The 288,358-nt window shown below is 39.0% G+C and overlaps 1 long non-coding RNA gene, 1 other non-coding gene and 1 pseudogene across 9 annotated transcripts; 1 reads left to right on the top strand and 2 right to left on the bottom strand.

Moving 5' to 3' along the window:
• Nucleotides 1-4,063: 4,063 nt before the first annotated feature.
• LOC111769130 (U6 spliceosomal RNA) lies at nucleotides 4,064-4,166 on the top strand. Its single transcript, XR_002801927.1, has one exon. It is a non-coding gene; the product is annotated as a U6 spliceosomal RNA (small nuclear RNA).
• Nucleotides 4,167-75,943: 71,777 nt separating this feature from the next.
• LOC100630338 (uncharacterized) lies at nucleotides 75,944-79,533 on the bottom strand (annotated as a pseudogene).
• A 544-nt stretch (nucleotides 79,534-80,077) lies between these two features.
• On the bottom strand, nucleotides 80,078-273,829 carry LOC106781978 (uncharacterized). 8 transcript variants are annotated; one of them, XR_011428765.1, is made up of 13 exons: nucleotides 270,220-273,829; nucleotides 269,655-270,004; nucleotides 203,018-203,126; nucleotides 188,287-188,443; nucleotides 183,169-183,312; nucleotides 181,934-182,032; nucleotides 172,657-172,872; nucleotides 166,669-166,747; nucleotides 152,838-152,876; nucleotides 112,545-112,636; nucleotides 110,751-110,845; nucleotides 96,738-96,986; nucleotides 80,078-89,944 (listed from the first exon to the last, which is right to left on the bottom strand). It is a non-coding gene; the product is annotated as an uncharacterized lncRNA (long non-coding RNA). The 8 variants fall into 8 exon arrangements; XR_011428762.1 differs by lacking the exons at nucleotides 172,657-172,872; nucleotides 181,934-182,032; nucleotides 183,169-183,312; ... (2 more) ...; nucleotides 269,655-270,004; nucleotides 270,220-273,829 and having other exon boundaries at nucleotides 80,078-85,378; nucleotides 85,596-89,944; nucleotides 166,669-166,958; XR_011428764.1 differs by lacking the exons at nucleotides 172,657-172,872; nucleotides 181,934-182,032; nucleotides 183,169-183,312; ... (2 more) ...; nucleotides 269,655-270,004; nucleotides 270,220-273,829 and having other exon boundaries at nucleotides 80,078-85,378; nucleotides 89,271-89,944; nucleotides 166,669-166,958.
• Between the last annotated feature and the right edge of the window lie 14,529 nt (nucleotides 273,830-288,358).

Raw genomic sequence — 288,358 nt, 5'->3', positions numbered from 1 at the left:
GACATAAAATATTTGAGCAGGACATGACAAAATCTTTATTTTTTCTTAAAAAAATTATGGATCAAAACAATGACAATGAGCAAGGAAACTGTTCTCATCAAATCCAAAACTTAAAGAGATCAAGTGATTTCTTCAATAAATGAATATTGTAATTCGTGATCAAAACATTGGGACCAAAAAAAAGAATAACTTATATCAAATTCCCAACCCAGAAGTAACAAATGCAACTCTAGCCTGCCCAATAAAACAAATTACTTTCATGAAATGGGCAAATTGGATTAAAAAGACAAAACTTGGGAGGTTTACTATGTTTGCTAAAAAAATTATCCTAAAAATTGCTATCCCATCCTTCTGACAGTGGAACATTTTCTAGAAAAATGCAGTTTGATTCAAATCATTCATTATGATTTTCCGTTGGATAATCATTGCAGAAAATTTTGCTTGACGCCACAATTCCTTCAAATGGAGAAAGAGACTATAAAAATCGCCCTTTTTAGTCTAAGTTCAAAGTTCAAAAGTTCAAAGACAAAGCATTTTGTTCTTACTCTTACATATTTCACAACCAGTCTTTCTAGATCAGTTTTTGACCAAAGTAACATTTGTGACTGAAAACATATAGGTTGTTGATAACACAAACACACCACAAAACATAAAACATCATTTGCACCCATAAAAGTAGACACGTGATTACTAGAACTGAAACTACTTGAATAAATAGCAAACAATGGGAAGTTTTAAATAAAGACAAGTGCTAATGCAAAACAGTGGGATAGTGTTTTGTGACACATTTATTTTGTGGCCCAATTAGCACAATATTACAGAAAATCGGGGAACGTTTCTAGATTTGGTAGGAGTCACTTCAAACAGTGATACTAGAGTGGTCAAAAACATAAAGCACTTTTCAAAATATTGTAATAAATGTCACTATGTAGGATCAACTACTTAGCAAATACTCTTAATTAATAATTGCCAATGCCTGTTGGTGGAAATGGCTCATTTTTCTTTTTCTTCCCCAGGACTGGCTTTGTAAATTATATAAGTTAGGATATACACTTTTAAGATGTATCATTCAGTAAAAAAATAACAAGCCACTATTTATAGTGTAATTATATAATTGCAGTATTTACAGTAACTGTAAAATGTATTTTATGGGGGTAGAAATCAGCGCATAGGACTTTACAGTATATTTATCATACCTGGGGAAAAAAACAATGTTTCAGTTCTCTATTTAAAAAGATACCTTATCAATTCACAGGAAATGTATAAAAATAACCTTTAAACATATGAATAAATGTTCAACTTCACTCATGAGAAATGAGAAATCCAAATTCAAACTACACTTAGATGCCATCTGTGACTCATCAGATTGGCAAAAATTAAAAAGAATAATAATACTCTTTTGCAAGTCTATGGAAACATATGCACTTTCACATATCTCTGGTGGGAAAGAAAATTGGTACAACCCTTATGGCTGAAGTTTAGCAATATCTAAAGTAACTACATATGTGTTTATGTTTTGACCCAGTGATCCCAATTCTAGGAATTTTTCCTGAAGATACACCTGCAATAATATGAAAATACACATACACAAGATTATTCATTGTCACTGAAAAATATTGCAAACAACCTAAATGCCCATCCATATAATAGTTATTGAATAAACTATGGTACATCCACACACTGAACATTCTTTTATTAAAAAGATGTCTTTATTAAAAAAGAATGAGGAAGATATTTATGAACTAATGTGGAGAGATTTTTGGGATATTGTTAAGCATAGCATTGTGTCAGGCAGTTAATTAATAATGTCTGTGGTAGTATAGAGCTTTTTTTAAAAATGTTTAATTTGTTGTGATTACTTTTCCCATTCTTAGTAAACATTCTTTTTTAAAACTAATTTTGTTTTCATAATTATCTTTGCTTTTTCTTAAAACAAAAAAAGTCCCTTGATTTGTACAAACTTCTGGCTACACAAAACTTGGATTTTCTTCAGACTTGTGCACTATAGCATATAAATAAAACATATATTGTCTTTTATTTGATTTTTCTGAGAGATTTGGTGGTAAAACTACTGTAAAGCATTTTCTTAAAGCGGGAGTTCCCAAACCTGGCTGAGCATCATGATCAGCTGTGGACCTTTAAGAAAATAGAGATTGCTGGGCAACACATAAGTCTGGGTGCTGCCAGAAAGCTGTATTTCCGAAAGCCCTGTAGCTGATCGTGAACATCACTCGAGTTTGGGAAATCTCCACTGGGAGCACGCTTGCAAAGAGAAAGAATGAAATTATTTTTGCTCTGTATTTTTCGTTTAGAAGCTTGTGGTAATTATCAACAATTTCTTAATCACGGCTTAACTATTTGGCCAAAAGTTTCTCATCCTGAAATTAGGGGTTTTAAGGACAAACTACACGGTAGTGAAGAATTCTGCTTGTCTCAGGCAGCAGATTAGTGAGAGGACGGCTGGACTTGAGGCCACGCCCCAGGAGTTGATTCCTGACTCTGTCACATCCACGGCCTGCAAGCCAGCAAGGCTGTTAATGTCAGCCTCTGCTTTCTTTTCTGTAAGATGTGTACAGCTTGGTCTTTTTCACATAGTGCTGAAGATTAATGAAGAGACACGATATCAAATGTTCTTATAAACTAGTAAGTATTATAGTTCTCAACACAATTCTTATTATGTATTTAAAGCCTAATTGTGTCTCCATTTATTGTAATTTTATAAAGTTTAATTCTATATTGACTATATCAATTTTATCTATTAAAATCTGTCTATCTATTACGTATGCATCATCCATCCATCTATGTATAACTCTTGCTACAGTGTTATGGCAATGATTCATTAATAAGCAATATGACCTCTATTATGATCTATCTCATTGTCTTTCCATCTATCTATCCCACCAGCTTCCCTGTGAATTAAAACAAAGCATTAAACTTCGGGGACTTGGGAATACTACAGTTGCCATTATTCATGCCAATGTCATCATCAGGTAACTCACAGAAGATTTTAGGTGGAGTCACATACTGAGCATCTCAGGGAACATGAAAATAGCTCTCCTGAGGATGAACAGGACTTCCATACCTCTAAAAGCAGATGAATAATTATGTTCCATATGATCTAATATAAACATTTACATCTGTTAAACATATATCTTTCATAAATTCTGGCAAAACCAAACACAATTCACAAACAGTTATATTATTATATAATTGCCTTATTTTCTGACACATATTGTGTGCTATTATTTCAGAAAACATACCAAGTGAAATCATATTTATCTTAGATAAATACATCCTGTATATTTTCAATAAAGTGATAGAAGTCACCGCAACAATTTAAAAATCACATATGGTTGAGAAAAATGCCAAAGGGGGGAAATTAATTTTGATTTTGGTGGTATGTTTCCTGAGCTAGAACAGAATCCTGAATGGCTGGTGGCATTCACACCTCTTCATTACTGCTGTTAGCAATTCTTTCTCTACTCGTGGAGTCTATAAAAGCTTGGTGTATTAGAGAGATGCCAAATTCATACATAACTCCTGCTACAGTCTTATGAAAATGATTCATTAATAAGCGATATGACCTCCATGATGAAGCATGGGGTCCAAGTCAGTTCACAGACGTCAGTTCACAATCTTTTATTTTCCATTTCACATTCTCCTATTTTAAATCTTTTCTAAGTAAAATTATGACTACGGTAATTCTACAGCACATTTCAAGTTAAAAACATTACATTAATTTGCTTATGATCCAATCATATCTTATATTCTGGGTTTTTGGACAGTTGGCTTTCACACTCTTTTGATTGAGAACAACTATAAGAAATATATTTTATGTCCTAACATTGTACACACACCACCCTCCCCACAAGACTCACACACATATACAGAAACAGAATTTTTGAAATAATGCATTTCCTTATTATTATAATTTTTACTTATTCTATTTTCTTCTGTTCTCTGTCTTTATAAAATAGTCGTCACTCAATGAAATTGATTTAATGTCTCATCAATGTGTAGCTGGAAAAATTTTCTTATCAGTGCTTTCCAAAATCACTTGGAGTGCTCAATTTGGCAGCAATATACTAAAGTTGGAACAATCAGAGAACATTAGCATGGTACCTGCACAGGGATGACACACAAATTGTGAAGTGTTCCATATTTTTTAAAAAATCACTTGTGGAAGTGTCCATTGATGGATGAATGGATAAACAAAATGTGGTCTATACAAACAATGTCTGAATATTATTCAGAGTTTAACAGGAAGGAAATTCTGACATATAGTAAAACATGAATGAATCTTGAAAACATTAGGTTAAGTGGAACAAGCCAGTCACAAAAGGACCAATACTGTATGCTTCTACTTGTATAAGGTACCTCGAGTAGTGAAATTCATAGAGACAGAAAATAGAATGGGGGGTTGCCAGGGGCTGGGAGAAGGAGGAATGGAGAGTTAGTGCTTAATGTGTTTAAAGTTTCAGTTTTGCAAGATTAAGATTTCTGGAGACGGATGGTGGTGATAGTTGCATAAAAATGTAAATGTACTTAATGCCACTGAACTATATTAAAAATGGTTAAAATGGTAACTTTTATGTTATGTGTATTCTACCATAATGGCAAAACTTTAAAAAAATCACTTGGGGAAACACAAATTCCATTGATATGCTTCAGATTTGCTGAACCAGGGGTAGGGTCCCTGAATCTGGGAATTTTTAAGAACTACCCAGCGGAATCTGATGCAAAGTGGTTTGGAAACCACTGCTTTAGAATATAACTATGAATATGACTATAACTATAACTTTCTCTCCCAACATTCAAATTCTTTTACCATTTCTCTGAGAGACACAAAAAGCGTGGGGCAAGATCCTGCAGAAGCCTAACTTTGACCTTGACCGCAAAAAAACAAAAAGAAAAATTAAGAAGTTTTCAAGTGAGAAACTAGTTTTAGAGTACATGATTATGGGTATGGACATTGACCACAGAGAAAGAAACTTTTCCAGAAGAGACAAAAATAATATTAAAGCACACCAGGCCTAATGCCGGGTCTCCTATTTCTTCGTAGTCGTATCCAAGGTCTTCTCTCAATTGAAAAAAAAGCTACTGTCTTAGTCCATTTGAGCTGCTATAACAAAATACCAGAGACTGAGTGGCTTCTAAACAACAAGCAGTTATTTCTCACAGTTCTGAAGACTGGGAAGTCCATGATCGTGGCACTGACAGATTCAATGTCTGCCCAGAGCCTGCTTCCTGGACAGCACCTTTTCTCCGTAACCTCACACGGTGGAAGGGGTGAGGAAGCACTCCAGAGTCTCTTTTACAAGGGTACTAATCCTACTCATGAGATCTCTGCCCTCACGACCTAATCATCCCCCACAGGCCCCCACCTCCAAATGCTATCATATTGGTCATTTAAGATTTAACATATGAATTTGAGGAGGGGGACAAAAATATTCAGACCATAGCAGCAATTTTTTTTTTCCCTTTATATACCAAGTCTGTTACATACCTTAATTCATCTAACGCTGCAGTGTCCCAATTAGGATTCACGTTTTTATTTTACAGTTGAGGAAATGGAGGCTCAGAGGTGTTAATACCTGCCCAATGTCACATAGCTCATACTTTGTGGAGACTATGTCAACCTGGCTGTGAAACCTTTGGTCTTTTCAACGCTACCCTGCTTCTCTGCACAATTTCATTCCATTCTTCCACCGCACAGTGGAGTAGACCTCATTATTGTCATTTCAAAAATCAGAAAAGAACCTCAGGGAGATGACTTTATCAAGGTCACACAGGGAGCCTTCCACATTTTGATTCGATTTTCATCCATAAAATAGAGCTATTTCACCTTTGAGAAATACATTGAAGAAACCAAATAAAATTGCAAGCCATAAAAATAATGCAAGAAGGAGTAAAATCTTGATTAATAAGAAAGAGCCAGGCAGCCATGGCTAATTGAAGGTTAACTAGAGGCTTCTTTTTGTTTTAACCTTTAATGCTGAAAATCTTGTCAAAATAGATTAGCCACATCCTGGTTTATGTAAGTTTAGTGTAATGAACACAACTTAATCTTTCTTTGAGTATTTTTTTTCAACTTCTGTATTTCCTTGCAGATGTAGATCATACAGGAAATTGATTTGAATTTTTAGAGGCCAGGAAAAAAATTAAAAGTGGCTCTCTTGAACATGTCTTTAATAGGATCTTGTACAGTTTCTTTCTTTAAAATAAAGCACCAAAACAGTTCGAGGTCTGGGTTTTTTTCACGGGGGGTATGTTTGAGATTGATTCAAGGATATTGGTCTGTAGAAGACAAGTACGTAATTGAACAGCAGTTTATAAGCTTCCCCCTCTAAATGGAATTCTAGGTTGGAGAACTCTTACCATTTTTTTCTGCTTATATATGGTATTTTCTTATACCAAAAGATGTATTTACAACTTCTAGCAACTGTTCAGAGATAATAAAAATCTGCAAATTTCCTCATTTATTAGAAAAAATATGTTAAAGGTGTAGGTTTCTCACAGGAAACCAGTGAAATCCCCGCTCTGAACATTTGACCTCAATCCCCCTTTTCCCGGACTGACACCCACCTTCCTTCCCCTTATGCACCATCTCTCACCTCCATGATTTTCATTGACAGACATTAGTTGAAATAGAGGACTGAACAATTTGAAATGGGAATGAGTTAAGGTACAAAGAAAGGGATACTCACCAGAAGTGGGGGCTACAAGGGCTTTGGGTGTCTTTATTGGCTGGTCAACACTGTAGCATTTCTGTATTAGCAAAATACCATTGGAAGTAGATTTCATCATTGAAATTAGTATTTTTTGAAATAGAGACTAAAATACTTTAGTATTTAAATATACTAAAAATATCCTAGTATAGTTTGCAAGACTATAGCTTAAGAATCCAACCAGAGGTTTACCTTTAAGAATGACACTCTAGATTTGATTTCTGCAGAGGCCTCTACCTAAACACTAGATTGGGGGAGTGTTGGTCACCCAAGTCTGACAAGGTGGTCAGCTGAGTTTTACTGCTATAATATCGTATTTGCTCTATTTGTCTTGACTGAATTTTTCATCCTAGGTAGAGTCTTAGCACCTTAAAAAAGTAAAGCCAAGAATTGGTACAGCTTATAGGACTATTTTCTGTATAATGCTAATAAATGTCCATAGGTGCATAAGAATTTTATTTGTAACTACTTAGAAAGTTTGCTTTCTTTGCTTAGAAAGATGGTATAATAGTAGCATTTAACCGTCATCTACAGATAACAATTGACTATTGATTTTTACCCAAAGGAGCCTAAGTATTTGTATTTCCAAATTGGTTTATATCAGTTTATGGCAAGAGATATAAAAATAAGCTTGCATAAGCATTTCTAAGGTTACTCAGCCTGTGGATTGACTAGATGATCAATAAAAATCCCTTCCACTTGAAAGACACAGAACTCGTCATACGAGCCTACGTTCAGAACATTCCTAGAAAAGAAATCACTTATCCAGAACATTTTGATGATTGGAAATGACTTTACCAAGAATTTGCTCACACCCGTATTCTGGGATTGATGGTTCCTTTATAGAAGTCGTGTTGCTACAACACGGGAAGACCTAAAGTGAGAACATAGAAATTGTGGTGATAACCCAGGCCCAGGATTTCATATGGAAGGGGCTTTAAGTAGCTAGTCCACCTGATTGGTCAGTGGTAGAGCATGGCTCCCCAGTGAGAAGCTGCGGAGCTGCCTCAGCCAATGTGAAAAGGGAAGTGACCTGAAGCTCTGACACATGCAGTCTTCTTAGAGACACCAGCAGGACTGCCCTCTTTTCCCCTCTCCATAGCCCTCTCAGGCTTCCTGCTGCAATTCAAGATTTCTGCTTGCAGGCTGAGCTTAACATTTACCTGAATCTCTCATTACAAGATTAAAAAACTGTGGAGGAGAAGCCAAATAGTCTATCGGGGAGATCAACAACCAGGCACCTAATTCAAACAGGTTTGGCAGACACAGAATTCTCATTTCTAACATATTGCCTGGGAAACCCAAGTACCCTCCACATCTGATTGCAAGGAGTTAACAAATCCATGTAAACCTCTGAACTTATATTTTCCAGGAGAAAATATGGCTCCATGTTCATGAGTGTTTATATGTTATTAAGAGAGCTAAATGTCACTTACATTTATCACCACCTTTGTGGAGCTGGATATCAGACATCTTATTCTTCAAAGCTGTTATATTTTGTGGTTGGAGACATGCTCTACTAAACCACCCCTTTCTCAAACACTTGCCAAGGTGATGACAGAGGGCTTTCCTAACCTGATGGAACTTCGCTTCCCAAATTCTTCCACCTCAGCTAAGTGAGTCTGAGCCAGCATCTATCTTTCCTGCTTTCTTCCATGTGTTGTCTTTTCACACTTGCCTAATATATCATTTGATTGATACTCTGGCTATCTACCATATTGTTCAAAAGAGAAAGAAAACATTATATCTTTAAAAAAATAGACTTAAGTCATTATAAACTCAGTGTTTTTCCAAGCCCATAACCTGTGCGACGGCACAGAGGCTTCATCTGCATTTACCACTCATCACCTACAAAGTTCTTCCATAGATTCTGGTAAGATATTAAAATAAAAGGGAAGCACAAGCTTGAGGGGAGGGGTTTGGCAGGGGCTGGGGAACTAGCGAAAACATGATTTCAAAAGTTTGCTATGGGGGCCAACCTGGTGGCATAGTGGTTGGGTTTGCGCTCTCTGCTTAAGCGACCCGGGTTTCATGGGTTCAGATCCCAGGCACACACCTACACACTGCTCATCAAGCCATGCTGTGGTGGTGTCCCACATCCAAGATAGAGGAATATTGGCACAGATGTTAGCTCGGTGACAATCTTCCTCACCCAAACAAACAAACTATAAGTTTGCTATGCACCTGCCTCTGTACTGGTGTTAGCTGAAAGGTGACTTTTCTTTGAAGATATTGAAAGATGCAAAACAGCGCCCCTTCCCTAACCTTGAGAAAAGCCAAGTAATCTACAAAATGATCATATTTTGGAGCCCATCAGAGAGCTGAGGTCACAAGGCAATCAAGTAAACTGAATTCTAAATGAGGTCAACCCTCATCCAAAAAGAACCAGGACACACAAACTTTCCTTTGGGAGAGTACAGGACATACAGCAAATAAGTGGGTAAAAAGAAGGCAGCTGAAGTTTAGCAAATTCCTAAATACCAAATGTGACTCAACATTTCAGTTGAGAATAGCTGGTAGAACCAGACACAGGGGGTATTCATACTCATGTTCTCTATTCCACAAGACTCCACTAGGTGCTTACTAGAAAAACTGAAAGCAGGGCAAGTGACAAGGTAGAGCCCCGCAGTGGCATGAGCATAAAGCAGGTGACCAGCAGCTGCTAGTGACCAGGCTGAAGCTGTGCTACTTCCCTGAACTGTTCTCTCCTACAAAACAAAAGCCTTAATCTGCTAGGGAGGGAAAGAAATTCTCTGCCTGCCAGAGCATAGTAGAGATGCATTGCTTCTGGTGTAGGAGCAGAAGTAAAACCTGTCTGCCTCTGGGAAAGGGGTAAGAAAGCCGCTCCTCCCAAGGACACAGCCAGAGATCCATTCTTGCTGAGCTAAGGGCAAAAGCACAACTCCTACTTGAACCTGGCATCCTACACTCTTGACAAAAAGAGATCTTCTATACTGGAGGGAAAGCAAGAAACCTCTGCCTAAAACCAAGAGATTAGCTACCACAGGAAAGAGGAGCAGAAATAGAGAGAAAACCCCATCCCTGAGGCCCAGGGCATAAATCCTGCCTAAAACTGACCAGGAAAACAAAATAAGGCCTTACCTCCATGATAAATCTATCGCTGAATAACAGCGCAGTGTACAACTGGACACAGCTGGGAAAGGAACTACTGTGGCACAGTTCTGCAGGGACTACCAAAACCTGAGAGTAGCGTTCAACCACTGAGAAAGATCTTCCAGGCCCGTGCACCACACTCAGCACAAACCAATGGAAGCCAAATACTGGAAGTCTCGAAGCCTGTGGTACCCCGGGAATAGCTTTACTAAGAAAAAAGCCAAGCCCAGCTCAACTACTGACTGCATAAAATCCACTTCCCACACTGAGAGCTTCACTGAAGAAGTGGCAACTTCTTTTCTGTCATCAATGCTGTTTACCTCAGATTCTGGAGTTCTTTCTCACATAATGTCAATCATTCAGTCAAAAACTGCAAGGTACAAAATGAAGCAAAACAAACAAAAGACCTAATGTGGATAGTTAAAGCAATCAGCAAAGCCAGAGAAATGACCCAGATGTTGGAACAATCAGATAGGTCTTTGAAATAGCCATGATTAATGTATTAAAGTATCTAGTGGAAAAGAGAGATCACATGCAGGAAAAGATGAGAATTAAAGCAGAGAGAAAGAAGATATTTTTTAAAAGTCAAGTACATGCTGGTAAAAAAAGAAAAGAAACTATCAAAGATGAAAACGTCTTTCACTGAGCTTATCAGCAGACCAGATACTACTGACAAAATAAGCCATGAATTAGAAGATAGGTAAATAAAAGTCGTTCAAAATGAAAATTAAATAGAAAAGAACATAAAATAAAAGAAGAAAGAGAACAGAGCATCCATGTATGTAATTGGGGTCCCCAAAGGAGAAGAGAGACAGAATGGGGTACAGGGCATATTTAAAGAGGAAATGGTTGAGGATTTTTCAAAATTAAAGGAAGAAAACAAACCAGAGATCTAGGAAGCTCAGAGGGTATACACACTACATATATATCATAGTCAAACTGCTAAAAACCAAAGACAAAGATAGTATCTCGAAGGTAAACAGAGGAATGAGGAAAACTACATGCAAAGAAAGAAAAATAAGAACACAGCAAGCCAGAAAGCAATAGACTGACATCTTTAAACTGTGTAAAGAACTAGAAATTGTCAACCCAGAATAGTATACCCAATAAAACCATCTTTCAAAAATGAAGACAAAACAGGGATTTTCTTTTTTCATAACCAACAATTGCAGAGAGAATTTCTTCCCGGAATATCAGAGCTAGAAAAAGCGTTAAATGAGGTTCTTCGGCAGAAGGTTTAGTACTAGATAAAAAGCTAGATTTACAAAGTAATGAGGAGCACTAAAATGGTAAATACAAGTACATATATAAAATATACTTCTTATTTTATTCATTTTAGAAGATAGTTCATTGCCTGAAGCAAAAATAGCAACAATGTATTATGGAGTTTTTAGCATGTGTAGAAGCAAAAGTATGCCAGCAATAACACACAGGATGGAAGAAGGAAATAGAATGAACTGTTGTAAGGTTCTTATACTTACAGGAAGTAGTGTAATGTTATTTAAATGGAGAGAATGGCCAGCTCCGAGGCCGAGTGGTTAAGTTCGCGCGCTCCGCTGCAGCCGCCCAGGCTTCGGATCCTGGGCGCAGACATAGCACCGCTCGTCAGGCCACAGTGAGGCGGCGTCCCACATCCCACAACTAGAAGGACCTGCAACTGAGATATACAACTGTGTACAGGGGGAGGTTTGGGGAAATAAAGCAGGAGAAAAAAAACAAAAAAAAAGATTGGCAACAGTTGTTAGCCCAGGAGCCAATCTTTAAAAAAAAAAAAAAAATGGAGAGAATGATAAGACAAAAGTTTATATTATAAACCCCAGAGCAATCACGAAAAATATATAATTTACAAGCCTTCTTATAAATGAGGGTAAAATGGAATAAAAAATACTCAAGCCAAAAGAAGAAGGAAAAAAAGGAAAAACAAAGAACAGAGAAGACAACACGAAACAGTTAACAAAATGGTAGATGTAAATTCAACCACATCTATAATTACATTAAATAAAAATTCCTGAAAACCACAATTAAAAAGCAGATATTATCAGCTTGAATACAAAAATAATTCCCAGCTATATGCTATTATAATAAATTCTCTTTAATATAAACACATATATAGGTTAAAAGTAAAGCCATGGAAATAATTTCATGAAAACATCAATAAAAATAATACTAGAGTGGCTCTATTGATACCAGAAAAAGTAGACTTCATAACTAGAAATGTTACAAGAGATAAAGAGGAGCATTACAAAATAAGAAAGAATTTATCAAGAAGATATGACAATCTTACATGTAAATACACTCAAAAAACAGAGCATATGAATTCATAAAACTAAACCAATAGAGCTGAAAGGAGAAATAGACAAATCTACAATTATAGTTGGAGACTTCAATACTTCTCTCTCCGAAATCAATAGAACAAGTAGATAGAAAATCAATAAGGATAATAATACTTCAACAACACTATTAACCTATTTGATATAATTAAGAGAATATTTCCATGGAACAGCAGAATTCGCAATCTTTTCAAGAGTACATGCATCATTCAGAAAGATAGACCATATTTTGTGTCAAAAAACAAACTCTAATAAATTTAAAATAATTGAATTCATACATTATGTTCTCTGACCACAGCGGCTTTAAACCAACCATCAGTAACAGAAAGATATATGGAAAATGACCAAGTAGTCAGGAATTAAACAAGATGGTATGACATAGGTCAAAGAAGAAGCCACAAAGAGAATCAGAAATATTTTGAATTGAATAAAAATGAAAACAATTTATGAAAATTAAAATTTAGATGTAAATTAACGTTAGATGTAGCTAAAACAATGCTTAAAAGAAGTGTCTATTATTCAATGCCGGCATCAAAAAATTACAGAGTTTTTGAATGAGAAAAAGAGAGGCAAATTAAACTCAACACAAGTAGAAAGAAAGAAATAATAAAACTAAAAGCAAAAAGCAATAGATTTGAAAACATAAAAACAATCAATAAAATCAATGAAACCAAAAGCCAGTTCTTCGAAAAGATCAACAAAATTTAAAAATATTTAGCCAGACTTACTAATACCAGGAAAGAGGGAATGAGAGAAGAAGAGAAAAAAATCAATATCAGGAATAAAGGAGGGGACATCACCACATATGCCAGTAGATTTGATAACTGAGATAAATGAGGCAAATTCCTTGAAAGATACCAATTACCAAAACTTTCTCAAGAAGAAATTGATAACCTAAGTAGTTGTACATCCATTAAAGAAATTGAATTCGGAGTTAAACCCTTCCAAGCAATAAACCTCCAGACTTAGATGGCTTTATTGGAAAATTCTACCAAATATTTAAGGTAGCAATATTACAAAGGTCTTACTTTTCAGAGTATAGAAGAAGAAGAAACACTCGCAAATGCACTTTAAGAGGCCAATATTCGTCTACTCCAAAAGTTGACGATTTCAAACAAATTGTAAAATTTTTTCAGTGGTTTGATTAAAGAAACTTTAAAGATAAATCTAACCATAAACTGACATAATACATTTTTTTTTGAAGACAGGCAGATTTGAAAAATCCAAAACTAAAGAATTTATGGAAATTACAGAATATCTGTTTTCATTGAGCTTATTCTTAATGGAGGAGAAAGACAATGAAAAACTTAATATGTAATAGGATATGTGGTGATAAATGCTAAGAAAAATAAATTAGAATAAGATTATAATGAATGCTGAAGAGTGATGTGATATTTACATATGGTTTTAGTGAAAGCTTCTCTGGGAAGATGAATTTGAGCATAGATCCTCAAGAAGTGAGAATATGGTGTTCTGAATAAATCACCCAGAGTGTTTCAGAGAGACGAAAAGAGATGAAAAATGTAAAAGAGAAATTAAGATACACGGAGAACAGAATGAAAGGTCCAATATGTGTGTAATAGGAATTACAAAGACAGAGAATAAAGAGAAGTATGTAAGATAGTATTAAAACAGGTCTTCCTTGAGAATATTCCAGAGTTGATGAAAGAATTTATATCCACATATACCCAGAGATGAAATAATACAAGGAGGATACATAAAAATAAAGTCTTAGTAGATAGAGCTGGATGAAACTGTAGGACACTAAAGACAAAATTCTAAAACAGTGAAAGATCTGTACACTGAAAACCATAAGACTTTGACGAAAGAAATTGAAGACATAAATAAGTGGAAAGATACGCTGTGTTCATGGATCGGAAGAATTAATATTGTTAAAATGTCCATACTGCCCAAAGCCATCTATAGATTCCACACAATCTTTATCAAAATTCCAATGGTATTTTTCACAGAAATAGAAAAATACCCTAAAATTCACATGGAAGCACAAAAGATCTCGAATGTCAAAACAAACCTGAGAAAGAAAAGCAAAGCTGGAGACATCACACTTCCTGGTTTCAAACTATACTACAAAGCTATAGTATTCAAAACAGTATTGCATTGGAATAAAAATAGATACATAGACCAATGGAACCGAGAGCCTAGAAATAAACCCTCACATATATAGTCAAATAACATTTGACAAAGGGTTCAAGAATACTCAATGGGGAAAGGATAGTCTCTTCAATAAATAGTGTTGGGAAACTGGATAATCACATGCAGAAGAATGCAATTAGACCCTATCTTATGTCACCAAGAAAAATTAACTTAAAATAGGTTAAAGACTTAAACTTAAGACCTGAAACTGTAAAGCTCCTAGGAGAATGCATAGGAAAAGAGCTCCTTGACATGCGTCTTGGCAACGATTTTCTGGATATGACACCAAAAGCACAAGCCACAGAAGCAAAAGTAAACAAGTTTGGACTACATCAAACTGAAAAGTTTCTGCACAGCAAAAGAAACAATCAATAAAATTAAAGGCAACCTAAAGAATGAGAAAAAATATTTGCAAACCATGTATCTGATGAGAGGTTAATTTCAAAACATATAAGAAATTCACACAACTCAAACAAAATACCACAGCAATCCAATTAAAAAATGGGCAGAGGAATTGAATAGATATTTTTCCAAACAGAATAGACAAATGGTCAATAAGTACATGAAAAGATGTTCAACATCACTAATATCAGGGAACTACAAATCAAAACCACAATGAGATATCACCTCACTCCTTTTAGAATGGCTATCAAAAAGACGAGAGATAAGCATTGGTGAGGATGTGGAGCAAAGGGAACCCTTGTGCACTGCTGATGGGAATGTAACAATGTAAAAAGCAGTATGAAGATTCCTCAAAAAATTAAAAGTAGAACTACCATATGATCCAGCAAGCCCACTTTTGGTGTATATCCAATGGAAATGAAATCGGGATCTTGAAGTGATATCTGCATTCCTATGTTCACTGCAGCATTATTCCCAGTAACCAAAATACGGAAACAACTTAAGTGTCCATCAACAAAAGAAAGGATAAAGAAGATGTGTACATACATATACAACAGAATATTATTTAGTCATGAGAAAAAAGGAAATCCTGCCATTTGTGACATGGATGGCCCTTGAGGGCATTATGCTAGGTAAAATAAGTCAGAGAAAGACAAATACTATCTGATATTACTTATATGTAGAATCTAAGAAGAGATGAACTCATAGAAACAATAGAATGGTGATAGGGAGGGGTTAAGGGGTGGGGGAAATGGGGAGATGTTGGTCAAAGGGTACAAACTTCCAGTTATAAGATAATTAAGCTCTGGGGATCTAATGCACAGCACAGATTATAGTTAACAATATTATATTATATACTTGAAAGTTGCTAAGAGTAGATATTAAATGTTCTCATCACAAAAAAGAAATGGTGGTTGCGTGAGGTGATGGAAGGGTTAGTTAATACTCTGGTAATCTTTTCACAATATATAAGTGTATCAAATCATCACGTTGTATACCTTAAAATATCACAATGTTGTAAGTCAATTATATCTCAAAAAAGCTGGAAAAAATAAAATAAAATGCAATATGTTTTTTAAAAAACAGTAAATGGCATATGAAGTATTGGAAAGAGTGTATAACATACTCTTTCAAGAACCTTGGCTGTAAAATAAAAGAGAAAGTTAGACGGACTAGAATGAGAAAACAAACCAATTGCCTTTTTTGGCTTTAGTTGAGGGGAAATTTGAATATACTGAAGGCACTTGGTGAAAATACTGGTAAGGAGAAATAATTAAAAATGATAGAGAAAATGTGATGGTGCCTGGTTTAGTGGGAACAAATGTGATTCAGACTCATAGTGGAGGAAATAGTCTAATGCTGATGGACAGACACTACTTCTGTGGATAAAGAGCAAAGGCAGTAAGCATGGGATACACACAGATGATCACAGCGGAGGAGTTTAAGTTTTTATAGTGCTGAATATTTAGATGGCATCCTGCTGCCTCTCAAAATTTTTTATTTTAAGTGTTCCATAGCTTTTACGAAGGAAATTCTGAAGAGCTGAAAGCAAAATGGAAAAGCTGCTAAATAAAAATTGCGTAATAATATAATAATAATAATAATAATAACAGGCATTCCATTCTCAGAAGGCAAAAATTTAAGGGAAATGAGTACCCTTTATATCATCTGACACCCATGAGAACCAGGAACATAATGTTTCACTTGACGAAATAAATTTTTGTAATTAAAGAAATACTTGAAAAAAATGCCTTTATATACTTTGTAAGTCAATATTATAATGTAAAAAAAACCCAATCTACATTTTATTCTAGGTTTTAAAGCCTGCACCTAATCAAATAAGATGCTTATGGCTAAGCATGTTAATAAAAATCTCCACACCCTCTACTATGGAATATGTATTTTTAATCCCTTTCTCCAGATAACCTGATCTCTTTCTCAGATTTTCCAAATGAAGAATGACACCTTTGTTATGACACAATGAGGTAAGACTTCAAAGTGTGAGTGGGTGTCAGGCAGAATACTGCTAACAAATAAAAAAAAAAATGTAGGTTGGAGTCCCACATACCATTTTAAAAAACAGTCATGTCTATTGCTCTCAATGACTTATTGCTAAAAATGAAATATCACAAGATATAAAGTGTCAGAGAGGCAGTCAAGAGACTTCCTCCAGATTTTTCATTGCATAAAATTAATTGGTTCAATTGAAGTTGGAGGATTGTCTAGGGGTTTCTGATAAATGCTCTTTAAAAACCTTGTAGCAGTAGATTTTGAAGTGAGAGGGAGATCTATTTATTAGTACAAGCTGTTCCATTGGAGGCATTTATAATTTGGTCAAACTGATTCTAGAAATAAATGTTCCCATCAGAAGTTGCACGCATTGCCAATAAAATAAATATGAGATAGAACTAGTGTGCAGAGGGGAATGTTGTCCTTAGTGGAAATACAATGTTTTTTTAAGTGAGATCAGAAACTCTAAGTAAACTGATTTTTCTTTTTATGGTGCAGAGTAAAAATAAGGCTCTCATCCTGGTCACAGAGTCTCCGTTAACAGGCAAATCTCTTAGAACCATGTGGTTCTCCTTTGTGTGAACAGGGTTTGGTCGGGTATGTTATTTGTCTTCAACTGTTATACCAGTGACAGCCTATGACAATTCTAAGACAAATCACAAGGCAAGAAAGATTGGGAGAGTCATGATTCTACCTTCTCACCAATAGTTTAGAGCATATTCTATTACAGTATCTAAAACGTTAATGGTCCTTTAGAGCTTACCATCACTACCACAGCGTGAGTTGCTTGAATTCAGTGGTGATGCAAGGAAAGTGCTGGAGTTAGTTGTCCTGAGTTTTCACCTTAGCATTAAAGCTTTTGAGTCAAGCTGGCCAAGATATCCTCTTTGGGCCTTAGCTATACCTGCACCAAATACAAAAGATAAAAACTACCTCCATCAAAAAGCTGTTGAGTGGATTACCCAAGAAAATGCATGTTAGAGCATTCTGTATGTTGAAAAGATCTACATAACTTTAAGCAATTTTTACTACTGGGTAAGAGTAGGCAAGGTCAAAGCTGCTGCAGCTAGCAGAGCCAACAGTGAGAACAAGAAAATCCTCCTTGGTCCTGTTTTGGGAAATCTTTTTATCAGTTGGAACAGTTATTTATGTAACAGTTTCTAGTTCTGTATGATTCTTAAAAGTGCCTGACCAAATAATATGAACCCTTTTAAAGAACAGATTTCCAATTTTAACGACTTGCTAGGACTTCATGAACCACAATGATCAAATATGACTGATCATTATCATACTCATATGTTGTTGTGGGAGAGTATCCAAAAAGGCTTATTCACTGGGACGCAGAGAATTGCAAGTCTTGCTTATCAGAACCTCACACCATGTTGGGAATGGAGCAGGAAGCACAAACAGCCAGGCTCAGGAACTGAGACTGCAAACCAGAAAATAATACGGGTACTGTTGTATTTTTTTTTAATAGAAATTGGGCATCTGTCTCTAAATATTGACAATTTTTAGTACATTTCAAAATTCTTCCCCAAAACTTTCTCTTTCCCTACTTTTCTAAAGTTATGTTTTTTCATATGTGGCTATTTTTCAAAGCGCTTGTCAATGGATGTCACTAGGATATAATAGGAAAACATAATACCCCACAATTTTTCAGTACCTCTATGTATAAAAACATAGACATCTTCTCTCATTTCCCTTCCATGGAGAGGTTATGTATTGGCTTGTGAATATGGTCCCAGTCAAAGATTTTGTTGCAGTGAAACAGTTAACTGACCTCAGAGATGTGCTTCAGACTCCCTCAGAGAAAAAGAGTACTGGTACTTCAAAGAAGCATTTGGCATTACCGAAGAGCACTGGAGAAGACCCAATGTCATAGTCAGAGTTTACAGCATCCCCCGGATAGTGGAGATGAGGGTTCAGAAAAGATCTATTCCATTCCAAGCATTTTATGTTAAAACAATTAGTTCCATTTCAGAAGCTTTTGTTGCGCGGTGACCGTGTGTCTGCACTATCTTAGGCACTGGGACCTCACTGTTGAATAAGACACAAGTCCCATCCTCAAAGAACTGACAGAGTCCCTGAGCAGAGATTTCTAATTCCTGTGATGTGACGGAGAGGCAGATGGCAAATTGCCTCCTCAGCCAACCTAAGCTGACACAACTGAGTTGCCTGTTAAATGTTGAGTAGATATCAACCATATCTGGGCAACACTGATAAAGGAACAACATTTAAATCAAGAGTACGGTAGAACCCAAGGCGGTTCAGCATGGAAGGAACGCAAAACATGAGAGGGAAGGGCAAGAGATGAGGCTTGGAGAAACAAGCAAGAGTCTTCATAAAGGGATTGTTTTCTCTGTTAAGGAGCAAGGGGCTTGGATCTTAACCTGTAGATATAGTTTCCAAACCTATCTTATCATCAACTTGACCTGGAAAGGGTCTCTTTAAACGGTTATTAACTCAGTAGGCCTAGAATGGGGTCTGGGATATATCATTTACAAGGAAAAAAAATCCGTTAAAAACAAAATGGGAAAACACAATATGGAAATGTCTATCAGTAATCATAATAAATATAATTCAATTTTGCTTTAATATGTGAATTGATTTAATATTTTATATTTATTCAATGTTTTTCATGATAAACCAACAAACTCTTAACAAGTAGTAGATGAGAATTTTGTTAACCTGTTAAAGCAAATCACATGTAAAGTCAAATATAATCAATCAAATATACAGTAAAAAGCATGCCTTATTTTGAAAGTATAGAAACTTTCCCGCTAATGTTAAGGACAAAACTGGGTCTCTCATTATCACTATTATGCAACATCTCACTGGCATGTTTGATAGATAAGGAGGAGGAGAAAGAGGAGGAGAAGAAGAGAAATAGATAAAAAGAGAGAAACAAGGAATGCGGGTGTTTATGAAAATAAAATTATCAACTTAGAAAATCAAAAGAAATCTAGAGTAAATTATTGGAACTAGTTAGAACACTTTCCAGTATTGTTGAACTCAAGATGAACATAAAAATTAAGTACTGTTTCTATACATTAGCAATAATCATTTAGAAAATGAGATTTCAGAAAGAATTTAACTTAAAAAGCAGAGCAAACTATAAGGTATCTAGAAATAAATCCACCAAAAGGTTTAAGACTTTTTGGGAGAGTATTTTAAAACTTTTGAAAGTCATAAAACAGACTTGATTAAATGGAAAACATACAAAATTCTGGGATGGGAAAACTCGTTATCACAATGATATCAAGTTCCCCACATTTTCTATTAATTCAATCGTGGTCTAACAAAAATTCCTGTAGGACATTTTTATGGAATGTGATAAAATGATTCTAAAATTCAAAGAAAAAAGTAAAGGCTCTAGAAGAGTCAAAAAAGTTTTGAAGAAACAATATGAGGTAGGGGGCTTTCCTTACAAGAGTAAGACATTACAAAGCCGTGGTATTGGCAGTGTTTTAATGGCATAATAATAGCAAATAGGGTGATGAAATTGAGAGAAATGTCTAGAAACAGACTTATGCATACGGAAACTTGGTATAGGTCAGAAAAATTTATTTGGGGAAAAGTTGAAGGATTCAAAAGTAACACTGGTCAACAAATGGTGCTGGAACAAATAAACATCCATAGGCCAAAAAGAAACAAAAAGATAAACCTTGACTCATATTTTGTACCTTATACAAAAGTTAACTAAAAATTGCTTATAGACCTAAATGTAAAAGAAAAAAAAACCTGTAAATTTCTATTGGAAAACAGTAGAATATCTTTGTGACCTTTGGGTTAGGCAAAGGATTCTTGGCTACAACACCAAAAGCATGGTCCGAAAAAGAAACATATATGTTAATTGGCTTTATCAAAAGGAAAAACTGTAAAAGACCTTGCTAAGAGAAGGAGAAGAGAAGCCACAGACTGAGAGATAAAAATAACCATTTCTGCCCAACTTGGTACAGAACCCTCTTATGGGTGCTCTCTGCTTTGGAGCTCCCTACTGAGTTGGCCAAGACTGTCAGATCTGCGTCACAATCTTAGACTCCCTGTGAATTGTGTTTTATTTCCTCTTTCCTTTCACGAGTTTCAGATCCATATCATGGTCTGAATGCTTTCGCCGCCCAATCCTGCTTCTTTCTCTTTATCTTAGAGGCTTATCCACCAATAAACCCCTTGCGCCTTTCACTGTCTCATCATCTGCTTTCCAGAGGATACATATTAATGCTGCACCAAATGCCAGCAGGAGATGGATCATCACCATGAGGACTGCATGGAATAGTTTGGGATCCAAGAATTTTATACACGATAAAGCTACCAAGTGTAAAATTAAGAGAAACACATTTTATAATAGAAAAGATCTGGAAAATATAACCCCAATACACACTTTGTACTAGATTTCTATTGCTTAGTCTGTTCAACCTTCCCCTATGCACACTTGCAATAATTAGAGGAATTTAATCCATTTTCAGGAAATATCACAACTACCCTACACCCCACAGCTTCTTACTGTCAAACCATGTGACCAATGGATTAAATGAATGAATGAATGAAAGTTGGGCACATTTTATATTATTCTTGTGTGTCTTATTGAGAATAGTCAAGGATGTCTTGAAAGAGAAGATTGATAAATGTGGTTCACTATACTAGATATTTAAATGTAATGTAAAATAAAAATTAAAAAGTATGGAAAGGGGCCAGACCCGTGGCATAGGGGTTGAGTTCAGCATGCTCCACTTTGGTGGCCTGGGTTCATGGAGTTGTATGCAGGGTACAGACCTACACCACTTGTGAGCCATGCTGTGGGGGTGACCCACATATAAAACAGAGGAAGACTGGCAATAGATGTTAGCTCAGGGCAACTCTTCCTCAGGAAAAAAAAAGTATAGAAATGGAGAAATATACAAACAGATAAATTGAACATGGGAGAAAATATTTTTAAACATATCATATTGGCAAAATATATAAAGATGTTTAATACTCAGGTTGTTAAGATTTTGGAAATGCAGGCACTTCTATTTTATATATAAATAGTGAGGGGAAAATTTTTACAATATTTCTTGAGAGTAATTTGGCGATATGAACTAAACTCCTTAATAATGCACATATTATAAGACGGCTTAGGAATTCCACTTCTAGTACTTAATCCTAAAGTGACATTTGTAAGACATACACTAAAATTTAATTTTCAGGTTGCTTATCATAGCATTGCAAAAAAAGAATGCAGAAACTAAGTATGTGACTAAAATTACATTATTGAATGAACAAATTGTGATTTGCATATAATAGGAATTTCTTTTGACATTAAAAACAGTGCTGTAAAGTTGTAATTATTGACAAAGAAATAATTTATAACATCATTAAGTAAAAAAATTATGAAATATATGTGAGGAATATGACTAGGTTCTGAATACTTATTGTAGATAATTTTTATAAAACATTATTCTGTTCAGAAGTTTAAGTAACATACCAATTGTTACCAAATAATAAGTTTCATGGCAGGATTTGGACGCAGATCTCCCTGATTCAACAGCATGCATGCTTTTCAGCTACTCATGATAGGTAATTTTCAAATAATTTTAATAAAAATATTAATATGTTAAAAAATGGAATTGGTCAAAGGACCTGATGGTGAAGGTAACAGTACTCTACCCTATTCCAGTCCTACACCCCAAATTTAAATTTTCTTTTTTTACTTCTAAGACTAACAATAACTTGTTAGTCTCAATGTTACTTATTTAATCAAATATAATATCTGTTGACTCTCTGATATGAAATATGATTTACTTTACACCCATCTCATCCCTGTACCTTTTCTAATTTTTCATAATTATGCTATTATTTTGACATCTCTATTGGACAACTTGTGCCCAAACATTTACTTCTTATTCTGCCAATTTTTAGAAAGCATTTTTGACTCTCACTAAGAACTTCTGAGAAGCTCCAGAGTGTTTCATGAAAGTAGTGGTAGTGAGGATCCCTATCTTTTCCAAATCATCAGGGAGAAAATGTTAAATATTTGACAGTTAAACATGAAGTTCATCATTTGTTTGTTTCTGTTAGAGTCTCTGTATCATACTATGGAAGTAATCTTCTATTCCTCATTTTGTAATGGTTTCCATCATAAAACGGTTATTGAATTTTATCAAGTTCTTTCAATCTATTTAGCTAATTAAATTATTTTCTCCTTTATTCTTTTAATGCGTTTAATTAAGTTAATTAATTTTCACATGTTAAACCAAACTTACATTTTGAAATGAATCTAATATGCTCATAACGTATTATCCTTTTATATATTGCTGGATTTGGTCTGCTAATATATCATTTGGATTTTAACATTTCTGTTCGTGAGAGATTAATTTATAATTTCCCTTTATTGAAATGTCCTTATCAGGTTTGATATCAAGATTGTGCTGGCCTCATAAAAGAAGTTAGAAAGTGTTACTCTCTTCCTATTCTTTCAGAGTCTGTGTAGGATCTGTGACAGGTTTGGTGAATTTGACAGGTGAAGTCATATGCAATTGGAATTTTCTTTGTGGGTCATTTATCTTCCTCCACTTGTATGTGGGATGCTGCCACAGCATGGCTTGATGAGCAATGTGTGGGTCTGCCCCTGGGACCCAAACCGGAGATCCCCAGGCCACCAAAGCAGAGCGTGTGAACCCAACCATTAAATGACCAGGCCGCCCCCATGGATGATTTTTAATTACAAGTTTCATTTCTTTAATAGATATAGAACTATTCAGATTTTCTATTTCTTCTTTCTCAGTTGTGGCAGGTTGTGTCTTTCTAGAAATGTGTCTATTTTATCTAAAATTTTAAATACCTAGTATTTTTCTAAATAATTTAAAAATACTTTTTATGATCTGTGGTGATGCCCCTTTTTCATTCCTGATATCGATTATTTCTATCTTCCCATCTTTAGTATTTCTTGATCATTCTTGCCAGAGTTTTATCAGTTTTATTAGTGTTAACAAAGAATCATCTATGGCTTCATTGTTTTTCTGTGATACATTTTGCTTCTATTGATTTTTTTTTCTCTGACCTTCATTCTTATCTTTCTTCTACATTCTTTGACCATAATCTTTGGGGGTTTTTTTTTTCCCTTCTCTTTATTGAGGAATGATTTATTTACAATAAACTGCCTACATTAAGGGCAATTTGATGAGTTTTGGTAGTTGAATATACCTGTTAAACCACCACCACAATCAAGATACATAATATTTTCATCATCCACAAAAGATTTCTTGTGCCCCTTTGTATCTCATCTCTCAGTCTGTCCCCAATTCCAGACAATCATTGGTCTGAGTTTTCACTACATGTTAATAAGTATATGAAATCATATGACAGATACTCCTTTGTATGTGGCTTCTTTTACTCAGCATAATAATTTTTACAAGTCATTCATACCAATATTTTGACCATTTTTGTTATTCAGTAGTAGTCCATTGCATTGATATAGCAAATTCTGCTTATGTAATTCACCTGTTGGTAATCTGCTGCATTGTTTTCAGTTTTGACTGTTGTAGATAAAGCCTCTCTATATAGTCATGTACAAGTCTTTTACAGACATATGGTTTTATTTCTATTGAGTAAATATCTAGGAGTGGAATGGCAAGGTGGTATGGTGGGTATGTGCATAATTTTTGAAGAATAGTTTTCCAAAGTGTTTTTTCAGCAGTGTATGAGTGTTCCACTTGATCCAGATCCTTGTCAACACTCAGTAATGTCAGATATTTTAATTTTAGCCATTATAATGATTTGTAGTGCTAATTCATGGTGGTTTTAATTTGCATTTCCTTGATCATTAATGATGTTGAACATTTTTTCATGTGCTTATTGCTTGTTAAAATTTTCCTTTGAACTTCAGCAAGTATTTATTTCTTCCCAAAACTGTCAAGTTTTGCCTTATGTATTTTAAGGTTCCATTAGAGAATATATACATATTCATAATGTTTCTGTCTTCTTGATGAATTGACCCTTTTATAATATAAAATGTCACTTTTTATCTTTGGTAATACTGTTTAGGTTGACATCTATTTTATATGACATTAATATAATCACTCTAGCCTTCTTATGTTTACTGTTTGCATGATATATCTTTTCCCATCCATTTACTCTCAACCTTTCTGTGTCATTATATTCAAAGCGCATCTCTTTAGCAAATAGTTGGTTTTTCCTATTTTATTGACTCTGATAATCTCTGTCCTATAATTAGAGTGTTTACTCCACTAACGTTTGACATAATCATTGATATGGTTGTAAGTAAATGTGCCATTTATTATTGGCTTTCTGGTTACAGCCTCTGTTTTTATTTCTCCATGTTACCTTTCTTACTACTTTTGTATTTTTTTTAAATTACATTGTAATGTATCTACTAACTTTTTGCCCGTATCTCTTTGCATAAATTAGCTTGTTAATTATGTGTTTTTAGTAATCTTATGGTTGTTTTCCTAGAAATGTCCACATACATTCTTGACTTCTTGAATTCTATATAGAAATTAGTACTGTTACAACTTTCAAAGAACTTAGAACATTATAACTGCTTTTACATCCTTCTCTTTAATTTTTATGCTTTATTCTTGGATATTATATATACCCATTATATGTAGTTTATATATTATAAATAACATATATCTCCATAAAACATCATTATTGTTATAATTAAAAATCAACATTTATATATACTTACTCACACATTTACTGTATTGCTCTTGCTTTCTTCCAGAATCTCCATGTTTTCTCTGATGAAGAATTTCCCTTCATATTTTCTTTAATGTGGTTTTTCTGCTGCTGAATTATATCAGTATTTATTTTGTGTTTTTTTATCTCTTTGTTTTCTCTCATTTTTGAACATTTTCAATGATTGCAGAATTACGGACCAGAGGACTTTTATTCTCGCTCTCCATACTTATGTCATTCCATTGTCTTTTGAATTTATTATTTGTGTTCAAAGTCAGCTCTCATTCTTAGTATTGAAAGAAATTCAATAGTACTTGAATGAAATGTGTCACTTTCCTCTGGCTGATCTATGGTTTTCTTTATCTGTTTGTTTTTCAACACTATGACTCCAGGAGCTTAAGTGTTTTAGTCTGTTTTTAAATTTTGTTTAGGGTCACAATTTCTTGAATCTGTGATTTGATGTCTTTGCACAGTTTTTGGAAAATTCTTAGCCATTATCTTCTCAAATATTGCTTTTATCCCACTCTCTGTCCCTCTTCTCTTTCTTGGACTCCATTGACACATATGTTAGACTTTTTTAAAAAAATAATATCCATTGTGTCTTATGCTGTTTGCTTTGATTTCTCTATGCTTTAGTCTGGATATTTTGTTCTGATATATCAGGATTACTAATTCTATCACTAATTTTCTCCTTTGCTATTTCTATTCTGCTGTTAAACACACTCATTCAATTCTTAATTTCAGTCATGTTTCCCATTTTAGGATTTCCTCTTGATTTTTTTTATAATTTCTGCTTATCTGCCAAAACTCCATGCCTCTTCATTTAATTTCTTTTAATCACCTTTATTTTTTTGATTCTTGATTATTTTTCTCCAGGGCTGCTTCAAAGCTCTCATTCTGGTATCACAATTATTTCATTCCAAGGCTAGTTTTTTTTAACTCATAGTGTCTCTTTCTTGGTTTTGTCTCACTTTTCTGACATACGCCTTCAAATAACTTTCTCAGAAAGAGTGAATAAAAAGTAAAATTTATGAATTCTTGCATGTCTAAAACTATCTCTTTTGCTCTCACCCTTGATCAAGACTTCAGAAGAATCTCAAAAATTGTTTAAAAAAAGATTTTCCACTTGAATGAATTGTTTTATTTATAAACAGCCAATGTTCCTAATAGTAAGTATGACACCAGTGTGTTTCTTTGTTCTTTTTCATTTATAGAGAAATTAGGGGGCCTGCCCTGTGGCTGAGTGGTTAAGTTCTTGCACTCTGCCTTCTGAGGCCCAGGGTTTCACCGGTTCGGATCCTGGGCTCAGACATGGCACCACTCATCAGGCCACGTTGAGGTGGCATCCCACATGCCACAACTAGAAGGACCCACAACTGAAAATATACAACTATGTACTGGGGCAATTGGGGGAGAAAAAGAAGGGGGAAAAAAAAGAAATAAATTAGGGATACGTATCAGGGGCCACCTGGAGCAGTTGTCCAAAAAGGCATAATGAATTAGTCTCATGTTTTCAAGCCCATAGTCTCTCTTGCCTCTGTCCAAGAACTTAAACTCCTGATTGTGCTGAAGTTTTGTTGTGCATATTATGAAATATGGCTCTCTTTGCTTTGTTTTACCTTTCAACATGTTAATGTTTTTCGACTGCTTTCAATCTTCCAGAAATGTATTCCTCTCTCCCTTCTCACTCCTTAACACTGTCTCATGGTTCACTTCATCGTTTAGGGCTTATACTTAAAAAAAGGGGGCAATGGGGTGTATTTCTACACAGTATCAGAGGAATAAAAATTAAATGAGTATTTTACGTTTACTCTCTTGAGTCAGAACTCCATGTCACTTTTAAAATGAATAAATGAGAAGGTAAATGAAGCGCCATTTTTTTTTTACAGCCACTTACTTATTTTAAGAATCAATTCTAACATCATCATGACATATCCCAACTTTGCCTTCAGGATTTCTCACTCTAATTTTTATTTTGCTACTTTGTTGTTCATTTTTGGATATTTAGTGAATGCAGGTTCAATAAAATTATTGTGACCTGCCACTTTCTGTGCCTATATTTTTTCATAATTCAGACCAAGAATTGCATTTCCTAAAGAACTTGGGATAAAAGGCATTGACCAGAGATTCACCAGCATAATTTTAATTTATTGAATCTCTATAAATTCTTCAATAGAGATAAATTTCAATGCCTATAATGATTGGCACCACAAAATTGAAAGAACTTCAAAAAACCACTGTCATCAATCGTGCATGGCAGTTCTTTACCCAGACACATGTTAAAGGATTTAATGGGTTCTTATGATGTGTGCACCTTGAAATTTCTGAGTTTGATTTAAAAGAGTTCACTAGGATATAATTAACTCAGAACTTAGAGCCTTGTGCATAATTTAGAGGCAATTACAGTTCAAGGAAATAATAAGCCAACTTTTCAAATTCAAACAAAAAACAATCTGGAAAAATAGAATTAATCACTGGCAATTACTGAGTTAAAGTATCTAACTTATTACCTGGAATACTCCCACGTAATCATGCATTCAACTTTGAGCCAGTAATTGTAATCATAATTAGCGATGCGCAGGCATTAAAAACTCAAAAGATCATAAAACACATGAAGCTACTATTTAAAAAATAACTGCTTAAACTTTCCACCTACAAAGTTTGTAATGTAGTTTAAAGTGCTTAGTGGTGCCTTATGAGTCTGAAACTTGTGATAATTTGAAATGGTTCTTGGACAAAATATAATTTTGTACAATGTTGGAATATAGATTTGAAAAATCAATAGTAGAAATCCTGTTTGTTCCCTTAAGTATTTTTAGTATTTCTCTGAGATCTTGCTTGGATATTAATTGTATTTTAAAGCAACCAGTATACTAACTACAAATCCTTTGCAATGTCTCATTAATAGAGCCTGAGGTTAGCCTTTTTTATTTATCGCTACGTTTGAAAATAATCAAAACCACTTCAGACTTTCCATTAAATTCAAACTAGCTTCTCCTTCCTGATTAGCCCAAATAAATGGAAATTTTACTATACCTAACAGTACTTTTAAAGCCCTCTCTCACATAAATACTCATTAAGACTATAAAATGACATTTCTTCTTGTAATTCAATGATAAGGAAAATTAAAAGGTTTAAAGATAATTTGTGAAGGTTTATTCATCAAGAAGGAATATTTATTTCATTTTAAATAAAAGTCAGTTCTATGACTGCCGATAAATGGAAGAAAGCAGCCTTCTTGCTTCTCTCTTAGTTTCTGTGCAAGTGAGTCTCCAGTTCAGGTGTGTCCAGGATGCTGCCACCAAGTCTGCCCATTGTTCCTTTCTTTTCTCAGCTACACTACAAACCTCCCTAAATTGAATTTTGGAAGGTTACTTTTTGATTATCATAATAAGTAAACATTAAAAACAACAACTAAACTGTCCTTCCTGGGTAAAAAATAGCCCAAACTTAAAATGAAAAGATATTTTTAGATTATCTGTTACTTAATATTGTAATGGCATATTGTAGACACCAGTAAATGGCTCCAGAGAGTAGTAAAACCTCAATGCAAAGAATGAAATTAATTCTTGGTTAAAAAACAAAAAAAAACAAATGAAAAAAAAAGCAAATGAAATAACAACAACAAAAATATCCTAAAATAAATCTGTAGAACTCTAGCTGAGGAGATTTAGGAAATGCTTAAGTAAAGGTAAAGAAAGATTGAGTTGTTCCCTTACAACTTGAACATAGCCAGGGCAAGACCAACTAAGCAATGATCTGAAAACAAGAAAAATGCAAACACAAACAAGAAGCCTGTATATTGTCCAGCAAAAGGTACACGATCACCAAGAGGAAGCCTAGGTCAGAACCACCCGAGGAGGTGGTCTGTCTTGGTCACTGTATTTTTAGATGGAAGATGGCTGATCATAGCTTCATAGCCTGATGTCACTAATTACAAACATCATCTGACTATTCCTTTTGCTCTGATTCGATGCCTGACAAATACATTTCCTATAATAATTTGGCTTTCACGTAGACTTTCCTAGAATGAAGAGGATGTGCTCATCAAAATACAAATTGTCTTGTATGTGGTATGGTTAAGTATCTCATTCTAAATCAATAAATTAGGATTCTTATTTTTATAACTATGTCTTATGAGTCTAACTATGGAAAAACAACATCATCAGATGAGCTCAGTCAGAATACTGACAAAATTTGTGTGTTTTGTCCTTCAAGGATAAGGATTTACACCTAGATTGTCATCATGTAAGACCCAAATACAGAAATCAGCTGGACTCTTGTCAACATCTCAGATATTCGCCCTTTCAGTTCATTTTGATAAGTATGAAATGGTATTCCATGGTGTAATTTGTGTTTACTTTTGTATTTTTATTATTTCTTATTTGTTTACTCAACAAGTATTTTTTAAGGAATTATACAATTGTGTCAGGCATCATGCAAAGCACTGATATGCCAAAAAAATTCTGGTCCACCCCATGATGGAATTTACATGTTATAACTAACTAGTAGTTCTCATCGATTGAGCAGGTACCATGTGCCGGGCACTAGTCTAAGAACTCTTGTGACAATCAGTCCATTTAATCTGTACAATCACTCAATAAGATATTTTTATCTTTTTACAGGTGAGGAAACTGAAATAAGTAAAGGTTAAATAACTTAGCAGAATCACACAATTGGGATACAAAGTCAGAGGCAGAGCCCACATAGTACATGAATTTCCCCGGTAAGAAAGAGAGAAATTAATTACACACACACAAAAATACAAATGTAAATGGTAGTTACACCTACAAAAGACAATTTATAATGATACATGAGAATGGTGAGAAATAAGACCAGATATGCAAGCAAGGAATAAATCATGAAGGATTTTTGTACCATGTTAAGGGAAAACCACTTAAAAGTCTTAGCAAAAAAGAAGTTGGCTCTTTGAAAAGCTCCCTTTGGTTGCAACGTGGAGAAGAGAATTGAAAAGAGAACCAATGGGTGTGGAGAAATCATCTAGAAGGAATTGTAAGAAGCTAATATACGATGATGGACAGAAACTAGACTTTTGGTGGTGAGCACAGCATAGTCTATACAAAAGTTGAAATACAATTATATACACCTGAAATTTGTATAATGTTATAAACCAATGTCACCTCAATTAAAAAAAGAGAGAAACCAATGCGTAAAAAGACTGCATTGGAGGTGGTGGAGATGGGGAGGAGTGAACTGTTTAGCAGCATTAGGTCATGTCAAGGGAACTCATGGATGGTTAGGAGCGAGGGTTAGGTGAAAGACCATTTTTAGGAATCTGACTGCCCAGCTGAATAGATGGTAAAGCCATCCCCTGAGACAGAAGAAGACAAAAAATAATCACATCTTCTAAATTATCCTTGCAAATCCTTCCTAATATCACACTTCTTAAATGTATCGAATCATAGCCAATTGTTTCTTCGCTTTCTGACTGTCACAACGTGTATTTCAATTAAGCCTTCTTTGCACTCACCATAGGTCTACGTTCTTACTACAAGGATGCAGGGAATGATCTTTGGCCGGACTACCATGCCCATTTGGCCCTTCCTAAACCTTCCCCTTTTTTTTCCTTCCCCCTAGATTTTTCTTATTAAAAAAACAACAGGGCCCCAGTCAGTGGCGTAGTGGTTAAGTTTGTGCTCTCCACTTTGGCAGCCTTGGCTTTGCCAGTTCAGGTCCTGGGTGTGGACCTACACACTGCTCCTCAAGCCATGCTGTGGCAGCTTCCCGCATACAAAATAGAGGAAGATTGGCACAGATGTTAGCTCAGTGGCAACCTTCCTCAAGCAAAAAAAAGAAAAGGAGGATTGGCAACAGATGTTAGCCCAGGGCCAATCTTCCTCACCAAAACAAACAAAAAACCACGCAAACAGCCTTATTTTTTTAGAGCAACTTTGGGTTCACAGTAAAATTGAGAGGCAGGTACAAAGATTTTCATATACCCCCCTGCCTGCACACATGCATAGCCTTCCCCATTCTCAGTGTTCCCCACCAGAGTAGTGCATTTGCTACAATTGATGAACCTATGTTGACAAGTCATAATCACCTAAAGTCCATAGTTTGCATTATAGTTCAGTCTTAGGGTACCTTTTATGGGTTTGATAAATGTTTAACATATCCATCACCATAGTATCATGCAGAGTATTTTCACTACCCTAAAAACCCTCTGTGCCCACTTAATCACCCCTCCTGTCACCCCTGGCAACACTGATCTTTTTACTGCCTCCACATTTTTGCCTTTTCCCGAACGTCATACAGTTGTAATTATATACTAGGTAGCCTTTTCAGATTTGCTTCTTTCACTTAGTAATATGCATTTAAGGTTGGTTTACCCACATCTTTTTGTGGCTTGATAGCTTATTTGTTTTTAGTACTGAATAAGATTCCATTTTCTGATTGTATCACCATTTATTTATCCATTCACCTACTATGGGACATCTTGGTTGCTTCCAAATTTTGGCAGTTACAAGTAAAGCTGTTATAAACATCCACATTTAGATTTTTGTGTGCACATCAGTTATTAACTCCTTCGAGTAAATACCAAGAAGCACAATTGCTGGATCATAAGGTAAGAGTATATTCAATTATATAAGAAACTGCCAAAGTGTCTGCAACATCTACTAGAGTTTTAACCTCACACATATATCCAATATTTCTTGAGGACTTAACATTTGCCTGATATTGTACACTTGAAATTCAGATCATTATTCAAGATTCTACTCAATAGTACTTCCTCCAGGAAATCTCTCTCTTAACCCTACCTTCATTCCAGCCCCTCAGATCTTTTCTTCAACTTATTTTATAAGAACTACTTCATTCATTTTGAATTCAAATTACTTATTGGTGTACCTAGCCCCTGACCCCACCTTTAAAGATGTGCTGTATTTGTGTCTCTATTTTCTTCATGCCAAGCATGGGTTGTTTCACACATAACAGAGGCTGTGTTTGTTGGTGGAATTACATAGATTAGAGATCCATAGTAAACACAAAAATGCCTAAGAAAGTATGCATATTTCTAACAAGAAATTCTCAGTTGACCATGAGTTCAAATATACTGGAAATCATTACAAATAAATTACAATTACAAAAATTGAAATTGTGTAAATTAGAGATATACATTTTTCTAAGTGCTGATACCTCTCTGTAATATGTTTCCTGTTTGAATGTTCCAAATAGTTCCATATCACTGATTAAGTGGCTCAGTTTTGCAGTGACTCAGAGAAGCATTCAACCAATGCAGAAAATCATGCTTCAATAAGAATGAGAAGAGCTTAATCTTCATTTCAGATCCATGCCCTACATTTTCCAGTAGCAGTAATGACTGTCTTCACGGCAGCTATTTTCTATGGTTTCATCAGTTGATCCTGAACAGTATAGTTCATTGGAAATAGAAAAACTAAAGTACATTTTCTGAAAACTTTGAAAAATAGGATGAAACATTAATCAAAACTAAAACAATCATCTGTAAGAGTTGTATCGTGTGCCTGGCACTAGAACTATTACTGGCCACTGAAAGGAAGGATCAATTACATTCGTAATTCATCATTAGCCCTGAGGAATTCTACCAGTGTTCTCCCAGCTGATTGAAGAGGAGTGGAGGCGAATCAGAGAGAGGGCTGGGAAGGACAGTGTCTGCAATTTTACCTTGTTTGACTATATCCAGATTCTGTTGTGAAGGAAGCTGTGGCACTTTGGAAAATTAACCCATAAATGGACATTAACCCTGAAACTAAAATGAGGGGGAAAAATTTCGTGGATGTTATACAAAGAGAATTAAAAACATGACATTTACATGAACACTGCTTTCCAATTTAATGACCTCGGGCAAGTTCCCTAATCTCGCTGTGCCCCATTAACGTCTCTGCAAAGTGGGAACAATAGGATCTCCTATCTCTGAGTGCTGCTTTGCACACGTGGTCACTATGAATATGTGCTGTTTTTGTTGTGGTGGTTGTTATCTCCCTGAGATGACTTCCATTTTGTTTAGTTAATTGTCATTTACAAACTCCAATCCATGTAGGGTCTACAATGGGGTAGAGGCCAGAAGGGTTCCTCTACTCTTTCAACTCATCATCCTCCATTGCTCCTCAGTAAGGCTCTTGAGCCCTTATGTCTGTTCTTTATGTCTGCTCTGAGGAATGTGGGGAATCAGAATTGGCCACCTCAAAATTCGTCTCTTTGGCTTATTTTTAAGAACAAAAGACTGAAAGAAACTTTGGCCTTCCCCCAACTGCCTAAAAAAATTTAAGATAAAAGGCCTGTCCCCAGGACAGGCCATCACCATAAATAACTCTGGGTATCGGTAGACTGGGAGGATCCTTGCTAGGCCCATTCTTATCAAAGTTCTATTTACCAAACATTTGCTTTTCCATTTCCATGTGACTTGCCTTCCTCCCCTCTGAAGTCCCAAACCACTACCCCCAACATCCTCCTTCTTTAGCTGAAGACGATATTTAAGCTGGCCTTCATTGAGTTACTCGGGTTTCCTGAGTGTCTCCCATGCATGCATGTTATAGAGCTTTGTTTGATTTTCTCCTGTTATTCTGTCTCATGTCAATTTAATTCATAGTCTAGCCAGAAGGACCTAGAGTGGGTAGAAGAAATGTTCTTCCTCCCGTACAGGAGCACACCTTTCCCATTCATTACAAAACAACCCCCCTAAGGATGTCTTCTCTTCCCTTTAACTTCCGTCCTCCCAACCCCTAGTCTCCCATCTTTTTCTCCTCATTTCCTGATGTGAGCTGGTCCTCATTTGGTTCCATCAGATTGCCATCTGTCTAAATAGGCTGGGGGATGGAAGTGGGGAGGACAGGGGAACATCAATTAGAAGACCTACTCCATTGTTAAGCTGAGATTTCTCTTACTCTTCCTAAAAGTATCTCTATTTCATCTTCACCTTGATTTGTTGTCCTAGCTTTAGGTTCTAACAGCCCTCAAAACAATGGCCCTAGGAAAAAGATGATGTTAAAGGATAAAAAATAATCCTCCTCAACAAATCACAAATGATCTTGAAAAATTGAAATCAAATCATGCCACCTCTTGTTTAAAACACACTCATAGCTTCTCACCGTATTTATGATAAAACCCAAACTCCACACTATGGCCAACCAGACCCAATACGATCCAGCCTCTGCCCACTGTTCCCGCTTATCTCTCATCACTCTCCTCCTCTGTCCACCACCGGCCTTCTCTCAGTTTCTGGAAAGTTTAATCTCTTTGCTACTTCAGTGCATCTGCCTGAAACAATCCTCCCTTGCTTCTTTTCCTGAATAACTCCTTTGCCTCCATCAGGTTTCAGCTTGATTGTCGCTTTTGTTGTAAGGCTTTTCCTGACTTGTCCATTTAAATTAAGTTTTATGCATTTTCATAGCACTTTGTATTTCCGTCTGGAGCATTAGTGATAATTTATAATTATATATGTTAGTTTGATAGGGTTCTAAACGTCGACCTCCTCCACTAGGCTCTGCATGGACCATGTCTGTTTGCTCACAGCTATATGCGCGTGGATTCAGGTACATGTTTATCCAATAAATGTATCTACAAATCCATAGTGTGGAACACCTTAATGCATGGTGTTGAGAATTCTACAGGCATTACCAGCTGGGGACCTGGGGCTGTCTTCTCTGAGCCTCATGTTTGTCATCAGTGAAGTGGAATCACATTCCTCAGTCTTATGACAGAATCTTATGCAAAGTTCATAGCATTGGGACAGGTGCTCAGCAAACCCTCAGAGACTCTCATCTAGCCTTCCTGCTGCCACCTTTACCTCCCACAGTCTGTTTCCACAAGCAGCATGTAATAAAAGAAGTTGGATCACACTATTCCTCTGCTTGAATGTCTCCAGTGTTTCCTTATCTCATTCCACATTTCATGGAAATGCACAGCACTGTGGTCTGCCCTCTCTCCTCCTCTCCCCCACCTCCACCTTCCCCAATCTCTTCTTCTACCTCTCTCTCTCCTCCAGCCATATTGATCCTCTTAATCATCTTCAGGCACATTGGGTATCCTTCTGCCTCAGGTCCTTTGCACTGGCTGTTCCTTCCATTAAGAAAGTTCCTTTCAGGGATCAGAATGACTGGCTTCTTTACCCTCTCCAAGAACTATTCTATTTTGACTGCAATCATTCCTTGCCCTCAGCACTCCCCACCCTCCTTGGCCTGCTTTACTTTTTGACATCTCACTTATTCAGCCTTCGAAACACTAAAAATTACTTATTTATTATGTTTATTGTTTGCCTGGCTCCACTAGAATGTAAACCCTATGAGAACAGACATGTCTGTCTGTCATATTGTATATCCCTAGCACCTAGAACAGAATCTGGCCTAGAGTAGGTACTTAATTAATATTTTTAATTAATAAATGTAGCTATTGCATTAGGATTATTACTATCATTATATGGAGATGAATTCTATTTTCCTGAGGCACCCTTCTATGGATTCTGTCCCTATTTCCATAACAGAAATAGTCTAATTACTTGTCACCATGACACTTTCAAAACAATTTGTCCCTTCAGAGAGTTAATTAAGGGCAAATAACTTAGCCAAAAATTGCCTGGCATTGTGAAGCAACTCTGGCTTTTTTGCCATTTGGTCCTTCTTATTTAAAATATCCAGTTTTGCAAAATATTTTTCAAGGGATCCTGTATCTTTCTAACTTGGCATTCTAGCTGTCCACACCAATTTCTGTATCTTATCAAAGCTTTGCATTAAGCCACAAATAGAGATAGCATCAGGACCTTTTCATTCTTCCCTGTCTGTCAGTCCCTACCCTCAGGCCCCATTAGATGATGGCAGGCCTGTCCCCTTGCGCGTCTGGTCCACTGTGCCTCGCTACATCTTGACCTCCTGATTTTGCCTCACGTAATCCTGTTGCTTCTCAGTGGCTCACACTGATTTAGTTGCTTGGCCCGATTACGGCTTTGACTGGCCTCAGTATTTGTCTTTTAGAACTCTATTTGATCCCACTTTTCCAATCTGGTCCTATCACACCTTGTTGTAATTTCTAATTTCCTTTTAGGGGTGTCTTGGGCTTGAAATTAGGGGCAGGAGCCAAGAAGGGACCGTAATTGCAATGATGTAGGTGGCAGGAAGATGAAATAAAAATCAGAGGATTAATTTAGGAGTTAAAACACCTCAAATTCTTCCTGGCAGGATCGTCACATGAGAGATACAGAAGGAAAAGTCCCCTTTGGGATACAAAGTTATGGAAGAGAATAAAAACTGGTGAGAAATGAAGATTGTTTTAGTTCCACAGGGCAAAGAGACCATCTGTTGGTAGAGACACATATAGGGCGGTGGTACTTATTATAAATCTGCAATGGATTATTATTGTCACTAAGTTGTTACTTTCCATAAGAATTATACCATGACTAAGCAGTAAGCATAATCTACGGATATGAGAAAAATATGCAAACAACATTCCCAAGGTCGTTTTACCATACTTCCTGTGGCAGAAGTGGATGTGGGTGAGATAGAGCAAACTAGCTCGCCAGTGGTTAAATCCTAGGAAAGATTCTCCCAGGGTTTAGGGAGGATTAACTGTGTGAATCCATTTGCAGCGCTTGGAAAAGGACTGCCATTAGTGCTCAATAAATGTTAGTTTTTATAAATGCTAGTTACCATTTTTACTACTTGTAGAGCTTTTTAAGAATATATATTCCTGATTCTGATACACAGGACTCATTCAGTAAGTCCAGGCTCCGGCAGCCATAGTTTTAAAAGCTCCTCTGATGATTCTAAAGCCAGTCATTGCTCTACTCTCTCTATGTCCCAGGGAGCCGTGTGAGCTAACAGATGAGAAAGACATGCTGCGGAACTCTGAGGCTGGTTCCGGGTCTCTCATCTCTTACACCAGTCCCAGAGCCAGAGGGAGACGGGAGCCGTATTCCTTTTCATGTTCTGTGTCATTAGTCTTAAAACTCCCCATGTTTTTTGCCCTGAATGTATTTCAGAGGTGGACAGTCATAATGTCTAAGGGCACACTCACTCATCTTACTTCAGACACCAGGTTTATACCTTGGAAAAACATCGTAACAACATTTTCATGCTTCTGGGTAGTATGAGCCCTCAAGATAGTCAGAAAGACTTCCAAATGCTAACTATTCCTAGTGCCTCGTAGGAATTTGCAACTCTGCATGTCCAAAGGGAATTTCATTCTCTCCCTTCCTTGTCTTGCTTCTCTCACAGTGTGCCCTTTCTTAGTTAAACGGCCCATAATCCAATCAGTCTCCCAACTTAGACACCCAGGATTTATCCCCTCTACTGTACCCTATGCACCTCAAATAGTAGAATATTCATATATATATTATATAATATACAAACATACAATGTGATAGTCCTCTGGCTCAGCCCCTTCACCCCTTCTTTTTCCACACTGTCCTCTATACCCCGTCACTCCCCTGAGGCCCTCCACTGATTCTCCACGCCTACAGGGTAATGTGCAAACAGCTTGGTGCAGACCGGAAGGCTCTCCATACCACATTGGGAAGCAATATGCTAAGTAGTTAAGGAAATGGGCTTTGGAATCCTGTACAGCTAGGCTGAATTATGACTTCATCACCTCCTAGCTATGTGATCTTGGGAAAGTAATTATTCCATAGCTCAGTTTCCTCACCCATAAAATGGAGATGTTAATAATGTCCTCACAGAGCTCTTGCGAATATTGAATTATATACGGTGCTTATCACACTCGTAGAATAAGTGCAAAATAAATGGTGGTAGTTGTCATTGATGCTGTTATGATTTGTTGCAGTAACAAAATCTATCTTCAATTTATCTTTTTAGGCCTATCTTTCCACCCCTACTTTCCTCTGCCTCTCCAGTTCCGTGTCTGTCCTCTTTACTCCAGTCACATTGGACTTCTCACCACTCTCTGAACACATCTTTCTCTATCACAGCTCTGTGACTCTGTACTTGTTGTTATTTCTGCCTGTACTTCCCCCTTCCACATTTTCTCGGCAGTACATTCTAACTCATCTAAAAGACCTGCTTCAAATAGCACCTCTTCTCTCAAGCTCTTTTAGCTCGTCCCTTTCTTTTATAACTTCACTTAGCTCACATTTGCATTATAGGTAAAAGGACAAAGTATGGTGTTGTCAGGGATGCTCTATTTAATCAAAGACTAATTAAACTCTATAAGTGGTAAGAAATGTGATCATTTAAAAAGTAAACAAATAAAAGAACTGAAATAATTTCTATCGCAATTCAGGGGAGTAAAGACCTCTAAGAAAAAGAATGAGCTAGCATGACATATTTTTATCACTTTTACTGAAGCTCCAAAATAGATTCTCCCCACTGCAGTTCCATTTGGGGGTCTACACAGCATCTTGGAATCTGATTCACCAATAGTTACTCTACAAATAATATCTGCGAGACACTGTTCCAAGTCCTATTCAGCTCGTTAAAAGCGCTATGCCTAATAAAACCGCATCCTGTCACATCACACTGACAGAGGGTTTTCCCATAGGAAATGAGGACTATCACTAGCACTCTTCATAGACACAGATTTTGGATAATGGTAATGTGTCAGCAGCTCCATTAATGATTTTTTCATTTTGGTAGCATGATGTCGTCATTCAGCATTAACGACACAGTTTGGACTAAATAAGCTGTTCTACAAAATCCTCGCTCACAAGTAATTGACAACAGTTGTAAACAAACCTTCTGTTTGGTTGTTTGTTATTAGCAGCAGTGGATGGAACAAACTCAGTGATATAGGATGTGGTTGCTCCCTGCACCTGTACTAGTGAATAGGTGATTGCCTTCAGGAAGCCAGCAAAGGTGGGTGCTCATCAGGGCGATTTCCCCACCACAGAAAGGACCTTCTCAGCCGCCCAGCTGGCAGGAGGATATTTTAGAGCAGTTACACTCTAGATGTTTTTTCCTTCAGTTATTATCTTAATATGAGTGTTTTCTTTCCTTCCTCCCTCCCTCCCTCTCTTCCTTCCTTCTTTCCACCCTTCCTTCCCTTTTTATTAACAGAAAAGAAATAAGTAGAGAATTTAAAATTAAATTATATTTAAGATTGCTAAAGGCCCTTTTCTCATTTCTTGTCAGTCTGTGGGAGGGGAAGAATATCCCAAGAGTTTTCCATGGAGTGAAGTTTTTTTAATAGCCAGGGATTTAGAAACAATTTGAAATGTTTTAGGAATATCAACCAGCAGTTGATTGTGGCCTCAAAATCAGGCTTGTCTTTTCTGGATTGTTAGATTAACACAATGTAATAAAGTGACTCTAAAAGCTGGTTCCACAGTCCGCTGTCAGAGAATTTATGGCCAGCAACACAGTTGCTTCAGAATGGTCCACAGCACACGATGGTAGAAATATTTGTTCCTCCTACTGTTTTTACTGAAAATAATAATGACTTTGTTTTAAAATTAAATACCTTGTTCTAAATATTTTAATACCTTTGTTTTAAAATTAAATACTTTGTTTTGTGCCAAAGAACTATATCAGAAACTCAACATGTATGATCTTTCAAAAGATTTCATACAGGCCCATTAAAGAGCAACTGAAGCTGACTGACCTAGAACCTGGCCAAGGTCACACAGCTAGTAAGTGATGGAACAGAGTTTAGGACCCATGGGCACTGGAATCTAAACTCCCTACTTCTCTTCCTGGCTTCCTGCCCTCCGTGGTGAAGGATATTTTACTGTAGTTTCAAAGAAATTAATTTATCTCATTTTAAAGAGATTTATTATTTGATGGTTTGTCGTAGCTGATATCCATTTCTTTCCCCACGGACATTTTTCTGACATCAATTTCAAGGGAATAGAGATTAAGGATAGAATATAAATCAACTAGCTCTACTTCAATGAATAGAATTTTTTTAAGATCCATATCCTTTTTTTAAGGCTGTTGTTTATGAGAAAGCAACGGCTCATTTACTCACAGTTTAGCGTTTGTGTTTTAATTGTTCAATGAGGTGGAATTCTAGGAACTTATCCTAAGCATGTTTCAAGCAGAAAACCTTTTGTAGTCTAGAATTAAAACTATTTGTGGATGATAATAATGACGATGTTTTAATGAGGTGATACCAGAAAGAACACTTATTGAATACACTATTTTAAAATGTTTTGATATATGCTATCTCTTTTAATATTATGATAATTTTAAGAGCAAAGTGTTACTATTTGTTTTACGTATAAGAAAACTAACTCATCAGTAAAATAACTTGTCCAAGATCACAGAGCGAGTAAGAGGCAGAACTGGAATTTGAATCCAGGTGTAGTTTAACACCAAAGGTTCTCTTTCTGTAACATTAAATGGCCTGTCCAGGAAAAAGGAAAAATTGTCAATCGGTTACCACAGTGCCTTCAGTTAAAGGTAACAGAAGTTCACCCAGGATGACTCAACCAAATAGTGAGCTGTTGTTCACATACACCAGGAAGTCTAGAGTTGAGCAGTCTAGCACTTTTCATGGTTGCTCAAGGAAACCATTAAAGAAGAGGTGAAAGGTGAAGAACAAAAGGCTCATGCTCGCTGAATCTATCCTGTTTCATCAAGAAAATAATAGCTGTCCCAGCAGTGTCACCTGGTGGAAGTGACCAATTACTCACTAGGACAATGTTATATGAACACCCTTTCTTATAAGGGAACCGGGAAAATACAGATTTTAGCTTCATACATTGACACCATGGGGTTCAATTAAAAAGGAAGGATAGATCCGGGGTTAGCACGCAGCAGTATCTAGCAAAAACTGATAGCTGGAAGAACGAGAACTAGACCTCAGTAAAAAAATTAAGAGAGAAATCTATGAAACCCAGAAAGAAATGATTCATTATTTCTCATAGAAAAATAAATTGGACAACTAGATAAAAAGGATCATAAGGGAGTCATTTACTCAATCACCTAGGAACATTTTTTGCTAACCTCCCTATTGGTCTAATTATTTGGGTACCAAAAAGCAGTATCCAACTGATGGCTAGATGATGCCATTTATACTGCAAGAGAAGGCCCAGTCAGGAACACAAACATAGCACAAAAATTCGATTGGAGAAATGGTCCCTTGGCTCCGAGGGTGATTTCAGAAGTAATCTATGGCCCTATCCGTACCAAAGTCATCAGTAAAGTAGACAAATCATGGCTGTAGACCCCAGACATTTTAAGATAGAAATCGTTGTCATAGTGCTTTGAGAATCAAACATTTGCACCTCTGAGCTTGAGGGAATAAAAGAAAACAAGAGAAACTTTCATAAGATAGAGTTCATACAATCAGCTCTTGCTAAACTGGGCTTGGTTACATTGATAATCTACTGAGCAGGCAAACTTGAGATATGTTAAACTTTACCTATGGATGAAAATAAGTCCCTTTCTTTTCCTCTCCAGCGTAGACCAGGATGCTCATTATAATTATTTTTTGCCTGTTAGATACATGGGTCAAATGTGCATCTATATACACATATAAGGAATGTTATAAAGAAGAGTTGATGAGAGGAAATTAGAATCTCTTTCCACCCCAGGATTGAGCTTAACAACATGGAAAGAGCAGGTGTCACAGTACATGTGCTAAAATTGGAAGATTTGCACAACCCTGTGCATGGAGCATTTGCAAATTCACAAAGCTCTCCACATTTTTCCAAGATTCCTTTGTGAAACTTTCACCCTGTGCTCCCATAGCAGCTGGTACATTCCTGTACTAAAATTTGCCTCACTGTATTTAATTATTAGTGTACATATTTGTCTCCTCCACAAGGCTGTGAGTTTCTTGAAGACAGAAGTAGCAATCTTGTATATCCTTGCACCTGCATTTTCTGGGCTTCCCTATAGAAACGTCTCTCAACCATACCCATTAGTCCCAGTATTTCTCTGCTGCTTCCTTTGGAGCACTTTCTGCAAGTTTTATTTACCAGTACAGTGCTCAGCACCTACTACCTTTTCTGTTCCATAAAAAGAAAACAACTCAGTTTAGACCAACAACAGCAATACAAAATGCATTATACGGTGAAAAACAAATCCTGGCTTGCCAATCAGGAGAGCTGAGTTCAAGTCCCCACCTCACCACTAAGGTGGCCTTGGGACTAAGGGAAATGTCTCATTATTAAATATATTTATCTAGGCCTTAGTTTTCAAAGATTGAATGAGTTCTCAAGTCCTTTCCAGCTTTGTGACTATAGTTCTCTAACGTCAGAATCAAGGCAGACACAATGGATAGAGGAGCTCAGGGACAGCAGAAAAAGCCTGGAGCAGAAAGGATCCAAAGCTGATAATACTATTATTGTAAAAGGCTGGTGGTCTTGTGATGCATCCGCAGAAACTAGACATCCAGTACTCAGGAAGTCAGCCTTCTCCTGTGCCCTGTTCTGGCCACCTCCTTTTAGCTGCATTGTCCCCATTGGTGGTCTCTGTAATGGAAGGGACTCCAGAGCAACTAAAATAATGAGGGGGATAGAAAAATAATCTCTCTGGAAAGAGAAGGGGAACTAGGATTATTTAGTAACAGAAAGAAAGGGCTAAAAAACAGCTCTTATAATGTTCTCAGTGCATATGAAGCTTTTAAAAAGCTAATGGAAGCAACTGAAGCAAGAGAGATTTGGTTAGACGTAGGGACCATGTAGGAAATTGAACTTAAAAGCAATATACAAGCGACTTTCTGAGTCCTCCATCTCTAGAATCTTTAAAAATAATTGTTTGGGTCAAGACACGTGTCGAAACAGCAGGCTAAACCAGATGACCCTTCCAAGACTTCCAGATCTAAAAGTGTGTTTTAAAAGGAATCCTTTAAAAATAAAATCAGAAAGCATCTATTTGGTTATCCAGAATATAAAGTAATTTCATTTTCTCTTTACTGCTTAATTGGCTCTCTTGCCCAAAGCACATTTAAATTCTGAGTCTCAATAAAGCTACGATGGTAATCATAAAAGATTTAAGAGTATTCATATCTCATTTCATTACTGTAAAACCACTGCCCAAATCCTACCTATTTCTATAGGCTAAAAACAGCTACTACAGGAGCAATATCTACTCTACTAATCATCACTAATAGCTCTTAACAGGATTGAGAGCATTGAAACACCATCATTGCCAAGTAGCTGGATACTTAGAGTAATATTAGGAGGAATGTGTTAAATCTACATTTCAGGGACATTTTCTTAAAGAGATTAGCACCAAGGCCTGCTCTTACAAGGGAATAGAAAAAGCTCAAACTGCTTCTGAGGGTTGTGAATACAGGGGGCTATAAATTGATGTCCCCAAGCACTTGGAAATGAGAGAATGAAACTGGCTTTGAGAGTTAAACTGAGAGATGAAAGCAGAGAGAGCAAATATGCAAAGTTGCCTCAAAGGGACAGAACGACTCTCAGGCCTGCAGGGTTTGACTAAGGCCAGATTAACAGTATGAACACTTCTAAAGATAAAGTATTTTATTCACAGATGGTTTGGCAGTTAGAGAAGCACAGAAAAAGTTAGAACCTGGAGGTGCCTTGGGCAATGCGGGTACCACTTCTTAGCCAGGTTGTTCTTGTAGATTTAGTAATGTGAGAAAACGTACTCATCATCCTCATGTTGATTAATCACTACGTTGTTGCTCTGGTGTATATTTTGGCCTTGTGCACTTTTAAGTCAAAGTGAATTCATCCGATCCAGCTCTATCTCATTTACTCTGATGTCGCCAGTGCCCGGTATGGTGCCAAACACAGTGGATGCTCAGTAGTTTTTTTTCAATTGAATTAATAGTCCTGAGATGCGACAAGCGAGAACCAATGGGCCTTGAGTCCAAGATTCTGGAATGCAAGCCAGAATTGAGCTAATTATTGTTAATATTATCAATAGAATAATTTGGAGAGGATCTTCAGCAATCCTATTTTATTGGCTTAAACAATTAAATTTTGGTCTTCAGAAAAATCTTCTAACCAAAATGGAGCAGCTTAAAGGGAAAGGTGCCTGATAAAACAGAAGGTAAAGATTTTTTTTAAAAGAAGGGAGTGGCTGTTTTAGGAGTTTAAAAACGTAGGTCTGGGGGCTGGCCCCGTGGCCGAGTGGTTAAGTTCGCGCGCTCCGCTGCAGGCGGCCCAGTGTTTCGTCGGTTCGAATCCTGGGCGCGGACATGGCACTGCTCGTCAGACCACGCTGAGGCAGCGTCCCACATGCCACAACTAGAGGAACCCACAACGAAGAATACACAACTATGTACCGGGGGGCTTTGGGGAGAAAAAGGAAAAAATAAAATCTTTAAAAAAAAAAAAAAAAAAAACCAAAAAAACGTAGGTCTGGAACCAGCCCGGTGGCATAGTGGTTAAGTTCACTTTCACTGCTTCAGAAGCCCAGGGTTCACAGGTTCGGGTCCTTGGTGTAGACGTACACACTGCTCATCAAGCCATGCTGTAGAGGCATTCCACGTACAAAATAGAGGAAGATTGGCACAAAATAGAGGAAGCTGTTAGCTTAGGGGCAATCTTCCTCACCAAAAAAAAAAAAATGTATATATATATGTGTTCAGTTCTTCCCAATAATTATCCCTCTGAACTTCGATATCTTTTACTGTTCTAAACCACAATTTACTCATCATTAAAATGAAGTATTGGAAATAGTTAATCTCTGATGGCCTTCCAGAACCAAGACATCTTTTCTTAAGAAAAAAGAAAGAAATGACAGGTTAGATCTCAGATCAAGGCTTCCAGCAACGAAGTGGCAATAAGATTTCTTACAACATTGTATGAAAAGTTTGATATCTAAAAACCTTGATGATGGTTCTATCACTCATAGCCTATATATTCAAGAAGTATTTTAAAAGTATATTTATATTTAATAATATTTATGTTAAGTATACTTATACTTAAATATATTTAATAAGTGTATAAAATGTAGATAATATTTCTGCAAAGATATTTCTCTATGTACAGATAGTGTACATTTTTTGGCTTCTGCAAGCTAAGCTATTGTAATACCTTTAGCCTTTTCTGATAATATCAATTGTTTATCTTCTGAATTATTTTTTACATCTTCTTGTTGCATATAAATACTCTAGCTTTCTTTTAAATTACAAGGTCCAGAATTAGACAAAATCTTTGATGAGAACCTGTCCATCTAGGTATGGATTGGAAAAAAAGTATTTTATTGTTGTTCTTCTAGGCTATACTTATACCTGAGTATCCAAATGCCACATTAGTTTACATTTTATCACTTTTTAAAATGTTATTTCTTTTACTTCCAACCTTCATAACAACACTAATGGAAATGCTTTAACCAGATTTTACACTAAACATTGTAAAGGAAGCATTTTTCCATATAGTCACAAATTCTTCCAATTGTTTAAATGGCTTACTAATAGTCCAACATGTCAATGCATCATAATTTACTAAACTATTTCTTTTTCTTTCTTTTTGATATTTTGGTTGTTTTCCTGTTTTTGCTACTAAAAAATAAATACATGAAATAAAAACACAAAATATTATCTTATATCTTCTCTTTTCTGTTCCTGATCAGTCTGGCTAGTGGTTTACCAGTTTTTATTTACTCTGTCAAAAATCAGCATTTGAGTTCATTGACTTTCTCTATTATTTTCCTACTTTCTATGTCATTGGTTTCTAGCATGATCTTTATGTTTATTTCTTCTGTTTATGTTAGATGTCATTTGCTCTACTTTTTCTGGATTCTTGAGATGGAAGTTGAGATCATTGGTTGGAGACATTTTCCTGTCTAATATGTGTGTTTAACACTAAAAGTTTTCCCTTTAAGTACTATTTTAATCGTATCTCACAAACGTTGATATAATGTGTTTTCGTTTCCATTTAGATCAAAATCCTTTCTAATTTTCTGTTTTATTTCTTTTTTGCTTGAGGATTGTGTAGAAGTGCATTACTTAGTTTCCAAATATTTGTGGATTTTTCCAGATATCTTTCTTCTGTATGTACGGGAAAGTACATTGCCTTCATTTTTTAAAAATAATTTTGCTTGGTTATGAGTTCTATGTTGTCATTTTCTTCTTCCTGTACTTTAAAGATCTTGCTTGACAATCACCTACCTTGTACTGTTTTTGATGAGAAATTTGCTGTCTCCATTACATTTTTTCTTCTAAATGTAATGTGTATATGTCAATAAAAAATAAATTAACTAAACAAATAAATGTCATATATCTTCTCTGGCTGCTTTCTTTTTTACAAAAATGATTCCTTTTAATCAATTTGATTATTATAGGCTTTGGTGTAATTTTCTCCAAATTTCTTGTTCTTGGAGCTCGTTGAGCTTCTTGCATCTGAGAGTTTGTAATTTTATCAACTTTGTAAATATTTCAGCCCTTATTTCTTCAAATGTATTTTTCTGCTCCATTCCCTTTCTTCAAAGATTCCAATTACAAGTATATTAGGTTCTTTAACTTTTCCTACACCTTCTTGATTTGTAGGACACTGTTTACCTTTTTATGTCTTTTTCTCTACATTTTTCATTTGAGTGGTTTTTTGCTATGCATTAATGGTCACTAATCTTTTCTTCTGCAATGTATAATCTGCCACTAATTCCATTTGGTGTATTTCTCATCTCAAATATTGTCATTTTCATCTCCAGAAATTTGATTTGGATCTATTTTCTCATATCTTTCATTTCTCTGCTTAGTTCAATCAATCCTACTCTAGCTTCTTGGATATCCAGTATTCAATTATATAACTGTTTTAATGTCTTTGTCTGCTAATTCTACCATCTATGCCATTTGAGGTTAATATCTATTAATTAATTCTTCTTCTCATCATGGATCATGCTTTCATTCTTTTTTACATGCCTAGTAAATATTTTTTGTTGGATTCTAGACATTGTGAATGTTACTTTGTCGTGTGTTCAAAATGTTTGTATTATTTTGTTTTCCAACAAATTGCTTTATTTTGTTTAAGGAAGCTCAAATCAGCCTTCTGATATTTAGAATTGAATGAGAAATGTCTAATATTATGTATATTTGTGTGTCTGCTCTTTTTATCCAAAAATAGTCATACTACACATTATTATTCTACTTCTCTTTTATTTTTTTTACAAATTTAACAATGTGTCACAGACATTCTATGTAGTTGAATTTTTTGGCATTTATTTTAAGAAATTTTTTTGAGATAAAATATTTTAATGATCAGAATTGTAAAATATTTCTACAAGGAAGTCAATTATTTTAAGCAATCCAATACAGTGACATTTCAGAAAAAATATGCTATTACTTAAATATGCGTATATCCCAGCTATGCCATTTTCTTAACAACCAATTTTTTCTCTGTATCTGTGTGTTTGTTTGTTTACCTTCCACGTATGAGTGAAATCATGCAGTAATTGTCTTTCTCTGTCTGACTTATATTTTTAGCATAATACTATTAAGGTCCATCCATGTCACAGTTGGCAAGATTTCATATTTTTTTTAGCTGAGTAGTATTCCATTGTATATGTATATATACCACAGCTTCTTTATCTATCCATCCCTTGATGGGCACTTAGGTTGCTTCCAAGTCTTGGCTACTGTGAATAATGCTGTAATGAACATAGGGGTGTACATACCTCTTCAAAATAGTGTTTTCATGTTCTTTGGGTAAATTCCCTCATGTTGAATAGCTGGATCATATAGTATTCCTGTTTTTAATTTTTCAAGGAATCTTGATACTGTTTTCCATAGTGGCTGCACCAATTCACATTTCCACCTCATTGTAGCATCTCATTATAGTTTTCATTTACATTTCCCTAATAATTAGTGATGTTGAACATCTTTTCTTGAGGCTGTTGGCCATCTCTATATCTTCTTTGGAAAAAATGCCTGTTCAGATCTTCTGCCCATTTTTTGATCTGATTGTTTGTTTTTTCTTGTTGAGTTGTACGAATTCCTTATATGTTTGTATTCTTATAAATATTCTTGAGCTTTGTTTTGGGAAGTGGCTAGTTACTTAGAAATAGTTTGATCATTTTAGATCTTACATTTAAATTTCTTAGGTGGGACCAGATCAGCATTAAGTCTAGACTTAATTTTTCCCCATTTCTGTAGCAAAAGCTTTTGAGTACTCAACTCTATGCCCCATGAATAATGAAGCATTCCACTCTGGCAGTGATTCCAGCACTGTGTGGGATTGTTCTTTCTGATCTTCCAGGAGGTCCTATCCCCAGTGTTGGGAAAATTCCTTAGACACTCCTGTTAATCAGTTCTCAATATTCAAAGGGACCTCTCTGCAGATCTGAGTTCTTTCTCTGTGCAGCTGCCTCCTCTCTGATACTTTGCCCTGTGAACTCTAATCACCTTTACCTCCTCAAACTCCCAATTCAGGCTTCTCAACAAAGAGAGATTGTTACACTCTTCCTGGGTCTCCCACCCTGTGCAGTGTCCTGGAAACTCTCTTAAGACAGTAAGCTAGGGCGATCACAGAGCTCATCTAGTTTTTCTCTATCTTTTAGGGATCAATGTGCTTCGTTGCCTATTGTCCATTGTCTTGAAAATCATTGTTTTATATATTTTGCCTATTCTGTTTTGTTTTTGTTTTAGTAATTTCAGAAGGATAAACCCTCTCTATGTTACTCCATGTTGTCAGAAAGCAGAAATGTAAGTTGATTTTTGGTTTTTGTCTTTTAATCATGATTTAATTTTAAATATATATAAGTCAAGTAATTTCTAGTGACACCTATTATTTGCCAGTACTGTTCCAGGTATTAGAGATACAGCAGAGAATAAAGCAGTCAAATGTCTGCTTTTTACAGAGAAATGGCTGTCTCTCTTAGAGAAATGGCTGCTTCCTGAAATATTGTTAAAAGTTGTGCACCCAATTACAATGTGTCTGTGTGTAGGGGAGCGGTTTCCCCACACCACCAAGCAATTCTCCAACACCAGCTAGATTTCTTACAATTCAACTCAATTCTCACACTATCTACCTGGAGATAGTGTCAGATCTACAGGTTAAGGCTCAGTCTACAAGACAGCCCTCCATGCCCCAACCCTCTGTCTCTCCTTCAGATGCTGATCAAAAATCCAGGTTATCACCCGTGCTTCTGATCAATCAGGTATGGTCATTGATTGGAGGTTGAAATGACTCCCTCCTTGGGTTTGTTTACTTTTCTAGACCAGCTCACAAACTCAGAGAAACACTCTATTTAGTAGATTTCCAGTTTATTATAAAAAGATATAACTTAGGTACAGCCAGATAGAAGAGAAGCATAGGGCAAGTGAGGAAAGGGTGCAGAGCTTCCATGCCCTTTCCAGTGGCGCCACATTCCCCATATCTACAAGTGGTCACCAACATGGAAGATCTCCAAATCCTGTCCTTTGGAGTTTTGTTACATAGGCAGGATTGATTAAATAACTGGCCATTGGTGACAGAAGGAGGGGAGGTGGGACTGAAAGTTCCAACCCTCTAATCACACGGTTGGTTCCTCTGTTGACCAACCCCCCATGACCTAGGGGCATTCCAAAATTCACCTTATTAAACATAACAAAAGACATTTTTTATCACTCTTGTCACTTAGGAAATTCCAAGGGTTTTAGGAATTCTGTGCCAGAAAAGGGAATGAAGACCAAATATAGATTCTTATTATAAATCACAATATCACAATCGTGTTACAAGAGAAAGCAAGACATCTACTGTGATCATGTTAAGATTATTCAGGAGCCAACTGAAGAGGATTCGATTTGCCAAAGAGAAGACATTTGATCATTAGTAGAAATATAACTGTGATGCACTGATGTACTCCAATATGCCTGAATCTATGAATTCATAATGATACTAAGAAAAGAATTCATTGGTCATCTTTGAAAGATGCTATGAGATTAAATCACTATTTTGATAATCAGGAAATACAGAGAAAAATATTGATATTTTTCTTGCCTTCCCTATACCCAAATAGTAGATAAAGGAAGTTTCTCTTTAGATAATTATTTCAACTAATAAATAAAGATGGAATATAGAATTATAACATTAGTATTTTGCAAACCCTAATGAAATATTGGCACTAGTTGATGAATTCCAAGGGCTAGTAACATCACAAACAAAAAATGGAACCATATATTATGTGCCCCTGCTGGAAGTCCACCATATCATCTAAAAGTATTCTTGCCAAAATCTCAGATCTGAATCTGGTCAAGCTTTAGAGCTAATTACCCTATTTATAGGAAATATAGGTGACAAAAACGTACTAAACAGTACCATGGAGCCACAGCGAGAAAATCCAGATTGTGGGAAACTCTACAGGAGAGGCATCCTGGTTTATTCAACAAATAGAGAGGATGGAGGAAAAAACAAAGTAGGGTGAATCTATACTGTAGATTTAAGAGACATATCAGGACATGAGAGGTTTCAGAAGATGCAAATTTCCAACCTATTCTACCTGGAGACACCAGTACTGCTTTCACAAGTTTGCTAGCACTGACAAGTTTAAGCCAAAGAATTTAGGAAGTGTCTAGACAGAGCACAGGGGGCTAGCTTGGAGGAGAGGGAGAAAAGGTGCTGTGGTCCTTCCTCAGAAGCAGCTAGAGACAAACAGGATACCTGCCCAGAGATAATCTAATCTCATCCAGGGTTCAGGAACTAGCAGGGCCGAGGAATAGACCCTGAAGAAACTTAAAAGACACTTAGTCCTCCAAACCCTCCCCCACGACCTGAGAAGTCTCCAGAGAACCGGTCAGTATCACACACAAGCTTTGGTCCTAAAACCCTGCTCCAGTTCCCTCTTTCCTTCTTTTTTCCTGCTATGACCTCCTTCTTCTGATACCGACAACCCAAAACATTCTGTGGTTCTTTTTTGCCATCTCTTGCATAAGTGTGATATTAAATAAAGAGAGAATAAAAGAGATATTTAATGTATGAACTTATATGGCTCCTGGTTCAAATAAATGTAAAAAATAAATATGAGTCACTTGGAGAATTTGAAATATTACAATGAATTATTGTTTTTGGTATTTTTGGATGTTCTAATGACATACTCAGATTTATTGTTATATGATATGATGTCTGGAATTTGCTTCAAAATAATTCACAGTGTTAGAAGGAGTGGTTAACTGGGATGTAAGTGAGGTAATATTGGTCATGACTGAAAATTGTTGAAGCTGGATGCATAATAGACACATTTTGTGAAATAATAGAAAATACATGTGTTGGTCTCTTCCCTGGTTCCTGGCACAGTTCTTAAAACCCTTGTAATCTCCCGGGTGATTCCAGTGTCTTTTGTTCTAATGAGGTGACTCTTGGTGAGCTCTTAAGTAGCTTCAGGATGAGGATTGGTCCAAGCCATGATTAGAAGCTTAGAACTTTCAGCCTCACCCCCTATCCTCCAGGAAGGGGAAGACAGTAAATTGAGTTAACAATCAGTCATGCCTACAAGATGAAGCCTCCATACAAATCCCAAAAAGTATGGCGTTTGGAGAGCTTCTGGGTTGCTGCACAGATGGAGGTACTGGAAGAGTGGCACAGCTGGAGAGAGCATGGAATCTCCACACCTCTTTCCCTATACCCTGTCCTAGGCATCTCTTCCATCTGGATGTTCATCTGTATCCTTTATCATATCCTTTTACAATAAACTGGTAAATCTAAGTGTTTCCCTGAATTCTATGAGACATTCTAGCAAATTATCAAACCCAATGAGAGGATTGTGAGAACTCTGATTTATAGATGTGATTGGCTTGTGATTGGCATCTGAAATAGAAGCAGTCTTGTGAGACTGAGCCCTTAACCTGTGGAATCTGATACTAACTCCAGGTAGATAGTATCAGAACTGAGTTGAATCATTGGGCACACCTGGTGCTGCAGAATTTCTTGGTGTGGGGAAAAAAAATCCACACATTTGGTTACCAGAGGTGAAGTGTTCTGACTTTTGAGAGTAGAGTAAAGGAAAAAACAGGAGTTTTTCCTATACACATATTCACTCTACTGGTATGTTTAAAATTATCTACATTAAAAAATTAAAACATCTGGGGCTGACCCAGTGGCATAGTGGTTAAGTCCATGCCCTCCACTTCAGTGGCCTGGGATTTGCCAGTTAGGATCCTGGGTACAGACCTACCTACTGCTCATCAAGCCATGCTGTGCTGGTGTCCCACATACAAAATAGGGGAAGACTGGCACAGATGTTAGCTCAGTGACAATCCTCTTCAAGTAAGAAAAGGAAGATTGGCAATAGATGTTAGCTTAGGGCCAATCTTATTCACCAAAAAAATAAAAAATTAAAATTAAAACATCTCTACCCTCCTATAACATATATTTTAATTTCTCTTTATCTTCTATAAACATATTATTGTTGTGTGACTCTTTTAAAGGATTTTTACTTAAAATTTTTATACCAGTTGAAAGTCCTGTCTGTGTAGAATGAAAGTGCCCACTACTCTTTCCTTAATCTTACTGATTTGGGAAATAAAGATATGTTTTCTATTTGTTGTTTTGTATAAAGTCCGTTATAGCTTCAGGTTTTTCCCATCATGACTACAGACTTCATAATTTTCTTTATGTCTTTCTTTTCCCACAGGGGTTAGTATCTTGAACATAAAAGGCATTCAGTAATTATTATTGCTTAATTTGTTGCTTAAATTCTATAGTCAAGAGTTATAGAACTCCTTGAATGGGGTGAGACAGTTTGTGGATAACCAAAGGAAATGAAATCAATGTAATTTAATTCAAATTTTCAGGGAGCACCGACCACAAGCAAATCTTATGGTGGCAAATTTAATGTCAAGACAAATAACTACGGTCCCTGCCCTGAAAGGTCCCATTGGATAATGGAGAATATGAGCACGTTGTGGCAAACGCCCAAAGAGAGGGAGATAAAAGCATTGTTCAAAATGAAGGAGGGGGGTGCAGAGAAAAAGAGAAAGAGGATTTCCAAAGGATGAATCCAGGAAGGCGTCAATTGCAATAGGCATTGGATCTGAAGTCTCCTTGCTCATGGCCCCTAAATCTGAACAGGACGTCCATATTTGGACAAAGGCTTGCAGGCCAGGAGTGACGGAGGATGATTTCAAAGGAATGACTCTTTTCCTAGGATTCTGTAATAAACCATGAAGCTTTTCTCTATCTCATGTCTACTTCATTTAAAATACAAAAGAGCAAGGCTAATATATATCTTCTTTTGTAATTTGTTACAGTAAGTTTTTTTATTTTCATGGTAATATAATAATATTTAGCTTAATGACAGTCTAATTTCCTTTTTTTTTTACAAATATCACAAACACTTGAGTCAAAGGTGACATTTGGTCTTTTGACATTTTGTCTTCAGCCATCCAGAACTACTAAATGCTGCCTTTTGAAGCACTCAATAGGGAGTGGGGGCAGAAAGCCTACGTTAATATGAAGAATGAACCATCAGATAAATTTTAATTTTTGAAATAAAATTTTTTACAATTTACATATATATTGTGTTTTATTTTCATTTCCCTATGGTATTATAAAATCTTGTAGAATTCACTGTACTCACTTAATTGCTGGCATGTTCTAAGCAGCCCTTCTGGGAATTCTTAGCAGAAACAGCATGAAGTGGGTGCTAAGAACACTGCAGCTTGCTTTATAATTTACAGTGTAGGTGTAAATCCTTTCTCTTAAGAACAGCACAAAATTGCCATTTAATTCACTTCAGGAACATTTAAATTAGGTACATTTATATTTTAAAATAACATTTTGTATTTTGCTCAAGTTATACTCAAGTGAACTGTTCACCCAAAGAAGTGCACATGTATAATGCATAATCAGCGTGACGCTGCATAATGACAATTGCATAATAAATATGAACAATGCTGTTAATTAAGATCTTGATTGAGCCCAAAATTGCATCTAGTGAAATATCTCATAGTGTCTCCAGGCCACCTGGTTCACAGTGTCAATATTAACTTCCTAGGTTTTCTTTCAAATGATGGATCCATGCTGGCAAAGGCTAGGAAGTCAGGAGAGAAAGAAGAAAGCTTCTGGTTGTGTGCCTCCATTTTCAGATCTCAGAGAGATGCTAAAGGAATGCATAGCCATCCAGGGTCATGAAGGATACTGAAGAGAAACAGTAACATTTGAGAGAAGAAGGAAAGCGTGAGTGGAGCAAGGGTGACGAGGGAAGGAGAAACATCTTCATGGCAGGAAACACACAGGTGGGGGGGTCTGTGGTAAAACCAGAAGCAGCAAAATGTGTGCAGAGGTGTCCTTAGAGTTGAGAGGTGTGGCCTCCGAGATGGGAGAAATTGTTTCAGGAACATTTCCTCTGTTAACACTTTTTCTATGAAGGAATAATATTGGAGCAAATCAAATGTTTAATATTCAGGAATTGGACTGTGACCTGTCATTTTGTGTAATGGTCAAGAAGGTTTGCAAATAAAATTGAAAAAAACTTATCCAGCAAAAGCATAAAACACAGACACTCAAATAGTGCCTTAAAGAGTAGTAAGTTTCATTTGATTTATTACTTATGTATCCATTCCAAATATTTATTGCGACCTTTCCATTTGCCAGGCACTGCTCTAAATAGTAAGGTAGGATACAGCAGAGATTAAAACAAAGTCCACACACTTTTGGAGCTGATATTCTATTGAGGTAGAGAAGAGACTGTACAAAATACACACATAAGTTAAAGAACCCTATGCAGTTATACTTTAATAAAGATAGAAAACAGGTTAATGTGATAGAGAGTAAGTGGGAGGGTAGGTTGGGGCAGACACTCTATGAGCTGGAATGATGAGAGAAGGCAGTAAATGAAATGAGAACTGAATTACTCACAGGAAGGAGCCAGAAAAGACAGAATCTAAGAGGAAAGCATTCCAGGCAGAGGGAAGAGCTGGCACTCAGTCATTGAGACTAAAGGCCCAGGCATTTCCAAGGGATGGAGGAAGGGGAGTGGGTCTGAAGTCTCACAACCAAGGTGAGAGTGATACGAAATGACCTCAGAGGTATGGACAATGGCCAGATCTGGGATGTCTTCCTAGGCTATGATGAAGAGATCAGCAATGGGACACTATTGGAAGGTTTTTAACACAAGAGACACATAACCTGATTCATATTTTAAAAGGATCAAGTGGCTTTAGGAAGACAATAAGGGAATAAAGAATGGAAGCATAAAGAATAATTAGGAAATGGTTGCATTAGCTCAGACTTGTCTTACATTAAGGTAGTAGAAATAGATATGGTGAAAATGATCATTTCTTTTTATAATTTGAAGGCCCATCTACGAATATTTGCTGATAAATTAGATGTCACTATTGTTTGTCCTAAGCAACTGGGTGAATGGTAGAAATTAGTTTCGGGTTGAAATGAAATACTAGTTTGAATAGATACATATGTGGAACAGACAAATATTTTAGTCCAGGTTCAGAAGAGACCTCAGAGGTGAAGATAAAAAATTAGGAGCCAGAAACATGTGGATGATATTTAAAAGTATGGGACAGGATGAGCTCATCTAAGGAAAGAAGATAAAGAAAGGGCCAAGGACTAAACTGTGAGTGTAAGCCAATGCTTTGAGGTCAGGAAGAGGAGGAAGATAGCACAAGGACAGACAGTGAGACTGGAGGAAAAGGAGGAAGATGTGCCCAACTGTGTCAAAAGCCACTGAGATGTTGAACATGAGGAAGTCAGAGAATAGACTATATGGGTCTGGTATGATGGAGGTCATTGCTGATGATCTTAATGAAAGCTGTTTTGGAGCAGTTTTGAACATGCAAGACTGGGTAAAGTGGGCTAAGAGGACATAGAAATAAGGAAGTAGAAAGAGAAGGTGGAGACAATTGTTTCCAGAACAATGGCTATAAAAGCAGAGAAAAAAATAGGCTAGTAGATGGAAGGAGGAGGACATGATGTCAAGGGACTGTTGTTTTATTTCTTTGTTTTATTGTTTCTCTTGAGACGGCTAATATTAAGGCATGTGCATATACCAAAGAGAGTGAGTAACCCTGTAGTGAGGAAGAAATTAATGCTGCAGGAGAGAGAGGGAATAATTGCTGCAGTGAAGACCTTGAGGTACTAAGAAAGGATGACCCTAATTTCCTCAGTGTTGCACTAAGTATTTGTTTACTGTAAGTCTTAGCTAAGCCATTGAATAAAGTGATTATAATTTAATTGTTCTGGGCTGAGTCCTGGGCATCAATACTTCTGTAAAAGCTGCCCAGTCACTTCTAATGCGCAGTCAGGGTTGAGAAGCAGTAAGCTAAACAATAGTGTTTTGTGTTTATCATTTTTTTGGATTTCTTTATACTTTTATGACCTATATATGTGTCCCCAGCAGTTTGCTGTTTAGTTGTGCATGAAGTTTATGTAGATGGAGTCACACCGTATGTAGTCTGTGTATCTTGCTTTCTTTTGTTTTACATCTATTTGTGGGTTCATGCATGGTGATGCGTGCAGCTCTGGCTCATTCATTTTCACCACTCTCTATTGTCTCATCATATGAAAATGTGTAATTTCTCTATTTCCTTGTTTAACGGATATGTGAAACACTTTTTTCCATTTTTGAATATTGCAAATCACACTGCTACAAACACTCTTGAGTATATAATTGATTCACTACTATGATTGCTTCCTGGGAAGTGGGAATATAAACTGGTATAACTAATTTGGAAAATAATTTGATATTATACATTTGTTTTTCAAAAATGTTAATTATATTTTATGTTCTGTTCCATAATTGCTTACCACATATTATATTTTGAAATTGTTTTGAAAAGCAAATAGTTTACATTTGGTTGCAGTTCAATTTGATCTTCCTCCTCATTATTCTTTTTATTACTTTTATATTTAAAAAATTCTCCACCATCTAATAGCTACTCAAAATTCACCTAGAGTTTTCTTGGTTCCATTTATTTTACATTTAGCTTTTCAATATACCTGAAAAATTTTCTTAAGTAAAATGAAAAGGCAAATTATAAATTGGCAAAAATAAAATTGACACCTAGAGAGTAAATGGGAAGAAAATCTACTAGGAAAGTGACTCAAGGAATGAACAGATAATTTACAAAAGAATCATAATTGCTAAGAAACATGTAGACAATGTTCAACCTCAGGAATTAAAGAAATAAAATGTAAAACTACTATATAACTTTTCACACTTGTCAATTTTTTAATAATATATAAATTAGTTATTCTTAAACAATGCTGGTAGAAGTATTTATTAGTGCCAAATTCTTGGAAAACAATTTGATAGCATATATCAAGAGCTGTAAAAAAAAAAGCCTTAATTATATGCTTAGCATTCTATTATAAGGAAATAGTTCAAAATGTGGATGAGGATACATATTCAAGGATGTCTATTGAAGTATTATTTATAATAGAAAAAGAAAAAACTGGTTTGAAATAATTTAAACACCCCCAAATAGGGCAATCATTAAATTAATTGTTTGCTCATTATATGAAACATGGAACATTATTAGGTCATTAAAAACATGTTTTCAAAGAAAGATGACATGAGAAAAATGCTCATAATTGAAAAAAACAAGATAATTATGTATAATCCATGATCTCTGTTTCATGAAATGTTTCTGTAGGGGAGGAAGACATTTCCTCTACCTGCTCTGGGTCCTTCTGGCCCAACAATGAATTAAATTCACATGAGACAGACTAACAGGAGAGAAAATTAAACAAAACTTTACAACATGTATACATGGGAGAGGCTCAGGCAACCTGAGCAACTCACCAAAATGGCTGAAACCACCAGCTTAAATATCATCTTCGGCTAAAGACAAAGGAGGCTACTGGGGGTGGGGGAGTTCAGTTATGGGAGATTACCAGACAAGTACAGTAAACAAGAGTCAGGTTATTATGCAGATTTAAGTCCTTGCCTTCTGCAGTGATAAGAGTTTCTAGAGATAAGGTCATCCCCCCTTCTTCCTGGTACAGAGAGGGAGACACCTTTACAGATGGAGATTTACCTTATGAATGTGAATGTCTCTTAACAAGGGGTAAGTAAATTCTACTTTTCAGAGTTTCTTTCCTGTCTGAAGTTTTTAAAAGTAACCAGCCCAAAATAATCCTCATGCCAAAGAGACATATCTTGGGGTGGCCAATTCCAATCCCCCACATTTCCATCTATCTTTCTGCCTGGCACTCATGCACTCTCTCTCTCTCTGTCAGGATATATGCCAAAACATTGAGTGGTTCTCTCTGGGTGGAAAGCATGGAAGTAATTTAATTTTTTCTTTATAATTTTTTTTCACATATCTTTAAAATGCTATTAAGATGCTTCTGTGTATGTTTGATTCAGTCGAAGAGTGTTTGACCTTCTAAAATATAACAGGCTAAGCGCTGAGAATAGAACCATTCTGGTGTAGATTTATTCAGTTTTACTCTGTAAACACACATCTCTTTCTGTGCAGCCAGATTCGTCAAATCAACCTTTGTCCCTCATTACTTGTTCTGTTTTTTGCCTTGTTTAAACCACGCATACACCTCACCACCAACCACCGACAACAACGATGATCAGGTTGGTGGTAACTGATTCACTCACTTCAGACGTTGTCAGCAGATCTTACACAAAGTAGAGAGAAAGAGGAGAAAAGAGAAAAGCAACACAGCTGCAGCCACACTGAGAGTAAGCTTGGAGAAGCCTGGGCTATGCAAATGAGTGAACTGCAGGGACTCCCCGTGATGAGCTGGGCAAATGCAGAGGGTCCCAGGAAACATTTGGTTAGTGTTGACTTTGACTAGAGGTCTCTTTGAGATCTCATCATCTGTAAAATGGGGGATGCTTTGACTTTTCTCCCAGGGATGTTGTGGAATTAAACGAGAGTCACTTAAGCAGAGTACCCATACACCGTACACAGTAGGTAATAAAAGAATGTTGCTATCATTATTTACATCACTTCAAATCCTCATGCAGAAAATTCAAGGCATGTCTCCTCATTGAGACAGTTTAGACCTTTTAGCTAATACATTATAAATGATGAGATGAAGTCACAGTGCTGATTTCCCAAACAGGACATATCGATCCTCTCTTGTAACAACATCCTTTTTTGAAATAACTTCTTTTTTTATGCCACATTATTGACACACAGGTTTTGTGAGATGAATATTGATGCTGCAGATCCTTCTCCATTCTTTAAAGTGTAACTAACCATTTTATTTTAATCTGATGCTTTCAAGGTGTCAGTAAGTGTTGGTAAAAGAGTAGCATTTTTCTTTAGAGGCTGGGAAAATTAGCATGTGCCAAGCAATTTGCTTGAGGTTTATGGAGAAGTATGGCTGGACCTGCAGACTCTCTTCTCCCCTTTGCACATAGAAGAAAATGTTGGTCCCTGTTATGGAACTGGCAAAAGATTGGAGCTGGTTCTGGGTCATAGAGGAGGAGATGTTTCCTCAGGCAAGCGAAGCCAAAATTAGGGAGCAAACGTTAGTCAGATTTTCATAGAGACCCAAGGAGGAAGGCAGAGCTGAGGATCTAGGGCAAAGATTAATTACAGAAATATCTATAGAATGCCTTCATCCTAACAGGAGCATGGACAAGAGTCATGAGTGAGGAGCACGCATCTCTGCTCTGAGCTGACAGGGATGACTGAAAAGGCCAGGCATGGGAAGCAGGCACACAACCTGGGTCTCTGTCGAGTATCCAGTGATGGCACGGTCCCTGTTGATGGGTGGAGACCCACACTTCTGCAGACTGCCTCAGATGATTCTTGGGAACATGTCCTTTGTACAGCATCTAAGAGCCTTCCCTAAGGAAAAGAACCTAGCAGGCAAAATCTGTCCTCAGCAACTTGAGCCTTCCTGTTTGTGCCCTCTTGCCCCTACTCAGAGATGCCTCTACCTTGTCTTACCTTCCGGATCACAGCATCAACCCCACCCTTGTAAAACATAAGCTCAGAAAAAGAGATAGTCATACACCCACAGGTCTATTTTTACCTCCATCCTGGTAGGGATGTCACAGGTTTCAACACCCAGTTAGAGAGATCAGGAAACAATTTTGGAAAACAGAAGATCAACACCTGGGAGGATATCCATTGAAGCCCAGTCCCAGATTTAAAGGTTTTTACAAAAACTCCTCTTCTCAAAACTATTTCTGCCAGCAACCTGTCATCGGACAGGGGGAGTCTGACTCCCGGTTGGTTGAAGACATCGAATCTCCCGTAAAGGCACACATCAAGCCACCACCACTCAGCCCCACCTTAGCATGAGGTGTTCTGTCACCGCTTTAGCAAACTCATAGACCGCGGAGGGAGTATGTCAGTAAAGCAGTAGAAAGAGAGTTCCAGCACCATGGTTTTCACCTTAGCTGCATATCAAAATTACCTGGGGAAGAGTAAAAAAATATATGGTTTTCTGACTCTACTCCAGAGCTACTGAATCACAATCTTTTCTGGTTGGTCCTTAGCACCTTCTTTTGTAAAAAGATCCCTGGAGGGGCTGGCCCCGTGGCGGAGTGGTTAAGTTCGCACGCTCCGCGGCAGGCGGCCCAGTGTTTCGTTGGTTCGAATGCTGGGCGCGGACATGGCACTGCTCATCAGACCACGCTGAGGCAGTGTCCCACATGCCACAGCTAGAGGAACCCACAACGAGGAATACATAGCTATGTACCGGGGGGCTTTGGGGAGAAAAAGGAAAAAATAAAATCTTTAAAAAAAAAAAAAAAGATCCCTGGATAACTTGATGCATAGTCCAGTTTTGGGAACTCAACATGGGAAAAAGACCTTGAGTAGACCTTGTTGCAGCTAGAAAACTCACAGGCTCATTGGTTTGGAATTCAACCTAAACCATGCTATTTTCAGGGCTTGAGAGATGGGGTAAGGCAACCTGATGTGTGATGCCGGTACAAAGCGGTGTTGAGCATCTCGGGATGTCTTATCTGGAGGCCCCATTCCTTCTTCCATGGTCATGGGCAAAAGAGGAAAACCACAGATACTGAATCTTACATTTGCTTCCAAATATGTGCAGTGCGTGAATAAAAAGAACACAGCTAGAAACACCAAAAAAGTCAAACAAAACAAAACCACCTAAATATCTTTTAGTGGGGAGGGGTTGATTAAGTTGTGTTATTTCCATACAATGGAAATAATTTCAAGTGATCCTTAATAAATACATTTATAAACCTAAAAAAGAGGGAAGCGTATATTGTAGATGGAAAAACAAACATTACAGACAGCGCGACTAACATCTGCTCAAAGTTGCACACACACGCATATATACAGATAGAGATTACAAACAAATCTTAACAAAATATTACAAAATGTTCACTATGGTTATTTCTGAGAAAGGAGATTATGGATAATTTTTGTTCCTTCCTTTTCTTTGCTGTCTAACTTGCTTGAAAGGAACATGCATTATTTTTTAACTTTAAAAAAAAAATGAAAGGAAGTACCACAATGACACATCATGCTCTCAGCATCTCTCACCTCAACTAGCACAATAAGTTCTCTTCAAATCTCTCTACTTTTGATCTCACAACTTTTTGATCTAACTTTGTCAATATCTTAAAGTGCAGTTCAAGTGGTATCCATCCTCTCCAACCTCAGTGACTTCTCATTAGCTACCAAAAGAGGCCGAGCTCCTTTATGGGTCATTCGAGTTTGCTCATCATCCTTCTTCAAGTCTGTTCCTCACTTTAATGGCTCCATCCATCCCTCCGCGCCTCTGGTGCTCTAATCCCACTAGAGGTCCCCTAGGTGCTACTAGTACACAAAATATTTTTAATGTTGAACGCCTTTCCTACTTTTTCTTTTTTTGTCTTTTTCAATTGTGCTCATTCTGCAATGACTGCTCAGAAATTACTACCTCCAGCGGGCCTCCCACTGACATCCCCATAATTAATGGCTGCTTCCTCTACACCTACACTGCACATTGCTGAACCTCCACGTACCACTTATTTTCTTTCTTTCTTGTTCATTATTTTCTGGTTGCTTCCATTGGGGATGAAGGCCCCTGGAGCAAAGTCATCTTTCTGTTCAAGCTGGATCTTTCCTATTTCCCAGCTCAGTGTAACACCAATTGCACTCACTCGATAAAAAACATATTATAGTGACATGGAAAAGCCTGAAAAGTTAATAATCTAAATAACAATGTACTTCTTAAAATCTACAGGTTTTGGAGAAATTGAATCCCCCTTGCATTTCTGGTGGTAATGTAAAATTGTTCAGCCTTGCTGGAAAATAGTTTAGCAGTTTCTTATAAACCTAAACATGCAACTACCATATGATCCAGCAGTTGCAGTCCTGGGCTTTCAATGCAGAGAAATGAAAACTAAAGTTCATACAAAAACCTTGTATTAACTATGTTCTCTAGTTTCTCTAACTGATGTTTTGAGCTCTGGGGCCTTACTGGTCAGGGATGGACTCCCCTTCCTGTGGTTGGCGAAGGGCCTGTACTTTCCTAGATGTGGCGAAGCACTCTCCCTGGAGCCTGGCTTTCATATGCAAATGAACCAATTCAAAGCCCAAATCTTCTAGCCACCTGCCTGCTCTATGGCTTATGGTGTCTCTTCTGTTTCTCAGACACTGTTCCCTGGCCCTAATCACCCCAGGACCAGGCATCAGGTGGTCTCTGCACCCTGGAGTCCGCTGAAATTATTCACATCAGCCAACCCTAACCTGCTCCCCCGCTTACACTACCTCGCTCATTCCTTCCCTTGAGAACTTTGGTAAAGCACTTCCTGCAGTTTCCCTGCTCTCTCTCCTCCTGACACTGCCCTTCATGTTCTCTTGTGTGACCCTGCATGGCATGGCGTGCTCTCCTCCTCTTGGGAATTGTGAATAACCAACTATCGTTTCAATGGCAATGTCTCCTGATCTGTACACCTTATCATACCTGAATAAAACAAAATCCTGGGTACATTTTAATGCAAATCTGTACACGAATGTTCATAGTGGCTTTATTCAAAATAACCCCAAACCGGAAATAACCCAGATATACTTCAAAGAGTGAATGGTTAAGCCAAATGTACTATATCTATACCATGGAATATTACTCAGCAATAAAAAGGAATGAACTGTTGATAAATGCAACAGCCTGGGTGAATTTCTAGAGAATTATGCTGAGTGAAAAAAGCCAAACCCAAAAGGTTATGTACTTTATGATTTCATTTATATAACATTCTTGAAATGACAAAATTATAAAAAGAAGAACAGATTAGTGGTTGCCAGGGGTCAAGACGTAGAAGAAGGGCAGGAAGGAGGTGGATGTGGACATAGAAGGCAACATGAGGGATCTTTGTGGTGATGAAACTGTTCAGTATCTTGACTATATCAATACCAAGATCCTACTTGTGATATCCTACTACAGCTTTGAGAAATATTACCATTGGGGGAAACTAGGCAAATAGTACACAATTGCATGTGAATCTATAATTATCTCAAAATTAAAATTTTAATTAATATAAAATTATAGTATTGTACTTAGTAGCTAAGAGAGGAGATATGCTCAAAGCTATCAAGAAACGGCCAATACTTGTGACCTATTAGTATCTTTTAGTAAACTTGATCATCTATCCAAAGTAACCCACCTGACAGGTAAACTCTGCTCATCACCATAACACGTAGTTCAAGACCAATGCTAACTGCAATTAAAACGTGCACACACACACACACACACACACACTATAAAATGCTGCTTGTTATAGGTCTTCATAGGACAGGGAGAAGAAATGTGATAAAAATTATTCACGAATCATGTCACAGCATCTGATGTTGGGGAAAACTTAAGAAGGACAATAATATATAGCAGTGACTAATAGTATCAAAGTGATTATTTATTATATATTTACTTTAGAAGGAATCATTGATGATGAGATTAGTATATCCAGCCAAAGAATTTAATTACAAAGGGATGTAATCACCATAACTGTATAATCAAGAGATCAAGTAAGGCCTTGATGCATAGGCAGTTACAAATAATGATCAAGGGCAAAATTATGTACAAGGGGACTGTGCTTACACATCCTACACTCCATCAAAGTCATGTTCAAGGCAAAACGTGTGCCTGTAGGTATTAATCAAAACAAATCCAAATGAGCATCAAATGATTAAAATTTAGAAGAACAACAGGAGAGAGCTACAGGAAGTGAAGATAAAGCCACCGAACCATCCTGTAAAACAGGAGCCTGAAGCTGGTGGAGGGCAACAAGGATGAGATGCTGACAAAGACCTGGCTTTCTGAAATGGGAAGGAGAAAGGCTTTGTGGGTCAATTAAGAGGATATGAGGAAAGTTCATGGAAATCTGCAGAAAAAACTGAACAAAATATATGACCTATTGGGCAATAAATGGTCCTCCAGGTTATTGCCTGTAACGAGACAGAAATGGGGAAGTGGGTACAGTAGGAGCACCGGAAAATAAGCTCAGTGACAGCCATCCCAGCTGTTGCTCCCCGTCCCCTGGGATGCGGATTTCTCTGTCAATCTGGTCCCAGCCTCTGAGGTACACCACTGTAGGAAGGTTCTGCCTCCCTTCAGATAGCAGCTACAGAGACATGTGCCTACACTGAGCATGAAAGGAAGGATATTTGTGACCATTTGGGGCAGAAACCAGGTGACTCGTTAGAAATTTGGCTGGTTCACCGGGGTGATGAGAAGGCTTGGGTGTATTGTAACGCTGATTAAGGAAAAATATCTCTTAAGGCTCAATTCCCTCCTACAGCCTATTATGCCAACCTTCCATTCACTCAGAGATCATAGTAAAAGGTCTCAAAAGTTATTTTGCAGAGGATCTTGGCCACTTGGGGAGATTTTCCGGAGAAAGTCAGATTCCCGTGGTTTATTAGTCTGTGAGGGCCGTTGTAACAAAGTACCACAAACTTGGCGGCTTAAACCGCAGAAACTTCTGGTCTCCTGGCTGTGGAGGCTAGAAAAAGTCCAACATCAAGTATTGGCAGGGTTGTTCCTTCTGAAGGCTATGAGGGAAGGATGTGCTCCAGGCCTCTGTCTGGGCTTGTGAATGGCCATCTTCTCCTTGTGTGTCTTCATATCATCTTCCCCCTATGTGTGGCTCTGTGTCCAAATTTCCCCCTTTTTAAGGACACCAGCCATGTTGGATTAAAACCTGTCCAAATAACCTAACTTTATCTTGAATGCCCTTGTAAAGGCCCTATCTACAAATAACGTCACATTCTGAGGTATTGGGGGTTAGGACTTTAACATATAAATTGGGGGGAATATGGTGGGAAACCATAGATGGGACATTGATAATTATTTAAGCACTTCCAGTCCTAGATTGGGTTTATGATGTTGATTAAGATGACCTACTAAATAATAAGAAAATGACCCAAAGTTTGGGGAGGGAAGGGATTCGAACTATTTTAACTCTATTGGAGACAGGCAGCCAAGTTACTATCCTCTTGGACCCTTGGAAGTAAAAGGTGTCCAGATTCAACTCATGGGTTTGGGCAAATCCTGCCCAAAGTGAGGAAGAAAAGCTAAAATAGCCCTGTGAGTGGGACCTTTGAAACATTTTAATATACTGTTGTTTTTACTGCTACATCTGAATGTAGAGGAATTAATGTGTTATATGCTTTACTACCCCATAAGTGCCAGGAGGATCCTCCATTTCAGGAAGAGTGGCATGTAGAGAGGTAGTCTTGTGACATATAAATTGCTTCCCAACCCATCATTCGTGGCAAGGTACTCCTCTGGACATGCCTAAACTCTCTCCTGCCTTTTGCCAACAGTGGGTAGGCCAGGATTTAGCACAAACAACTCTACCCAAAGCTTTCATTCAGTTAATGCCCCATTGCTTGGAGAATCAGAAGCCTCAGTCACAACAGCCCTGACCTCCACCAGCATGCAGGAGGAGGCGGGCAGAGATGGGGAGGGGGGCTGAGATTAACAAAAGAACATTCAGGAACACGCTCGCCAAGTAAAGTTTCTTGAGACTCACTGAATAGATTTACAGGGCGCACTCTCTCTAAGAGTCAAGGAAAAAGTGTGTTGTCTTCACATCTCCACCATCCAAAAGGAAGTCCAAGACCTATTGCGCTCTTTGGGTACTGGAGACGGCACATGCCTACTGGGCATTCTATTTGGTCTTTTATATCAGCTAACCTGCAAATCAACATTTTTTGAGAGGGGCCGAATGCAAGACTCTATGGGGAAAGCTGTCCAGCAAGCTGTGGCACCATTTCCACCTTTGGGGTCCCACAGCCCTAAGACTCCTTTGAGCAAAAAGTCTCTGTGACTGATGACTTCATCATTTAGAACCTGAGGCAAAGCGAGGCAGCCTCCATCTGGAGGTTCCTCTGGGGGCCACCTCCCTGACATGACCACCAGATACTCTTTTTGAAATCAGCTATTAGTTGTCTTCTAGGCTTTTCTGGACAGCTGACATCTGAACACCTGACAAATGGAGGCCTTATGCCTCCAGCCTGATAATCCCATTTTAGGGTGGTTGAACTCAGACTCCATAATAAACAAGGTGGGAAGGACCCAACAAGCTTCCTGGCCAAATGGAAATGGTACCAATGATATCTTGGCTTTACATGAAAAAGCAGCAGCCATCTCTTTGAGGGAAGAAATGTTTCTAAACCCTTGGTCCTAGTTCACTGATAGTTCATCTAAGCTAAAACTTGATGGTACCCACTGGCCTAATCTGAACTGTCCAACCTCAGCATGAGCTATGCAGAATTGAAAATAGAAGTCATCCCTCTACTCAGTGGGCAGAACACAAGGCCATTCTCAGAACTCTAGACAATCCTCTCCTTGAGGACCTCTGTCATATTTTTACTGACTCTTGTTTTGTTACCAAGAACCTTACTCTTTCATCTGCCACTTGGAAAACTAAGGCTGGCAGGTTAAAGATACCCTTCTTTGATGCCAAGAACCGTGGAAACGAATCGCAGCTGTTGGTCAAGCTGTTGGTCACAGAAAAAGCCTGCCCTCTGATGAGACTGATTCGAGTCAAGCTGCTGGTCAAGCCCTACCACTCTGATTGCTACAACCTGACCATCATCAGACTAGGCATAAAAAGACATCCATCACCACAGACTGAGCACAAACTAAAGCTAAAGCACACTATGTTTGTGATGCAGAGGCTGCACTGTGTGCCTGACTTGGCACTCCTTCCAAAATGGACCGGTTGTCCTTGGGGAGAGGGAGGCCACCTTACATGGGATATTGTTCCCACCTGATCCTGGGAGGTTGACTGTATGGGACTTTTGACTCTATTTCAAGCTATCCATGGTACCTCACTGCTGTTGGCACTTTCTCAGTCTGTGGCTTGCCTTTCACACTTGTAGTGGTGTTTTCTTGATGAGTAGAAGTGTTTACATTTGATGAAGTCCAATTTATTAATGTTTCATGGTTAGCACTTTTTGTGTTTTGTTTAGTCAACAGCTTTCGACCACAAAAACATCAATTTTGTAAGGTTCAACCTAATTAATATGATTCAACCATATTAATACATGTCCTATATATCAATTTGTTGAATTTTCACAATAAACTATTAGGGTAGACTTCCCCACCTTACAGATGTTGAAGCTGAGGAAAGAGAGATGAAGAAACTTCCCTATAAGGTCGCACAGTTAATTATTGACAAAGTGAAATTCAAACACAGTCTGGCTCTGAAGTCCATGCTCAGTCATGATGCTGTATTGCACATTCCATCTACTACTAAAGTATCAATTTATGTCTCTACCACTGCCACCACCAGGGACTGCTGGTTTGACATGGCAGGGGCAATGATCACATTCTTTCAGCCTTAATGCATTTGCATAATGCACCTGCTGACCTTTGAACATACATCAGATTTTCTGGAACTCTCCCCTTTCAGATCCTCCCACTTAATTAAAGCATTGAGTATCATAATACAGATATTCATGAATAATATGGTATCTGCAAGTGGGGGTCTGTGACCTAATGGCTGAAGAAAATCCTGTTGCAAAAGATCCGAAGTATTAAAAAATATTATCTGAAGAACAGAAAAATGGTGCATATAAAGGATTACAAAAATTAGATGTTATTCTCCCAATTCCACTGGGAAGTTCTACTCCCTCAAAAAAATCTGCATATCTATTATTATATCTTCACATAACTATCATAACCACATATGACTATGTATATAGTCTTATATATTGTACCTACATAATACTGTTACATATTTAAATAGATACAGTGCAATCCAGTCACAAAGAAATAATTTGTGGCATATTTGAAATATTATTATTATTATCAAATTCATCAAATAGGTTTGGAAGACTCTCACCATTTCCCTTCATAGTTTAACACCGTTATTTGAAAAAATTAGGCTTATTCACTCTTGGTGTTGTTACATGCTACACTAGCATACGTATTTAGGCGAGAAAATTTATATGAGCTTCTCTAGGCAGTTCAGTGACAATACAGATGAGTTATGTTATAATTTTTGGTAATTAGCCTTCATAAAAACAGGAGCATCCTTTACATATATAGTCAAGGTATAAAAACTCCTTCCCAGATTTAAACCCTCTGAATAAATCACTTCTAATTTGTGCCGTATAGTTGAATGCCCATTGTGATTTACCAATTCTAACTCATGTCAGCCTTGGTGCAAAGGATAGTTTGCAGAAATTCTAGCTTTGCTGTGTAACTTAAACATCACTGTAAGTGGGAGTTGCTGAAGCCAGATCTGATCATTTCATTTCATTTGTTCTTAGTAGCGCTTATGAAGGTATTTTACAGCTATTTGATTTGATATAAAACAAAGTTCTCATTCTAACTTTCTAATTTGTATTCAGCTTTGAGAGAACAATTCCTTCACCACATAGGTAACATGCGGGTATATATTTGTCATAAATAAGTAACTAGAAGAACACCTAGGAAATGTTTTTCAAAACATAACTCATTCTTTTCCATCATATTTGGCCCCTTTAAAGAAAAGGTGCTTTGAAAATTCCAGATTTTGCTATTATTATTATAGTCATTTAAATTTTTATTAGTAATATATCACATTAATTGCTCTCAGTAGGGATAATAAATAATTATAATAATAAAAATCAATTGCCCTCATAGAATGAGCTGCATTTTGTAACGTATATGGATGGGTATGGTTAGTAACACGATTAATTTTTCCTAGAATGCAATACAAAACTTATTTTTGGTTAGGGTATTAGAATGTCTTGCAACTGAAAATTTTATATACACAATGTACCCCCAGTCAAATTCAAAGATGATATCTTATGAATGTCTCTGCTAGAAGAGAAATGTACAGATATTGTGTGATACTACACTTTTACCCATAATTCAGAATCATACTGATAATGAAAATGACCAGAAATGTAAGCTACAGAGAGATTTATGGAATCTGTGACTCTCCAAAACAAAGACTTGACTGTCCACTTACTTTTAAATGCACTTATTGGACTCCAGCCCTAGAGATTCTGACTCAAAGTGTATGGACACCAGCTCATACTCTGTAGTCTTGATAGGTACTTCAGAAGACCTGGTGAAGGATTTCCCACACCACATTTAATGTGGTCTAGAAAGACTGAAGCATCAGGCTTGTTGCCAAGATAGAGCCTCCGACACATAGAGTGTGGCTGAAACCTGGATATCAGAGTCTGATCACAACATCAGGGCCAGGCTGGAAGTGATGTTCCAGAGGTTGGGTTAAAGCTCCATCCTTATTCATGTCTAAGATCAGATTGGTCTTAAGGAGTTGGGTGGGGCTGAAGCTACAGGCAGGAGTGCAAGTGGTCCTGACCGAAGACAGAAAAAGCCCAACAGGCTAGGAGACAGGCAGTCCCTGCCACTTGGTGCTCTTCTCACTTCCACCACCTGGATACTCTGCTGCCAAGTGGAATATGTCTCTCTCCTCTCAAATCAGCCCAGACCTTGGTGTGGAGAGGAGCCATTGTTTCTCTTCTCAAACTTGCTGGAGTAGGCCCTCATATAGTAAGATTTTCTGAAGAAACATCAAATGGAAACAAAGAAGAATGAGGAGGGGCTGAGATTATGGGGATACCCTGATGGGTAACTCTCTCTGGACTTCTCAATGAAGTTGAATTCTGCTCCACCAATATCACATCTGTGAGTAAAATGACTTCCTGGAATTCACTTAAAGGAAGGAGGAGAGTTGCAATAGAAATCAGTGATTTCCAGTTTGGCTGAGCATCAAGATCTGGGGAGCAGTAAAATCCCTCCCCCAAATATTCTCATCAAGTAGGTCGGGTAGAGTTTAAAAATATGTGTTTTTAAATAGTGTCCCAGTTACTTCTTAAATGCAGCCAGAGTTGGGAACCACTGTACTAAAACATACCAGAAAGTTAACATACGCCTGAAAATGTCTTTGTTTTATCATGTTTATAGCTTGAAAATTCTAATAATTAATTCTATTCTGATTAATTACTACAACCAACTGCACAATTTCATGTGAGTGTTTGAAATGTTGCTTTGCGTTTTTGTGCCTCTAATCATAATTGAAGTTAAGATATTTTAACTAGAGTCAATAATAATCATAAAACGAGTGTTTTGTGACTATGTTGCTACTTCTGTTTCACCTAATGATCTTTGGAAGACAACTGGAATATGTCTAAAATTTTAGCTTCGGACAATCGTTTTCAGAAAGGAAAGGGGCAAGGTCTACTTAAGAATATCAGATCAAAGGAAAGAACCCCTGGTATTCCCAAGACTCAGTGAAAGTATAATCTTTAGCAAAATGCCAAATTGTAAGGTGCAGATTTCATATAATATATTCCCTTTGGGATAATGACACCTTCATTAGAAGGGAGGAATTGAGTTTAGAGTGACATGGTGTAATTATGATGGGCTGTGACCCTTATGTAAGGCGATAGTGGCAAGGTTGACACCGGTAATGGCCCCCAGGCTTATTTAGAATTTTTTATCAATTAAGAGGAGATCATAAAGCAGAGTGAGAGAGAGACAGCTGGAAAACTTAGTTTTGCTTCCCTGTCTAAAAGATAAAGAAACGCTAGCTGAGGAAATGTTCTTGAGCTAATTATGAGAGCTTAAAATATACACAAAAAATATTTCACTTTCAAAAGTCAAGATAAATGTTAAAAAGCTCAACTAGCTGAGAGTTAAAGCAAAGTAGCATCAAACCACCTGATTTTTGATCAATTTTAGCACAGACTGGAAAGACCTATAATTCTTGCAAAAAATATTTGGCAGTTGAGAGAAAAGTGTTATAGAGGGCTATTGTATATGGCATAGATTCTCCCCTGGGAACAGTCTCATTTTTTTTTTGGAAACTACTAATTGTCTTCTAACTCACCAAATCCGTCTGTAGTCACATGGTTACTATGGGGCTTTTCCTGGTAATATAAGATGACCCTACTACTTAACGACATTTGGTTGGCCGTGGGATGCACAACTGACCCAAGCTGAGCAAATCAACTCTTTTTCTCAGAGAATCTGGAATGCGTCTAAGAGACTCCTGCTCGTATTATCTACTGGCTTGAAAAGACGTGATGAATTCCTGGGAAATTAATACAGAGACCACTTCCTGTTATGAAAACAAGAAATCAAGTATGCAATATGAGAGAAGAAAAAGGTAGATGTGAAAAGAGAAGCAGAAACAAGAGAAAAAACATCGGTGGCAATTTTCCTGTACTAGTTGTTCCTCAAGCTTAGTTGCACTCTGTTCTACTCCATGTTGGTCTAAATCAGCCTTGTAGGTTTGCAGTCAAAAGATTTCTAAATAATGTAAAAGGAGAAGGCCATAGGATTGGCCAAAAGAGAGCAAAGTCAAATGCCGAGAAAAAGAAGAGGAATCTGAACTTACCAGAGAATTGCACTTTAAAATGAAGTTGAGTGGATAGGGATGAAATCAAACTGTGAGTAAAGTTGTTACCAGAAAGCAACAAGGAATAATCAGGCTTAAGCCGGGGTCCCAGAGGTAAGGCTATGGGTGGTCAGTACCTAATAAGTTTGGTTTCTAGTGGATTGTCCAGGTTGGAAAGGCTTAAAATAGCTAGAGTTGATTGTCTTAGGCAAAGTTGCACGTCCACATCCTAAAATCAACCTCTAACTTCTGACGGGAGCAGAGGAGGAAGTGCTATGCTCACTTTTTAGAAGATCTTGATTCTAGTAAAATAGAAAAGAGACATTCCCATATTGGGCTTAGGTGCTATCCTTGCTATGGCTGATATTTTTTTGTTTATCTATCTCTTTTAGATACTGTGAGGTTTTTTATATTCAAGTGAAGGATATTTGGTTGTATCATATATATTAATCTCTTAATGATCTCTATTTGCTAAGATTGAGTTGTCTATCATTGAACATGGTGATACTTACCTAAATTATAAGGATAATGAAACTATAGGAGTTATTCACAACCTGCTAAGGATGGGCCTTGAAAATTCAAGCTAGTCACTGATGACGTATGTCTCTGAAGTTATATGTTGCAGATTGTCCAATGTAACTCTTGTCATATAAATTTATCTGGCACTAAGCATACAAAAATGGTTCTGAGGATTATGGCAAAGTTTAATGTGGACATAGAGTTAATTTTCACTCCTACAGATTACTATTATTTTAATCATTATGTTGATGTGCTAAGAATACCTAAGGAGATCAGTTGCACTGACAAATCAATTAAATTAATAAACTATTTAAACTTAGATAAATAGACTTTGGTCTGTTGTGGACATGAACATCTCTTAGACTTTAAGTGCAATTGGATCAGCGTGATAAAGAGTTATTGAACCAGATCATTCCATAGTATTAATACTGTGTACTTGACTCTAAGTTTACTGAGAAAATAGCCTACGATGATGACATGCTGTGTAAAGTTATTATAGGATGAAAGAGTACTGAATTTGGGGGATGAAGAGTAAGCATAAAAATTCTGGTTTTTCAGTCTTAATGAATTCAAGCATCTCAGAGTCTCTGAACTTCAATTTTTAGAAAATGAAATCATATTAAGATTACCTTTCCTTTCGTCTTAAAAGGGTGGCAGTGAGGAAGTCAAATAGCACTGGAGAAAGTTCTTTGTGAAAAAGAGAAACAAATACAAATAAAAGAAACAAAAGACCCACCCCACTCTCACTCCCAAAAGATCTCTAAGTTTCCAGCTAATAACTAGGACTGAAACTACTGGAAAGTAAGAGCGGAAACAAAAAATTGGAAATCTACAGATGGTTTTAAAGGTAGGCAGAAGAGGAAGATGCTTTTGTGATGTGACTTTAGATGTGCCAAAATGGCTCATCTGATTAAAACCAAAATAAGAAACGACCTTGTCTTCCTGCTTATTAATGCCCCAAGTCCTCCAGACGAAATCTATAACCACTTGTTAAATGTATTACCAATAAAAGAAATGACTTTAGTTAGTCATTTACACCTTAGTTTAAAGAAGTTAACATGTGTTGAGGACCAGCTGTGTACATGAACATAATTAAGCTACAAAGAACTACAAAGAATAATAAAATATAGTTCCTGCTTTCAAGGAGCTCACAGTCTAGTGGGAGAACCAAATTCATATGTGAAAATTTGCAATATGTAATATGATTAACTCTGTAAGAGAAGTGCAAACTTCAGTGAGAACAAGCAGAAGGGGGGTGGAGTTGGGAAAAGCTTTTCTTGGAACAGACTTTCTGGTTGAAGGTAAGAGAAAAGCATTGGCATGAGGAGATTAGATTCCTCAGAAAGGAATCCATACAATGGAGGAGAATCACAGAAAGAAAAAGGGTTTGGAACAAAAATGCACTGCTTTGCCAGTAGTAATATGATTGGTAATTTGGGGACGAATTCTAGACTATTTGGATCATGACCTAGTCAAGAGTTGGTTTTTAGATTCTATTGCTACTTAATCAGTCACACACACACCCCCACACAAATAATGGCAAAAGAATTTTCTAAAAACAGAATGGGGAAATTGTGGGTGACTGTATTCCCGAAAGCTGAAAATTTTAGCCGAAATGAAGAAAGTCAGCAGAAAATGAACACCCAGCCAGCAAGAATGGAAGGGAGTCTGCCACCATTCTGATTTCCATGACATGGAGGGGCTCTAACTTCTTTGAGTAGTTTCATACACCCAGATTTCTTTTCGTTTGAAATTCTCCCAGTACATATGGTCAGAGCAGGAAAAACAATATTCACAAATCTGAAAATAATATGCTAATAAACACCTTTGCTTTATTTTTCTTGACTATCTTGGAAGAATAACTATCATCTTTTTCTAAAATTACTTGCAGTTAATTTTCACATTACGTAAAAGTAACCGACATCTTCGTTTCACGGTTGGTCATATGTATCCTGTTGTTCTCACAAACTAGCTGAGAACTCATGGAATTTCTCCTGAGTGGACCAAATGCAAGTGCCCCAATTTCTAGTCTTATAATAATTTTTTTGCTGAGTTGACAGATTTTTATACCTCCTTGCCTTTCAATTTCACGTACTATTTTTCTTGGATAAAAGAGAAAAGCCCTAGAGGATTTTCCCTGTTCTCTCTTGCTTCAAGAAAATAGAATTTTAAAATAGCTATAGTTTGCCCAGTGGAGAGAAAGATGAGTAATTCACAAACAGCTACAGCTCTTCTAAATATCCTAGCAGTGTGCTCATTATTTGCATTCAAGTTAAAAAAAAATTGCAGCGCAAATAGGCCTTACATCTATCTGAGGTAAAACAATTCATTATATTTTATTATCCCCAAATCAGTTCCTAAAGCAACGTGTGAATTAAAATGTTTTACCCAGTATTTTCAAGAAACCAATTTAAAATTACACAGCTTATAACAAATTGCCAGAAATATTGCAGGTAGCCATTAATTTACTCCAAATCAATTAAACTCTACACTAATACATGCAGTAATATACATGCACTTGTTCATAATTTCCTTTTGTCACTAAGCATGGGTACAAGGCAAAGCTTCACTTGACAAAGAACTTTAATCCTCTTGTTTGAACTGTCCCTTATCCTCTCTGGCCCCTATGCCCAAATCACAAAAGTCACTTTGTCCAATATTCCCCTTCTTTTTCCATGTATAAGAGCAATTTCTCTTAAATACTCATATATACCATGTAGTAAGTTTCTAAGTATCCTGAAACTGCCTTGTATTTGGAAAACATTCCATCTTCAAATCCATGGGGAGAATCTCGAAGAAGGTTAACGGAAAGTACATAAGTGTTCCAGAATTGAACACCAACAGTGTGGGGGAAGTGAATGCAAATTGCACTATTTCATAGTCAAGATCAGTTTTGTGTTAATCAGGGTTCTCCAGAGAAACAGAACCAATGGATTGGATGATGCCCACACACACTGTCACAGATGCACCCAGAAATAATGTGCAATCTGCACAGCCCTGGCCAGTCAATAGACATATAAAATTAACTATCACAAGTCCACCCCTTGTCAACTCAGCACCCATACACATCTCCTTAAACCATGCTTAATCTTCAAATGAAGACAATATTAAGGTCATAAGTTCACCTAACATGATACAACTATCCTGCATACAACCAAAAATTTACTATCCCCTTCCTCCAAAGAGGAGGTAAATTTCTTGACTGATGTTTACTGTTCTCCTTGATATCCCCTAACTTAAATACTATGATGTCAAGTTAGCAATACTTAAATGCTACGATATAAAGTCAATACCCTTAATGTTACATGATATGAGAATAGAGAGGAAAGGAAACAACCATAAAATATATATATATATATAACATATATATATTTTATATATATTACATATATATTATATATATATACACGCATATACACATACCACACACAAATGTATTCATGGCAAAATAAGGAGGAAATATTCATGATAATTACAGTTCTCATTTCTGTAACTGGTCACATCGTCATAGTTTGTATTTATAACTACCTTCTTCTACCACCCGTCTTGTATTCCCTTTGCCTTCACCAGGCACCATGATCATGGTTAGCTGATCATGGTTCTTTACCTGGTGGGGTGACCCAAACCTTCATTCCTGAAGAGTCTGGGCCATTGGACTGGGTTGTTGTAGTTTGGGCCATGGTCTTGCCTGGACTTGATTGTTGTAGTTTTCCATTGACCTTAATCACAGGGCATTGTAATGCTAAGAGACACCCTAAGGCATCTCGTGTGTTCCAGACATACCCTTCTGTACCTCCACTGTGGAGTAGTAATCCAATTTCCCCGTGGTGGTCAGAATCAATCAGCAGAGCCATCATGTTAACTCCTTTCTTTGCCTTTGTATCTCTTCCTTGCCTTTGAATTCTCTTGCTTTTGTATCCCTTCTTTAAATCCCTTACTCTACATTAAACCAAGTCATGTTACTTTGCTTGTTGATTCAGAGGCACCAGGTGCCCAGAGTGGCGAGGTGGTAGTCTTAACTCCAGTTCAAAGGAATCATTATTGCGTCTCCTGGTGAAAGCATTCCTCCCTCTGGGACCAGGACCTCTAGGCCAGCAGAGCGTAGTGCTGCGTGAATAGGAAGCAAAGATTTTGCTGGTGGATTACTAGCAGTAAGAGTGAGTGGTGCCACTCCCATTTCCACCCCCTTGACTCTTGGACCCCTGAATCCTGGCTATCAGAGAAATAGTATCATATACTGGACACTGATTCAGAGCAAATACTGCCTTCTGGAGGACATTTCCCCGGGTCTGCAAGATATTGCCACCTAGCTGAACTTCAACTGAGTCTTCAAAAGGCCATTCCACCGTTCTATTAAGCCAGCTGCTTCAGGATGGTAGGGAACATGGTAAGACGGTGAATCTTGAGAGCATGGGCCCACTGCTACACTTTATTTGCAGTGAAGTGAGTTCCTTGATCAGAAGCAATGCTGCGTGAAATACCATTATGGTGGATAAGGCATTCTGTAATTCCAAGGATGGGAGTTTTGTCAGAAGCATTGCGTGCAGTGAAAGCAAATCTATATCCAGAGTAAGAGTCTACTCTAATAAGAACAAAACATTGCCCCTTCCATGATGAAAGCAATCTAATGTAATTAACCTGTCACCAGGAGGCTGGCTGTTCAGCCTGGGACTGGCGCCATATCTGGGGATCAGTGTTGGTCTCTCTGCTGCTGGGGGATTGGGCACTCAGTGGTGACAGTAGCCAGGTCAACCTCGGCAAGTGAGAGTCCATGTTGCCGAGCCCTTGCACAACCTCCATCTCTGCCACCATGGCCACTTTGTTCGTGAGCCCACTGGATGATGACAAAAATGTCTGCGGAAAGAGGCTGACTGATAGTCACAAAACAGGTCATCCTACCACTTGATTTTTAGAGTCCTCCTCTGCTGAGCTTACCCTTGATGAGCATTCACAAGGGACACAAATATTTTCATGTCGTTTGCTCATTCAGAAAGGTCTATCCATATACCTCTTCCCCAAATTTCTTTCTCACCAAGATCTTAATCATGTTTCTTGCAAGTCCCTGATTATCCAGCCAAACCATTGGCCACAGTCCATGAATTGATACATGATCACATGTTAGGCCATTTTTCTTTCCCAGTAAAGTGAACAACCTGGTGCACTGCTCAAAGTTCTGTCCACTGGGAGGTTTTCCTTTCACCACTGTCCTTCAGGATGTCCCAGAGAGGGGCTGTCATGCTACAGCTGTCTACTTTCAGATGATACATGCGTATTGTGCAGAACCATTTGTAAACCAGGCCTGTCTTCTCTTCCTCTATCAACTGATCTTAGGGAACTCCCTATGAAGCTATAAGTGTAGGCTGGGTGAGAGAAGGCAGTGTAGCAGAATGGGCATGGGCATTTGGGCCCCTTTTATTCATGTAACTTACTTGTGCCTTCAGGGCCTGCTTGGGACCAATTACGGACATATCACTTCCGTTTGATGATGGAGTGTTGCTGTAATGCCCAACTTTATGGTTTAGAGTGTCAGATAATACCTGGTTCGTGATGGACAGCTCAGGTCACATAGTAACTTTATGGCCCACAGTAAAGCATTCATTCTCTACTAAGGTTCCATAGCAGGCCAAAAGCTGTTTCTCAAAAGGGTATCGATTATCTGTGGATGATGGCAGGGCCTTGCTCCAAAATCTTAAAAGCCTCCATGATAATTCACCTCTGGGGCCTGCCAAAGGCTCCAAACAGCATCCCTGCCTGCCACTGACACTTCAAACACCATTGGATCTGCTGGATCATATGGCCCTAGAGACAGAGAAGCTTGCAAAGCAGCCTGAATCTGTTGCAGAGCCTTCTCTTGTTCCGGACACCACTCAAAGCCAGCAGTTTTTCAGGTCACTTGATAAATGGGCTGGAATAGCACACCCAAATCAGGAATATGTTGCCTTCAAAATCCAAAGAGGCCCAGGCGGCAGTGTGCCTCATTTTGGGTTGTAGGAGGGGCCAGATGCAGCAGCTTATCCTTCACCTTAGAAGGGATCTCTCTGCATGCCCCACACCAATGGATCCCCAGAAATTTCGCTGAGGTAGAAGGCCTGTCAGATTTATTTCCCACCCTCTGACACACAAATGTCTTACCAATAAGTCTAGGGCAGTTGCTCCTTTTTGCTCACTAGGTCCAATCTGCATAATGCCATCAATGTGATGGACCAGTGTGATATCTTGTGAAAGGGAAATATCAGCTGGAAGCAAACTGCTTTTGACACACCTTATGGACAAGGAAGGAGAAAAAGGCATTTGCCAGATCAATAACTGCATACTAGGTGTCAAGGAATATGTTAATTTGCTCAAGCAATGAGACCACTTCTGGTACAGCAGCTGCAATTGGAGTCACCACCACGTAGCTAAACTTTTGACAATCCGCTGTCATTCTCCAAAATCCAACTGTCTTCCGCACAGGCCAAATGGAAGAGTTGAATGGAAATGTGGTAGGAATCAATACCCTCGCATCCTTCAAATCCTTGATGGTGGCACTGATCTGTGCTATCATCCAGGAATTTGGTATTGCTTTAATTTACTATTTTGCTAAATAGGAGCAGTACTAATGACTTCCACTGGGCCTTTCTCACCTTAATAGCTCTTCCTCTGTAGTTCAGGGAACCAGTGTGGGGATTCTATCAGTTACTCAGTATGTCTATTCCAATTACGCACCCTGGAACTGGAGAAATAACCAAAGAATGGGTTGAGGGACCCACTGGACCACTCTAAGATGGACCTGAGCTAAAACTCCATTGATCGTCTGACCTCCATAAGCTCCTACTCTGACTGGTAGGCCTTTCCACCTCCGTCGGAAGGGGTTAACTCTACATTGCCTAAGAAAACTTTAATGGCCTCCCTTGAGGTAGTTGCCATGCAAGACAATGCTGATTCTCCTTAGGACTCACCACTATGGGTGAAGGGGTCATTACCACTGGAGGTAGGAATACCACTGCCACCAGGGGCGTGGAGACCAATTCTGCTCAGAGTGGGGAGATTTCTTCCACTGGTAAATAAGACATCAGAATTTAGTGGCTTCATGTCCCCAGCTTCATTAGAGTCTTCACAAAGATCCCCATTCCATCTTATGATCCCATTCTTTTCCAGTAAATGCCCTCACCTTAACAGTGGACAACCTGTGAAGCTGGGAGTTCAACTTGCATTGTAATTCAGCAAGCCTCAGGATGAGGTTCTGCATTTGATTTTCAGCAATTTCAGCCCTGGAGCTACAGGAGATAAGGGTCCTTCAGGGCACACATAAAAGCTGTTAGGTCATTTATGCAGCGCCTGAGCTGGGAATTTGAATCCCTGAGCTCATCCTTTTCTTTTGCCACTTTGTCAGCAATGTTAGGAACAACCAGCCAATGTCATTATAGTCATTAATTTTCCAAAAATGTTTGAAAGTATCATATAAAGCATCACCTAGCTCCTTGCTTCTTATAAGTGATTGATTAGGAGTATCCAATGCAGATATTCTGCATATCTCTAGAAACAGTTCCCACTGTGGGCCATCAGTGTTCCCTTGCTACTGGAAATAGCCATTAGCATCTTTAAATCTAATTAGATTAAAGAAACAATTCCACACTCTTGGTACCAAAATTTGTATTAGTCAATGTTCTCCAGAGAAACAGAAGCTGTAGGAGATATATAGAGATAGAACGATATATATATCGTGAGAAATTGGCTCTTTCAATTATGGAGGCTGAGAAGTCCTGTGATCTGCCGTCTGTAAGCTGTAGACTCCAGAAAGCTGATGGTGTACTTCAGTCCAATCCAAATATCTCCAGAACCGGGGAAGCCTGTGGTGCAAACCCCAATCTGAGGGCCAGAGAAGGTGAGATGAGTTGAGGTGAGATGTCCCAGCTCAAGTACTGAGGCAGGAAAAAGGGACAGAAAGGGATGAATTTCTCCGTCCTCCTCCTTTCGTTCTATTTAGGCCTTCAGTGGATCGAATGTTGCCCATCCACATTCAGAAGGGCAACCCACTTTACTGAGTGCACTGATTCAAATGCTAACATCATCTGGATATACCCTCACAGACACACCCAGACATAATGCTTAATCTGGGACCCTGTGGCCAGTCAAGTTGACACAAAATTAACCATCACAAATTTATATATAATTCTTAGCTTTATATTTTCAACTGTATATAGAAATCAACCTCCAATCCAGAATATTTAATATCCTTCTGAAATGCATTCAAATATGAGATTATTGACCAATTAGGAAAGAGTTATCACATTAATCATTAATTTCTAAGAGCTTATAAAAACTCTTACTTGGATCAAAAGCAAGAATATTGACCTTCTTATAAAAATCAATTAATTTAAGTAAAAGTTTTCGTCCCAAGGAAGTCTCAAGTATTTAGCAAAGAGAAAGAGAAATAATGGTACTGAGCTCCTACTACATCGTAGGCTCTTTAAGTGAATTTTCTTGTTTAGCTGATGAAGAAATGGATCTTCAGAGAGGTTCCACAATTTGCCGGTGTCACAGAGCTTGTGGCTGAGTTGGACTTCAAGCCTAGCACTACTCCCAAGCCTGTGTTCTTTACATAATATAAACCTGCTACCCAATGAAACAATTCTTTCCACTTGGGGAATGTTACTGTCCCTACATATGTGAACAGCTCACGCCCCTGAGTACAAATATTACATTCTACTTTTTTTTTCACTTGACTTTATGGCATAAACATTTTTCCATGTATGTGTATAGGCTTTAAAATGCTAAATGTTAACATCTTTCTATTGTATTTTCTTCCTAGCAAAATTTCTTTAAGCGTTTCCCTAATATTGGGCATCTCAATTGTTTCCAAGCTCTTTTTATTGTAGATAAGGCGGAAGTAAGATAACAATTCCCTTAGATTTTTGTTTCTATTGAGCTATTTCTTTAATATACAGTTTTAGCTGTGAAATTCATGGGAGTAAAGGATATGAACATCTATGTAGCTCTTAGGATGCACTGCCCCTTTTTTCTCAAAAAGATGCACTAATTTAAAATGAAATATTGCTATTTTTAAAAGGAGACGTCAACACTCACTTTCTACAACAGAGAGGACATCAAGCCTCAGGGATTCATCACTCAAAGTGTTGTTGTGAGTTGCCCTTGAAAAAGATAGTGACAGCCCTCCTACCCTGCCCTAAATTATTCACATCTCAGAGGACTTAAATGGTCATTAATTTTTAACGTTATCTCTTCTCAGTAAAGAGTGTATGTAATGAATTTTCCTTAGATATTCTTGTAGGTTTGAAGTCCTAGACATTCTGGGAAGATTTCGGGACATCACTAGTGAGCCCAGAAAATGTCAGCCAGTTGCTAAGTTCTTGGAGGAGAGAGTATGTGCCAGAAATAAGGGTAATTATTAAATTACCTCCATTGTCAATTCTTACCATAATAACAACTAATGTCTCTACAACGTTTTCCAGTGTGGACAGTATTTTGCCATATGTTTGATCTTTGGGGGAGAATAGATTACACTAGGCTGGGGTTTGTGAGATACAGAGAACTCTGTGCCAGGAATAATGGTGATGCCTCTGTCCTTATTGAAGTTCAATTTCATTAATTAAAAAGACATCACCACATTAAAAGTTAACTATATACCAAAGAGGGCAATATTAAATATCTAAAAAGCAAAATATATAATGTGTCAGAATATAAAAGAAGGAAAGTTTAATTATTCTGGACTTGAGTGATCAAGGCAGCTAATATTACTGAAGTATGGAAACTCCTATTCAGAAGAGTCATGTGTGATGTGTCCCAGGAAGTTAAGCCTTCCTTACATTCTGGTCAGTCTCCTGCCTTCCCTTCATCACCTCAGTGCACCTGATGCAGGCCTTTGGGATCATCCCGAGGGGTTCCCTTTAGGAAGGTCAGCCAAGTTCTGGGATCTCACTTCCTTAACCATCTCTGGAAGTAGAACCTTTTAGCAACTCGAGAGCGGAGAGTTGTGCCCATTAATCAATCCTCTACTACTCTGTAGCAAAAGATTTCTCCTGCATCAAAACCATCCATGTTTAAAAACTTTGCTCAAGTCTGGGTGTAGAAAACAGAAGCTAAAAGAATGGATGGTGAAAGTTGCTGTTGATCCAGGCGGACAACTAAGTGCATCCACTCAGTCAACAAACACGTATTTACAAGATATGTGGCACTGGGTGCTTACACACATTATTGAGATGTGAAGAAAAAAGTAGCATTTGACTCTGAATATAGAAGAGAACAGATTCATATAATTTATCCACAGTAAGCACAAAGAAAATCATTTATTCCAACCCCCTTTTCATGAATATCAAGTAACTAAGACCACTAAAAGGCACTTACTCCAGGTCAATAGGTGGTTAATGTCAAAGCCAGATCTTAGAATCCAGATCATCTTATTCTTTACTAATCCACCTTACCCAAGGGTTCCATGAAAACGCTTTCATCACCTTTGCCTTATTGAAATTTTCCATCCTCTTCTCTGAAAGAATCTGTGAAAAATGTCTCTGAATGCACAAGTAGTTTTCGTTATCTTTCTTCTTCTTATTGTATTTCAGTATGGGAAGTTCTTTACCATCTAGTACTTATTCTTCAATGAAATGAGCTTGAGTAGTTGTGTAAACAGCTAGAATACTTCATAAACTATTACAATGGTTCAGATGATGATAAAACTATTAAGGCTGTGTTGTTCAATAAGATAGCCACTGGCCACAAGTGGCTAATTGATTTAAATTTAAATTACATAAATTAATTATTCAGTTCCACAGTCACACTAGACACATTTTACATGTTCAACAGCCACATTACAGTGGCCACTATAGTGAACAACAGAGATATGGAATATTTCCATCATTGCAAAAATTTCTGTTGCAAAGTACTACATGAATGCAATGAACCCACTTCCACTTGGCAATGGATTAACTTTCAAAATGCATCTTTTTCAACACGTTCTGCCTTGAGTAACAAGATATTTACATAAGGATATGCTGGAAAACAAATTTTAGTGAGAAGCATTACAAAAAGGATCCAATCTTCTTGTCTTTTCCTGCTTCCCTACTTGCAAAACTAAATGCCTAAGTGGCATTCTTTGAATGCCTCAGATGCTCAAAACCTTTCTCGCTATATAACCAGAGTTTGAAAGCTTTCCCATAAGTCCTGTGAAGTGGTTTATGTAGAAATGGCATTGATATTCACTGTAGTACGTATTCCCTTGCATATATATTAAATATAAAACAAATAAACACTATGTGTGAAAGAAAACACAAATGATTATTTAGGAAGGAAACTTTTTTCCAAATGAGTATTTAAATGAAAAACCACAGCAGAAAATACTTTTGACTACAAATATTAAATTGGGCACATCCTTTTTCCAAAATTAGAGAATTTTGGAAGAAATCATGGAGGCATAAAAATGTTTTTACATGATAACATTTATAGTAGTGAAAAATTTAGAAGATCTGAATGGTCATCGATGCAATATTAACAAAATAAGACAATCACTTCCATACAAAGTGATATTATATAGACATAAAAGAGGATGATTAGAATAACTGAAAATATAGTTTTATCCCAAGCAGGAACAGTATAACTTCATATAAGAGGAATAAAAAGTGTGCATATACCAAAAAAACCACTAGGAAAGATAAAGACTGAAGTATTAATGTTGGTTATTCTGGTCAATAGTATTTTTGGTGTTTGCTATTTTGTCTCTCTCTGTCTCTCTCCCTGTCTCTGTCTCTGTATCTCTCTCTCATTCTCTCTCCTCACCTGTCTTTGCTGATTGGTTTTTCGATATTGAATATGTACATCCATTATAACAGGAAGTATATAATATACTTTTTAAATAAAAAATAAAAAAAATGTTCTTACCTGGATATCATCGTAGTACAGAGCTCAAATAACAAATGCATGAATGGATGAGCAAATGAATAAACACAGAAATAAATATAGTTAACCTTCCCAACACGCTTAAAATATAATGATCTTATTCTTATAGTTAGGGGACCCCTCTAAGTAAATGAAATAGAGTTTGCTTTTCTGCTTATTATAACAAACAAATCTATAAGTAATCAAGCTTTCACTTAGTTACTAACCTTAATTAATAGTGTAAAAGGGCCAATGAAAAGAACAAAGGGGAGTTTAGAAATAAAAAATGGAACCGAGGATATATAGATTTATACTGTAGCAAGGTGTCCTGATGGTTATAGGACTATTCCCAAAGTTTGAGTTTTAATTGCATTTTTTTTAAAAACCTTGAAGGGTGAAACTTCAATGAATCCATAATGCTAAAGAAAGCAGTCAACATTTCTGTTAGTCTGGTCACCAGCTTTTTGTATCTCCATTTTTTTCAAATATTATCTGTGCAAATGCAGGCAATAAGTGAATTTTCTAAAGGACACCTTTAAAAGAAACTGAAAAACTGTAAATTTTTCTCTCCTTTTACTTTGAACCATAATGAGATGAGGTGCATATGATTACTACAAACCGGGGAGGGAAGAAAGAAGACTAGATGAAGGGGGAGGTGGAGGGAGGCAAAGTTCTAAGCCGTTTCAGTGGAGTAAAGATCAATTTCATTTTCATATCATTTTTAATGGTTGTTCAGACTCCTATAATGCACCCACACAAAAGGCTTCAGTTAATGTGTGTGTATTTTGAGCAGTTCCCCTCTTCGACCCTCCAGTTTAATTTCCGTCCTTCAAATGAGATGAATGGAGCGTGAAGCAGGTCGTATCTCAATGCTGACACATGGGTTGCAGATAGAAGTCACAGCCTGGAGAAGCAGCCAGTTTGGAGATTAAATCAAAGCGGCTCTGAATAGATGGGAGGTCAGCCAGGGCCAGCTTTGACATTCGATAGGACCTTATGATCAATCAGACCTTTCTTCACTCTTCCAGGCCTCCTTATGACAGTGGCCCTAAAAAACAGATGGGATATGTTACAAAGTGCAAGAGAAGCACTAGATTGTGAAAGGAGATAGGTGTCAATATTATCAAAGGGACAACTGTTATTTGAAGCAACCAGCAAATCAGAAGGCACTGCAATTGCTATGTTAAAGTTTGCCTTTCATGATGTGAAACCTGAGCCTGGAGAATGGTGGGGTGATTTTTAAACTGCTTTGTAAAATTTCTTACCTCCTACGCATTAAACTATAAACTCTGAACGTTCCTGATATCATCAGATCAAGTTCTAGCCAATCTTCACTCTGTGAATCAGCTGTTTCCAGCAAAGTCGAGCTCAGTTTGCACGGTTTGTTTGTTTCTTTGTTTGTCTTTGGGGAGAGTACACACATACACACATAAAACCAAGACATGATAACCTTTAGAAGAAAGGAATCAAAGGGCATTAATGTGGGGCACTCACTGGGCAGGGACCTGAGTGTGGCTTCAGGAAATCCCAGTCACGTTGCCAAGAGGGTCATGAAAAATGAATGGCCCCAGAGCACCACTGTGACAGACTGTTTTAGTGTGTGGTAATGGGCCATCTCTAGGATGAAAGGGTATGTATTTATAACTGTGCGGGCTACCGGGTATCACATCATTCATTATGCCTGCCTGATTTAAAGGAGCTGCCTTTTACCAGGGTGACATGGGAGCAAATTATTTCCAGGAATATCCCAGCTCCCTTCTCCCCTCCACCTACCTTTCCATCTTGCCCACTCTCACACCTGCCATACAAACATGCTCTCATATTCACACAGCACATTCTCTGAATTTTTCCTGTCATAGAGCATTTTGTACTCAGAGCTAACCTCTCCAAAACTTCTCACCCCAGTTTATATTGGGATGAGAAAGCTGGAATGTGCGAGCATGGCCCAATCTGAATAAATAAGAAGGAATAGCACAGATTCACTCTGCCACCTCTCCCCTATGAAATGTTTGATGCGAGCCCAGGTCATTTGGCCTTATTCACAGCTATTGGGTTAATTTGCAGAGTTTCTAAAGTCAGATTTTTTTGTTTGATGTGGACTCCATCTTCACAGAGAAGATAGCATTTGAGTCACATTTTATTCCTTGATTGCAGGGGTCTGTCATCAGTCAAATGTGAAAAGTTACTCAACCTCTCTGGAGAGTTTCTGATTAGAAATTAACCAGTTGCACAGGAGTTTCTCTAAGTTCCTTTCCAACATTAACACTTTGTTGTCTTGAAATTCTAATGAGATAGAATTTCACAACACAATAAGAAATTTCAACCAGCAGATCAGATATTCTGGCCAAAATAATTAACCTCGAGGAACTTGTTGATGTAACTAACTCAGATAATAGCAATGTGCAAAATCCCATTTTGAAGAAAAAGAGTATTTAAATCTATCAGAAGAATTATCATAGGGTAAGTTATTTATAATATATGATTTAGTTCCCTTAAGGTGTTAAGTAAAAAAAATGTAAATTTTTTATTTCATGCTAGTCCTTGAGGAAAAGATACATATAACATACTTGAATTTTAACCAAGTTAATTCAGCTGCTACCTTAATATAGCTGCAACACACCAGTGGTTAAAATAAGGTTTCTACAACAGGGTTTTTATGGTCTGTGTCACAAGCTTTTTTGAAAAGACGGTACAGTTATTCTGATGAAACTTTCCAGAGAGGATCATAACATGACTGAGAGACCTTTGGATTATGAAATGCATGTGTGTGTATGTGTACATTTAATCAATGCAAATTGCACCCTGATTCTGGCCCCCAAGAGCTCCGACATTTGTGAGAATTTAGAGATTATTTACAGAGAGCATTTTTTCTGAATAATTTTATCATTGAAATGTGACACAAATCTTCCAAAATGCTAATTCTCTCTAGCAAGCTAATCCTTCAAGAGGTTTTTATGTCTCAGAGAAAGCTGTGTGTAATCAAAAGACTCTACAAAATACTTGTTGGTTTGAGTCACTCTCTATAATTCCATTTAACTATTGCCAACTCCAGGAAGAGCCACAATTTCCCTGTAGCTTGCGCACATCAGATAAAGAATTCAGAACGAATTGGCAGTTGGCAGTTGAGTCGCCGAAAGAGGAAGGAAAAAAGCTTTGCTGGTGTTTCCCAATTAATTTTCCTTTCAAGTGAAAGTTTGAAAAGAAAAAATAAGAAAACTGGAAGTGACCTAAAAACTCTGGTGTGATAAGATAAACTTTGGCCTGGCCATCACCCTCTAACTGAGTGCGTACATAGTCTGAGTATGAGAAAGTTGACCAAAAAAAATAGAGTGTATTTTCCAACACTTGTTTTTAAAAATTATGCTGAAACTTAGAAGTGAGAGATATAAGGAATTCAATTTTGGAGAAATTAAGTCTGTAGGAAAATTAGTAAGAGGAAAAAACAAATAAAAGTTAATGTTTAAGAATCTTGACCAAAATTCCATTTTTAAAAATCGTACTAGTGCCTTAGTACTAATGCTTTTAAATGCCTTAAAAAGATCTGCTTTCTCAAATAGAACAAACACACTTGTTAATATCAATGAGTCTATTGTATTTTATATTTCAAGTGTTTTCTAAAAATAATGAACAAATGGAGGCTGACCCAGTGGTGTAGTGGTTGAGTTCACGCACTCTGCTTTGAGGGCCCCGGGGTTGACAGATTCAGATCCTGGGTGCAGACCTACATACTGCTCATCAAGCTATGCTGTGGCAGCATCCCACATACAAAATGGAGGAAGATTGGCACAGATGTTGACTCAGCAACACTCTTCCGCAAGCAGAAAGAGGAGGATTGGCAATGGATGTTAGTTCAGGGTCAATCTTCCTCACATAAAAACCCACAAATGAGTCAATGGCATTTGTCAGAATGACCCTATATGCATAAGTCCTCTAGTAAATTCTCTGATGCATGAAGTTTACCATCCATGCAAGCTCCCTTTCCCCTCAATGAGAAACCAAAGTGGCAGTCTTGGTTACAGGCATAGGCTGGGAATTTTTGTTCTATTCAACCAAATGTCTCTGTAAACTTTGAGATTGATCCCTCAGGATCAGGTACTCCTGCTCTTGAAAATCAATAGAACCCGACAGTTCAAACCTCTCCCACATTCTGAACAACGTTTAAGACCAGCCAAAGTTTTCTTAGGGGCAGACACTGTAACGTGGTGACAGCATTTATTTCAGCTTTGGCATTCTCCCCTCTCTTCACAAACATCATGGGCTCAGATTTGGCAAAGGGACCTCTCTGGATTCAAAACGCCTCTCAAGTTGCACCCATGAAGACATGGAAAGGGCTTGCTCTGGTTCTGTTTCCTAAGTATTGGGCCACGAAGGGAACCTACTGGTTACAGTTTATTAGCTTGTTCATGCAAAGAGGCACAGATCTTCTCCACCCACAGTGATTGAGAGCTTAGGCCTTGGAGACAGACAGCCCTGGGCTCAAATTTCAGATCCACCTCTTACCAATGTGTGATATTGAGCAAGTCTCTTTAAAGTAGGGATAATAGTGATACATACTTAAAAGGGTTGGCAGGAAAATTATCTAAAATTATCACATAAAAAGCAATTTTCACAATTCCTAGTACAGATGAAGCATATCACAAAGGCTATATATTGTTATATATTAATCCAACCATCTTTTCTTTGAGCATTCTAACCTGGGAGAATTTCAGGGACACAAGCGAAAATCATGCCCTAATGTCCTTTTATAATAATTAATTAATCAAAAGATCTAGTAAGACAGTGGAAAGATAGGACCAAACTTGGGGTTGGCAGTCTTCAGTTGGTGATGAAAGGACTCATTTACAATGTCATCCAGTATAGTCTATACTCTAGAATATAAACGTAGTTTTTATCCATTTCTGCATAACAAATTATCTTGACATTTAGGAGCTGAAAATTACCAAACTTTGTAATCCAACAGTTTTGTAGGTCAGGAATCCAGGGGCAGCTATCTGGCTAATTTTAGCTCGGGTTGTCTTATGAGCTACCATCAAGGTTCTGGCTGGGGCTGTGGTCATCTCAATGATTGACTGGGGAGGATCTGCATCCAAGCTTAGTCACACGGCTGTTGGCAGGCCTCAGAAGGTCCACGTTCAAGTTCACCCCCATGGAACTCACCACAGGGCTGTCTCACGACATGGCAGCTGGCTTCTCCCAGAGTGGGCCATTCAAAGAGAGTGAGAGCACCTCCCAGATGGAAACAACAGTCTTTTATAATCTCATCTCTGAATGGACATCCTATCACTTCTGCTGTATTCTGCTTGTTAGAATGAGTCAATAAGCTCAGACCGCACCTTACAGGAAGAGATTATACAAAAGTGTGAATACTGGGAGGCAAGGATCACTGGGGGGCCACCTTGGAGACTACCTGTAATCCATCTTCTGGCCCCCAATGATTCACATTCCTCTCAAATGCAAAATATACTTGTTGCCCCCAAAGACCTCAAAATTCTCGTCATACTACAATATCAGCTCAAAGCCCAGAATCTCATCATCTAAATCACGTTCAAGGATGGAAGAGGTTCCTCATGTGTAATTCCTCAAGCACAACTCCTCAAAACAGTTCCTTGTAAACCTGTGAAATGAAACAGACAAATTATCTCCCCCCCCTCCCCCACACACATCCAACATACAATGGCAGGACAGGCATAGAATACTCATTATAGATAGCTATGTTCAAGGTTGGGGGTGGGAGACACAGGGGGATTACTGGTCCACCACAACTCTGAAATTCAGTTAGGTAAATGTTGGAAGGGCCTTACTTAGGCCTCATATCAGAAATAATTCTTCATGTCTCCCAACTCTGCCCTCTGGGCTCCTGGCTCCTCTCTGAGTTATCTTTCCATTTTCACAAAAGGTAGCAAGTGTTAAAATTCTGGACATTCGAAGGCCAATCTCTGCTTATTCTATACTGTCTCAATCCCCCTCAGTCCTAGTTGGTGATGTTTCTGCATGTATCTCTTTTGAGAACTTTGTGAGTCCCATATGAAACTTCCTGGGGTCAAACCCAATACACAAAAGCCACACCCACAATCTTCTTCTGGATAAACTGCTGTCTACCTTGGGCTTCTGCTGAGATGACTGAGGGACAATGCCTTGAAACTTCCTACAAGCTCTATTATTTGACTGAGAGACCCTCTGTGGCAGATGTGCTCTTAATCTCTTTCAAGGGCCTTTAGTCTGACTGAAGGTTCTCTGAGGCACCACCTTAGATCTTTTTGAGATCTTAATAAAAAAATTCTATGGCCACACCCTGGACTTTATCTTTCTTCACATAATGTTTTCCTGGCATTGCTCTGGATTTGATCTTTGCACAGAGCCTTTTTTTTTTTTTTTTTTTAGCATCCTGGACCATCTGAAGAGTCTGAGAGCTTTCAAAACATCATATTCTGATTTATTTTTGTTTAACAGTCCTTCCCTGAGTTTCACTCTCATCTTACATTTTACTTCAAGCAGCAAGAAGAAACCAGGTGGAACCTAAACACTTTGCTTGGAAATCTCCTTAGCTAGATCTCCAGTTCATTAGGCACATTTTCTACTTTTCACATTATTGCAGGCAAGAGTGCTGTTAAATTTCTTCCCTTTACTCCAGTTTCCAATAAGACTTTTCTCCCATTCCTTTAAGCCCTCACTGCCAGGCACCACACAATTAGAAATTCTATGAACATTATGAGAATTACATTCAAGGCACTTAAAGCTTTCACTAAGACTTCCTCAATATTCTTACAGCATTTCCAACTTCTACACATGGCCTGGTTTGAAAATCACTCTCACATTTTAGCTTTTGTTATGGCAGCACCCCATTTCTAGGTACCAGCATTTGGATCAGTCAGGGATTAGAGTTCATTCAACATTCAGACATTAGGATAGATAGATAGATGATAGATAGGTAGGTAGGTAGGTAGAAAGATAGATTTTTTAAGAAAATAGAACTTGACCCTATACAATTCTGGGAGATGGTTAATCAGCCTCTATAAGACTGTTGTCTTCAGTTTGACACTGAAGGTTGAAGTCCAAGGCAAGCAATTGGACAGCAGAGACTGACATAAAGTGGATCAAATCAAAGACAAGCTGGAATTCACAGGCATGATTTTGAGCCCATAAAGCTATAAAACTTGTGTGTTCTTATTGCCTCTGACCTTGGTGGTGGGAGTGTCCGAAGAAGCCGGGGCCCTTGGTCATGAAGCTAAAACATGCACCTGGCCCAAGCGTCACAAAGCTAAAGGAAGATCTGTAAGACGATGGGGCGGCTGCGGACCTGCTGCTGCTTCACACCAGTGAGGTGAGCCAGCAGCTAAGCCACACGGGTCCTAGCTACGAAACAGCTGCTGCCTCACTTCCACCCTCCAAATCTCCTACAAGAGTCTATCTTGTGGCCCATCCTCATCAAAAACCTGTAGGAAAGGGAACTTTAAGGACTGTAGTTCAGCATAGCCAAGTTGATACATTACAAAGCCACAATAAGCTCCTTTAATAATGTATGTATGTACTTTTAAAGAAACTTCAATGCATTCGTCTATTCAACAAATGCCAGGTACTATTCTGAGTGCTGGGAATACAAAAATGAACAAAACAGACAAAAGTTCCTATTTTCTTGGAGTTGATTCTCTACTTCAGGAGGATTGACAACAATCAAAACCTCTAGTAAATAATATGGTATCTGAGAAGGTGAAAAGTGCTATAAAAAATCAGGGGATTGGGACTGTAGACTGGGGAAGGAGGCTATCGGTCTCATTGCAAAGGTGATATTTGTTCAGTCTTAAAAGAGATGAGGGAGTGTGCCATGCAGATATCTGAAGGGAATATCCTTAGTGCCTAGACAATGGCAGATAGTCAACAAATGAGTGGATAGAAGAGTATATAACTGAATAAATGAACAAATGAATAAAACTGAGACAAATGTAATGGGAAGATATAAGCCAATGCATGAGTTTCTGAAAATATGAACACTGTCTCCCCACAAGCTTTTCACCTAGGTATTTTTCTAACATATGAGTCATATTGAGGAAATATTTCTGCTTGTTGTAGTTCAGATTTTTTGATTGCAAACATCCTGGTTTTGAAAATCAAATCTGTTGCAACCATGTAAGTTATCTAATGGAATCAAAGAAGCTGATTAGGCTGGCCTAGGGAAGAAGAAATCAGGACAACTCATATGGTCCAGGTAAGAGGATTAATGAATCAATGGGGACTCTTTTTAGGGTATCACTTACAAAATGACTCAGTGACCATGTTCCATCTTTATGTCATTCCATTCAAGATTCAAATTCATGAGAAGTGCCTCACTGTTCAAGCTTGGGTCACATGTCTACTCACTAATGGGGAGAAAGGCAAGACCACTGGACTGATGGTGACACCAAGATCACATGGGACAAGGATGATTAGTTCTTCAAGGAAAAAGCATATGTAATCACCAAATGAAGCAGGAAAGGATACCGGGTGGGTAAAAGACATAGATGCCCATCATGCCTATCAAAACTCTGTGTCACTGGCTGATGATCTGTCACATGTAAATAATGAGTAGAGACTCTATAGAGTGTATGGCTTGCAAAGGTGTCAGAGTGATTTAAAAATTTAAAGACAAAGACAAGCATGAGATTATTCTATGTCTGTCCCCAACACTAGAGCCATCTTCTATATCCAAGGTGGCTCACGCTTTGCTTAGTTGGCAATGTTGCGTAGAAACAAATAGCGAAGGTCAAGGAAGGCAAGAAATGTCTTGAACTAAACAAGATGATTAGAAACACCTACCTCCTATAGACACGGCCTCAGATGATAAATCATCATTCTGAGACCACCCAAGAAGCCAGGAGCATTGCAAAAAGGATAAACATTCAAACTTCGGGGCTGCCATGACTGTAGATATGACGACTTGTTTCTTCCTGCTCTATTGCTAACGTTCTCCTGCCTTTTACATTTTAAAAATATTAATTCAGAACTTGTATCTTTCCTTTCTTCTTTAAAATGTCTTTGGCTATGTGATATTTTCACACAAAAGAGCTATATTTGGCATTCAAAAATTGCTTTTCTTCCTGCTGGCAAGAAGAATTCACTCACTACCTACTGGTGCAGAACACTTATTTTGCTTAAGAAAAGAGAAAAAGGAACCTTCTCCAAATGATACAGAAAAAAAAGATATTAAATTTTAAAGAGGACAAAATGACTCCTCCTCTTTGAACGTTTTCCAGAACAATACACTGCTGCCTGTCTATTGTTTCAGAGGCTAATAGTTATATAAATGCCTCTTTAACAGCATCTATTCCATAGCGTCATTGTCTTTGCCACAAAAGGAGTAGGCAATGGAATAATGACTCACTTTTTAACCACACCCTTATTTATATCCAGAGCTGATCAAAGGAGAGATTACTGCATTCCTTTTTATTTTTTTCTTGTTCCCTTCTTATTTTTCCTTTTTTCCTTCTTATTAAGTTCTGCTTCAATATGTGCACGGAACCCCTATGTCCATATTGGCAATGTAGGGAGAAAATTAGGCCAAGAATCAAAAGATTGAAATTTTCTTTGGTGCAGTAACTTACTGCATACTCTGAGGCCAATATTTTCTCTAAAGAAAAAAAAAAGTGGGGACTTTTTAAAAAAAGATTTGCCCAATATGATACTCAAATGGATATAATACAGATTAGATTAGCAAGGTAGTTTTATTTAGCCTCTTCTGTTAAATTTTTGGTTGCATGGTAATGTAGATTTTACCATTCTTTGTTAGGAAACTCTATAAACTTAAGGAATTTGGTGAAAAATAAACAACTAAATGTCTGTCATTGAATTTAGGTGTAGAATTTTCACTAGCATTTTTCCTTGATCTTTCATGAGAACTAAATCAGAAAATTCTGTAAGCCACCTTAGTTTTTAAAAATTAAGAGGGTACCATTTAGAGCACTTAAACTCTTGACATACTGATTTAGTGAACAACTAGTCTGGAAAATTAAAATGCCTTCCACAAAGGGTTGTTAGAATAGGAGTTAAAAAAAAAAAAACAAAAGCTTTAAATGGAGAGAACTTGGCACGGCTAATGAGCAGTTGAAAGGATAAATTATTATTCTATGAGATTATATGTCTATAATAGGAAATAGAAAGCATGCTACAAGTGGCACCAAAATACAAAAAAAAAGCACAAAATCCTGCAGGGAACAAGTGGTCCCCATTGTCTGATGCCTTCCTCTAACAAGATGAGGTCATCTGGAATTACAGTGAAACATTGGGAAGGGCTTGAGGAGATCCAACCCCGAAGAGACCTTGCCTTGCCCTATGTCCTTCCAGGATCTCAGCTTTTTCTTATGGTAGATAAAGAATTTAGAGCAACATGGTCCTTCCAAGGCCACAGTTATACAACTTTGGTGGGTCACATCTCCATACAGACATTTTCACATCACCCCTGTATTTCCACTTCAAATTCCACTTTTCCTTCTTTTGACCACTGGTTACCGACCTCTTGTCACACTCTTTTTCTCATCCCCATTCCTGACACCTCCTCCTGACCTCTTATTTTAAACCCTTGATGACCAGGCTATTTTAGGCCAAAGGCATTCTCATTCAACTCTGTATCTCTAGCACTAGCACCTAGCCAAATGCCTAGTACATAGTAAAAACTAAGTGAACGTTTGATGAATGAATGACTGTATAAATAAAGAAAGTGGATAAATGTTAAATGAACGAATGATAAATGTCTGGGATGAAAGATTCAACCTTCACATCACTACAAAAGTGGAAGATAGGTTTTTGATGACAACTCCATTTTTCTGTGAAAACATCATAGTATAGAGAGCCACCACATTACAAAATAACGTAGTGCTCTACTTCGTGAACATCATAGATAAAATAGGCTTTTTGTGGGCCTGTTTGCTCCTATAGTGAGACTTTGACATCTTGTAAATTTTGAGTTGTACTCTCAGCTGCAAAAACTTTACTAATGCATGGCTTGTAGGTTTGTAAGTTGGAGAATATCAGAAAAATAAAGAAGGAATTAACTCTCAATACTACCAGTTCAACATGATCTGTAATGTTTTATGGAGGCTTTAAATGCTGACAATCACAGCCTGACACATAGAATATTGCTCTCCACTCTTACCTAGGCATCGAGTGTGTTGTTTCAAGAAGTGCTGCCATATGTCAAAGGGAAGAAGAGTGTTCTGTGACTCTGAAGACAGAATCAATATCCACAGTGGCAGTCACCGCGATCAAAAGATTTCAATACTTAAAGAGGACAAAGCCTTCCAGGAGTGGAATGGGGCTCCTCCTGAAGTGGCCAGCTCACCCACAATGGTCACCCACCACTGGCCATATTTAAGAAACATAGGTTTAATCTGGTTACTATTTGCAAGCCATGGAGAGTGACTTTTATCTGCATTACTACGTGGGTCACAAGGGCAAGTTCAGCCATGAGTTCCTGGAGTTTGAGTTCCAACCTGATGGAAACTGAGACATGCCAACAACAGCAATTACAAAAATGATGTCATGAAAAGAGGCTTATGTACATAAAAGTGTGATGGAGGAACTGAAGAGAATAATTGATGACAGTGAAATTACCAAAGAAGATGATGTTCTGTGGCCTCCTCCTGACAGAGTGGGCTGGCAGGAGCTAGAAATTGTCATTGGAGATTAACACATTTCTTTCACAACATCAAAAATTGGTTCCCTTGGGGCTGGCCCAGTGGTGTAGTAGTTAAGTTTGCACGTTCCACCTTGGCGGCCCAGGGTGCGCTGGTTGGGATCCCGAGTGCGGACCTACACACTACTTGGCAAGCCATGCTGTGGCAGGCATCCTATATATAAAGTAGAGGAAGATGGGCATGGTTGCTAGCTCAGGGCCAGTCTTCCTCAGTAAAAAGAGGAGGATTGGTGGCAAATGTTAGCTCAGGGTTAATCTTCCTCAAAAAAACCACACAATTGGTTCGCTTATTGATATCAATCAATCCAAGGATCCAGAAGGCTTACGGGTATTTTATTACCTTATCCAGAACCTGAAGTGCTTATCTTCAGTCTTATTGGATTACCCTTCAAGCCTAAGCCAATTTACATTGAATATTGGTGTGGACACAAGGAGTGGGTGGGAGTAGCTGTTTTAAATCACCATTATCAGGAAATTTTTGTGTATATCAGGGCAATATTTTTTTATAAACTATAAATGATTGTCTTTAATAAACATATGACAAAACGCAATTTTTATTATTTCCTAAAGATCTAAAAAAAATAGAAATACTAGGCATTTGTACCAAAGTTTAAAACTGACAAAAAATGTACACGTTAAACTGAAAGAATTGTGGACGACCCTGACGTCTCCTCTGCCCCTGACGTAGCCACTGCAAAGTAGATCTTGAGTGATGGTTTTCTTAAAAAGGGATGCAGGGGCTTACCTAGTCCATCCATCCACCCATCCATCCGTCCATTCATCCATCCATTTTACATAAAAACTTCTCTCCAGGGGCTGGCCCCGTGGCCAAGTGGTTGAGTTCTCGCGCTCCACTGCAGGCGGCTCAGTGTTTCGTTGGTTCGAATCCTGGGCGCAGACATGGCACTGCTCATCAAACCACGCTGAGGCGGCATCCCACATGCCACAACTAGAAGGACCCACAACGAAGAATATACAACTATGTACTGGGGGGCTTTGGGGAGAAAAGGAAAAAAACAAAATCTTTAAAAAAAAAAAACTTCTCTCCAAACCTCTCTTTCCCAGGATTGCTATGCTCATGGAGCCCATGACAGTTGTGGGTAGTTTCACCACAGACATCTTTGCCACAAGCATTTTTGCTGCAAACATTTTAGCCGCAAACATTTTAGCCACATAACTAATTGGCCATAAGGGAATTTTGCCATTACAGGTAAAAAAAAACTGTTGACAGTTTTCTTTCTTTCTTCCTTTCATCAGTTTGTTTTCCTTTCTCCATTGATGAAGTTCTTGCCATTACTCCCATTTTTCTATGATATAAATCCTAGCCAGCTCACGTAATGATCAATACAGTGAGGCGTAGACGTGGTAGTGGGATCTTAAAAGAGCTGGCATTTCTTCCAGTTTTATTGATGACTTTCTCAAGCTGACAGATGATGAGGATTTGCGCCAAGACTTGGTTTCTTCTTTTGAAACACCTTACAGTGGAGAAGAAACGGAGAGCCAAAGGCTTCTTGTTTGACAGCACAGAGCTGAATCCACATTTCCCACAGAATGAAGACAAGCACTTAGTTAGGTACAATCCACACACACAAAATAAAATCGGTTCTTTGCGCGGTATTGCCTGAATCTTCATACACACATCTTAAATGTCTTCAAATATTTTGTATTTCGCCATAAAGTCTTTTTAATTTTGTTATTCGTTTTTCATGTTTCATCATATGTTTTTTAATTAATGTCCCTCTTATTTTTTGTGATTTTATCTTTTAGAGCAAAATTGCCTTCGGGCCAATTAGTTATGCCGTAAAAACGTTTGCGGCAAAAATGCTCACAGCGAAGATGTCTGTGTCAAAGATGCTGTGGCAAAAGCACCAGATAGGGCCTGCGACACTTCTTTCCCCCTTCTCCCTGCCCTGGCATTCTTCGCCATCCTTCCCTCCTTCTCCTCAGACGAGATCGTCCTAATCCAGGACCCTCCCCTGCAGACACTGTAGGAAGTGTAGATTCTACAGTAGAACCACTGACTGGGACCTCTTTCCTCACCATGAGACAAACTCTAGAATCCTGGGGAATAAAGTTTCTCTTGTTGTCACTCACATTTATTGTCTTATTTTTACAACACCACTTGAAGAAGATGACATTAATATTAATATACCCATTCTACAGATATGGAAACTGAGGCCCAGAGAAGTTTGGTTACAGGTCTAGGGTCACATAGGTAAAGCAACAGGACCATCACCTGAACGGGGAAGCTTTGGCTCCAAACTTGGAGCCCTCTCCACCACAGGTGGGAAAACTAGGTTCTGAAGAATTAAATGGGGAATTCCGTCTTCAGGCTAGAAGTCTCTTTCTACTTTTTGTATACATGATTCAATTTTTTAAATGTTATCTGTCAATAAAACTAATATGGGGATCTAGAAACGTTCCTAATGCCAATCTCTTTTTATAGGGTACATTGCAGCAGTTATACACTCAAGGTATTAAGTATTTAAGTTAGTTAAGATGCTTTAAGGTTAAACAAAGAAGCTAATTTTATCTCACTATTATTGTGTCATTTTAACTCAGACAGTTTAATTTAAGAAAAGAAAGTAATTTCAAGGCAGTAAGCCACAATGGTATAGAAAAACCTTTGCCAGCTACCTATAAAGCTCTGAAAATTAATGATTTCGTCACCCCTTAAAAAGTTCTCTCGAGCTGCACTGTCAGGAACTTATTCTTTCTCTATATAGCCATTGGCAAACAGTCATTCTTAAATCTAATAAGATTTAGTAATACTTTCCATACATATTAGGGTGTGTCTCTTTACTTGGTGAAATCATCATCTAAACAACTGTTGCTTTGTGGCATAAATGAATCAAGATGAGTTGTACCGGGGAACTAGAAAAGGAGCTCCCAGGACTGAGCTGCCAAACGTCTGTGGTAGAAAGTTCAGCCTGGGTTGGAGGAAAATCACCATCTTATTTCATCCCTATATTCACGTACTGCAAGTCTTTCAGTATCCACGTAGGATGATGATAAATGTCACAAGAATCTGAGCAGAAGGAGGCTACACAGATCATCAGTCCTCAGTAGAAGCTCGCTGAAGGCCAACTTTTGATGAATAAAATAGTTATGAGTTTGGGGGGCATAAAATGTGTTTGGTTTGCATAAAATTTACATAAACCTCCCTAAATGGTTCCAGCTGCCACAGAAAAATATATGGGCATCTTCTTGCACTATCTTAAACCTCATATACCTTGAGAACGAGAGAAGGGCTTAGCGGAACTGTACGTGCAAGGCTCTCTGAAGAATGCTATTGCAAAGTTTGATTGTAAAAGCTTGATTAAATAGAATAACTGGATCAAAAAGAATCTGTTTGGTTAATTTTAATTCAAGTAAATCCATTTTAAAATCCTTATTGTTGAAAATGTGTCTAAAATATGTTCTTTTTCCCCCTCCTTTAACTAGCTCAGTATACGGTATATAATATTATTAAGGGAGACAGGGTCATTCAGGGGAAAGTGAAAGTGGGCTCTGATCCTAGGTCTGACATCTCTGGCCTTGGGATACGAGGTGAACACTTGAAATTCTTTCATTTTCTATTTTCTTAGCTGTAGAAAACAAGATGAGAGAGTTCTCCAAGCTGACTATACAGATGATCACCTGAAGGCTTTGATAAAACCCCAAGACCTGATTTTGGGAGGTGAGGAAAGGAGCCAGAAATCTATATTTATGATCAGCGCCATAGCCATAGATGATTCCAGCACAGTTGGTTAGAACACCAGAGTTAGGAATTGCTGAACTAGAAGAAATCTAAAGGCCCCCAACAACTCTTAACAGTTTCTCTGCTTCCCTCTTTAGTGTTTAAGCATCCTGAAACTCCAAAACCTCTGTGAAGATCAAGTACTTGCAGCATCCCAAAACATCTCATATTTCTATTTTAAAATATAAATTTCAGGCAAAAATTAAAAAGAAAGGAAGGAAGTGTGTTTAAATGTTTTAGTTCAACAAGATAATTACTGTGTAACATCTCTATTCAAGCACTCAGTCCAATGTGCAAAATATTCATAATAAAGCACAAATCTGGACTCACTTTTTCCGCTTTGGGGCTTGCAGAAAGAACTGTCTGCAATATATATGAAACCTGTGTAAATCTGTTTGCAGTGGTCAATATTCTAGAGGCAGTAGAAAAATAGGTTTTCAGATAAGGCATCAGTTGGGCAATGAACACAATGAAATATGTCACTTTCAACTTGAGTCCATTTTTGAAATTCCAGGCAAAGCCATCGCAGCCCCTGTCATGGAGGCTGGATAATTGGGATTCGTTGCACAACCTACATTCTCTAGAAGATGATTGACGTCCCTGCAGTTTGTGCTGTGTGAAACCGGCCACATTGTCAAAACCTGGGCAAACACAACCTTCTCAAAAGATTATTTGAAATTCAGTTGAATACAAAGATAGGAAGGGGTGTTTTTCATATATTTTTAACACACAGTTTTTAGAGTATGATAAGAATAAGGTAATTTATCTAAACTCACACTGTCCAATATGGTAGCCACTAGCCACATGTGGCTATTGAGCCCTTGAAATGTGATTAATGCAAATTGAGGCATGCTGTAAGTACAAAATATGCACCAGACTTCTGAAGACTCAAATATTTTTTTTAAAAACAGTAAACTATCCGTTAAAATTTTTTATACTGATTACATATTGAAGCAATATTTTGGATATCAGGTTAAATAAAATATAATAGCAAAATTAATCTCACCCTTTCTTTTCTTTTTACTTTCTTAGTGTGACTACCAGAAAATTTGAATTAGATATATGGCTCACATTAAATTTCTATTGGACAGGGTTGTTTTCAACAAAAGACAAGAGGGTGTGCCATCTCAAACAGTTTCATTGATGCTATTTGAAGCTCATTACAGCATGTATTCATACCTATAGTATGTGAGTTCAAGAAAATAATGTCACTCCACACCAGTTTATTTGGTACTAAACTCACACTGATGTCTCTAGAACACAAAATTGTAACGTCAGCATAATTTTGATTTACATCTAAAAGGACTCTGATATATAACACAGTGCCTTACAGAGTCTTAGAACTGTAAGGATACATAGGTATCCTAAAAAATCATTTGGTTTAATCCCACCTTTTTAGAGGAGGAAACTAAGAATCAGAGAGTTGAAGTGACCGCCTTAATGTCACTTAGGGCAAAGCCACAACTGGAACCCAGGTCTGTGAATCCCAAACCATAGTATTTCTATTATACCAGTGCTATTTACATTTGACCGTGTTTCAGAGCGAGGATACAATTATTCCTTGCTTTTTTTCTCCCACAATAGTCTTATTTTTGCAAAAGGATGTTAATTTAAAAGCTATGTTTTTTTAAACTTGCCATAATTGAGACTACACTCATTAAGACAATTATTTTACTAAAGTAATTTAATAATATCTTGTTATTGGTCTCCTTCTCCAATGAGTATAGCCTGACCTAAAAGGATTTTGTGATGCAAAATAATTAAAACATAAAACTCACAAAATCACCAAGAAGGCAGTCAATATCTAAGTAGAAGTAATAGGAATAAGAGGAAGAAACCAGCTGGACTCAGAGAAAACCATAAAACCCTGGAGCAAAGTTGAATTTCCAGGCAAACTGGCCAGGCAGGCAGACTTTCTGCTGTGAAACAAAATCTGACAACACACCTGGAGGCGTCAAGTCAGCTAAACCAGGGAAGGAAGCACCGACCAAACTCGCAGGAGACATTCAAAAACAAAAACAAAAAACCCTCATTTATTTAATATATTTGACGCAAAGGAAGGGTAAAGGAAAACTGTTACTTCTTTATTAGATAAGGAGAGAAAGCTGTCCCCTGCCTGAGGCTCTTGAGATACTGACTTGCGCTCATTTGGAAGCGCTTAACCTCTTCAGGACTGAGTCCACTGAGGTGCCGCACCAGTTACTTCCCTGGAAAGAGAAGAATCCAGTCAGACCTTTTACTGTTTTTCCATTGTAAAAGGTAAAATAAGTAATTAATTGGTATTTCATTTTGTGGGGGGTGGGAGAAAAGGGGGACTAAATTAATTAGTCTTTTGAGGTCATTTAAAAGATAGTCTCAAGATTAAAGGAAAATAGTCCTTCTAAATACTGCTTTGACTGAATTGATCCGTTGTTTTTGGTTAAACAAATTCCAGGAAATGTAGTGTATAAAATGCCTGCCCCAGTACCTGCGCATGCGAGACACCCAGCAAATGTTAATTAGAGCTGAATCATTCAAAGAGATGCCAGTGTAAATACAAGGCTAGGATGATTAAGGACTGGAAAGAATCAAGCACCAATATTCTATTTCTTTTTATTTTAACACTCTAATTTGATTTTATTTTGACATTCTGATTACAATGCATTTTCATTGTATGTAACCTGGAAAATACAAAAATATAGTATTAAAAGTATACAGAATATGAAGTATAATAAAAACCCTTTCCTTTTTTTATTTTATCCAGTGGTTTTTAGCTCACAATCTCTCTTCCCTTGGGATCTGATTTTTCTCATTATGCCAGCCCAGTCTCTCTGACTCCATTCTCTTCACTGGAAAACCATGTTACTGAGCTTGAGAATACCTCCTGCTCGGTTCCAGCAAGATAAAAAAGCATTAACATCAGGGAAGACTCCTGGCCACCTAAGGAAAACCTAAGAGTGTCCCTATCACCCTGGTGTCACCAGTACTTTAACTGTAACACTCAGTGTTGTCATTGTACCTAGAAGTGATCTGGCTCAAAGGAACCAACTCTCACTAATCAAACCATTAAGAGCCAGCAAGCCAATTATCGATGTATAAAGAGGAAAAGATGTACCTAGAAGACAAAAAAGTTCCCATCAGTTAGTTAGACATTCTTCTCTCCTAAGACAATACACAGGGGAAGCTAAATTATAATCAGTAACTTGCTTGATGTAGAGAATCTTAATGATGAGTGTCATCGGACTATAAAGGCCAGATGCATTTATCCACTCCAGAATTTGCCTGCCAAAATGTCTGGGGTATTTGCAGAACTAACAACAACATTCTTTTCTCATAGGGAGTACTGGGGATATTGTGACAAATGCTATTTCTTGACATTTCTTTTTGATTATTCTAGGCTAACAATCTTTCTTCTTTTAATACTGTCTTTCTATAAGAGTGTGCCATAAAATTGGTTAAATTCAGCTTACTACATCACAATCATATTCCATTTCTGCTTCTGTAAGAATTCTCCATGATTGGAGTTTTAGGTGTTATTAAAACTTTCCAGTCTTGGAAACTAAGAGACATTTGCAGATGTCTCTTAGTTTACCTGTAGAGAGTGCTAATCAAATCTATTATGTGTAAATTTTACCACACTAACTCATTGAAGGTGAGGATCTTTCCAACTTCTTGGTGGACACCTTACTACTGCACCCTGTATTCACTGCCTAAGGACCCTGTATCCTCTCTTTTGTAATAGAAGTATCAAGCCTCTTTCTACATAATTTAGGATATGTCTAAACGCATTTTCCATGGGGAATTTTGACCTACATGACTCAATCACTTCAGAGAATACAGTATCATCATCTAAAAATTCTAGATCTAAACATCTGGTAACTTCCTTTTGAAGGACAACGCTTCTCTATTTTAATTCCTTCCTAACCTTCCAAGGCAAATGGGTCTCTGATACTATTTTCCTAAGCCAAGTAAACATCATTAAGTGGGCCTTTGGCAAAGCTTGGATTCATTAAGTGATGTTTCTATTTGATATTATAAATATGAAAACAATCCTCATATTCCATTTGCCTGTACCTTAAGGATAGATCTGTTTACTTCAAAGTTCAGTGTAGACTCAGGATGACGTATATTGCTTTATGCTGTAGGAACATCCTGACTCAGACGCCTATGTGATTTCCATGAACAACTCAGAACAAGTTTTTCTAAAACAAAGTCACTACACAGTATTTAAGGATGCTTAACTCTTACATTAACTATACCTTTTAGGAAGAATATAGATTACAATTTTTAAACATATCCTTCTATTTTATCCCTGGGAATCTCTATTATACCAAACCAGGTACTGTCTTTTGCCTCCAGAGTCCATATTTTACAATCACTCCTAGTATAGTTGTATTATAATTTTAATAAAAGAAAATACTGTCTAAGAATCCTAACTAAGCAGGAGGCAAAAGAAGATTAAAAGCACCTCTTCCTCATACTACCAAACTCCTGCTTTTCAGAATATCTTTTTATTTTGCCCATGATGGCTGAATTTCTAAGGAAGCTTCCAGAACTGGACTCATCACCTCCTATCTTCCATCAAATTATAAACCAAAAGCATAGTGATGTACAAGGGAGAGGTGGGGCTGTGGGAGCTGGTGGTAGGTCAGTATATGGACTCCCCCTTCCTTTGAACTTTCTAGAAGTCCAAAGTAACTTGTAGTTGAAAATACGAGAAAAATTTCAAAAGTGCATGAAATCAGCTAAATAAATTGCAAAACATAAGTTATCACTATTAATCTTGAGTAATTATTTTAAAATGCACCAGTTTGTCTTTGGCATAAAAAAAGAAACAAGAAAAACTATAAGCACGTTGGCACAAAGCATCTGATGGTGATGCAGTGACTCTGTCCCCTTACCACCATCACAAATGTGATTGATGTTATGTTCATACTTTCCTATCTTTACATCACCTGGATAACAAATTTCATAATTTTTATCGTAATCTTAGATAATTGTGAAATTTTTGTCTTGATAAGTATGATTCTTGGAAAATGATGTCCAAATCAAAATATTTTTCTCCCATTCCAACAGTCTCAATCTGTTTTCCATTTCTCTCCCTCACATATTTCCCCTTCCTTCTCTCATACTTCTGTATTTTCCCTTAGCAAGTTCAGAATTTCTGTAAGAGGCTGGCAAAGATTTTCTATGTCCAGCATGAGAAACACCACTGCTGTGATGGAAGACAGATCCAGGCTATGGTGAGTGATCAATCTGCTTGCTGCAGCCCCACCAATTTCATGGACTATCCTCTGATCTCTGTGCAGCTTTTTATACCCTGCTACCTTACCCAACTTGTGCTACTCTTTGACTTAGTCCTCAACTTGGTAATGTGCCTTACTGGAGGCACTGCAGCCCTGTGACTGCACAATTCTCCATCTGGTCTGTGTCATGAGTTACAGCACACGCGTTAAGCAAACGAGCCTGAACTTTTAAGACTCCAAAGGTTACCCTAGCAATCCACAAACATCATCTAGGATAACAGAAGGAAAAACTAAGAGAAAATACAGAATTTGGAAAAGGACATAAAGAACAGTATTAGCAAAATAATGAAAACAATAACAATTTGGGGCAACAGCCGAAAACCTAAGCGAAAGAGGGGAGTTATTTTTGACCCCCTAACTAGTATATCAAAATGTGTCACTTCACATACTCATACTGCATGCATGATTTCGCTATCATTTTCTCAGCCCCAGCAACAACTAGGAATACTTTGTTGACAGTTTTTACCTCGTAAATTTGGCTCCCTGATTCAATTTTTCTTTACAAGAAAAAAAAGAAAGTAAAAAAACTTACAGATCTTCCCACAAATGAGATTCTCTTTCCCTCGGGGTTTTCATTGATTTATAATTGCATCGATATTTCACATTTCTATTAAAACACCATGTTCTAATGCTCAGTCTGGCAGAGGCTTTCCTTTGTATTTGACAGGATGTGCACCAAATCTTCCTATTATGGAGAGAGCTTGGGGTTCTGGGAAAATCAATAGGTGTTTAGGTACGAGAGAGAAAGGGAGATGGAGAAATGTAAATGGGTGCCACCAGCAACCACCGGGATAGGAATGTCTCTAAAGGCTGAAAGGAGGCCACAAGTTTGCAAGTTGTGGAATTTAAGCAGTTATGTAACCACATTTTTGGGTTAGTTATTCATTCTCTGTCTTTTGCCCCTGTTTCCTGTAGGTAAGCTGCTCTTGGGAGCGAAGCACTGTTATTTCATTGTGAATTGCCACTTCATTGACCATCATTTTTGTCTGAAAGGGAATGGTCTTTCAGAGAAACCGTATTCATTTAAATCTCTAGATGACATATCCTCGGCCTCTGTGATTCACATTGCTTTGCCACTAATTGTAAACAGTGTTCAATTATGCATGGAGGCCAAGACAGGTCTTCTCTTTCAGGTATGCCCTGCCAAAAGCCCGTCTCCCTGCTATTTGCTGTGAGTGTTCCATTGCAATGATTCTACTAGCTGCCTTTTCCCTCATCTCTGCCTGAAAATCAAATCATCTGCTCAAAAGTCAATGAAAGGTCCCAAGCCACTAAGGCGGCTAAACAGATCTGCTAACAATAATAGCCTTACTGAGGAGAAATGGAGAAGAAATTAACTCTGCACTCCTCAGAAAAGCATTCTGGGAAACAGCATGCCTCACCAAAGCCCAGCTCTAAAATGCAGCCTATCATGGGGCTGGACGGGTCACGTGATTAGCTTTGGGACTAGGGTCGAGGGCTCCCGTGTAAACAGATGGCTTTCTCCCTGCCACCACTTCACCCTACAGCTCCTGAGCGTGAGATCCTGCAATTAACTGCTTGAACTGGTCGGGGGCTATTGTCTAACAAGTTTCCATTCATCCCAAAGGCAAGGTCCTGAGTCTTACTTGGAAAATGTTTTGTGATTAAGACTTTCAAGCAGCAAACCCTACCATCAAGGAGAAAGAACAGCCTCCTGTGGAAATAGCCAAACCTAAAATAAAATTGACCAAGCAGAAAGTTATAAATAATATTATTTTAACAGAGTTTTGAGGTGCAGCCAAATATTTTGGAATGTTCTCAATCCAAACAAAGCCAGCATATTTCTCATTTTTTCCAACCTCAGGACTGAGACAAGAGATAAATGGAAAGGAAAAAAGCCCACAGTTGCAAAATATAAACTTAAAAGAAAAATCAATCTGGACAGTCATAAGAACCAGGTGGTAGGCAAAAATTGGACTCATTTATGAAGAAATGCACAATATCCTCTAACAGGCAATAATTAAGGTACAGTGAAAAGAGCAAAGAATTTAGAGGCAGAAAGAAGTTGAGATTCTAAGTCCAACACTCACAAAATGTGTGTGTCTGGGTACACTTCTTTGTTTCTCTTGGTCCCACGTTCTTCTTCTGGAAAATGGAGATGATAGCACTGAGCTCACAGAGTTGTTACAGAGACGTAAGGAGATCAAGAGTGGAGGTGCCTAGCATAGCGCTCAGCACTCAGTACACACAGGAATGTCAAATGTCCACCATCTTCATCTGCTTCCTCAAGTCCCTCCACCCCGAGCACACAGGAAGATCTGAAGATTTGCCTTGGATTTAAATGTATTAAGCAGTTTGGGTTTTGTTGTTTGTTGTTGAAAGTGATCGTGTCATACTAAAAAAGTGTAACTGTACCAGAAATCTAGTGAAATGGGTCTGTTACTGGTTCTGCAACTGTCTAACAGTACTAGCCTCACCTCTCTGGGCTTCAAGTTCTTGTCTTTAAAGGGAGGCCACTGGAGTGGACAATCTATAGGGAAGCTTCCAGGTAGGGTGTTCACAGAATTTCGAGGATCTATGCCTGTTCAAACCAAGAATTCTCTGTTTTGCTTAATTTTGGTTTTCTTCTTGACATGTTATTTCAAAATGAATTTTGGTGTAACTCATATTCGGACTTTCCTTTTATATCTCGAGATCTTAATGCAGGCAAAGAGAGCCTTGTTTTCAAAAGATGTTCAATATATGTTTGTGGAAGGAATAAGTTACACTAATTAGAACGAAACAGAATGCTGCTCTTAATATAAAATCTCAGTCCAATCCCAGTGCATTACTCCTCCTTAATTATAGCTCTCCTGCCCACTACTCCAATTGCTATGGAAACATCAGAAGCGCTGCCCCTTAATATTGTCAAATGAAGTAAGGAGCAGGTGGTTAAAAAACTTATGCTTCTGAACCACGTTTATCCGTAGTTTATGAATCCTTTATTGTTTTTATTAAGCTCAGGAGCTTCCGAAAAATAATATAATTGTCTCTCCCAAAATAAATAACAAATAATTGTAAGTCATCCTTTCCCAATAAATTCTAAAGGGGAAAAAAAAGCCTAAACTTATGGGCTCTGACTTAAATGCCTCGTGTTAAGTCCATCACAGACTATAACATTACCCTTTCTCTCAGACTTGAACAAACAGGCGTGCAGAAGAGAAATTCCTTCTCCACCTCCAGGAGCTGAGCAGTGGGGGTGGGTAACATGACTTTCTGACCCTGTGAGGTTTCTGTCAGGTATATGTCAGGCCTATAGAACATGAAAATGTCTGGGTTAATTTATGAATCAAAGCATTTTTATTTGTAAATTTGGGAATTCTTTTCAGTAGGAAGGAAAACTTCAAAATCATGTTTGCCTGTGAAAGAAGAAGCCTTCTGTTGTCAATGTTTAATTTTTTTTATTAGGAGATGCACTCTCTCCACTTCCATTGACTCCTGGACCATTTATTGGTCAAGGTAGGAATTTCAAATGGCTGGAAAGAGACAGAGGCATTGGCTGGAATTTCCTTCCCTCTGGCTATAACGTCTCTGCGGGCATGCACCATGTTACACTTGGCACCCTATAATTTTCCATTTTCATGGATGTATTTTGAATTTCCTTAGGAGTCAGCCCTTCTATTGGTGGGATACAGTGAACCTAGAAAGGAGCTTTTGCCAAACCAAAAATTTTTTTAAAAAATCATAAAGTGTTTTACCAATGAGATTTCAGACATGTTTATTTGGCTTTCAAGCTTACACAAATATAACCATTGACTAGACTACATCTGATGAGCTGTCAGTTTTAAATAGATTCTCCACTTCTTCATTCTCCACATACTCTTCATTGAATCTGTTCCAATTACGATTCTCTGTATTAAGTTGTTCATTTTATTTTTCTGCTGTCAGAAACTTGAGAAATTTTGTGGATGTGTAGATTCTGGGTAAATACGTATAAACAACAAAGTTTGCCCCCAAACTCCTCTGCAATACAAAGATTTCATGGGTTTAGAAATTAAGAAAAAATATCGCCAAAAAAATTGCTTTCTTTTAATATTTAGAAGTATTTATTTGCAATACTATCAGACTTCTCTTGAAAAGCAATGGAAAATTTATTGTGAACCTGCTAGGCCATTGTTAAAGAGAAATAACTTTTCAGAATCATAAAAATTCAGCTAAATAACTTGTCAGCCAAATTATAATGGCTAGGCCACTTATACTTTAAATTTTACTCAAAGGATTGTCACAGGTGATTATTCATTCCACCACATTAGTACACAATGGCCTTCTAGACCCTTCACAATCTCCCAGACAATACTCATTGGTTTAGTTCCTGTTATTCCCTAACCTACCGTTTTACTCCATGTGATCTGAGCAGTGCATATACACTCCCACTACTACACTTTTATCCATGTCTGGAATTCTCTACTCCCTTCTCTTTCTATGCTTGGCAATGATCTACCTTTTCAAAAGATAAGTGTGGATCTCTTACTTCTTTATATCCTCAATACCTAGGCTAGTGTACCACATAGAGGATATTCACAAAATATTCATGGGTGGCAATTAGAACACTTTCTTTTTACTAACGTGTAACTATGTAGCAGTCCCATCACATTTTTCTTTCTTTATTTTTTAAAGTTTAAATAGATTATATCTGGTCTACCATGCATACTATCTTAGAACATTTACTACAGTTTAAAATTAGGCTCTAAATGACATGCTAAAATACTTAATGAACATTCCAAACTGTCTGATTTCTATCCAGAAGTAGCTAATGTAGGTAGGATCTGGCATATAATATTGAAGATTTAAAAAACGTTAAATATCTATGGCACTTTGAAATTCATTGTGCTCTTTCATTCCAATCTCTCAAAGTGTGTGAACCTGTGCGAGCCACAGACAGCAGCCCTGAATGCAGCAATTCTGACACCAAATCCAGGACTTTCTTGACTATGTCACAGATATTGAAGACCCTGTGATGAAATGGACAGATTCTGAATGGGAGGGGAAAAAAAATCCTAAAGGAATGTCAGAAACATCACTCCCAAATAAATGAGATAGAACCACTGAACAGAAAATCACTCATCCATGAGAACTAGGAGAAAAAGAGATGATACACTTAATTTTAGAAAATCACTGTACACACCTAAAGCCATCTAGAGCCATGTAACATATTAATATTTTCTATTTTAAGAAGGCAAAGTGAAAGGTTTTATATTCACATCCGGGTTTATTTGAACATCCTTTTAGTGGTTCCTTCTATCATAGCCACCCTGGGGAATCCTTTCCTGTAAAGCTATTACTGTCACTTCCCAAATTTCACAGGCTTATTCACCACCATTACTGTAGACCCAACAGAAAGAATAGCAACCCTACTATGACAATTTGTATTGATTTTTGACTATAGAGTAACTTAACATTTGTTACCTCATTTAATCACTTAAACCTGTGAAGGAGAGAGCACTGGTTTCTTTTCTTCATATATAAATTGAAGAAAAGAAGCCCAAAGGAGTTAAGCATCAAGTCCCAGATCATAGAGAAGATTTTGATAAAACACAAGGTATTTATAAGAATTCGATTCCCAAGGATGGACATTCCAGTTCACTTCCCTCCTCCAACACCCTCGTGTGTTAGGGTTCCTTTCTTCCTGATGAACTGAGACCCACTGGGAAAGGAAATCAGAAAACAGTTTAAAATATCAGTCAGTCACTCAACTGAAAGCAAAGTAAAAGAAAAAACTAAAACATCATATCACCAGAAGCAGGAATTCGCTGTCTTGGGGGGAACCAGGAAATGGCCTTAATCCAGCCAGCAGGTAGTCCATGGATTTTGATAATTCATTTCAAGTTCCTTAAGAGAATAATGAGGACAAAAATCGTAGGATTGAATATTTGGGGGAAATTGGTTAAACATAGTTAAATAGGTTTCCTTATTTCAAGACCTTAATATACTAATGAATAATGTGAATTCACAAAAAAGAACATAGTACTCAATCTTCCTCAACTAATTTACCTTATTTGACTGTGGAACCCCTTCCTCCACTCTTTTTATTTTCCCATGGGGGATTTTAAGACGTAGACACAATTTTTTTTCATGGACACAATTTTGGGGGAAAATGCTCTATCCGTGTCTCTGTAATTCAGCGATCCACTGTATGAAAGCTGAATAATATAATCCAAGGGTTATATGTTTTCAAATCTATACGTTTGTAGTGTTAGGGATGTCTAGATTCGTTTTGCCACCTTTTCATGTATGCTGATTGTATTCAAATCATGGGCATGTATCTGTAGAAATACTCAGCGCAAGCCAATCCTTGAGCATACTGATTGTGATTATTTCATATGGTGTTGATTTTTGTTATTTTATATTATCTATTATGTTTTAAGTAGAAGAAAGAATTTTCATTTGACCTGGACCATGTAAGAAGTCAAGTTTCTAAATATGATAAGCCATGCACACAAGGAAGTAAGACAGTGTCCCATATTGTGGGAAGTGATTCCATTACAGGGAGTGATAATAGCTTATGGAGCACTTGTATAAACTAGGCTCTTTCTTAAGACTCTTTTTAAATGCATCAATTCATTTCATGCCATTGAAGACCCTCAAAAACAAATACTATTATTTTCTCCCTTTGCAAACTGAGAAATACAGCAAAGTTAAGTAATTTGTCCAAAGTCACCCAACTAATAAATTCCTGTGGCAGAGTTGGGGTTGATGTATTCATCTCCAGAGTTCGTGCATCTAACCACCCCTTGCAAGCATTAGCAATAAAAATGCAACCTTTTTGGAATTTCTATTCTTGCTACTTAAAAATAGGTATAATAATTCAAGTATATAAGTTTCTTCCATAACTGCAGATTGAAAGGAATACATTTATTCTCATCTTGGAAAGAAATAGCTTGACACTAAAGTTTAAATTACTTTTCTCCTTATTTTTAAGTTAACTCTTTTGCTATTTAGCCCTGGTTTAACCAATGAAAAATCACACAGGAGATACCAGCAGGAGGCACCAGTTTGATTTCATAATGGACTTAACAGAAATGAAAATATTATTTTAAGGAAAAGCTACGTGGTTGACTTTCCTCCCTTTGTTCAGCATTACTGATATGCCCTAAAGGAAAGTTTTCACTAGCACATTGATAAGAGGCTTAAGAAGCACAGATCTAGAAACTAAAAAAGGAAAAAAAAATCTTAGATAAAAAAGTGACAGTTAACCTGAAAATCATTGGTCTCTAAGATGTACCTTTTAATCAAAGGGAACTTGAAATGAGGAACATTTATTAGTGAATTATTTTTAGCTTTGAACTGATCCCTAATGGCTTTCAGAGCAGTCCTGGTTTAACCTTGGGATATATTTCATTAGCGCATCCATAGACAGCTCTTTCACAGTGCAGATTCAAACTACAATTTTGAAAGAAATGTGCCCTATTTAATTAGCTCAATCTACTATATACACTTAATTTCAAATTTTGATGACTTTTAATGAAGTCTTAGCAATAAGAATTGTACTAAGGGTACACAACCAAGTTTAATAATACCCAAAACTTACAAGATCTCTTCCAAGTAGATGCAAAGGCCTTGGCTAACATTCTTCTTCTTGACAATATCCTTGAAATCTAGGCAAGTGACAGGTCTTATTCTCTATATTTTGTAGAAAAAAAGATCTGAGTCAAAACAAAATGAAATGACTTATTTAAGGTCAGACTGATGGTTCCTGTTGATATTCTATCTGGTGGGGGTTTTTTCTTTAAAGTCTATCTCTTTGAGTGACAAATGCAGAGATAAATGTGAAAGTATTTCATGTAGTTCTTTCTCATAATTAAACGGTGATTTATTTATGTGTCCACCTCTTATTTGCTTATGCATCTCTGACTTAAATAAAGAAATTGAGGATATTATTGAAATAATAATGCTCCTTCTATAGTCATATAATGAGGTTATAGAGATATTAAGTGCTGTGGTTTCTCCAAAGGTAATCATTTGCATTGCATTGTTTACTTCAACCATGATGACAAACCCTACTGCTTGTGTATTAGGTCTAAAAACTAACTAGGATTGATCTAAAGAAGATTGGTAAAGGGCCTCATTGCTTTGCAACATGTTTATTTGTTTTAGAGTGCATTTAATAATCTGATGTAACTCCAGGCATTTTAAGCAGGAGGTTATCCAGTACAGGAAATTAGGTATTTATAAAATTGTTGGAAAGGCTAGAATAATGGATTCTAGGCTGAGCCTCCAGAAATTGCTCCCAGAACAGCACAAAACTCATCTGCCAGGGGACCTCTGATCCCACCACTAGGACTATTGACTCAGAGAGCACACCACAGAGTAGCGATCCAGAGACCAGGAAGCTGGAATCAGGAACCCACTGAAGCTCCTGCTGTTACTTGCATAGCTGCCTCTGGGACCCAGGATGCTGGAAAAAGGCCACTGGAATGCTCTTGCAGAGGAACCCATTGTCTTCAAAACCCTGTTTGCCAGAAGCACACACCCAAAAGCAACAACGGAAAGGCACACTTTGTCTCATTTTCACCTTCCAACTTTTATGTGCTCATATATTTAACAAAACCCAATTCTCAGCCAGGATTCTAGGTACATTGAAGCCCAAGAAATTTTTAAGCATTGCAACTTATGCAGTACAGAGAAGCACAGCAAAAGGAGGATGGAATGAGATTGAACCAGACACTATAGGATATCTACCAAGTGTGAATTAAAATTTTTAGCTATGATTAGCTTTAAACTACTTTTTGTCCATTCTAAGGCACCATTGGTTGCATGATATGCCACTATTTTATATAGTCCTAAGAAAGAAGAAATACTGTCCATTAAGTCACGAAACAGTACTAAGATGCTTCAGTTGTAAAATGTAGCCAATTTCAGAGATACTAACATATAAAAAGATGTGCATGTTAGAATCAATGAAATATAGTACGCATGTCATGATAGATTGTAATGGTATGACCTTTCTATAATGGTGCACATGGATATACAGAGCAGTTCACTGTTTTTTAAGAAATATTTGAAGGTTAAAATAAATTAACATTTCCCTTTTAATTGACTTGCTAACGTGTTAAGGAGAAAAGAGCCAAAGGATAATAGAATGTTAAAAGACTGAAAGTTATTTTATAATTTATCAATACATGGATAATTTACCAAATTAAATAACTGAGAACCATTTATACCTCTCTAGGTCAAGAACACATTACACTGCAAACTTCTCTATTAAGAAGTTCTGATCTCATTGAGAAATGAAAAAAGACATTTTGGGAGTGATGTTAAAATACATTAAGTCAAGCTACCCAGAGTGACGATATTCTGTCAATCTCAACCAACCACAATTGCTACACAAAAGGTCATCCTTCTCCCTGAGTAGAGGCTGTCGGGGGAGAAGAGAGAGAAGTTGAGAGCCAGGAACGTGTGCAAAACTGCAACTTGTCAGTTGTGAGCCAACTGGAAGCTCACAAGACAAAATCAAGACCTGACGCTAAGGCTCAACCCAGTTGGCTGCAGCCAGGTCTGCACACGGTTTAAGACTTGAAGGTCAAGTGAGATTGCAAGGAGAGAAGCAATCAGTCAACAGTGTTGAGGAAACAGAAAGTAAACAGTCTAAGGTTGGAGCATGAGGTAGATGTTTGTGGAGTACCTACTATGGGCCAGGCACTATTCCAGGTGCTGTTAGCAGAAGGAAGGAGCTCAAAAGGTACAGACTTCCAGTTATATAATAAGTAAGTCCTGGGGATATAATGTACAGCATGATGACTATAGTTAATAATACTGTATTGCATTTTTGACAGTTGCTAAAAGAGTAAACCTTAAAAGTTCTCATCACAAGAAAAAAATTGTAACTATGTATGGTGACGGACATTGACTAGATTTATTATGGCGATCATTTTGCAGTATATACAAATATTGAATCAAGTTGTATATCTGAAACTAATGTAATGTTATATGTCAATTATACCTCAATAAAAATATAAAAAAATAAAATAAAAAAGAAGGAATCAAGGTCACATAAGATCAGTAAAGTAATATTTAGAGACCAGAGATCTCCAAACAAAGCATATTATCTGTCCTGACAAAATTATTTCAATGAGGTCTCAATTATTGCATTTTTGTCATAAATTGTCAAATGAGCCTGCTGACCAGAGGTCAGAACTTAAAGAGCTGTCCCCTGAGTCACTGAGAGGGCTGGATATATGTGGCTGTCTCCAACAAGCACAAGTATTTTTCCATAGTAACAATCTGTTCCTGGGTGCCAGCACCAAAATGTCTAGAAAACAAAAGTTGGCCTGTGATATTTATGGTGCATAATATATTTTGCTGTCAGCTCAAAGACCGCAGATGTCATTTGCCAACAACTTGCTTATTTGATTTATGGAATAATTAATTGTATGTAAGATAAGCCATGCACTAAGGAACAGCAGCTATAATTAATCGACCCTCATAGCAAAGAAACCTTTACGCAATTGTGAATGCAAGTTCGTAGACCACAAAACCAGTGTCTCTCAGAGTGCGTTACTCCTTCTTGATACCCCTTTCTGCGGGTGTGGGCCAAAGGCTGTATGTATAATAACAACTCTTCATATACATTTTGTGCTTTAAAATTTACAAAGTGATTTCTGACCTGTGCTATTTTTTGGGTCATCACCACACCCCTCCAATGGACACAGAGAAGGCATTGTAATCTGTGCTGAGGGCTGAGGAAACAAACCCTGAGAGATTAAGTGACTTGCTCAACCCCACCCAGTAAGTGGCAGAGCTGAAGGAAACCCCAGTACAGTGACTCCAAAGTCGGCTGTGGGTGGTGTCACGTGTTGTGGGATATAAGGAATAACACTTCACTGCTTCCAAGGACCTAGATTTGAACCCGGTCTCTGCCGTGCATGGCCCATGTGAGCAAATCTCTAAATCTCCGGGAGCCTCTGTTTCCTCACTTATAAAACGGGACAATACAATTTCCATTGCAAGATTCTGGTGGAGAATTAAGCGAAACAAAATAAAGCACGAGAAAGCCCCTCTCTCTGGTGCCCGGCATCTAGGAGGCACCTAAAACGTTAGCTTCTAGCTGCTTCCCATGCCCCGGTCTCTGTGCCCAGCCCTGACCCTCATTCTTTTCCACTCCTACAAGCTGCTGGGTGCTCAGTTCATCAAAGGCTCCCCGTAATTCTGCCATGTCAAGGGAAGATCAGACAGCCTTAAAGGGAGTCCTTTACAACACTTCAATGAAATCTTTTTGAAATAGATCCACTCCAAAGGAGATTTTGCTTCAGATAAAACAATATTTGAGCCAGGTTCATACTGTTTTTATGGTAACAAATGCCCCAATCTAGACAAAGCCACTTACATGGGGCACAGAATTTTGACCACTGTCAGTGCAGTACTTATAGATACTTTCATGTCTGCCGTCAAGGAACCTAGAACTTTAGGGAAGAACTTTCCAAGAAAGGGGACATATATAATAAAAAACATGAATCCTTAGTTATCTTTTTCTTAACTGAATGTGGGAGCGTAGCTTCTTCACCTGTCAACTGTAACTCATTGCTAAGAATTACAGTTTTATTTCCTTACAAATGAGGCAACTGCTCTAATTATAATATCTTGTGTTCAAAATACCATAACAGTGCTTTTCTTATTAATTAATGGTAGACTCTTTCAATCAAACAGCAGCAATTGCCTTCCCTTGAATCATTTCTGACTGCAAATTGCAAGGTTTTTATTAAAACAAATTCTCTGTTCTCACTGTATCCATCTCTCCTGGCTGGACTATTTCCTACCTAAATCTTGATGGAGTGTGTGTGTGTGTGTCCTGGAGAATGGGAAAAGATGGCAAACACATTGAGGAGTATTTACTGTAGAAACCTAGCATGGAGTGCATTCATGGAACGGGTCAAATAGCCCCTGATTTATTGCTCTCTCTGAGCACATTTTCATCACCATCAATAATACTTCTTGGAACACAGTGTCCGAGTGTGTGATTTCCTCTCTAGGCTGCGGGCTGTGACTGCAGACTCAGCTACAGAACAATTTTCCAAAACATTCTTAAGGTATCGTCAGATCATGTACCTAAGAGGTTAGCCTATTTTTCATGAGAAAACCACAAGCACCAATTTTTCTGATCACCTTTCCATGGAGTGTGGTTTTTGCTGATCAATTTAATCGAAAGTAACACTGAAATGAACCGATCAGAATGGTTCCACTATTGAGCTCAGAGACATCTGCTGTGCATGAGAAAATGAACAAAGTCACCTAGACAGTGATTTGTTCATGGTCTTGTGACCTGTATAAACACGCTGAATATATTCCTTCTGGATGGTTTTGTGAAAAAATAAATAAATAAATAAGTACTGTTTTATTTTTTTGGAATTGGGTACGGAAAAGGGGTAGTTTAAAAGAGGAATGGCAAGGGGAGGGGAAGGTGTTGTATAAAATATGTGAGTTACTGTTAAGCAATGTAGAATGGATCTTATTTTAACAAACACGTAATCAACACTTCCCCAGTATTAACTATCCTGTCCCTGGGGATGTTGCTAAAAAGACAAAAAAGGCATAGCAAATGGTCCTCACGGAGCTCACTGCCTAGATGGGGAGACAGGAAGTGAGCTATACACGGTGGCCTTAGAGCTATAAGGGAGGAATCACGAGAAGCTGTGGATACAGCAGGGGAACAAGGAGGCATCTCTGAAGAGGTGACGGATAGACTGAGATTGAATGGTTGAGGAGGAAACAGCCTGGGAGCAAAGGGGGAGGGGAAGAACATTCGGGAGGGGACATAAAAGCCAATGAGAGTGTCACAGGTTAAGGAGACAGTACACGGTCCAGCATGACTCTCTACTGGTGCCAGGGCAGCAAGAGGCAAAATGGTGAGAGCTGAGGCTGAGCCAGATCTTCAAAGGCCTCTGTAGTGCGGGACCTGCTAAGCAGAAGGCTTCAGAAGGATTTCAGCAGGTGACAAGATCCAATTCACTTTTTGAGACATCAAAGAGGGTGGATTGAGGAGGGCGAGGCGGTGCAGGGATGAATTCAGAGGCAGTAATTCTCACCCTTCAAGGACTCCAATCAAGGCAGTCAGAGGAGGTCCGGCGAGGCGTAAATACAGTTTAAAAGTATATATAGGCAAATACGCTGGTGATTTAAAATGTAAAATCACCCTATAAATTCAATCTTTGTATAGGGGAGAACAATTCATTCTGTTTTGGTCTCACTTAGCAGCTTGATACTTGGTCCATGCATGAGGAACTTTTAGTTTTCATAGTGAATTCAGTATTTTGTTTGTTTTTGTTTTTATCACAATGAAATCAATAAGAAAAAGCTGGAAAGGAGAATCTTTGACCTACTTGGGATAACTTAAAGGAAAGCCCTTTAGCTCTTCATTATTTACTGCCAAAGATATTAGAAATGGCATTTTCTGTCGTTAACATTACACATCAAAGACACCCAAGTTTTACTAAGACTATCATTAAAAGCAACAAAACCAGCAGTGGCAATGTTAGTTGTCAAGGGGAAGCTTCCAGATGAGCCATGTCACTCAACCGGTGGAGTGTTTCTGAGCTAAGTACCGGCAATTACAGGCGAATGCAATTTCTGGGTTGCAGCCCTGCAAGAAGAAGAATAAAATACTCTGTCCAACATAAAACACCCATTTGCTATTTTGTCCCTAAAAGTTGATCCTTGGATCCATGTCAAAAATGTGTCACAAAAGACAGATTGTTTTTTCGGCTTACTCTTTTTGTCCAGATGTCACTAAATGTTCAAATGTTCATAGTTTTGCTGTGTACAGAACAGAAGCTGTTCTGGCTTTTTTTCTTTTTCTTTTTTTTCCCCTTTTTGATATGTCCAGGTTATTTTTTATTTCACATTCTACCAGGTGTAGCTGCAACATATCTTTTTCTTCTTACATATAAAATCGTGTATTTTAAATTTTTTATTTTCTCTGCACAGTTTTATAGCATAGTAAAGGGATTATAACTGCTTGCTGTCCAGAAATGTTAATGACTTTTGCTTCCTCACTAAAGACTATTTTCATCTAAATGATGTTAGACTTTTTTGCCCACCTCAGAATAATCATAGTGAATTTAATACTGCCTGTCTTTCATGCTGAACAAAAGTCCCATCGATAACCATGTGTGTGTACATGAGTGTGTATATGGGGGTGGAAAGTGATGGCTTGAACAAGGAAAAAATATAGAGAGTTCAGAAATCAAAATTATAGAGACAAAAGCCCTCTAAATATTAGGTAGATAATTCCTAGGCCTCCCCAGCAGACCTCCTGTTTAATATTTCAGATATAAGAGAATACATTTCATTCCTCTTATCCCTAATCTTTCACTACACTTTAAGAAACTTGTCTCAAATACTTGTGATGCACCTACTGTGTTCAGTTCACAGTGCTAGAGCCTCAAGGCCCTTATCATCCAGAAAACAGTGCAGGACGATTATAGGTACATATAAAACAAGCCGGATTGAGGGCGCTGAGGGAAATACAAAGACAGTTCAATGAAGAGATTGGAGAGAGGGAGGAATCATGTTTATTTGCAGGAACTGGGGAATGCTTCGTGAAAGAGGTGATTTGGAACCCTTGAGGATGGGGAAATGTTCTTAAGGAGAATGCAGGCAGTTCTTAAGAAAGAAACAGCAAGGACAAAGCCAAGTTGACAGGAAGGAGTGCGCTGTATGGAAAGTGCACCAAGTAGGCACTTGAGGTTGAGCATCACGTAGTAGAGGTGAGTGGGATAAGAGTCTGGAAGGGAAAGTTGGGCCAGATTTGTGAGGTCCTATGAATACCCAAGTCAGAGAGACATATTTGAGTTAGAAATAGGGAGTAATGAAACATTTTGAGTAAGAAAATGGCTATCGCAATTATGTTTAAAAAAAATTATTCAGAAGTTATATATTTTAAGGAAATGGAGAGAGAAGATGTTAAATTAGGACGTAGGTAAATTAGGAAGTTATCTTTTCAGAAAAGAGGTATTGAGCAGGACATGAAGAGAAATAGAACAGAGAAGAGAAGCTAGATGGTTAATGTATCATTTTATTGTGATTGGCAAAGTCACTTCTTTATGTGTGGAAATAAGATGGTTCCCTTGAGTGACAGTCTATCACGGATGTTTCAGAGGTAGACCAATTAGTTGATGCTGACATATTTCCTACAAGGGCCAGTTCCCTCATTAGAGCTCAGGTATCTACTACAGAAAAGAAAAGATGATCAACTAAATCTTTTATTTTGGGAACCCAAATGAAGTGGGAGGATACTGTGGAATGTGGAAAGACAGAAAGTTAATGAAAATAAAGTATTAAAAACATTTGACCATTAACCAAATGCCACAAGTCTATGGAAACAAGATCCTGGGGCCAAAACGTCAAAGTGTTACTCAGAGGTCACATGTTAAAAAGGCAGGCAGAAAGGGAAACAAAATAGGAACTCTGGCTAGGAAGCATGCAGGGTAATTTATTCAATCAATATTTAAGGAATATATATCCAGCCTTGTGCTAGGTGCTGAGAATAAACAATGATGGCCGTCCAGACTCTTACCGAGTTCACAGGCTAGTGTGATAAACCATAATTATAGCAGTGAAAGGGGAGGGTGCGGCATGAATGAATGGATTTGAAGCATAGCTGAGTGCTATGAACAGTCAAAAAAGTTAAGAAATACTGGTTTGGAAGTATTATCTTTTAAGAGAAGAAGATTCTCCTGTGGGCACTTTTATTTCTCTAACTTCTGGATGAGGAGGTTTCATTCTATTTCCTAAGGAAGGCCATCATCTGACAGAACATGGGAGCTATTGTGAGGCAGAATTGACAGGACTTGCGTGGTGAGGAGGCAAGAATCATTCAAGATGCTAGTCTGAATATCTGAATGTCCTGAGCCTGGGAGAGTGATGGGGGTGAGAAAGGATATCACAGAGTGGTTGTGTCCTTCTCCATCTGCTCTGACAAAAGCCCACCCACCTCACTCGATTCTCTTCCCTTTGTGTGCGCCCTATCCCATATACACATTTGCTAGCTGACGGAAAGAAAAGGGAAAAAGGAGTAGCTTGGGGTGAAGTTTCCATGCATTCAGAATTCAAGCTAAAGACAGCCATTAGAGAAACCCAAGTTCTGACTCCTCTTTTTATTAACATTCCCTTACTTCTTTCATCCAATTCCTTTCTCCTTAACCTCAAACCTTGTCCTTTTTCACTGTACGTTCTAGAGACGGGTCATGTTACCATAACCACAAACCTCCTTTGACTATCTCGTTTTTCTATTTGTAAATGTAAATTAGAACCCCTGACCCTTATCTTTTTTCACATAGACATAGTAGGTATATTCCTTTAAATTCTCCGTGCTCCTTTGTAAGAATTGCAGCGCAAGGATATTTCAGCCCAAGAAAAACATGTTTTATTTTCACTTTTTTCTGCTTCACAGCATCATGCTAAATATATTACTCTATAGCAAAGGTTCTCAACCTTGGCTGCGTATTAGAATAATTTGGGGGCCTTTTAAAAATCCCAAAGCATAAGCCATACCAAAGGCCAGTTGAATCAGGATGTCAGGGGTGAAACCCAGGCACCAATATTCTTAAAGCTCCCCAGGTGATTCCAGTGTGCAGCCAGGGCTGAGAAGCAGTGATCAACAGTAACACCTAATTACTTCCCAATTCCCCAAACTGGCATTTACTTTCATGATTCTTGTTCCCATGCTATTTTCCCAGCGTCAAATGCCTTCCCCTGTTTTACTTCCTCAAACAAAACAAAACCTGCACAGTCACGAAAGCCTTACTCAAACGGCCCCTCTCTACGGTCTTCTTTTTTTCCCCATCACCAGTCTGAACTTGATTGTTTCTCCCCCTCACTCCCATCCAAGCAACTTGTATCTGTCCTTAAACTGGAGGACGTTGAGCTTTGAACTTTGGATAGTTGCAGACATGTCTTTTTACCAAATGGATTTTAAGCCACTTTAAGATAGGGATTTTGGCTTATTCATTTGCACACAGTGAACATTCAAGAAATATTTTGAAATCAAGTTAAAATTGCCAAAAATGAATAACATAAATAAACCTATATCCTTCCTATATGTTGTGTGGGTGATGACTTATACCTTCTATTAAGCGTGAGTTCTTTGGAAAAGCCATGATACCATTTCTTATGAAAACGTAGGACGTGATTTACTATTCCTGGCAACAGCTGCTGCTCGTCAATGACAACGTCGAAGGCAGTGATAACGTAATTCAGCAGACATAGTGATTCTCAACCTACGCCGGATGCCATATGGGCTTCAGTACGGCGTTACTTCCTGCTCACACAAACACCCTCCAGGTTCTGTTGTGGAAAACTTAACTTAGATTAAATGAGCATTGGCCAAACCCTCTAAGTCCTCTCAGGATATTGGCTATGGAGTAAATGCTGCAGAGAGAGAGTAACAGATGCACAAAACCCGCTCCTCCTGGAAGAGACAAGTTAGGCATGACCAAGGCATCTTCCCTGTGTTCCAGGTGTCCCTGTCTTTCCTCTCTGCTCCCATTTAAACCCTGGAGTCAATTCTATCTTAGTGTGACTGCCTTCACTATGAAACAGGGAGTAACTTGAAGGTAAATATCATATTGCACACATTTTTTTCCATACATAGCACTTACCTATCAGTTCCTATCATACAACAGGAGTCAAAAAATATTTCTTGAGTCAGTAATTGAACAAAAGGAAGAATCTTGAAACAGTATTAGTATGACTAGATGGTAAGTATTAGTATGAATAGCTCTGTCTCAAAAATGTCCCCAATTCCTGCCACACCCATGGGTACAGTGATTTGAACAGGTGCCTGATTAGATATGAACTAGAAGAAAAATAATTAAATATATAAGTGCTAAATCAAGCCAATATTATTTAAGTGATATTACTTGAAAGTGTGCAAAATTTGTTGTAAATTTCACTTACTTGCTCAAAAATCTTAAGAAGTTACACTTAACTTATAGGACCAGAAGTAGGGAGGCAAGTGAGGCACCCACTTTGGGTGCAAAATTGAAGGGGGTGCAAAAAATCTCAAAAATCAAGATAAATAATATTTAATGCAGTATTTTTAAAAATCAAAGTCAATGCAAAAAATCCCTGATGAGCAACTGTACATCTGATGAAAAAAATTATGAATAATGATGCAATCAATATGGGATCGATTTGCAAAATATTATGTAAGCATTATCGTATCATGAGCAACATTATATCAAAATATTATATGAGCATTATTACATAATACTATATTTTTTTTTTTGAGGAAGATTAGCCCTGAGCTAACTGCTGCCAGTCCTCCTCTTTTTGCTGAGGAAGACTGGCCCTGAGCTAACATCCGTGCCTGTCTTCCTCTACTGTATATGTGGGACGCCTACCACAGCATGGCTTGCCAAGTGGTGCCATGTCCCCACCAAGGATCTGAACCGGTGAACCCTGGGCCGCCAAAGCAGAATGTGTGCACTTAAGCGCTGCGCCACCAGGCCGGCCCCCTACATAATACTATTACTAAAGCCCTGAGCACAATAATAACAGCCCAGAGGTTTTGGTGCCCATAGCTTTGAAAGTGTATCCAGCTTTGCACAGACCTGGACTATTGTGCAAAAGGAAATAGTTTAACACCAAAAGCTGTTGTGGGTGATTTTCCATAAGAAGCAGCAAGTAATTTTTCATATTTAGGTTTTAATTAGTAGCCTAAGTATCTAACATGTTAGAAAAGAACCTGATATTGCCCCCACTATAAAGTTCTAACAGATGTTCATGTATTGAAAAGCATATGCTTTCCGTTAACTATTCATTCTTCGATCATTTCTTAAGTGTCTAACACTGTGCTCAGCACTGAAACTAATACATTGGCCAGCTCAGGGCAGACACCCTGTCAGCAAACACCAGTAATACAACGCTGAGAAAGATATAAGAGAAAGCCGTGGCGTTACCATGGAGATGGCAACGACTTCTCCCTAGGAAAAGGATAAGGGGACAAGCTGAAAAAATTTCAGGTCAGGGTAATATAACTAATTGGTTAACCTGTACTTTTCAAAATTGCACGTTTTTTCATCCCTAACAGCTAGTTGGCAATATGTATTTAGTGCCTTAAAATTTGGAGTAATTTTGAAGAAGCACTTCCATTTCAGGGAAATTATCTCCAAGAAATATTAATGGATGTGCACAAAGATTTCTCTCCATGAAAATTCATCACAGTATTTTCTATAAGAAAAATAAAGGAACAAATCTAACTAGCCAATAATATGGCATTGTTGAATGATATACATTGTATAATGGAATACTTGCAGCGATTAAAAATATGTTGGTAAGGAACCAGTAATGATACAGAATGTTCTAGACACCTGCTACCTTTCAAAGTGTGCTCCCTGGACTAGCGGCACGGACACGCCTGGGAGCTTGTGAGACATGTAAATTCTCAGGCCCCGCCCCAGACCTACAGAATTAGGATCTGCATTTTAACATCATCCCCAGGAGATGCGGATGCACAGTAGAATGGGAGAAGCATCGGTGTACGCATATTTTTTAAGCAAAAGAAAAGTATGAACATTATGATTCTGTGTTGACTTCCCGAAGTTTGACTTAGTGAACAGAAAAAAAGAGCGGATAGATATACATCCAAATGTGCATAGTGATTATCTCTGGGGACTGTGCTTTTTATTTTCTCCTTTTCTTCATCTTTTCTAAATATTCAACTACAAATGTGCATTGCTTTTGTTATAAGAAAAAAGTAATTTTTCTAAGTGTATTTTCTCTTTGTTATTTTACTTTTAAAATGATTGTTCGTGGTGAGTGAATTATTTTTCTATAAGATAAAAATTCAGGGCAATTGTACATTGAGGTTTGCAAAATTGAAAGCATGATTTCACATCAATAGGTTCCATGACTATATATCTAGTATAATTGTGATTTTAAATATTTCTTCACATTAGTTTCATAAGAATATTTGCATCTTTCTCATCGTGTCTCTTGCTTTTCCACCTATTAAAGATACAACTATGTTTGTACAGAGTCTCACCCATCAGTAGGTTACGTAATCCCTCAGGTAGTTCTTGATTTCTATCAAATGTCATCCTCTCTCCTGATGCCACCCTAAGACTACTAAGATATACAAAATTCCTACTTTTCTCTTTCATTTGGTTCTAGGACTTGAAAAAGTCTACTTTCAAAAGACAATCGTAATTAGCATACCCAACCGTTACTAATAAAAAACCCCCTTTAGGAGCTGATTTTAATCTCATCCCCTTCTTAGAGAAGGACTCTCAGGTTAGGGGACACAGGAGGTGCCAGATTTGAAGCCAAGGCAAGAGGAAAGAAAGATCCCCACCCGGAGAGCTACTCGAGTGGACCCTGGCAGCCAGGGAGCAGACTGCAGACAGACAGAACAGAGCTAGCAGGGGAAACCAAGAAGGGCCCACCTCCACAGCCTGCCTGCAGCAGTCCCAGCTCATTCCGAGACATTTAGGGAATACAAGCAAAATTCCATTTCAGTGCAAACCTTTTTAATGTCACACTTTGTTAATGAATCATGCACATGTCCTCTGAGAAGGGACATAGTAATTGTGTTTTTCTCGTCTCACTCCACGAATCTTATCGAACAAGTAGAGTAACAAGGCCAGTCGATGTTGCACCATGATTAAGAAAAACCTTTACTTGTTGGACGTCTGTGCTCTTTGCTGTAGCGGGGAATTTAAGCAATAGCCACGGGAAGATAAAGGAGAGCAAGAGGCTGCGCTTCAGAAAAGTCACACGCGGAGGAGATGAGGAAGATTATTGAAAAAATACTAGAAGAAGAAATGGAGAAGTAACATTTGCGGAGGATCTAAAGGGCAAGCTTTTTCATCTATCATCTCATTTAATCCTCATAACAGGTTGTACTGCACGTGAGCTGGCTGAGATTCAGTGAGGTTCATAACTTCCCCAGCTGACCCGACTAATGAGTGGTGGAATGAGGAGTCAGTTTAGGTTTAGCTGATTGCAAAGCCCATGTTCTTTCCACAATAACACGCTGCCCCAAGAAACAATTCATCTGATTTTATCATTCACTATATCCCAAAAAGCTTAAAACTTTTTACAATTCCCAAAGCAGGGCTTCTCCCATCCCTGATTTGTAGACTATTTTCTATCAGAATATCCTAGGCATCCCGTTAAGATGCAAATTCCTGATTTTATTCCCTTATAATCAGTAGGTCTGAGTGGGACTCAGGAATTTGCATTTTAAACATTTCCCAGGCAGTTCTGATGCACAGACCACACACAGGCATGCGTAGCAAAGACATAATCTACACGTCGTTGAAAGGAGACCTTTTGTCACTCCTGGAGCAAATACTGCCTTTTCCAACCAACACGGCTTTGATAGCACTGCTCCCTCCTCTTGGTCTGCACTTCATATTTCACTGCCTGGAGGAGGAGGAGATGAGATGGGTAAAACTGAGATAGAGATGGAAGAGATGGAGGAGAAGGATCTGAAATGAAAAAATGGAGGTTGAGTCTTAGACCTCGCCATTAACTAGTGATGCAAGGTAAGGAAGTAACCACATCTCTGAAACTTAGTTTACTTTCCCATAAAATGGAGAAAATAATTTATGCCTCAACCACCTCACATGAGAATTGTAAGGAACAAATAAGAGAATTTAAGTGAAATTGACTAATAGACTGCTACTGATTTTCCATACAGATGTTAGTAACTGGATGAGGAGTAGGGGCTGTGGAAAATGGAAACAGCCCTGGGCTTGGAGTCAGATGTGAATCAGTCTTCTGGCTCTGACTCTTACTAGCTCTCGTTTTGAACACCTAACCTCCTGGAGCCTCAGTTTCCTTTTGTGTAAAAAGAGAATAACAAGCATATATGACCAATAGCAGGAATGGAAATAACCTAAACATCCATCAGTAGGGCACTAGCCAAATTAAGGATGTTTTGTCCATGCCTTCAGAGATGAGTGCCTTCTCCCTACTCCTCGTTTCCACGAAAGGGGATTTTTTGAGCATTTCGATGGCCTCCCCCCTGCTCTTTAGTCACTCCACTCTTGGGAAGGTGGCATAACATGTCTGAGTGGTAGATCTTGACTCGGTTTTACCCTTTTCATTTTGGGAACTGCACTAGGCTGAACAGATGGGTTCTACACACGTGGGTTCAGTACTAACAGGTCTGCTTGACTAGTCACGTAAAACCCCAGCCTCTGGTCTGGCCCCATCTGCAATAAAACTGAATTTGTAGCCTCCATATGCCATCCATTTGTTTCATTCTCAAGTTGTTCAGAACCCCGGGGCAGGGGACAGAGGAGAAGGGGGGCTATTTATTGGATCCTCTCAAAACTCCAACACATATATTGAAAAATATGTAGCCATTAGAAAAAAAAGAAACCATATGTACCTACTGTCACAGAAATTATGTTGGGATACGATATTAAATGAAAACTGTAAGGTCCGGAACAGGATATTTAGTGTGTTCCCATTTGTATAAAAATAAAGGATGCATTCACAGAGAAAGGCGTATACCTTTAATTAGAAAATTGCGGGAAAAATATAAAAGAAATCATTTGCTCTGATTGCTTTTTGGGATGGAAACTGAGAATGTGAGGTGAGACATATATGCTCTAACATAGTTTTCACTTTTAGTTACACTTGTACTATTTTTTAAATTTAAAAAAATAAAAAATAGACATCCATCACATTGTGTTGAGGAATAAACAATATTGCATAGATAAATAAAGCCTGCATAGTAGAGTCAATAAGTTCAGCTTCTTTTCTTCATTTTTCTATTAGGAAGTTTGCTTCCTCTTGCCATGTCTTACAAAAGAAGTGTAACATTCTTTCGGAGTTGTTGTAGATCACTTTCTTATATCCCCGCATTCTGACTGCTCTCAGCCTTAGCCACACTAGTCATAAGAAGGTCTCCTGGCCAAGAAAGCAAGCTACAGGACAGCAAGAGGCCAAGAACTGTGGCCCTCCTAGCACCTAGCCCAGTTTCTTAACATAGTAGAGAGCCAACACATTTGCAACACTGAATAGCACGAAAGGCTCTCAGTGCTCAAGCCAACCATCTACTCTAATTGCCATGGAGTTGGAGTTGGGATAAACAAAGTCTTTGCATGACTCCGCTAAGCAGGAAGCAAAGCTTCAAAGAGCAGCTGAGGCTCCCCAGCAGAACACGAACTCAGCATGTGACATTATGTGCAAAATCACTACATGCGTGCTGTTCCCAATCACTGTCGTCCCCTAACAGGGAAATTTTAAATGGAAACATATGGCTAACACAAAATGAATCTGGCTTTTTTCCCCGCCTCTGGATGGTTGATGATTATTTATTTATCTGAGTTTAAGAAAGTGTAAATAAAAATTACCAAAGCAAGGGAAATGAGCTGCACACTCCTTTGAAGTTTGTACCTTGGCCATGGTCTATACAATCATGCATTGGTGGTGTAGGCAGGGAAGCTTGGCTAAGGCCCATCATGAATAGCAGTGGATTCTGGTTGAAAGATCATGGACTAGGAAGTCACACAGAATGGACTGAAATCCTGACTCCACCCTTACCATGTCTGAGGCATACTCTCTCTAAGCCTTGGTTCCCACCTCTCCAAAATGAGAAGAATACTTACCCTGAGGGTATAAATGATATGCTATCTGTAAAGCACCAGACGGATGCCCTATATATGGTAGTAATTATTAATACAGAAATTAATTTATAAAAAATAATAGAATTGACTTTGACTATAATCATCTCTTCAATTATTCATCTTGGTTTTTCCCACTGGTCTGTGATCTCTTAGAGGGAGGAAACTTCCTTTGTTCATTTTTATGACTCTAGCACTGAGCACACTGTCTTGTTTATAGCTCACTCCCCAATAAACATGAATTGAATAATGGCAAGAGAGAACTGGAAACAACTTCAAACCATGCTACCCAACGTCATTTCCAACTGTACTCAACAGGAACCTGTGTATCAATGCACCAGTGTCTCTTCCCTCTTCCTTCTCACATATTCAACGCTAAAAAAAAAAGGAAAAGCATCAGGGCAATTGCACGGAAACTGGCCCTAACTCCTTCAAGATTTCCAAGAAAGAGGATAAGCTGAAGCATGCTCTTTGAGTTGAGAAACTAAATTAGCAGACAGTGTTTCTTAGCAATATGCAATTTAAATCTCCTGCTTCAAACCTGGGTCTGCTTTTTAGGGGTCAATTTATGTTTTATGCAACTTAAAACATAACTCTAGGACACAAAAAAGAAAGCTTGCAAAAATAAAGTATAAAATTTGGTCTCACTAAACAGGGTTTGCCATAGAAAGCTGGTCATTTCAATTCTCCAAAGATACATAAAACTTGTACTATGTGCCAGGCAATATTAGAGACAGGAAAACCCCAACATGAATAAGACATGCTCCAATTCCAAAAATATTATGCTTGCCACCTAATAAAATGACCTTACATTTTCCTTCTCTATTTTTATTTCTCTAAATTTGTAAAGGCCTTAATTGTTAGCTTGTTTAAAACTGCTACCTCAACTCATCCTTTATTACTAATCCACATAGCTAACAGAATTTTACACGACACAAAATATGCTAAGATGATTTTTTAAATTCCTTATCAAAAAAGAAATATTATTTAGCAACTACAGTACTATGAGCCCAGCTTTGTTAAAACATAGATGCACAATTTATATGTGCCTAGAATACTTACAAAACATGTAAGTGCTACCCTGTGTATTTTTTGAACATTTATACTTAAAAGCCGAGCAATGCTTATTTTAAAACACACTAAATTACAGTGTGAAATCTATTTATTTAAATTAAAAATGGATTTTTTATTGAGATATAATTTACACAGGGTGTACAGTTTGATGAATTTAACAAATGCAAACACCGGTGGACATGTCACTTCCCTAACAAGTTGCAAACCTTTCCATCACCCCAGAAATTCCCTCCCACCCCATCCCAAACAGTCTCTACCCTCACACTCCCCAGAGATGATCACTGTTCTGATTTTTATCACTCTGTATGAGATTTACCTATTCTAGAACTTCATGTAAATAGAATCATACAGTATGTACTCTTTTGTGTCAGGCTTTTTTTGTTCAACATTATGTTTTGGAAATTCATCCATGTTTTTGCCTATATAACTAGTTCTTTTTTATTGCTGAGTGGTATTCCATTGTATGGGTATACCACAATTTGTCCATTCTTCTGTTGGATGTATGGGTTCTTTCTGATTGTGAGCTATTATGAATGAAGAGGCTAAAAGTAGCCCTCTAAAGGCTTTGTGTACATACATTTCATTTCTTTTGGATAAATACCCAGGAGGAAAATTCTTGAGTTGCAATGTATGTATACATGTAACTTTATAAGCAATTGCCAAAGAGTTTTACACTTCCACCAGTAATATTTGAGAATTCTGCTTACTCCCTATACTTGTCAAGATTTGATTTGTCAATCTTTTCATTTTAGTCTTCTCTGAAAAATAATGACAAACACCTGTTCACATGCTTACAGACTATTTGTGCATATTCCTTTTTGAAGTCTCTGCTCATGACTTTTGCCCATATTAATTGGCTCTTTTGGTTGTTAATTGAGATACTATAAGTCTTCATATAGTCTTCATTTATGTCTTTTGTTGGATAAACAATTGCAAATATTTTCTCCCAGTCTCTGGCTTGTCTATTCATTTTCAGAAATATTGGCTTTTCACGAGAAGAGTTTTCAACTTTGATGAAGTGCAATTTACTAACTTTTTCTTCTATAGATAGTACTTTTTATGAACTGTCTAAGAAATGCGTGTTCACTTAAAGGCCATGAATAAGTTCTCCTATGTTTTCTTCTAGAAGCTTTATAATTTTTAGCTTGTAGGTTTAGGTGTAAGATCCATCTCAAACTAACTTTCTGGTATAACATGAGGTGGGGGCTGAAGTTAATTTTTCTTTTTTCATGTCATTTTTCTTGAATGGTTAATTTCTTTCTTTTTTTTTTTTTTTTGAAGAAGATTAGCCCTGAGCTAACATCTGCTGCCAAGTCTCCTCTTTTTGCTGAGGAAGACTGGCCCTGAGCTAACATCCATGCCCATCTTCCTCTACTTTATATGTGAGATGCCTACCACAATATGGCTTGCCAAGCAGTGCCATGTCTGCACCTGGGATCTGAACCAGCAAACCCTGGGCCGCTGAAGTGGAAGGTGCGAACTTAACCACTGCACCACCAGGCTGGTCCCTGGATGGTTAATTTTATGTGTCAACTTGACTGGGCTATGAGGACCCAGAGAGCTAATAGAACATTATTTCTGAGTGTGTCTAAGAGGATGTTTCTGGAAGGGATTACTGTTTGAATTGTAGACTGAGTAAAGATGATCACACTCACCAATGTGGATAGGCATTATCCAATTCACTGAGGGCCTGAATAGCACAAAAATGAGAAAGAAGACTTAATTTGCTTTCTCTGATTGAGCTGTGACATCTATCTTCTGCTCTTGGATATCAGCAGTCCTGATTATCAGGCCTTTGGACTCAGATGAAGTCCTCTTTAGGCCTTTGGACTCACTATCTACCCCCCAGGTTCTATAGATTCCATGACATGGGAATGATATTAAATATAGATTTATTCTCTTTGATATAGTAGATCTATTCAGATTCTTCTAATTTTTCTTATACCAGTATTAGTAATTTACATCTTTTGAGGAATTTATCCATTTCATCCAAATTTTTGAATTTTTAATAAAAAATTGCTTTAATATTTAATTGTTATCCTCCTCATGTCAATAGGGTAGGAGACATGTCTCTAATTTAATTAAGGATATCCACAATTTTTGTTTTCTTTCTTTTCCTTAAACAGTCTAGCTAGTGATTTATCAATTTTATTGGTCTTTTCCAGGGACCAGTATTTTATTTCATTGATTTTCCCTATTGTTTGTCTGTTGACCACTTCATTGATCTTATCTCTATTATTTCTTTCCTTCTACTTATTTTGTATTTAATTTACTCTTCTTTTTCTAGCTTGTTAAGGTAGAAGCTTAGAACATTGATTGTAAATCATTGCTATTTTCTAATCTAAACATTTAAAGCTATAAATTTCCTACTAAACACTATTTTTGTGGCATTCCACAAGTTTTGATATGTTGTGCTTTTATTTTAACTTAGTTTACCATTTTTAATACTAACTTTGATTTCTTCTCTGATAAATAGGTTATTTAGATGTGTGTTTCTTAATTTATAAATGTTTGGAAATGTTTGAAGTTTCTTTGCTATTGATTTGTAATTCAATTCCACTGTGGTGGGAGAAGATATTTTGTTGTTGTTGTTTTTTAAAGATTGGCACCTGACCTAACATCTGTTGCCAATCGTCTTTGTTTTCTTTTTCTTCTTCTTCTACCCCCAACCCCTCAGTACATAGTTGTATATTCTAGTTGTAGGTCCCTCTGGTTGTGCTATGTGGGATGCCACCTCAGCATGGCTTGATGAGCAGTGCTAGGTCCACGGCCAGGATCTGAACCAGAAAATCCCTGGGCTACGAAGCAGTATGTGAACTTAACCATTAGGTCATGGGGCCAGCACCAGAGAAGAAACTTATAAATTTATGGCTTGCTTTGTGACCCAGCACATGTTTTATCTTGGTGAGAGTTCTACGTTTTCTGGAAAATAATGTGTATTCTATAGGAGTTGGGTGTAATTTCTTATAAATATTAGTTATATTAATTCAGTTCATATTATTTAAATCTTCTGTATCCTCACTGATTATTTTTGTGTAGTTGTTCCAGCAGTCATTGAGAAAAGAAATTAAAATCTGGAAGTCAAATTGTGGATTTGTCCATTTCTCCTTATTCTTTTTATTTTTGCCTCAGGTGTTTTGAAATTCTGTTACTAGTTGCATAAATATTTAGAACTGTTATGTCTTATTATATCTGCTTGGTGATTTAACCTTTTAAATGTCCCTCTTTATTTCTAATCATATTCTTTGTCCTGAAATCTGTTTTGTCTAATATCAATATAGTCACTCCAGCTATCTTGTGATTAGTCTTTTCATGCTATGTTATTTTACTTTTAACTTACCTAAGTCTTTATAGTGCATATAGTTGGGTCATGTTCTTTTAACCAGTGTGAAAATCCTTGCCATTTAATTGTAAAATTTTCTCCAATTACATTTAATATAAATATGAATATAGTTTTAAGTCTTTTTTCTTGCTACCTGTTTCCTGTTTGTCCCACCAGTATTTAGTTTGTCATATTTTCTTTCTTGCCTTCTACTGAATATATTGAATATTTTGTAGCTCCATTTATTCCTTCTAATTTATTTAGGATTTTAGTATTTTCTTCATGGGTACAATATGCATCCTCAACTTAATCTTTCTTGAATAAACATAATACCTCTTCACATATAAGCACCTTATGACATATGATCCCCTTTACTCTTTTTATTTTCTAGATGTTTATCATTTCATGTCCTTTTCATTCTTTTGTATGATCTGAATTCTGTTTGTTATCATTACCCTTCAGTGTGCAGAACTTTCTCTAATACTTTTATAGTACAGACCCACGTGTGATAAATTCTCTCAGCATTTGTTGATAGTGTCTTTATTTCAACTTCAATTTCAAGTATTTTACTGCAGATGGAATTCTAGATATGACGTTGTCCTGGTTTTTTTCCCCACACTTTAGAGATGTTGCCCCAGTGTCTTCTGGCGTGATTTGTTTTTAATTAGAAGCCTGTGTTCATTTTTACCTTTGATCTCCAAAAGGTAATCTTTTTTTTCCCTGTATGCTTTTAAGACTTTCTCTTATGTTTGGTTTTCATCAATTTGACTATATGTGATCTTTTATTGTGTGATCCTCCTTGGAAATTATTGTTTCCCGGATCTTTGAGTTCATATTTTTCATCAAATTGGTAGATTTTTACCATTATTTGTTCAAAAAAAATGTTATCCTCCAATTTCTGTTTCTTCTCTTTCTATAGCTCTAATTACATATATGTTCAAGTCACTTGATATTATCCCTTGGGCTCCTGAAGATCTGTTTATTTATGTTCAGTCCTTTATTCTCTGTGTGCTTCAGTTTGGATAATTTCTTTAAACTTCAAGCTCATTGATTTTTTTTCAATATCTAACCTACTGTTAAGCCTATTCAATTGTTATTCTTTCAGATTTTGCATGTTTCTATTTTAGAATTTTCGCTTGCTTCTTTTTGTATAGCTTTCATTTCTTTGCTTAGATACCCATCATTGTTCTATCTATCTTTTCTTTTAAATTCTCGAGCAAATTGAAAATGGCTATTTCAAAACTTTCTCAGCTAATGCCAATATCTATAATATCTGTACATCTATTTCCACTGATTACTTTTCTCTTGGTTATGGGTCACATTCTCCTGCTTCTTCGCATGTCTAGCAATTCTGTTGAGATTCTGGATTTTTATTGTCTTCTTTAAAGAGTTTTAAGTTTTGTGTTGCTAGTCAATTAATTTATTGGTAGATTATCTTGATTCTGTTGAGACTCATATTTAGACTTTATTAGGTTAGGTCTAGAGCAGTTCTTACTATTCTTATGACAAGGCCTTTCTGCAATCTCGGGTGAATTCCCAAGTTTCAATCTGGCTAGTTGGACTCCAAGGTCTCTTGGGACAGTGAAATCTTTAGAATCACACTGTTCAGCTCACACACCCCCGTAGCCATTCTCTGCTAGACCTCATAGAGTCTTGCCTTACATGTGCACATCTTAGTATCCAGTCAAAGATTCAAAGGGACACCCAATGAAGCTTTCTGAAGCTCTTTGGAATTTGCTCATTCTTCACTACCTTGCTCCACAAATCCCAGCTGCCCCAGCAGTCCCACGTTGTGGTTTCTGTTTTCCTCCTCTCATAAGACTGCTGCGCTCTCTTTGGCCTCTGCAACCTGAGACTGTAATGCTTAAAGTGCCCCCTTAGAAAACGTGTGGGTGAATGTGGAGCTCACCTCTTGCGTATCCTTCTATCAGTAATCCCAGTCCTGTGCTATATGTCATCAAAGGCTGAAAACATTTGCTTCATATAGTTTTTCTAGTTTTATAATCTTTGGAGATAAGTCTGATACATATTAGTCCAGCTTGGCCAGAATTAGAAGCCTATATCTAAACTAGATTATAGCTATAACTAAAGGTTAAATACGAGTTTAGAGCAATGAGATCAATAATAAAAGTTAATATTGGGTTTAATAATGACAAATTTCTATGAAGCACTATTATTCCAAAGATGAGAAAACTGAGACCAAGAGTTTAAGAGAGGTCAGTTAGTAAATGCCAAAGACAGGATGTAAGGCAAGACAAGTTCTACTTCACAGTGTACATGTTTCCTACCTACCACAATGCTTAAAGGAATCAAAGTGTGTTTCTCAGAGCAAAGGAGACTTGACTGGGCTTTGGGTTGGTGAACAGGCTAGAGGGAGCAGAATCACATCCTAGGGAAAGGGAACCGAATGTGATGGGAAGTGCATGAGAGACAAGCTAGAGGCAAGGGTTTGTGTGGCACATATTGGAGACAAAGACGAATAGCTTGTGTGAGGTCAGGTTATAGAGGATAATCTAATACAAACAAAAAAGAAATAAGAGATAAAGGAAAGAAAAAGAAAAAAGAAATAGTACTGTCTTATCAATATTTTTTAAATTGAAGTTTATAATAATATTTTAGCCACAGATTTTTTCACACTTTCTCTAACTACTTGATTATACCCATTCTTATATTATAGACTCTTCTCTCTTTGTGGTTTATAGCTTCATGAATACTGAAGTCTCTGCCAGTCTTATTTACATAGATGATTAAAGAAGTTGAAAAGAGAAAGCAAAAAGGGAAAAGGCGAATTTTACGTTTGTTTTTCTCTATTCATGTCTGGTTGGTTTTCACAGTAATGTAAAGAATTTCTCTAAGCCTACTCAAATATCAAAAGTCTAGAGCTGCTGAAATTCCCTTTCTGAGATCACAAGAGATATCTTGCCTCTCTTCATTTAGCTAAAATTGTATCTACAAAGTCTTCCTTTCAGCTCATGACCTCCTCATCCAGAAGGATCACAATCTATTTAGAACTATTATTTGAGCAGTTTCTCTGCTGGAGGCAGGGTCACAGACCTCCCTCCCGAGTCCTAACTTGTGAAGAGAATTCCCATTCTTCTGCTACACAGAATTACTTTCTTTGTATGGAAACTAACTTTAAAGACAACTGCTTGGTATTAAAGATTTGAAATTCCTTCAAAGATTTATAAGGTGGCTTTAATTTTTCTAAATGATATTTAGAATCTGACTGCTTTCGGGTCCGGCCCCGTGGCCCAGTGGTTAAGTTCGCACGCTCCACTTTGGCAGCCCAGTGTTTCACAGGTTCGGATCCTGGGCTCAGACCTAGCATGGCTCGTCAAGCCATGCTGAGGTGGTGTCCCACATAGCACAACCAGAGGGACCTACAACTAGAATATACTGCTATGTACTGGGGGGCTTTGGAGAGAAGAAGAAGGAAAAAAAGAAAAAAGATGATTGACAACAGATATTAGCTCAGGGCCAATCTTTAGGGAAAAAAAAAGAATTTGACTACTTTAGCACCATTCTACTCAGTGTCTAATTTTGTTAGTAATACCAATATCAGCTAACACAGGTGGAGCACTTTCTATGTACCATGAACCATCATCTCTACAAGAATTATCTCATTGGATCCTCACAGCTGCCCTATGAGGTAGGTTCTATTTTATTATCATTTCCATTCACAGATGAAGAAACTGAAGTTAGGGACACCTGAGTAACTTTTTCAAGAACACACAGCAGTAAATTGCTGCATTAAGAGTTGAACTCAGAAGTTCAAACACTTGAAGAAGACAAAACCCAATCCCCAAACAAACATAACAGCAGCAAAAGAAATTTCTGTGAGGATTCCACATTTAACAAAGAGCTTTGGAATCAGACATACATAAATTCAGATTATGGCTCTCCCATTTTCCAGCTAGGTGACGTTGGGAAAATTACGTATTCTCAGACACCTTGTTTCTCTATTTCTACAATTCTGTGAGATTAATCTCTCTTCGTGACTTCATGATGATTAAATAATACAGTGTCTGTAAATTACCTGGTACTTAAAGGAGGGAATAATAATAGTAGCTAGTGCTATTGTTCTGTTATGCTATTATCATTATGGGCTCCCCATCTTAAGTCAAATTTAAGATTCAGATTTCCCTGAAATGCAGTTCCACCACTTACTAGTTCCATGACTAGTTTCTAGGTATGTTACTTAAATTTTCTAGGCCTCAGTTTCCTCATCTGAAAACGTGGGCATAATAATAATTACCAACTTATGAAGTTGTAAGAACTAGGTGAGCTATATAGCAGTCCCTGACACACCATAGTGTTCAGTGTATTATCCATTATGACGATTATGATGATGGCAGAACAAAAGAGTATGGTGGACTTGTTCAAAGTTCAATACCTAGAAGGACCAACATGCATGAGAACTTGATTTACAAGAATTCCATAATCTTTGATAGGATCAGTTATTTGGATTTGCCTCCTGGCCCTGCCCCCATCAGACTCCTGTCTCCACCCCATTTGAGCAATAAAATCCCATGGAAGAGCTGTTCCATATCAAGGCCTCTGTGGACCCCCACTTACAGAGAAAAATCCAGGGGGGAAAGAGGCATTCTTCTCCCTACACTTGGTCAGTGAATAGTAAGGACCTTTGGCACAGTGCTGGCTCAATGACTCAATAATGGAACCTGCTGGGACAGTGGTGGCACCCACAGTACCCAGGAGGACAGCAGCAGGCAAGGACAGTGAAAGAGTTTATGGTCTTCAGAGAATCATCAATAGCAGAGTAGCAGCAGGATCCAGTAAGGGTAAGCTTGCAGGGGAACACATCTAGGGACTCACAGAAATAGGTAAGGAAGACTTTTCAGAGAACCCTATCATGCAGTTGGAGGCAATGAGCCAGAGTATTTTGAATAATGACTAATAAGGGAAGCTCATTTATATCCACAGACTGGTGAGGTCTGGAGAAATTCAGGTTACATTACAATAAAAACAAGTCATTATTATTATTATTGTGGTGCAATTGCATTTGAAGCACAGATTTTGCTCATAGCTGCTTGCTTGACACTTCAGATTGTACCAATTTTCTAGTGGCACACACTCAATTTTCTAGTGGTTTGAATTTTGACTTTCTCTTGACATTGCTTAGTGGGTCAACATGAATATAAGCTTTTAAGAAACTGTGTATTTGTTCCTTAAGTACATTTCTCTTTTTAAAATGCCGACGTGTTTTTCCATTTGCCTAATTAAATTTTGCATAGGCCTTCATGTTTGTGCTTTCTCTTGCATCCTATGAGAATAGTTATTTTTTTAAATTGACTTAATTAACATATGAACAATTAGAAATAGGAGGCCCTGCATTAGTAAACTTTTTAATATTCATTAAAACCTAAAAAATATTCCTCTTAAGAGTGTAAATTCAAGAGGCTACCATCTCAAATACATGTACAACAGGCTTCTCCAGTCCAATTCATCCTACAAACTCATCAGAGAGATTAGGGGACAGAGTAAATTTGGTTTTTTAAACTTTTTTGTATTTTTTTAGTTTTTTTAATGTTTAAGAAAGCCACAAAGCTACAGTTATCTTGTTTTAGGTCTCATAAATGTAACAACTAGGGACAAGAGGTCAGTTTTCATCAAAAAGCCAATTTATAAATTCGGCACTGCTGAAGTAGAATTTTTTGCTTTACTTAATTTCTCTGTAAAATAAATCTCCCCCCCAACAAAAATTCCAAAAAGTTACATAATATGTGAACTGATAGTGAGATTGCTTAAGGAAATGAAGCATATATTTTCAGTAGAAGATAAAATATGGCTGTCTTTTAGAATTTGACCTCAAAAGAGTAATATTCATTTGGCAAATTGTCTAGAGAATTCACCTGCTTCATACAGGAGAAACAAGGCCTATTTACTATGAAACTGATCTTCATTCACTCCTGCACTGTAGGTGTTGGCTGGTTAAAAATAGACTTTCCCAACTATTTCTTATGTGCCAGCTCCTCTCTCCAATACTTGCATATGGAAAGTGTGCCAACCACAGTGTCTAACCAAAAGATTACTGCTGATTATTTCTGACGCACATTCAACCTTAAGGAGCATAAACCCTTTGAAGAAAGATAAAGTTTTCAATACATCAACAGGATTTCTAAACAGTCAATACCGTTACTGCTTAACAATAACTTTCCAACACTTAGAGCCACTATCTTTACATAGATTATATTACCGACCTAATCATAACTATCTGAGGACAGTGCTATTATTATCTCTGTTTCGCAGAGATGAGAACTGAGGCTTGGGGAAATTAAATAACTTACCAAGCTCACACAATCATGTTTTGGAGCCCCCAGTCTAACCACAGAATTTGCATTCACAAGCTTGCTCTTATCCACCATTTTATGTGCAAGGCATCATGACAAGAGGGAGATAGAAGATCTCAAAGCCTGAGTTCCTGCCTCAGGTTGTTTGTAATCTCATATCTAATAGAAGGAGACCACAGGGCAGAATCATCCTAGGTGTAGTAACTTCATCACAAGCCTCCCTAACTCCAGTGTTTCACTCATTCCAAGGCCAGGTGCTTGGACCTTTGGGGAAGGGACACATGGAGGCAGTCAACTGCCTTACCCTCAAAACAGGCCAAGTTGAAAAATTAAATTTGCCTGGGATTATGATCACAATTTTACATACCTAGAAACTACCTGATACTAAATCTTGAGATTCAGGAAAATACTGTGGGTTTCGGAGGAAGGAAGTAAAGACACCTGCCATAAGGGAGGTCAACTGGCAGCAGGGAATTAGCTTAACGTGGGGAAGGCAGCAGAATGTGACTACTTTGTGACTCAAAATTCCTGTGGTTCTGCTCGTGTCAATGTGTCAGCCTTGCCTGGTTAGAGGAAAGCTAGCAATGAAGATATCTATTTTTTATTTGATGTTAGTAAGACTTGGCATTGACAAAACTATTTTCATAAGGCAGAAAACCAACTTATTCCACAGATCTTCCTATTTGTATGCTCTCTTTTCAAGGTGAGTAATAGATTAATTCTCTAGCTTCTGAAGAAAAATTTTCTCGGTCTATTTTGACTACCCTTGTGTAGAAGTGACCTGAATCAAAATTACCCAGTCTATTACTGATTTTCCCTCTAAAATTACGGTTGTGCTATAATGTGCAAATTTTCATTGCTTTTCAACATGAAATTAAAATTACATAGTTATAAAAAGAAGAAACTCGATTTACAGTTTTTGAAAAGAAGTCTTGGACTTCAAAGTATAATTACCTAGAGCTCATTAAAATGCAGGATTATTAACACAAGAGCTGAAGTTTCTAGTAATAGTGGATCTTTTATAAGAGTAATTATAAGAGTCATAAATATTAAGCATGAAAGTAACACTCCACATTTAAAGGGAAAGTGTGTGCTCACATCTTTACCAAACAATGTAAAAAGCAAGCAATAACGGGGCAGTCAGATTGTTAAAGAGCCAAACACAGCTCTATGTTTGGGCACCTTATTAATGAAACGCGTTATAATAAAAAGTTCTCTGTATGTAAAAGTCAATAGATAACATATATTTATTACTGAGAAAGGTATATAGTAGCACCTTAAGTGGGCTTTTGCCTAAACTGTTCTGGAAAAAATAGCAGGTAGAAATAGTAGATTCAGTATAATGAAAGTTTTGTGAAAATATGAAGAGAAAATGATTAGGAAGAAATATGCTTAAACATTAACAGCAGTAATCTCTGAGTGGTAGATTTACAGGTGATCTTTCCAGCTTTTTAATAACTTTCCATAATTTCTCAGTTTTCTACAATGAGCATATATTTCCTGTAGCTCACCTACAACAATTTTCAATAGAGTTTTCGTTTCCAAGATTTCTAGTTCCTTTTCATAACAGTTTATTCTTGTTTTATATTTAAAATGTTATCCTTTACATCTCTCTGGATATTAATTAAATTTATTGTATTTTGAGGCTCCTTGTCTCTTTTAAATTATCTTCGCCATCTATTCACCCAGATTGTGGGCAGGGCAGGGTTGGAATTGCTACAAATTTGCACAGCTGTGTTTTCACTATGTGTGTTAGTGGGGGTGGGGGCGGGGAGGGAAGGTGGATATGCCACTGGGCTGTGTACCCCTATGGTTAGTCTACTGCAAATGAAGATTCTTTTCCCCTCCAGCTTATCACCAGTTGCCAGGAGCACTGCTTTGTCTCTAAACCCAAGTCCCACACTCCCTTTTCCTACCTGGAGGCAGACAGTGTCATTGCGGTCCCTGTGGATCACCTCCCGCCTTTTACTTCCACAAACTCCGCTATGGAGCATCCTCATTCTGCTGCTTCTTTGTTTAGAACTTTCCTCTGTAGATGATGATGTCTTCCTTCTCCTGTGAATTTTCCCATTTTGTGACACACCAAGAGTTGTTTTGTGTCGTATACAAACAAAAATCTTTCCTATTTTTTCTCAATATTTGCACTGAAGAGGCAGACCACAAATTGTATTTTTCTGCCATCTTGAAACAGAAAAAGTAAACAAAAGCCAATTTTTAAATGTTACTTTAAAACTACATTTCGGTAAAGTTACATTTTTGCTAACTAAAGAAAACAAAAATGGTGCTGCAATGAATATTGGGGCGCTAATATCCCCTCAAGATCCTGATTTCCACACTTTTGGGTAAATACCCAGGAGTGGGATTGCTGGATCATACAGTAGTTCTATTTTGTATTTTTTGAGGAACCTCCATTACTGTTTTCCACAGCAGCTGCTCCGTTTTACAGTCCCACCAGCAGTGCACAAGGGTTCCAATTCATCCACATCCTCACCAACACTTGTTGTCTTTTGTTCTTTTGACAAAAGCCATCCTAAGAGATGTGCGGTAACACTTTGTCATGGTTTTTATTTGCACTTCCCCGATGATTAGTGACATTGAACATCTTTTCATATACCTGTTGGCCATGTGTTCTTTGGAGAACCCTCTGTATCGGTCTTTAGCCCCAAATGGCCATCAATGGATGAATGGATAAAGAAAATGTAGTATATACACAGAGAATGTAGAATGGTGCTTATCAGGAGCCAGAGGGAAGGGAGGGGGGAAATGAGCAATTGCTAAACAACGGGAATAAAGTTTTGACCATGAATAAGTTCTAGGGAGCTGCTGTACAACATTATGCCTGTAGTTAAAGATACTATATTGTCCACTTACAAAATCGTTAAGAGGGTAGATCTCATACTAAGTATTCTTAACACAAAAAATAATTTTTTGTGTCTGTATGAGGAAGATTGGCCCTGAGCTAACATTTGTGCCAATCTTCCTTTATTTTTTACATAGGGCATGACCACAGCATGGCTTGATGAGTCGTGCTAGGCCTATACCCAGGATCCAAACCCACGAACCCCAGGCCGCTGAAGTGGAGCGTATGAACTTAATCGCTATGCCACCATGCAGGCCCCAGTGTTTTGTCTTTGAATATTGTTCTGGTGGTACGATTTTTTTTTTCTGCTTTTGAGAATTTCCTTTCTTTCCTTTTGGTAGATAAGTGAAGATTCTTCACTTAAAGATTGACTCTCCAAGCACAAATTTATAAAGAAACAACAATACTATAGTCAAATAATCAAGTAATAATTAAATTAAAATTTTTTAAAATATCAGGAATTATAAGTGTGTATTAGGTTTACTAATGACAAAGCAATAAAACTTATGAAAACTTGCTTGTTCATTAGGCCTATTTGAGGACATGTCACAAAGGTTGGATAATTCAAAGATGATCAATATGTACTAAGCAAAAATGTCAGCCAGTGTTTTGGCACAGACCCCTTGAAAATGCTATTAACAGTTTAATTTCACCTCACTTCTCTCAGAAGCCTCTTGAAAAGTCAGAAGGTTTGTTCTTTTCACTTTGGGTTAATCTTTATGACTTGGGAAACAGTTGATCAATATGTTTCCTATAAAATTTTATTTTCTTCTTTTTTTAATAAAAGTTGAGAATCAAATGAAAATAACCAGAAAAAGGAAAATACCAAAACGATTATTCTCTTAACTCATGAGTTTGAAATTTTCAGATCAAATTTTGTCCTCTTGAGGTTCAAGTTCTATTTACAGGCAACAAAATGAGATTTCCTGGTTCTGTAAAAAAGAGAAAGCCCCAAGTTTTTTTGAACATCAAGCATGTCTTAATAAACTGCATTTGACGATTTAAGGGTAAAGGAATCAGAGTCAGGCAGATGAGGTTTCTTTTTAAATACACCAGGGTTAGAAAATGAAGGGGAGAGGCTTGGCACAGAATATCTTTGGCTTTGCCAAAACCTGAAACATTTAGGAAAAAAAATAGTTGAAATTATTTGCCAACATCCAAATATGGTTTGTTTCTCCAATACATAAAAATTATGATATTAACTCTTCCTAAAATCAACTCCAGTAGTTAACTATAGGAAAATCACAACAGAGAATTTCTTAGATGAGAAAAAAAAAAAGGTGTATGAGAATGCAATACGTTGCTGCTGACTAATCTTTGGCTGGGTCTAACTTAAAGATTCTGTCTCCTTGAACTTCTGAGTTTAGATTTGGAGTAGAACATTAGCAGAGAATTTATTTCACTCTTTTACATACTGTTTAGGTGGTGGGGTTGGTAAACAGAAAATTTACAAGGAGAGGGCTCCCCAAGGCCAATCTGATTCATTGGAAATACAAAGGTGAAGACAATTATTGAACCTCATTCTAGTATTCACGTCAGTGATAGACAACCCAAGCCGGCTGTGCCGATAAACGAGAGGAGGGGCAGAAAGTGCCTCATGGTCATCTTTACATGCTACAACTGGGCCATAGCTAAGAAGCAAAAGAAATCATCTCTATAAATGGCCAATAACCGTGAAAAGTTACTCAACTGCATTACTAATCATAAGACATACTAAAGTGAAATAATGAAATTGTATATTCATCAATTATTTTCACCTCTCAGGTTGGCAGAGATTACAAAGATTGATAGAAACTAGTCTGGGGAAGGTATAAAGAAATAGCATTTTCCTGTGATAACTTCTTGTTATAACTTTTCTGCAGAGAGAAATATGACAAAATTCAACAAAAGATCCCACAATTCCACTTCTAGAAATTTATCATAGAGCAATGAAGATGTACTCTGATATGTAAGCATAGGAATATTCATTGAATATGTTGTAATGGGAAAATCATGAGAAACTCAAAAGTCTGACAATAGGAGGTTGGTTGCATGTGACATGAAATATTCATAAGATAGCCATTAACAGTGATATTGTATCAACTCTTTATTAGGAAAATAAACTCCTAATTTGTTTTTTAAAAAGTGATCTTGTAGAACATATACCAAAATGGGATAATGTTCATGATGTATTCGTTAAGTGAAACACAGCAAGCTAAAACACCATAGTAAAAGATGATTACACTAAAATATGTATAATGAAGACAATCCTCTCACACATTTGCTCTCTTTTTCTTGGAGGGCTCAAGTACTCAGTTCTTCAACACTGTCCTTATACCAGCTCATCGTGATCTCAACCAGACTCATGGCTTTAAATACTATATTTAAGCTACAACTACCAAATGAATATCTCTAGTCCAGATCTCTTGCTGTACTCCAAAGCCATCAATCCAAATCTCCACTTGCATACAAAATATCTCCAACTTAACATGTCCAAACCAGATGCCCAAGCTGTTGGTCTCCATAAAACCTGCTTCTACCAGAGTCTACCTCATCTCAATTAATGCCAACTCCATACTTTGAGATACTCACCCAAAAACCTTTGGAATCACCTCACTCCACACTAGTTTTTATACCTCCCACTCAATCTACTGGCAAGTTCTGCCGGCTCTCCTTTCACAATATGCCCAGAACCTGACCTTTTCTCTGCCTTCACTTCTATCACTCCAGTCCAAAGCAACAGTATGGCTCATCTGGGTTAAAATAACCCAGTGTCCCTGTTTTAACTCTCTCCCCTTATTGTCGGTTCTCTCTGTTCAAACTTCTCCACTTATTGTCCATTCTATAAACAGCAACCAGAGAGATTATATTAAAACATAAGTTAGAACACATGATTCTTCTGCAGAAAACCCCTAAATGACTTCCTATCTCACTCCAAATAAAAACCAACTCATCCAAGGGCCTACAAGGCCCCACCGGATCTAGCCAAACTTTAGCATTATGACCACCTTCCACCAATCTCCCCCTTGCTCATTCTACTTCAGCTATGCTTGCCTCCTTGTTATTTCTTAGACCTCATAACCATCACTTGTTGTTCCTTCTGCCCAAGATGCCCTACCCCAAAATATCCACATGGCTCATTTTCTCACTGTCTTTAGAATTTTCCTCATGTCAAAATGAGTCTTCCTTAAATGCTCTATTTAAAATGGGAACACCTCTCTTATTCTCCTCTCCTCTTCCTTTCTCCTCACTATGTCTTCCCTATTCCTCTTTTCTTGCTGTACTCCTTGATAGCATTTGTTAACATCTACGACACTACACAATTTACTGATTTACTTTACTTATTTTCTGGGTCCTCCTCCTACCCCAAGTGGAACATAAGCTCCACAGGGGAAGGATTTCTGTTTATTTGAGTCACTACTATATTCCCAGTGCCTGGAACAGTGCCTGATATATATAGCAGGTACTCCATGAATAATCACTGAACGAATGATAAAGACATGTACTAAAGTGAGCAGTAGTTGTCACTGAATGGTAGAATTTAGGGTGATTTTTTTTGTTTCTTCTTTTATGCCTATATTATTTTTTTAAATAAACTATTTCTTAGAGTAGTTTTAAGGTCACAGAAAAATTGAGCAGAAAGTATAGAGAGTTCTTACATAAGCTCTGCCTCCACACACTCACAGCCTCCCCTACTATCAACATACTCTACCAGAGTGGCACGTTTGTTACAATCAATAAACCTACACTGGCACATCATTATCACCCAAAGTCCACAGTTTACATTATGGTTCATTCTTAGTGTTGTACATTCTATGGGTTTGGACTAATGTATAAGGCCCATTAACTAGTGGACTAATGTACCCACCATCATAGTATCACACAGAATAGTTTCACTGCCCTGAAAATCCTCTGTGCTCCACCAATTCATCCCTTCTTCCCCCCAACTCCTGCCAACCACTGATCTTTTACTATCTCCATAGTTTTGCCTTTCCAAGACTGTCATATCTTTGGAGTCATACAGTATGTCACTTTTCAGATTGGCTTCTTTCACTTAGTAATATGTATTCAAGTTTCCTCCATGTCTTTCATGGCTTGATAGCTCATTTCTTTTTAGCCCTAAATAATATTCCTTTGTCTGAATGTACCACAGTTTATCCACTCACCTACTGAAAGACATCTTTGTTGATCCAAGTTTCAGCAATTATTAATAAAGCTGCTATAAACATTCATATGCAGGTATTTATGTGGACATCAGTTTCCAACTCATTTGGGTAAATATGAAGGAGCACAATTGCTGCATCTTATGGTAAGAGTATGTTTAGTTTCAGAAGAAACTGCCAAACTGTCTTCCAAAGTGGCTGTATCATTTTGCATTCCCACCAGCAATAAATGAAAGTTCCTGTTCCTCCACATCCTCACCAGCATTTGGTGTTGTCAGTGTTCTGGATTTTGGCCATTCTAATAGATGTGTAAGGGTATCTCGTTATTGTTTTAATTTGATGTGGAGCATGTTTTCATATGCTTATTTGCCATCTGTATATCTTTGGTGAGGTGTCTGATTATATCTTTTGCTCATTTTTTAGTCAGATTGTTCATTCTCTTATTTTTGAGTTTTTAGAGTGCTGTGTATATTTTGGGTAATAGACCTTTATCAGATATGTCTTTTGCAAATATTTTCTCCCAGTCTGTGGCTTGTCTTCTTATTGTCTTGAGATTATTTTTACAATTGAATAAAAATTCCACATTTTAAAACATATATCATAAGTCATATGCCAAATGAGTACTAAATTATTTCAACTTACAGCTGTATACATAACAGCTACGTTTTATTGGTTATATCACTGAGTGTGCACACGAATCAACATAACCTGAATCTATATTACTGGATATCCTCCTGTGCATCTTAACTTTTTTTAATATACACTTTAAAATAAATATATCCATTGCTGGGGTTCCTCATTCCTTGTAGCCCATGCCACGTCTCAGTTTTTACAGGCACAGCAAAAGCAAATGCTTTATTCCTAGACAAAGCGTCTGTCCTGAGTCCCAACTTCCTAAATGGTGAACTAAACGGCGGCATCCTCTCTCTCTTTGCCTTGAGTTGAAAGTGCCCCAAGCAGGTGTTGCAGACTGTCATGCCTTTGGCCCAATTCTGCTCTGCAGAACTAAGCAGGACTGCCTTGCCGGAAGTTTCCCTGGCCCCAAAGAAATCAGCCACCAAGGGGCCACCTCAACTGAAGAGTATTCAGAGTTCACACTCACAGAAGCCCCAAAGCTTCCAATCCAACGCTCTGTGATCAAAATGCCAAGGGGCCAAAGAGCCCCAAAAGCCAAAAGTTTGTCCTCCCTTGCAGATATTCCAACCCCTCAAAATTTTCAGTTTCATGATCTTTTCCTTGCTTCTACTAAGCCCTGCCAAAAGGTGAGAGGAAGACAGATGGCATCTGCGCTACTCTGGCAGAGACTTTTTCTACCATCCTTGACTGCTTCTCATGGAAAAAGATTATTATTGAGGGTCCTTAAGCATGTTTCTTACTCTGCCTGGACCTCAGCTTCCACGTCTGTCAACTGGAGATAAAGTTGTCTTCCTTTCAAGTCTATTACGAAGACTAGAAATGAAATGTGTAAAACATCTTAACTACTCAACAAAGCTGCTGTTGTTTTCCCATTGTTCATTCTACTTACATTTCTCAGTGAACTCCCTGGCCCTCTGTTCATCCCTGTCTGGACTCTCAAGTCCATGTTGCACCCCAAGACTCTTTCTTCAGAGGATACATGTAGGAGGGCAGGATATTCATTCCGTAAACTTGGTTTATGTAAATAACATCTCTTAGGAAATGAGCTGTCCCAATTTCCGGTGCCTGGTTAAATAAGTGGGGAAAATAAGGCCTAGATCTGATGTCACACATCGAGTCTCTTCAGCAGAATTAATCTGAGGACTGATTTCTATTCTAATTTTGTAGTTTCTAGGAAACGTTTTACTGTTACAGTTATAGAATGTTAGAGATGAAAGGGAACTGAAGCTCAGAGACGTCGCCTACCTCCAGCCACAGCAATTTTCCCTGTACCACTCAGTTACGCTCACTACCCATACTCGCTACATTGCTCTGATTTACCATAGTATAATAATTAAACTCCTACTTTCCTAGCCACTTAACTCCAAGGTGTAGCTGGGTTGTACAGATCTGGCCCTGGAGTGACTGGGCAGGCACAAGCTGGAGGGTGGGGCCTGCAGAGTGTGAAGAGGACAAAAATGCCCCACACTTTCACTACCTTCTCTTAACCCCCTTGATGTTGCTGCCAGTGTAGCCTCTGAGATCCCCTCATCATAATTTTGAAAATTGTAATGTTAACTTATTTCTTTTTTAAAAATTGTTGAAAGATACCATTTTTGGAGACTATTCCCCCTCTATCTCTGCCTATCTACATTTTTGATGTATCCCCTTTTCTACTTTGGTGATATGTTCATTTATAATCAAGAGAAATATTTAGAGATTGGTTAGCAATTTTCCCCTCAATCTAGGCAGCATGAATGACACAGAATCTCTCCAAGAGAGAACCACACTGTGTAACAGAATGGGCAATCTAGACAACCAAGACAAGGCTTAAAGACTCCGCTCTGAAATTACTTATTCCTGTTTATCTGTATTTATATGACAAGCCATATACTGAGGCTTAGTTTCTCATCTGTAAATGGGGACAATAATATCAAACTTATAGGATTATTGATATTGTAACACTTTGCTATTGATAAGCCCCATAAATCACACAAATATCATCTGTGATTTTAGTTTTACTTAATTCTGACAGAATTAATGAAGATAATAGGCACGTTATTTGGTAGACAAGGCTGGACACCACCAGCAGAAAGCCAACATGGCCTTAAGAACAGCTTTTGACCCCACATCCAATTGAATGTTGCGCCATGAGGATGGAGGAATTTTTGCATTCTTAGCAAAAACGCAGTGATACTGTAAAGATTGTGATCACTACTAATGAAATGTTTGCAGAGGGTAAACACCTTCAAACTGTTAGCAAATCAAACACCACAATGGCAGAAGGTCACCTGGTATTTGAAAGACAAACTAAATGGTAATTACAGGAAACCAATTAGGAGATTAACAAACCCAAAGTGATTTAATGTCATTTAAGTACTATTTAAAAGTCAGAATTTTTAATTCAGAAGATAGGAACCTTGGAAATTCTCTACCTAAATCTTCCCAGGGGCCCAGAGTTGTGAAGTGATTTGCCCAAGGTCACACAAAAATTTCGAATGAGAATCTCTAGATAGTTCCAAGTGATATTTCAGCTCTTATATTTAAAAAAGTTTAACCAAAATGTTGCTCTATACGATAAGATACTAACTGTCCAGTGTTTATTAAGATCCATGCATTATGGAGAGCATTTTAAATCCATCATCTCATTGTTTCCTTTCAACAACCCAATGAGGTGGGAACTGCTGTGTTTCCCATTTAAGAGGTGAAGAAACTGAGGCTCTAGAGGTCAGTAAACAGGCTCAAAGCCACAGAACTGGTAGGCGGCAGAGTCAGGCTTCAAATCCAGGTCTGACTCCACAGCTGGAGCTCTTTGCATTATCTTTCCTTATTTCCAGTCTTTGCAAAGATCACTTATTAAAGATACTAGAGCAACTAACTAACTTGCTTTTTCACAAAAAAAACAGAGTCATCTTAGGGTGGAGCCTTTCTGATGCATTATCGCTGAGCCTAAAATGCAATCCCCAGCAAGGTCCATGGGCACTTTTCCCATCTTGACTCCTATTCTGAGCTATTGTTTTCTATAGAGCTTTAGCAAGACCTTTCAAAAACACATCAAGGCGACAGACAAGACACAGCCCTCCCCAGACACAGGAATATCCATTATGTTTCTACAAATATTGTGAGAAAGAAAATTCAGGACAAAGAGTCCCCCTGGTGGGGGTACACACAGGACATACTACTACCATCTCATAGCTGCATGAACAGAGCAAGACCCTTACCCTCACCTGTAAAATGAGGCAAGGCTTTGAAAGGAGAAAATGAAATAATTTGAATATCCTTTGAAAAGTTATGAAAATAAATCATGAACAAATATTTATAGAATATATCATTCTGTTAAAAAATAATATAGAGTAGAGGAACCTACTATGTACCAACACAGTCCTTGCCTTCAAGGAGTTGACAAGCTAGGTGGTAAAGCAAATGTAACTAGATATAGGAAAAAACAAACCAACCAAATGAGACGTCCGGGTTTTTCTCCCTATTATTTTCAGGTAACAAGTAATCTTGGCATAATCATATTTGTAACAAAGCATTTCTTTTGCCTTTTGAATTTTTTTCTTCGGATAAACTTCTAATTTTAAATTGTGTCTATATTTTACTGGCTTAAAATATGGGTCTGGATATCTATTGCTATAATCCCAAAACTAAGCAGCTTAAAACAACAATCACTTCTTCATTATTCTTCACAGCTCTAGGGGTTGACTAGGCTCTTAGGTGATTGCAGGTACTGGAATCAGTTCAAAGGCTTCCTCACTCACCAGACTGGTGAGGCCACAGTGATACTGGCTGTGGACTGGGAACTCAGCTAGGGCTCTTGTGCAGAACAGCTATACATGGCCTCCCCATGTGGCTTCCCAATATGTATTCCCTGCTTCTTCATGGCACGTTGCCTGGATTCCAAAAGCAAGCACCCCAAGAAATCCATGTAGCAGCCAGATCACTTTTTATGATCCAGCATCAGAAGTCACATAGCATCACTTTGGTTGTTGTCACAGACCCACCCAGATTCAAGAGGAGTGAATATCATTCCTTCCTCTCAACCGAAGGAGTGTCAAGGTCATATTGGAAGAAGAGAAGATAATGGGAGATCATGCTGCAGGCATCTTGGAAAATATAATCTATGACAGGGCATAATAAGCAGAATTCAAAGGTCCATTATACCATGATGAAAATTTGTTAAATATATGTGCATATGAGCAAAAGGAGTATACAAAAAACCAAAGTCACTATCAGACCACTGTATTGGGATAAAAGAGTCATGCCATTTTCTCAAGTGTCTGTTTTGCTCACTCATCACCTCAGATTGTCTGTGTTCTCAGGTGCGGCCAGGCTAAAGGACTCAGATGGGGAATAAAGAAACATAAGCTCTCATGGTGGTTTGGGGCCCTAATGGAAGATTAAGAGGTTAAGCCTTTGTTCTTTAGGTGACAGGAGGCCAAAGACATCCACTGAGAAGGTCAGTCTGTGTGAGGAAGTGTTTTAGCAAGACACATCCTAAACTGGGTGGGGAATGGCAGCCCTTTGGGGTAAAGATAGTAGCTCAGACTCCTTTGTGATCAACCGATTGCAGAGGTGTGAGGGCCCAAAGAAGGGTGAGCAAGAAGAAAGGAAGTAGGGGAAGTCCAAGACGTTCCACAGAAAGAAGGAACGGGATTTGGAGACTGAAGAGTTGTGCAGTGAGATGGAGCATGCGGAGCCAAGGCCAACTCCAAGTTTGCTGGCCCAGGGTAACTGGGAGCTTCTGTGAATAACTCACTGACCTAAATGGGAAAGTCAAGGAAGGCCAGGGAGCAAGTTTCAGGGCAAAAGATGGGAAATTTATTCTTTTTTTTTTTTTCACACGGTCCTTTTCTAATGAGTTTCAAAGACACAGGCATAGAGATGTGTTTGCTAATCCATGCTAACCTCGCTCAAGACATCAACTCTTCATTTTCAAAATTGTTGTGCCTTTGTGCCTTTTTCTCTCAGTCAACATTTTCTGGTATACTCCTCATTGAATAATTTCTACTTGTATTTCATGTTTCAGCTTAAAAACCCCTTGTGTGGGGAAGGAAGCCTTTCCTTGCTCCGAGACGAAATTAGATTCTCCTGTTATCTGCACATACAGCACGCTGCAAGGCTCCTTCACAGCATTTAGCACGCTCGGCATTATTTAAGCATTTGTAAGAGATGTTTCAGCCAGTTTTCCTCGCTAGAACGTGACTCCACTGGGAAGGAACTGCATCCACCGTGTCTCCCTTGGTATCTCCAGTGCCACCCACTTCGCCTGGCACGTGGTAGGTGCTCAGTAGCTGTTGCCTGAGTGACTGACCAGCTCTGCCTTCTGAGTTCCTTGGGCTAGCTTTTGCCAATTTAAATACCTCTAGGATAGGAAGGTCAAAGGACAGGAGGCCAAGTGGTGAGGACTGTGGAAATGACAGCATGAGCCCATCGAAAGCATTCAAATTCCCATTAAAAACAAAACAGCAACAAAACAAAAAATAATACTGTGTACTGAATAAAACATCGTCTCGCTTGCCTCCAGCTCACAGACAATCTTCCAACTCAGATACAACTTGCGTTCTCCCAGGCAGAATTGTGCCCTATATTAGGAAAGAGTGGATCACTAACCATTCACGGCCAATGGCTGCTCTTCCAGAGTGCACTCAGACTTAATACAGGGACCTTCATTATCACTGTTCTAATGCGAATTCTAAACATCAGCAAAGGAGGCTATTTAAATCCTGTTCCCTTATGTCGTATACCGCCTGCTTCTACCATCCTCTTCCATTCACTAATGTAGGACCTATTGAGAAACTTAGGCATCACCCACTTCAACCCATTCATTTTACAAAAGAAGAAAACAGGGCAAATGACTTACCTGACACGTCACACACAACCAATTCTCAGAGATGTGGCGATACCTGATAAGAACTCCAACTCACCTAATGCGGTCCAGTTCCTTCCCCAGGGCACCACAGCATCTGCAATGAGGCTCAAGGTGACCTTTGGAACTGAAACACTATGGAAATACTAGATACAGAAATAATTTGCATCATGTATCTCTTCTAATACACAATATAAATATGCATATGAATAAACATTCTCACACATCACTTTTCTTTAATTCTGGGCATGACCCAGACAGGGATCCAAAACTGATCCCTTGCTAATGAGGAACAACTAAAAGGCAAAGATTTAATGATAGAAATTGTTTATAGTTTGCCATAAATAATGCAATAATGGAATATTTATTGATCCCGGGTTCAGTAGCTCAAATGAGTGATGGGCTGGGAAATGCCTGCCACTTTCCGAAGCCTTCTGCACAAACACAATCCACCCTATTAACAGAATGTGCTAAAGCACAGAGCCAAAAATTGACTGAGCTATCTGGACACTCCAGGCTGACTCATTTGCAAGATGGTTCTTTTCTTAGATTCCCAGGATAGAGGAGACATAATATTAGTTTTTGTACATTAAAAAAGAAATGATGTGACCTTGCTTCCTGTTACTGCTGTCAAGCTGAGGGAAACAGAGAGGTGTCGAAATGGCTTGAAATTTAAGTTCATTTAGGACCCATCTGTCTTACCAAGTGCCAGGACTCTTCCTCTGAAGACCCTCGGAATCCCTGGGCAAGGTGCTTTGTTTGCATTTTAATTTCCTTGGAGCTCTAGAAAAGACCCAAATCTACAGCCTTGGCGCCTCTTCCCCTCCCCCACACCTCCTTGGTGCAAGGACTGAACAGAACCCACCTTGCCGCCTCCATTTAATCACAGAATGACGATATTTCAACATAACAGAAGGGCTGTTTGTGCTTTCTCTTTTACTGCATTTTTATGGAGAGCAATATATTGTCTTCCTTTCCTCCCCTGATACTGTAACAATCTTTCCTAAATTAAATATGTAACAAATTTCTTATACGGCTTTATTCCCAGGCTCTTTTTAAACCATCATTAAATATCTTCATGCTGTTTGACAGTTATTCCTCATCAGCGTGTTACCTCAGACACCGCCTGGTGTAGACAGAGGTTTATAGTGTGCAGAGACAAAGGAAGAGCGCTGAGGAGCTGAGGTAGTGGCTGGACTCTCCCATGGGAGGTAGGGACAGGCAGAGTCTGGTCAGCACGGGGTGAGAGCCAGGGAACCAGAGAGGTCCACACTTGAGGAACAGAGTTCATCCTATTCGTCTTTGTATTCCCAGGACCTAACTCTGTTCCAGGCGCAGCGAAGTTCTCTGGAGATATTTGGTGGAAAGAAAAGGGGGCAAGGGAGAGAAGGATATGGGAGAAAAGGTAAAGGAGGAAAATGGAGGGGGAGAGGGAAGAGGCTAAAGGTTGGGAAATGTTCGGTGGTGAAAGAAGACAGATGGAAGGCACCAGACCAGAGAGAGATTTGGAGACGTCTTCATTCATTGATTTGGTCCAAGACCAGATGTGCATAATCATGACAAAGTGCCTTCTCAAGGACTGCAGAGAATGACAGTCTGCAGAACAGCCCCCGCGGCCTGAGACGATGCTCTGCAGTGGACACAGGCAGCTGTGACCAAGGAGCATTGCAGCAGGCGAGAAGGTGGCCTCAAGGGGAAAGGCGCAGGGCTGAGCCTCACTGCCAAAGGCAGTGGTCATGGGATGGGGGAAACGGCCATGATAATCTGGGAGGAAATTATATGGGCCGAGAAAGAAATACACCTAACTTTTCTAATAGTTGTAATTGTCTAGATTTATTGATCACATTACTGAGCTTATCTGAAAGACAAGGAAACAAACTGGGATTAGATGCCACCTATAGTCATAGCTGCTGTGTGTCATCTCTAATTTGCAACCATTCTCTTTGACACATAGTCTTGGTGTTGAGCAAGAATTGGCAAGACTTCTAAGTGCCTAATTCATATGACTTTTGCAGATATGTGGACCTCATCTAATGCACCATTAATAAGAACCAACCTGGATACTTGAGTTAGATTTAAGTCCTTTAGGTAACAAAATTGTGTAGGATAGTACTATTTTGGCACTTTTTATTTTGGGTGTCAATCCAGACATGTAAATGAATGCAAAATCAATCACAGAAGAGAGAAGCAATACTTTGATCAATTTTTAGTGAACAATCTAATTTGGTCAGTATTTCTTGGCAATCATGTATAGCCCACAGGGTTATTTCCTGAGTTAGACTTCCCAACAGGTTCTGATATTGTACATTGTAAACGGTAATGGTCTGTTTATAATAGAATGAGCTGTCACCTGTGGAGTTTTCTCAGCTCTTTGATGGTTCTAGGAAGCAGCTTGGAATAGAGAAAATACCTTACTAGAAGTCAAAAGAGCTGATTCTACTTCAGGCTTTCCCACTAACTCATTTTAAATGTGATCTTGGACAAATCCCTTCATCTGTCCAGGCCTCAGTTTCCTTATCTGTAAAATGGAAGAGCTAGACCAGATGATCTTCAAGAACTCTTCCAACTCTAGCATCCTTAGATCCAGACACAAAATAAGGAGCAACATTAAAACCCACAATCAAAGCCCGGGAGGCTTAGAAAAGGGATTGTCTTGTAAGATCTCTACTCCTCTGCCTTGGAATTCATGGCATTGGCCAACATTATGATAGTAATCACTGCTTCCCATAATTATGCAACACAGGTGCTCAAGAAGACAGCCTTTGACATCTGAAGACTTAGAGCAGAATGGGAATGCAGGCAAACAAGAGTTCAACAACACCCTGACCTTTATCCACTCCGTTCTGCCTCAACCAGTAGTAAGCAGTGGAACAAGGAGGCAGGATGCTAAAGATGGCACAAGAAACACAGAAAACAGAAGGCAGAGCACAACCAAGGCACATTTTTTTTTGGTTTGTTTAGCTCCGTTTTTTTTAAGTAATTTTAGTCTTATGAAAGTCTTGCAAAAAGAGTACAGAGAGTTTGCTTAGACCTTTCACCCAGCTTCCCCTGATGTTAACATCTTGTGCAACCATAGTACAACTATCAAAACTAAGAAATTAGCATTGGCACAATAATATTTACTAACCCGCATTTTATTCAGATTCCAGTTTTTCCACTAATGTCCTTTTCTGTTCCAAGATCCAAACCCAAAGGCCTGATTTTAATTGGGGCAATTTAAGATTGTCTCTGCACATAACAAAACACATAGAGTTCTTAAGTCATAGGATCCCCTACAAATTAAGCTCCATGACAGCCAAGAAAGGCTTGGTCAATCTTGTTTACCTCTGTAATCCCAAGCCTGGGCACAGTGCCTGGAACATAGAGGCTCATAGTGTTGAATGAATGAGTGGATGACTAAGAGACCGGTTAGCTCACCTTACCTTCATTTTTATAGATAGAAGCCAACATGCCCAGTTTCACAGTCTTCCTCTAAATATTTCATTTTCCCCTAATTCCTGAATTCTCTTGGTTACTCCAATATTTTCATATAGCATGGTTTTGCTTGAATTAGATTTGAACTATTGAGAATTCTGGAGACACAGATGGCAATCCCTCTACTAACTACCTCCTGCCCCAACCCACAAAGTTAGGCCAAATACCCTTACTTGTGCTCCCTTAAGCACATTTCATCACCATACTTATTATACTATCTCATAATTAACTATGCAGTCTAGAATAAACTTCTGAGTGAGAGTTTTTTCATCTGATTACACTAATTACCTGACAGATGTTAGGTATTTAGTAAACACTAGTTGAGTAAATGCATGGTAACCTTTCATCAGTATACCAACATTACCTATACACCAACATTAAACATATAAAATTCTTTAAATTAGCATCATTGATGCTAATAATTAGAAAACGAAGAAAAATTGTTCAGTGGAATATATCATGAAGTTTCCGTTCTATGCCTTATGAAAAAATTGAATTTGGGGTCCATGTTCTCCAGCAAACTCATGAGAAAGTTTATTCTATAACCAACTAAGGTCTCTGATCTTTCTTTTTTCTTCAAGACATGTTTCTGACTTAAAACAAGTATATTTCTGTTTGTTTACATGTTTGGTAGATTTGTCCACTAAAGAGAGCAAGAGCTGGTTTATTTTGACTGTGGGCCTAGAGTACTTAAAACACTGCCACACGCTATATGCTAGTCAATAAAAAACTGTCCTGGGTGTAATCAAAGAGAGTAGAGACTATGAAAGCTGTTCACTGCCATGCTTCCACTGCGTTATGACTACTTCTTCCGACCATCATTCACTCTCGCACGCAGTGACTCATCCAAACCCACATCCTTCTCTCTGACAGGTACCAATGCCCTCCTGGCTTGACCTACTGAGAGGCAGGGCCGCATGGTGGAAGTAAAGGTCTTTAAAGAGTCTTAGATCAGCCAGCTTGTGGGCAGGACAGAGCTCTGAGTAATCAAAGATAATTCATTCTACATAAATGTGTATACACACTGTAAGCAAGTCTGTCTACAAACACAAAACAAACCACATCCTTGTAGAAGAACAGAGTTAAGAAGGCCCTTGTAGAGAATAACACAGTGGACTAGGGAGGTAAAGTGGCTCAGCTAAGCCCACACTACTAGAGCCCCAGTTAGCAGTCTAAGTATTTCAGAATGTAAATCGTTGGATTGATGCTTCTAAAAATCACTGCTTCAAAACTGGATGCCAAAGGTGGCAGCAGCAGGTATCACAAATCAGATCATGTTGTTCCCTTGCTTGAAGCCTTTTAATGGATTCGGATTGTGCTCAGGGGGCCAGGTTCATGGGCATGATTTACAAGTGCCATGGTGCTCTGAGCCCTGCTTGCACTCCAGCCTCATCTCTCATCATCCCTCTGGTACTCTGCAGTCTCCCGTCCCACTGTCCTAATGACAGTGGTTCTCTGATGCCTGGTCCACATTCCATGTTATCTTCAGACCCTTTTCCCACTGCTAGGCCCCTGTCAAACCCCACCCTCTATGCTCCCCAACTTACCCTATGATTCCCTACATTAGACTGTGTAGCTTCATGTTGAAATTAGTCTATTTCCTCCACAAAATAATAAATAGCTTGAGAGCAGCAATCACGTCCATATGATGCATTGCTTTATTCCCAGGACCTTGTACAGTGCCTGGTGCATTATAAGGAATAAATAAATATTTTGTCAATGAATGAATACATTTAAAGAAGGAAATAAACATTCCTGTTAGTTATCTGCAAGTAATAACTAAATTTCTCAATAACACCATTTTCGCCCATAGGAAAATAACACTAGATAAGTCTAAAACCAAACAATATGGTATTTTATAAGGGTTGGTCTGCTATAAATAGAAAATCAGTTATCATCGTTATAATTATTTCTAAGCACCACACTGTATCTATGCTGTTTAATCAATTAGGCTAAAAAAACTATATCTACCCACTCTATTCCCTGCCAAATGATAGTCAGAATGCAATTTCAACATGCTGGGTCCTTAGAGCTCTGATCTACTAATTTTGGATTTGCAGTCATTTCCATTATAGTTAAAAGAGAGTGCTTTCAATTTCTCGCCCCTGGGTACCGGCACCCAGACAATGTGCCATTGGAGCCCGTAAACCTTCTTGCTAACTCTCGGAGTAAGCAGCCTGTGCCACTCAGTATCTGCATTCTTTCTGCTCTAAAGATTTCCCATATAGACTGTTTTATAGCGCAGTGGCATTCTATACATATAAAAGAGTTAAGCTTTTATTCTTGTAATATTCCAGAGTTTTTCTGAGGGGATCACGTGACAATAAATCTGTCTTTCCTACAAGTATTTACATCTCTTGTCTTCTGCATGTGAATCAAGGATTGCCTTTGGATCCCTGCCAAAATAAGCCTTAATTGATTTTTTTCAGGTGTTTCCTACTGCCATGGCAACCGTAATCAAATATCTTTTCATGAATAGCCTTGTCAATTGCAATATAATATTCTCACTGAATACGGTCTCCAGTAGTAGTTCTGCCAAGCTCTCTGGAGCTTTCTCTTTCTTGACCTAACACTTCCTTCAGGTTCCTAAGCCCCATGGAAATAACGTATTTAAATAGATTGCATGATTTTTAAAATGAGAACCTCCTATGAATTCCATCAGTAATGACACACACACAAAAGATAAAAATAGATCATGCTTTCAAGGGTAATAGATATTTTAATACAAGCCTGCTTTGTCAAATATCTATAACCCCTCCCAAATCACCTTGGAAGGCTTTGTTTCATTTTTTCTTTTTCTCTCCCAAGAAAAATCATTATTCATCGTAAGAGAGAACATCTTGTCAAATGTTGCAGTTCAACAAAATAAGGAAAACATCTCTGCCAAAATGCAGCAAATGTGATTACACAAGGCCAAGGAGAAGCCCATAATTAGATCATTACCATGGAAACAACCTAATTACATGTGTAAAGCAGTGAGGGCTGCGTTGCAGATCTGAATATGTTAATACCATTGTCTGTGTTATAATATTTCTGCTACTTAGACTTCCCCAAATATAATCATATAAGCCATATAGATAAATCCCAACTCACGTTAAATGAATGAAAAAATACTGCACAATTATATGAATGGAGTTCAGAGATAGTCACCCTATTATAAACGTATACCTATACACTTAAATGAGAAAAAATGCTGTGTGCATTAATAATAAAAGTACATTAGCATGTAAATAGCTGAATGGCCTTAAGTACGCATTCTGGAATTTCATACTGTGCAAAAATTATTTATAAGGACAACCAAAGTTAGGGCAAGGTAATTAAATTTTTTAAACCATGTATTCTTTATTTATACAAGGGAATATTTTTATATGGTCTACTCTTAGTTATTTCGAGGTCAGCTGTTCTTTAAGGTCTCATTTGATTCCTGAAGGCTAAAATGTGAGGGTCCATATGTTGTTCAAGCCATAGTCAAAGGGATAAGCCACATCCCCAAGGGGCAGTGGAGAGGCCACCCAGAACAATTTGATTAATATCAGGGCCTGTTTACTTTTTTAAATTATCAAAGCTGAATACCTGTTCCTAACTGCCTTTTAGCACTATTTACAGTTGTTCTTGTATTTGAATTTCTTAGGCATCTTCCGCTTGCTTTTCTTAGCTGGACCCTTCTCTCTCAGTCATCTCGGACACCGGCTGTCACTTGCACAAAAGGCAGATATTTCTCCCTCCCTGCTGAAGTTATAAGTAGGGCTTTGGTGAGCTAGTTCCCGACATCCCCTCGTCTCCTGGAAACAGCACTGCTTCCAGAGGTGAGGAGGGCAAGAGAAAAGATATTCCTGATGCTCCTCACTCTCTGGCCCCCACAACACACACACACACACACACACAAGCACATGCACACGTACACGCACACACACACACACACACACACACGATCGGGCTCAGAGAGCACAGAGGTGAGGGCAAGGGCATGAAGGGCTTTTTCATTTTCTCACTGGCCTGCATTTCTCATGCCATCTGTGCCTCTGATAGTAGCAATGCTCCTCCCCTTCTGCCATTCCCTACCCTTCCCTACAGCCACAAGGAACTGGTCTCCTGCTGGGGAGGAGGAAAGGAGAGGATGGAGGGAATGGTGGCTCTTTGGGGTTGGGGATGCACACTCATTCTGGAGCTATCTTCTCCATGCCTTCTTCTCCTAGTTCAACATGCACACACAAAACACACACACACACACCTGGGAACTCCCCTGGGAGTGGGAGAAGTGGCAAGTCCATCAGCAGCTCAAGGATCTTAGCCCCAAAAAACAATCTTTCTTTGACAGAGGGGCAAAGGGGTGTGGCACGTGAGCAGGTAACTAGCTGGGGACAGAGACAGAGTCCGTCAACACAAGCACAGGATCTGAAGGAGAAAGGGAGCCTGATGGAGGGAAAATAGCTGGGCTTAAATCAGGCCTTGATTCTACCTTTGGATTGTCACCTTGCGTGAATTACTTTCCCACTGGCCCCTCACCTTTCTCCTCTGTGTAGAGCCGCAGGATGGAGCTTGATGAGGTTTAAGTCTCTACAAGCTCTAACCTTCTGATTCTATGCCTATAACTTAGGCTGAGCCAAGCCCAGCTTCCTGCCTTTCTGCTCACATTCAGCCCGGGTGGTCCCAGGCCAGGATGCTGGCCTCACTCAGGCTCCTCCTCCCTCTACCATCCAGCCGCCAGCCTCTAAAACACACACACTGCTGGGATAGAGACACCGAGTCAGGACCGGAGACAAGATTACTATATTTGGGCTGAAGCAAATCACATAACCTCTTTAGGCATTAATTTTCTTCTCTGTCGAATGATGGCAGTGGGAAGGGAATCTAGAGGGGGTGGTGAGTGAAGGGATCTCTGCAATCCCTTCCAGCTATTACATTCTATGAGGGAAATTAATTTTCTTTATGTACTTCTTTCATCAGCTTCCTTCCATACGCAAATCCCCCAGTGATTCCCCATTTTCATAAATCCCAAGCATAAAAGCCACTGCCTTTCAGAACACCCATTAATCCAGCTACAGTTGTCTTGACCCATCTTATTTTCTCCCACACCCTTTTCCCACCATCTCTCACCCCCAGCTCACTCACAGATCCACACATCCCCAGTCCTAGTTTGCTCCTGACCCCAATGCTGCTTCCTTATTCAGGAACCTGACACATAGTAGGCACTCAATAAATACTTGTGGCTGGACTGTTGAGCTATGCTGTCCCCACCATCCCAATCCCACCCCCGTTTTCAAGAACAGATTAGGCCTTACCCCATCTGGGAGGCTGGCCCCGGCCCCTCTGAATTGCATGATCATGTTCACCTCCAATCCACAGAATTTATGTTGCAACACACCATTTAGGACCTGCAGTCATGACCTCTTAATCACTGTTAAAAGTGTATGAAAAATGTGATCTACTCATTAAAGGAGACATTTTGAAGACTAATAGCAAGTCTTCTAATTCTTCATAATTACCATACTGCCTAACCCCACATGAATCCTTGATAGGTACTTAGGAAACATTAAATCCATAGGCTGGGAGGTGCTCCGAGAACATTTCCTCTACTGAGGATGCCTATCTCCCCCATTATACCGTCTTCACTTGGCAAAATGCTCACTTTTCAAGAAGAAACTCAAATGCCAGTTCAGTGTGGCCTTTTCTTGACACCACTAGGCAGAATTTCTCTTTTCTCTTCATATATATGTCTATTGGCACTTGTCATGTGGCCATAATTGTTTATTTATATATCTGTCTCCCCACCTAAACAATGAATTCTTTTCCTTCAAGAAAAGAACCAGATTTCACTTCTGTTGTAACTCCACGCCCAGTACTACCCTCATAATATAATACACGTCCAATAATGATGAACGAATGTACAGAATGAATGCACATAGCCTTTAGGAAAAGAGTTAATTTTTGCTTTGCTCTCTCTGAAAACTGTAGAACCAATTTTTGACAATTTGAGATGAAGAACTAGTTTATAAGTTCACAATCTAAGCTGTATACAGGGTCAGGGGATAGATTATCCATAGGTTTCTGGTATCTATGCCAAGTCTTCTCCTCAATTACCTTTAATAGTTCTGAGTTGGCTATGCCTTACACTGCACTCTGTGGCTTTTGAAATCCACATTCAAGAATCATTAAGTGTTTAAAAACGACCCTTAAGAAATTTGCATAGTTAATATACTAGAAAGTACCAAGAATGTGCTTGTTACAATATCTTTTCCTAGGGTGGTCCATGGATTGCCATGAGACTTAAATTGCTCTTCCAACACCACACATGTACCTCTCATCATTACTATCTACCTTGAAGTAAAATATGCTACTTATTCTCTCCATTGGATGCATAGTCTTTGAGAACAGGGAGTTTTAGACATCTCTTTGTTCTCTGTAGCACCTAGCACAATAATTTCTATGGGGCAGGGGCTAAGTAAACAGTTTCTGTATGAATCTATTAATAACCATATTCCAAGTTTCTGATGAATATTAAAACTGAGCAACATGGGAGAAATTACTCTTATCACAGAATTAGTAGTGGTTGTCCTTTTCCTGAGCAACTAGTTTGTTTTACATAATGATCTTTATGAATTGTATTACCTCTTTCATTTCTTCCCTTAAAGTTGTCCACTAGACATCTTAGACTCAACTTGGTGGACCACACATAGGGAGTACGTGGGACTTCAAGGTACAATGTAATATACAAAAGCCTGTCTCCTTTTGCTACCTTTATGTTCCCTTTATTTAATTTTTCCTACTAAGTTTAATTTAATATTATCTTGCTATATTCTATGCATCTTTGTAAGCTGCCTTAAATTATTTGCAGGCCAAATAGATATTTATGAGCATAAATAAACAGACACATACATAAAATAAATATGAATGAATAAATACTAAATATCAGATCTGAGATTTTCTTGATTAAAATTAATTCTTGATTAAATATCATTTCCAGATTCGCTATTGATAAATTTCCTTTAAATTGTTATTACCAAATCACAATTTTAATCGTCCTATAGATTTTTCATAATTTTGCTCATGCTTGAGAATACCTTTTGTTTTCCGTGTAATCATTTGGCCTCATTACGATGCACTTCCAACTTAGCTAGTGGCTTTATGGGGGGATAAAAGGAGGATGAGAAGGTGGACAACAACTGTTTTCGAGATTATCTTTGTACTTGAAGAGTTGGGATGCAATAACGCTAACACTTATAGAACGTACCATGGGCTAGCACCAAGAGCTTAACATCCTCATTTAATCCTGCCAACACCCCTAGGAGATGATACTATCACTGTCATGCCCTATTAGTGATGGGGAAACTGAGGCCCTCAGTGGTTTGGTAACTTGCCCAAGATCACCGCTTGACTAGATGACAGAACAGGGATTGAAACCCAGGCCAACTGGCCCCAAAGCTGTGTTTCTAATGACTTCGCTACCTCAGCTATTAATAACCATATTAATACCCTGAGCTACCCTGAGACTTCCAAGTCCTTAAGAGACCGATAAGGTAGCATTGAAACATTAGCTTCCAGTATTGTTCAGAAACTATTACGAACAATAAGAAGGAATTGGCAAACCAGATAATCACTTACGCCGCTGCAAGTAAAAGACAATTGCCCCCTCGAAACCCACACTATTCCCCAAGGCAGCATCCCTCAGATCTTGCCCTTCCCCAGCCAAACAAAACTTTAATGGATAGTGCTTTAATACAAACATTGTGGATTTTTAAGAAATTTAAATGCTATTTAAGTAAATAGGATTGAGAAAAGGGGGGATTTTCTTCCACTCTTGGTAGAAAAATTATTCATTGCCTCCTGCTATTAGAAGTCATTTGTTGTTTCAGTCAATACTGCCTGGGGCAGGCCTGGGCTTTATTTGCCTTCTCTGTGTTTGAGTCCTGAAATGAGGTTATCGATTTATGATCAGTGTAGCTCCTGGCTGACTCCTGGGTGTTATGATACGCTAACACAGGGTCTTCAGGAAATCACCTGCTACCCCTCAAGGCAGGATCGACTTCTTGTTCATTTTTGTGTCACTCCAGTATCCAATACATAATAAACAATAAATATATGCTGGCGAGTGACTGGATTCATAATTATTCTTTGGGTATAGATTTTAAGTTTCTAAAGGACAAAGACTCTACCACCTTATATAGTGCTAACACTGAATAATACGGAAATGATCCAGTGAACGAACTATTTATAGTTTTAAGATACATGGTAAAAATGATTTATGTATTTCTGAAGTCATATGCATGAAAATAAAAGCTTTGCCTGTAACAAAAATTTGTTTCAAACCCCATGAATCCTATTTCTTAAAAAACCAACCTCTTTCTAATTCATTAACTAGTGATTTGGCTCTTTTCACTTCCTCAGCAACACAAAAGAGTTTTGAGTTCTCTCATATTCCCCATTGTAAACCTTCATCACCTCAAATATAATTGACTCCTAGGAAAATGGGTCTTAGAAAAATAAAAGACAACATATATTTCTCCAGGACAAAAGTTAAAAGATTTCTGCTATTTTGTTTAACTGTAAAGGGCTCAATATTATGCCATTCAGAGGAGGTTTCACACCAACAAGTGTGAATGGGGTGGGAGAAGGCAATCCCAGCTCACCTGGAACTAAGATCCAGATACATCTGGCTTTTAGCTTTAGAAGAAACTCCTGTCCATTAAGCTGTTCCTATCCACCAGGTGATTTCTATGGGGGATGAGGACTCTCCTAAAAAACTTCAAACCTCATTCCCACCTGGGGATCAATTGCATACAGAAATGCATAGAGGACTAGGGGTGGTAGGGAGACAAGGATGTCTAGTGTTGGGAGGATTTTGCAGAATTTCCCAGGGGAAGTATTCCAGAGAGAAATGTGACAGGCATGACAAGCCTGCCTCAACCATGGAACAAAGAGTGAGGAGTGAGAGGGATCCACCAAGTACCAACGCCAGCCCTACTGCCGCCCCCAACAGCCCCACCCCCAGAGCTGTTCCCTGCATTTCTGAGGGGCCCATTTTACTGGGTGTAACTGGAAACCAGGAAGCTGTTCCTTTCTCATTTCCCAGAAGACCGCCACCTTGCAGGCCATGAGCATGGAGGGCTTTGGGGCCAGGCTGCTGGGCAAGGATCTACACCTCAGATGGGTAAAAGGTGGTGGGGAGAGCAGGAGGGATTGCTGGCCAGGGGAGCCCCTAGGATTGGATCTGTGAGGGCACATAATTTACCAATTGTGGCCCACAGAAATACCTGAGGTGGACTTGGCAGGGAATGACATGCTTGAGTGAGTGGAGCTTATGGTCAGCAAAATATGTCTTTATCCACTACAAAATTCAAGTTTAAAGGCGAAAGCACCTGTACCTGCATGCCAGAGAAACCTGAGAGGATTTAGTTTATAAATTCCTCTGTAAGATAAAGCAGAAATAAAGTTATAAATTACCATATATTCTTGACTGGCATCATGCTTTATGGTTTCACAAACCATGTCTCATTTCTTTCTTAGAACAACTCTGTGAGGAAAACAGAATAGGCATTATCCCTATCCAGCAGATGAAGAAACTGAGGGTCAGAGAAGCCCAGAGAGTCGACCTCGATCATACAGCTCATATAACTCCAGTGGCCATATAGTTCCACAAATCAAGAATCTCCGTGTGTTATACATTCATTGAACCTCAAAGTACTAAGAACATGTCCTAGGAGTTCATGATAAACCATGATCTTACTGTAGGGGGCTAGTTGGAGGAAAGGTGAGCCTGTCATTCCAACAGATGTGTGCAGGGACAAACTCATCCTGGCGCTTACTGCTCTCCCAAAGTAGTTTGTGATGGTGTCTTTCCCTGTCCTTTGCTTCCATTGTCTCCTGACTCTACTTCTCCTCCTCCTGCTCTCTCCAGACAGGCACAAAGGCTGTCCTGCAGTGGCTGGTGCTGGGAGCATAGTGGTTACTTGGAGAAGGAGGAGAGAGAGGAGACATAGAAGGGAAGGATATGAGAAGAGGCTGAGAGCAGGGTGGACGTGGCCTCAACCTACCTCTCCTCACTCTATGCTCGTTAAAAACATTCCCAGAATCATTCCCTCTTTAAAATCTCATTTAGCTGAAATGTAAATACAATTAACCAAATGCAGTAATGTGCTCACTGGATAAAGAAAGCCATAAGAGCTTTTTTATTTTATTTTTTTTTAAGTCAGCAAACAACACAACTCATCTGCACAGCCAGCCAAAACAAAACTCATGGGGTATAAGACCCCATCAACTTTTCAGACTAAGCGTGTTTTTAGCATTTTATTTTTGCCCGTTTTCAGAGCCCATTGCCCTTTCCCACATCTTCTGCATATTCCTGTGGAAGCCAGTCCACCCATACAGCACACCTAGGCCACGCAGGGGGCCGTGCAGGCAGCAATTGCATCACTCACCGTCCGGTCTGCCCCCAGTGCTCTCCTCAGGTCTGGAAGACACCATGGAGACGAAATACTTTCCAACTGATTTTTCTGTCTTAGAAAGAAAAGCAGAGAAAAGGAAGGTTGCCAGAGGCAGCGAGATAGGCAGAGACAGCTTGGCTCCTAAATACTGCAGCGAGAGGTTTACATCAGGGTCAAGCAGAGCACTTCTTAGCTTCTGAACAAAAGAAAAAGTTGTCCCCATCCTGGCACTCCATGACCAGGTGGAGGCCGCCTGTCTCTGCTCCCACGGTGCAGGCGATTGTACCCACCACGTAATAAAGGTCAGAGGTGCTGGTTACATAAGTCTGATTAAAGAGTCCAGGCAAGTACAGTGTGCTTTGAGGAGTGAATCAGAGCCAGCCCTCACCACAGCTATTCGACAAATTCTGTTCCTCAGAGATTTATGGAGTGCCTGCCACATGCAAGGCACTGTACCGTGAATTAAAATTTTAAAGGAATGCTCACAACTTCTATTACCTTTGATCGATACCCCTGGCCAGGTAGTTACTCTTGCTATCAAATGATGAGCTGGGGTCCAAAGTGGTTCTGCGACAGTGATGAGGTAGAAGGGTCACTGAGCCTAGCTGCCAGTCTCCCACTGTATGAGCTAGATGAGTCTTTCAACCACTTGGGCTCCAGTTCTTCAGTTATAAAGAGGGGGGTTGACCAGTTGTCTCTGTCAAAGACTCCTTATAGTTTGTTTTTTATCCTTTGTAGTTCACATTACTGAGTACCTGTTATCTGAAGTGGGTATCCATTTTATACAAAGGGATATTCTAAGAGTCTAGATTTCTTAAGGTCCAATAGTCTCAAATCAATACCATACGAATTTTATATTTAATATATTCATATTAATTTATTCATATAGAATAAATAAAGGAAAAGTGAACAATGCTTTCTTCCTTTCCATCAATTGGCATTTCTTTAGGCCAAAACTGTGTCTCATTTCACTCCTTGTTTTCAGTTTTACAGGGAATGTGAGGTCTTAGCTAGAGAATCAAGACTTGCAGAGTAATTTTTTATTGTTGTCATTTTTCGTTCTAATGTAAAAAATTAGTTGCCGAGAGAATATACTTTGTAGTTCCTCCTAGGAGTGACTCAGAAGGTAATGCAGGCTTTCCACAAGTAGGAAACTAAAGTTCACCCTTTTAAAAATCCATTGTCAACAAGGTTCGGGATACATATATATATAGTTCTCAGCTGTTACCATACATTTGTGTTGTGGTTTGCATTTGTAAAGGATTTTATAATTATTTAGCTGACTCTGGTGATAACCTTCTAAATTAAAACTCAGTCTCAGTAATGGATGTTTTGACTACACTTGCCAAGTCCACTAGCAGGAAATGAGTGAAGACGTCTGGTTTGGAAAGAACCTTTCTGTGTGTTTCTAGCAAGTAAACTGTCATCACGTTTAATTGAGATTTGAGAAATGGGAGGCGAAACAGCAGTGAACGATGGTATTTGCAAATTAGTTGAAGCCAAGCGAATTTTTGCCTGGAGTGTTCAGACTGAAAAAATAAATATAAAGAAAATCAATGATAGTGGAGAGAATCTTTCTTGCTTTCTTGTTGATTTTCCGTGAATTAAAATGTTCATATTTGATTCCGCTTGAAAGTTCCTGTCTTTTTTGACCCTTTAAGGGAATTTGTCAAATTTGAAATAAGATGTAGATATAAGATAAGATGTAGTAGAAACAATCTTTGAACTCACCACGCTGATCAAGGTAATGGCTCAAACTGTATCTTCTCCTTCTCAGCCCCTAATATAGATTTCTTCTTTTCCTGAGAATTATTTCAAATGCTTCCAAAGGTGGGGGGAAAAGCTTTTCAATTTTCTTCACTTTCAACTGGGATGTGGGCAAAAGCATCAATACCCATTTCTGCCAGTAATTGACACTCATGCTTATCAAGGAGCCTGCCCGGAGCTCTGTTCTCAGCACATTCTTGTGGTTTTATAAAATTCAAGTATGTGAGGTCAGTGCAAAGGTAACAAGCTTTGAAAGAGTATTAGAGAACAAAGGCTGTATTTAGACATAATCACCTCTAACGTGTATGTCTAGCAATCTGAATTATAGATCAGTTCTCTCTATCCCAAGTGTAACATATGTTTAATTTAAATTTTTAGAGAAGTTGTCATATACTTAATATTAATCTCTTTTTAAGAAAATATTTCATATTTTCTGAATAACACACTAGAGTCTATTTTGGCTTAATAATTACTTAAAATCAGACAAACTTTATTTCTATTTGGCAATGATTAAAAACCTGCTTTTCTCTTTACCATTGCAATTTTGTAAAGGATATGTACACATGTAATACACACATATATAAAGGTTAAAATTTTTTCTGACCATTCTAAAATTTTCTCTGATCATTCACTACTTAGTAAGTTTTAATAAATATTAAGCTTCAACAAATAATGGAATTTTTTTTCCCATGCCTAATTTGTTCTTGATTCCAATGGTAAATAAGGCAAAAAAGAGAAGATAATCCTTGTCATAAATGACAATTGATCTAACATTTCTTTTTCTTTCTCTCTTTCCAAAGTCTGTGGCTAGATTCTAGACAGGGCTGCATGGATAGTACTTTGATCAAAATTTTCACTGTGATTCTATTCAACCCTTTCAGCTTGACATGGGGTACATATCTTTATAAATCAAAATATGTTCTCATTCAAAATTAGGTTTATTTCCAGTGCTGATATAAAAAGCCTCAAAATTTTCAGTGCAATTTTCAGCCACGGAGCTTCAAGAAATATTCCTAAGGATGTGTGCCATCTCAGGTATGTGGACTAGTCATTCCTCCTACCTTCAACAGTAACAAAAAAAGAAAAGAGGATTTCAAAAAAAAATTGAACAGGTCTCATTTTTACATGTCAAAAGTAATTTTTAGTCCCTGAAAATGCTTTGAAAATGGTCTAGGCTTTAAATGACCATAATTCTAACCCACCCCATGTAAGAAAAGAAAAGCAAATGAGAAAGGAATTATAAAAATCTTGGTGTAGTATAATCTTACTTTGTGTTACCTCAGTTACTGCCAATTCCTGCATGACTTCCCAGCACCTCTGCATTACTCCTTCCCTACTCTTCTCTAATATGTTTCACATTGATTTTTTTTCTATTTTCTGCTGACTGCACAGTCTGAAATGCTTTGACCTTAAAGTCAAGGTCAAGTTTGCATTCCTGGAGTAAACAAGAAAGAAAGATGGAGAAGAGGAGAACTCAAAACAAAACCATCTAACCAAGAAAAATTATGGAGCCAAAATATGTCTTCTAAAAAAAAAAAAGAAAAAGAAAACAATGTCTGTCTTCTGGGATTTCTTTTTCTTCTATATTTGGCATTCAAGGTCAGGAACATTAATATATGCTGCCAGTGAAAGGAGTGAAATTTTCCCCCAAGTATTATTTGTAAAGGAACTAGTCTGGCATTAAATATTCTTATCACTATGTAGAATAATAGATGGGCTAGAATGAAATTTCCAACCACATTATTATGATCAGGTACCATACCAGAAAAACAAGAATCAAACATTATGGCTCCAAGAAAAGTTTAAATAAATTAGTGATGGAAAAAATATGCTAAAAAAGCCATAAGTTTGAATAATCTTCTAGAATTGTTGCAGGTTTTATAAAGACTTCGTCTCTGTCTTAGGGCATAACTACAATAATTTGACAGTTAACCACTTAAAAAGATAGTATTTCTTGAAATATTCATAACTTTCCATTTATAGCAGAGGCAGAGAAACAACCACACTCATAAAAACATATTTCTTCCTGTCCTATCCTAGTCTGAAGCAAAGCTTCCACACAACTTAAGAAGGCATTTTAAACCTTCAGTATGACACATCTAACGTGAACATGGTTGTCCCACACATTTAACTCAGTTGGATATCTGGGAGATCTACTTTTTTATAAAGGCCCTCCACTGAAATATCGTGTCTCCTTAGGCCTTTCAATTTAAAGTCAGGATACACATAAACCTTTTCCTTACCTGTGTCTTAATTGTGAGATGATATGATGTGACGTCATCCAGAGTAATTTTAGTAACTGGTTTGCATTTGCGTGGACTGCCGAGTTCAGCTTAGACATACATTCCTGTCATACAGTGTGTCATAGATCTCTATCCATGAAAAGCACGTTTTCACGAGGGTTAGAAACCCATGTGATCTTTAGTGAACAATATTGGGGCCTACCCAGCATCCATTCCCTCTTCTTCCTTTTTTAAGCAGAATTTAATTTTGTCTAAATATCTACCTTTCCTCTTTATAAGCATGAACCCCAATTCCAGGGTCAGCCTCAATAAAATGTGGATAATTCTATTTTCTTTTCTAGAAATTGATTCAGGAATGGGGATGTGATCCAACTTTGGACAAGGAGATGCTGTTAGGGGGATTCTAGAAAAAGAGAGAAGCCTGAGAGTCTCTTTCTTCCACTTCTGGGTATTATTGCCCATAAATGTGCTGCTTAGGACTGACACAGCCTTCTTACTACCAGTCTGAAGATGAAACAAACTCAAAGGATAGAAGATTGGAGAAAAGCTTAAAAAAAAAAAAAAGAAATGATATCCTTGAGGCACAGTATCAACCAGCTCTGAGGCCCAGCCTACTAAGGATTTGGCAGTGTGAGATAGTATTATTATTATTGTCAGTTAAGACATTTGGCATCTGGGTTTTTGTTATTTGCAGCCAGTAGCACACTAACCAATTTCTCTTGGCTTCCTTCAATTGTTTCTCACTCCTGAGCTTATGCCTTTCAGAAGAAGAGAGATTTCAAAGCTACTGGTTTACCCTCTTATTTATCCTGAAACTTTCTTCTACAAACGTAGGGAACAAGATAAACTTACAGAAAGTAAAACAAGATGTTTTAACAATATGGAAACATTAATATCTGAAATGTATGTTGGAGTTGTTGCTTGACATTTCCTGGCAATGTTTCCAGCCAGTGTCAGGCTGCTGAGTAAAGATGGGAAGGACAGAGCATTCAAATGGCCATCATCTATGCAACATGAGCTCACCCAGATATCAGTTTATTAAGTCAGATAGTCATGACAGGGGACAAACAAAATTCCAATTTCTCTCCACAACCTTTCTCAAACCTGCTTTCAGGTTTTTCTTCCCTACCCTTCAGTGACATCTTGGGCAGATCCCACAGCTTTTTGCTTACTTTCAGGTACTGTAGAACTTTTTGGTAACTAAAAATGTCCAATCCAATCAAATATCAAAACTTCAGTCTCTCCTCCAATTCAAGGCTTCTCTCTTTCTTGCCCGCTCAGGTCTGTTGGTGGGTCTTTCTTTATTGTCAAATGCCCCCTTCTAGGACAGATGTTCAAAACATCCAGGACTCACACACAGCATTTCCTGCTACTTGTAAAACATTCTCTGGCTGATCTCTTGCAAGACGCTTAACTCCTGCTCTTGGAGAGACCTGGGGATCCCTTCACTCCAGCAAGCATCCCTCTTGTGTAGCTCCTCTCGAGATAACGTGCTATCTTGCACGGCATCCACTTGTCCCACGGGAAAAGGAACTCATCCTTCCTCACTATGTTCTCAAACTGCAGGCACAGTTGCCTTCCAGCGTCTCTTTGCCACTATGTATATCTTCAACCCTCCTTATGCCTTTTGATTTCTCCTGAAAACAATCAGGCACCAGTCCCTATGCTGCCCAAACTCCAGAGCTAGTGGTCAAATGCTATAGCCACTAACCACATGTGGCTTTTAGCACTTGAAATGAGGCTAGTCCAAACTGAGATCTCAAAGACTTAACACACCTAGTACAATACATCGAGTCTCAAGGACTTACTTCTAACAAATAAAAGTAAAATATCTCATTGCTAATTTTTATATGGATTTTATTTTGGATATGTTGGTTTATCAAAAAATATTATTAGGATTGATATCATCTGCTTCCTTTTACTTTCTTTAAAATGTGGCTACTAGAGAAAATTAAATTATAGTGTGGCTCACCTGATTTCTCTCGGTTGGCACTGCCCCAGAGGCTTGCGACTCCAAGTGTGCTCCTGACCGGCATTGGTATCACCCAGGAGCCTCTTGGAAATAAAGATGCTCAGGCTTACTGTGGAGCTCAGAACAGGCACCCCCACCAGATGTCCAGGAAAGCTCTGATCTAGAGCAGCGCTACTTCACCCAGGGCTGTATCCTCCATGCTGATCCTTGGACACTCTGTTACCAATTTGTGACAAAATAAGTACAGACATTAAGTGTACTGCGTAGAAATTTTTACAGCAATTTTATGTTACCATATAAGGTGTGATCAGCGAAGATTTTTAATTTCATTTTTCTAGAAATTCGGTCTTACTCAGGTTTACCCAAGTATCAGTCCATTGTGAAGCATTGCTCTGGAGAAAACAATTCAAACTCTCCCAAGAAATTTCCCACACCACTAAGACAGCATCTTCCCTGCTAGAAAGCATCCTTTTCCTCGCAACCTTTTCTCGAAGGTGTTTCCTGCAGTCTCCTCCCTTGACTTGAGATGAGGTCATGTAGCTGCTTGCCCTTCCATGCCACGGTGCTCTCTATTCCTACAAATCCCCTTGAAGAAATTACCCTCTAATGAATCTCCAGGCTGTTAAATGTGTTCTTGGAAGTGACAATAGTTGACAGTGGGGCCACGTCTTCACACCTCCTATGAGGAACATATCTAGTGCCTCCTTTTAGAATGTGAAGCAACCGTCACTAACTATGCTCAGTTTTAGACTTTAACCCAAATTCCAAAGCAATGAGAAAATTCCCATTCCATAGCCTATCAAATTCTCTGGGGAACTTATTTTGGGTTTTGGCAATTTCTGGTTTTTTCCTATTGAAACACTGTTCCAATTTTCTCATATTGGTTGAAGTAGTCATGGCAATCAACCCCACTTTAAAAGTTTTATTTGGAATAATATATAATCTTTCTGAAATATTATATGCCATGCTTCTTCTAAAGTTTAGGGAAAATCTTGTAGGCATGCCCAACACATTCTATTAAGATACCGATATATTTAACTTTGTACATATCACATATTCCTGGCAAATGGGCATTTTAAACCTCTTTTTGGTCAATTTAATGTCTACAAGCAGTTCACCATTTAAAGCAATCTTATGGCTTATTTTGTAAAACAAAGACTCCTTTATTAAATGAAGAATCACCTCCTAATTTTCTATTTTAACATAAACACAGATTTCCATACGCCAATTTACTTCAAGAAGAATGCACCTGAGCTTTCATTTATATATATTATTAATATTTTATTAATGAATTTTCATATTGAGTGGAAACCACATTAAAAAATAAACCTGAAAATTCCATAATTTCCGTACGGCCTTTTTAGAGCTTTGCTTCTTGCCATGACACTTTCAATACATTCATAGGTATAAGCAATTCAATTCAATTTATTAAAATCCAATGGATATTTATTGAATCTTTAATATGCACTAGTCACACTACTAAATTCCAAGGGTACAAAAATGAATAAAACATGGTCCTTCCCTTGTGGAACTCAGAGTCTGGTAGACGAGACAGACTCCCACACAGACAATACTACACAATGTCAGGAACTGGAAGACAGCATTGCAGGCAGGATTCTGTGGGAATAGAAAGAAGGGACCCTCAGCTCTGGAGGAGATTCAGGAAAGGTTTCCTTCAGAAGATGATGCCTGAGCTAGAAATAGACGGAGTCATAATAGGATTTTCAAGTAAAAAAGAAAAAATGTTTGAAAAGCATTCAGGACAGAGAATACTACATGATCAAATACCCAAAAAGCACAAAACAGAGCCCCAGAATTTTAGAGCTAAGAAGGACAAACTGAGGCAGGAGATCAGAGAGAAGCCAAGAGCATGAACAGGACTTAACAGGCATCACAAGCCGTGAAAGTGGCTCAAGCTCCTAACGTTGTAGTTGTCAGTTCATTTCTTTTCTGGTTTAATTTTGCATTGATTTCCATAGAAGATCTTTAATATCAATCTCTGCTGAATTCAAGGCCACATATAAAAATCAGAGAGAATGATGGTGTCAGTGAAACAAGCAATAAATAAAAAATAGATGCAGGAATATTCTCCAGTTCCATTCATCAATAATGATAATTGCCTTAACTTTTGGGCACTTAGCATTTTACAAGACCCTTTCTCAAGTGACGTTTCATCTTCTACAGTGACTTTATGACAAACATAAAGTGGAGTGGATATCATTGTTTCATTTACAGGTGAGGAAATTGAAACCAAGACAGTCATACCAGTAGCAAGTGGCAGAGGTAGAAGGTGGGACCAGGTCAAGTGGCAAATTCTTTGGTCTTCTTCACCATGAGATGGAATCTATGCTAATGAAATTCCTTGCCAAGTTTAAGAATGACCATTGATAGTGAATACTGTAGGTAACATTAGCTTACCACAGAGGTTTTTTGTAAATTTGTCTGAACTATGTTTGCCAAGCTTCCTATGTAAATGATGCCATTAATAGAGATTAAAAGCTAATAATTTATTGAGTACCAGAAAGTGATTGATTTTTAATTTTTTTTCCTTTCCATTGCAAGCATTTTAATCTACAAATTTCCCTCTAGGAACCACTGTAGCTGCGTCTCACAAATTTTGATATGTGGTGTTTTTTATTATCATTTTGTTCAAAATATTTTCTGATTTCTCTTGTGAGTACTTCTTCAATCCATGGGATATTTGGAAGTGTGTTGTTTAATTTCCAAATATGTGAAAGTTTCCTTGATGTGTTGTTTTCGATTTCTAATTTAGTTACACTAGTTAGGATACATGATCTGTAAGATTTTAGTCATTTTAAATTGATTGAGATTTATGTTTTGGTCTAGGCGACTATACCACGAGTAGTTGAAAGGAATGTGTTTTCTGCAATCACTGAGTGTAGTGTTCTATAAATAGTGATTAGGTTCAGGTGGTTGATAACGTTCTTCAGATCTTCTGTATCTATACAGACATACTTCATCTTATTATGCTTGACTTTATTGTGCTTCACAGATACTGCATTTTTTACAAATCAAAGGTTTGTGGCAACCCTGCATTGAGCAAGTCTTCTGGTCCCATTTTTCCAACAGGATTTGCTCACTTCATGTCTCTGTGTCACACTTTTGTAATGCTCACAATATTTCAAACTTTTTCATTATTATTATATTTGTTATGGTGATCTGTGGTCAGTGACCTTTGATGTTACTATTGTAATTGTCTTGGGGCGCCATGAACCACACCCATTTGAGACGGTAAACTTAATCAATAAATGTTGTATAAGTTCTGACTGCTCCACCACCAGGCTGTTCCCCCATCTCTCTCCCTCTCTTCAGGCCTTCCTGTTCCATGGGACACAATAATATTGAAATTAGGCCAATTAATAACCCTACAGTGGCCTCTAAGTGTTCAAGTGAAAGGAAGAGTCATATGTCTCTCATTTTGAATCAAAAGCCAGAAATGATTAAGCCTAATGAGGAAGGCATGTCAAAAGCCGAGATAGGCTAAAAGCTAGGTTTCTTGTGCCAAACAGTTAGCCAAGCTGTCAGTGCAAAGGAAAAGTTATTGTAGGAAATTAAAAGTGCTACTCCAGTCAACACACAAATGATAAGAAAGCAGAACAGCCTTATTGCTCATATGGAGATAGTCTCGGTGGTCTGGATAGAAGATCAAAACAGCCACAATATTTCCTTAAGCCAAAGCCTAATCCAGAGCAAGGCCCTAACTCTCTTCAGTTCTGTGGAGGCTGAGAGAGGTGAGGAAGCTGCAGAAGAAAACTCTGAAGCAGCAGAGGTTGGTTCATGAGGTTTAAGGAAAGAAGCTGTCTCCATAACATAAAAGTGCAAGGTTGAGCAGCAAATGCTGATGTAGAAGCTGCAGCAAGCTATGCGGAAGATCAAGCTAACATAATTAATGAGGGTTGCTACACTAAACAACAGATTTTCAATGTAGATGAAACAGGCTTCTACTGGAAGAAGAGGCCATCTAGGACTTTCATAGCTACAGAGGAGAAGTCAGTGCCTGGCTTCAAAGCTTCACAGGAAAGACTGGCTCTCTTGTTAGGGGCTAATGCAGCTGGTGACTTTAAGTTGAAACCAATGCTCATTTCCCATTCCAAAAATCCTAGGGCCCTTAAGAATTAGGCTAAATCTGCTTTGCCTGTGCTCCATAAAGGGAACAACAAAGCCTGAATGACAGCACATCTGTTTTCAACATGGTTTACTGAATAATTTAAGCCCACTGTTGAGACCTACTGCTCAGAAGAAAAGAGTCTTTTCAAAATATTGCTACTCCTTGCCAATGCACCTAGTCACCCAAGAGCTCTGATGGAGATGTACAATGAGGTTAACGTTTTCATGCCTGCTAACACAACATCCATTCTGCAGCCCATGGATCAAGGAGTAATTTTGACTTTCAAGTCTTTTTAATTAAGAAATACATTTCATAAGGCTATAGCAGCCATAGATAGTGATTCCTTCGATGGATCTGGGCAAAGTAAATTGAACGCCTTCTGGAAAGGATTCACCCTTCTAGATGCCATTAAGAACATTCATGATTCTTGGGAAGAGGTCAAAATATTAACATTAACAGGACTTTGAAAGAAGTTGATTCCAACCCTCATGGATGACTTTGACAGGCTTAAGACTTCATTGAAGGAAGTAACTGCAGACACAGTGGAAATAGCAAGAGACCTAGAATTAGAAGTGAGCCTGAATTGCTGAATCTCATAATAAAAACTTAACAGATGAGGAGTTGTTCCTTATGGATGAGCAAAGAAAGTGGTTGCTTGAGATAGAATCTACTCCTGGTGAAGATACTGTGAAGATTGTTTAAATGACAACAAAAGATTTAGAATATTACATAAAGTTAGTTGATAAAGCAGTGGCCGGGTTTGAGAGAATTGCCCCCAATTTTGAAAGAATTTCTACAGTGGGTAAAATGCTGTCAAACAGCATCTCCTGCTACAGAGAAAACGTCTGTGAAAGGAAGAGTCAATCAGTGTGGCAGACTTCATTGTTGTCTTTTTTTTTTTTTTAGATTGGCACCTGGGCTAACAACTGTTGCCAATCTTCCTTTTTTTTTTTTTCTGCTTTATCTCCCCAAACCCCCCCCCGTACACAGTTGTATATCTTAGTTGCAGGTCCTTCTAGTTGTGGGATGTGGGATGCCATCTCAACATGGCCTGACAAGCAGTGCCATGTCCGCGCCCAGGATCCGAACTCTGGGCCGCCACAGCGGAGCGCGCGAACTTAACCACTCGGCCATGGAACCGGCCCCTATTGTTGTCTTATTTTAAGAAATTACCACAGCCACCCCAACCTTCAGCACCCACCACCCTGGCCAGTCAGCAGCCATCAACACCAAGGCAAGACCCTCCACCAGCAAAAAGATTACAACTCGCTGAAGTTGGATGAAGTTGGATGATCCTTAGCACTTTTTAGCAATAAAATAATTTTAACTAAGATATGTACATTTTTTAGACATAATGTTATTGCACACTTAATAGGCTACTGTGTAGTGTAAACATCACTTTTATATGGACTGTGAAACCAAAAAATTCGTGTGACTCACTTTATTATGATACACACTTTATTGCAGTGGTCTGGAACCAAACCCACAATATCTCCAAGGTATGCCTGTATTCTTCTTGAATTTTTTGTCAGCTTATTCTCTCATTTACCGAGAAAAGAATTCTAAAATAACTAACTGAAATTACAGATTTGTCTATTTCCCCTATAGTTCTGTCAGATTTTTATTTCACGTATTTTTAAGTTCTCTGGTTAGGTGTCTATACGTTTGAGATTTTTATGCCTTACTGATGAAAGTACTCATTTTCTCACTTGAAAGTACTCTGTTTACCTCTGGTAATACTCCCTGATCTGAAAGTTGAATTTGTCTGATATTAATGTAGCCACAGCAGCCTACTTCTGCTTACTTTGGCGTGGGTTACCTTTTACCATCCTTTTACTTTCACTCTGTGCCATTGCATTTAAAGGGCATCCATTGACCTCCAGATTCTACTTAAGATAGAGAGTTTGACGGAGTATTGCTTCCATCCTTACCACCGAGACAACAATAACAGCAACAAAGGATGTGTTTTTCCTTTCCATGCTATTCGTTCAGTCTCATAGATCTGGTTTCTTTTCCCTTCACCTGGAAGCACTTCCTTTAGCCTTTCTTGTAGCTTAGTTCTATGGCAGCAAATTCTCCCATCTTTTGCTTTGTGAAAATATCTTGTAATGCAGTCAGCTGAAGTTGAATTCTCTCAGCCTTTGTTTATGTGAAATGTTTCAATTTTACCTTCACTTCTGAAGGCTATTGTATTAGTTTTCTGTTACTACCATAACAAATTACCACAAACTTAGTGGCTTAAAACAACAAAAATTTATTATCTTGCAGTTCTTAAGTCCAACATGAGTCTTACTGGGCTAAAATCAAGGTGTCAGCAGGGCTGCGTTCTTTCTAGAAGCTCTAGGAAAGAATTCATTTCCTTGCCTTTTCAAGCTTCTAGAGGGTGCCTGCATTCCTCGGCTCATGACCATCTTCAAAGCCAGCAGTGAGCATCTCTCTGATCCTACTTCCATAGTCATATCTCCCTCTGACCACACCTGGGGAAAATTCTCTGCTTTTAAAGATTATGATGATATTTCGTTATACGTGATTATATTTGGCTTACCCAAATAATTCAGAACAATCTCCCCCCATCTCAAAGTGTGTAACCTTAATCATATCTGCAAAGTCCCTTTTGTCACATAAGGTAACATAGTCACAGGGTTTGGGGATTAGGGTATGGTTATTTGGGGGGAGGGGGTTTTATTCCACCTACCACAATTTTGATCTGAATATAGAATTCTAGACTCACAGATTTTTCCCTCTTTCAACATCTTTGCAATGTCATTTCGTTGTTTCCAAGCCTCCATGTTCTGATGAAAAAGCAGCTATCATTTGTATCACCATTCTCCAATACTAATAATATTTTTTTCTCTTTATCTTTGTTTTTCAGCAGGCTGAACACAATACTCCTACGTATGGTTTTATTTGTAGCTATCCTAACAGGATTTGTTCAGCTTCTTAGATTTGTAAATTGATATGTCTCTTACAATTGGGGGAATTTTTTGCCATTACTTCTTCAAATATGTTTTCTACTCAATTCCTTTTTGCTTCTTTCTCTGGGATTCGAATATACGGAATATTGACTGGTCTAATATTGAGACCAGGCACTGAGGTCACCACTCCACTCGGCTCCACCTCCCTGCACAGTGGCAAGAAAGAGCACCCAGGGGAAAGCTGGGCCGTGATGGGGCTAACTGCTCAGGGCCTGCAGTCCTTTACTGACTATTTTTTACTTCCTGGGAAAAGATGTCTCATGCATTTTGTTCAGTTTTATAGTTGTATTTGACAGAAGATCTAGATTGGTACAAGTTACTGTGTCGTGGATGAAAATAGAAGTTGCCAAAATTAGTTTTTAAAGAACAATTTACACCCTGATTTTAGAGTCAGAATAGGACATTTTTTCTCCCACATTGCTGCCTTGGTTCACTCAAGCAATCACTTCGTTTTGTAACACTGACAGGAAATGCCATAGATAAGTGTAGGGTGAGTATTAGTCTAAATATAGTAATTTCATGGCAATAAAACACAAATTTTTGATATATTTTATCCAACTGCACCATCAAAATTATTGCTCTTCTTTGTATTCCAAGAAAAATGATATTTTTACTAAAAATCTCTCATAAACAAATTTAGAAATAAACTGTTGGTCATTTCAACTGTAATTTGTATTTTTTGCTGCCAACCTAGCAAACAAACGTTTACTTCTTACTTTAACCAAAAGACAAATAAATAAAATGTAAGGCCTGTCTCTCGGATAGCTTGTGGACACAGTATGACGATTTTATGAAAAGAAATCAACAATACAGAGTGGATTTATCTAACTTACCAAGCACTATGCTACCCCCTCCCCCACTAAATGCTGTGACCCTTGACTCAACGTGCAATGGGTGAGCACCTAGTTCTCCCAAAGCATAACTTTAGGGACCGTGGTGCGAACGTTACTGGGTTTCTGCCTCAGCCAAAGAACAGTCTTTGGAAACAAATCTTGATTCAGATACTGGCTCCATTGTCCAATACAACTGGGAATGCAACCTCCTGGAGCTTCCACTTTCATGTCTGTAATATTGGCCTGAACACAACTACCCTGGATGATTATCGTATTTATCAGAGTTTAAACATCATGACTTCTGCACCATCTGGCACACAGTAGATGCTCTTTAAATGTCAAATCATCCTCTTATCCTTTACCCTGCCTTCTGCACACCTCTACCCGCTTCCTAGACACAGTCCCCTAGAAGACATGGTTAGAACAGTGAATTGTAATCTAGTCTCTGTTGCGTCCTCGCATTCCTCTTAAGTGGTTCTTGGGCCACTGGTATTGAGAGATGGCAGAGGATGGAGGTGCTGCTCAAACCTTTATCTCTTTTATAAATTGTGAAATATATATTATTTATATTAGCGTAAAATTTTCTTTGAACAATAGGTTCCAATATTTTCACTTTTTTTTTTTTTTGAAAAACAGATTTAGAGAAATAGTAAGTCCTATATCCATTCCTCACTATTATCCACTTCTCTTTAGAAGAAAATACTTGTAGGAAATTTAGAGATAAGAGAAAAATAGTCCTCCTCCTCTTTTCCTCTGTTACAATCTTTCTAACTTCTACTCCCTGCGTGGACAAGAGGGCTCACAAAATCCTCCTGCTACCATAGAAGATTTACAAAGTCTTCGCTTGGCTCCATTTGGAGTAAATAAAGGAGTAAAAATTACTACAAGAAGAGGAAGGCAAAAGATCAGACCATATTGCCCAGCACTAACAATAATCCAGTGTAATTGGATGGCCTGTCATGACTTTAAAGATGGCCATAGACATCATTTTGGATGAGCCCTGTAGCCAATATGACTGTGAAAAAATATAGAAAGCATTATTATCTCCGTTGAACAAATGGGGAAACAGGCTTAGTGGGATCAAGTACATAAAAAAAAAGAGAAAATAGAGGAAGGAAGGCAACCTTGCTTTCTCAAGAATGATATTCTATCTTTGGCATATCCACCAAAACATATGCCAATCAATTGAAGCATTATCAATACATTCTCAATACCAACAAAATGCTAGAAATAAGTATTTCTGAGAAGCAGTTCTTATATTTCAGTATCATTAGGCTGTAGCAAATACAGATCCTTCACTCAGTCTCTCTAGAATGAGAATTATTCACAACAAATCTTACCTTTAAATTCTTATTTAAAACATTTGAGTACCTTTCAATCGTATTTGTTGACACTCCTCTTGAGCTATTTTCCTTTTGTTTTTCTATGTAACTCATAGCCTATTGAGAAAAACAAATTTAAACCAAAATCCTTGATTTACCAAAGCAGGTAAAGAATAAAAAGCATATTGTTCAAATGACAACACTCAAACAAGCAAGAAACCTCAGTTAATGTTTAAAGAATGTTTATAAACTAAGAGGAAATGCTGTCTTTGGTGTGAAGAGGGGTTATTGAAATGATCTAATTTCAGACTAAGTACATGACTGAAGTTTTGGTCCAAGTTTATTGTAGTTTGGTATCTTTTTAATTAGGTGATTTTAAGTTTATAGTTTTGAATCATCTGGAAAAAAAAAAATTGCAACATAATCTGTTTAGAGCCAAGGCATGCTGCTGACACATTCAAAAAGTCCTGAACCTTTATAAATAAACACTGCTAGTGTTTATTTCAAAACATCTGAGAACAAGGGAAATACAGTGACTCTCTGAACGTTTCAATTTGGAACTGTTGGTGCTGATTCATCCTTTATCTGTGGATCCCTTCTGAGACACAATGGAGTATATTCAGGACCTGCCAAATAGACAGATATGAATAATTCTGGAAGAAGAATCACATTGCAAAATTTATTTTTTTTCCTACCTAAAACACTGCCAAAAAATGTGGAAAAATAATTTTCTCTATTACTGAGTATAGCGGTTTTTACTTTCAGTGCTCACATAAATAACTTTTTCAAAGAGAAAAGTTATTTCAATTGAATCTGGAATCTTACTTCATTTCTCTTATATTTAGAGAAGAAAAGATTTTTTCAGGCTTGCCAAAACTTTATAAATAGGGCTTATAAGACTAAATATTTCTCTCTTCTTCATAAAAACTGATTCAATGGTTTTCACCAAGTAAATGGAGCTGATGATTTTAACCTCATTGGCCAAATGGCTGGACACATCTTAGACTGGATCATAGGGAAAATAGAAAACATTTTTCTGTTTATTATGCATCATTTCACAGGAATAGATTACTAAAGTTGCAAAGTTTGCCAATCTATAATTAGTCATCTAAAAATATTTTGACATTTAAACATTTGTGTACAGTCTTACAAGTATTTTTAATGTTATTCCTCAGTATTTAATCAAATATTATGTCCACGTCCAGACTAAGCAGAAAATAACCTTCCACTCACCCGGAATTTTTTTCTCTTACCTAAGCTCTCCAAAATTATATGCATTGCTCTCAAAGCTTGAGACTTGACAATAACTGTGTGACTCTTTCTCATTTCTTCATTTAATCCAGTCTTTCTATAAACATTTGTTACCAGTTAGCGTGTGATGGGTACCATACCAGGCCCTGGAGATGGAGAATGGGATATAATCATCATCATCAAGATTGTCATTATCTGCCATACAGAGACAGACACATAAAGAAATAAATGTACATGATAAATGTGCAAGACATAATGGGGACCCAAACGAGAGACATTTTTGTTAGTACAGTCATTGACTCCAAATGTAGTAGACGGGTGGTTTTTTTTCTCAATTATTAAAAAGAAAATCATTCTTTTACCACTTTCTCAAAAAGATGATTTTAGTTAGAAATAAATTTGAAATATGACAAACTATAACAAACTTAGATTAAAATTTTAGTGCTAACTCATAACCTAATATCAGATTATTTACAACCTCTATTTTATGTGAAAATAGCACCTCTTAGAGAAGATAAATTGATAAGCCAGTCTTTCATTTTTACAGTCCAGGATGGTATTGTTTGGGGCCAGTCTCACAAGTAAGAGTCAGGAAATTTGCCATAAGAAATAATAAGCTATGTCTAGAAGTTTAGAGAAGAGAGAGCCTGGAATAGCATTTCTGTCTAGAAAACAGAGATAAAAATCAAAGAATCAAAAAAAAGAATATTCAGTTCAAGTAACTGTAAACTGAATTTTCTTTTTTGCTAGCTAATTTTCTTTATATCAGATTACTAACTTTTTGTGAAACGTCCTAGATTGTCCTTCTATTTCCTTAATTTGTCTCAATTCATGGCTAAAGAGAAAAATAGAAGAGAAATTCATGTCATAGTATGACTCTTCAGATGTTAATTAAAAATCAGATATGAAAACTTTTTTCTGTCCAAATAGAATGTGTTTTCCTTTGAGTACTTTTTTGATGCTTAGTTCCTTCTTTCTGGTTTCAATAACAGGGATACAGTCTCAGTACATCAGAACATAAACATTCTTCCCACTAGAATAGCTACAATTAAAACCATTGACAATCCCAAGTGTTGGCAAGGATGGAGAGCATCTGGAACATTCTTACACTGGTGGAAGTGCAAAACAGTACAATCACTTTGGAAGATGCTTTGACAGTTTGTTAAAAAATTAAACACAACCTGTGACCCAGCAATTCCACTCTTAGGTATACAACCAAGAGAAATTAATGCTTATGTACATTAAAAAAGATTCTTTTAATAAGAATGTTTAGAATAGTTTTATTCATAGCCTAAAATTAAAAGTCCAAATCTGGTTCATGAACTAGAGAACAGACAAATATCACATATATCCACATAGCAGAATACCATCAGCTTAACAGCTAAACAAATTGAAAAGAACAAGCTACTAATGCACCAATAAAGGTAAACTTCAAAAACTCTAAGTTGAGTGAAAGAAGTCAGAAAAAAATTATATACTGTATTATTTCATTTAGTTCAAGAAGAGATAAAACTAATCTATAGAGACAGAAGTCAGAATACCATTTTCTTCTAAGATGGTGAGTTGCCTGGAGAGGGGCATGCTGGGACTGTCTTGGGTGACGGAAATGATTTATGTCTTTACCTGGAAGTGGTTACAAGAGGATATAGATATACTAGAAGTCATCAACTTGTAACTTGATTCCAGCATTTTACCATAGTCAATTACACTTTAATAAAATATTATTAAATATAAAATAATATCCTCTACTAACCTCTTGTTATAGTGTCTGGTGACTGTAAAACTCATAAATTTTTTTAAAGAGTATAACTTTTATATTTGAGAATATCTTAAAACATAACAACAAAATGTGACTAAAATTTTAATCAAAGAATGTAAAATTTCTTCACGCCAGGCTAAGTCAATGACACAACTGAAAAAGCTCAGCTATGGCTACTTCCTCTTTGAAAAATAGATGGTGGAAAATTGGAAAAAGAATCAGTGTGAACATTAAGGTAAATGTTACTTTAACTGTTCAATTCCAACTTTGACTGAATTTACAGATAAACTGGTCTTGTTTTCAATCAGAGAAATTAGCTAATTTCACATATGTTAAGAAAAGTGACCCAAGATATCCAAGAAGAAAAAATGTCTGAGCCTCACATAATAATCTGAAGAGGTGAGTGGTGGCACTCAAATGTGGCCCTGAAGGACTGAGGAGCAGAGATGGATGACCAGCATATGGAACTTTAAGAGATTATCTGTGTCCACTTTGCCTGAAAAGAGAGTGCTTGAGGCAAGGAGCCATACTTATTAATGAGAAGACACTAATGGTACTGCTGGACTTTCAGTGACCTTAGAGAAGTAACATTGAAGGGCTGGTGACAAGGAGGTTTTATCTCCCCGTTAGATAAACTTTACTACTGGGATGTGGTAGTCTGCGTAGCAACCCAAGGTAATTCCTGCATTTCATCCATGCCGCCCACTGCAACTCTATTGTTCCCTGAAAATTCAGGTTGATTGTCCCACCAACCCAAGGTAATTCCTGCATTTCATCCATGCCGCCCACTGCAACTCTATTGTTCCCTGAAAATTCAGGTTGATTGTCCCAGGCAACAGTGAAACTCTTTTTTCCTTTTTTCTTTTCTTTTCTTTTCTTTTTTTGCTATTTTAACTAGTGGCATGAGAACCAGAAGTCCAGGCAGGGATTTCATCTTTCATGTGAGTGCCATCTTAATTCTGACTCCTACTGGCAGCATTCTTCCATTGGGTAGAAAGACCATTAAAATAAAGAACCCTGGTGTCACAGGGACAGAAAATAACAATTGGAAGTAGGTTATTAGGTGTTATCAGCAAACACATCACCCATTGCTCCATCTCTTGTTCCCAGATCTATCCCTTCTAGCTATGGGAAGAAAACATCCATATGACCACCACCCTGGGTCTAGTGCAGCACAAAGCTAGGCAGTTTAGTCAAAGCAATGAAAGAAAATGACTATGACTTGGGCAATGGAAGATGCAGCCAAGACCCCCACTTTTGGATCTTTCCTGGGCCCTGCGTTCCCATGTCACCGCGTTTGCCCATCACAGTCACACTGTGGTCCAACAGTCTGCTCTCCCTCCTGTTACAGCAAAAATAAGTCAATGGAGATAGAAAGGAAGCAGAGCAGCCTCAGTCTCTCTGCCAGGAGGAATCTGGAGGTAAAGCCAGGAATGAAAGAACAGTAGGGGTAGGAGCCCACATGGTATGTGGATAGCTACCACCTAACTTTCCAGAGGGAGAGGGGAATAGGCATTTAGTATTAAGCCTCTAGATGGGAGAATAAAGTGGAGACAAAATGAGCAGCAGTTTGGGTAAGGGATTGACTGAAAATTGTACAAAGAAACATCCTGCCCCAGAACCTGAAAGTAGGGGGTATGAGTCAAAGTATGCAGGGACTAGAGCCTCAGCATGACGTGATGGAAAGAAACCGTGGTCCAGAAGGAAAGTCTACCCTCACCTGTGCCGACTGCCCAGGGAAGTCCATCAGGACCATTTCCCATGATCCATCCTCGGATCCCACTCCACCTACACCAGCAACAAGCAGAGAAACTGAACAGCCCTCTGTTTTATTTAATACAACCCACTCTCTGCTCTGTTCCAGCTTCTCATCTTCTCTCTGCCGAAATGCCGTTCCCCCAAATATCCATGTGGCTCATTCCTTCACTTCCTTAAGGCTCTGCTCAAATGTCACATTCCCAGGAAATTCTGCCCTGACCACCCTACTTAAAATTACAAAGCCCCCGACTCCCCCCTCCAAAAATATACACTTTGCATCCTTGATTCCCCGTACTCTGCTCCACTGTTTCCATAGCCCTTACCACATTCTAACATAGTGCACAATTTAGTTAATCTTGTTTATTTTCTTGTTTTTCATATATATTTGTTGAACAATTTGATGAATAAATGAATGGATGTCATAGACTGTCAGCTCTGAAGTGACAGGGACTAACGTGCATTGATCTTTGTGTTCCTTGCAATTGGCACTGTACTTAACACACACTAGACTCTCAATTTATGCTTGTTAAATGAATGAATGTATGGAAGATTTAATCCCAAATTGAAATAGCTGAATTTGTATTCTAGATTGGAGCGAGATTCCTGTGGGATAGGTGGTAAATCAAAGGAAGGATGATATGATATAATAATAGTAATAGTAAGAATAATAGCCAGTGGTAATGTCTGTCAGGCGTGTTGTTTGGTATAGATTATGTCTGGTCCTCACAATCACCCTGCAAGGGAAGTATTAACCTCTTCATCTTCCAGATGAAGGCAGTAGGGCTCAGAATGTTTTAACAACTACCTAGCATCACAGGGATGGCAAAGACAGCTGGGATTCAAAACTGGGACGGGCTGCACTGACCCTAAAACCAAGGCACTATTCCACATAATGCACATTTTGCTCCTCAACTATAGAAACTACACAACATTTTTCCTCTCTTCATAGATGTGCTGATAAAGGAGAAATAACGCAGGCAGCTTTTCCCACCTGGTTCTAAAGCATATTGGGGCCTTTGGAACATGGGCTATCTTCATATGAAAGCTTTGCTCTCCTCCAAGACTAAGTAAAATAAACATTACATTGAAAACTGAGGGAAGTTGAACTCCATGCGGCAATTCAAGAAAAGCTTCCTAGAGGGAAAGGTTATCAGGGAAGTGTTCAAAAGGGTGTTAGGAGATATAGAAGGAAAAAGGCAGCGCATCACCAGAAAAAGAAAAAATAGACTAAGCCCCATGGAACACAACGGTATTAACTGAAATGCAATCTTTGCACTATATATTAATTAATTTGCCCACCTACCACATATAGGACAATTTTTAAGTTCAAGGTACTTTTCTGGGTACTGAACATACAGCAAAACAGTCAGAAAATTCCTTCCCTTACGGAGCTTCCATTCAAGTATGGAGAAAACACAGTAAAATTTAGGTGAAATATACAGCGTGTTATGGAGTTACTGCTAAGTAGAAAAGCAAAACCAAAAAAAGAGGTTGGAGTTTTGGGGATTGTATTTTAACAGGGTGCTATTTTAATACTATTTGAAGCTATCAAAGAAATTGATACATTTTGGTCAAAATTGCCAGATTTTGAAAACAATTCAACCTTGAGCTGTTTGGCTGGGGACGGTGTTCTCCGAATTTGATTGAAGCTGGCAGTTCACGAGGGCGGTGGGCTGGGTCTCTGGCTTGAGGCTCTTCACGGATTGCTCCCAGCTGAGAATAGCAGCAGAGCTCCAGCCAATTTCCAGACTGGTGAGAATCTTGGGAAAAGAGATTTAAAAAATATTATGCCCCACGGAGTCCCCACAGTTGTTGAAGAATAATAGTGTCTCATTAGGCCTGCCAAAATTCTAGCCTGACCACTAAGGGTCATTATGGTCGCAGAGCACAGACCTGGGGTCACGAAAAGAAGTGGAATAAAATGCAGATCGTGAGCAAAGAGAGCAAAGAGCTTCATCATACTTGATAGGTCATTTCTAGAGAATTACACGATTAAGGAATGTGAGTGAGCAGAGTAGCTGATGTATAAGGACTTCAGAAAAACATCTTGTGTAGGCTTTAAAATTACTTAGAAGCTTAATAAAAATTGACATTTATATGGACACGATCTCATGGTTGAAAAGCCAGCTGAAAGACTTTGTAAAGGCTGTAAATAAATGAAAATAAATGGCTTGCAATTCATACTGGGAGGAGTTCTCAGGGTTGGCGTTTGAAGAGCTCTTATTTAGTGTGAGAGCTCGATGACTAAGCTATTACACGGGATAAATAGATTGGGAATGAAATGTGCAAATGAACTAAACTGGCAGGAGTCGTTAGAAAGGTGGGGAACCTTATACCATGGAGTTCTTTAGATTCAGATTTAGAAAAGGGCTGCTTCTGAACATCTGTTTCTCAGAATGCAAAGTGGTGTCATGTCAGCTGTAAAGCCAGGAACAGGCCACCCTCATGATTCATTCAAGAAGAGTGGCTGGTGCAGGAGGGGAGATGAAAGGCTCAGAGTTAGATCAGGTGAACTGATGATTAAGATGGAAATAATGCACAAATGCCCAAAAGATGTAAACACCAGGTAGGGTGTAAAATTACTTATCCCGATACCCTAGGGCAGAGTAACAGGAGAGAATTAAAGAAAGGATAATCACAGCCAAATTCTTTCTTTCAGAAATCATGGACTCACGTAGTCATTTAGACTCAGAAACAATTCTGTTCTACTGTGTATTCCTATTTCAAGACCCTGCTGAAATGTCACCATGTTTTGTGGCTTTCTTTGACTCCTCTCCTGCACCTCCAAGGCAGAATTAATCACTCTCTGAGTTATCTTTCCATGGCACTTAAGAAACGCTTCTATCATAGCACTAACCACACTGTGTTTAGTTATGTTTTAATCTCTATTAGGAGGATATGAGTTTCTTAAGGACCAGGTTTATGTCTTATTATATTTTATACCTCCAGCTCCTAGACTATAGATTGGTATATCAAATGTTTAGTGAATTGAATGGCACCCTTACACATTCACTTGGGATTTAATTACTAAAGTTATCATCTGTTACATTTGATAGGCCACACTGTGTGGAAAAAAATGAGAAAGCGCTTTAGGGACTAATATGAAAAGATTGTCAATATATCCATTGTAAGCAAAAAAGGCAAGGTGCCAAGCAGTTGTGCACAGCTTGAGGATATATTCATATTTGCTATTATTTTCATAAACAAAAGCTGAAGGAGACAAAAAAGTTACCCCCTAGTCACCTCTGCAGGTAGGGAGGAGAAAGCATGATGGGGACAGCGGTAAAAGCAAAATTTTTCACTGTATACATTTTTATACTGTTTTACTTTTTTAAAGTTTCGTTAATTATATATCACCTATTCAAAACATTTAAAAAAATTTTTCAATTAATCCTATGGAGAGTAAGAGGAACAGCAAAAATAATGACAAAAAAGTCTGCACAGGACTCTGATTAATTAGTTTAAGCAGAAAGATATTGCTATGTATTGGTTTGTTTGTTTGTTTTAACAAGTGAACTCAATTCTAGTACAATCCAAGTTCTTGGTGAAGAAATTAAAGGGAATTTTTATTTTCTCATGCAAGTCCTGTTAATCCCAAGTCTTTTGAAGAGCTCACTGGATAAAGATGACTGTTTCGTTCTCTTTCTGTTAATTGCACCAGTAAGGGTAGCATGCCTTAAGGACCCTCCATCTGTCACATTGAACCCAAGACAATTCCTTAACATATTGTTAGAAAATCAATATTTTAAATAATGAGATTTGGTCTGTCCTTGAAGTAGTGCTGGGTACTAAAATAAATTTATATAAGGTTTTCATTTGTCTAAATTAATTAGCAATTGCTTCTCTAACTGATTACTTTCAAGCAAAAAGCATAACATTAAAGAAAAATTATATGTATATTGAGTGGCACATGTCAAAGTATAATTTTTAAGAAGTTATAAGACAGAACACATATAAATATGAAATAAGCATGTGGTCAAGAGTTTTTCGATTCATTAATGAGACAACCAGCTGGACAGGAAAGATGGTTCAGAGGAGAAGTAAAGAATAGGGATTATCTAGGCGTGTGAGAAAAAAATGTTTGGATAAGGTGGGGTTAGATAGAGAGCTGGTTAATATATCTTACAGAGCAATAAAACCATAACCTTTTGGGTTATCATTAGTATCAGGCAGAAACTATTTGTGTCTCTACCGGATAAAAATCTACCAACGAACATGCAAATTTGTGAAAAATGGACTTATGATCAATAGTGAGATATAATCAAACAAAAGTCTATTCCCCAGGATAACGAAATGATCTTTGAGCGGGCCTGTTAAACAAGGCTCTGATATGACATTGAAAGGGGCCATCCTCTCTTTGCCTTACTTCCAAGTTAGGCAGTGTTTCTTCACAACTGTTTGTGAAAGTAAAGCTAAAGCTCCTATCTTTGCCACCAGGCCTGAGGTGAAAAAGCAATTCAGAGACAGGGAACAGCGGTATATCGGCTATTTTAAGATGTAGATCTCTTCTAATAGGTTTCTTTCTACACAATAAGCTGAAAGAAAAAGAGAGAATTATTAATTAATGTATTTTGCATTATGATCATGCTGGGGTGAGCAGAAGGTTGATACCACTAGTAAGGATGACAATAAATTTGACTTTATTCAGTGGTAAAATGCATCAAGAATCATAACATTTATTTCTTGAGATGAGAAACATTCTAACTCACAAAACTACCATGAATGATAGAAGAACATTTTATGTTTGTGCAAACTGAGAATGCAACTTTAATACATGAAAATATCTCCACAAACGAGCCTTGTCTTTCCTTGTTAATTGAGAAGCTAAACTGCAAAACTTACAGTGTTGTTGCTCCTAAGTAAACTGTAGGTTGATCACCAGAAGATACATTTTTGATGCATTCAGCCCAGCCAGTTGGTTAAGTAAATTGTAAGCAAAATATTTTCGCAGCAAATGGCAAAGGCTCAGCTGGAGTTCTTTAGATAAAATAAAGGACCATAGAGAAGCCAGGAATATGCAATTCATGTTGACAAAAAGATAATTTTTCAAGGAACAATGCAATCTCTATTTTTTTGCAGAAACTAATACAAAACATAATTTCAAGGATCACTAAATGAAACTGTTTGGCTAACTTTCGTAATAATAAATTAGTCTGGGAAAATTCTTAGAAATGCACAAACAACCTTTTCACCCTGGAAATCCATGGGCTAAGCCCAGAATAAGAACAATCTAATTATCTTTGTTCAAGACATTACTGATGTTTTTACATCCTTTCCTTTTTGCTTTGTATAATATCCTAAGGAATTTTATGTTGGAAAGTTTACAGTTGGCGTAAATATTTTTATACTTCCCCATCGGAATATCAGAGTCACTCTGCTTATATAGAAAATTTGCCTTAAAAAAAAAAGAAGAGTAGCTGGTTATTCAAATATTTCTCTTACAGTGGCCAGATGAGTTGGAAAAGAGAAAATGTTGTGAAGAGAAGCACATGCAATTTGAATTATTTGAAAGCCCTACAGCTACTATAGAAAAAAGAAATCTGGCCAAAATAGAAGTGTCTCCAATACAACATACTATTTTCTTCTGTATCCATTAAAAGCTGAAGGACTATTTGAGAAAAATAGGAACTGGATAAAAGACCGCTTAGCATCTTCAAAGTCATGTCATCATCCTTTGTATTTCTCTGTGCCTGAGGCAGACTTTTTCTTTGTTCTTTTCTCAACTAGTCTCTTAATCAAGCCTGAGGAGGAGAGACTTTACTTCCCCAGGAAGATAAAGCTGTTAATTAACTAGATTTGCCAAATAAGACTGGGAAAGTAAAGTATTGAGTAGGGGTCAAATTCAAATACTGCCAAGTCCTCCCTGTGACAGCAAGGCAGGGAAGTGTCAGTGTGAGAACCACAGGTGAGGAAATCTCCAAGGTTATTTTAACATGTGATTGTTAGCGATCAAAATCTAGGGTTCAGGTCTCTTTAGGGTATATGTTAGCAAATTAGATGTTTATTTATTTATTTTTTAATTCTTGATAAAGTCTCAGTACTTGGTCTTGATTTAAAAACAAAAAACAAGCAAGGAAAAATAACCTGTCTATAGAGAAACTACAAAGGACCCCCGAATCCCACATGGTAATTCTGGGGAAGAGGGATTTCCTCTCTTGCCCTGATCTGACCGGATGGAGACAGCCTTGGAGGAAGTAAACACTGGTTCAGGATAAAGAAGAAATAGGAAAGGAAAATTCCCCGAGAGAACTTTTATTCACAGAAGCAGATGTGGCTGAAAGCGGCCTCCGGCAGATCTTCAGTTTCAAAGAGGTAGCCGGGAGCTCAAAAGTTATCAGGGAAGTTCACAGAGGCAGAAAAGGCAATTCTTAGCCAGGAACCGGGGAGGAGAACGTGTAGAAGCTCACCAGAAAGGAAAATGTGGAAACACAGCCAAGTTTTCCCCTGTGCCCGAGGATTCTTACCTGCCGTTGAGTAGATTGAAACTAAGAGGTGGTGCTCAAAGGGCAGCCACATGCAGAGGAAAGTAGTTCTCCTGCTTGGCCAAATGAAAGTGTCAGATTTGGCTTGTGACCTTGAAGATGAAGAATTGAAAGTGTCCTAGACCATAAGAGGTTTAAGACAACGTTATACGATGTGGGAGAGAAAAGGTTCCCCAGCATAGAAAGGATCTGATGCATTCTTTAAACTCCCAGGCAGAGTAATTTTATCATTCTTATCTTAGTCTTCACCTATGAAATTTCATTCCTTTATCCTATTTAATGGTCCAGCACACTGTAGTGTTCAGCTAGAGGCAATGTGGTTTGGCTGTCAAGTCAAAGAAATAAAAACAGGGGTCAGATTCTTGCTCTGACTCTGCCTTTCAAAGGAATCTCAGGAAACCAAATCTTAAGCACTAAACCTCTTTTCCAAATACTAATCTTCTCCTATTTCCATAAATGGCCCACATTTTAAACAAGTATTTTGAATCCTCAGATTGAAAGATTTTAAACAAAGAGAAAAGACAGATTAAAAATTGTTTTCAGAATCCCTAAGGTGTGCTAAAGGGAAAAATGCATGGGGAAAGATTCTAAGAAAAATCAGATTAAAGTCTTTTGCCTTATTGAATCACTAATCTTGGGAAAACTGAGATTTCATAGTTGTTTTTTAGATGGAAAGAATGATCTTGGATCCTCTATACAGATTCTATTCACACTTTTTTAAGAAGGAGGAAAAAGAATTTATTCCAGCATATTGACTTTTCATATTTGTCTTCTGAAATCTGAAAGAGCCTTTGAGAAAAGTGCTGTTGTGTACCAGGAGGCTGAAATTTGCCTGAAGTGAGGAATTACATGGCTGTGGACAAAATTTGTGAATGAAGAAAAAATAGATATCTAAATACATAAAAAAAAACCAATTGAGTTTTTCAGGTTTCTTTGGTTTGGGGACAGAAGAGAAATATTTATTTTCTAATAAACTGTAGCTGTAAAGTAGATAATTCCATCAAGTTTTATCTAAATATAAAGATTGACTTTGAAAACACAAAAGAAGGAGGGGGAGAAGGAAGAGGGGCAGAAAGAAGGGGAGGAGAGAGAAGAGGAGGCATCCAAAGATTTTATTTTCAAAACAGACTATGTGATTGAATTCTAATTTTTCTTCCTTAACCCGGTTTTCACTGACATTGATATAACCAGAGGGTGAGAGCATGTAGTTTAAACATTGTTAATGAAGTGTATCATTATGTAAATCAGCCACTGGTTGACTGGGAAAAGTGTAGCTTGCAGTTATATCTGAGATGCCCACATATTTGGTGCATGCAAAGAGGGAAAGGGCACTATAATCTATAGAGCACTTCGCTTGGCGGGGGGTAGGGGGGCGTCCTTTACACAGGGGAGAGCATTTACCCTTACCCTAAGCTTATGAGGCTGTGATATCATCCCTGTTTTGAAGAGCAGTACACAGAGGCTCAAAGATCGTGATTCTCCCAGGTCTCATGGCCAAACAGAGGCAACCCACAATTCAAATCGGACTTGGCTTGAGGCCAGAACTTCCTCTCCTGTGCTGACGCTCTGCTGCCTTCACGGGCCTGACTGGCTTCCGGTGGGCATTTGACTTCATCCAAAGTTTGGTAAGATCAGCCCTCCACTGGCCGCATAATCAAAACAATTCTTAGAAAATACCAAAATTCTTGTATAATACCTAGAATTTTTATAAGATTTTTATGAAAGACTAAGAATTCTTATCAAATACACATCTTTTATGTGAAGGAGGTATACTAAGGGTCCTTGGTTCTCGACGGTCACTTGTACTGATAGAAATACCTTTCTACAAGGACTCTTGCTTCTTATTGTGACACATATAAAGCCTTCATTACATGGAGAGTAAATTTCAAGTCAAAGAACCAGTCCTGCGAACCAGATAGCCTTATATAGTTTAGTGTTGTTAAACCACCAATCAAAGGCTTGGTAAAAGCCACCAGAATGTTCTTTCCTGTCCTGCCCATTCTGTTGCTTATTCTGTTTTATTCCAAATTAATTCAGTTTGCTTACAATTCTTAGAGGTTTCGAAGAGTGGAAGTCACTCTTTTACTATAACTCAAAATCAAATGAAAAACTCCTGTAGGTCATCGGCAATGGTCTATTGTAAAAGACCAAAGAGAATCTGCATGAAATGTGAATATTTTTGAAGAGCGATAAGGAAAAATATTGATTCCACCCTAATATACAAGACTCATGGAGGAAAAAAAAGCATTTACCTATCCTCCAAAAAAAGAAGGAAAAAAAAAGCTATGTCTTCTTTATCTTCAAATCTAGAATGATGGCTGCTCTGTAGACAGCACTGAAGTCAGTCTCTTTCACTTAACACCGCCATCCATCTGTAGCCCCTGGACCAGCAGGAGCAGCATCACTGTAGAATTGATGAGAAGTGCAGAATGTCTCACTGCCCCCAGCACAGACCTGCTGAATCAGAGTCTGCACCTTAAGAAGCCCTCTCCTGGGGCTGGTCCAGTGGTGCAGTGGTTAAGTTGGCACATTCTGCTTCTCGGCGGCCTGGGGTTCGCTGGTTCAGATCCCGGGTGTGGACATGGCATCACTAGGCAAGCCATGCTGTGGTAGGTGTCCCACGTATAAAATAGAGGAAGATGGGCATGGATGTTAGCTCAGGGCCAGTCTTCCTCAGCAAAAAGAGGAAGATTGGCAGTAGTTAGCTCAGGGCTGATCTTCCTCAAAAAAAAAAGAGCCCTCTCCCTCCAGATGACTCACATACGCATGTGGAAATAATAATAGAATAATAATATAAATAATAATTTCACTAAAATAATAATTCTACTGAAACTACATCTAAATACAAAGACTGATCTTTTTTTAAAAAAAAGATAAGTGGGGAAGTTTTTAAACCTACTATTTTCAAAATAAACTGCATGATTGAACTCAAATTCTTTTTTCCTGAACTGTTTTGTTGACATTGATACAACCAAAGGCTGAGTGAATGCGTTTCTTCATGTGTAAATAGGCATCATATTGCCCACTCCACAGGATTGTTATGAGAATTAAATAAGATAACGTGAGAACAGTGCCTGGCATACTGCAGGCAGTCAAAAAGTAGTAGGTGCCATTAGTAACCATCATTACTAGTTTTTTACCAGAGCCCAAGTAGATTAACTGGCCAAAATTAACTGGCCTCCTAATCGATTTTATTTTCTTCTCTGCCATCTCAAAGATGTGTGGGTCTATCCTCACAGCAAAACTTGTCTCTATATTCCTTAAATTTGTAGCTCTGTAAAGGATTAGGCTAGATAAAGGAAATTCTCCAAATAAGCCAGACATTAAAATACTGATTCTATGTTCTCCTGTGACTCAAAAACAAACAGTACAATATTCACCAGCACAATTATAATTAGAATAGGGAATGCTTCAGTTAGACTTCTTCACATGACAGTCAAAAGATTATCATCAGGTTACCATTCCCTTGGGGTTCTCTCTCATGTGACAAACCCACCACAATCTATATTCGTCAACACAGTTGCCATTTCTAATCATAGCCTCGGAACTGTGAGCCGTATAATTATCACTATGCCATATTAGCATTTGTGGGTTCCCTCGATACTAATGGGATGCAAAAGGTGACATGTGTATGGATTGTGTCAAGTTGTCACACCGCACAAAAACATGGTCCCAATCCCACAGGCTGTAATATATACCTAATGATACACTCATGTCACAGAAGCACATAAATAGCGTTCTGCTGCCCGTTAAGGCTTCCTTGCAGTGATGAGCTCAGGGGGATGTATGTGAATGAGTGATCACATGTCATATGGGATGATTAAAAATGAGTGGGTCCCTTTTAGAGATTAGTGGTTGTTAAATTATTTCATTCACTTGCTATTCATGATGAATAATAAATCACTCTCGGCGTCTGCTGTTCTCTTCATTTATTACATGAGGATGTTTAGAAGCTAATTACTCTGAGACAGCGTCCCCAGCCAGAAAGGAGCGAGACGATATGGAATTCCAGTTCTGATTGCATTTTTTTATGCTGGGCCTGACATTTAGCCAGATTTTTTTCAGGGTTGCCCAAAGTTATATCCATTTCCTAGTTTTCTTTCAGACTTCAGACTGTCATAGTGTTTTAAGGGCTGTTGGGGACACTTTGAAGATCAAAAAGTCCATTAATCTAAACTAGTACTTCCTATAACTGTATAATTTCAGCCTCCATTAGGTAGGGGTCTGGAGGATTCATTTCCTTATTGGGCATCTGTTAAACACTTCACAGAATGTACAGCACACTCAGTCCCTTCTGTTACACATGTGATCAATTAATTCCTTCAGTCAGTGGTTATTGAGTGCCTTCTGCATGCTCAACACTCTCATAGGGCTTGTGGAAAAGAAGAATATGAGCCGTGGTTTTGGCTCTGAAAGAGCTTAAGATCAAATCAGAGAGATGATTACTATACATAAAATGATAAAAAGATTCAATAAATATCTATTATACATGAACCTTGGGCCATGTACTGTGTTAGTCACTTTCAAAAACGTTCTGTCATCTAATTTAATCATAAAAATACTTTGGATGGGTCTTATCACCGTTTTACAGATGAAGAAATTGAAGCCCAGAGAGGAGACTTGCTTATGTTCAAACAGCTGCTCTGTAGAAGAAGTGAGACTCAAACCCCTCTGAATGCAAGCACAGCACACTTCCCAAAATCCCATATGTTCCAAACACAATATGCGAGACAATTGAGTGCTAATTTGTGTGGCAAGAAGACTGAGTTTTGTAGTTGAGAGAAAAGAGCCAGGAATTATCAAGCAAGCCTTTGTAGATATAGGGCGTTCACTGACTAAGGCTTTGAAGGGTAAAAAAGATGCCAGGGGAAGAAGAGAAAGGAACAGAAGCAAAAGCTCAGAGATCAGAATGAGAGAGAGACATGGGAGGGGCTGTTCCAAACTGAATTTGAATAGACCATATAAATTGTTGGGGGCACTAATTGAGTAGGTTTCCCAGGCAGATGGGACCAGATTTTGAAGGGTCTAGAAAACTAAGCAAGGAGCCATTCGGTGTTATACAACAGGAAAGAGAGCTACTGGAGGGTATTGTTTCCTTGACCAAATTTTGGTCAGGTTCCTCAGAGCTGCCTTCTCAACTAGGCCTCAGCCTTGGCCTCTGGGAACTGCAATCTCTCAGCACAAACAATTTTGTCCATCCTGCACACTAAGAGATTGAAGAAAAGGCTACATGGCTTCTGCCAGCCCAAGACCATGTTCCCAGGATGACCCTGGTGCCCTTAAAATGCCTGGCTGAGAAATTTCAACACTGCCACAAGAATTAACTCTTTGTTTCAGCCAAAACCTGATTCTAGGCCCCTAGTCTCCCTGTTCTTAGAACATTTTCTTTAGAAAACTTACAGTTATAAATCCTTTCTCTGTCCCTTTGAGATATATCTTCTACAACCCAGAAAGATCTTTCTCAAGGAGCCATCCCTTTGAAATGTAGTCATTGGGAAGGTGGGGCCCGTGTTGCCGAGTCTCTGTGGGTAGGTGGGAGCCTAACAGTGATAGGCACAGTTAGCACACACAGATGGCCTGATCACGTTGACCAACACTGCCTGCCCACACCCATCAGTACTTTTCCTTTAGCACACTCCTGTGTTGAAAAAGCCTCCCACCTTTTGTTACAGCGGAGTTGCACCCAGTTTATAGTGGAGTCTCTTGACCCGACTGCCGTAGCCTGAAGAAAATCAGTCTTGCCATCTTTAACCAACATCCAGCTCTATTTCTCTTTGACAGTACTGGGCAGGAGAATAACAATCACAGCAATGTTCGGCTTAGCAGCCAGAAGCGGAATGAGTCACTCTCCTCCTGAAATCCTTCAGTGGATCCTTGTTCACCTCCAGGTTAAAGTTCAAAGAACTGAGCATTCCACACCAGGACCTTCAGGTGCTGGCTCCTGCCTGCCATCGCAGCCTCATCTTTCACCACTCCTCAACCAATACCCAGTGTTAGACGCAGCTATAATGTGAGTTTGCCCTTACTTGTTTCTCACCTTCATAATTTTTCAAGGCTATTCCCTTTGCCTGGAATAGTAGGGAAAATAGGTTGCATTTACTGAGCATTTAAAGTATGGCAGACTCCATCCCAAGACATTTACATTCATTAGCACCATCAATCGTCACAATTTTATAAGGTAGGTGGTCCCCATTTGCACACGAGGCACCTAAGGGTCAGTGAGTTTAGGTAATTTGCCTAAGGTCATTCAGAGAGTGGCAAAGCAGAATTTAACCCAGGAATCTGAATCTCTTTACTGATTCAGCTTTTACTCAAGGCTAAATACAACATACTATTTCCCCCCTTCTCCTTAGGTTATTTTTTTCCCATCTTGTTCCCACAGCAAAATTCTAGGCATACTACAGAACTCAACTCAGGACTCTCTACCATTTGAAATAGCCCCAATCCTCTCCTCTCTGTTTCTACAGCGTTCTATGTCTGCCATGGCTACAGCCCTTGTAGTACTGCAGAGACAGTGTTTTTCATCCATTCGTGTCTCTCCCATCTTGAGGGTAGATTGTTGGCTTCATTTTCATCCCAAGCCCAATACTTGCCATACAATGCATGTTGTTAAAGCCTGTAATCTAAATGCTTGAAAGTGGAGAGAGACAAGCATGAGACAAGTAGCTGGAAAAGTTGTGGTAGTGAGGCCTAGGTTAGTATTAGAGTAGAAGAGAAGTCTGTAGAAGCAAAATCTACAGACTTGCTGATTTCTGGCATGGGATTAGAAAGAAGGAACTTAAAAAGAATTGATCTATTCAGTATGTATTTATTGAACCTGGAGTGTGGGCCTAGCATTGCAGTGAGCACTGACATGACCCTGAAGCTTCCTGTATGGATACTGGGAAAACAGTAAGACCATTGGCAGGAACAGGGAAATCCTTCCAGAGAAGTAATTTGGTAGGGGATACATATTGGAGAAAAGAATTGGATGTTCAAATTGATGATTTACAAAATCTTTGAGATGAACACATCTGCATTTTCCATTTTGATGTGATTTTTGGTTTATTTTTTCCAGCAAGAAGGAATATACCTGTTTGTCAATCATAGAAGGAAAGCTCATTTCAGCCGCGTAGATTTTCTGTAGGTGGCAGCGGAGGAGCCTGGTTTTGAAGAAGCATTGGTTTGGTGGCTGTATAATCAAGATTGCAGTGTTATTAGTGCTCCAGTGTTCTCACTATAAAACCCTAAGTGTTTGCTATTTTGCATAAATTTACATGCCAAATTAAGGGAGTTTTAACCCACGTATGTGGGAGGAGGGGAAAAGAAATTAATACAGGCTGTGCAATTATATTCAAACACAAATTTGGAGGCTATTATGCATTTCATATGCAGAATAGTTTAGTAAATCCATCAGCTTAACCAAGCCCCAGGTGAAGGACAGCGAGCTATAGTCAGCGGTGTGCAGGTAAATGCTTTACAACTGGCTGTCCAGAAGAAAAACGGTGAGGATCTATAGGGTTTGCCAATTTCTGTGGTGACAATATTCCCACCATGGACAATTTCAAGCTACCGATCCAACATCACTGAACACTGAGTTGGGAAGAGATGTGCACATTTGGGTTTCAGGAGCCGGTGTACACAGGTTCTAACATACACAGGCTCCATTTGAAGATGAAAACGTCTCACATCTCACTTCTTGGACTTCTAAACTGAAGAGGTTCTTTTAAGTGGTGGACTCTCTAACTGGTAAAAGGAACATCAGTACGCATGAGAAGTGACATGGCTAAACAGTGAGCCACATGTCTCTTGAGTTCCTGGAACTTGTGGACTATTTGGGGAAGAACCAAAGCCCCAAAGTCCAGAAAAGCAATTATCTTCCCCCACGGAATGGTGTGTGAATAGACAGACATTTGCTGATGCAATGAGAACTGAATAAGTCCACTCTTGGAACAATTCCCCCTGGTGTATCACTCCTGTGTGGTTCCAGATATGGGTCAGGTGTGGAGTAGATGCACAGGTCACCATGGCAAAAGAAAGCATGTACCTGACAGCGCTGTAATTATCTGCTCACACATCTGCCTCTCCCTCCAGATTCTGAACCCCTAAGAACGTCAACCACATCTTATTCAATGTTGTATCCACAGCGGGTCCCTGACACACAGTGGGTTCTGGATTAATGCACACATTGAATGAGGAAATGAACAAACTTCCAGGGAAACTTTACTTAACAGGTCCATTGTGAGAATAACACAGTGACAGATGGAAAATATTTTGAAAAATGAAAGAATTAAACAAATGCTGGGTATTATTACTATTATCATACCTCAAAAGAATCTGCTATAAACTAATTAGAGCAGTACAGGCTTTTCCAGTCAAGGATATTGACAATAATCTCTCATAGATGGAGAAGTCCCCTGGTCATGTGGTAAATGCCTGGAAGTGCTGCCTTCTAAATTATTGTCAAAACATGATAAATTACCAGTTTCAGAAGCTCATGCGTGTAGAGTACCTCAGCCCTTGGGAAAATAACAAACTTTGTGATGGTGTTTCTGAGATCCATATTCTGACAACAACTCCACCGGAACGGGTTACTCGTTAAATTTTTCTGCTTAGATTATTTTTCAGCTTTCTTTTAAGTTTCCTGAACATATAGTTAACTTCTACTGCATTCATTTTATCAAACAACAGAATGTCTGGTCTGTTGACCACAATTTGTTGGTCTGTCATGGATTACCTCAAAGATTTTCAAAAGTGGGCATCGAGCAGGTCAGAATCATCTGAGATATCTTTTCACACTTCACATATTACCCAGAAATTCTAATTGGGCCACAAGGTGATGTGCCCATTTCCTCCCTACAGGGTGAAAATCACTTTTGCAGAGGGATGTGTATTATATCCCTCAGATATGATGGGACAGAAAAACCAAAAGCTTGAGGACCACTGATCTGAGATAATTTGAGAAGAATTACAGAATTACAGAATAGAGTCATACATAAAGTAGAATATTAGAGCTGGAAGGAGTCTTTGAGATGATGTAAAACCTCCTTTCACCTTAACAATGAGTAACTGAGGACCAGAGAGATCAGGCAGTCGGCCCCAGGTGCAGAGCTGGTCAGTGGGAAGGCAAGACTGACACTTACCCGGTCAGTGTTTTTACATCGGCTTATGCCCTCTCTCCTCATCAACGGTTTTGCCACAATAGACATCCCAGTGCTGATCGCCAGGGTATGATATTCAAAACCCTATTTTATCTGCTGGCGCCATCTTAGTTGGTGCTCAGTGTGTTTACACATACGTTAGATTAATAATTATTTTATAATTTGTTATTAATTTCATTGCCTTTCTCTTTGGTACTCATCTCCTTGACCTGACTTTCTATTCCCACAGCAATGTTTGTGACACTTATTTCATAGAGTCCCAATCTTTTATCATTATTCAGTGAGTGTGAGCATATTTTATGTACCAAGAACAGTGTTACTCACTGAAGAAACAGTAGCACACAAGACAATGTCCCTGTCTTCACAAAATTTGCAGTCTAGCAAAGTGGCCAAACAAATAACTAGATATTTACAACACAGAGCAATAAGTGCTATGATGTGGGAACTGTAGATTTATATAGGAACTCAGATAAGGGATACTGTATTCATTAGCTAGGCCTATATAACAAATTATCCCAAAACTTAGTGGCTCAAAATAACAAACATTTATTATCTCACAAATTATTTGAATTATAAATCCGGGCATGGCTTAACTGGATACTTCTGACTTAAGATCTGTCCTAAGGTCACAGCCAAGCTATCAGTTAGGACTACAGTCTAATCTGAAGGCTCAATTGGGGATGAGGGGTCATTTGTTTCCAAACTCACTTACGTGACTTTTTACAGGCTTCAAAAGACTTGTTTCCAAGCTCACTGACATGGTTGCTGGCAGGCCCCAGTTCTTTACCATGTGGACCTCTCCATAGTTGTTTGAGGATCCTCTGGCAGTTTTTGGTCCAAGAGAGAAAGAGAGAGAGAGAGTCAGAGAGTGAGAAAGGGTGCTGGAGACAAAAGTCACAATCTTTTTGCAACTTAATCATGGAAGTGACATCATATGTTGGAAATGCACCTCCTTTTGCTATATTCCATTCATTATAAATGACTCACAGGTCCAGTTTAGATCAAAGGAAAAAAATTGTACAATGGCATGAATACCAGGAAGTGGAGATCATTGGGGCCAACTTAGAGACTTCCGACCATGGACACCTTAAATGGGCAGGGATCAGGGGTATATGTCACAGGAGCCCCTTGTGTGCCCATTCTGAGGAAGAGACATGCAAATGAACTTGAAAGAGTGAAGGCTGAGCAGAAATGGCCAGGCTGGCATGTGTGTGTATGTGTGTGTGTATGCACACTCATTCAAGGTGGGGGAGATATTCTGGGGAAAGGATAGTCTGTACACAAGAGTGATGGCAAGAGAAAGCAAGTTTAGTATTCCTGGAACACAGAAGCATAGTAGGAGGTGGAGAGTAGTAAAAGATGAGACTGATTGGAGAGGCAAGCCAAAGGATGGGTCATGACCTCACTCACTTGCTTTCCTTTGTTCCTCCAGAATAGTTTCCAAAACTTTATCACTGGATAACAATAGATGATTGAAAGATGTATCAGTCAAGATGTTTTGACTGCAAGTAAAACAATCCCCAGCTCAAACTGACTTAACCAATAAGAAAACATATTAGCTTGCATAGGACTAGAAAATTTTCAAGGTTGACTGATTCGGTAGCTCAAAAAGAGCTTTTTCTCCTTATCCACCCTGCCATTCTCAGTATTGGCTTCATTCCCATGGTGTCACATCACAGACAACACTGTCCCATGAAAGAAGAGAGACACTCTCTTCCTTGATTTCCTACTTGAGATGGAGAAAATCTTTCCCAGAAGTTCTCTAGATTTTCTCCCCTCACTTCTCAGTGACCAGCATTAGATCACAGCCTGATTCCCGAGTGAGTCATTGGCTAGGGGAAAGGAATTGCCTTGATTGGCTTAGACTCATCAACTGGGATGGGACGATGTTGGCACATCAGCCACAAACATCCACTACAGACAGCTTCACACTTAGACTAGATTAGTTTAGTCCCTCAAAGGATCGTTCACTGGTTTCTGCTTTACCTTTCACACTCTAGACTTTAATCAAGGACAGTTCAAGAATCAGTCACATAAAATCCGCTTCTACCTTGACTTTAAAACTGTTTTTGAAGGCATTTTTTTCTTATGTCTTGAGGTCTTTTGTGGAAAGCCTGGCATAAGGAATTCCTTCCAGAATTAAAGTTGTAAAAAACATCTCTTGAGCATAGTACGCATCTTCCTCTGATAATAAGAAATATGGAAGTGACCATGCTTCCTTCTCTGTGATGGCTGTCAGGAAACTCCAAGCCAGAGTTGGAAGAAAACCACAGACCTCTATTAACAAGTGTAAATTATTGGGGAATTTGTTTCCTGCCTGTTTCCTTGGACTTCCTTTTCTGTTTCTGTATCTCTGTAACCCAGATGTCAGCTGGTGCCTCCAACCTCTCTGGCTCAGCATTTTCCTTTTCACCGTCTGTCACCCAGGCTCATTTCCATCACTGGTTGCCACCAAAAACCCACAATATTAAACATTTGAGGAAATTTATATTACTGCAGACTGCTAGAGGATGATGGAGCCACAGACAAAGCCCAGGCCAGCCAGCGCACATCACTTAGGAATTTAACTTACCTTTGTCATCAACTCTTTCCCTGTTCCCCCCTCAGATTCCTCCCATCTCTTGAGGAGCAACACAAATTTCTCTCTGTGGCCTGTGCATGACAGTTTAGGGACCACCTTTGGTTGCTTAAGTATGCCTTCAAGATTTTCCACTCTGGGCCGTGGATTGATTGTACTCCAAACACAGTTCTCCCCTGAGAGAAAGTCTAGAAGATGAAATTTCTCCATCTTCGCATACATACAGTCATGCACCACATAATGACATTTCAGTCAACGATGAACTGAATATATCATGTTGGTCCCAGAAGATTAGCACTATATAGCCTAGGTGTGTAATAAGCTATAACATCTAGGTTTGTGTAAGTACACTCTGTGATGTTCATACGACGAAATTGCCTAATGATGCATTTCTTGGAATGTATCCCTGTTGTTAAGCAATGCATGACTGTATATATTTTGTTAACCTCTTGCGTGTGTGTGTGTGTCTTTCTTTTTAAGCCACTCAAAATCCTTTATGGAAAAGGTAAATTATAAATAAGTTTAGTAAAGCTTTCTAAACAATATCATAAATGACATAATCAGCTACAAAAATAAAACGTTTGAAATTAGAAAATATGTAACCAGGGGCCAGCTCCATGGCTGAGTGGTTAAGTTTGTGTGCTCTGCTGCGGCAGCCCAGGGTTCGGATCCTGGGCACGAACATGGCACCGCTTGTCAGGCTACGTTGAGGCGGCGTCCCACATCCCACAACTAGAAGGACTTGCAGCTAAGATATACAACTATGTACAGCGGGGGTTTGGGAGATAAAGCAGGAAAAAAAAAGAAAAGATTGGCAACAGTTGTTAGCCCAGGTGCCAATCTTAAAAAAAAAAAACAATGTGTAACTGACTAAAATATTTGCAGATGATCTGGTGTGTGGCTGTGTCATCAAAGGATTTCATTTTCCTACCCTTCTCCTAATGCTTGCAACTGAGATGGGAAATCTACTGAATAAAATACTAGACATTTATGAATCCAAAACACACCTCTCGAGTATTTAGAGATCACAATTGTAATAATATTTTGATGTGATGAATATATTGTCATCTATCTGAACCACTCACATAGTTCACTCTGCTATCACACAGCACTACAGTCAACAAAGCCTCCTTGCCATGATATTGAATAGTTCTGCGGTCTCATCATGGTAGAAAGAGAGGTTTTTAAAGATGCTGAAAAGGATACCTAACCCAAAACAATATTCTTGAATTATTCATTTTGCCGCAGTGCAGTTGGAAACTGATCCCCACAGGTCCCTTTCCACTGTGCTCCAACCCCCTTCATTGTTCCTTTGGAGAGCTCAGCTCAAGTCCTCGCTATTCACAAACCTTTCCTGGAACCCAGCATGAGTATACAAAGCCATTAATAATTTAATTTTTTCCACTTTGGGTGGTGATGATGTTACTGTATCAGCACAAAAATGATCCAGGTGAATAATACTAACAATAAGAGTCCTTAGATGTCCCGAGCACATTTCCTCCCTGGAGTGTGGAATGTTCTCCTGTCTACGGGCTCATTTGTCCTTTCAAAAGAGGTAGAAGCTATTACGTTATTAAGTTAGTAGAGAGGCATAAAGATTTAAGCCACAATCATCAGCAGAAAAGGTAGGACGAAATATGAAAATGCACAGGGTCTAACTTAAAAATTGTCATAAGACAAAAATCATGTTTTCTTTTGAAAATCCTCAGTTGTACAGTGGAAAAAGATCAATAAATACAATAAATTAAACTAACATTGGCATGCACTTTACAGTTTACCAATACTCCCTCTATACTACCATTTCTAATCCTCAATACCATCCCTGGAAAGGATATTTTTATCTCCATTTTCTAGATGAAATTGAGGCTCAGAGAGGTGAATTTACTTGCCTGCGATTGTGGAACTAGTAAGTGGTAAAGCCAAGACTCAAATAAAGATCTTCTGATTCTAAATCAAGAGCTTTTGTGGCTACACTTCTGACTAGGCTTGATAAGAGGGAATTTTATCCACAATTTCAAATCAGACAGAAACTCACAGTGCTTCACGTTGTTGTATAGGATAAGAAGATGGAAAATAATTTATTCAAAATATTAAGACTTTAGGCTCAACTGGAAACTTGAAAATAACTACCACACAAGGTAGGGTTTTACTGAAAATAATATACACATACATAATAATATCAGACTTAATGGACCCTGAAAATGTCTCTAAGTTTTTTATCTGCTTGGGAGCGGTCAGTCTGACTCCTAGAGAAAGAAGTGAGGCTGTTTCAAAGGCTAGAAAGAGATGGAAATTGGGTGTGAGCATGATTTAGCTAGATAACAATTTCAGCAGAGATATACCACTGAAATGCTGTATATTAATTATGCCAGGAATGAGCACGTTCAGCTTGGTTTTCTCTTTCAGAGCGTTAGGACCTTTAAAGCCATAAAGAAAAGAAATAAGTACAAGCCACGCAGCCAATGGACTTTTCAGAAAGGACTTAACTGCAGAGCTATGCTGGGACCTGGGAGCTAAACATGCCTCTACTCAGGCACTAACAAGAATGATGCTGACAACCATCTGCTGGGCCCCTTGCAGAGCCAGGATTGTCCTAGACGCTTAATGTTCATCACCCCCTCTCATCCTCAGAGCAACCCTGGATGTGTTACCCCATTTTGCAGCTGAGAAAACTGAGGTTCAGAGAGGCTAATTCTTCCCAAGTCCCAAGCCAGTAAGCAGCTGAGCTGGGCAATTTCAGTCTAAGGCCAGGCCTCTTTGTCACCACCGCCCTCTGACCAGGTGAGGTAGGGTTGTTCTACTGTGCAATATAACACACCAGCTGAAAAGTTCAGGGATGAAGCGAGGTAGCAGGGAGGACGGGAAAGGACCCATGGGGCCTCTCTCTACTCCCTGTTTCCCACATCCTCAGTCACAAACCAACACCCTCCTCCTGCTCCTCCCCTCTCCCCCAGTCCTGAAGGAGGGTGAGAAGAGAGAAGAGAAGTAAACAAGGTTCGTCAGGATTCTGCCCGGCCCGCATGAAGAGTCATTCTTCATGACTGGCCAGGGAAGCTGTGACTTGACCCAGGGTCACAGCAAGGTGGCTTTCCGGGGGGCCTCCTTGGCAGTCATCACGAAAAGCCCTGAAATGTTGGCCTCGTCAGCTTCCAGGCACATGTGGAATGCATTATGTTTCTAATCATAACACTGCCAAGGCTGTCTTCAAATAAGGAGCTTGTGAGAGAAACTACCCAAATTAGGAAATCACCATGGGCACAACGGAATCGGCCTTCAACCTCGCCTGCACAGTGCCAACATTTTTCCCCTCCTGCCTGATACTGTCATTTAAGCATCCCATTAACTGACAGAATTTTTCACAAGGCAACCTGTGCTTGGGGAGAACTTGTACCAGGTTTATTTATAATTGTCCTATTTCCAAGCATCACATTTGTTATTTTCACGGCTGCTTTTGTTATTAGAAAATATTCACACACACACACACACACACACCTGCTAAAGACTCTAGTCCTTTTGGACTTGATTTTCTAGAATGATCGCCAGGCTTTTGAATCTGAGAATCTCTAACTAGCTGACTACCAAAGTCGCCACCACATCTGCTGGTTTCAAAGTGGATATTTACATATGCCCACTCTTTGCTGGTACCTCTGGCTGTAGCCCCAAATCGTTGAATTTGGGATGTACTTGATGTAAAGGATAGTCTTCCCAAGGGCATCTCATGCACCTTCAGCTCAAGTCCTGGGCTAGAGACCTGCCTCATATCTTGCTTCGTGCCTCAAACCCCATGCCTCATCCAAGTTCCTAATTTATCTCCCAAGGCTAGGGTCTTCCCTCAATGAAAAGACATCCAAGTCAATAGTAATAAACACTTTCATTATCTCCTTTATTTCCCACAGAAACCCTGCAGGGTAGGTACTATTATTCTAACTTTCCATTTGAGGACACTGAGGCACAGAGAGATTACATAATTTGCTTAAGATCACAAAGCTAGTAAATAGGCAGATTTGGAACTGCAACAGTTGATGCTGGAGCTCTCTCTCTCTCTCAATCTCTCTCAATTTTTTATTTATAAATAATTTCAAACTTGCAAAAATTATCAAGAATAGGAATAGAACAAAAACACTCACGTATTCTCTACTCAGATTCATGTATTGTTATTATTTACCCTATTTGCTTTTTTGTACTCTTTCACATCTTTATCTACATATAATTTTTGTGTTATATATTATGTACAACAGATATTGTATGTGATATTTTTCCCTGAACCATTTGGAAGAAAGTTGAATACATCATGCTTCTTTGCCCTCAAGTAATTCAACGTGTGTTTCCCAAGAAGAGGGATATTCTCTTACATAACCACAGCAGTTATCTAATTCAGTAAATTTAACATTAATATAAAATTTTAATCTAATCTATATCTATAATCCAATTTTTTTTCCAATTGACCAAAAAATGTCTCTTATAGCATGTTTTTTTCTCTGGTACAGGATTCAGTCTAGGATCAGGTATTGCATTTAGTTTTCATTTCTTTAGTCTCCTTTAATCTGGAACATTTCAACAGGCTTGCTTTTTCTTTTATGGCATTGACATGTTGAAAACTATAGTTTCTTTCACCTTTTTGTTCTGGTAGAAAACTCCTAATTTGAGATTTGTCTGATGTTTCCTCGTAATTACATTTAGGTTATGTATGTCTGGCCAGATACCCATGAGTGATCCTGTGTTCTTCTCATGGTAGCACATTCTGGAAGTACACAATGTTTCTTTGCTCTTCATTGGTGGTTTCACCAGTTTAGCTAATCAAGGTATTGTCTGATTTCTACACTGTATAGTTACGATCATTGTCCTTGAAACTAATAAGCAATCTGTGGGGAGTCAGTTTAAGAACATGAAAATATCCTGCTCCTCATCAAAAGTAGCCCCCCTGGATTTTGTACCTGGATTGATGATTTTTGCCTAAACTGATCTTGACTAAGATGGTTGTAAAATGATTTTCTGTCTCTTATAGTCCCTCCTCATTTACCAGTTGGCTTTTGGCTTTCAACAGTAAGCAAAGAGAACTTCCTTTTCCTCCATTTATTTACTTATTTATTTACCTATTTGTTATTAGTACAGTTTCATGGATTTCTATTTTTTTCAGTGGTTTATATTCATACTCTCCTTATTTATTTTTTTATTCAAATTGTTCCAGCTTTGGGCAGTGGGAGCCACTTCAAGATTTTTCTTATCTTTAAGATGTTCCAGGATCCTCTAGAACTTTTGCTGCCCTAGCCCTAGATTCACCCATTTCTCTGAGGAGTCCTTATTCTTTTGGTAGAGAATGGTGTGAGGGGCCAAGATCTGAGCACTGGGGGTGCTCATTGCTACTGGGTTGCTTTTTGCTTCTGGTTCATTTCAGCAGAGCTAGGAAATATATGCACGTATATACACAAATACACATGTATACTTACATATATACATACACATACATGCGTACATACCCACATGCGTGCATATACACATAGGAATATTTTAGAAATCATGAGTTCACACTGAGGCCTCCAATTTGGAGCACACTCTCTTTATCACTACACAGTCTTTGTCCTGTGCTTCCACAATGGCTGAAAAAAGAGATGAGAGATAGAATCTGAAATGACTTAGAGAACCTTGTCCCTATTCTATTTATGATAACTTTACATCTCTTGCTTAAAACTTCATCCCCTATTCTGGGGACAACAACATGTATCCTTGAAGACTCACTTTTGTCTTTGATCCATATCTGAGCTCCTTTTCTTTGCAAAACTGTAGTGGGAGATTGTGAGAGATGGAGCCTTGAGTTTCTCCTGGAATTTAGAATTTGTGACTACCAACTGTTTTAGATATTTTGAGGTAAGTCACATAAAACACATCAAATCCTGACAGCGGTCTGTCCACTGTAGGCAACTCCTGTTCTAAGAGGTTGACAAAGAAAAGTGAAGGTATGTAGGTAAAGCCTCTTCTGGGTAGGGATACAAGGATGGTGGTGGCAAAGGAGGATGGGGTCCCCCAAATCACTAGATGCTGGAGTATGGGGGACGATGCAATCCCCAGAGATAGATACAAGGTGGCTCAGTGACTGCATTCCCTAGTGCTCCAGACCCCACTAGGAGGAAAAAGTAACCTTGCTCAGGAGCAGGCAGTCATTGAACATTATGGCAGCGCCCAACCAATCCATGCAAGCCCCCAAGAGTCCAGAACTAAATGGATGACCCAGCCTCAAGGGTGATGACCTGAGCCCCATGGACTCTACAGGTGTAACGTAGGCCTTCAGATGAGTCTTGCTCACTGGTACTCACTGGTTTTGGCTTTCCTTTATGGCAACTGTGCTCAGCCAGCAGTATATGATGGCTTTGGGATGAGAAAGAACTGAGTGCTAGTCCTAGCTCTGCTGCTATTAGTAAGAATGTGGTCTTGGATTGTAATAATCTTTCTGAGCCTCAGGTTCTTCGTTCATAAAATCAACAAACTGCAAGATTGTTACGTGAATTGGAAGTAATAAACAGAAAGCCATGGAATGTAGTTGGGTCTCAGATAAATGTGGACTTTCTTAAGAACAATACAGGGGTCATAATACCTTATGCATGCTAAATTCGTAGGTATGTCCCTAAGCAAAATTACCCAAGGTGTCTTACAGAAGGGTCTAGAGCCTGATTTCATGAAAGTACTGAGCTAGGCCAAATCCACAACCATTCTTTTCAGGTTATCTCCCTGTGTGGATTGGCTAATAGCTTATAAAACTGTTTCTTACGTGTATCAGCCAGAATTTTACAGCAATATAGTGGTTTGGATTCATGTCCTTTGTTACTGAATTTTTAGCTGCTTTCATAACTAAAAATATGTCAGCTCTTGGGCCATTGTTATCCTGAGAACACCTGTAATATTGTATTTTCTTTGGAACTAAAATGGCAAGATATGGTGAAGCCAAGGGCTGAAACTCAATACAAGCAGCCTCTTGCCAAGCTCGTCTCTGACTGGCCCCGCTGTCCTTGCAGGCAGCAACCTCTCTCAAAAAGGCTGCATTTCTCCAGCATCTCCTGCCCAGGACTGCGCGTCCACAAGCTACCCAGCGTGGCTGGCTCCCACCACTACCTGACGATGAGTGGCAGGTAAAATGCGGCTTCTGTTCTTTTCCTACCCAGTAACCCAAAGACCTGAGCTGCTGATGGATGTCGTTCTGGCAGACTCACATGGAAGCACAGATCTCCTAGCAATGGTACACAAGAAGGGAATGTCTGGGGCCTGCAGCCTCTAAACCTCTCTGCTCTCCAACCACTGTTGCCCTAACCCAGATGCCTTTGCAAGCTACACAGGACAAGTACATCTGTAACCCAAGTGTAAGGGGATGGGAGTGCAAGGGACTATGAGAACAGCAGAAAGCATGCCCCACCTAAAGGCCTTGACATAGGGTTATTTTTTAAACACTGTACTAGCTTAAACAAATAAATCCACTGTTCGTGACCCCTGCCCTTACTCAATGCTTGCTCTTTGCAGACCTTAATATGAAGACATGCCGGAGAAGTAAGAGATTGGATCCTACTCTTGACTGCCACCAACAGGCTCTGAGAAGCTTGGAAGTCACTTGCCTTCCCTGAGCCCAGTTTCCTCTTCAGGAAGATGAAGACGTGAAGCCTCAGGTGCACAAGACGGTCCTCCCCCATTTCCTGAGGCTCAGATTCCAGACTGGCCCCAACCTACCTCTCCAGTCTCTGCTCCTACCTAGAGGCTGACCCAGGTTTTGGGGGACCTGAAAATTACACAGTCTGGGGGACCTTCTTTAAGAATAATAATACGAAATTATACATAGAGAAGTTGGTCTACAGTGAATACTTATTTAAAATGAGAAAAGACTTACACAATGTTATAAGCTAATATGACCTCAATAAAATAATTTTTAAAAAATGAGAAAAGATAGCACAAAAATATCAACTTTTAAAAATCAACAAATACCAGAAATATCACAAAACCCAGGAAAAAAATAACATAAGATTTATGTTAACTCTCTGCTTGACAAACCTATAAATGCTCATATTCTACATTTTTGGCTGCAGAATCTTTGTTGCTTCTTATGACAAAATTCCATAATATATTTTCCTATAGAAAGAATAGAAAAATAATTCTGTTTTTCCTGTAACACAGTTGATCAAAATTTATTTATTAGAAAATTTCCTTCAGCTTCAAAACTCATTATTGGCAATGTCATGTACATTTTTGGTATTTTTGTCAAATTTGGGAAAATCCCCTATCAAGTGACTTGTACACTTCAATTTCAAGCTGTGCAATTTCAAGCATCCACGTTGCCGTGGGCAGAGAGCAGTCTGAAATATTCTTTGAACTGATGTCAGCCATTAGCCAAGGCCTTGGGGGGGGCCTCTGCTCTGATCACTTCACACTAGGTATCCTACAGCCCCGCCCTCACACACCTGAACTTCTTAGGGCCCTGATCCAGGGCAACCTTCCACAACTCTGTGGCTTTGCGAATGCGAGTCTCTCACTTTGAAGTGACTTTCCTCTCCCTTCCTCTATCCCTGTTCTTCAAGGGGCAAGCAGATTCAGCCACCCCTCCTTTGCGTTGTCCCTGCTTTTTGGCACACTGCTAGAAGAGAATCCTTCCTGTGGTGTCATAGTTCTCTGTTCATTCGTCTGCCTTACCCACTAGACTCAGATTCCCTTGAGGGAAGGCAGCAGATCTTTCCATCTGCCTAGCATAAGGCCTAGCTCAAAAAAGATGCCCAATAAGTGTGTCACAAATAGAAATTGCTCTACAACATGGATTGCAAGAAGTGCCACAATTTTTACCTTTCTAAAACAAACCTGACTTTGCTTTGATTTCTCAGTTGTCAATTGGTGATAAAAAAAAAAGCATAGTCATTCATAGAGGCATCTTCCTTTTTTGGGCTCAGGCAGTCCATGAAAATGAGGGGCCTGCCCTTGGGCCATTAGTCAGCACTGATTACCCTGGACACTGCTTCTCCTTCTGCCACACTAGAAGGGTGTGGGAGCTGTGGTTCTCTCCACTCACCTTCGGCTGGTCTCAGGGATCCCTTTCCTCCTGCTTTCAAGATGGCAGCATTTGGAGGCAACCACCTAAATCTCCTAGGTGGTCATCTTCTTTCTGAGGCGCTCTGACCTCTGGAAAGTGCAAACGTGAGCAGGAGACGGGTCTGTGCCAACTGCAGAATGTTTCAGACTCATTTCCTTAAGGGCCTAGACATCTTCCCAAAAGGGCTGAGTAAAGAAGTCATCAGATTTGTGCATCTCCACCAGCCCCAGAGGAAAAAGGAAATAAGAAAAAAGAAAAGGAGGGAGAGAGGCGAGGCAAAGAGAGGAGAGGAACAGCAGGAGGGAGAGAGAAAGGCTGTCCTGGGCCAAGAAGCCCAGAACCTGGAGAACGCTAAGTCTGGTCGCCCTTCCTCTGTTGGGGAAGGATGCAATTAGTTCTTCGTACATTTTCTAATGAGTTTGCTCAATCAAGAAAATAATAATAATAATAAAATAAGGCACAGGTTAATTTCCACATTAACTTATTAATACATTAGCCTGCCACAAATGTTTATTGACTCAATCAATCAATGAATGAGTTATCACAGTTAGTTCATTATCATGAATCTGGTTTTTTTTAAACTACATAAATATCATTCAGGGAGAAATAAACAGTGGCCCTCTCCTCACACCTATGAAATTGCGCAGGGAAGAACGGTAATCAGGAGCCATTTCTTTATTGCGCGGCAAAAATAGACAAGACTCGTCCATTTCAGCTACAATGACAGCGTTTCTTCCCCCGCCTCAGAAAAGGGCTGTATGTTTATTTTGTATTTTATAGAAAACAGTTAAGAGAGGTGACACCTTGCATTTGGCTTCTACTCGCCAAGTTCACCCTGCAGCTACACTACACAGGAGAAAACAAAATAAAACAAAACCATTTTTCCCTTAATCAGAACTTCTTAAAGAGAGACTGACTGGATTAAAAAGCCTCAACGGCCTTTATCAAAAGACAATGACAGATTTCCAAAGCAGCGCACCGCTGATCTAATGTATTCTTCCAAGTAAGGTTGATACTTGTAATCTAAGGAAGAAACGGAGATTTCAGTCCCTCACATCTTCTGGTCATTAACTTATATAGCAGAACAAAATGGCCCACCAAGCTCTTTCTAGTTAGCAGGACTTATTTAAATTCCTTTCCCTGCCCCCATCCTCCTTTTTATAACCAGCAGCAAATTACCAGTATTGATAAACCATTAGAAAATAAAATAGGAGACAATTTTATTGACAGCTAAATGAAGTAATGCTGGGTCGTGTTGGTTTTCCACAATTGAGCTTTTCGTATTCATTAAAACTCTGCAAGAAGCATGTGTTAAATTTTTGATATATGCAGTGTGCACTGAAATCTTTATCTACATTAACTGAGACACCAATTTGCACCCCTGTTGCACCCTAATAGGCTGATTTATTGTGGTTTCCCGAGGCCTATTAATGAAAGAGCTTGGAGTTTTTTAGTGGCCTGAATCAGTTTCATTTTTGGATGCAGCAGAACCTGTCAAGGTCCATGCCTCTCCTTTCCTCTTCTGTCACTGCGGATGGATAGAGTGAGCTCTCGTGAGGTGTGCCGTAGCCGGGTGCTTGACAGAATGGCATGTAAGCTGGGGACTACCTGGACACCTGCACAAATTCAGCGAGTGGAATGACAGAAATGCCGTGGGATTCCCCAACTGTCTTCAAGGGGCAGAAATGCCTACAGAAAGTTTTTACAAAAACAAATAAAAAACAAAACCCCACAAAGCTGACAATAAACACCGATCTTAGAGGAGCAATGCTCACTCCTACCATTATTAGCAAGTTCTTGGCCACCTACTTTGATGGTTTTTATCTTACTCCTCTATTTAAACTTGAGCTTCTGGCGAGTCGGGGGATTGGGGGAATGATAATCTAGTTTTGTTCACTGATATATCCTACGCACCTAGCATAGAGTCTGAGCTCATTAATATTATCAATGGATAGACTTTTACACAGCAGGGAGAAAGAAAAAATTCATTAAATGATTACTTTGTTTAACCACTGTTTGTTACCATCCGTGCAGGTGACCTCTGAGATCTGATGAAAGCTATGACCTCTCTCTCTCCAGAAAGATGCTTGGCTGTTCCTGAACATTAAATTTTCCATAGAATTTCAGACTTCTTTAAAATCCCATGGGCAGACCTCAGGGTGAGATACTCTCTAGTCCACACAGTGCCAAGAAACGAGGTTGTTTAATTACTAGTGTTGGGGGGGACAGCAGGGGCTGCTCCGAGGGTGAGAGAGAAGAAACTGATCCAGTTGAATTAGATGATCTTTTCCTTCCGATTCCCAGATATCCTAACTCCGCCAGTCAAGCAAACCATCCAAGAATTAATTTGCTACACTGACCACTGTTCACAGCCCAGAAAATATTAAAGAGATAATGAGCAAATTTGTTAAAAGCCACATAAAATTGTCTGCCTTTCTCTTCCAAATTTGTTAGATGATTTGTTCCCCAGGGTGACTGAGTTAGAGAGTTCTTCTTTAGAGAAGCTTCCTCTTTATGGAAGGAATTCAGAATATTTGAGAACAGATCTTCCTATCCTGAAGCTGATTGATCCCGGAATTAAATTACCCCACAATTTTGATATGTTGGAACAGAATCCCAAGGACCTCTGATCGTTCAGCTGAGTCTGAGGAATCAGCAGCTGCTCTTCTTGTGGAATGAAGACACTCCTGCTAGATTTGACAGATTTTGGATATTTACTTTGCTTTTGTTGTTTTCAAGGCATTTCTCAGCAAATCCATCAATTGATCAGATCTATTGATTCCCGTACAAACGTTGATGTTAGCATTTCCATATCACATACTGTATAAGTCAGGTTTTATTTTTGGTTTATAGTTTCAGTCCCCAGAAGCCTGAAAGACTGCATATTACCCTGCACAGCCCTCAGAGATGATTACTGTCGTGTTTCATCCTGTACCCGGAAAATCTGATAGAGAGCCAAAAGTTTCAATCAGGATTATGAAACAGAGTCTATCATGAAATCCTGACGCTTTGGCAGAATGCTGACAAGAAATATACTGACCACAAATTTAGGAGAAAATTTAATTTAGAAATGAACACAAAAAACTGGTGATAATGTCTCACATGCGGTACAGTTTGAAATAAAACATGCCAAAATATCATAGAGCAAACGTATAGAGAATTGAGCTCACAGATATAGTCATTGTTGTGTTTCTATGTCACAAATATAACAAAAGTGAAGTATGCTAGAAATCACCACCCCAAACAAAGATAAGACATTAGCACATTCATCAGAAGGCTCTGAATGTTACTTTCCTAACAAGAGGGAGATTTTTGTAGTCAGGCAGATGAAGTTGTAAATCTTAGTTTTGCTGAATTGGTTGGGTAACCTCAGGCTAGTTGCCTAATTACTTTCGTCTTTGGTTTCCTTACCTTTCCAAGGATAATAATAGTTACCTTTAAAGCAGTTGGAAGGATTAAGCAGGATTATGTCTCTAAGGCACCTAGCGCAGGGCCCAGGAGCATCAAACACATATTCAATAAACAGCAGTTGCTTTCTTGCAATCGCCAAGGCACCAAGGAAGAAGTGAATAGAAGAAGCAGAAGGAGACCACAGGCAGGTCAGAGGGACTGACAGGACACTGCTGGACTGTCTGGTCTTTAAAACCAAATCAACTGTTGGCAAAGAATACAGAGATTTGTCTTTCAAGGCTGTCTCTTTTCAGGTACCGGGGGGAGGAGCAAATGTAGCTTCTAACAAGAGATGAGGGGGTCGGCAGGGAGTAGGGCAATGGAATTTATGACAGAAGAGGCGAAACTGTGGAGGAAAACAAAAATTAAAATAAAATTACTTTATTTTTTTATTTTTGGGGCAATAATAAAATTTAGATAAATCAGTTTAGAAGGAAAGATAAGTCCTCTTAAAGACAAGAAAGCCATCAATATGTGTTCTCAAAAGGATGTGTTCACTGCAGGAAATGCTTACAGTGAATGAAAATTCACCCAATTCACAACAAAAGAAACACTGTGGGCTCAAAGCCAGAAACTATTTTTGGATGGATTTTTTTTTTTTATGACACTAAATTTAACCAACTGGAATTCTTTTTTAAAATAGCCTTCTTGTCAACCTTTTCAAATGAAGAATTTGCATTTAATGGGAAATGTGCACTTTATTACAGGGATGGAACTCCCTGTCCTCGACCTAGTTACTCTTGAAGAAGCAACACCCACATTGTGGCAAAGATTTCTCAGGCCTGAATGACTAGGACATGCGCAAGTTGAAGAACAAGAACTGCTTCTACTCCCAACAAGTAACGCCCTATGGTAAATCTTCGCTGAAGAAGGCCACTAATCTTGTCTATGAGGATGGAACATGTCAAGAGAAAAGGCACACTTGTCGAATAAAGGACTGGTATAATTATGCTCTTGTTAACATAGGACTTAGTTATCAAGGAATAAAAGGCAGCAGCAAGTTTAAGCAATAAATAACGTGCCACGGGCAGTTTCTCAACTTCTTGCTTACTTTAGGAAATTACAATGAGCTCATCAAAAAGCACCTTGATCCTATAATAGTCAGAGAGAATGAAGAGAGGGCTGTAGGAAAAAAGAACCCAAATAATTCATTTCTAAGACAACGGCTAACTCTGTTGCTAAGAGTATCAGCAAATTAATTAAGAAATCTGTTAGTGATGAGGCTGGCACATTTTCATTTCCAGAAGATACACTGCTTGTTAACACGTGAGCATAACTGATGACTGTTGGATGGTGACGTGTTTGGCAGAGGGAAGATGTAGAGATGCCTCAGCTCAGAGAGAAACAAGTCTTCCCTTGCTTGCTCTACCCACCATGTCCTTGTGCTAACAAGCAGGCAGCCTCGTCACTACTTGTACCTATTGTCTACCTCGGAAGAGACCAGATGGAGAACTCAGATTCCCACACTTCACACATAGTAACTTATTCTACCCCTTTTTCCTTTATAGGAAGCTAGAAAGAAAGCTTCTGATTGTAAAATATTCATAAACAGTATGCGATATTGTGGTGGAAGCTTTTGATTGCAAGAAACAGAAAGCCCCAAGTTAAACAATATGGAATTTATTACTGATTTTGTCAAATGTAAGACAACTGTAACACACACCATTATTTTATGAACCACTGAGAAAGAATAAAAAACACTGCCAATTAGCATTGACACAATGCTCTCTAATGATTTTAAATTTTTATTTTATATCTACTGAAAGAGAATTATAAAACTTATTGATACATATTTATCATATATCACATATACACTATATATTTTATAACAGAAATATGCATACATACAACCATAAATCAAATATATTGGTTCACATTCTTAAAACACCTTCACATTCAGATTTGGATCTCCTGAATTATTTTTTAAATTCAGAGCCAGCAATATCCATATTTTTTCTACCAATATTACCCTCTGTGATTTCAACAGTGTTGGTGATGCAGCATCTCTTAAAAGATGGCTCCACTGTTGCCTCTTGAATTTTCTTCCGAGCACTGACACTCATTATGGAAGTTTTGATGATGGTGGTTTCTTTATCTTTCCACAATTGTCAGTGGAAGATGTTCAGACAGAAAACAAGATCCCTAACTCTAATGTCCTTCAATGGTTTGTTGACTGAACTGTCAAGGGGCTGCAGTTGTCAGTCATGTCACCAGGAATAACAATCAAATTGACACATGCACAGGCAATGACAACTATGTCAGGACTGCCCCTGGCCAGCAGTGATTGTAAGATATTATCACAGCAAAATACATTCTGATTTCAGAGATGCTGAACTATGAAAAGAAAGTGCAACTTAAAATCAACAAAACACATTATCCTAGTTAAGAAATCTGAAGATATGATGACTGTAGGGCAGGTTAATTCAGTAGCTCAATGATGCCATCAGGGACCCACGTTCTTTTTACCTTTCTACTCAACCGTCCCCAGCCTAGTATCTAGGACTCAGCTCACTGCCTTCATGGACCTAGAGGATGTCAGTTTCAGAGGTCATGTGCAAACCTGACGTCCAGTGGAGAAAGAAGGAGTGTTTGCTCATAAGTGTCTCTTTTTATCACTAAGCAAAAAAAAAAAAAAAAAAAAAAAAAATCCCTTTAGAGAATATTCCAGTTACACAGGAAGAAGAAACAGAATGAACACCATCGTTCAGCTCTATCCCATTGTTACTTTGCAGGAATGGGGTCTAATGTTAACAGACCTCCCAGTTTGTCAAAAGATATAAGAAAGCTGTATTTTTCTGTGGAATACTCTGATTTTTAAAACATATTTCTAATCTATCAGGTTCTATACCACACCATGTTGCCTGCATACAGCATGGAAACTAACAGATTTTCAGTCCAAATATGTACTACGGGAACCTAGGCTCGGGGGGGAAACTGAACTACAACCTAGGCAGCAGTTCTGGAAATGTAGCTTGCATCTAGTTCTGTGCATCTGAAGGACCTTGTACTGCCAGCAGAGATGATACAAATGAGACATAGATCATCTCCATGAAGGAAAAACAGGACTCATGCTGCTGGATCTATGACTTTACCAAAGGGTAGACTGCTCCTCATCTAACGAAAGGCCCTTGAGATTTCCCTTAAAAGTTCTAACGTAGTGAGGAATCTTTGATGGCACCACAAGAAACACTAGGTGTCATTCCAGTAGATGACTCAGACCTCAAGCCTTACTTCAGCTTGGTGACCATTCTCCCATCTCCTCCCTCAATCCCATGGCATCCCAGCCAGCCTCTCCCTGAACAATGCTCCTGCCTTGCCCTGAGTACCAGTCCGCATCCTCACCTACTTGTCACATCCTGGCTCCAACCCGCTTTCACTTGCTTCTAATTTATTTGGGCCAACTGTTGTGAACTTTGCATCCTGACTGCTTTAAGCATTCTTCATCCTAATTTTTCCTATCGTGTCTTGGGCTGGATATCTGTCCGTTCCCTCCAGTTCTTAGTCTGGCTTCATCCTGGGTGCATAATCTCTTCCACTTCTAGGAAAAACTCGACAAACTTCACAAGCCAAAATGAGCAGCTATGGGTTTATGGCTAAACAACCAGGTGTGAGTGGTAGAAAGAGAAACATCCTTTCTCAAGCATGATTTCCTTCCTTCCTCTTTCCCACTCTCCCTAACTCCATTTCTTCCTTCTCTTCTTCATCTCCCTCTTCTAAAGAATTTTCAAATTTTAAATATTTAAAGTGTACAAAAAATTTAGGCTTATTCTAAAAAATAGATAAGAAAAGAATGAAAACCAAAATCACTCATATATCCACCATGAAAACATCACTGTGATCATTTTGGTGTGCTCCTTCCCAATTTGTTTTCTCTATTTCCAGTTTTATTTATTGCTTGATTTTGTAAAGCTTTTGTGGTTTTATTTATTTTTTTAACTTTGAAATCATCAAGTAGTTTTCTTACATACATAGCTATGAAAATTTAGCTATAAAAATTGCCATTAATAATTGTATATAGCATTCATTTAAAGCAAGAATATATATTCTATCCTTCTAGACTATAGTAAAAGGCAGAAACATTTTTAGTCATTTTTTATACCCCCCCAGTTCTTTTAATACAGTAGGCACTCAATAGAAAGTTACTGAAAGGGTGAATATTCCAAAATATAAAAACCCTGATACAATTAAGTAAATTCCTTTCTCACTAATTTTGAATACTGTGTAGTGTTGCTTAACCTAAACTAGATCTTCTATTTGTTCAGGTTTGAGTAGAAAACTCCATTTCACCCTAAAGGTATTTTATTTTTCTGTAAATCAGAATTCCATCTGGGCACATTTCCACAGCTTCAGGATTTCAGCCCCTTCATAAGCGTCAAAGAAGAACCTGGCGTATATTAGGTGCTTAAAACATTTGTCTTTGCAGCTGTCTGTTGCTGCAGACTATTACTTCCCTAGGGCTGATCATCCTGATTTTGAGTTGTCTTTAAGAATCTGTGCTCTTGTTACTTAATTACTCAGACTCTCGCTAACTCCCAGTGTGAAACAGAAAGATGACTTTTGAATCCATGTTTCCACTGAAGGAAAAGATATTTAAAAGTTGCAATATTTTCTAACAATAGAATAAACTCCCAAACCAGAAGGAAAAAAGTTTATCTTCTCAAAAAAATTTAAAAAAGACATCCTCCCAACACACACACATACACACGCTCCTTACAGGAGGTATTGTCATCTCCGGAGTGTTTACATTTCATTTCTCATGTTGAAATAGCCAATAAAAATAAATTGTTTCAAACAATGCTTAGCATTTCAAAACCAAGTTTTCTAGAACTCATTTTTCTAATTCATCTAAATGGAAATTAGTTTGCTTTTACAAAGAAATTAAAATTATTTTTACCCCAGCGTCCTTGTTTGGATTGTCATGAGAGTTCTTAGTTTCAGAACTAGACACCTTTATAGATTTTTCCCAAAGATCTCTAAGTTTACATATAGCTAAATTTCCTGACGTCAATAGTGGCGATCAGTAATCAAGAGATTAGTAGACTGCATTGCTAATGGACCACGGTTCTCATCTTCATGGACTGTTTGCTGGCTAGTTTGTTTAGCTAATGGGTACTCTCTCCGTTAAAATATACTGGCAGACAAAAACGACTTTGCTACATCTGATAAAGCAGGAACATGCATTTATTTGATCTGCTAATCCCAAAGTTAACATTAGAGGGTAGTGGGTTTTTAATCAAATCCTCAGTATGTTGAGTAGCCGGCCCAGCGCATGCAATCCTTTCGGAGTCATAAAGGCCAGCCTGGGTTTGTGGCTACTGCTGCAATTTCATGAAACCATAGAATTTTAGAGCTGGAAGGGACCTTAGATTATTTGTGACTTGACCTCCTAGACTTTAAAACCATTGCTTGAAAAACGTTGTGCTCTGTAACTTTTCTGTTGCTAACCCCTTATGCTCTTTAAACGAAATGAAACATCTGTTCTAGATGCTTTTATGGGCGGCTGGTTAAAGGGTTGTTTGGTGGAGTTCTTTTACACTCATGAGGTTTGGGTGAATTTTTAAGCCTTTTTGACAAATACTGATCAAGCAACTATTTCCTGCAAGTGAGGACACTTGAAGGAGAGGAAGAAAGACAGGAAACCAGCCCTTGTTGAGAACCAGTAGGTGCCAGGGGACTGATTTACACCAGCTCTTGTGATACTGGCCGTCAAAGATAGCTATTGTCTCCATTCTACAGATGAACAAACCAGGACCCAAAGAGTTCAAAAGTGACTTGTTCAACGTCTCAGAGTTAGTGACAAAGCTAGGATTTAAACTCATGTTTATCAGGCTCCATATATGGCCAATGTTCTATTTATTAGACTAAACTGTTTTCCCTGAGTTTTCTTCAAATACCTACATAGGAAAGCACTCCATGGGCTGCCGCATGGCTACGTGGGCCTAGTAGATGTTTCCTCTCCAGTGAATCTTCACAGAAGTTTGTTCAAAAATCTCAAGGAAAGAGACTCATATTTTCTTCTGTTTGTCTGTGTGATAACTAATAATTGAATGTGCTTTGTATAAAGGGTTTCTTTAGATCAGATAGCAGTGTTTACCCCTTTAGAAGCTGTCTGATGATGCTTGCTCTCGAAGACGCCACCTGCAAATTCTAAGAGTACAAGGAAAAAGACCAAGGGCAGATGCTGAATTTACGCAGAGATTTCCCATCACAAAGCCTTTGAATCTGCTGGGCAGGTTGAATAGAACAGAAACACAGAAACAGAGTTTTCCCTGAGCTTCAAGATGACCCTGAAATCAGCACTATCAACACAGTCTGGCCATTCCTCAGCTCCAATTTACATGGAGAACAAAAAGAATGACAACCCCCCCTTCGCCAACCTCCAACCTGCTAGAAAAAAACAGGCAAAATTAATGGAATTCCCCCTTTCTGGACCCAGAATGCAGAAACAAATAATAAATATCTTTGCATTCTCTTTTTTGTTTTGTTTTGCTTTTTTGGTGAGGAAGATTGGCCCTGAGCTAACATTAGTTGCCACTCTTCCTCTTTTTGCTTGGGGAAGATTGTCCGTGAGCTAACATCTATGCCAATCCTCCTCCTCTATTTTGTATGTGGGATGCCGCCACAGCATGGCTTGATGAGCAGTGTGTAAGTCTGTGCACAGGATCCGAACCCATGAACTCTGGGCCACCAAAGCATAGCACACAATCTTAACCACTATGCCACTGGGCTGGCCCCTCTTTGTGTTCTCTCATACTCTGCAAGACTGATGATTACTGGCAACTTTATTTGGATTGGATTCTGCTCTATTTATTTTTGACCCACTTCTCCCTCAAATTGACACACCAAGATCACTAGGTTAGTTGCAAAAGGCTGTTTGGGAAAAGTGAAGGGAAGTCAGTCTAGATATTGAAAATACATAGCTGGGGGCAGGTCCTGTGGCTGCGTGGTTAAGTTCGCATGCCCCGCTTCAGCAGTCCAGGGTTTTGCTGGTTCGGATCCTGGGTGCAGACATGGCACCACTCATTAGGCTATGTTGAGGCGGCATCCCACATACCACAACTAGAAGGACACACAACTAAAATACACAACCATGTACTGGGAGGATTTGGGGAGACAAAGCAAGAAAAAAAAAAAAAGAAAATACATAGCTGGTCTCCAAAGTGATATTGAAAATCAAAAGTCAGTAGTAAGGTTGATGTCACTGAGCATGGATTCTGTCCCAATATCCTTTGTCAGCAAGGCACTTAATATTTCTTTAAGCTTAGTGCTGACAGAGTCAAACTTCGTGGCTCTTAACAGCATGGTTCTTTTTGTTGTTGTTGTTCTTTTTGCTGAGGAGGATTTGCCCTGAGCCTACATCCACTGCCAATTTCCTCTTTTTGTATGTGAGCCACCACCACAGGATGGCCACTGACAGACAAGTGGTATAAGCCTGCACCCAGGAACTGAACCTGGGCCACTGAAGTGGCATGCACCAAACTTAAACACTAGGCCACCGCAGTTGGCCCAACAGCAGGGTTCTTAACAGCAAGAGCTCTGCAACACTCACAATTCATTGTGCTCTATCAATGAAAAATGATTGTAATCACCAAGAAAGGGACCAACTTGTTTAGTTATCTTTTTACTCATTGGCACCTCCCTTCTCTACCTGTGGGTATGAGGCCCACCTGTGGGTCTCTCCTCAGAGCTTCTCCAAATGCAAGTCAAAGTCCCACCAGAGAGAGGTGAAATAGGTAACACAACCACTTGGCTCTCCCTGGACTGCCTCCTCCTGAGCTAAGCATCTGACTATGTGACCCTCCCAAGTGCTCATCTATTTATTTCCTGCTGTCTTGGGCTCCTCCTTCCTTTGCCCCCATGCCAACCTTAGATCTGCTCATCTTCTAGAAAGATGAATGTCTGATCTTTTCACCCAGTGAGAGGGCACAGCAAACACATATTGGTTTCTACTTTGGGATTCGGTGATCACTGTCTCCCAAAGGGTTACTCTCTTTTGCTTAGGTGGGCAACTTATTTTCCTTAGGATTCCTTACTTTACTTTGCTCTCATCCGTTTAAATGCCTTCTCAATACGTCCAGCCAAAGTCAGACCGTGTTATTAAAGAATCTGAGATGTGTAGCTGGTAAGCAGTAATTTATTTTTCTTCCCCTATGGAAGTGTTTCTTGTGGAGGGTTTTTGCTCAGGGACACAAATAATAAGTGTCCTGTTATGCAATGGATGCAACAAGCAGGAGAGATTCTTTCTCAGGGAACCCACAGAGCTCACAGATCACACACAGAAACAGTCCTGGGCTTCCTCAGGTGGAGTCAGCTTCTGTTTTTATTTAACTACAAATGATGAAGAAGAGAAATTCAAGTAAAACTATCTAGGATGCCAGATAAGAGAAACCATTAATTAGGGGAAGGGAGAGAATTTCTTTTTAAACAGTCTTGTTAAACCATTTTGACTCTGAAATGGAAACAGAACACTAGAATATGGAAATATGCACACTTGTGGTTTTATTAGGGCATATTTAGATTTTTCAAACACTAGACTATTTTCCAAAAGTTCTTGACTCAGCAAAACAGGGACACATTTGACCGACCACTTTTCCTCCCTCCAATTTAAGCCCATTTGAATTCCAAGAGAAATTTAATCTGTGCATTTATGATTCATTTGTGCTTAACTTGTCAAAATGTTAAGAGCTGTTTGAAACAAAAGAAGCCTTTGGATTCTGATGCTTACATAATTTTTATCCTCAAAATCAGAAAGTTGTACTTTTACAAAGAATCAACAATCTGATACCCTGTAGGCATATGCATCACAACTGAGAAATTGCAGGGCCCAAGTAGATCACAGGTTTATTACTATTACTTTGAATTTCAACATAAAGGCATACATTTATAAGTATTGCAAGTAAGTCTTAAACTTAACTTTCTTCAAACAAATCATATAATCTAAATAGGGATTTATTTTAAATGAAATTTCTAATCATTCCTTTCCTTGCAGGACCACTGTGCAATGTTGTTCAAGTTGTACACTGCACAATTCTGGGAAGCACGTTGTAAAGAACAGCACAACCCTTCATAATGAGTCTGTTTCCTTGTCTCTTTAAATCTTGTTTTTTCTTTCTCAACTCAAAATTCAGGCAAGAGCATCATCTAGGAATATCACCAAGCTGCGATATCTTCATTGACTAGACCAAACATTCTATCTTGCCTTGTCAAATTTGCAAGGACTTACAAGGGCTCCATGCATGTTAATCTAAGATAGTTAGTGCCTGGTCAATTTATAATCAGGCTTTGGGTTCAACTCCATAATACATTATATGGAGCTCGTTATATCTAGATCTACGTCTTTGAAAAAGTTCCTTTACTTCTTAGAAACTTTGCATCTTCAGATGAAAAATGGAGATAACTTTACCACAAAGAATGTCAGTTGTGTGGCGATAACCAGTATACCAAAGTAGGGCCACCTTGAATGTTCAGTGTGACTGGCCCAAGGAGTAAGTCAACTGTGGTGGAGGGAGTGGGCGGGGCCTGTGCTTGAAACTGTCAGGCAGAAGAAAAAGTAGGTTGGAAGCTTTTTGGAGATGGCCAATTGGTGCAACAAAACTGGACCGATCAGTGGTGGGATAGGGGCTGGGGGCAGGTCAGAAGAGAGAGACCAAGTCCCAGGTTCTGGGGGGTGAAGAGGGAGCTGTGAATGCGGAGGGCGTGAAGGGCTCTCCTTTCACCTGAGACCCAGCTCACCCTCTTGGGTGATGTCTGACTCTTAAAAGGGCTGAACTGGGGCAGACAATGGTAAGACCTAAAGGATATGATGCATTGAATGTTCCCAGCACATTAATGTGCTCCACCTAATATGAGGGTAGTTCCCTTCAGCCCTCTTCAGAGCCTGGATCCACTTCACCAGGGCAAAGACAGCATTATGTAGGACCAACTCATGAACTCCCTCTTGCCAAACACAGTGGGCATTTGTTGGGTGTTTTGATCTTCTTTCCATTGTTTCATTTGGGAGTCCACCTTTCCTCACTTCGTGTGACTCTAGAGAGACTCATAATCATCACCAACCACAGGGCAAGACACATGATCCAAGTTCATCAGACTCTAACAGTGGACATGACACAGTTGGGTCACGACCCAAAGACCCAAACAGGATCAATCAGAATACTTTTTCAGGAATTAATTAAATATTGAGAGAAAAAGGATCACTCTGCTTCTGAGATTGCAAGCTGAAAGGCCCACCTAAGCCAGAAGCTTTTGGGGGCCAAAACAAAGGAAAACAGTGCTAATAGATTGAAAAAGAGATAGATATCACCTGGATCCTACTGTGCCTGAAGTCCTAGATTTCGCAGTTACTAACAACAATTAATTCTCTTTGGTGTTTTTGCTGAGGAAGATTCATCCTGAGCTAACATCTGTGGCCAATCTTCCTCGTTTTGCTTGAGAAAAGTTTGCCCTGGGCTAACATCTGTGCTAACCTTCCTCTATTTTGTATGCGGGCCGCTGCCATGCCTGGTCCACACCCAGGAACCAAACCCAGCTGCCAAAGAGGAGTTCACCAAACTTAACCACCAGGCCACAGGGCTGGCCCCTTAATTCTCTTCTTTTGCTTAAATTAATTTGAGTTGGATTTCCATCCCTTACAACCAATAGACCTGACAATTTTGTGGAAATTATCCTTGGGGATTAAATTTCACCATAGAATATATAAGAAAACATATCATTTTCCTGCTTTTCACTATAGGTTTTAATCTAAACTATTTTTAAAAACTAAAATAATTAAAGCTGAATTCGATGTTACTATGCTTGTGCCATTGGACCAGTTTTTGGGAGTTTTTCAGATGTCCCCAGTGTAATAATCCTTCTGTCCTGGTGGGAAGACGTGGGCACTGGCCCAGTGGTGAGTGCTCTCCCAGCCAGAGAGAACACCACAGGCTGATGTGGCACAGGCACCGTCTGTTCTCAGCGTTTCCCATGACGACCAAGGGAGCATGCAGAGTTGAGACTCAACCTTGCGATAGGGCAGTGGGGCCTCCCAAAGTCAATGAGCAAAGTAAGGGTCCAAATGACTTGTCTTAACAAAGGAGGCACAGACCTCTATCTAGAGCCTGGGCATGAAGCCGGTAAATTGGGAAATTAAAAGTCAGGAAGGTGGGGGAACCAGCAGATTCCGTAGGTAGGACGGGAAGGAGGGCGCCCAAGACAGAGCCGCATCACTGCTGCGCCCACATGCCTTCCAGGGTACCACACGGATTAAGGACGGTGGAGTTGCAAATCCAGGACAAGAGCAGATATCTGCAGGCTGTGTGTCGTTAACTGGGCTATAATGGCAGTGAACCACACAAATCGAACAAATAGCTATAGGAGTAATCATTCACCCATTTACTAATTTATTTATTAATACATCATTTTTATTATAACCAATCATATATTAAGCATTTGCCACGTACAGAGTGTGGTCCTAGTGGAGGAGAGGAAGAAAAACACGAATGGTCTTTGTCTTCTCAGAGCCACAGCCTAATGAGGGCCACCTAGATATGTACTCAGATAACCAGCACACAGAGCAGTGTGGGGTGGTTAGATATCACCCAAAGGTTTGGACAACAGAGGCTGTGAAATTTCTAGAAAGGCAGACATTATTTTTGGGACATCAGAAGAGGCTACTCAGAAGTGGGGAGATCGAGTTGGGCGGCTGGTCACCACGACAAGGGGAGCTACGTGGGTTTGGAAAGCAGATTGGCGGCACTACTCATTAGATGTGAGGCTTTGCGTGAGTTCTTCGAGCCTCTGAATCTCATTTTTCCTCCTCGTTAAATACTATTTCAAATACCCAGGGTTAGGGTCCAGACGAAATAAGATGAGAATTAGTGGGCTCCTACAGCCTCAAAGCGGTCCCTACTCCCTGGAGTGGCTCAGGAGGAGGAAATGACCTGGAGCAACAAGAGACCTTGTGAATAGGAGTCGGGGACGGCCCAGCCCCTGGTTGGAGGGGCGGATCCACAACCTTTCCCATTGCATTTTTAAGTCAGCTAGGACTTCTGTAGTGCTAAGGACCGGACCCAAACCCCTCCCGGTCATGCTGGGGAGTACATCAGTAATTGTCCCTCTAGAGCTTAGATATCACTCGGAAGAAAATTGGGGCAGAAACCCTGAATTAACTAAGAATAAACACCTGGCACCAGGCAGGGGCTCAAAACAAGAATCAGGCTATTTTAGAATACAAGGAAGGTTATACTGCTTGGACACTGGAGTTTGTGAATAATAATTTACACTGACTAATGACATACAGTACTCACAAGAAATCAACATATATTTGTTCTCTTCCATTTTTCTCGTTCCCCAACATTTCAAGGGATGGATATGATTCTAAATAGAATCGATAAAAGCAGGATCTCCCAGGTACAGACAGCGTTTTACAGATCTGCCTTTATGGCTATAAAAATCGTTCAAAGCACATGTTTCTCCTGATGGCAGGAAAGTCATTTCACTGCCACACAGAAAGGACATCACACTAAGAAAAATCATTTCTATATACCTCCATCTATGGCTTTTCCTACCAGAGAAGTTGATAAAATTGTGAGTCATCTGTGACCAATTTTTGGAAGGTGTGGAAATGGGACCAAGTGCCCACTTTCCCACGAATGGAAGGTGTGTCCCCCAGGGAGGGGGAAATGTCTCTTTCTCTGGTGACATTTAAGAAAACAGCAGGGACAGCTATCAGTTAGTGTGAGTTGGCTGCAGAGCCGCCTCAAGGCAGTGTCACTGTTGCTGAGAGCTGGGACAGGGACGGCGCACGGGCTGGAAGAAATAGGTCAGGGCCGACAGCAGCAGCTGGTTAGCTTTGCATCCCCCATCCACCTCTCCCCCTCCCCCACTTGCCCTTCTGGTCCCCAACCTTCACTGCTGTCCCCTCGGATGGGGATGTCAGCTCTTCCTCCTTCCTGTAACTTCGTCAATCCCTCGCTCAAGTTGACAGAAACACAAATCTAAAATGCCTCCCTACACAGGAAAACGAAGACCACTTTCCAGGCTGAGAGATGGGGGGGGAACATTGAAAATCTTACTCCCAACTTCACTGAATTTAATTTTTTTTAACCCTAAATTTTTGTACTAGACTGAAGGCAATTTGGAGTTTGCATGAGTTTCTTGAGCTTGATTTAAGGCAGGCAGATAAGAAATGTTACTGGCATTCTAAAAATGCCTCAACTCCTTATTTATCTAGCATCACAAATGAAATGTTATATGTCAGCTAGTTTTATGGGTAATTAATCTTTACCCTTTAAGCAGGAACATTTCTTTTTCATCTAAAATGTATTCTGTAATTCCTTCACTTAATAAATACACTCTATTAAGAATTATTATCAGGGGCCAGGCCGGTGGCATAGTGGTTGAGTTTGTGTACTCTGCTTTGGTGGCCCAGGACTCACCAGTTGGGATCCTAGGCGCAGACCTATACATCGCTGGTCAGGCCATGCTGTGGCAGGATCCTACATACAAGTGGAGGAAGATTGGCACAGATGTTGGCTCGGCAACAATCTCCCTCAAGCAAAAACAGAGAGATTGACAACAGATGTTAGCTCAGGACCAATCTTCTTCACCAAAAAAAAAAAAAAAAGAATTATTATCACACTTCTTGGTCAGCAAGAGCCACTGAGGTAGACCTCAGTGACTGAGTTCTGCTGAACTAATTTTGTGCAGTTGAGGAGGGCTAGACCATAGGTCCCCACACAATGTCTTCAGACCCATGTGTCGGTCTAATCCACGAGGCCTCTGTCTGTCACATCTCATGCATGAGAATCGCACAGACAGAATCACCACTGAGCCAAGTCAATATCCAGTTTTCTCGCTGCTAGTAACAAACTATGAACCATTCTAGGGGCACGGTAAGAGAGCAGTGTGGGGCAAAACCAGCCTAACCAAGTCAGGAATCGAGGAAGCTCTTGGGAGGAGGTGAAAGTACCATGCCAGGTGAAGTTTGCAACTCCACTGCATGCTGTCTGCTGGAGACCCGGGCGTCCCCAGCCCCAAGATCCATCACTCTTGCAATTAGTCACTCAGTGTTAATCTTTCCTCACTGAGCTCCAAGAAGGCAATGACAAGGACAGATACAGGTTTCGTGGTGCCTGAGCTTCTACAGTGTGTGTAGCCCAGGGTCTGGTTCTTTCAGAAAAACAATGCAAAAATACCTTACTTTGCTCATTTTACGAAAAACACATGGTGGATCACATTTGTGCTTTCTTGAGCCCCCACCCAGGGCCTGGAAAGGGGCCATGCTCATGAGGGGCCCTGAACTTTAAGCTTCTGTATCTTCATGACTCGTCTCTGGGCAGTGACTAGAATTGTCTTGTTCACTGTGTACTCCTGGCACCTGACACGATTTTATTTGAGTGACTACTGTTTATTGATTTTCTCGTCACTGAATGAGGAAAAGTAGGAGTTAGAAAATCTATAATTTTTTAATATTAAACCAGTAAATATTTACCAGTAGAACTATGCCATTCCACTAAGAATACAAGAAGCATATTGGCCGTCTGAGGTTGAGCAGATCTCACGTGATAAAAAGATACCTGATCCTTTATCCTCCCTGAGGGCAGGTCCCTGGAGAGGGCTGTCAGAGAGCGGCAGTGCCCGGACCAACTTCAGGCTGGCTCCGTCCTTTAGCCCCAACTCCAGGGGAAGAAATCTGAATCTCTGATCCTGAGGTTCTCAGTCTTGATGAACCTACGTTGCTTGGAAAATTGGCAATATTTTTATGTTCATGTTTCTGGGAGAGGAACTGGCTTTCATCAAATTCTCAGAGTGATCTGAGACCTCCCAAAACATGGACAGTTACTGCAGATCAGTCCAGGAAGGCTGTGTGGGATCCGTGGAGATGTGGTCATAGCCCAGACAGATCAGGGCTCGTATCACAGCCTCGCTTCTGAGCAAACAAGGATCTTCACAATGTACTCAACCTCTTTGAATTCACTCAAATGTATAATGGAGCTACTAAGACTTATGTGGTGACTGTAATAGCACATGTGTATATATATATATATATATATATGTATACACAAACGTGTGTGTGTATATACATGTATACGTAATATATATTGTCTGGCCCACTTCCTGTCTCATACTGCACCCTCAATAAATATTTGTTCTCTTTCCTCCTAAATAAACAGCTTTCATTGCTTAGTATAATCTCTGTACCGGAGGTTAAATTATTTAAGAATAATGTATTCATTCACGCATCTATTCGTTTTAAAAATTTTATTCAATATCTACTATGTGCCAGCCACGGCTAGGCACTGGGCAGGGGGTAGGGTGGGAATCAGAGCTCAATAAAATAGTTAGAAGGAGTGAAGACAAATCAGAAAGACTGAAGCAAAATCAAGAAGTAGTTTTGAAAATCTCCCACCTCACGATGCTTATGTATTTTTTCTTGGAGATGAGTCTCTTTGGCTGTCTACATTATTCCAAAATATCTAGATAAAAATGGAAAAGTACAGGCAGTCATGCGGCCTTTTATGCAAAGGATAGCAATTGTCCAGATGTTTCCAGATATTCATGTGTCCCCTGTTATCTACCCAACCGTTTTGGAGGATTGAAATTCTCATTCTCAATGAGGTGGTGTTGCTTGGGTACACACAGCCTTGTCTGTTTCATGTTACAAAGCAACAAATATCCTGTCTCTGACACAGGCCAAGCGCAACTTACGCTTGCAAAGCAAAACAAAACCAAAAAGAAAGAAAGTAATGAGAATTTATGAAAATAAGTAGGTCTTAGAGCCAACACAAAATTATTCAGAATTGGGCTCTCAGTCCCTCTTTCTCTGTCACACACACACACGCACACACACACACACACACACACACACACACACGTTAGCCTTGCTTCATCTCCCTCTGCCTCCCCACAACCAGCCCCTCCATCATTCCGGGACCAGCGACGTTTCTCCAAGTACACAAATGCTGACCAGTGCCCCGACACACGCACTCTTAGGGCTGTCAGATAAAATACAGAACGTCCAGTTAAATTTCAATTTCAGATAAACAACAAATACATTTTTAGTGTAAGACTGTCCAGATGTTGCATAGGACATAGTTATACTAAAATTCTTCTTTGTTTATCTTAAATTCGAATTTAACTAGAGATCCTATATTTTTATTTGTTAAATCTGGCAACCCCACCCCATCACTTCCTGGAGCTGTGGCCCGTGACCAAGTTACTGCCACTCTAGCTCCTTTGGGCTTTGATGCCATTTCCATCCTGGCACGTCCCAGTTCCCAGGATGGCATTTCTCTGGACCTGGCTTTGAATCCCTGCTCTACCCAGCCCTGCCTTTGGACCAGGACCCACTGGAATGACCCACCACTGTGCTCTGCAGGGCTATCACAACTCCCAGCTTTTCTTTCACTGGCAGCGAGAACTCTTGGTTGCTGGTCTCCTCTCCACCCATGGCCTCTGCTGTCACCGGATCCCTTCCCCGACTGGGTCCCCTCCTACCTGTTGGGACTGTGACAGAACCCTGGCCCCTGTGCAGCCTGCCCCGTGGCTACCCCGACTCGCTACAAATAAATTTCCAGACCCCCTGATGCATCCCGAACAACAGCATACTTACATTCCCAATAGCCAAGATAAGGATTAGTAGCATCCACAAGCTAAAATGAACATCAGAAAAAGGCCAAAGAAGGCAGTCAAGAACAGACCACTTATTTCCTAAGAAGAAATGTAACTAAATAGGAAAATATCTAATAAACCAATAAACGAAAGAATAGTCACACAAAATATAATTTATCTCAGAACCTGCGATTCAACCACATAAGCACTCATAATATCAAAGCTTTTTTTATTTCCTCTAAATTTATCAAGGTCTTATTTAATTGCTATAAACACCTAAAGACAGGAGCAAGTTAACACATAAAATTGCAGGATTTTAGCTGATACATATTCATGAACGCATGTTGTTGTGATCAGGCAAATAATGACCCAAGACAGTGATAAATTTGGTAGAAGCAAAAGAAAAACATAGCACACTGTTAGAATTCTCTGCGGATCACAGAATGGAATCTTTTACTCTAAGAGATCATTCATAACAATTATTGTATTTCTGTAATTCTTCCAGGAGAGAGATCAACAAATGTTTAATCAGTAACCTTCATAAAAATACTGTCCCCGAAACACTGAGAGCTCGATCAGTGTGAAAGAATGCTGGCTTCTTGGAAGGCTAATCCAGGCCCTATTTCTCAGAATCAGTTTCACATTCTTACCAGCATTCTCGCTTCTCTATCTCCTGCCACTCAGAAAGGACTGACAGTTTTCCAAGCATTTGTGGGAATCTCAAGTTACAGCTGTTCCAGGGTCTTCAAAATGAGTGCCTTTTATTTGGATGGAAATATACAGCTTGTGTTGGCTCCCAGAGTTGCTGCAGCATCGTTATTTTTGAATCCCCAGCCTGCTAACCCCTCTCGTTAGAACCCATCCGTACACAGCGCCTATTCATTAAATTCTGTGCTCTCACCCAAGCTGGAATCTGCACTTAGTCTGAACATTGCTGGACTGGTCCTGACAAAAGAATCTGAGCAAATGCCTGAGGCAGACGATGAGGCTGGGAGGCAAAGGCATGGACTGTGACAGGCCCTGCAAATGGCCCTTGAGAAAAGGATACAACTATCCAGCACACATCAAGGATCCTGTACTAACTGATTTCAGCTGATCCAGAGTAAACCTCAGAATCCTTCTCAACACAATATTCTAGTGAGCCATTTCTAATCACCCTGGAGCAAGAAGTACATCAATGTTATTTACCTCCCCTGTTCAAATTGAAGTCAACAAGAAAGTTGGGCTCTGCAATAGAGCTACAACACTACCACCAAAATAATATTTTTAAAGTATTTACTATGTTTCAGAAACTATGACTTACATATATATTAACTCATTTATTCCCCACAATAGCCCTATGATGTAGGTGTTACCACTGTCTCAATTTGTAAACACTTGCTCAAGGTCACGGACAACGAAGTTGAAGATCAGTATTCAAGTACAGGTCTATCCGCCTTTACATGCTGCACTCCTAGCCATTGTGCTGACAGCTGGACTACCATTACGTGGGGAGAAATTGACAGCTGCTTATGTGGTGTGACTACAAGGGATTGTGGGAAAATCCTCTCTGCTCACAACATCTTCAGGCTCCCCCTCCCGAAACAGATCTGTTTGCTTTAACCAGAAGGGAACAACTGGTAGAATGGAGAGAGCATGAAATGCAGAATCCCGGCTCAGCCACTACATACAGTCTGACTTTGGGTAAGTAGCTTAACCTCCCTGGGGAGGGTCATAATGACACCTACCCCACAAGGTTGTGTGGGCATTAAATGAAACATGTAAAGAAGCACACTTTGAAAGAGGAATGGGCTGTGCAAGAGTTAGTTACTACAATTAAGGTCCAGCATTAGATAAAGCATGTGATTTCTCCCAGAAGTATTTGCACTTAGACAATTGTATTTATACTGAGATTTCAAGTGGAGTTGGAAGAGGGGTGGCAGTGGTTCTTTGGGAGATGGGACACATAGGGGTCATGAGGAAGGGACATAAGGATGCCCAACTTGTACCTCAGGGTAGCGATGTGGCTGGAATCAATATCCCCAGATACATAGACTAAATTTGTGCATTATCTTTGTCCAAAAATTCCTAGTTATCAGAAACTTTCCAATTAGCTCTTGTAAAATACAAAATACAGATGGGAGCATTAGAGAGTCGTTATTATCCATGGGGATAAAAACAGAGGAAAAGGATCCTTTAGGAAGTGCCTAGCAGTCTGAGAGGGAGCCAGGACAAAGAACAAAGAACACTCCAGTCCCCAGGGTGTGGTCAGTGTGCACCAGCAAAGGGAAATCTTGAGCTTCTCCCACAGTCACATCACCTCTTGCCCAATAACCTCAAGGGCACCCTGTGGAGTCTTACCTCCACTTTTAGATAAAGTCAGTCCAATCCTTTTGCAAGTCAGTCAAGCCCTCTCTAGGGGGCACCTAACCGCTGTAGGCTGGTGGCATTTCATCTCTGTCTCTGTAGGCACTTCGCACTTTCCGTGGGGAGCTTTGGTTATTTAGACACTTGTCAAGGACAAGAGATGACTGCACAACCTCCTTGGGGGCCTCTCCTACGTGCCTGGATCACTCTCAGAGCCTTATTTGGCAGCTGCACCAGAAGGTGAATCTAACCGGACTGGATAGGCTGGAATTGCGCTAAGTTGAACCGAATTTGAATCAGTTGAACACGTTGCCTTTCTAACCCTGAACCAACTAAGGTGAGAAAGCCTTTTTCCTCTTAGCCAGGGTCTCAGGCCAGCCCTATCTTGGTGCGCCCCATCCATGAATGGAACACTCATCTGTCCGATTGCTGGGAGCCATCTTTGATACCACTTCCTCTCCCTCGCCTTCACCTCCGGTCCAATCCATCACCAAACCCTGCCCATCTTTCGTTCATGTTCTCCTTGGGAAACCATTCACTTCTCTTCATCTTCGCCACCACATCCCTGCCTAAGTTGCTGCCTTCTCTCACCTTGATCACTCATGCAGCCTCCTGAATAGTCCCCCTCCATCTATTGCCCTACTTCCCAATCTGGTCCCGACCCTAAAGCTAAAGTGATTTCTCACACACGCAAAAAGCAGCAAAACACCCATGTGATCATAATATCCCCTGGTAAAACCCATAAGGGCTTCCCCTCGCCATTAGGATGAAGATGAAAGTCCTTAGTGCGGTTTATGAGCACAGCCTGGACTGCTCCTGCCACTCTGGCCACCAGTCTCCAGGCCTCCTCGGCCATCCTGGCCATGCAGTTCCTGAGATGCTCCATGCTCCCTCATATGCACACACTGTCCCCTCAGCCTGAAATGCTCTCCATCTGAACCCCAACCCCTGCCCCACACTTTCCTATACCTAACTAATATCGGTAAACATATTCTTCCGTCATGCTACGGCAGGTCTTACGGCAATCCACTCTCCTAGAATACTCTTCCTTTCCTTCACAATGGACAACAGAATTTGTGATTATACAGATGTGTGATTATTTATATTAATGTCATTTTCCCACTAAGCAATAATCACTGAGAAAGCAGGGACCATGTCTTTTTAGCTTATTGTTTTCTCAAGGTCTAGCATCGGGCCTGACATATGATAGGGAACAATAGCCATTGGTTGGTGAGTGTTGGGTAAATGGACACCATTAGCTCTTCAAACTCCCAGTGATGACCCAGGGAGCAGGAGAAGGATGAGCTCATATAACTCATGTACCTCTCAGTCCACCCCTCGTCCCATCTGGAGCTTACTCATTTCTGCTTCAGAAATTTGGGGGTTACAATTTGCAGTGACATTTCAAAGGTGGGCGACAACACTGTAGGTCATAGAAATACTCAGCATGACTGTTGGCAAGCTTTTATTATTGTGTGGAGTATTTTAGAATAGCTCATTACTTATAGGGTATTGTTTAGGACAGTTCCTGTCAGACAGTCATTAAATGCTGACCCTAAATGCACGGCAGGGACCAGTCTTGACCCATTGCATCAGCTGGCTCTCCTAGCAGGCCAGAAAGGAGGCTCCCTAGCTCTGTTTAAATGCTTCCTGTGATGGAGGAGGAGCTCATGACCTTCATTCCACTGTGGAACAGGGCCACTTAATAGAAAGTTTGCCTTACGTCGTGTTGATACCTGCCTCCCTGTCACCCCTCCCCCACATTCTTGGACCCTCATCCCAAATAATCCTAAACTCCTAAATGCTCTTCCACATGACAACCCTTCAGGCATTTGAAGACCACTGACAAGCCACATCTGAGGTCTTCTCTTCTGTATTTTATACTTTTTCCAGCCTTGATTTTTATTTGTGGACCACACCTTGCTATTTTATTGCATGTATTCTTATAAATTGCCTTAAATCCTGTGTGGAATAGGCCATAGATAAATAAATCCTCGTGTCTTTCGTTGATAGTCTCCTCACCAACCTCATATCATTACCTCAGATGTATTCTCTGCTCATTCTGACGTTACAACAGGGAAAAGTATAGGGTTATCCCTAAACTTGATCTTCCCCTTAGACAATTACTGCCAAGGCCATGACAAGGTGTCTGAGTACAATGCCTTAAGACGAATGGGTGGAGTCTGGGAAGATGAGAGCAGGTCCATCACCACTGTTTCACAGCTTCATTTCGCAAAACAGTTATTAGTGACACGCTCAGCCTTTGGAAATCCCTGAAACCACCCATCCCTGATACTTGAGAAGATAACGCGGCCTCTTACGTGAACTAGAAGGTTAAAGTCACAGGACTAGAGCTCTCTCATGCCCCTCCACACTAACTCAAAGCCCACTCCCTCTTTCTTCTTTCTCAGTTCTCTGTCTGCGTCTGCTTTTGAATGTTGTCCTCTCCGCTCTATCTTATGCCATCTCTTTCCACTCTGTGAGACCGGCTCCCATAAGTATCCTGTTATACAAGTATTGCCATCTTTCCCTTGCAGCTCACACCTTCCTTTCTGCATAAAAAATGCTCAGGTCATCCCTAGCCTAAAAATTACTAATAATGAAATATTTAATATCCTATCATAGCCCAAAGCTGATGTTCTAGCTCCTTCTATTCAGGCGTGAGTAAACCTCTGGAAGGATGCACTGCTGCTATGCGAAGGTGGGGCCAGGTTTTGCGGGTCCGAAGCTTATATAACCTGGGGACAGAGAGGGCCCTTTAAGAGAAAGAATTCAAAATTATAAATACAAAATTAGGTACCAAAATGAATGAGGAAAAACACAATAAGTTACAATTTAAAAAAAAAAAATGGAGGAATACTGCAAACATCACAAAACCTAAAAATATAATGTAATATTTTTATTTACTAATTGCCTCACCCCTGACACTTCCTCTTACATCTTTTACATTTTTTTTTTTTTTTTGAGGAAGATTAGCCCTAAGCTAATATCTGTTGCCAATCCTCCTCATTTTGCTGAGGCAGACTGGCCCTGAGATGGTCTGTGTGACCATCTTCCTCTATTTTATATGTGGGACGCCCGCCACAGCATGGCTTGATGAGCAGTGCTAGGTCCACACCCAGGGTCCAAACCAGCGAACCCCAGGCCACCGAAGCAGAGCACATAAACTTAACCACTATGCCACTGAGCCGGGCCACTTCCTACATTTTTTTACCTGCATTCTCTTAGATTGCTTTTTTATTTGCAAGGATTCAATCTGCCTTCCAGCATAGTTAATAAAAAAATTTGCCTATTATTTATAGTTTAGAAAAAGTTTTAGCTTCATCTTTCACTATTGGTAATATGTAAGTCTGCAGGATTTTTTTCTCGAATTTGTAAAAATCTCTTATCAAGTTTCTCTCATATCTGAGCTGAAAGATTTCAGAACATTTCAAGTTTTTTGTGCTATGACTAATCTTAAATCTCCTTTGAACTGACAGCACCCATTAACCAGTTTGTCACTGATGTCTCATCACAGTGGCGTATTATGAATTTTAGGTTATTTTATCTGATAGGAGAGAATTCGCGTTTTGACTGGGCCTTAACCAGAACCCGATCCTCTTCTGGCAATTTTACACATCTCATAATTGGAAGGACATTCCACACACTAGCTTCTGGCTCTGTACATTTCAAACCTTTTCTCCTCCACTATCCACGTTCTTCCTAACGCTGGCTGTCAAAAGACACATTCACGCCTGTATCATTGACATTTGGTGTCAATGCTGGGTGAGTCAGCCCAGTGGGTGGGGGGCAGAACTTCTGGAACTATTAGCAGCAATTTACCTATATGTTAATGAAATGCGAATTACACAGTATATCCCCATAAACCCTAACTCTAGGTCCCTACACTGATGTTCAAATGCCATTTAACAGCAGGGAAATTGTGAGTGAAGAAGAGCTTGAATAGAAAGAGACAGTAGTCTTAATTGACTGCAGTGAAATATCGCTATGGACTGACTATTTGCCTTCTGCCAAAATTCATATGTTGAAACCCTAATCCTCAATGTGATGGTGTTTGGAAATGAGCCCTTAGGGAGGTAATTAAGGCTAGTTTAGGTCATGAGGGTTGGGCCCTCCTGACGGGATTAACACCCTTATAAAAGAGGCTCTCTGTCTGTCTTTCTTTGTCTTTCTCTCTCTCTCCCATCCCTTGCTCTCCCCGCCTTGAGAGAACACAGGGAGAGAAGACGCCGTCTGTCAACCAGGATGAGGCTCTCTCACTGGAACCCAGGCACGTCAGCAGCCTGATCCAGAATTCCCAGCCTTTAGAACTGTGAGAGATAAATTTCTGTTCTTTAAGGCACTCAGTCTGTGGAATTTTGTCAAAGCAGCCCAAACAGACCAAGTCAAATATCTTACATGTGCACGTTTTACAGATCACGTAACCATGGGAAGGCTTTGCTGGGGTACATCCTAGGGCCTGGCAAGGTCTAGGCAGGTGAGGGGCTGAAACTGAAGGCTTGTTTCCTTCCAGGTACATCTGCCTGGGCTGTTAAGGTACCTTCAAGAAGAATCTCCAAGCCCTGCCCACTTTATGCAGAGCCCCTCCTCGCCACTTAACCCCCTGGAGTGTGGCTTCTACTCTACCTTCCTGAAAATTAGCAAGGACCAACTAACCACCTTAGACAGTATCTTTTCCCCGTCTTTATTCTTCTCAGCCCTCAGCCTTCTTTCTCTGAACCAAGCAACTCCCTTGCCTCTCACGCAGCCTCTTCTTGACTCATTCACCTCCTATTTCTCCCCCACCTCATGCTCCCTGAATGCTGTTTCTTTTCCAAGTTCTGCCCCTGACTCCTCCTTCCTTCTTTCTCTGGAGCACCCTTCCTTGGAAATCTGATTCTGTCCCAGATTTCCGTTCTCACCCCAGTTTTTATGCTTGCTCATCTCCTCTAGAGAAGAAGTTTCTCTCTAGAGCCAATTCCATTGCCTGCCGACATCTCCCCAACACTTTAATCCAACATCTTTTCCCCACTAGCTCTTCCTTCTTGGCTACCCCTTGTCTATTAATGCTGAGAGACCCCTGTTGACTCCTGTTTCTCCCTTGCCCACCACATTCCCTTCTCCCCATTTCTACTGCCTCGCCTACTTCTAGTCTAGCATCTCTTAACTATAGTAAAAGCCTCTCAAGTGTTCCAGAGAATTCTACAGCCCAGTGCTTTCCCCCTCCTTCCACTCAGATGGTTTTTCCTCCTCCTCAGAACCACCACATGCTTTTTATTCTCTGATAGAATTTCTTGTATCTTGTATTTATGCGGCAATAACTAACACTTACAAAGTGCTTACAATGTACTAGGTATTTTGCATCATCTCATTCAATTTTCATACCCACTCTGTTACTGGCTATTGTTAACATGATTATTATTTCTATTTTCAATGAAGAAACTGTTTCAGAAAAAACGAGTAACTTGCTCAAGGTCACGTAGAAAATAGCAGAACCAGAATTTAGATGCAGCTCTCTGACCACAAATAGCCATGAGCCTAATCACCAATAACTAATAGTAATAATAATAATAGCTACCAAGTCTTATGCACTTTCCTTGTGCTTTATAAACCTCACATTACCTATGAGGCTATACTATTCTTATTCCCTTTTTATAGAGGAGCAAACTGAGGCACGGAAACTTTATGTCATCCTCCCAAGGTCTCATAGCTGGTGATGGCAGGGCTGCTGTTGAATCACAGCCATTGGGCTCCAGAGTCCACGCTGGGAACCATGTCGCCGGCCGGCCTCCCTCTGCTTTGCTGAGTCAGCGTTATTGCCCTGCCTTTCTGCTTTACGTCAGCCTCCCTGAAGGCAGGGGCTACTTCTTCCCTTTTTTCATACTAAAGACAATTTTTATTCGGAAATAATTTCAAAATTATAAAAAAGTTGCAGATAGAGTACAAAAAGCCCTTTTTCCTGAACCATTTCAGAGCAAGTCACCAATAAGCTGCTCTATCGTCCCTCAACGATTTTGTGTAAATTTCCCCGGGACAAGGACGTTCTCCTACTTAACTACGATGAAACATCAAAACGAGAAAATTAACTCTGATACATTGTTACCATCGAATCTCAGACTCCATCCAATTTTTACCCCAATAATGTTCTTTACAGCAAAAGGATCCAGTGCGGATTTAAACATCTAGTTCTCTGTGTCTTTGGTCTCCTTTCATCTAAAATAGTTCCTCAGTCTTTCCTCAACATCCATGTCCTTGACACTTTCGAAAACTGCGGGCCAGTTGTTTGTAGGATGCCCCTCAATTTGAGTTTGTCCGATGTTCTTCTCATGGTTAGATTCAGCTTATCTGTCTTTGGCAATAATATCTCGAAAATGTTACTCGGTTCTTCTATATCTTCCTATCAAGTGGTCACAATTTCTTTCTGTCCTTTTTCCAGTAAGGTTTACTTTGATGATTGAATTAAGATGGTATCTGCCAGATGTCTCCAAAAGTTACTCTTTTTTTCGTCTTAATACATAGACATTTTATGGGAGGTACTTCTTTGAGATGATGTAAATATCTTCTCATCAAACTTTCACCCACTTAGTTTTAATATCCATAGATGTTTCTTGGCTTAATCACTTCTGTAATGGCTGCCAATTTGTGATTTTCTAATGCAAGCATTCCCTCTACGTTTATTAGTCAGCATTCACTTCTCTCAATTTATTTATCCATTGATTTATTAATATCAGTATGGACTCATAGATCCTATTTTATTCAATGGGCTATAATCCTTTACTAATGTTACCTATTTTGAAGATCAAATTGTCCATGTTTGTGTGAGTGAGTCCCTTCAAAGAGGCTTTTGTGTCCTTTTATCACGTTCCCGTCATTCTTTGAGCACTTCCTTACCTCCTGGGACAAGAAGATGGTCCAGGCTTCTCTTGTACTTTCCCTGTCCCAGTCCCGGAATCAGTCATTTCTGCAAGCAGCCATGCTTCCTTTTAGTAGAGAATGGTATTTGGAAATTAAGATCTGGCCTCTAGGTGTGCTTATTATGATTGAAGTATCACTGTTCTGGGGCTCTCTGTGGGCAGAACTAAGCAACTAGGAAATGTGTGTGTGTGTATAAAACAGTGACTTTACATCAATACCTCCAATTCCAATCTAACATCACATAGTTCATTCCATTTTTCTCCTTTTTCAGATTTCTAACTCACTTCTTAAACAGTATGAAACCATTATCCTCAATTGATTTACTTATTGGGTCCATCTCCCCTTGCACCCAATCTCCTGATGCTGCTGCAGCTCCCCTACCCTCACATGGATGCCCTTCCCGCCCTATTCCGGCTCTGATTTCCCGTGACAGTCTGTCCCCGCGTAGTTCTCCTGCCCCACCTTCCTATGCAGTAGCCGATCTTGCTCATCCGCGCCTAATGGCCTCTGGACTGAATTATTCAGGAAGCTCACTAATTTTATAAGGAATTTCTGGACCAGCACAATGTTCTTTGCCAAGAGGGTACTCAATTCACATTTTTTTAATAGAATAAAATAAACACTTGCCCACTTGAAGTTTTTCTACATAAAAAGTAGTCTTTATTATGAAAACATTACAGTTTATACTTTCTTGTTATAAAGAGATAATACCTCAGTAAGAACAGAAGTTAAACAAAAAGTTCTTATTAAGAAGGCTAAATTTAACTTTTAGGAAGCATAGACAAAATATCAACCAACAGGTCACTGTTTTCCCTCTACATCTGGCCTGCCCCCAATGTCTATGAGCGTTCCTGACCTGCTTTTTTTCCTGTCTACTATTAAGAAAAAAGCGTTTAATTTTTTTTGCAAAAATTCATGTCATTTAATGAATTTAAACTGATTATTGATCGTTCTTCTCTGTCCATGCTGTCTAAAGTCTGCTGCCTGGAGTTGAAAATCCTGTTGTGGGGTTGTTGTGACACATAGTTGCCAACTGCTTTCTCCAAATGAAGACTCCCCTTTCCTATGGGGTCTCTCTCTCCAAACCCACCCACCAAGAGCTCTTCAATCTAAGAACAGGGTTTCTCCACTACACACACTCGTGTTGATCCAAGATAGTTTTCCTTCCTAACTTTCCAAAACTATAAATATCACGTTTCAGTCGGTTGATTAATTTTCAAATTAAGGTGCACACGGATGTGGTGTGGTTATAAAATAAACAGATGTGTGGCTTACGGTTTCATTACTTTTATAGTTTACTGTAAATACATGAAAACAAATATATTTAAAGAATATTTGTTCTTCAGGACTTCTGGAGAGATTAAAGAGTATGGCTACCAGAAAACAAAGGTACATATTTCTTAGGCTTAAATTAAAACTTCTAGGGAGATTTGTGAGGCCTGGATTGGAAAATTCAGTGACCATTGAATAACTTCTGCCAAGAAACTTCGGGTCCAACTCATCAATATTAAGGTAAGTAAGGAGCCTAGTTTCTAGTACTATCATCCACAGATTGTATGATAAGGATAACAATGCGCACGTATTATTACATGCATTCCTGAATTACACGTATCACATGTATTCCTCACAAGAACCTTTCAAGATAGACAAGAGCTGTAACATGACTATACAAGCTCACACATCTTTGAGGTGACAGAGCTAAAATGCAATCCCAGGTCTTCATTCACCCCACACATCACACTGCCTCCTGACTAGATTATGTTTGTAATAGCTTTCCAATTCCTCAACTATGTCTTCTTATGCTGTGCATGCAAACTCCCCTTACCTAATGAGGTAGATAAATCAAGCCAATCAAGTCTAAACTCACGGGGAAATACCTTCTGAAAAGATGTTTCTTTAAGATAACTGGCTTATTCAGATAATGATTTTTGCCTTCAAGCTAAAGAGTAAGGTATCTAAAGGAATTCCCAATAAGGTTATATTCAGAAATCAGAAAATTCTTCTGATATTAGTTATAGGCGGTTCTTTTTTAACTGAAAAGGTAGCATGAACGCTTTTCTTCTGGATTATCATTTTTATATGAAGACAGGATAGTACATTCCATTCATAGACTATTTTTGAAAGATGGCTATACTACAGACATGAGAATAGAGGAAGGAAAAAAAGATTCTGCTATTTACTGGTCATCGCAAAGCCCAAAAAACATCATTTCGGTTTTTGATGAATATATTACTTCCACCACTTTAGCTTATTGAAAATTCAAAGAATTCTATTGTTATATGCAATATTTATTGTGCTTTTTGACTATAAAATTAACACATGCCCATTATTTTTAAAATGCAGAAAGTTATAAAGAAGAAAATTAAAATCACGTACATGCTCATCACCAAGTGATAACAACTGGTTTCTCTTAAGTACGTCTTTTTATGCTTTTGCCTGTCTGGTTTTGCTTTTGCAAAATTGGAATCATATAGTAGAGTTGCATTTTCTGCTTTTTTTCCTGTATACAATAGCATTTTCCCATGACATTAAACTCTATGATGTGACATTAGTGGATGAATAATCATCTTGGAAAGTACCCTAATTTATTTAACTCTGTTATTAGAAATGTTGGCTTTTTTATTTCCATTATTAAAAATAGCAATGCAATAAATACCTTTGTATAGAAATCTTTGTCCACAACTTTGGATAGATTACTAGAAGTTAAATTATTGCATGAAAGGACACGAACTCTTTTAAGAATGTTGATTCATATTGTTAAATGCATTTCTAGGAAAATCGTACCAGTTTATGACGCAACTAGCAGGTTACCAAAAACTGCTGGTAGCATTTAGTAATTTAACATCGTTTTGCCAATTTTCCAACAAAAATTATATCTCGTTGTTTTAAATTGCAAGCATTTCACTATTAACAAAACCAAATATTTTTGCATATGTTAATTTCCCATTCATATGTGTGTGTGTGGTTAGTGTGTTTCCTTCTGTCTTGTATCCATTTTTCCAGTGGGATATTTACATTTATTATTCTCAAATACATATTTTCATTTGTTAAATGTAATAGCCCGTGGCACATTTGTTGCCAATATTATTTATCAGTTATTCATTTGCTTTTAACTTTTATGTAGTCAAATCTTGAATGTTCCACTATGTAATCAGAGCTCATAATATTTAAAACATGTCCTTACACATTTTGGTGAATAGAATAGTTTACCAAGCAACCTGTTCATTTGTGGTTGGGGAATAGGCATTAAACCAAGGTGTTTGAGGAGTCCAGTGACCCCTCATCCAGCCATCTCCACTGGCAATTTTTGGAAAGTTGTGAATTATACTAAAACACTCCTCCAAACTCAGCCTTCCATAACCCATTTTGAATGGAGCTTTCAACTGACTTAGGGCCCTTTGGGAACTTTTTTCTCTCCAGACATAACATGATTTCCTGGTTATGAGAACTAAGTCTTATCAAAAGCACCTCAAGAATCTTCTAGGGAACATCCAACTCCTATTGCCAAATAGCATTTTGATGAGTTAAGTATAAGTGGATACGAAACATATGGACTATATCTCTTCTAAATAAACAAGAATTTAACGTGGAAAGGTGCCTGGCCAGTTAGATTTGGGACAGTTTGGAAGGAAAAACAAGTTTAATTCAAGCCTAAAATATAATTCCTTTACCAACTATGTATCTGATCTCAAAATAAGTTGGGTCTTTGCTGGCCACATTTATCAACAATCCCAGAGAGAAGCTAGGAATTCCAGGTTTATGACTCTTCAACCTAAATTCCAGGTCACTTTGTGGCAATATATTTAGAAAGAGGGAAGAACATACAAAGTATATCACTTTCCCATTCATTTCACTTCTGACACTGTGAAGTATTAAGAGTCACATCAAGCCAGATGAATGCTCCCATTCCACTCCACACGGAGCCAGCCCAATTGAGTGCAGGAGAGACCAGCCCTGGGAGCACAGACTACCTTCGAGGAATCCAGCTGATCCTAGCCAGGACTGCCATCTGTCCACAGTGAAATCCGTCAATTGTGGCTATTTATGAAGTCTCTAGTTGAGCCTATAAATGGCTCAATCTTACCTTGCCTGCTCAATGTTACTCTCTTATCCAAAATCTTCCATTCCTCTATAAGAGGAGGCAAGAGTAGAATAGTTACCAAAAATGTTCATGAGATGTAGAGTGCTAATGGCAAAAAGTGAAAAGAGGCTGGGCTTTGGGATCAAGCAATCTTAGAGTCAAATCCTGATGACACTTGCCTTGTGATGTGGGTATGTTATTAACATCTCTATGTTCTGTTTACTTATCTGTGAAATGGGGGCAGTGATGTTTCTCCTGCCTCACTCACTGGTGGTGGGAAAGAGTCACAGAGAAAATAAGCATAAGTGTCTGGCCATCCATAGCAGTGATTTAGTACATGAATTTTCATAGGCCTCCCTTGTGATTTTCCAAGTCACACAACAAAGCATTGCCAATGGGAGTAGGGAGAGACATGATGACTGAGCTCCATATGAGATTAAAGATGTTGTGGGAAGGTTTAGCCTTTATTATTTTTTTTTCAGGAGTAATCTACATTCTTTTAACATGATAGCATCTATATTTGCATAAAACTAGGATACTTAAAGGGTATATTGTCTGATTTTTTGATTTACCATTGTTATCTGGAATTACTTAGAAATAAACAGAAAACCACAGATGGAGAAAATTCCAGTCTAACAGAAAGGTCCTCTGCCAATTCCCAAAATGTGAACAAGTATTTCCTAAGCATGATTGGCTTCAGCCTGTCTCTTTCAGCCAGCAGACCATGCAAGAAATTACCAGGGATTCCTGAAGCAATCCAGTTTTGCTCTCCAATAGGCTATGTTTTTGTCAAACCCCACCTCCTAAACCTCAAATACTCTAAGTCAATTCTGTCATTATTTTTACCTTAAGTGTCTTTGCAAGGTCACTGATAAAACAAAGCCAGTGGACCCCAAATATCTCTCAAAACCAAAGCACAAAGGGTAAGGAAGCAGCTTAAGGTAGGAATTCTTATCTCAAGCCTCTCTATGCAATTCTTTGTATTTAAAGAAATACCACCGAAGAGTGAAGCCCTCCAAAAAACCTCGGACATTTGAAAACATTATCGTGTCATAAAGCCGTGGCTAATTTATCTCAGAATTTTAATACATTTTTAACATCTTTACAGCTCAATGCTTACAGGGGAAATTTTTCTGAGAATTAACTATATTTTATGAGTTTTACCAAGCCTCAGAGCAAAAGAAACTCAAACCATCATCAGTTTTCAGCTTATTTCTTAACAGTTGACTTTCATCATAAAACCAGAGGCAGCATATTTCCTAAGACAATGTCAAATTCAAGTATCATGTTTCTTTTTTTCCGTAAGTTTATTTCTATGTTCATAAGGACACAGGGTATACTGTACTTAGCAGATTAAGATCATAAAGGTTGGAGTCAAACAGGAATGATCTCCTGGATTTGCCGAGTCATCTGTGTGACCTTGGGGAAGGGATCTACCTTCTCTGAGACTCAGTCTCCTCATTGATAAGATGAGTTGAGTGGCATGACCTTTGGCTCAGGAAATAAAGTCCTAATAATTATACCCTGCCCAAAAATAGGTGAATTGTGTTCCACACAGCAGTGGTAGAAGTCCACAATGCATTGAACTTTTACGTAGACATTTTATTGTTCTCTTTGGATTTTTTTTCCTTAAAACACAAACAGACACACACAATTCTCAAAGGCTCTGGACTTAGTCATTCTTCTTCTTTCTGCTTCCAACACTTAAGCCATTCCACTGTGTTTTAGTGCCACATCTAGAGGATCAGAGAAAATACAGGTGTCTCAAATAAAAGCTCCTTACAAGATATGCGTGTCCTTTGTAAGTCAGAGGTTTCCATATGCATGATCTTAGAGAAGTCACACCCTCTCTTTTTTCTTTTAGTTAGGTGGGTTTCATTGAATAATGGCTGATGTCTTTTCTAGATCTATCTTCAAGGATTTATTTTAATAGTTGTAGCATTATATAAAAAATAAGTTCATTATGCTGAAGTGAAAAACCCAAAATGAGATCTTAAAACTATCCGCATAATTTAATTATTCTTTCCGTCTTTGACCATTGCAACAAAAAATCTCTCTTGAGTTTAATAAGCAAACCTCACCATGTTTCTCATACAATGTTTTTGATGAACATTGCCCAAAGAATGCAGGTTCCATTTCACTAATAAGCTTGGTGTTGGCTGTAGGCTTTTTGGAAATGATTAAATGTTACAAATGTAATCCACATGTCAGAGTGCGTGAAATGGTTGAATAGCAAAACTTCACCGAAACAAGAGAGAGAAAACATTTTAGCTTAAGATTAAGGCCAGTGTGGGTTGGGGAGGGACTGGGGTGAAACAAAGGGAATAATGGAGATACTGGGGGACAGGAAAGAACCGAAGGGAAAGGTTTCTGAGTAATCGAGGAGATTCTTCTAGGATCCCGCAGACCTGGATTGTTTTTTCTTGGTATCATTTAAGCTAGGAAGGTTTCTAAAATCCTTCCAAACTTGGTTGCAGCAGGCATTTCTAAGAGGCTTTTTTGCTGGAAAAAGTCAGTAGAGATCATCCTTCGTGGAAGAGAGCTACAGCTGCGTCTTTATACAGATTTGTGAAATGACAAATAAGGAATACTTAAAGCAATAGAGAGACGGTCGATGGCACTCCATAGTCGATGGCACTCTGAGGCAGAAATGCTTTTCATGTTCAAGACTGAAGGGTGACAAATGCAGATCAGAAGTGTGAAAACTCTGTTCAATCAAGACCTTGGTTCTGAATTAAAGATATGTACAGGGTGGGGCATGAAAAGCAGATCAGACCACAGAACCAATATGATGAAAGAGAGAGAAAACATCAAGGTCAGCTACCATCATTGTCTTCCCTAAGAAGCCGAGTGGTGTGGCGGGAAATGCAAAGGTCTGGGGAACAGACTGCCATCATTTCACGCTCGTCCACTGCCTATCCATGTGGCCCTGGTCAGGTCGAGCTCTCAGAGCCTGTTTCCTCATTTGAGCAAAGGAGATAATATCTGGCCTTTATCCTCACACTGTGTCTGCATGAGCACATTGTGCACACCAAAAAGTGTGAACCGATCGTCAACAAAGTGAATCCTTTCCTCCAGCAATATAAACCCTCTCTCTTAAGCCAGTGTTCCGTGGATGCAGTGAGCAGACATCCATCTTCCTCCCCACACAAACATTTCCATTTCTTAGAAGAGAGTTTTTAAATCACCTCTCAGAACTCAGGTATCCTTAAGAAAAAAAAAATAGTAAGAGTTTTCACAACCGCGAAATATGTTATTCCTCCTCCCCTCCCCCAAAGATTCAATTAACAAAAGGGAAAAGGTGGCGTGTTTTTAACAAGTTCTTCACGCTGAATTGCTTAGAGATGTACATTAGGCCTCCTTTTAGTAATAGGAAAAAATTATCTCGTCATGACTCAACTCTGTTTCCCACCTCCAGCGGAGAATTGCAATCAATCAGCCGGACAGCAAGATTGATTTTCTAATTAAGGCAGCATTTGTATCGGCTCGCAGAACCACAGAAGGCTTCCCTACTGTATCTTCCCAACACATTCCTATTTGTATTCATTTACTCTCACATTTAAAACACTTTCAAAGTTTGGGGGAAGAAAGGTTAGATAGCCACTCTCTCCATGCAAATACCCTATAGGATCGCTGGCTGCTTCAGAGAATGATTACTCAAGTTATTGAACAAAAGAGAGACAATGTTGATAGGAGTCCATTTGGACTCGATTTGGCTCACACGTGGATGAAATTTGCCACCATAAGCCTGTCTCCCTCACCCCTAGACCCAGCCACGGACACAGCTGGACCATCCCACAGATGGCTGGAGTAGGCAGGCTTTTAGCATTTCTAAAAGCTTCATTTCAAGCATTGCTTGCCAAAAAGGTATAGCAGGCTTTTGTGCCGGCCTCTGTGATGAGATGTGCTCATGATTTAATTTACTTAGGGGAAGAATATGAAACCCTGAACAGCTCAGCCGGATTCAGCCTCCTTAGGGACTCCACCGGAGGAGAAAACTTACTTTAGCAATTCTGGATCCAATGTGCCGGTGCCGTGTTGCTCATGACCTTCCTGCAGTGAGAGACACCAGGGAATAAAACTGAAATCAGTAAGAAAAGCTTGCATCTTTTTTAGTTCATTCCTGATACATCCATTACCTAATATTTTATTTAAAGTCTCCGTCTTTCACTAATTCAAAATGCTAATTTCATTTGGGAGCATGCTGATGTGAATTGGGATGAAGTTTACTTATGTTCAATGTTGAGAAAGAAAGGAAGGAAAGAAGGAAGCAAGGAAGGGAGGGAGGGAGAGAGGAAGGAAGGAAGGAAAGAAAGAAGAAAGCATGGAAGGAAGAAGAAAAGATGAGGAGGGTGGCTGAGGCAGAGTGACTTAGGGGGTGGCTATGTGTGATGGGCCTATTTAAGAAATAATTTGTTTTAAAGACCTTGAAAAATAGACTTTCGAGTAGCATCATTTGTACTCATTAAGTAACTGCTGGTCTTTCATGGCACCACTCCAGTCATTCATGTCCCCCTGGGCTGCACAAATACAAGATGCTCCAAAGTGAACTCATTGTCTTTCCCTGAAATCATGTCTTCTTTCTGACCTCTCCATTGTGGTCAGTGGTGCCTCTGTGCTCCTAGTTATCAGGTTCAAAACCTGGGGATCACTATCGCCTCAGTTCGCCATGACCTCCACATGCAATTGGTTGCCTTATCCTAAGAAGGGGATCTCTAGGCTGAATCCAGCATAATTTACTTAGATTATTGCAACAGCAGCCTCCTAACTCTCCCCTGCATCCAGTTCTCCTGTTTGCTGTCCTCTATTTCACTGCCACAGTAATATTCTAATTCTTTCCAAAGAGTATCTTAGATTCTCTATCCCATGATCAAAGACTGTGGGTGGCTTCCCACTGAGTCCTACTAGACATAAACTCCTCAGATGAGCAGATCTTTCTGGATTTTATCATTTGATACCTGTGGTTCAGTGGTTTGCGTAGGAGGATGGTACCATCCCCAGGGCATTTAGAAATTGTGTCAGAGTTGTGTTTGTTTGTCTCAGTAACTGGAGGTCATACTGTCATTTACTAAGTAGGACATTTAGCATCCAAGGCACCAGACAGTCACGGAACCCTGTTGAGAAACATGACCATAGGTCTGGCCAAACTTAACTTCACTTTCCCTCCAAACATGTACCCCCCCTGGTTATGACCCTTTCCACCTTTAAATCAGTCCTATATGCCACTTCTTCCAAGAAAACTGTCCTGATCACCACCCTGCCCCCAACACACACACACACACACACACACACACTCACACACACATTGGGCTTCATCTCTCCCTTTCCTGAATCTCACTTAGGGAGCTCATCACAGTCTGCCTGTCACAAATAAATTAGCCTGACAATCCCTCCATTAGATTGTAAGCTCCTTGAGAGAAAGTACTTCTATTCCTCATGCTTATATCTCTGACACATGTTACACAATGCTTTGTTTAAAATAAGTGCTCAATATGCAGTCAGGAAAATGCTCTGAGATGAGGATCCATACTGGCAACGGAAGCCAGAGACCCAGGGCGTCAGGCAGGGCCTGACAAACTAAGTGGGTAGTAAAGGTGAGGGTAAACCACATTCTCAGAAACAAGATGCCTGACCAGACAGGGGGAATCTGCGGCCCCAACAAGCAGTATGAGAAAGAAGGCGGCAGTCCAGACAAGAGGCCAGGAAGGGGGAACTCAAGGCTGCAATGGTCAGGCACAAAGAAGGGCAGACGACATGTCAACAAGCAGCTCAAAGAGACGTCAGGAAACAAAAGGACAATTTAGAACCAAAAATGATCTCATCAAGTGGTTAAGAACCTGGGTGGGCAGTGGTCTTGGCAGGTTGTACCCAGGGACTCACAGCAGATGAAGGGAAGCAGCTGCATGGCGGTGGAACTGAGACACAGCTGAACTCATGTTTTGCCTCAGGCTCTGAGCTCTTATGTGGTTCCTCTGAGGGTGGGCATCAATCGTAGCTCCATTAGTATGAGCCCTGCAGGAGGGGACAGACCACTGGGAGCATTTGGCCAATGTATTCAAAAGAGGCAGCAGAAACTCTTAGAAGGCAAAACCAGGGTAGGAACACGAACTGTCTAGCTATTTGAAGGGAATGGTTGCAGGCAGGAGAGGGAGAAAGGCAATGTTACAGAAACACACTCAACTAAGGTAAGTGGGACACATAATTGACAATTGGAAAGGAAAGTGACTTTGGGGAAGAGAAACAACACTTGAAGGTGAATTTTGCAGAAGGAAAAGGAGAGGAGAAATGTTGAAAGAGAATTCCATAGTAACAACAACTATGCTATGTGCTAGGATTGAAACTGGGAATAGAGAATAAGAGGAAAATGAGAGCATGTGCTATAAGGAGGATTTCAAAGGCAAAGTCAGTGAGATCTCAAAATGCAGAGTCTCCCTAGAGGAGAAAACAGAGTCAAGTAGTCAAAGAGAAAGATTATGGAGAGTACAAAGAGAGTTCCCTTGACCGGAAAGATCATACTCAAGTGGGAGAAAGGATTGGAATGAGAGTTAGAAAAGACTGAAATTGAATGGAAAGTCCATGTATTTTGCAAAAGCAAAAACTGTTAACCACTGCAAGAATAACCAAGAAAATTCATCAATGACTATTTATTGGTGGGTTATTTTGTGCAGAGCACCTTATCCGAGGAAGTGATGTTTGGAATATGCCTCAAAAGATAGGAAAGATTTCAGTAGGCAAAGAGGAAAGAACTAAGCATTCCTAGAAAATGCAAACATCACGAACAACAGCCAAGAACCAGGAAAGTGCATTCCAGGGCTATGGAGCAATCAAGTTTGTGGGACAAAAGAGAGACTGGAGGAGAGAGGAGAGATTTGCAGCCCTGGAAAATTTAATCACCATCTATCCAGTGTTAAACCATTAAATGTCATGGAAAGGAAGGCATGGACATCATGGAGATGTTGAGAGAATGTATTTGCTAATATAGGAAAAAGTTCTTCGTTCTGTGGAGCAAGATAATTTTCAGTTTATGTCTAAAAAATCACCAACTCACCCCTTCACTCTCATACCACTCATATCCCTAGAATGATTTTTGCTTTAAAATTGTGGAGAGGGGAACATTCTGTGAGCCTCTTGGACTTGGGCTGCTGCCATCCTCAGCACCTCCCTTTGAGTCTCAGCTGCATTCACAAAGGAATGGTGACAGAGTTAATTAGAGGAGAAGTTAATTAGAATCTAGCTCTCCTAAAATTTCTCCCTACCTTCAGCAATTCCTCAAGTTCCTAAAAGTGCTGGTGAGAGGAAAAGATTTGCACCGACGCAGAACTTCGCGGCTGGGAAAGTAATTCCAAGATGATTATAGAAAGAAGGATGTGACTTACAAGTACAGGAACACTTGGTATTTTCATTTACAATGGTTTGTCATTTGGAGGTCACTCTAGATGTTAGGAACGGCAAGTCCACGGAGCTGTGTCAGAACTGACTCTTCGTCTCCCTCAGTGAAAGAGTCACAAGACTAGGTAATAGAACAAGACTCAGTAAGTCTTCCTTCTCCACAACAGGACCAAGTTCAGTAGTCAACTGTGTCATTAACCGAACCCACAACTCTTTTTAACCCAAGGTTCTATTCAGAGACATCCCTTCTAGGAGCAAAGTGACTTTTGGAGCACCAACGTAAGCAAGCAGAGGCTGAATGATATGCAAGACTAGTATTTTTTTTAGTTTTTTTCTAAATGTGTGTAGGAAAATATGGTCACATGTACAATGCCATGAAGGGCTCTTTCTTTTGTGCTTGGACAATAAAATTGCTACCACTTACGAAAAAATAGAAGATTCATCCCTAGGCATTCATTTTCTCACATCCCAGAGCCAGAATTCATATCAGAGATAGGTAGATGGAAAAAGAATTGCTACAATATAAGCACATACAATGGGGGAGGGGAAAGCTGATTAATATGGTTTATGGATCTTTCATGAAATGAGAGTAACTTCTGGAATCAGACAGATCTTAGGTCAAATCTTGACTTCAAACTTACAATTAGAGGACTCTGAACTACAGTTTCCTCATCTCTAAGATGAGGGTAATGACACCTGCTTCTTCAAGGTCATCATGAGGACAAGAGAAGATCAGGTACAGAAAGCTTAGCCCAGTGCCTTGGACGTAGTACACGTTGTATGAGAAAGAATTGTGTTGGCGGGAACTTAGAAGGCCACAGGATATGTCTGCACTAAATGAGGTTAACATTGGGGTGTGAGCCGTGGAGGGAATAGTGGTAGCCACAAAACCAGCTGCCACATAGCCAGAGTTATTTTCCTCCTTCTCCCTAAAGTGAATTTTTGCTCTGGTATCCAACAAAACAAATCGCTAGGTACCAAGATGAGTGCATATCTGGCATCTATTATTGGTATCTTTCTTAATATTTTCAACACCATCAAAAAAGTGGACCAACCAGCCAGTTGGAGGCTGTTCAACACTAAATAAACATTTGGAATGGGGCCAGGCCTTTTGCAAAATTACGATCTGCTTAAAATAGATGGCCTCAGAGGTCAGTTTCAAATACGCTCTGTTGAACGTCCACGCTTGTTTACTTCTATCCAAAGGCAACTTGGGGGCAAGTAACTCTGACAACTGCTCGGCACGTTAGGCCCTAAGTGCAGATGCTGCTGTTCCTTAAACAAGCTGTGCTGCGCCTCTGCTTCTGTTTTAGAGAGGCCTCCCTCCACCATTGTTGGGGAAGGCAAGGCCACCACACAAGTGTGCAGGCTTCACAAAGGGCATTTGGGGAGGGACCTGAAATTGGAAGTGGGAAGCGGGCTCTGCTCACGTTTCTGATCTGGAGCCCCGTTGGGTCTCAAACTGCACCAGCCCTAGCAAAACAATGTCTTGGTTTTCCAACGGATAAGTAAATAAATAAATAGCCCTACAAGCTTGTTGAAAAGCTGAACATGTCTCAAAATTGAATAGTTTTCACATAGCACTATTTAGGTTAAAACAAATCTGGAAGATGTGGACTAAATATTTTCCCCTAATAAACGCATATGTTGAAAAATACGGAGATGTGTTTGTGGCAAAACTTTCTTGGGCTTCCAAAAAGTAAAACACTTAAAAATTAGTGTTGGATCTCAGATATCCCTCTTTTTTCATCTCTAATAAAATAATAATAATAATAATAATAATAATAATAATAATGGTATCAGATATGCTTTTTTTTAAGCACAAAAAATTTTTAATTGCCAGCAACAGAATTCCCAGACTTTGAAGAGACTAGTAAGTCAGCTATAGAAACACTTCAAGGAAATCATTGAGTGTACTATCTAAACGAATTCTCAAGTTTTCCATTGATCCATCTTAAAATGAGGAATAAAAGATCTGGCTCTTCCAAGCAAGAATTTTCTTAGTACTTTCAGAATACTTTATTTGAAGAAAAAAACAATTTTGACAAAGCCAACCTTGACTACTCCAGCTTGCAGTGATTTTCTGCTTTGCTGAATTTTTATAAAATATATAGTTAGTCCACTCCATTCAGGAGCACATGGTCCACAGCTTGTGTTTTGCTCAATTGTTTTACATGTGTTTGTTTTGTTTCTCCAACTGGACGGTAAGCATTTTGAGGACAGTGGCCATGCCTTATATTTGTTCTCTTCCTGTTGGGCACCTGCTCAGTGCTGAGCACACAGATAGCCTTCAGTAAATACTTATGGAATGAAAAAAAGATTTTTGAATGCTCAGTTTAAGGAGAGTGTCTTATATGAGATGTTACTTCAATTATGTTATTCAACATGCAGGTATATTAAAATCACCTGGCTGCATACTAGAATTACCCAGGGAGATTTTAAAGCATTGATATGCCCCATGCTAGATGCTAGATTAAAACAAAGAGGAAAGAGTCATGTCTTTGCCGTCAAGCAAATTGCAAATCTTGGGCCAAAGGTAGATATTGCAGATAATAGTAAATAAATATGACTCCTAAATATTTCAGATGGACAGGTTATGCCTCAGTGGGTCATTTTGCAGCTTCTTTAGTTATCGTTAATTTTTAAAGATAGACCACTGTGATTCTGATAGGACCAGGGTATTCCCCAAGCCTTCTCCACAACTTATTTACCAACCATTCTCTAAGATGGCGTTATTTTTGCAGACGGCTAAATTCATCTGTTGTGTGCTTGATCCCGATTATTTTTGCTTACAGGGAAGAGCTCTAGTTTTGAGTTCTAGGGGAAAATAACACGCGAGAAGTAGCTTGTGTCATGGACATGATATGTTATTACTATATATTCCAGCAAACATAAAACAATAGGCACCAGGGGCTGGCTCAGTGATGCAGTGGTTAAGTTTGCATGCTCTGCCTCAGTGGCTCAGGGTTGGCAGGTTCGGATCCTGGGTGCTGACTTAGCACGGCTTGTCAAGCCATGCTGTGGTGGCATCCCACATAAAACAGAGGAAGACTGGCACAGATGTTAGCTCAGTGACAATCTTCCTCAAGCAAAAAGAGTTGTTTTCTTATTGTTAAGTTTTAAGAGTTCTTTGTATATTTTGGATAGCAGTATTTTATCAGACATGTCTTTTGCAAATATTTTCTCCTATTCGGTAGCTTGTCTTCTCATTCTCTTGACATTGTCTTTTGCGGAGTAGAAGGTATTAATTTTAATGAATTACAGCTTATCAATTTTTTTCATGGATTGTGTCTTTGGTATTGCATCTAAAAAGGCATCACCATACCCAAGGTCATCTAGGGTTCCTCCTATCTGATCTTCCAGGAGATTTATAGTTTTGCATTTTACTTCCAGGTCTATGATTCGTTTTGAGTTAATTTTTTTGAATGGTATAAGATCTGTGACTAGATTCATTTTTTTGCACACGGATGTCCAGTTCTTCCAGCACCATTTGCTGAAAAGACTGTCTTTGCTCCTACATGGTTATCTTCAAGTTCTTTTTTTGAGAACTGTAATACCGAGGACTGTGTTGATCTGCTCCTACTGCTTTTTGTCACTTGATTGTGGTTAATATTTTCCAGTTTCTTTGCATCCTGTAATTTCTTATTGAACGCTGGACATTATATGTAAAACAGTAGCAGAGACGGAAGTAAACAATATTTGTACCCTCTCACCTCTCCCCTCTCCCCAGAAAGGATCTCTCTCTTCTGCTGTTAGGCTACTAGTGTTCTGCGCTAGTTCAGTCTAACCTTAGCTGAGGACCTTGTAATTTTCACAGTATATTCAGTTCACCATTGGCTTCCTATTATTTGTGGGCAGGATGGGGACTTTCCTTTCAGGGTGCCTTGGGCTTTGAGAACCTGTGAGACTCTGGAGATCTCTTTCTGTTTTACAGCCTAGCCTCTAGTTTTAAGTTGCTGGGGAATTTGATTTGCTCTTCAGCCCCACCCGGCATTCTGTGCCTGGGAGATCTCCCTCTGCCCCGCTGCCCTTCCCCTGACTTCAGCAGGCTTCCACTTTAATTTGGTGAAAGACTCCAGTGCTCAGAGTCGTCTCTCCCTCTCATCTCTCCTTCTCTGCCTCCAGTCTTCATAGTTTACCCTGTGTACTTGGAAAAAGCTCATGGGCGAGGGTTGATGGGTACATACAGACTTGCTCTATACCTGCAGCTCTCAGGATCCCAATTCATTCTGCCACCCCACATGCAACTGTGAAAAGTGCATTAAAAGCTTGCCCGGTTTTTCTTTACCTCCATCTGTGTCAGACTCACTCCACGTCCCACCGTTGCACCAGAATGAAGGCATCTCTGGGTCTCCCTGTATTCTCCTAGGAAGAACTTGTCTTTCCTGGAATTTGATTCATTTAGGTTTTTTTGAATCCCTCAAGTCCCTGATGGGTTAAAAACAAATCTATGATTTTGTAGAAGCCAACTTATTTTCATTGTTAGGATGAGAGCAGTGGTCTCCCGGGATTTTCTCCATCCTAACTGAAAACAGACACTCTAAGGAGCTTACAGCTTAAAAAGAACACCACAGTTTGGCCACTGGTTACAAGAATAATAAAGGTGGTAGAAGCAAAACACAAGAGTCATTTGTATTAATCCAGACTTGAAATTAGTGAAAAATACAAGACCTTAAACCACTAACTTATGAGACTTGACACCAAACTATGTTAATAAATAATTTGATAAATTTGTGTAATTTGACAATTAATCAATTAAAAATTAATCAGTTATTTTCATAAGTCTAACATTTTATCTTCGAGGGTGGAGGAATTTGCCACAGACCCAAATATAATTAGAGTTGGTGAGACTTTACAGATCACATAATCACACATAGTCCAAGAACTCACAGTGTCTGTGAAAGTCTACCTAGAGCTGCCCCGGGATATGAGTGGAAGTCCAGGCTGCTCTGGGTCCCTGTCCCCAAATACATAAATTCTGCTTTTATCAGTTTTCTACATTGAGTTCTGAATTAGACAGCATTTTAAATAGGGGTTCTGATCCTTTCAAAACTGTGAAAATCACAATCTCATACACATGCTCCCCAAAATACATACATAGATATACGTACATTTTCTTATTAAGAAACTAAGGCCCAGAGATATAAGGTGACTTCCCTAAGGTCACACGGCTAGCTGATAGCAGAAATGGCACCAGACGCCCTCCAAATCCAGTTCATTTTCTTCTCCACATGTTCCTTCTCGTCACTAATTAATCTTTCTGTCCAAAGCCTATTGTAAGTCTCCACCACATTGGTTGATTTCAGTGTGGACCCACGGATGAACAGGTTTGGTCGAATTGATGAACGATTCCTAGGGCTTTGGAGACTCTCGTGTGACATCAGTTGGACCCAGGTGAAATGGTAATCACCAGTGTATAAATGATTTGGACACTGTAATTTCCCCTTGTGATTTAGTCTGCTTTCTTCCCTTGATTTATTTAGAATGTGCTCTGCTGCATCTCCCAACCCTGCTACACTTTGAGCTCCAATAAACGTCAAACAGATTAGACAGGCCCATTACTCAATGGACACATTTCTAAAAACGGTACAAAGGTGAAATCCCAGCAGTTTGAGATGATTGGAGTATTTACACGATGTTAGGAAAACATCTGCTTCAAAGATTCAGAGGTTCGAGAGTAATGTTTTATTAGGAGCCTACACCACTGCTAGTGTACAGAAAATACTAAGCCATTATAGAGTGAATGAGTTTTGAGTGCTTATTATATAGAATGGGCTGTACAGGGATTGGCCCTCTAATAGCCACTTAGAGGGAGTACATTTTGCTTTTATCAAAAGAGAAGAGAATGGAACTCACTTTTATAGCTTTACTCAAAGATAGATGTGGATACAAAGAGGTATGTTTTTCTTCTGTACTGACCACTTAGGTTTCTGCATATAGCACCCTTGCTCTTGCATAATGTCACCAAGACTCAAGAAATGGACAAAAGGTGGCAATAATTCAATACAACAAATCTTGAATTTTTGTTTTATTTTTATCATGACCATAGTGGCCATTAATAGATCACCAATTATAGAGCCAAACATCGTGTGCCCTATTTCACTTAATCTTTAGAAGACTCCTAAAATATAGGTACAACTATTCCTATTTACACAGGAGGAATTGGGGCTTGGAGAGGTTAAGTAACTTCCTTATGTTCCCACATTCGGTAAATGGCAAAGCTGGGATTCTAACCGAATCAGTTGAATTCCAGAGTTCTTGCTTTTGCCGCTGTTGTCATCAGTTGTACAGAAAGCAATCAACTTAGGGTTTAATTTTAATGACAACAACCAGAATAGGTTGTTCTAGTTATTTTATACCTACAAGAAGTTTACAACTCCTTCAAGGAATAGTCCAGAATAAGATCTGTTGGTGAGGACACAACACAATTACTAATGTAAAGTTCTAGAAGCACACTTCTGCAATCTCCTCTTCACCAAGATTTAATTACATCTCCAGGATTTTCTTTGTGATGTTGTTCCCTTCCCATAGCTAATGGGATAGTCGGTAGGGAGTTTGCAGACAAGAAAGGGGGAGAAAGATAGAATATGAGCTGGCTTGGCAGAAGCCCACCGGTTTTCCAGTCTATGATGCTAAATCCATCATATGGTTTATAAAACTACTTCCACAGATGTACACATGTGCGTGCGTGCACATGCACACGTGAAAAAGAAATGGGGAGAGGAGGAAGGTATTGCTTTCTTCTTTTTGCTTTGCATTTCTGAGGAAACAGCAGTTGGAGTCATCATTTATTAATCACAAATTTTGGTGCTATGTCTTTAAAATAGAAAAACATCACTTGACTTTCAATGCATATTCTGCTAATTGGTAGGTTTTGCGTCTCAAGTAAACTGTAAAGGGAAGGGTGCAAACTAAACCGATTGCCCTACTTAGACAGTTCCTGGCAGGAATGCCGAGAAGGATTACCATGTATAACAGAAGGCTTATGTGACCCTGGGAGACAGTAGAACCTGAAATAACCTTAATATCCTGTCAACTTTCATTACCAGACCCTACTTAACAAGTAAAGCCTATTTAACAATCTGTCTGGGAAGGCAAAATCCATATCTTGTTTTTTAACCAGGATTTTTCATCCTGTTCTCTTTTTATCCTGGGGATATTTTCTTCCACCTCACTTCTCAGAGCAACATCTCTGCACTAGACCAAGTTATATGGTGTCCTGATTTCATCAAATTTCTCAGCACGTATGCCACTCCACAGCCCTTGATGCCACAGCCCTCACTTCTAGAAACATACCCTCTGGAACGCAGGGTCACTACTGAACAACTGGCAGTCCGGGGCCTAGCGGTGTGTTTGGGTAGAAACGAGTCCATCCTGACAGTTGTCCAGGGTCAGTGCTATGAAGGTTTTCAGGCTCAAGAAAGAGGGAAAATATTAGTCAAACCGAAGAGTCAAAAAGCAACAATATCTTGAATAAGCACCTGGGCCTTTTCAGACACACACAAATCCAGACGTCTTGACAAGCTGTCAGCTGCGTTTGCTGAAGGCATCCTGAGGTAGCTCGGCATGCCAAATGCTGTATATTCCTCAAGGGAGGTGTTCATAGGGAGATTCTAAAAATACCAGAGCACTAAAACAAATCCAAAATAATTGCATTTCTGTAGCTTTGTAATAACACTCTCAAGAAATAGACAATTCTCTCAGTCTCAGCAAATGCTTTCCCAAATTTCCAATTTAGATGCCATACATTGAGGTTCTAAACTCCCCCCATTCACAAGACATGGCTTAAGCTGTAGATTCAATTCTGTCTAATCAGAGGAGTTGAAACCATGTTTTTAGAAAATCACTAGGCAGTACACAGAGTGTGAATTCTACAAATTAGCAGCTGTGTGACCTCAGGCAAGTCACTTCTTCTCTCATCTGAAATATTTAAAGGATGGAGAAAGTATTAAAATTTGTTGAGTTCTTGGGCACTTTGCCATCATTACCGTATGTAAAGTTTACACTAAACGGTTTCCAACATTTCTTCTAGTTTCAGTTTTCCATTCTATTTACTAAGTGTTTAAATTGATTTAGCAAATGTTTTGAGGAGATTGTATGGGCCAGGCACAGCACAATATACTGCAAGTGTCATTAAAATCAATCTGAGGATGAAATACTGACGGGTTTTTACAAAGATTTTTTTTTTCCCATGAGAAACCAGTCCTCCAGGTTTCTTCTTCCATAAAATTCAGAACAGTTTCTTATGATGTTAACAGGGCCAGAGCATTACCCACCCTGTCACATGATTCTGTCAAGAATTTGTCCTTTTGCTCTTTGAGGAATTTTTCCGTTCCTCCCAGTGAGATGTACTCTAACTTCATTTATCTGAGCCCCAATATCTTCATTTAAAAAATTAATTCATAAGTTCGATGTTTAATTGGAAACAACGATGAATTGAGCCAGAATGGAGTTCAAGTTCTAGCTGTGGCACTAACCCGCTGGACAATATGCTGGACAATTCACTTTGTCTTTCAGGGTCCTACTTTCTTGATGTAAAGAATTTGGGATCGATGACTTAGCTTATTTCTAAAATTCTCATACAGCTTTAAAAGAGGGAAGGGAGGAGGAGAGAGAGAATTTGTGTAAACCTGCCCTGTGCAATGCAACAGCCACTAGACACAAGCGGCTATTGAGCATTTGAAATGTGGCTGATCCAAATTGAGATGTGCAAAAGAAAAGGGGGAAGGAGTAAAATATCTCACGAAAAATTTATAATATTGATCACATAATGAAATAATATGTATTTCGGATATATTAGGTCAAATACGTTATAAAATTAATTTCACCTGTTCCTTTTACTTTTTATTTTCATGTGGTTACTAGAAAATTTACAATTACACACGTGGTTCGCATTCGTGGCTAGCATCATGTTTCTGTGGGACAGCTGTGGCCTCGACGCTCTCAGTTATCCACTTACTAAAAAGCCATCAGCGCGTGAAGAGTTAATTAAGTAGGTCACATTGTTCTGGTCTGAATTAAAAATAAAATAAAGCAGGAAGAAAAGGAAAATGAGGAGGCGAGCTTTGCCCATACAGGGGATTCACTGCGTCCCCTGTCCCTTTACCAAGAGGCCATTGGGGGGTTCTGTCCTTGTCTCTGCTCTGGGACTTTGTGATGCAGATTTGAATCAGCAGAAGCCTGAGACCTACTAAGTGCAAGACCTGTGATCTTCTACCAGAAAAGGCAGACGGCTACCGACAGGAGAGAAACACAGCCACGGAAAGGGAAAAGGGCCTGGGAGGCAAAGGGCTGGAGCAGCCTGGAGTTGAAAAGGAGTTTTAGGGGAGCTGGACGTGGAGAGAAGGAGGAAGGACTATATTGCCCACAAGAGCTCTGCCCTCTGAATAAAGTGTTCTCTCTCTCTTCACTTCTCCATCCTTTTCCTTCCTATTTCTTTCCCTCCTTTCTATCTTGCTGTTCTGGCTGGGCCAGGCACTTCCACACATGCAGCTCATTTAATCATAATGAGGTCGGGTTGCTCATTCTCCTCAATTTACAATTGAGAAAATGGAACTCCGAGAAGTTACATAACTCGCCCAAGGTTGACCAGCTAGTAATTAGAGTGGAGCCAGGATCTGAATCCATCTCTCTTGATTTCCGTGGCTATGTTTTTCCCACAAGACCACATCACGTGCAAGCATTTCAACTGTTCTTTCCTAATTGACTTCAGGTATATGGTAAATTCAGCTAATTCTCTAGCTGCTGCACGCAGACAGTTTGGAGGTTATCCTACTTTACATTTTTAAACTGCTTCCTAAAATATGACAGGGTTAATTTTCAAAACTCCTTTTCACACTGCTAACTAATCACTGTCCAAATATTAATCAGATTTGAATACTTAGGCTAATAAAATAAGTAGGCCTGCGGCTCATTTGAATAGCTCAGCCAAACCTGTGAAGAAACACAATTAGCTGATACCCTGCCTGCCTTTGAGTAACAGATTTAGGCAAAAAACACATTATTTTAGCCAAAAGAATTAAAATTAATTTAGTTGATTATGAGACATCTATTAATGCAAATGTGTGAACCGAAACCGTTAAAATCATAATCATATAAATTCTGTAATTTAATTTCAACAGAAGTAGCAAAATATTTTTCCTTTGGCCCTTCCACAGAACCACATAAAGGAGACAGATGAAATGCATGCACGGTGCTTATTTGAAGGAAAGTTCCACAGTGTTCCATCTGTAATACCTCAAATGCCAGTGTTAATCCAGCTCTGAATCCACGAGGCTTTCAGTTCAGACCCCAAGGAAGGCATAAGTAATGCACACAGAAACGCCCCAGTTCAACACCCACAACAGAAGGCTGGCAGCCTGCGACTGGACCGCGAATGGGACTCCAAACCCATCCCCAGTCAAGGATTTAAACACACACAGGAGCTGTTTTTTTTTTAAGTCTAAGTAATAGAAAGCACAACTATCCAAATCATTTTCTTCATCATTTCATCTCAACCTACATTTTTTATCTGTGCTGGAAAATCCTACAAAGTAAGAGGAGCTAGGTATGAGCTGCTTTCAGGAAACCCAAGACAGTGCCAGAAAATATAAATATAGCAAGGATCAACAGATGCAGGAGGTGGAAATTGTTCTCATTGCTTAATAACTTTTTATTTGCAAAATAATTCTCTCTGATTTGTTTTAAATAACATTTCCTCTAGTGCCTTTAAGCAAAAATATATAATATTTATAGATCAGATTGGTATAGGGGATAGTAATTAGAAATCATATCTAATAGAAAATCAATCCAACAGTAAGAGAAAGTATCTATTAAACAATACACATCATAAGAAATATAATTTGATTTAGAAAATTTCAGTGTCCAAGAAACTTTCTTAAAAACTAGTATAACATAAAAGGTATTTCTATGTTTAAATAAGTTATAGAGAGCCTGGGAGATATAGTTTAATAGTAAGTAGGTAGGTAGGCAGACAGACAGATAGAAGAAGGAAGGAAGAACAGAAGGAAGGGCAGAAGGAAGATAAAAGATAGATCCAAATAGATATATTTTTTTCCTTTTGAAATCAGGAAAAGTGTAACAAGCATATAAGTATTTCAAACGAAGAAACGTCAGAATTCAACTCAGCACAAAATAATTTCAGATGAATTTCACCATATACCACAGATAGACTCTTCTTTTAGATTATTTTATTGAGGTCATATTGACTTATAACATCATGCAATTTCAGGTGTACATTATTATATTTTGGTATCTGTACAGACTGCATCGTGTTCACCACCAGTAGCCTAGCTTTTATCCATCACCATACATATGTGCCCCTTTACCCCTTTCACCCTCCCCCCACCCCCTGCTCTGGTAACCAGTAATCTGTTCTCCTTAAGAGAGACTCTTAAAAATTTTCATATGAATTACATTTATGTGTATGAGGTATGTTAAATTACCCAAAGTCTGATCACCATTTAAAGAAAAGCTCTGGTGAGCTTTTTTTTAAAAAACAGTGAACTGCTTCCTCATTTATCTGCGTTGTCAATCTTCCATTCAACAAATAATTACTGGCACCAATTATGTTCCAGGCACAAAGTCTACGATACTAAACAAGGCCGCCGAGTCCTGTAGTCAAGGAACTTGGAGAACACATGTGCAGACAGACAAGCGAGTCAACAATTTCATTTAATACGTGCACAGTGTGCTGAGTGCTGGGAAGGAAATAAACATGGCACGTGGTAGAGAATAGGCGGGGACCTATTTTAGGCTGAATAATCAAGGAAGGCTTCTCCAATGAAGTGACATCTAAGCTAAGATCTGAAAGATAAGGCAGAGCTCACCCATCACTCAGAGAGAAAGAGAGAAAGAATATTTGTGCTTTGTAGGGCAAACTGTAGGAGAGGTCTTTAAATAGAATTTAAAGGCCTGAGGAGTGAAGAAGGCTGGAAGATAGTTAGGAAGGAGGGAAGGGGCCAGAGGAGGGGTCAGGTAGGCTGAGGCTTTGAACAGGAGATTGGAGTTGAATCCAATCCACATTTCCGGGCAGTCACTCATGCTACCACGCAGAGAATAGACTGAAGAGGGGTAGCATGGAAGCCAAGCCACGCACCAGGGGGCTAGCGCACAGTTGGAAAGACGATGGGAACTGGACTAAGTGGTTGCAGTGGAAGGAGAGCTAGGTCAGTCCCCTTGAGGAGAGAAGCAACAGGACTTGCCGTTGGCTTGCATGTGGGGCTTGATGAAGAGGTTTGCGTCAAAGATGTCTCTTATATATATAGAATACAATCCAGATCTCTACATAAAATCTTCTCGATTTAATATAAAGATTGTGGTTTTCTTTTTTTTTTAAAGATTTTATTTTTTTCCTTTTTCTCCCCAAAACCCCCTGGTACATAGTTGTATGTTCTTCGTTGTGGGTCCTTCTGGTTGTGGCATGTGGGATGCTGCCTCAGCGTGGTCTGATGAGCAGTGCCATGTCCGCGCCCAGGATTCGATCCAATGAAACACTGGGCCGCCTGCAGCGGAGCGCGCGAACTTAACCACTCGGCCACGGGGTCGGCCCCAAGATTGTGTTTTAAAAGTATGCACTAGTCCATTGCATATGAAAATGTACTCTAGGTTGATAAGAATTTATTTAAGCTTCTCAGATTCAGATTCTCAATATCAATTATAACTAAATTTCTACGGAAAAAAATACATTGAGCCAAACATGGGAATCTGCGATTGTCTCTTCCCTTTATAATAATACACTTGAAGTGAGATTTTATTTTTTTTATTCCTCTTCAAAATCTTTAATAGCCTGCATCTCTGTTGTCCTTGTTTTAGAAAGCTGACTTGGACCCTCACTGGGGAACCTAGAAATGATTGAAGGAATTCATGTAGCCAGGCCTCTGCTTGAAGGGAGACATCCGAACCCTCCACCTCAGTCCAAGCGACGGATCCACATGATTCGAGAGTAGTTGGGGGGATAAGAGTCACCTAGAACAACCACTTTCATGAAATAAAGGAAACAAAAGAGCAAGGACAGAATTCAGCACGCGCATACCACACGCCTAGTGACTACATCTCTGCACTAATTTCAAAGCTCTAAGAGTTGGGAGGAAAAAAAACGAAGCCAAAAAATTGGCTCAGAATGCTTTCAGTTGTCAAGTTAATTGGCTCCCATTATTGAGGAATGCTTAGAACTTGAATTTCCAAAACCTACAAGCCACATAACAAAGTTCATATAAACCTATTGAGTTTTTGGTGCAAACATTTTCCTCTGGTGTAGTTTTCAGCAGCTCATGCTAAGTGGATATTAAGGGAATATAAACTCTGGGTTTTCACCCAATATTTTCCAAGAGATTCACCTGGACACTGGAGCGCGCAGAACGGTCAACAGCAGGTTACTGTAACATACCTTACAGATTACTCACAGAGAGAGAGAAAGATGTCAGTGACCCCAGACGACACCGCAAGCAGAGGTAAAGTACTGGGAAAAGACTCACCATGAGAACTTTGCTCAAAGCTCACACCAGAGGCCTCGTTCACACTCTGTGTGTGTTGTGTTGATTCATGTGTAAATTGGATGATTTTCCCCAAATCTGTTCCAGTTGCTCTCTCATCAGCTGGGTTTTCCCTGAACTTGTATACCTCACACACAAAGTAAGATTGTTCTTTGACTTGTAGGAGCATTGTGAATTTTATCCATATAAATCTAGGTCAGCCTCATGAAATTCTGAATATTCCATATGGGAAAAAACAGATGCCTAGGCAAAAGAGATTCGTGCCTGGTTCCCGTTTGAAATTATTTCTTCTCCTTCATTTTAGTTTCTAAATTTTAATTTCTAAATGGCTAAAAATTTTTTTTTTTGTTTCACACCTGAGCTAACATCTGTTGCTAATCTTTTTTTTTCCTTCTCCCCAAAGTCCCCCGGTACATAGTTGTGTATTTTTAGTTGTGGGTCCTTCTGTTGTGGCATGTGGGACGCCGCCTCAGCATGGCTTCATGAGCGGTGCCATGTCCGCACCCAGGATTCAAACCAGTGAAACCCTGGGCCGCCGAAGCAGAGCACGCGAACTTAACCACTCGGCCATGGGGCCTGCCCCTAAATGGCTAAAATTTTAATTTTAAGTGCTTTGAGGAGTATTTAAAATAATGAAATTTATTAGGGTGTTATTAAGGTGGAAGTGCCTCTCAAGACCCAGCCTCCGGGATCATGTTCAATGTGGAGAAGCCTCACCCTTCTTCCATCCCTTGTGTATTAGTCAGGGTTCCCCAGAGAAACAGAACCAGTAGAATATACATTTTTACACATAAAGAGATTTATTATAAAGAATTATAGAGGCTGGCAAATCCAAATCTGTAAGGTGAGCCAGCAGGCTAGAGACCCAGGAGAGTCAATATTACAAATGAAGTCTGATGGCAGTCTGCTGGAGGGTTCCCTCTTGCTTGGGGAGGCCATTCTTTTTGTTCTATTCAGGCCTTCAACTGATTGGATGAGGCCCACCACATTACGGGGAATAATCTGCTTTACTCCGATTAAAATGTTAATCTCACCCAAAAACACCCCAGCAGAAACACCCAGAATAGTGACTGACCAAATTTCTGAGTACTCCACAACCCAGTCAAATGGACATGTACAATTAACCATTATATCTTGCCACCCACAATCCCTCCTTCCTGCAAGGACAAAATCCAACAATAGAAAGAGCTAGGCCTTGGGGCCGGCCGTGTGGCTCAGTGGTTAAGTTCGCGCGCTCCGCTGCAGGCGGCCCAGTGTTTCATCGGTTCCAATCCTGGGTGCGGACATGGCACCGCTCATCGAGCCATGCTGAGGTGGCGTCCCACATACCACAACTAAAAGGACCCACAATTAAGCATACACAACTATGTACCTGGGGACTATGGGGAGAAAAAAGAAAAAAAAATCTTTAAAAATAAAAAATTTTAAAAAAAAAGAAAGAGCTAGGCCTTGAATTTCAAGGACTGTTAGGCTTACCTGCAATGTAGTTTAGTAGCAGAAATGAGGGTGGGCTTTGATATCAAATATACCTGGGTTCAAATCCTCTGTCTACCAGTACAGTTCAAGGACCTCCAGCAAGTGTTTTAACCTCTCGGAACCTCGGTTCAGTTCTTTGTAGAACAGAGATTACAGTTCCTCTCTCATAGCTTTCTTCTGAGGAATCAACTAATATCCCTGAAAGTTCCTGGCACGTGATAGGCTGCCAATGCATCTTATCGTAGCAGGAGTCCCAGCTGTGTCGTTTGCTGCTGATACTCAGCTGTGGCTGGCTGCCTGGTCGGGCGGGTCTGCCAGGAGACCATTTGCTTCAGGAACTGAAGAGCCTCCTGGGAAAGAACTCGTACAGAGTGAGGATGTCAGACAAGCCTGCCCCAGAGGAGAAAGCCTTAGTTGTCTAGGAAAGGGCTGGCTTTGACTCTCCAGGGCTACGCCCCTCCCCCAGCCCAGCCCCTTCAGATGCGCTCACATCAGAGTCCTGGGGAAAAAGGACACTCTGAACAAAAACAAAGACAGCTATTTTTTCTAAAAACATCTGACTCACCCTCTTGTATTTCTTCCACACACCCACGATCACTGGGGAGAATTCTGGCTGGTCCCACTGCCCTGGGATTCTCTCCTCCCTTGGATCAGCAGGCTTGGTTGACTAAGCCTAACTCAGAGTCTCAGAAGCTGCGTTCTCTGCTTGGGTTGCTCGAATGAAGTAAGCACCTGGCTTGCTTCCTGTCCTTCCCATGTCTGCATTCTTTGCATAGGTTAGCCTTTACATGGGCCACCAGAGGGATTTAGCTTTTCTAACCAAAATACGAAAGTCCAGTTCTTGTATAGCAAGTTAACAAGGCAAGCCACCGGTTACAGTAACACGCACATTCCCTGGTGGGCTGCTGCGACAATTAACCCCCACACGCCCCGCTCCAAACAAGGAAGCAGATACTCAGTAAAATCAGGACGGTATCATGAATTCACATTGGGAATTGGCCCAGACATAAACTGGAATGACACAACAGAGATGCTGAAGTTTTATAGGCTGAAAGTAGTCAAACCTGGTCTACCCGTAGATCTCATCCTTTCAACACTGAGGTTACCTTTGTTCCTCTGGTCCACCTTCCCTATCCTGTACTGGCCAGTGTCTTTCAATAGATAAAAACATTTGTTCCCCATCCCCAGCAAAGCTAGTTCTTCTAGATTGGTGCTGTCCAATAGAATTTTCTGCAACGATAGAAACGTTCCATATTGGCACTATCCAACGTGATAACCATGCACAGCTACTGAACACTTCAAATGTGCTAGTGTGACTTAATGAACTAAGTTTTTAATATCATTTCATTTTAATAAGTTTAAACTGCCACTGATAGCTAGTGACTACCATATGGCGCCATGCATACGTAGATAATCACTGCTCAGCCACAGAAGACTCCTTTCTGTCATCCAGTGGATCCATAACCCTGTTGTCAGGGCCTGGGAACCTAGCTATATGGTTCTATTCTCTTTGCAAGCCTCAACTTCTAACGAATTTGAATTCCTCAATGAGGAAATTCATAGACAATAATTTGTGGTGCAATAGCTGCCACACAGCCCTCAAACGATCCTGAGGCAGCTGGTTATAAATTTAACCCTAGCAAGTTGTTTTGAGGTTCATCACTTACAAACCCCTAACAATGGAGACCCAAAGGATAAATATCAGTTTAATTGCCTCTCCAATTCCTGAAGACCTTCTGAGCCTCCTTGGTTCCCCACGATGCTCTCAGTGGATCTTCCTTTATCATCCACTCTCTACCTGGTTCATGCCCTCCCCACCACCACCCGCTACCCCCAATTTAGGGGTCACCCTTCTTCTAATCCCTGAAGGCCAAAAGTATATTCATAGAGTAAAAGCATTTCTCCACACCCAAAAAGGTTTTCACACTTTGTGACTGGCTTCCTGTTTGAACAGAGCCCATTTTACATGAAGTAGATATAAGGTTCTCAGAAGGTTGCCCTGGTGGAATAAAATCAAGTTGTCCTCACAATCTATTCTCAAATTTCAGAGTACATAAGAACAGGACAGATTCACAGATACCACCCTTGATATTCTCATTCAGTGGGTCTCAGGTAGGGCACAGAAATCTGCATTTTTACAAGCACTTCAGGGGACACAATGCTCGTAAATTGTTGGAATGCACTTTCAGAAAATCTGAACTAGAAAAAACAATTTGTTTCTTAATTTCATCTCTTGGCATGGTACAATAATTTGACGGCAGAGTTAAAACTGCAGAGAAAAACTACAACCTAAGTCACCTTCCCGTAATCAAAGGCATATTCTCTGGTCTTTGGTTTTTCCCTGAAATTTCCAGACCACTTATATCCTGCAGTGATGTGCTTGCGTCTTTCCCAGGAATCTAAATCATGGTACCTCTTGAACCCACTCAGAGGTCGTTCCACTCAGAACAATGCCACAATCCAGCTGCCTCGTCACCCTCCTGCCCTAGTGTCATTCGCAGGGCCCATTATACACAGGCACAGGTCATTGCTCCTCAGACCACCTCTATACCCATTCAGATGGGTGCTTTTCAGACACTCTGTGACACTGTATGTCCTTCCTCTTTCTCACCTCCAAGGGCCTATGCTTAATTTATCTGTCTGGACTATGACTACACTCCTGATGCTAACATTGAGTTTCTAAAGCTCTGACATGTAATAACAACAAGGCTTTTGATGGCAGCAAGCTTGTGACAGGTAAGAAAAGCTTGTACACTAAAAGTAAGATTAAAAAGCTCATGGGCTACCGAAACCTCCAACCCTGCCTAAGGCCCCCAAAGGTTTTCTTGCTTCCAGAACATATTATTTTCTGCCCTCTGGGGACAAATCCATTTGGCGCATATTTGTCATCTACAAATCAACAGACAAACCAAGCACACTGATAGGGTTTTAGAATCCGTCATTTAGGCTAACTTGGGCAGGAGTCATGATGGATGTTTAGGAATGTGAGAGGAGGGAGGGCAGCAGTCATCCTGAGGATGTATATACATTAGGATTCCAATAAATAGGCATGTGGTGGAATACAACATGGTTCTGGCTTGGTTTGAAGTAAGGTGGTAAATTAGGATTCAGGAATGCAAACTTGAGCAGACAGACAACAATGGCCAGACAGATGGACACAGTGTGGAGGAGGGTGTGGTAGGAAGGGCTGTGACATGGGCTGTGCAGTCCTTCAGAACATGGTGCAGGTGGTGAGCAGGTACCAAAAATGATGAGTGACATAGCTCAGTCACTGCTGGGTCAGTGGACCTCGATGCTAAAAATCACTGAATTCTGAGCCCATGATCTGGACTGGAGGGAGTGGCAAGGGAGGTGGCTTTGACAGAATGCTTCTTTGCTACGGCAGAATTAGCTTGGGAACTAGCATGGCACAAGTAGGACTGGCAGTCACTTCGTGCCATTTGTGCTACTACTCATCAAAACAATTGAGCCACACTTCTGATACTTGGACTCTGTTATAATAATACAGGTTACATCATCAAATACACCATCTGTACCGGTTATGGGCTCCACACCCAGACTTGCCACTATGTATGCTTCACTTCACCATCTCAGTCAAAGAGCATCCTCCTAAGGAATGAAGAGGGCCCAGGCTGATGTGCAGAACTGCAACAGTGCCCCCCACACTCAGTTCAGCTGGTTGGGTGACGCCCTCCAAGTTAACCCTCAAGGGGTGCCTTCCTCCTCCTTCTCCGTCACTCTCACCTCCACTAGTTTTGAGACTACCATCAAAAGAGGAATACTGAAGCCTAGCATAGCTGGCCAGCATTTTGGAGGTGAAAATAAAACTGCTTATGAAAGGCATATCAATGCCGATAAAATGGTAAATAAAATAAAATCAAAGATATAAAATCACCAAGGAAAAAAGTACTTGTCAGGTATAATTTGCAGATGCAAATTTTTCATGCTTTTGACAACAAAAACAAGTTCACACAAAAAATAACAGAGCAAATGATATGGGCAGTGTGTGAGCCAAAAATGTGTTCAACCCAAGAGATTTTTCTGTTCACTATAAACAGGTATTAATTTGCGTGTGTTTATTACTCCTAATTTTCATACACATTGGAGGTCAATTAAGAAATTGATAAACCTCTTTCCTGAAAAGATTAAAGGAGAAAAATATTAACACACTGTTAATATGCTCACCAGAAAATAGAACTTGGTAATCATTGCTAGATGTAAATGTCCATGTTACCATGACCAGATGGAAGGCTAATGAAAAAGTTGTCCTTCTTTTCACACCTCAAATAATGGATGAAATAGAATCTTCATCTGCAATATAACAACAGACACACATTAAAATGTTTCATACTCAAAAAGAAAAGTAACACCTGTCAAACTCAGAAAAAAGTCTTTCTACTGTTTACTCCTACAAGCTACACAACTTATGCTGGATTTAATAAGTTAATAGTATATTCATCAAATACCCTAAAAAGTCAAGTTATTTGAGATATATACATATTCTCTATAAGAGATGGCCAACCAATACCTACAAAGTTTAAACTGATTGAAGAATATGAAAAGAAGTTTGGAGAAAAAAATGTCCCTAAATGAAACCTCCATTTTGATCATATTACATGTCAAGAATTCTGGGGAAAGTAAATCATGTCCCTTGCCACCAACAAATAGAGATACCGCAATGTTGGCTTTGAACAGAATTAAAGGAATCCATCTTTCAATCATCCATTCATTCAGCAAACCGTTATTGAGTATCTACCAAATATGTGGCACTATGCTAGACAAGAGATTTCAGTGAACTCAATGAATGCATCTTCAAGTTGAAAGGGATGTTCACATTCCTTCTGTGGGTTGCTCTCCCATTATCAGCTGGCCCTTTGAGAACTGTAAAACAGAAAACAGCATATGGATGTGGTAGAAAAGGAGAGCAAAAACAGGATGTGTAGGTGCTAAGGCTAAATCCATAGGATCTTAAGGAGCCTTTCACTGCGGGCATTAATGACATGCTCTCTGAGACCTATTGAAGGTTTTAAACTGAGCAGTAATGTGATCATATCTTTGTTTTAGAATATTTGGAGATAGGATTGGGGTCATGGTCAAACCTGGTAGCACGTGGGTCAATAATGAGCTGTTGCTGTGATCAAGAGAAAAGCGTAAGGCAGATTGGCCTACAGCAGGGGTGGTGGGAATATTCAAATGAAAAGATTCAAGCGATGTTTAAGAGTTAGTCTCCATTGGACTAAGTGATTGAGTGGATACAAGGGATGAAGGGAGGCGGAAGGCCAAGATGATGTTTCACTTCATCTCCCTGGACCCCAATTTTCTCGTCTATAAAATGGATTGATTATCATAACGGTATTTACAATGCAGCGCTTTTGTAGGGATCAAATGAAAACAATGAAAGTGGAATTACTTTGTAAACTGAAAAACTCTACCTGAATGTTTGCTGAAAACAGCAATAAAAAAGGTATTAGGGGAAGAAACTCTCTTCTTTGAAACTCAATTTCTTCATCTACAGAAATGGAATAGTGAGGGCGTCTTCAATTTCTAATGTTTCTTGACTTTATGACACTTTTCTTGGCAAAGTGGAATAATTCACCCAATTCCTTGAGATGAGATGGAGAGACAAGCCAGTAACCACCTCTACCATTTCAAAGATGAGCCTTTAATTCTGCTCTATGCCCTAATATGTGGTTGGCAGGCATTTGTCCATGCAACGAATCTTTACTGTACACTTCCTCTCTATGTCAGGTCTGGACATGAGAATGTGATTACTGTGGTTCCTGGGATGAGGTGGTTACAGTCTAAGACGCCTTTGTATTACCTAGATATAACACACGTTCTGCATATCCGAATACACTATAGCCCTTCGCCTGGCAAAGTGAAGACAGCCAGCCTTCCTTACAATCCCACAGATAAATGCCCTATTGCTTTCCAGAGAAGTTCTGTCATCTCTTTCTCTAGACCTATTCAGACCCTCCTTAGTTCGCAAAGATGGCACCAGGATCTATTCCTAAATTAATAAACTTCAACAAAATGTATGGAAAACCAAATTCATTGATCGTGTGCTTAAACAGCTATATTATAGTCATTATAGTTGTATTTCAAGTTCGATCAATTAATCCCCCATTGATTTATTCAGAAAGAGTAAACAGAAAAAACAAGTTCACCTCGTTTTTTACCTATCAATCTGTAGCTTTAACCTATCAATCATTCCACAGTAACACAGGAACCAAGAATATTCCAGCTGTTTCCCCATTTCCCTTTTCAACTTTAGGCTGGTCTAGGATCCCTCATCTCCTTGGACTTACCTTCTTCTCAAGATTTTATTTAAGAAAATAAAATACATGAAATAATACATGTGTTTAGCATTTCTCTACAGGGTCAACTACCTGATGTCACTGTGATCAGGGAGAAATAGAAGTCTGGACATTTTTTCTAGCTGAAAATTGTAATTGTCAGATCATCCTTCAATGCATTAGTTTCACACTTTGATTTCAGCTCAAGTTTAAAAGCAACCAACTATTCTTTCCTTGCAACTATTTCTCGGTCACCATCTACAGTGAAAAATTTACAATCTGTAGGGGAATGAGAAAAAACTTAACTTCTCTTTAGAAAAACATGGGAGCAAAACCAAGTTTTCTTAAAGAAATCTAACTGGTAACCCAGCCACCAGGGTAATTTAGAGATAGATGTTTAAAGATATATATAAAAAACAGAATTGAAGGAAACGACTATTCTAATCTTGTCCTAGTTTTTTTTTTTTTTTTTTAGAATAACATCCGTTCCAATTTTTTCCAAGTATAGAGTTCCTTATTGTTTCTAGCTCATTAACTTTCCTCCGTCTCTCCCAGAACAACACATTTCACCACGTTTTGCATTTGGGAGGCATAAACAAAAGCACAACATTTCAAGGCATGATCCCATGGGGCCTTCGAGAAGTTTATATTTCACTGGAAACTCTGAGAATCTTTTACCCGGCTAAGGAGAACATCTGCTTCCTCTTAGCAACTCTAAAAACACTTTGATCCTGACGTCTTTCAATATCACCCACACAATGTATTTGAGGTTTTTCTGAGTAAAATGGGAGAGCAGAGTGACATTTGAGTTGGGGGCAAAGCGCCACTTTCCAGGAGACATTTAACTCAAGGTTTTGTTCAGGAATCAAAAAACACAGTGTTAGTGTTGCTTATTCTTGGTTCTTCCTTAGAAACCTCTTTCTGCAATAAAGCTTAGCATTTATGTGGCATTTTTTAAACATTATACAAATTACTCCTCAACCAACCCTTTGTCAGGAAGTCAATTAGGTAGAATATAATTTGTAGATGGAAAACCAAGAAATGAGCAGGCTTAATTAGAATTCAGATGTATACTTCATGCTTCCCATTATCCCTTTCCTCAGACCACCAAGAGTTTCCACACGTCAGCATGGTTTTAGTCAAGATCTCCTAGTAGTATTGCTTTGTGATAATTGTCTTTTTCAAATTTAAAATGTTCCACCAACTGCATTACTTTGGCTTCCTTGATTTATTCGTTCATTCCAAAAGCACCTCCTGAGTAGAGAGTAAGCTTTCAGACATTGCAGTTCATTTTTACCAAATTAAATAATAATCTACCTCAGGGGTCAGAAAACCTTAGCTCCTAGCCCGTATTTTTGTAAATGAAGTTTTATTGGGACGTAGCCATGCCCATTTGTCTAGATACTGTCGATGGCTGTTTTTATACTGTAACAAGCATGATTCACGAGTTGTGAGAAAGATCCTATGACCCACCAGCCTCCAACATTTACCATGTGGTCCTTTGCAGAATCTTTCCCAGTCCCTCTTCTGGCTCAGGGATTTCTAAACACCTTATCTGGCTGCAGGTGTGTCTCCTGAGTACCCAGTCAAAGGCATCGATCTCTCACCCAAAAGATTCTAATTCAGTAGGTTGGTGGGAGTGACGCCCAGGAATTTGTGTTTTTAAAAATGTTTTCCAGGTGATTGGGTTGTCTAATTCTATTTGAGGAAAGCTGTTCCAGGTGATACTGTTCAAGAGCATTCAAGAGACAGAATTTTTTAAAATGGGAGGCATGCCCATGGCATAAGATTAAGGAAAATCTTCTCGGAGATGGTCATTATCTACAAGTTTTCATGGATTTGGATTGTTAGAGAGAAAATCCAGAACTTATTCCAGTGACAATAAGTAGAGCCAAGGTACAGAAAATAGTATGAGCCAAGATATGGAGCTGGGAAGGACCAAGGATGAGCGAAGTGGATGGTAAAGAAACAAGTCCAACCAAAGATAGGGTGTCACCAAGGAGTCATGAAAGAAAAGATTTCATTGTATGGAGTTGGGAATCAGAGCAATAGATGCCCTTAAAGGCTTTCTGGGAAAACACTTTTAATCCAAGTTAATAGTTCAAGATCTGAGAGTTGTCGTAGAGCTCACCCAGCCAATCAGTGTAACCCAACCTTTCTGATGAACAATGGAGGACGCTTATAATGTTGTGGGTGAGGGTCAGGGTACAGAATTAAACCAGCGGCCACTTCAGAATTTGAATCTGCAATTTTAACCTCATGAGCAGTGTCTTAACACTTTAACCTGTGTCAGCAACATAACAATCCAGAGTTTTGGATTCTGTAGGTCTAGGGCAGGGCCTGAGAATGTGCATTTCTAACCAGGCCCCAGGCGCTACTGTTAGTGTGGTCCAGGGAGCACCTTTGAGAACCACGACGCTGATCAAATGAGACAAATGGCTGGAAAAGAGAGGTCATCTAGTGTGCCTGTAAGTAGGCTCTGTTACGTGGAAGCCCACCCAGTTCCACGGATGATAGACCAAGGCAAACATACTCCTGGCCTTCAGGTTGGAACATTCAGAGGTCATGATCAGTGTGGATGGAAACAAAACCGAAATGATAGGATCATAACAACAAGAGAACGAAGAAAAGAATAGACCTTGGATATCATCTGGTTCCACCTTTTATAGACTAGATGGAGAAACTAAAACTCAGAGAGGTTACACAGCTTAAATCCGTCCAGCTCCCAACTGCAACCCAAGGATTTTGTTCTTCCGAAGGAACCCGAAAATGGGTGAGATTTAATACGAAGAAAAGAAACTAGGACTTGGTACATGCCCCTGAGTTTGCTAAACAGCTTACAGATGACAACAGTATATGAACTTTCATCTTAGTATGTAGTCATACCAAAAGTGAAATCTTCATTGAAGGGAGGCCCCCATTTGCAGGAACAGCCAAAAAATAATAATAATCATCAAGATAATTCAATTTTGGCTCTTCAGTAATCGGTTCAAAACTTATTACTATATTACCTTTAAAAGGCAAACCATCTCCTAACTAATATTGACTATATTTTATTTAGTTCTTGATTGTTTTGCTGAATTTCAAGTGCAGGGAAATTGAAGCTTAATTCAGGTTCAAGTCCTCATCCCTGATTATGGGTAAATGACAACTCACGTAACAGCTGCAAGTGATTGAGAGTGACAGCCAAGCAGAGATGCTTTTAGCTACCTCTGGGCTCCCAGGACACTCAGAAATCATTCAGATATGCTTTCTTATCTGCTGAGTATTAGCAGCCTGTAAATATGTATCCCCATTCCGCATAATGGGTTCTGACAGAGTAAAAGCCACCTGGAAAACATTTACATGTCCTTCTTCAAGAGGTTGTTTAGCTACTTTTTCCCCCAGGGACAACCAATCAACAATCCATTATGTTAGTTTGTTAACATGTGGGATGTGTCAGGGTTTTGTTCCATCTTGTTCTCTGTTTCTTTCATTTATTTGCTCTCCGGGCGCTCCATTTGTCTTTCACATGCAGACTCAAAAGGATCGGTTTCCTTGTCCAGTCTTATGTCATATGAAGATAAAAATGAGTTAATCTTTAATGAAGCAGAAAGTGAGTTATATAAAGGCAATTTCTTTCCGGGCTCTACATGTTAGCTCTTGTTCATTTTATTGGGTTCATCAACCAAATGGTTACTTATTCATCTATCCATCCAGCATACATCGAACACTGCTACTCGGAAGGCATAGTGACAGATTCGCCCCCTCCGCCCCACCTTGTAATTATTGGAAAAGAAGAAGGAGCAGGCACGTTCTGTTCCCACACCAGGCACAGATTGAGTCCTAATTTTCCCTTTGTTCCGTCTTGATAAAATTCTTGCACTCTGGGTTGGTTAACGATTTTACAAACAAGATTGCTCTTCCAACATTTTCAAAGTGGTGAAACAAAGGATTTAATAATTTCTTTAGTTGAAAACTCTAGAGATTATGAAATATTTTATTCTTTATAAATTAAACACAGTCTTCCTCAGCCTAGTATTCTGAGGTGTTCTTTACCATGCCGTTCTTTCCAAACTTATCCTAACCTTGAACAAACCAGCATTCAAGTCAGGCCTGCGTGTGCACTAACTCCTATGCCTGTGTCAGGAGGCCCCACCTTTGTGTCTGGCTGCTGTTCTCCAACCTAGAATAAACCCCAGTTCCACAAAGACCTTCGAAAATCCTTCAAAGCCAACTTACAGTTCAGACTCCTCTGTTGGGCTCCCTTGGGAGCCATGACAACCCACAGTGAGATCTTTCTTTGTACTCCCAGGACACTGATTTTTCCACACCACTCATTTGACACATCAAATTCTGCCTTATATTATGAATTATTGTTCTGAAATTTGCGTGCGCTAAGCTTTCTGAGGACAAATAATAGGGCAAACATTTCCTTGATTACCTTATGGAACTTTAACAAATTACTACACGAGCAATTTTGCTTGAATGGTAGGAGGGCAATCTCAGGGATGCTTATAACAATCATTGTTAGAGAATACTTACTGGAAATTTTCACCAGCAGAAAAGTGTCCATGGAATCAACTAAAAGGCAAAAGACCAAAATCACGAGTTACCAAAGTTAGTTACTAAAAAGGTTAGCAAAATGTCCGCAGTCACGGCAGTTGAATTTAGAAGGTGTTGTGTCTTTTGTGTTTTGTTTTATAAGAAGCTTAGAGAATTAACTGATCTTCTAATGTTACATAATGCAGCCTTGCAGTAAGTAGTATGTTTATTCTTTGAAGAACTTTGGAAATCTTTACTGATTAATGAACTCCTTAATCATTAGCTAAACCAGCAAGCTGGAGAGAAGGTTGCAAAAAGAAAAGCAAATGGCTGTAGAAGTAGCAATCCAAAGCCCTTACCCTAATCTAGAGAGTTGAGAGAGGCGTTGTTGCTCGTTGGGTAGTACATTGGGGTGGGGGTTTCCATATTTGTTTGGTTTTTGGTATGGAGAGTTTATCCGGCTTTGATATTCGACAGTGTCTTGCTGAATATTGCCTGTTCTTACAAATAGCTCTCAATGCCAGTTTTTCACACACTGGATGCAAGGGTTTTTCATTTCTTATAGCAGAATGGGAGGCAAAGAAAACATTATATAGTGCCCTTTATGCTGAAGCGCCAGAATGTACTTCAAGAAACACGTAGGAGGGAGACGGGAAGAGGGAAGGGCAGAGAAGATGATGCAAAAGAGCAATTTCCAGTTTTAGTAAATGAACAAAATCCCAGAATTAGAAAGAAAACACTCAAATTGGAAGCTAAATATGTCTGACCATTTTAAATCTAGGATAATGGCCACTTATACAATTTAGGATTAAAAAACATCGACATTCCTCCATCACTCGACCTATATTTTGAAGGGCATCTGTTCAGGTGGTTCCTAATAATTCTGGGATAATCTCAAGATAAACATACATGTGAGTGGATGTAGGGCAGTCTTGTGGTAATGCACCGTCCCACCAATTTATTCACCCTCAAAGCAATTTTAAAATCAATTCAGCATTTCCTGGATAGGTTGACGTCACCCAGCTCATATCACAGTGAAGGACTGAGCTGCCGGCTTTGTGCTCATTAAAATTCTGTATACCACGCTATGCAGGAGCCGATGTCTATTTTCAGGACAACCATAAAACAAAGCAGTAAGTGTTCTTGTCTCTGGGGCAAAGGTGGGGAGAGCAGAGAAGAGACATGTGGGATGAGGTCCACAGAGGGGAAAAGGGAGCACAGGCATGCAATCTGTTCATGTTTACCAAATTCTAGCAATAAAATTAAGTGTCGGCCATATACAGTTAATAAAGCATCCAAAGACAGAAACGAATTCATGAGTACTCCAAGAATTCTAATCTGAGAGAGACCAGCCAGGAAGGCCGTGATAGACAATTTAATCTGGGGAAAATGACTTTACTCCAAGGAGATTGAAAACACCATTCTCAGTTCTTCTTTTAGCAGTTTCATTAAGTGGCTTTTCTTCTCACAACCCATTTATAAAGGAAATATCTGTTACCCATGTCAGTATTATTTGCATAAACGTGGAACCTAGTTCTTCTAGAGATATATATATAGTGTGTGTGTGTACACACACACATGTACATTTATATACAAAAATATATGTATGAATATATATCTGTCAACAGCCCCCGTGGATCATGACTGCCACGGCAGAGGGACTCTGAGGTATGGCTTTGCGGTGACCTTGGACCCGAGGATTGCATTTAGCTCTGCCAGGATGGAGCGAGGCAGGTGAAAACAGAGAGCATTCGAGTTTTATAGAACTGAGGAAGCAAAGTTGCTATCTTTTCCCTAATGTAAGATGCACCTTTAGTACAATTGTGCCATCCAGCAAGGCCTGCAGAAACCCTGGGGCTCGTCCTCTGGCAGAGGGAGTAAACCTTGCAAAAGGGAGGCTCCCCCATGGACAGAGACCCTGCTCTCAGAATCTTCACAGAAATGCACACGCCGTGCTTTCTTCAGTCCCACCCGATGGGTGAAGGCGGCTGCCCACTGACTAAGGAAAAATGGCCTCGAATTCAGAACAGGACAGTCACTTCGTTTTTGAGTATTCCATATCAAGTATTCTTTCCGCCCAGACAACAGACAAACCCTACTTCAAATATTAAAAAATTCTCAGTGAGGGGCCTGGCTTTTCTTCTTCTTTCAGCCGCTCTACACACACACACACACACACACACACACACGCATGCACAGCCAGTGGGACCACACATATCGTAAGAAACAAGACTTTTATTCCAAGAAGAGCAGGCTGACCTTTCATAGTTCCTTAGAAAAACACCCCAGCATAAATGCTCAGGCTCTCATCTCTCCAGAATGGGACTCCATGGTCAAAGGCAATGCAGAGTTACACCCAGCTTCCCTCTCCCGCTGGGTCCAGGAGAAGGGAAGATGGGCAGAGTTCTTTCAGGAGGGGTTGGCACTGTGCCCGCTTGGCACAGAAAGGGACCAGCCACCTCTCTGCCCACATCCTCTATTTTCAGAGACAGCCTGGTTCCAGTTCTCTGCTGGCAGCTGTGGCCTGGCCCGGAGCAGACAGGAAAGGGGCCTCCTGCACTGTGGGCGTGTTTGGGGTGGGAAGTGCACTACTAGAATCCATGGCACAGAGTCATGTAAAGGGAATACCCCCGTCCTTTGTCTTCCTGGCCCAGGTCACATCACCCTTTGAAATGACATGGTGGAGCCACAGCCCAGTGGGTAGGGCACAAGATAGTACCCTTGGATCTAGGGAACAAAGGAAGGAACCCTATACCATCTCCCTCTTAGGTCAATCAGTTCAAATCTCAGTTCTGCTACTTTCCAGCTCTGTGACCCAAGGCAAGTCACTGAACCTCTCTGTTCTTCAATTTCCTCAGCTACAAATTGGGATCATAACTGTCCCTACCTCATAGGGTACTTGAGGATTAAAAGAAGCCAATTTTCAAAGGGCTAAGGAAAAGTGCCAGGAACCCAGTAAATGCTGTATAAGTGTTAGGAATGATCATTAGACACCTATCCCATCTGATTTCCCATTGACCTGCTCTTGAACTTGGAGAGAAGAACAGAGGAGAATCAGGCTACTGCATTCATGTTCCCACTCTCAGGCCCTGGCTTCCCCCGGCTGAGTGGGTCTGGCACTGCCTCCGGATCCCACCCCCACCTGTCCCTGTGTTCCTCTGGGCTGACTGCAAGCAGGGTTGTTGCTGACTCAGCTGCAAGGCACGGATGTCCTCATTACCCCGAAATAACCTAATTAAGCGTCTATAAAAGGAGGCCCTGGTGCTGAGGGAGAACCTGGTCCACTCACTGAGTACAGGAGTTTAGGTTCTGGAAACGCTGTTTTGAATGAAATGCTGGGCCTTATTTATTATTAACAACATGAGGGAGAAAATGGAACCGTCGAGACTTGGTTGGTCGTTTTGAGTTCCTATTGCCCATACTAAATAAAGCAGCCACTCCCTAGGGAGATAAGCCAATTATCTGCAACCTGCTTGCTGTGCGCCACGATTGCAGGGCATCTTACCGGGGGTGCCAGAGGTTTCTAGATCTGAAACTGAAATGAAATAAGTATTCTTATAACTAAGATTAAAGATTTCAGTCTAGAGGAGAATGTGTGAGGCTGTTTCTACCCTGTGTATATTTTCCAAACCAAAAATCAAAACCTAGTATGTCACAGAAGATTTCAGTACGGCTTCTGGGTCTACCCTTAGGCTATCTGTAAGGTAACAGTTTGAATGCCAAAATATTGGCCTTTGGGGACTATGAGGAAAAATAGGACAGAATATTTGACTAACCTGAAAAATTCAGGCACTCACCATTTTTGTTCATTTGGCAGGGAAGTAAAAGGCAGCAAAGAGGGAAATATTTTCAAAATGGAAATCCATCTATAAGGGTTACCCTTTTCCTTATCTTAATCCAAACAGCAAAGAGAAACTAGAATTGGACCCTGAGTCTCCATGGTGACTTCCAGAGCACCAGTAGGCATGGATAGAATTGCCAAAGAGAGTCACAGCTCCCTAATTTAACCCCTCGTCTGTCCCTTCTAAAGGACAACCATCCATATGCCTGACTGTATTCTCCTTTTCATCCAGGTCATCCAGAAAGACAGAGCATCCCTTTGAGCACTGGGATCTTGCCAGTGAGCTCCTGGGTTAGAAACAAGAATTGAAGGGAGGACACTGCCTTGAGCCCAACGCAGCTTTGCCTAGAGAGTCATCACAGCAGGTGGTCCAGGAGTCAGACTCTTGGATTCCAATCTTAGCATCCCCGCCGAGAAGCTGGGTAGCTTCTCTGAGCCTCAGTTTTAGCATCAGAAAAATGGAAATAATAACCTGCACCTGTCTGTCTGGAATAACTGTGGTGAGGTAAGCAAAGAACCTGGTTCATGCTAAGAATAAGATGAATGCTAACTGTTGTTACCGGAAAAGAAAAAAAGGAGGTAGAAACTATCAGCATGTCGGCATCAACTATAAGCAATTAGCATCTTCGTTGTAAAATTATGCTTATTAGTGTTGAACTCTGCCTTGTCATTTTTTTGCTCTTTAGCAACATAGACTTTGAAGTTTTTTCATTTCTAAAATAGGGGGCCTGAACAAGATATACCCAAAATCCATTTCTCTTCGAACCTTTTATTATTCTATAAATTCTTCAAGTATGAAACTCCATGTTCCATTTTTAGCAATTAATGAAAACAGTTTCTGAGAAGAGGAAGTTAAGAGGAAACCGGTCTCTAAGACCAAAGGTTGTTTATTCCAACAGCAGGCAGGCCCTTTTCGTAATTTTGTGAGCCACAAAATAGGAAATAGTTTCTATTCTCTGTGTTATTTGCAAATAGGAGATGATCATGATTAAAAAGAAGCCAATGAGGGCAGGAGGAAGATTCCAGAAGGCACAAGATATGGGGCAGAATCTGGAAGCAGATGGTGTGTGGTACAGCTGAGGGTAAGGAAACAGAGAGGTGAGATTGTTTTCAAATATTTAAAGCGTCCAGGTGGAGTCTAGGTATTTTCTCGTCTTCACACACTGCATCCTGTCAGTAACTGTGGTAGCTTTTCATCTTCTGCAGCCCAGCTTTTTCTCACCTCCTTTCACACATCCTGTGCTTTTCATACATATCATGTTCGAATTACCGTGTGTACCATCCACCACCACGCAGCACAGTGCAGGAAAAAGTAAGCTAGTTAATGATTACCATTTACGATCCTATAGAAGCTGCTTCTCCACACAGTCAATAAGCAGGCTGAGTCTGGTTTTTCTTTGTGCAATAGGTTTTGTTATCCCTAAGTTTGTATCTTTAAAAAAAAAAAAACGAAAGTTCTGATATATTCCGCTCAACCATTTGGCAGATCCCTTTAATTTCAAAATGAAAAGAAAAAGCATTCATTGAAGAAAGCACTGTAATAATGTGAATATTGGGAGATTCTTAGCTATCCTATATCTATGGGATAACTGTCTCAAAACTGAAAACAAGAATTAATTCAATCTGTCAGCAAAGACCTATTGGGAGCCTACCATTCAAGCCATTTTATCAGCCGCTACGGAGGGTATGAAAGATTGTTCCTGTTCTTCAAAGAATTTACAATCTAGCTGGAGATGAAAAATTAAAATTGAAATAATGCTTTTTTAGTTGTTAATAACATAGTGTAAAACGATACGAGGACAGTGTATCAAAACATGTTTCCTTGTCAATTGATGGTACGTGATGATAAGAGTTCAGAGGAAGCAGCCATTGTGCCATGTGGTGGGCTGCCAAGACTTGCCGGCAGACATGGCATTTGCCCTGCGCCTGATAAGGCATGGATGGTAGACTCTGGACCGGCTGGGAGGAGGAGGCCAGGTTTCCAAGGGAAGCAAGAGTAGGGAGAACCAGGGAAATATCAGAGGTAGCTACTTGCAAGGCATGTTCAGAAGCTATGACTGACTAGAGTTGACATTTCTGGGAGAGGAGCAGGAGACGGTGATGAAAAGAGTTTAAGACAATTTAAAGAGAACTGAGTCCACCATATCACTCTAATTACATTCTTTCAGCCAAGAAAAAAATATTTTTCAAGGTCCTTTTATATACAAGGCATGTTGGTGGTGGGGGGAGGCAAAGGAACAGAAAGGAAAGATCTAATTCAAGCGCAGGAGCTAGACATAAAAACAGGAAATGTTAACAATGCAAAATATACTAAACAAAACCAAAAAAAATAAAGGAAGGTGAATTTGCAAATAATTACTCCATCTGTAGAGGAAACCAATTATTTTGTCTGCTAAATATTCTTTTCCTTTCTTCTGAGAATAAAAGATCCTTCCTTTATTTCTGAGTATAGTTCCTCCCAGCCCCCTAACTAGTTCTGTGGTGGCCACAGGAGCCCCAGTTTCTCCCATCACCCCACCCCCCTGGCCATAATCAATTGGGAAGGAATGAGTCTTAGCAGCGTGTAAGTCCCTGGTCCCAGTTTCTTCCAGGAACCAATTACATCCTTGCTTGGTTTTTCAATCTTTTTATCAATAATATGAGCATTCTGCTAATCAATTCCTCCTTTGATAAAGCTAATTTAAATTGGATGCCTGTCACTTGCAATTTAAAGAGTCTTATTAACCACCTAAGTGATTAAAACCTGCCTTGTATTATAATTGTTTACATTCTTTCTTTCAAACTTCTGGATGTTTCTCACTCATCTTTGTGTTACCTAAAGTGCCTAAGTCTGTGATTTGTGCTAAGCAGACAGAATTAGGTAACTAATACTAGTTGCGGTAACAGATAAACTCCCAACTCATAGTTGCTTGACACCTTACAGGTTTATTTCTTGCTTGAGTAATGGGTGTTCTTAGAGGGGAGGTGGCTATCCTCCAGGTGATATTTCCAGGACTGGCTCTTCTCAGCTTACAGCTCCATCTCCATGGCAGTTGTTTCCTGCGCTAGATCCTTTATAGGCAGGAGCAGAAAGCATGAAGAGGCCTCCTATTTCTTAACCACCTGGGCCTAGAAGTGGCTACATCTCTTCTGCTCTCATTCTCCCAGGAGAAGCCACTACATAGTCGTGAAGACCGGGAAACGCAATTCCTAGCTGGGCAACCAGCTCCTGGCAGCAGCTCTACCCTATGGAAAGGAGGCTGTAATCTCTGGTAAAAAACTAACCATCTATCTCTACAACAAAAACTACAAGACTTTGCTGAAACAAATCAAAAAAGACACAAATAAATGGAAAGACATCCTGTGTTCATGAATTTGAAGAATTAATATTGTTCCAATGTCCACACTACCCAAAGCCATCTACAGGTTCTACGCAATCCCCAACAAAATACCAAAGGCATTCTTCACAGCAATAGGGAAAATAATCCTAAAATTTGTGTGGAACCGCAAAAGACTCTGAATAGCTGAAGCAATCCTGAGAAAAAAGAACAAAGCCAGAGGTATCACACATCCTGATTTCAAAACATCCTACAAAAGCCACAGTGATAAAAACGGTATGGTGCTGGCACAAAAATAGATACTTTGACCAATGGAATAGAATAGAGACCCCAGAATTAAATCCTAGCATCTGTGGTCAACTAATATTTGACCACAGAGCCAAGAACACCCCATGGGGAAAGGATAGTCTCTTCAACAAATGATGCTGAGAAAACTGGAGAAACACATGCAAAACAATGAAATTGAGCCCCTATCTCACACCTTTCACAAAAATTATCTCACAATGGATCAAAGACTTAAATGTAAGACCTGATACCATAAAACTTCTAGAAGAAAACATAGGAAAGAAGCTCTTTGACATTAGCCTTGGCAATGATTTTTTGGATATGATGCCAAAAGCACAAATAAAAGCGAAAATTAACAAATGAACTACATCAAGCTCAAAACCTTCTGCACAACAAAAGAAACAATTGACAAGATGAAAAGACAACCTACAGAGGAGAAAA

Source organism: Equus caballus, chromosome 19 (assembly GCF_041296265.1).
Source record: "Equus caballus isolate H_3958 breed thoroughbred chromosome 19, TB-T2T, whole genome shotgun sequence".
NCBI lineage: Eukaryota > Metazoa > Chordata > Mammalia > Perissodactyla > Equidae > Equus > Equus caballus.
The sequence above is the reverse complement of the archived record's forward strand: the minus strand, read 5'-3'. Positions and strand labels throughout refer to the sequence as shown.